The sequence below is a fragment of the Erinaceus europaeus genome, chromosome 3, assembly GCF_950295315.1.
Source record: "Erinaceus europaeus chromosome 3, mEriEur2.1, whole genome shotgun sequence".
Taxonomy (NCBI): Eukaryota; Metazoa; Chordata; class Mammalia; order Eulipotyphla; family Erinaceidae; genus Erinaceus; species Erinaceus europaeus.
This window is the reverse complement of record NC_080164.1, coordinates 30,517,306-30,804,304: the sequence shown is the minus strand read 5'-3', so window position 1 is coordinate 30,804,304 and position 286,999 is coordinate 30,517,306. Positions and strand designations below refer to the sequence as shown.

The 286,999-nt window shown below is 49.8% G+C and overlaps 3 protein-coding genes and 1 long non-coding RNA gene across 9 annotated transcripts; 1 reads left to right on the top strand and 3 right to left on the bottom strand.

The window, feature by feature from the left end:
* Nucleotides 1–18,896: 18,896 nt before the first annotated feature.
* On the bottom strand, nucleotides 18,897–19,702 carry LOC132537648 (uncharacterized). Its single transcript, XR_009549108.1, has 3 exons — nucleotides 19,622–19,702; nucleotides 19,252–19,340; nucleotides 18,897–19,142 (listed from the first exon to the last, which is right to left on the bottom strand). It is a non-coding gene; the product is annotated as an uncharacterized LOC132537648 (long non-coding RNA).
* A 44,898-nt stretch (nucleotides 19,703–64,600) lies between these two features.
* Nucleotides 64,601–256,916, bottom strand: CAMKMT (calmodulin-lysine N-methyltransferase). Of its 3 annotated transcripts, XM_016191184.2 has the most exons (11): nucleotides 256,721–256,912; nucleotides 249,390–249,562; nucleotides 238,843–238,907; nucleotides 81,050–81,110; nucleotides 79,507–79,561; nucleotides 78,472–78,535; nucleotides 75,212–75,278; nucleotides 72,372–72,446; nucleotides 69,427–69,490; nucleotides 67,428–67,559; nucleotides 64,601–65,177 (listed from the first exon to the last, which is right to left on the bottom strand). In XM_016191184.2, exons 1-11 carry the CDS (start codon nucleotides 256,805–256,807, stop codon nucleotides 65,100–65,102), a joined length of 921 nt encoding a protein of 306 aa, XP_016046670.1. In that variant the 5' UTR covers nucleotides 256,808–256,912; the 3' UTR covers nucleotides 64,601–65,099. The 3 variants fall into 3 exon arrangements, with proteins under 3 accessions (XP_016046670.1, XP_060042955.1, XP_060042956.1); XM_060186972.1 differs by lacking the exons at nucleotides 75,212–75,278; nucleotides 78,472–78,535; nucleotides 79,507–79,561 and adding an exon at nucleotides 194,978–195,057 and having other exon boundaries at nucleotides 256,721–256,916; XM_060186973.1 differs by lacking the exons at nucleotides 75,212–75,278; nucleotides 78,472–78,535; nucleotides 79,507–79,561 and having other exon boundaries at nucleotides 256,721–256,911.
* Nucleotides 256,917–257,133: 217 nt separating this feature from the next.
* PREPL (prolyl endopeptidase like) lies at nucleotides 257,134–274,114 on the top strand. 3 transcript variants are annotated; one of them, XM_007529857.3, is made up of 15 exons: nucleotides 257,146–257,287; nucleotides 258,216–258,635; nucleotides 264,044–264,166; nucleotides 264,750–264,816; nucleotides 265,230–265,436; nucleotides 266,196–266,331; nucleotides 267,471–267,687; nucleotides 268,393–268,578; nucleotides 269,358–269,555; nucleotides 271,641–271,816; nucleotides 272,373–272,589; nucleotides 272,924–273,073; nucleotides 273,186–273,309; nucleotides 273,557–273,630; nucleotides 273,769–274,114. In XM_007529857.3, the coding sequence occupies exons 2-15, from the start codon at nucleotides 258,405–258,407 to the stop codon at nucleotides 273,856–273,858; spliced, it is 2,196 nt and encodes a 731-aa protein (XP_007529919.2). In that variant the 5' UTR covers nucleotides 257,146–257,287; nucleotides 258,216–258,404; the 3' UTR covers nucleotides 273,859–274,114. The 3 variants fall into 3 exon arrangements, with proteins under 3 accessions (XP_060042952.1, XP_007529919.2, XP_060042953.1); XM_060186969.1 differs by lacking the exon at nucleotides 258,216–258,635 and having other exon boundaries at nucleotides 257,134–257,287; XM_060186970.1 differs by lacking the exons at nucleotides 257,146–257,287; nucleotides 258,216–258,635 and adding an exon at nucleotides 263,717–263,788.
* A 115-nt stretch (nucleotides 274,115–274,229) lies between these two features.
* Nucleotides 274,230–284,219, bottom strand: SLC3A1 (solute carrier family 3 member 1). 2 transcript variants are annotated; one of them, XM_007529846.3, is made up of 10 exons: nucleotides 283,708–284,219; nucleotides 281,640–281,819; nucleotides 281,339–281,490; nucleotides 279,543–279,668; nucleotides 278,407–278,526; nucleotides 278,001–278,125; nucleotides 277,133–277,328; nucleotides 276,013–276,180; nucleotides 275,569–275,685; nucleotides 274,230–274,868 (listed from the first exon to the last, which is right to left on the bottom strand). In XM_007529846.3, the coding sequence occupies exons 1-10, from the start codon at nucleotides 284,108–284,110 to the stop codon at nucleotides 274,428–274,430; spliced, it is 2,028 nt and encodes a 675-aa protein (XP_007529908.1). In that variant the 5' UTR covers nucleotides 284,111–284,219; the 3' UTR covers nucleotides 274,230–274,427. The 2 variants fall into 2 exon arrangements, with proteins under 2 accessions (XP_007529908.1, XP_060042951.1); XM_060186968.1 differs by lacking the exon at nucleotides 275,569–275,685.
* Between the last annotated feature and the right edge of the window lie 2,780 nt (nucleotides 284,220–286,999).

The window sequence follows — 286,999 nt, the reverse complement described above, 5'->3', positions numbered from 1 at the left end:
GCGGGTGAGTGCAGCGAGCGGGTCCAGCCGCGCCAGCCCCGCCGGCCCCCACCCCTCCGTCACCCCCCTCAACACCCGGAACCCGGCTCCTCCGTAGACTGGGCGGGGAGGGGGGGGGCCTCTCTGGTGGCCCAAGCTTCCTGCCCTGTAGGGGGCGGCCAGCGCCCCAAGCCCCACCCGCACTGGGGCGGTCACCGTGGGGGCGGACACGCCGAGTGTTTGTGGGGGCAACGCACGGCTCCGAGGTGTTGCGTGGAGGGGCGCGGCGCAACAGCTTTTGTCTGGGGAGGGTGCATAAAGCGGGGCGCCCCCAGTGCCAGGCGTCCGCAGAGCCAGCGCGGTTCTCTACAGCAGGGGCGCGCGAGTAGTGGGGTGCAGAAGCCGGCTGGGTGCGAGAAACCTGGGCGTCTGAGGAGAACGTCGGAAAACATGTTCTGAGCTTTCAATCCGGCATGCGCCCGGCCACCCCTTGCCCCTGCATGCACGCCAGGGAAAGCGGGGCGCGGGCGGGGCGGGGGTGCTTTACCTGAGGCCAGGTGCGGGGCGGCGGGAGAGAGGTGAATATTCATCCAGAAGCAGAGTCTCCGAGCTTCGCCTCGCCTCAGTCCTGCGCGCTCTCCTCTGGCGCTGGCTCCCCCTCCCCACCCCTTCTCGGGAAATGCAGGGTGCACTGGGATGCCCTGTGGGGGCCTGCGCCCCGGGTAAGCTCCCATCCCGGTTGGCACACTGGTCCTCAACCCTCCCGGGGGCGCAGCAGCCTTGGTGTGATGGGGGCACCTGGTGGGGCGCAGCTCCCCAAGCAGAGCGGAATGCTGGGGCAGGGCCCCCAGCACCCACACCCACACACAGTCTGGCTCCTTCTTGCTTTTCCCTCCCCCCTCTTCCCCTGAGTCTCCGGGTTTGGGCCAGTCTGAGACCCACAGCTGACCCACAGCAGAGGCACCCTGCGGATGTGGCGTCCTGCCCTGTGGCTGTGGGGTTCTCTTCTTCCTGCAGTGGGTTATGGGGGGTCACTCTCCAAGCTTCTCCCAGGAGGTTCTCAGATTAACAGTTCTAGGGCACCTTGGGGCCCCTGGGAGCAGGACCGGAGAGTGGTCAGTCCCCCACCCCATCCCCACCCTCACCCTAGGTGGCTAGTCAGTCCCTCATCCCCCACTTTAGGGTCCCTGAGGGGGTGACCTCACTGAGAGAATGCTCTAGGCCCTGAAGTGGGGGGTAGGGGTGAACTGATGGCACATTTAAGGACCAGCCTGCCCAATACTCCTTCCAGCCCCTCACCTCCTGTGATTGCTGAAGCCCCTCACAGCTGGGCACTCCAGCCCAGCATGCCCTCCAATCCCAAGAAGAGGCCGTGGTGCTTCTGTGACCCAGAGCGGGAAGGAGAGGAGGAATAGGGAGGCAGGGAAGCCCTGCCACCTCCAACAGTAGCCGCCCACCTCCCCACCCTGAGGCAGCCTGCATTTCCACTTGGGCAGAGTTGGGTGCTCCCCCCGCCACCCCCCAATCACAGGTCTGAGGGTGAGTGGCCATTCGGCAGTTATGACAGTGACCCAGTGGCTCCACTGTCTGGGGTGACGGCTCAGGGACTATGGGACTTGAAGCTGGCCGTGGGCCCCTGGGATACTTAGCAGGAGGGGACGCCCAGGAAGGGCTCAACTGGCCTCTCGTGATACTTTTCATTCGGAGGGCTGGGCTAGGCGGCTCTGCCTGGCGGTCAGGGCTGGGGGGTGGGGGGTGGAGGTGGGAGAGGGGTGGCGGTGGTGGCAGCGGGTGAGGAGCGAGGGCCCGAGGCTTTACTCCTTGCTTGGCCCAGACCTTGTCCAGGAGACCCCCAGCCAGAGGCTAAATGCCAGCTGGTTTCTGAGCCCCCAGCAGCACCACTGGCCAGAGGGTCTGGTCAGCCTGCTGCCCCTGGCCAGGCAGTGCCCTCAGGTCTGCCCTCTGCCCCCAGCTGACAGTAGAGGGTAAGCTGGAGAAGACCCTTCTAGACAAAACAAAGAAGAAAAGGAACTTTCTGGGCCGGCTTTGGAGACCACCTGCAAGGTGCAGAGGGTTCCCAGGACAGGCAGTGCAGGCATTGCCCTCAACAGGCTCTCAAGGACGGAGGCCTCAGGACTCACATTTACGCACACACCAAGTCCCCACAGTTTAGCAGGAGTTTGTTCGTGGGGACTGTGCACAGTAAGGGCGGCACCGCTGTACAGCCTCCTCCAGGACTGACTCTCCTTCTCTCTGACCAGGCCACAGGCTCACCCTCCTTGATGACCCCTGCCCTCAAGTGTCATCATGCCCTGTGGCTGACTCAGAGCAGGACCCCGGGAGACCCCCACCCCACCTCCCCACACACCCTGCAGCCCAGTGGTCCGGCGCCTCCGGGGATCGTTTTTTTTTCTGCACCCCGCCTTTTTCTCCTCGAGGGCCAAAGAGTCCCAGCTCCCCTCTCCCCTGGTGCTTTAGCCGGGAAAAGCAGGCTGAGCTAGCTGGTCCCCTGCCGAGCTCCCTGTGCACTGCCAAGCTAGGCTGAGCGGTCAGTCTGCCGTGAGGGCCCCGGGCGGGAGGGGCCCAGGGCGGCCGGCGAGAACCCCGCGGCAGAGCCCTGCATTTTAACGGCGGTGATTACTAAATTAATAGCAGGCACTAAGACAGATGTCAAAACGTCTTGAAAATGTTTATCTGTGAATAATTGAGAAGGTGGTGTGACGCATTATCTGATTGTGCAATGAAATATGTATGAAGAACAGCTGTCGGCGCGTCCCTCCTGCCTCTCCGGCGGCCGAGCCTAGGGTCTCCACCCCCATTTTGGGGAGCCCCAAGCCCCCGGCCCACAGAAGAGGTTCCCCAGCCCCATGGCTCACGCATGCTGTGGGCGTCCAGGCTCCGTAGGGCGCTCCTTCCGACGCCGCCCCTCGAGTTGGCCAGGGCGGCCTGGGGAGGCTGTTGCGCCAAGGTTCGGAGCTCAGGGCTGGCAGGTAAGGCCCAGTCCCGCTGCTGGGCCGTAGTGGCCGGTGGGGAGGCCTGGGAACTGCTGGGTGCGCTCCGCCTATGTCGACTGCCTCCCCTGTCTCCTGGCTGCCCGGGGCCACAGTGTTCTAATTCCACACACCGTGCTTAGTCTGCAGTGATGGTGCCCAGGAACCTGTTGCAGGCAAAGCCGGTGTTTCTCACGTTTTAAGTGAGGGTCCGAAAGGCCGTGCCCCCCGAGTTCACTCAGGGCAGCGCGTGGAAAGCTGGGCCTTAAGGGACAGAGGTGGGTGGAGGGGACGGGTGAGGTTGGCCTGGAGGGACAAGTGGGCAGGGCTGGGTGCTGACTGACCAGGGTAGGTTCCTTTGGGGAAGTCAAGTGCCCCCCCCCCCCCCGGCCTGCGTGGGACAAGGGGACTGGAGAGCCACGCAGAAGGGAGTGTAACACGCTCCCCAAGTCTGCTCTCAAAGGTCTACAGAAACAGGGTTATCTCAATTATCTGTTGTTTTTATGTCATCAGAACACTCCTCATCTCCACACCGCAAAGCAAAGGCAGGAAAAGCACACCTTCTATACCGTGTCTGTCGAGATAGGTTACGATATCCATTAACAAAAAAAAAAAAAAAAAAAGCATGCTTCTTTAATGAGCTATGAAGCATCCTGCACGAGCACTTTATTACTAATCATAGTTGTCATAGGTGAGAGTGGTTGTCGGTGTGCGGGAAATATTAGATGCTCAGAATGAAACAGACAGACGTGGGATGGAGGCTACTTTTCCTTTTAAAATAAAATTTTACTGAGGTGAAAAAAAACCCTAGCTATTAAGCTTACTTAAAAGATGGCTTTGTTGGTTTAATTATACTGTAGTTATTTTATAAATATGTTTCAGAAGAAGCATGCCACGTTGCATGCCAATGAGGACCGAGCAGGGAAGCTCACAAAAGCTTACATAGCAAACGCCAAATTCTAGTCATTAGCATTCCTATTTATTACAAACTAAAGGAACCTATTAACAGACAAGAATTTCTATTTAGCTAGCATTACAATGTTTGGCCATTAAAATAAAAAGGGCAAAGTATATACGTATTTCTCCCCTGGAAGTATACGTTCTTTTCACCCAGAAGCTATTGGGGAGACAGGAGATGCTTCTGAGTGGGGAGATGCTGTGGTTTTCTGGGAAGTGATGGGGGGAGCATCAAAAACCACTATTTTTAACGCCAAGCTTCTTGCTGTTCATTGGTCTCGAAGTGGAACAGCGCCTCTGGGCCAAGCGGACCTGGGGGCCTGTAAACCGGGCCTGCCTGCCGCAAGGGGCCCTTTGTCTTAATTTGGGTTTGAGCGTCTGCGGATTACTAATTGTTCTTCACTGGGGGAGGGAATGGAGCCTCGGAAGACTGTTTTTGTTTGGATATTACAGTTTCCTTAAATGTTCCCGCTGGTGCTTCTCCCTGGGGGAGACAGCGGTCCAGCGGACCCCAGGCTCCTTCCTCTCAGCCCACTTCCTCTGGACCCAAGGCTCTGGTGTTCCCGCCAGAGCCAAAGGACATAGAGACACAGAACTCCAGCATTAGAGGCAAAAACATTTAGTCACTTTAACTTCTTAAAACCGAGGCCCAGTTTTCTTGTTGTTTGTTTGTTTGTTTGCTTTGCTTCCTGAGTGGATAGGAAAACAAATAAATATGCAGGGATGGAAATGGAGCATATGAAAGAATTTTTAAAAGGTTGTTTTGAATCATACTAGATCACTTTTTTAATGCCCAACAGAGAGAATCCTAGTTATGGCATTCCCCACACCCTGTGCGTTTGCTGAGCCACCCAGCATATTCTCCTAGCCCGATGACTATGAGCCTGTGAGCCCACAGTTTGCTTGGTTTGGGGGACTTTTGCATTAATGGGATAGGAATTTTGTATGAGTACTTTGTCCCTGAGAGGCCTAGATAAAATAAATAACAGGTAGCAAAAAGGAGGGAATTTTTTTTTTTAAGTGCTTAATAAAATGGGATGGGGAACCTCTGTTAGACACCAAGCTGAGCTCCTGCCTAGCCCTTGTCCTTTCCATCCGCAGCGTGGCCGTCCCCCCCCCCCCCATCTCACAGGCAGAGAGAGGAGGGTGTGCAGGCTCCAGGGAAGCAGAAAAACATGTGGGGACACTGGAGCGAACAAGCGGCTACTGGAGAAGAGGCTGGCAGTCTCCACCCTTACCCCCGGCTAAGCCCTTTCAGCGCAGTTGAGGAAATGGCTCAAAATCCCTGAGTGTGTGGAGAAGGTGGCCTCCTGCAGCAAAGGTTAGCGGGCGGGGAAGTCCAGCTCCCCTCACTCAGCCTTGCCCACATGCCCAGACCACCGGCCGTGGCCCCCGCCTGCCCTCCCACCCTCCATTCCTCCAGCAGGCCTGAATGAGAAGGGGTCTGCAAACAGGAGTCTCAGTCACAGGGGTTTAAATAACTCTCCCCATGTTCTTTTTTCTTTTTCTTTCTTTTTTCTTTTTTCACTATCTCTAGGGCTTCAGCGCTCCAGACTGACTTTCTCAAATAGAATGAGATGGGAAGGAAAGAAACCACAGCATCGAAGTCTCCTCTCCATGCACTGGAGTCTGGCTCAAGTCTGGGTCACCCACATGGCCAAGGAGTGCACTGCCCAGGCAAGCTGTCTGGCCGGCCTGACATATTGGGGGAGACCATCTTGGTGAGGACCCAGCTTCCCAGGACTGGGAAGAGGCCCTCACCCAGGTGACTGACTGCTCTGCGACCATGTCCTGTTTACATCTTCAGGAGCAGGAGGGGTTCCTGCAATTCTAAGCAGTTTCTTATTTTTAACAAACCTTCCTCTCTTGGTCCCAATTTAGCCATTTGTTCAATGGAATGCCACGCACATGAAGGGCTGTCTGGCTCCTTCGCATAGAGCCACGTCCACTGACAAGGCCTAGGGTCAGAAGCCAGGACACCTGGTCGTGCACTAATGAGGTGGGCTGGGCCCCCGCCCAGCTCTGTGGGCCCTCTTCCGAGAGAGGCCACACAACACTGTGGAGACCAGGCTGGCCTCTGTTTTGCAAAACAGCAGGGCGGTAGGCTCTGGCTGCCGGCAACCTCCTGGTTTAGGCGATGTTTGATGGAGTTGTCCTCCTCTGGAGAGCAGATGCCCCTGGTCTGAGCTCTGATACAGACTCAGAAATTACAGCCACTAGGGAAAGAGCTGGCCACGGCCAGATAGGCAGGCAGCATCACCTCCCACATCTTTCAGTAGCTAGAGAGGAAGCGAACAAACCAAGCAGGTTGGCCCGGGGGCCCCTTCCCATCTCTCTGCTCCATAGCCAGCCTTTCTCTGCTCTCCTTTCCTTTTTTTTTTTTTTTTTTTCCTAGACCAGCCATTGTTTCTTCCCAAACTGAGCACAACACATCAGTCTGTACATCCAGGGCAGCTCAGTTCCAGTGATGATGGGCCAGGGAGTGGTCCCCACAGGGAGCCACTAGTTCAGAGGAGGAAGCACCAAAGAGAGGGAGGACTCTGTGAGGAGGAGGAACATGGTGGGAGGGACCACCTCAACTGCCTCAGAGCATCCTCCCAGGCTCCATCGTTCCTCCGTGTCCCTGCCCCTGCCCAGGCTGTATATTGGCCATAGGACATATGTCCCTTCCTCTGGCCATCACCCCCCTAGTATGCCTAGGGGCTCCTGTTTGTGCCTACAGCTGTTCCAAAAGTGTCCTGGGCAGAGGAGGGGGTGGACCATGGCCTTGTGTGGTTGTGCAGCCAGAGAGCAGAGGGGCTAGGGTCTCCTGGGCCCCTTTCCTGAGGCTGGCCTTGTACATTCCCTTATCTCAGAAGCAGAGGGTGGAGCCTCACCAGGTGAGCAGGACAGGCTGTCTGCCCACTTGGTTCCTGAAGGCAGCATGGCTCCGCCTCTCACAGCCCTCCTAGCAGAATTTGAATCCATGTCCTGAGCTTCTCATTAGCCTCTGACTCTGACACATCTTCTCCTGAGCAAGTGACTGAACCATTCCTTCACTCAGCAGGTGTGACTGTGTTCTGAGCTTCTGGGCCCAGGTCTGGGCTGCAGCATCCCTGGGGGGAGGGGCTGTGTGTGTGGGGGGTGTATTGAGCAAGCCAGGCCGAACTTACTCCCTCCCCCACCCCCAGCACAGAAGATGCCTGTCCCCCCCCACACACCTGGCTCTCCATCCAGCTCAGTGTGGGTGGGTGGGGAGCGTCTCCATCAAGTTGGACAACTTCCCGGGGAACTTGTGAGAGGGATTGCTTATTCACGCGGAAGGCGCCGCCCAGCTCCTGGCCGGCTGCTCTTTGTGGGTCGGAGGCTGTGAGGGAAGCTGCAAATGGCTTCTCAAGTGACATTTGCTGACACTCACGAGGACGTTTATCTGTGTCCGCCAGCTCACCTCCAGCACGCAGTCCATTTTGTTTTGTTCTTGCAGCAGCCTTGCCCGCACTGCGCGCCAAGATGACAAATGGCATGGGATGCAGTTCTTCAGCGGCACTCAAATGTCACTGTGGAAAATCTCTAATGGACTAAGTGTAGCTTTTCACGTTACAACTTGTCAGGTACTGAGAGATTCTAGAGTTTCTCCTTAATCCACCAGCTTTGGAACCACACATCTGCAAGCAGAAATTAATTATAAGCTGCTCCACCAGAGCCGGGCAACAGAAACCTGGAGAAAACACCTAATATCAGGTCATTCCTTTCTGCTCCTATTCTCATTCCAGTTTTGCTACTTCCTTCCCTCCTCAGAGCAAATGCCAGGTCCGAGTGACAGGCCACTCTGATTAAGTGGGGGACAGCCCCATCCCTCGGGCTAGTGACCCAGTAGCACCCGCCTTCTCCACAATGCCTCCCAGGTCCCTGTGGACTCGCCCCCACCGAGACCCATCCTAAGCCACCAGTCCTAGCCTCCCTGCAGCTGGAATGGGGTGGCCCAGCACAGGAGGGGAGGTAGTGAATGCTGGGACATGCTCCCCCCTTTTCAAGGTCTGTACCCTCCAGAATATGCCCAGGCTGCCAGCCCTGACATCACCACCCTCTCCCTTTACCACCTTTCCATGGGGCTCTGCATTGGGACTATGTCTACCTGTGTTGGGGTAACTTACTGACATGCGCACATTAGTCTTATTCGCAGAGGATCCCCAAGGCTCACAGTGCTCTTACAGCCATATCAGGGGGCTGGAGGGAGTGGCAGGCGACTGACTTAAGGGCCTGGAGAAGGACTGATCTCCTGAGAGCTCGGTCCACTCCTCTCTGCCTGGAGCTGGGCTGAGTCTCCCTTATGGCCACACCCAGGCTCCTCCTTCTACACCCACTCCCAGCCAGGTGGGTCTCCCAGTCTGCCTTCCTTGTCCTCAGACCTGGCCTCCCAGGTCCTGGCTGAGTGACTGTCCCCTGTCCCTAGGGGCCTGGATGGCCTGACAGACCTCTGGGCATTTAAAGGCTCAGCTGCCTGGTGAATAATCGCTCATACCACCAGTGCTCTGTGCCTGTTGTGTCCTGGTGTCTGACTTTTGACAGCTTCCAGATATGGACTCTGGGGAAAAGGAGCTTCTCACACCTTAGATCTCTCTGCCCCCAGTGGCCAGGCCAGGCAATGCAGGGCAGGCACCTGGCAGGGGTCTCAGGCTCTTCTGGGACAGGGGTGCTAGGTGACTCCCAATGTTAGGGAGGAGGGGTCCTGGGAAGCCCCAGGACAGTGCAGTACTGCTCTGGCCAGTGGGTCAGGCCCACTCACCCCTAGCCAGACAGCATTTACCTCTCTTAGGCTGTGTGTTGATGGTCAGTCAGGCAGACTAGAGTGCTGGGGTACAGAGCACAGACAGGTGCCCTGCAGTGTGGGGCCAGGCTACCCAGTCTCTGTGTTCTTGAGAGCTGCCTGGACACCAAGGGCACAGGGGGGAGTTGCCTGGCCCTCATCTGTGTAGGCTCTGTGTATCTGTGAGTGCTGGTCCTTCTCTTCCAGGTCAGAGCTGTTCTCTGGGTGGGTGTTGAACATCAGATGTGTCTCTATGTAATTGTATATGTGTGTGCTTTGGGGGGGTGTGTGTGTGTGTGTGACTATCTGTGTGAGTTTTATCTGTGTGTTGTGTGTTGTGAGTGTGAGTAAGTGAATGTGTGAGTAACTGAGCATTTGTGGGTGTGTTTGAATGAGTGTGCAAGTATGTCTGTGTGTGTGAAGATGAACATTAGTGCAAGTGTGAGTGAATATGTATGAGCTTGTGTGTGACTGTGCATTTGTGAGTGTGTCTGAATGGTATGTGTGAACATGTGTGTTAGTTTGTGTGAATGAGCATTTATGAGTGTGTGTGTCTGTGAATGTGAGCATGTATGGGAATATGAGCATGTCAGAGTGCTGTGTGTGTGATAAGCATTTGTGTATGTGTTTGAGTGAGCACCTAGTGGTGACATTGCATCAAGCAGGCTGCTAACCGCCCTCCGCAGGGGCACATGCTCCCATGGCTCTGTGTTGTCAGCCCTGGTGCCTGTGCCTCCACATAGGACTGTTCCACCAGTCCCCTGCATGGAAAGACTCCCCCACCCTGCCTCAGCCTGTGTTGTCCTCTGAGCCAGACACTTTCTATACCTTTTCCCTGACCCTAACTCACCTCCCCTGACCCACTCCACCACCACCACCTCTGCTGCCCTCCCTTGGAGTCTCTTTTCACCAACTCTTGGAGGCTTAGTTCTGCCCCTGGGCAAAGCTGGGACCTCCAATCCACACTCCATTCCCAGCCAGGCTGGGCCCCAGAGAGGGGAGTGCTAGGAGCAGGGGCTACCAGCCCCCACATCTGAGCAGGCATGCCCCTCCACACACACGCATCTCAGACAGAAGCCCTGAAGCCATCCAGCAAATGCTCACTGAGAGCTCACTGAGGGCTTCCCAAGACTTAGTTTTCCTGTCTGCAGAACAAGGTCATTGGGCTAACTCCAGGTTCTGGGAGAGAGCACCCAGGTCCCTAGGGACAGGCTAGAGGCGACCTGCTTGGCCTCCTGTCTCTGTCCCAAGGCCCACAGGCTTGTGTGCTTCCAGTTTGTAGGAGGTACCCTCTGGACTGGGGACGTATGTGGCAGGGGGCATGTGGCCCCCTGCAGGAGACTCCCTGCAGGAGACTCCCTGAGTGGCCTGCAGAGAGAGCCTGTGGGAGGTAGGCAGGAAGTGGGCTCAGTCAGTCAGGGAGAAACTGCCAAGGGTCCCAGGAGCAGGGCCTCATCATTTTTTAACAGGATGATTAAAAAGTAATTCCCCAACACGGAAGTCCACTCAGATGCTGGAGAAGTCCTCGCAGCTTTCTGTGGGGGCACGGCCCCAACAGAGGCAGCGGCTGATGTCTATTAAATATTTGCTTTTCTCTCCGGTCCTCACTAGACTGAGTGATTTGTGTTTGGCAGAAACCAGCTGCAATTACATTAGTCAATCCAAAAGCCCAACTTGCTCATACAAAATGCAAACAAATTAGTTAAAATGGCCTAATTAGTGGACTGTAAAAATACAAGCCAGGCTGGCGGCCTGGTGTGCTGCAGGGAGGCTGTGCTCAGGGGCTCAAGGCCAAGCCGACGGTGCCCGCTGTTCCCCTGTGCTGGGGGCTTGACCCACCCAAGCCCACTATGGTGGCTGGTCTTCTACTTCCCCAGGACTTTGTCTTTGGCTGAGAGAAGCCACAGAAGGAGTATGGGTTGGAACCTGTTGGAACTATCTTGGATTGAGGCCTCCGTACTTGCCAGTGCCTTAGTTCGCTATATTTTGCTGAAGCTCATGCCCTTTTTAAAATTAGAGGGGGCTCAGCCACCCAGAATAATCTGTGTCTGCAGGAGGACCTGGGTTCTACACTGCCACTGGAGAGAGAGGGAGAGGGGTAGAGGGAGAGGGAGAGGGAGACTGAGAGGGAGAGGGAGAGAGGGAGAGGGAGAGGGGGAGAGGGAGAGGGGGAGAGGGAGAAGGGGAGGGGGAGGGAGAGGGGGAGAGGGAGAAGGGGAGGGGGAGGGAGAGGGGGAGAGGGAGAGAGAGAAGGGAGAGAGAAGAGAGAGAGAGGGAGAGAGAAAACGAGTGACAGAAAGGGAGAGACCAAGTAGAGCAAAAGAGAGAGAAGAGAGACAAAGAGAGGCAAGAAACAACATCTCAGATGAACGAGAGTACTCAGTGTCTACCACTCAGGAAAAATGAAAGTGAGAGGCCGAGTGGTGATGTACCCAGCAGAGCACACAGGTCAGCATGTTCCATGCATGAGGACCCAGGCTCAAGCCCCTAGCCCCCACCCATAGAGGGGACGTTCATGAGCCATAGAGCAATGCTACAGATGTTTCTCCTTTTTCTCTCTCTCTTTTTTATTTCTGCCTCTCACCCTCTACTTAAAAAAAAAAGTAAATAAACAAGGAAAGAAAGAAATGGCTTCTGGCAACAGTGGAGTCATGCAGACAACAAGGCACAGCAATAATTCTGGTGGCAAAAAAAAATAGAAAATTTAAAGATATAAAACAGGGAGTCAGGCGGTAGCACAGCGGGTTAAGCACACGTGGCGCAAAGCGCAAGGACCAGAGTAAGGATCGTGGTTCGAGCCCCCGGCTCCCCACCTGCAGGATAGTCACTTCACAGGTGGTGAAGCAGGTCTGCAGGTGTCTGTCTTTCTCTCCCCCTCTGTGTCTTCCCCTCCTCTCTCCATTTCTCTCTGTCCTATCCAACAATGATGACATCAATAACAACAACAATAATAACTACAACAACAATTTAAAAAAGACAAGGGCAACAAAAGGGAACATAAAATAAAAAATAAAATTTAAAAAAGATATAAAACAAAATAAAATAGAATTAACGTGCTCAGACTACAGTGTAGCTGAGAGCCAACAGTGGGTCTGTGCACTGCCCTGCCTGGGGCTGGGCCAGGGTGGAGTCTGTGTGCAGTTCTGATTAGAAAAAATATAATAAATTTATTTATTTACTTACTTACTTATTTATTTGCAGTGGGAGAAAGAGAACCAGAGCATTGCTCTGTCACTGTGGCTCTTGTGATGCCAGGAATGGAACAAGGCCCTCATGCCTCAGAGTCCCCCACAAGCAGTTGTGTGGAGATGATGAGTCTACAGTAATGGCCTCCACTCTGGTCAAGGCCAGGAACTCCCAGGAGGCACTCATGCTCCACTCCTAGGTGATACACCTCAGGGATGCACTTGTTCTCCATCCCTAGATTCTGAGCCCCACAAATGTGGGATCCACAGACCAGAGAATTGGATAGACCTATTACCATCATCTGTGCTGTGGAAGCCCTCAGAAATTACTCAGCATCAGACAGCAGTGCCCCCAGACTTTACCCTGCCCACCTGGAGCCCCCCAGGAATTCTCATGAAGTTAAAGTTATAATCATCCCTCTAGCTCAGACCCTTTTTTTTTTTTTTTGCAGAGAGAGAGAGGGAAAAAAAAGATGTGCAGCAACAACAAAATATTTTAAATAATGAACTCAAGCCATCTCAACAAAGCTGTGACAAAGAAGTTGTCCTGGGCCACTGTGCCCCTAAGGGTATCCCCCACCTCACAGCTCTGGAGGTGAGAAGTGTGGATGGCCAGAGTGGGGATGCCTCCAGGCTGCAGAGGATGATAAGGATGGAGCCATGGCTGCTCAGTTCCATTGTGGTGACTGTCATAAGCCACTGTGAGGGGACTGAGCATGCTATGCCAAGACCTCAGTGGGCCTCTGTGAGCCTTGAACCTGAGGAGTTCGTCACCCACAGAAGGCCCACACCCACCTAAAGGCAGCAGGAGATGGTCCCAGTGCAAAGAAGTGGGTGAGTGCCATGGGGGAAGGCAGGCAGAGGGATCCAGCAGGGGGCCAGGTTGCTCCAACTCAGGCCTCCCCACAGCACATCATAGGGCATGCAAGTCCCACCAGCTGCTCCTCTGACCTGTCTGTGTGTCCATTCTTCTGGGCAGACTCCAGTCCCTGTAGCAGGGCCTCCACTCAGGTCTGAAGAGGCGAGGGTGTGGGCAGGTGGCTGGGTCCCTAGGGACGGGGGACAGGGGTGTACCTCGAGCTCCAAGACATCTCTCTCTCTCCTCTCTCTCTTTCTCATTATCTTTATTCATTCACCATATAGAGAAATCCAGAAATCAAGAGGGAAAGGGGTAATAGAGAGGGAGAGAGATAGAGAGACACCTGCAATACTGCTTCACCACTCACAAAGCTTTCCCCATACAGGTGGGACTGGGGGCTCCAACATGGTTCCTTGTGCATTGTACATGTGCACTCAACCAGGTGCACCACCACCCGGCCCCTCCAGGACACATTCTCTATGTCCATGCCAACCACCCAGGACCAAATAGAAGGGACATCAAGTGTGCTATCCTGTCTGGCTGTGCCTCCCACACCCTCTTCAGTACTTGGGTCCTAAGTGCTCTGGGTGGAGCTCCACGTTGTGGCCAGGCCCCAGGCTGGCTGTACTCTGCTGCCGCAGGTGTGTGAGACCTGCTGGGCAGCCCTCTCTGCTGGCTTCTTTCAGGATCTTACAGAATCAGCACTTCTTTCTGAACTGCTTTAGTGGTGTCCCACACTCCGAAATGCAGTTTTTTATCTTCCGGTGCTTTTTAATTTCCCTTAGCACAGGACTGCTAGCAGAAGGCCAGCTTGTCTGCAAGTCTCTGATCAGTATTGTAGTGTAGACACTTAGGTGGCAAAGCCTTTCTTCTCAACACATGGAAGTGTTTTTTTCTTCTCTCCTGGCTTCCGTTGCCATTGCTGGGAACCCAGTGGTCATTCTACTGGAAAGGACGTGTTTCCTCTCTAATTGCTCTTAAAATGTTATCTTTGTCTTGGATGATCTGTAACTACAGGCGTGAGTGGGTGTGCATGTAGCCACTGTGATGCTAAGTGCAGCAGATCAGAGCTTGACAACTCAAAGGAGTTTGCTCATTCAACACAGATGTGAGTCAAATCAATGAAAATACACACACAGGCGGTAAGCCGGATGCTGAACCTGCCTTGTGCAAAGGAGTTCATTGCTGTGGAGAACAATTCTGTGAACAGGGCCTCCTCAGGCTTGCAGCCTCAGTCCCAAGACAGTTTACAGTGGTGCAGATGTGAACTCGTGACCCTGAACATGCTCCCGGCTTCCTCTCAAACCAGTGATGTGAAGCAAGCAAAGGTCAGGAGCCCCTTCTTCCCCCGAGTCGAGTCCTGCATATGCACAGCCCACCGCTTCGTTTCCTCTTCTCGGCACTGGGGACACGTGTGCCGTAGCCTCTTAGTGCCACATCTCAGCACTGCCCACTGCTCTTTCTGAGTCTTTTTGTTTCTTTCTCCTTCTTCTTTCTTTATTTTTTTTTTTTTGCATTTACTATCCTGTTATCTGGTTCTTTCTCTTTTTTTTGGTCTCTCACTGGTTGAAGTCATTTATTGATTGAATTTTGTATTTCAATAAATTCATACTTTCTTTTCTTTTGCCTCCAGGGTTATCGATGGGGCTCAGTGCCTGCACTATGAATCCACTGTTCCTTTGGTCTTTTTTTTTTTTTTTTTTTTTTTTGCATAGGACAGAGAAATTGAGAGGAGAGGGGCAGATAGAGAGGGAGAAAGAAAGACATCTGCAGACCTGCTTCACCACTTGTGAGGCGACCCCACTGCAGGTGGGGAAATGGGGGCTCAAACTGGGATCTTTGAGCAGGTCCTTGCACTTCATATTATGTGTGCTTAACCCAGTGTGCCACTGCCCAGCCCCCCAAAATTTTACATTTTTTATTGGTTAAGCTTCTGTTTAATTTCTCTCCAGACTTCCTGGGCATTTCTTTTCTTTCTTTCTTTTTAATATTTATTTACTTCCCCTTTTGCTGCCCTTGTTGCTTTTTTTTTTTTGCTGTTATAGTTGTTGTTGTTGTTATTGATGTCGTTGTTGTTAGACAGGACGAAAGAAATGGAGAGAGGAGGGGAAGACAGAGATGGGGAGAGAAAGATCAACACCTGCAGACCTGCTTCACCGCCTGTGAAATGACTCCCCTGCAGTCCTTGCACTTCATGCCACATGCACTTAACCCGCCCAACTCCCTGGGCATTTTTTTTCTTTTTTTTATTGGGAGGATTACTGGTTTATGGTAAAGACAGCTGTTGGTACATGTGTAAAATTTCTCAGTTTTCTGGAAAACACAGGCTAGGTCCTCCTTCACCATCACGCACCAGGACTTGAAAGCATCCCTTGCCCCAGGGTCCTTTACTTTGATGCGATATGTCAAACCCAGTCCAAGTTTTACTTTATGTTCTTATTTCTCAACTTCTAACATGAGTGAGGTCATTCCATATTCATCTTTCTCTTTCTAGCTTTTATCACTTTACTTGATTTTTTCAAGCTCCATCCAAGGTGAAATGAAGTACATGAATGCATCATTCTTAATAGTTGAGTAGTATTCCATTGTGTGTGTGTGTGTGTATCACAAATTTATCAGCCACTTATCTGTCATTGGATACCTAGATTGCTTCCAGATTTTGGCTTTTACAAATTGTGCTGCTATAAACACCAATATACACAGATCTTTTCAGATGGGTGTATTTGATTCCTTAGGAGATTCCCAGGAGAGGAATTGCAAGGTCATAGGGTACATTTCTAGCCTTCTAAAACTGCTTTCCACAGGAATTGAACCAATTTACAGTCCTACCAGCAGTTCAAGAGGGTTCCAATATTCCTGCAACCACTCCAGCATTTGTTGTCTCTATCCATTTATTTATGTATTTATTTATTTAATAGAGACAGAGAAATTGAGAAGGGAGGGAGAGATAAAGAAGAAACAGAGAGACACCTGCAGACCTGTTTTACCACTCATGAAGCTTTCCCCCTGCAGGTGGAAAGGTCGTTCCTGTATGTATAACATTCTCACATGAGTGAAGTGTTATCTCGTTTTTGTCTTACTTTGCATTTCTTTGACAATCAATGGCTTGGGCCATTTTTTCATATGTCTGCTGGCCTTTTTTATCTCTTCTTTGATGTGCATCTGTTCATATCCTCTCCCCACTTCTGGATGGGGTCTTTTTGTTGCTGCTGCTGAGCGTGGTGAGCTCTTTATGTATTCTGGTTATTAGCCTTTTGTCTGATGTGGCACATAAAGATCTTCTCCCATTCTGGAAGGAGTCTTTGTTTGGATGGTGGTTTCTTTTGCTGTGTAGATTTTCAATGTGATGTAGTCCCATTGTTTTATTTTTGGTTTTGTCTTCTTTGTAATTGAATTTGTGTCTCAAATTTGAGATGTCTATAAGTCTTAGATGAAAAAGAGTTCTGCCAATATTTTCCTCTAAGTATTTGATACTCTGGTCTAACATCCAAGTCCTTGATCCATTTGGAGTTTACTTTTGTGTGTGGTGAAATGTAGTGGTTCATTCTTCTGCACACTTCTCTCTCTTTTTAATTAATCAATTATTTATTATTGGATAAAGGCAGAGAGAAATTGAGAGGGAGTGAGGAGATAGAGAGGGAGACAGAGAGACACCTGAAGCCCTGCTTCACCACTCCTGAAATTTTCCCCCTGCAGGTGGGGACCAGGGGTTTGAACCCAGGTCCTTGCTCACTGTAGTGTGTGTACTCAACCAGGTGAGCTATTGCCTGGCCCCCTCTTCTGCACATTTCAACCCAATTTTCCCAACACTGTTTGTTGAAGAGACTCTCCTTTCCCCCATTTAATATTTTGGGCCCCCTTGTCAGAAATTAGATGTCCATAGGTGTGGGGGTTGTCTGGGCATTTCTAAAGCCTTGCACTTCTCTGGCAAGAGGGACAGCATAATGATTATGCAAAAAGACTTTTATGCCTGAGGCTCCTTGGTCCCAGGTTCAAGCCCTGTATCAGCATAAGCCAGAGCTGAGTGATGCTCTGGTTTCATTCTCTGTATCTTTCTTTCTATATCTGTCTGTCATTAAAATAAATAACTAGAGGGGCAGGAGGTAACACAGTGGGTTAAGCGCACATGGAGCAAAGCTCACAGACTGGCGTAAGGATCCCGGTTCGAGCCCCTGGCTCCCCATCTGCGGGGGGGGGGGAATCTCTTCACAAGTGGTGAAGCAGGTCTTCAGGTGTCTTTCTCTCCCCCTCTCTGCCTTCCCTTCCTCTCTTGATTTTTCTCTGTCCTATCCAACAACAATGACAGCAATAATAGCAACAATAATAATAACAACAACGACGATAAACAACAAGGGCAACAAAAGGGAAAAAATAGCCTCCAGGAGCAGTGGATTCATAGTGCAGGCATCAAGCCCCAGTGATAGCCCTGGAGACAATAAATAAATAACCTCTCACTTTTCATCAGACCTTTAATTATTTCCTTTATTTATTTAACCATGCTGAGCTTGGTTCTCTTTGTGCAATATCTTATGGATTAAATTCCAGCATTTTCTGGCTTGTGCTTCTTGGAGCACTCTGAGATTCTTATATTTGTGTTATTTTTCATTCACAGAGTACTGTGCTGGTTTCAGGTACAAGATGACTCAGGGTGTGTGTGTGTATGTGTGTGTGTATGTAATGATCACAAAGTCTACTTGTACATCCAGCCTATGTGTTCTGTATCCATCTATCACTGACGGAGACTTAAGTTGTATCCAAATGCTTAGACTTGTAAGAGTGAGTTTGTGCCTTTGACATTTTTCTGGGGGAATTTGGGGGGTTTGGGGTACAGTTCCTTTAGAGAGAGGAAATCTGTGTCCCCGGGAGTCTGAAGCATTATGACCTTCACGGTTTAAGTCATTGATCTCTTCAAACCTGTTGTCTCCTCTGTAAACTCTAGTTCCTCCACTTAATTGGGCATCTGTTGGCACATTGTGGAAGAAAGCTTTTGTGCTGGAGAAAAAGCAGCAGTGTGCCCACTGGACCCCTTATGAGTCTGGGTCAGAGAGAAATGGTTGGTTTTACCATGAAAACAAGTGAAGAAATTGTCCTGGGTAATCTGAGCAGGGGAGCCTTACCTGCTCACAGGTACTCTGATTAGGTGGATTTACCTGCTCACAGACAAACTGACCAGAGGGATCCACCCACTCACAGGACAGGCACTGAGGGGATGCACCTGCTCACAGGTACACTGACCAGATGTGATCTACCTTCTCACAGAAGCACAGTTCAGGGGCATCACTTGCCAAAGGTGCAGGGAAAGATCCAACTGCTCTCAGGTGCACTGACCAGATGGATTTACCTGCCCACAGGTGAACTGAGCAGATGCAATCTATCTGCTCACAGATGCAATGACCAGGGAAGTCCACCTGTTCACCCAACACTATTTCTAGCTTCTTGCTTATGGGGGGAACTACACATTTCCCAAGTTTTTATGTCCAAGAAAAAATTATGGCTTTCATAAGAAATTAAAAAAAAAACCCTGCTGTTTGCTTTCCTATCATTTTTCCTAAGAGTCAGACATGAAACCCATGCCTTTCCCAGAAGACCCCATTTCTTTGCTGAGAAGCAGAGGCTGAGTTTCTTTTTTGGTGCAGGGTAGGACCCTAGGCCTTCCCGGAGCTTCCCAACACCAACCCACCCTGGGCCCATTGGCATTCTGGGATGCTTGAGTACTTCCTGGAAGATATACTCATCCAGCCAGGGGCCTGCAGTTCTGCCCCTCGGGGGCCCGCCCCACCCTCCTCCACCTGTTACAGGGTCATGGACAACTACATCCTTCTTTGGACAATCCACCTGCCTCGTGATCCATCCCTTAACAGAGGCCTAGCCACAGGAGTATGGTGGCCAGCATCAGGCACACTGGGCTACATGAGACAGGCAGGCAGAGGGGTGTGCTAGGAGCACAGGCTGAGTGGGCACACGCCACTGGAGTGTGTCCCTCTGAGATTTACTTCTTTGTGGCCAGGAAAGCAGCACAGTTATTAGAGTTCTGGGCTTGCCATCACAAGCTCCTGAGTTTGACCCCTGGCATCATATATGTTAGAGTGATGCTCTGGCTCTTTCTCCCCTTTCTTGTGTTAATAAAGCTTTTAAAGCAGTCCATTTGTGTATTTATTATGTGTGAGAGAGAAAGAGTGCAGACAGTGGTGTGGGGTTGGACCTGCAGCCTCAGTGGCCTCAGCATGCAAACTGGTGCTCTGCCAGGTTGAGCTGTCTCCATAGTCCTGCTTGTCTTTGCTGCTTGTCTTTCATACGGGGTGGGGGTTGGGTAAAGAGGAAGGGGGAGACACAGGGGAAGGGTTGGAGACACGTGAGGTACAGATCAGTCAGCACAGGAGAAGTATCTAAAGAAGGGATGGCGTGAGTTGGGCGGTAGCGCAGCAGGTTAAGCGCATATGGCACAAAGCACAAGGACCAGCGTAAGGATCCTGGTTCAAGTCCCCGGCTCCTCACCTGCAGGGGGGTTGCTTTACAGGCGGTGAAGCAGGTGTCTATCTTTCTCTCCCCCTCTCTTGTCTTCCTCTCCTCCATTTCTCTCTGTCCTAACAGCGACAACATCAATAACAACAATAATAACTACAATAACAATAAAAACAAGGGAAATAAATGAAAGAAAGAAAGAAAGAAAGAAAGAAAGAAAGAAAGAAAGAAAGAAAGAAGGGATGGCATGTGTGATGTACCACACAGAGGGCAGGAGGGCTACCACTGCTGAAAGGCCCACTGGCCACGGTCTGACGGGATGAAACTTGCAGGAGGCAGAGACAATGGATAGTGGCACCAGGTGCCAGCATGTGGGGGACATCCACCTCCCCTCAGGACTCACCCTGTGTCCCAGGAGGCAGCAGAGATGGGGCTGGTTCTCAGATGCCTATGCTGGGAGGAGGGGGTCCCTCAGTGGCCCCAAGGTGACCAGCCCCATTGGAGTGGACAACATGGACAAGTACAGACAACCCCGAAGGACACTGCATCAGGTCTCCCGCAGCCCATTTCTATGGCCCTGTCCCTGAGCTCTGAGTCACAAAGATGCTGGAAGATGGTGGCCATGGCAACCAGGTGGTCATCAGGGCAACTCCAGGTATGGTCCTTCCTGCCATGCTGCAGGGTCCCTACCTCCCAGGGACAGGAGCCGGCATCCCCAGGCCCCAGGCTCTGAAGAGGCAGCACCAACAGAGCCCTCCTCGAGCCCTGTTGTCTTGGGTCAGGTCCCACTGCCCAGAAGACAGCTGCAGAGTGCCCATGTCCTCACAAAGTGGTTCCACAGGTGCTGGCAAATAAGCCCAGCTGACAGCTCAGGGTAAAGGGCCGATGTGCTGGAGTGTCACTGTGTGCAGAGTGAGGCAGTGACTTGCAGTGCTCACAGGAGTGTCACTGTGTGCAGAGTGAGGCAGTGACTTGCAGTGCTCACAGGCCAGCTGAGATGGTGGTGGGATACCTGAGTTGAGGACAGGCCACCTGGAGCAGTGACAGGTCACCTAGAACAGTGACAGGTCACCTGGGGTGGTGACAGTTTACTTAAAGTGGTTACAGACCACCTATAATGACCACCTAGAGCAGCAGCAGATAGATCACCATGGGCAATGACAGGCTACCTGGTCTGGTGACAGGTCATCTGGGGTGGTGATGGGACACCTGGGGTGGTAATAGGGCACTTGTAGCAGTGACAGGCCACCCAGAGTGATGACAGGTCACCTGGAGCAGTGACAGTCCACCCAGAACACTGACAACTTGCCTGGGTGGTGGCAAGCCACCTAGAGTGATGACAGGCCACTTGGAGCAGTGATGGGCCCCCTAGAGCAGTGACAGTTCACCTGGGGTGGTGACAGGTGCTACTGCAACAGGGCTTGAAGGTGGAAGTCAGAGCCCTCTGGCTCTGCTGTCACTTGGTGATCAAGGTAGCATGTAACATCTGATTAGCTATGGAGAAAAAAGGACATCAGGCAAGATGTCACAGCTTCCCCCTGTAAGCCCCTCCCTCCTCCCATGAGCCCTGAGCCTGTGCCCCCGAGAAGTCATCACTGAGGGGTGACATTCTGGGGACACTCCTCTCCTTATGACATCGCAGGGGGCTCTAAACAGTCCTCCCACAGCTAGCTGCCAGTGGTGGCGGGGAACATGGAGTCTCAGCAGAGCTTATCTGCAGCTCCAAGAGAAAGACCATTGTCCAGGAACCACTGGATGTCATCTCTGCAGGTCTCTGCAGGCCAGCCTTAGCCAGTGGCTCTGCTCTACCCTGCCAACGAGGCTGTCCCAGATGGGCCTTGCCCCCATGCTTTCTTCCACAGATAAAAGGCAGGGACACATGTCCCTTTATCACTGACAAGTCACCCACGGTGGCATGCTGGGGACTCAGTGTTAGTCCTGAATCTTAGAGAAGGTGGTTTGGGAAGAGCTGTGTCATGGGGAGAACTGAGAGGCCCCAGCAGCAGGACATGATGGCAGGCAGGGGACATGGTGGCTGGCAGACAGGATGCCCTCAGCACCTCTTAAGCCAGGCCCTCACAATTGGGAGGAAGTGCTCTTGGATGGATGAGGGGCCCTGGGAATGGTGTCAGGCAGCCTGTCCTCATCGCATGTGCTGGGTGTGGTGCCACCTCTGCCTTGTCCAGGCCTCGATAGTCTTACAGGACCAGGAGCCACTGAGCCCACAGCCAGCTCTGGGTCTGAGACCACCTTCTTGGTCCTTCACTGCAAGAGAGGAGCCCACTGGCATCTGAGAGATGACCATGAGCAGAGTGACAGGAGCACCCCCTCCCCATCATGCTGGCCTGGCTGGACATGAGCTGGCCCCCTGAGCAGCCTGGAGGCAGTAAGGCATAGGCCAGGCTGCAGTGCAGCCAGTCAGCAGGTTTGGAGGTGCCCTACCTGGGCCCTGGGACAACCCCCCTCTGACCCTGTGGCCCTGGTCCTGGCTTCTCAGGGCGGCCAGGCTGGCTCTCTCATACACGCCTGCCACTCCCTGCTGACATGTCCCACAGTTGCGGTCATAACAGCATCCATCCCTGTGACCCTCTGAACTGGATGCCAGGGGTTGGGTAGGGTGCAACGTTGCAGCTGCTGGCTGCCTCGAGCTTGCTGTGCCTGGACGCAGGCCTTTGAACCTGGCCACAGGCTTCCGAGCTGGCCACAGAGGAAGGACAGAGTGTCTCGGGGTATTTCAGGCACTGGCCTTCCTGTGCCGTCCCTAAAGGGGGTCATTCATGGGGCCAAGGGTCAGCCCTGGGCCACAGAGTACATTCACCCAGCCCGCCCATATCCCCACCCAGCCTTCAGGCCCAGCCCACTACCCTCAGGCCTGGCCTTTCAGAGCAGACAGCAGGGGCAAGAGGTGGCTCCCCACACAAGGCTTGCAGCCTGGCCACAGGAATCTTGACTCTTCCTGTTGTTAGCCCCAGGATGTTACCGGGTGTCACCATCCACCTAGCATGCTGTTTATGTTTACAACAGTCCTACTGTCCACCCATGCCAGGTGCCCACACCACCCCTACCTCCCAAACTGCCCCAAACCGCTCCGCACCACCCCAGACCAACCCAGACCTCCTTTCCAAACTTTCCCAAACCTCTTCAAATCTAAGAGGATTTGGCCTCCTGGGGTCCCCACCTGACTCAGGGGGGTCACACAGGGCAGGCGCTAGTCACCCAGCTCCTAAGCCCCAAAACAACAGATGCTCTGCACCCTGGCTCACAGAGGGTCTGCTGAGAAGCACCCTGTGTTCAGTACCCCAGACTCCTTGGCAGCCTGACCTGAAAGACCACTGGGTTTCCTCCCATGGGCAGGGGATGGGTTTGGGGTCCGCCTGTGGTTTAGTGTCCAGGACACAATGATGCAGGCTTGCGTCAGGTCCTCCATCACATTGGAGGAGGCTTTGGTGCCATGATTTCTCTCCTTCTCTGTCTTCCTGCTGAAAAAGCCAACCTGAATGGTGAAACCCCAGAGATTAAGAATAGAAAGAGTGAGAGTCTGGACTGAGACAGCCAGGCGCTGGGCCCACAAGTCTGCAGCAATTCCCAGGGCCAGCTTCGGGCAGGCGGGCAGGCAGGCGGGCAGGCAGGCAGGCAGGTGGGCGGGCAGGGGCTCTCTGTGCTGATCTCCACAACCCTCCCATGCTCACTGACCAGCTGTCTATGGGCAGATCCTCCACCCCCTCTGGAAGGCAGGGGCACCCCTAGAATGCTGGCCCCTGGCAGGCCCCTCACCTCAGCTGCTAGTCCGAGCACTCCCGGTACATATTGTCTTTGCAAACACACATTGAATGTGGCTGCACTTGTAGGAATAAATCAGTATGATATAAGCGATATTTAGTAACCGATAATTACTGTGTGTTAGCCATCTGCTACTCCCGAGGGTTTCACCAAACCCTTTCATAAAAGCAAAATGATACTCCGCGGCCAAATTATATAACATTAACGGAATATTTTATATGCGAAATGCTGTATTTCTTTACTTTTCATTCAACTAAAAATGTACACAGTCAGTAACAAGCCTTTCAGAAAGCTGCATATTTATCCAAAACATTTCAGAGGCAGAAAAAAAAGTCAAGTGAGAAAAATGACAGTTCAGCCACATGAGGGCTAGAAAGCACATTAGAAAAGGATCCTCATTACAATAATAAATGAGGACCCTGTCAGGCCAGGCGCCAGCCTGCAGGCCTGGCGGTAGAAGGTGTGTGTGCCCAGCACCCACCCGACCCCACCACACCCCACAGGGCCTCATGCAGCTCTGCCTCAGCTGCTGGAAAGTGCTCTGAGGCCCTGGTTCCTGTGGACAGACACCAAGAGCAGAGACACCCACCCTGAAGGTAGACTCCCTACAAGGCCACAATGGTATCTCAGATTGAAGGGGCCATGGGGGGTGGGCAGAATGCTGACTCCAAGGCATCTAAAGAATGAGGGGTGACTGGCCTGGGGTTCAGCAGGTCCAACTTGTGCCTGGCTGAGGGAGGAGACAGTGTCCCAATGAGTGTGAGCAAGGGCAAGGGCATGGAAGCTTCTAGAGAGCAGGGGAGCATGGAGGATGAAGGGGATGGTAGCACTGCAGGGGCCTCTGCACCTGACATGTCCTGCCTGTCTGTCCTGCAGCAGCCCTGACTCAGATGATGCTGGAGGCTCCCATCTGCTCTTGGCCAGCTCCCATGTTTCTGAAACCGCACTGCCATTTAGAGGTTTTCCTCTGGCTTGGAACAGGCCTGCCACTTGCCAAGATCCTGCTCAGCCTGCCTCCCACCACCCAGCTTTGCTGGGGAGTGTCCCACAGGACCTGTGTGGACACTGTGGGCTTTCTCTCCACTCTGAGACTCACAGCAAAAGGCCCCAGAAGTGGGGGTGGGACCCCAAATCTGCCAAGATGGGGCTCTGTCCAAAGGCCTGTCCCAGTATGTGTGCCTGTGACATGTGTGCACACGTGTGAATGCTGTGCCTTCATACACATGTGTATTTGTGCACAGAGGTAAGTACTGTGCTCATATGTGTTTGTGTGTGCATGCATGTGAGAGGGGGGTGGTGTGCCCCCCAAAGCCGGAGAAAGCCTTGGCAATATGCCTGAAAGTTACCGTTTCCTGGGGGAACCCGCTGGAGGTGGATGGAGGGAGATCCCTTGCCAGGACAATGAGAATGAAAAGTGGGGTGCAAGGACCCCACTCACCCTGAGAAGAGAGTCAGAGACAGCTCCAGGCAGCCTGGGGCCAGCAAGCAGAAACGCTAGGCCCGTAGGGGGAGGCCGGGCAGAGCTGAAGGGGACACGCAGCTTCAGCTGTGGCCGAGGGCTTGTTTATCCGATGCTGGGAGCAGAGCGCTGGTGCACCATATGAAAAGCATTTTTGATGAGTTCTTAGATTAGGAAGACTCGGTTTTGACAGAGAATGATGTGTACAGGAGAGCAGCTATCAGGAGATCTGCCACTCGCGCCTTTCTGCTCACTGGAAAATATCAGTATTATTTACTAAGCAGATTAGGGCTGAATTGGAGGAGAGGCCAGTTGTCGTGTGCAGATGCAGATAAGATAAGGCGCTCCCTTCCCAGCCGGCTGTTATCTGGGGGCTGGCAAGCGGGGATATTAAGATGTATGTGGTAATTACCGTGGCAGGAGCAAATTTCAGAGCCACAAGTTTAAACCCAAATAAAATGCCGGCCTTTAATTAGACAGCTTTGAAATATTTTTCTCAGTTAATTGCAATGGGGAAAATAAATCAACATCATATTTGAAACTGATTCGCACAGGGAGGGCCAGGGCTGGGAGCGGCCGGGATGTGGGTCCAGGCTCTAGTTCCAGCTGTCTTGGCCAGCTGCCCCCTAGCTAGGGGGGAAGACCCCCAGGATGCCACTATCCAGGCCTCCTGGAGGTGGGGAGCACCCCTCTGCTGTCCCCACCTATCTTCACTCTTGAGGTCTAGACTCAGGCCTCCCCTCCCCTGAAGGTCCCCTCTCTCAGGGGGCAGTTCTGCTGTCCTTGTCCCATATCCTGGGACAGCTGCCACACCCAGCCATGTCTATGTCCTGGCAAAACCAGTGTCTCGTGCTCACTAGTGTCCCCAGGAGGGACAGCTATATTTCTAGGATGAATAGTTCTGTCCTTGTGTCCCCAGGTAGACAGTATTCCCCATGTTCCAAGGCTCGATGACTCTCTCTTTGTGTCCCCAGGTAGACAGTTGACAAGGTTCCATTCGTGTCAGCACTCGTGTGATTGTGAACTGTGTCACACCCAGACCCACACACCAGCTGCTTTGACAGACTAGCCCTAAGGGAAGGGGCTACTTTGTGTCTGGTCACTCAGGTGGACAAGCTTGTGGGGCCGCCAGGGTTGGCCCAGCCTCACTGGCAGTCAGCTCCCAGCCCTTCACCCACCTCTGCTCCTGACCTGGGGTCTGTAGCTCAGCAGTGGCCAGGGCTCATGAGGCCACACTGGCTAACTTGGCTGTGGCCCTGGCCACACCCCTACAGTAGTCAGGGTCCTCCCAGGGCAGCACATGGCATCTCAGAGGTTCCCATTTTCTGGGTGGGTGAGGGGCAGGGCAGTGAGTGCCCCAAAGAAAGGACACACAGCCAGAGGGGTCCTGTCCTCTCAGCTGCACAGGCTCCTAGAAGGTAGGGTGCATGCCTGCCACTGAGGATGGGGACACTTGGCACCAGAGGAGCCAAGTCTGTAGCCCTGCTTCTGGATGCTCCCAGGCCAGTGTCCCAGGCACCCAGAGGTGGCCCGCCACCCTCTGGTGAGGAGGAAGGGGATGCTGAGGGCAAACCAGCATCTCATGAGCCCAGCCTCAGGGGGTAGCCCTGCACCCCTCCACTGGACTCTGGGCGTCCTTCCTCTGAGGTGCTGTGCCCCTACTTCATATGGTGAGGAGCTGGGAGGTTGATCCAGCATCCGTCCAGTTTCCTCACACCAGCACACACTTACAGGTGTACCTACAGATGTAGTGCACACTCACATGTGGTCATACATGTGCAGTATACACTGTCCCATATATCTAATACGAGCATGCATGTGGTCTGTATGTCCAACATGCACACATGACCACATGTGCTTACGTATATCTGGTATACATACACACTTGGCCAGGTGGGTACACTCACATGTGCTCACTGCACTAGCACACGTGGCCATCCATGTTCAGTGCACACCCATGCATGTGCACATATGTTCATACACATTCAATGATCACACATCTGGCATTCACTATACTCATGTGGTCACACATGCTCATGCATGGTCTCACATGCTAAGTGCATACCAGACATTTTCAGTATACACTCAGGTGATCAAACATCTTCAGTGCAAACTTGCACAAGCTCTTACATGTCCAGTGCACTCTCACACATGGCCTCAGGTGTCGAGCGCACACTAACATGTGATCACACGTGTTCAGCAGACACTGGTGTAGCATGTTCCCTGCACCACCCCCCCACTTGTCCCACCACAGGCCAGGTGTCCTCTCAGCAGTGACACGGGGGCTGTGTGCTGGCAGTGTGGGCACACAGAGCAGTGGCAGCAGCCGCTCTGCAAAGAGCAGCCGCTGGGAAGTGCTCTGGGCCCACGCTTGCTCACAGGCAGATGTGGAGTGGCTGAGGTGGCGGCAGCTGACCCGGGTGCAGCATGGTGGTACAGGCTGGTGGGGACCCGCCATCCAGAAATGATTGACTCTTGATACTATCGCCACAGCCTTAGTGACACCCCCCGCAGGCTGGATGCTCCTGGTGGAGCTGAAATGATGGATTTTTCCAATTTATTTCTTGGTGGCAGTAATTCAGACAAGGAAATGTCTTTGCTTTCTGCTGGAGCCCTATGTGATTAGGCGGAAAAAATCACAGGAAACGACACAGAGAATTTTCAGCAAACTTAATACATTAGTAGCTGGGGATTAGAAAGTGAAACACTTTCTTGATTTCTGATATTGAACAAGCGGACCCCTGATGGCCTCCCCACTGCCCAATGTCACAGTCTGAGAGGGATGGGGTGGGGGCAGGGTTGGCAGGTGCTTTTCTGAGTCCCTGAGTAAGTAGTGCTTACTGAGTAAGCAGTGCTGCTGTTTTGTGCTCACACCGCCAACTATCCCGGTAGTGCTGAACCCACAGACTATGCCCTGTCCTAGCTGCCATCTGCACACTCCAGGTCCTGCCTCGTCCTTCCTGGAACCAGAGCTGGAGCCGGAGCAAGAGCTGGAGCCGGAGCCGGAGCCGGAGCCGGAGCTGGAGCCAGAGCTGAATTCCAAGCAGCTCTTCAGAAGCTCTGTAGCTGCTATCACTGCAATTCAGAGCTCCTAGCAGAAACACGGGTTTGTCCATGGCACTGGCTGTGGGAGTGTGTACACAGGGCTGGCTGAAGCAGCCAGGACATGGGACACATGACACAGGTTGGTCTCACTTTGAGGGAACTAAGGCAGTAAACAGGCTGGCCTAACACCAATGCCCATGCACACTCATGTGAAAGCATTGCTGATGATGTGACCCTTGCTTCCAGGAGCAGATGGGCCAGAGCAGGGCTGTGTCCCCCCACATTCCCAGAAGCCTGGGTTCCCACTCCCAAACCCCCAGTCCTCATACCCTGAACCAAGTCTGGCAGTGGTGAGGTTTCCCCATAGCATGGCAATGTCTGTCCCCACAGTCAGACACAGTCAGACCAGCTGTCAGGGCCCAGGGTGTACTCACACTGACCACATCTGTCCAGGGCCTCAAGTGGCCACTGGCTGCCCTCTTTCCCTGTCTCAGAGGGGAGCAGCCTCCCTCGATTTCCCTGAGCCTCTCACCACCCACCCCTGAACCACTCACAGCCTTAGGACTGGGACCAGCTTCATTTTTCCTGGGACCCCAGCCTGTCTTTCTGCTCTGCTCTGCTCTGCTCTGCTCTGCTCTGCTCTGCTCTGCTCTGCTCTGCTCTGCTCTGCTCTGGCAGGGTTCCCACATGCAGCCCTATATTAGCCCCAACAATAAAGCCCCCCCAAGACCTGTCCAGCTTTGAAGATTCCCGAGGCCTGTCCATCTATGAAGCTCCCTAGACCTGTCTAGTTATGTAGGGCCCCCAGGCCTGCCCCATTTAAGAATGTCTGTCCAGTTGTGCAGGCAGAAGGCATGTTGCTCTGACCCTTTGGAATTCAGTCTCTCTCCCCTCAAATTTCTCCCACTCCACAGAGCCCAAGCCTTTGCCCACTGTGAGTGTCCTGGGCATGTCCTCAGTTGCTGCAGTGCTGTGTCCTTCCATACTGAGCCTGGGGGTCTCATTGTTTCCCCAGGAACATAGGCACACAACACTTCTAACTCAGAGAAGAAAGGCCAGACCATCCCCAAGTGGGACCAGGCTACCCAGAGCTACCACCCAGAGCCCTTTACACATGGCCTGGCTCAGTGCCACCTCCAGGAGGGCAGACAGACACATGGGATAATGAGGGGACAGAACACAGCCATGGCAACAGAGCAGGGCCATGGCAGCTAGCTATGGGCAGCCCTGCATTCCTTTAGTCCAACCCCCACATCTGGCTCAGCCCCGGTCTGCAGAGGTGTGATATTGATTACCAGAGGCCAGGGACTTGCCTGCGGCCACACAGTAGGTACTGTTAAGGAGACAGGTACTGCCCAGGAAGAGAGTTACTGTGCCCAGTACTACCAGGAGGGAGAGAGATGCTGGGCACAGTCCTGCCCGCTGCAGATCCCTGGTAGCTGTCTTCAGCAGGGGAGACTCAGGCAGTGATGGACCACAGCCACCAGGGGCACAATCAGCTCTCTGTGTGATAGACCTGTGTCCCCACCCTTTTTGTGACCAGAATTTGTGGCATGACCTCCCGTTGTGACTTGATTGGGTTCTGCTCTCTACACTGGGACCGAGCCATTTGGCACGTGCTCAGACTGCTCAGACCTCGGCAGCAGTCACAGGAAAATCCATCCTCAGCACAGAGCTCCTGGCCATCCTGTGCCATGCAAGGAGCTCCAGGCCTCTCCAGCACTAGTCATCTTGTTTACGGTGCTTATGCCAAGGCATTCCACTTTGTTGTCATAGTTTTCAGCCTTTTCCTTCACTTCTGAGAGATTGTGTTTTTGCCCAGGACCGAGGACAGTGTGTTTCCTGCTCCACACATGGGCTCTGCACATAGCCTTATAACAAGGAAAAGAGCAGCATGCCCATAGGAAATGCAGAATCCACCAATAGAGAGCCAGAAATTACAAAGCAGGATTGGGAGACAGCACAGAGGCAGAGCACTGATGGGTGTGCCTGAACTCCCAGAGGCTGCAGGTTCAATCCCCAGCACCACCTTATGCCTGAGTTGAGGTGCTGTGGTCTCTCTTGTAAAAATAAATGAACAAGCGGGAGTTAGGCGGTAGCACAGCGGGTTAAGCACACGTGGTGCAAAGCACAAGGACCGGCGTAAGGATCCTGGTTTGAGCCCCCGGCTCCCCACCTGCAGGGGAGTCGCTTCACAGGCAGTGAAGCATGTCTGCAGGTGTCTGTCTTTCTCTTTCCCTCTCTGTCTTCCCTTCCCCTCTCCATTTATCTCTGTCCTATCCAACAACAACGACATCAGTAATAACTACAACAATAAAAAAAACAACTAGGGCAACAAAAGGGAATAAATAAATAAATATTTTTTAAAAAAATAAAATAAATGACCAAGCCTGACAGCAAAGTGCACCCATGTCCCAGCACTTAGACCTAGAAGTACCTTCCTGCTCCCCAGACCTCTTGAGGTGATCCCCCCTCACCCTGAGATGTTATCATCTGCTTCTGTCCAGCTCAGCTGTGGCTAGCTGAACTCATCTTTTTCGCAGCTGTGTCATCTGTATTCTTTGGTGTCTTGCCTTTTGTGGTTCAATATCACTGTTTTGCCATTTGCACCTGCAGTGTTCCGTGTGACATGCCTTTCTTTCCTGCTTACAAACATGCTTTGTGTCACGCCAGAGCACCACAAGAAGCAGCACCTGCTCAGACCTATTCAGAGTGCCATCTTGAGGGCCACCTCTCTTTCTCACCCCCAGACAGAGGTAGAGACAAAGGTGTGAAGGCTCGGGGAGCAGAGGGGCTCTGCTCCGAGGCCTGGGCTGCCTCCAACCTTTTCTGGACAGGCTCTCCCCACAAGGGGCCACAGCCCTGAACTCCCACCCCCAATCCCTTCTCTCCTTCGCAAGGAGTGGCTATAGTGACAGCTCCAGGGGGCCCTGCCCAGCCATGCTTGTAGTCCAGGATGGTGCCCAGCACCACACAGCAGCATGGCCCCAGGGCATCTCTGGTGTCTCTCTGTCTCTCTGAGAAAAGTCACCCTGGGATGGTGAAGCTGCAGGTTGTGTCCTGGCTGGTGAAGGTGCCAATTACCAGTGCACCTGTGAGCCATTCCCTTGGTGTGTGTTTTTAACTTTGTGAGATTTCAGCCCCTGAGTACTTGGATTTTTTTTCCTTCAGGGAGAGGCAGAGAGACAGACAGTGAAAGAGATCACAGCACCAAAGCTGGCTTTAATGGGGTTGGGCCTGGGTCTACCTGAGTGGTGCACTTGGCAAAGAATCTTTGGGTTTTGAATGCTATGTTTTATCAATCCTGTTAATGGTTTCTGTTTTGTTGTTGTTTGTTTGTCTTATTCTGTTTTTGCATGCCTAGATACTTTCCTCATTCTGGAATTATTTCTAAAAACCTCCCACACTTCCTCTTTTTCCCTCTTAGGATGTATGTGTGACACGTGGGTCTTTGGTCCACAGGAAGTCCTTTAGGTGTGAGAGAGAAGACAGGGACACCCGGCCCTCCCCACCTGTTTATGGACCCCATGGCTTTGTAAAAGCCTGGAATCAGCAGAACCAGTGCCTCACACCTGCTTCAGTTTCCTAGCTTCACTTATTCATTTGTTTTCCCACACGAAATGCAGTTTCCATGTTCTGAGTTTCTTTCCGCTATCAAAAATTGTTACTGGGGCTTAAAAGCTTAGGGCCATACCTTTCGTGCAAGAACAAAGTCATCTTTCAGGGTCTGAGCTGTCACCTGTCGCCTTGACAAGGGTCTTGTTGTGTCCCTCCCAGCCCCCAGCCCCCAGCTCAGGTCTCTCCTGACAGCGGCAGTGTTTCTGTTGAGGCTGTCCTCCAGCTGACTCCACCACTTTGTTGCACTGGACGCTTCTCAGTTGGCCCTTGTGCTTCTGCTTGCTGGATGAGCAGCCACATCCTCCCTGTCCTGGGCAGCACTTGCTAAAAATGCCGATGAAAGGAAAACTACAAGACCATCACCTGTTCCTTTCTGACAGTGGAATCTGTCTGTGGGGCCACTTGGCTTCTCCCCCCAGCAAGATGCAGAGAGGTGGAACAGCTGGCAGCTTGTCCCTCACTGCAATCCACATCCCCCCACTTCAGAGCTGGACACACCACTAGGGAGGTGCTTGGGCTGGTGGGGTGTGGGGTGGGGATGGGCCTGCAGAGAAGTCCCTGAGTCCCTGGCAGAGATGCAGGGAAAATATGGAGGCATGGAGACTGGGGAACTCCGGGACTTGGGGACACAGCCGGTCCTCCATGAACTCTGACCTTGGCTTATTTTGGGTGGGGTGCTCATGCAGGCCAGGCTGGGGAGGTGCTATGCCTTTTTCTCTAATAGCATTGCGGCCTATTTCTATTTATCTCTGCTCCCCGGCCCCTCCCGCACGTGGGCACATTAGAGGAGAGCTGTCGTTCTGTTAACCTTTCCTTCCAGGAGAGTTTATTTTCAAGAGGAAACATTTGATAAAGCTCAGAGCAATTTTAAATACATGATTGGCCATGTCCGCACTTGTCACTTATCACTTGTGCTGGTGTGACCTCCCTCCCCTCCGTTAACCTTCCCTCTGCGCTTCCTGTGAAGACTCTGCATTTAAATTGCTTTTCCTCCCATCCCCAAATTCCCCATAACTATAAATAAATTTAATTACCATTTCCAGAAGTGTAAGCAAATCTTCTATTACATTTCGTCTTTTATCTCCTCCTGTCCCTCCACCAAATGCACGGCTTCTCAGCGGCCCCTGAGGCCCCAGCACCTACATCCCCTCCTAGGGCCCTCACCCCCTCAAGCCTCAGCCCCACACTCCCTCCCAGGGCTCTCAGATCCCAGGGCCCTCAAGCCTCAGCTTCTATGCTCCCTCCCAGGGCCCTCAGTCCCCAACCCTCATACCCCTTCTCAGACCCCAGCCCCTTTCTGCCTGTGCAGAGCCCTGCCTGGAGCCCTACGGTGCAGATTTAGGCAGAGTTAAGGGGCCTCCACAGGGCTTTATGGTCACGTGCCAAGTCCTCCTGACTCCACGGCTGGGCAGGACCCTGCACAGGTGGACAGAACACCTTCCTGGAGGGCTTGCTCTACAGAGAAGCTCAGAGCACATCCCCTTCTCTGCCGGTGACAGATAGTAGTACAGCCACTGCTCCTACGAGACCCACAAAGGCCATGTGTCTTACCCACAGTGAGAAAGGGACGCACACACACTTTCACTTCCATTCACACACACACTTACATGCACACACATATACACACTCACATTCACACACACAAATACACACATGAGTGAATGCACACTCCACACAAATGCATGTACACACACACACACACACACACGCGCGCGCAGTGAAACCCCCATGCTACCCACTGCCATAGTTTTGGCTTCAGTGTGGGGCCTCCCAGGAGCCACTGGAACCAAGGCCAGATTTGGAGTGTAGTGGTCTAGGTGTAACCATCCTGACACCTACCCTTCAAGTCCCCCAGCTGGGGCTCTGAGACCCAGCTCCTAGCCCCCAAGCTCAGTGTATATGCAGCCCCCCATACCCCTCACTGTCTCTTTGCTGACTTTGTCTCATAGCCACACTGCATTGGGTTGGTGGTTTCATGCAGAGACAGACCCCGAGCACCCAGCCCACACACACCCCCAGCAAGATGCTGGGCCAGGTTCACAGAGGCTCACACCCCACACCTGAGCTCAGCCTCCAGCCCTGCCTCACCCCTTCCTCTGATAAAGCTGCCTCTGGACTTCTGCTGAAGTGTGCACTCTCCTGAAGCCCTAGGCCTGAGGGGGGCCAAAAAGGGCCTGGGAAGGGGACAAGAGGCCAGGGGGAAGAGGCAGGAGACCTGAGGAGGGGGAAAGAGGCCTGAAGAAGGAACAGGAGGCCAGGGAGGGTCTAGGGAGGGGACAGGAGGCCTGAGGAGGACACAGGAGACATGGGGAGGACACAGGAGACTTGGGGAGGACACAGGAGACCAGGGAGGGCCTGGGGAGGAAACAGGAGGCTGAGGAGGGTATAGGAGGGGAGGACTGGCAAGGGGCCCAGGTTCTCATGTGGGTGCTCCTCATGTCCACACATGTTTTTTCTGAGCCCTCCAGCCCCAGCCCCTCCACTCTCTGCCGGGTTAATAGGCATGGCCTGGGTCGCCCGACATCCGCGTCTCAGATAATATGCTTACAGTGATTACAGCGTAATGGTTGTTGGCCTCATTCCTCCCACTTCTGACCGTGGAGAGGGGGCAGGGCTGCTGTGTCCAGCTCAGAGTCGCCTGAAGACACCACAGGCTTGGAGAGCATCCTCAGCCCCCTGTAGGAACACACAGATGTAGGGACATGGCACACAGGTACTCCTCAGGCTTCCCGCTCCCACAGAGCTGACTGGGGCCCGGAGCAGGAGCCCCTCCCATAGTCGCCTCTGCTGGGCCTGCAGGCTAGATGGTGTCACCTGGGTCTGGGTGCTGTCACCTGGGGTCTGAATGATGTTTCCTGCAGGCTAGATGATGTTCCCTACAGGCTGAAGGGTGACACCTGGCTCTGGGTGCTGTCACTTAGGGTCTGGATGATGACAACTACAGTCTGGACAGTGTCACCTGGGGATGCATGATGTCATCTACAGTCTGTGTGCTGTCACCTGAGGCCTTGGTGATGTCACCTGGGGCCTGGGTGCTATCACCTGGAGTCTGGGTGTTGTCACCTCGGGCCTTGGTGTTATCACCTGGAGCCTAGGTGCTGTCATCTGGGGATGGACAGTGGGATCCCAGCTTAGGAGAGCAGGGAACATGATGGGAAGTCCTCCACAGACTCCATGTGGGGCATGAGGTTTGAGCTGGGTGTGAGTGCAGACCTGGCTTCTTTTATCCTGTGCCCTTGCACCTACAGGCCTGCTCTCAGGTTGGTTGAACCTGGATTCAAGGCCCCAATACTTTGTGTTCTCCCACCCCCAGCAAGCCTCAGGTCTTGCACGACAGTCCTGCCTGGGGACCGCCAGGGAATTGGCCCTCACCTGGTCACACCAGGCCCTGCACTAACTCAGCTGCACTCCATGGCCACTTGGAGCTGCGGCTTCTCTCAAGTTCCATGTCCTTGTGGGTGGGGGAAGCCCCTGCAGGGGGTCACAACTGCTTAACAGAAAAATGACCCATATTGCAGACATATGGGTGATCTGTGGAAAATCTCAGCATTGCCTCATAATTATATACTACAAGTTTTAATTAACTAGAGCTCCGCACATCACAACGCCCCATTAAAATGCAATTAATCCTTTGATTAAAAAACAAAAAGCATAAGTATTTACAACAAAACACAAGTAGAATAATTACAAACATCGTGTACCCATTTCTTTTATTTGGGTGTCACTTGTGATGCTGCGCTCCCTCCGCGGATTCAAACACACACATTATCTCACGCCCGCAGCCGCGTGAGTGACAGCACACGACACGCACGCAGCAGACGTCCGATTGATTCCTCGGCCCGAACAATGCCATTTGCATGCTTGTTTCTGTAATAATAAAGATATGCCATTCAGAATTAGAGCCGGCCAGGCCAGTGGCAGCTAATTGTGTTGTATGTAATGAGTGCAATTTCAATTTGATCTCACCCTCAGCTCTGCCTGCCGCACTCGCTAAGTACTTTCAAGTCTTTGTGGGGAAATAATTGATTTTTTTGTGCTGTGGGCACAAGAAATTATTATGATCTTTTGAATAATGCCAGAGAAAAGACCAGGACTGATTTAAATTGGTGCATGGAGAAGGCTCTGCATGGCCCGCGGGAGACTGACACACTGGCCTATGCGGGAGGCCGGGCTAAGGAGGCTGCTGGTGGGACCCAGGGCCAGGGGCTAGTGTGGGACTGGTGGCCCTCATTTGCTCTCTGAGGAGGTCAGCAGCAGGGGCCTGAGCCAGGCTGAGTGACGGGAGTGCCTGCCCCCTACTGCCCTACGGGTGGAGGTCAGTGTGGGCAGGGCTGTGACTCCCAAGGTCCAGAGGCCGACCTTTTGGACAGGGGGAAAGAGCAGTGGCTACACGGGCAGCTCACTGTGTCTCTCTGACATGGAGCCTGACGGGACATGGAAATGGGTGACCAGCAGCCACTTGTTCACTCCAATTCCTGCTTGGGAGAGGTAGCCCTAGCTAGTGCATATAGCTCTGGGTGGTGGTACAGAAGGCTCTGGACACCCTTCCTCTGTGCCCGCCTCCACAGCCCAGCTCTGAAGCCCCCATTGACCCCCTCCTCCCACCATGGCCCGGCCAGACTAGGCAGCCAGCCCCCAGGAGAAGGCACACAATCCCGTCACGGGCCCCCTTGAGTGCGCCCACCTCCCAGCTCTCCTTCTGGGGAGGCAGTGCAGTTAATTTAGCCGGCCATAAGTAAAGAGTTTCTAATCTGGCGCAGGAGGCGGTGGGAATATTGGACAGTTTAAAGGTTAATCACCATCGCCTGGTTACACAAGTGAGGCAGAACTAATTCCTGCAAAGGCAAATGGCCTGCGGTTTTATCAGCAGCGCAGATTAGGAGTGCTAATACACAGCACAGAATGGGCGCTGAAGGGCCGGTGTCCCCTTATCGCCAAACTTTGCAACAGAACTCGGCGCCGGCACAACCTCTGCACCTCTATAATCAGCCCTCCTTCTGCCTCTCGAGCAGAACTATCAAACAATCCTGCCCAAACCCCGCCACCAAATCAGGGCATTACAGACCACGTCTAATTGGAAGATCACTATAATGAAGGCAAAGATAAAATACTTTGGCTGTTGGCCTAAAACGTGGATCAGCCGCACATAGGAAGCTATCTTGCTATGTCACATTCGGGGAGATTTACATAAACAATAAACTCCATCGCCCGCCCCCAGTACATCTTTGTTTACAGTCAATGGCACCTAAAGCCGTGTGTGTGTGTGTGTGTGTGTGTGTGTGTGTGTGTGTGTGTGTGTGTGTGTGTGTGTGTGTGTTGAAGCCAGTAGTTCCCAGGCCTGCGCCTCAGCCAAAGATGTGGAGGCTAGGAGGCTGGGAAAGGCCAAGGGCAGCTGAGAGGCTGGGGAAGGCTTGGAGGCTGAGAAAGTCTGGAGGAGGCTGGTAGAGGTTGGAAGGCCAAGGGAGAAGGAGATTGAGGGAGACTGAGGGAAGCTGGGGAAGGCTGAGAGGCTGGAAAGCTGAGGGAGGCTGGGAGCCTCTGCAGCATGTCCACTCCTAGACACTTAAGTACTGGAGTGCTCAGTGCAGGCAGGCTGCACCCTGCTCAGGCTGGCTCAGCTGGGGGCTGTCAAGGGTTGAGGTGTGAGAGGAACAAGAGTGGCAGAGGGTGCTGGAGGTCTTGGGTGTGTTGTCAGAGTAAAACCAGTAGCACAGCACTCTGCTGCACCCAGGAGCACCCACTTTCCAGGAAAGCATCATCAGGACAAGAGGAGGGACTAGGGGTGTAGACTTGGGGTGCAGCCACATCTTGGATGGAGCTTGAAGAAATCATGTTAAGTGAGATAAATCAGAAACACAAGAACGAATATGGGATGCTCTCACTCATAGACAGAAGGGAAAACTCTAAGCAGAACTTGGGCTGGAGTTTGTGTATTGCACCAAAATAAACGACGCTGGGGTGGGTAGGGGAGAGGGTTCGGGTGCTGGAACATGATGGCAGAGGATCTAGTGGGAGTTGTATTGTTATGTGGAAAACTGGAAAATGTTACACATGTACAAACTATTGTATTTTTTTTCTTTGCCTCCAGGGTTATCGCTGGGACTTGGTGTCTGCACTATGAATCCACTGCCCCTGGAGGCTATTTTTCCCTTTTGTTGCCCTTGTTGTTTATTGTTGTTGTTATAATTATTATTGTCATTGTTACTAGATGGGACAGAGAGAAATGGAGAGAGGAGGGGAAGACAGAGAGGGGGAGAGAAAGACAGACACCTGCAGACCTGCTTCATCCATATGGAGCAACGCCCCCCCCTCCCCGCCACAGATGGGGATCCAGGGGCTCAAACCAGGATCTTTACACCAGTCCTTGCGCTTTGCACCATATGTGCTTAACCTGCTTCTCCACCGCCCAGCCCTCTAAACTATTGTATTTTACTGTCAACTGTAAACTATTAATCCCCCAATAAAGAAATTAAAAAATAAGAAAGATTAGAGGTGAAGACACAAACAGCCCACCCTCAGGTTTCTAACTTCCCCACCTGATGGCCTCCCCCAGCCTCCCTCAACCACCCCCAGCATTCCCCAACAGTTTCTAGCCTCCCTTGGCCTCCTTTGACCTCCCAGCCTCCCCCAACTTCCTGGCCTTCCAGCCTCCCCAGCCTTCCTCAACCTCCCTCAACTCCCAGCCTCCTAGTCTTGCCCAGTTTTTTTGAGTCTCTCTCAGCACCCCCCACATACACACATGAATGGTCTCTGCAGGACACTGGCTGCCCATGGAAACCACAGCCCACACTGAGAGTTATGTCTCCACCATGTCCCCTCTGTGTTCCCACAGTAACTTCACAGTTCCTCACCATATCACTTCTGTGTCTCCAGGGTGTCCCCACCCTGTCCCCTCTGTGCTCCCCCACTTGTCCCCAGCAATCTGCAGGCAGCATTTCACAGTGAGGAGAGCACCCCAGTGGGCAGGGAATTAGCCTGGTGAGTACAAAGAGTCACTCTCAAACCAACAGCCCATAGCAGGATCCTCAATTCATTCTGTGACAGTAGTCAGTCAGGTCAGCCATGGCAGGGTCAGAGTTTACTCACATTGGAGTGAGGGTTCAGTTATACTTGGGTCAGAGTTCAACCTATGTTGGAGTCAGGGTTCAAACCACATTGAGGTCAGAGCTCAGATCATATTGAGATTAGAGTTCAGGTCATGTTGGGGTCAGAGTTCAGCCAGACACACTGGGGTCAAGGTTCAAACCACATTGGGGTCAGGGTTTAGACCTCATTGGAATCAGGGATCAAATCATGTTGGAGTCAGGGTTCAGTCAACCACATTGGGGTGAGGGTTAACTTAGGTTAGGGTCAAGGTTCAGCCATGTCAGGGTCAAAAGTTAGGCCATGGCCAGGTGGTGGTGCACCTGGTTGAGCGCACATGTTACAGTGCACAAGCTCAAGGACCCAGGTTCAAGCCCCTGGTCCCCGCCTGCAGGGGGAAAGCTTCACAAATGGTGAAGCAGTGATGCAGGTGTCTCTCTGTCTTTCCCTCTCTATCACCCACTTTCCCCTCAATTTCTGACTGTCTTTATCCAACAAATAAAGATTAAAACAACAACAACAAAAAGTTGGGCCATACCCTGGTCAGGGTTCACACTATGTTACGGTCAGGGTTTAGTTATGTCAAGATCAGAGGTCAAGTCATGTTGGGGTCAGGATCAGACCACGTTAGGGTCAGGGTTCAGTCATGTCAGGGTCAGAAGTCAGGCTATGTTGAAGTCAGGCTTTAGACCATGTCAGAGGTCAGGCTTTGCTGAGGTCAGAATTCAGTCACATAGGGGTTTGGGTTTGAAGCTGAGCTCTGGGGCTTTCAGGTAGATCTGTGGCAGCTGCAGGAGTCTTCATGGGGTGCAAGGACGAACACTGTTCTGTGGGGAGGCAGGAGGACTGGGTAGGGCTTAGTGCAAGAGGGCAGGGCGGGGAGGGGAGCATCTTCCCAGGGTGGGGTGGGGAGCTCACACAGTCTCAGGAGCAGGGACAGTGAGGGGACACTGATCTGGGTGCATGGATCTGCTGGGACAGAGCCCTCCTGGGGATACTGTGGGAACACACAGGACATTGCGATGGGGCTGCCTCCTACTGAGGAGTCAAGGCCCTTGACCAAAGGGGCTGCCAGAGTCTTCGTAGGGGGTGTGGCTAGTCTGTGCGCTGGTCTGGTGAGCAAAGGGTGGGCATGGCAAGCCCGGGGCATCTGACAGCAGGGTGTGGTCAGCAGGATAGAATCTGAGCTATGCCCATGCAAGTGTCTGCACAGGCCAGTCCAGCCTAGTCCAAGTCTCTGCATCCCTACAGGCAGGCTGAGTGGGTGGCCAGGCCTGGGCGCTGTAGGGCTGTCCCAGGAGAGATGCCCTCTCTCCTGACTGAGCCCAGTAGCCCTGCCGCAGCTGTGGGGGACTGGCTATCCAGGCACTCAGGGACATCCCAGAAAAGTGATCCAGTTTCTGGTTATTCCTGAGACTGGGGGCCTCCAGTGCCCAAGGTCACCCAGGATGCCAGCCTGACACCTCCTAAGGCAAGGTGCTAAGTCCTCATATGTGCACACATTCAGGCACAGTCATACACACACACACACACACACACACCCTCCCTCTCATACAGTCACACTTGCAAACTTATCCTTACACAAACACTCATATTATCATACATGAACACATATAACCTCACATGTATGCACACAGTACACATTGACATGTAATCATACAACCACACTCTCAAACTCACACTCACTTGTGCATTATACACGTGTTCATATACAATAGCACACTCACTTTCACATTCATGCACACTCACATTAGTGTAACATGCATACACACACTCACATTACCTCACACACTTGTGAGGTCACACATGTCCATATGGGGGTTGGCATGTCCCTACCACAGACCCTTGCATGTCCAGAGGCGCTCTGAGACAGTGGTGGTTTGTCTGTCGTGGCTTCTGGAAACATGGGCACAGACAAGGTTGTTCAGATGTTCTCTGAGGCACCTGTGTGCCTAGCGAGCCCTGTCACTATAGATGGACAGACACCGTAACACACTCACCACAGACACATGGACACACTGACCATAGAGACACACCACAGACAGAGGGACACACTCACCAGACAGAAGAAAATGCTCACTGAAGACACGCAAACATGCTGACAACAGCTATGTGGGCACAGCCTGGTGCTCCATTGTGGCTTTTCCCACCATCAAAGAAGTATGAGGGTCACAGTAGCTCCAGAGAAGGAAGAGGCTGTCACACAAGGATATAGCTTCAGAAGTCACTGGAGGAGGGACGGTGACGTGTGTGTTGGGGGAGGGCAGGGTTGATGTGGCCAAAGTTCTGGGTAGTCTGGGGGCCTCTGTAATGTACTTAGAGCCAGAATGTCACCACAAATGTGAACTGTTGGGTGTTCAGTGTGGTTTCTACCAGAATCAATCCTCCAGAGACTAAAATCTAAATAAAGCTGGAACTAGGGGTAACATCCAGAGGACACTCCTGACAGGACTTGCCTGGAGGAGAGAGAGGCTTCGGGTGACAGATCTGCATCTCAGAAGGGACAGGGCTGTGACCACAGAAGGGACATGGCTAGGGGTCGGGCGGTAGCACAGCGGATTAAGCACATGTGGCGTGAAGCTAAAGGACCGGCGTAAGGATCCCGGTTTGAGCCCCAGATCCCCACCTGCAGGGGAGTCACTTCACAGGCATTGAAGCAGGTCTGCAGGTGTTTATCTTTCTCTCCCTTTCTCTGTCTTCCCCTTCTCTCTTCATTTCTCTGTCTTATCCAACAACAACATCAATAGCAATGATAATAATAATCACAACATGATTAAAACAACCAGGAACAAAAGGGAAAAAATGGTCTCCAGGAGCAGTGGATTCATGGTGCAGGCACGAAGCCCCAGCAATAACCCTGGAGGCAAAAAAAAAAAAAGAAGGGACAGGGCTGTGACCACAGAGAGGACAGGGCTGTGACCACAGAGGGGACAATGTGTGTCACAGGAGGGAGATGTGGTTCTGCAGTGACTCCCATAGGATACAGACATGTGATCTGTCTATGGAGTCTGCGGTACAGTGACTGAAAGCAGTGAGGTGAGCACCAAGTGTGCTGGATGGAGTGGTGGGAAGACCACATGGCCCTTGGGGCCTCCACCCAGGACTGGACACAGGCTGCTTCACTCAGGACAAAGCTTTCTGCCAAGATCTCAAGGAGATGACTGGGCAAGAAAGCCCTGGCTGGCTGAGCACAGCTGAGCACTGGCTGAGGGAGCACAGCTGAGCACTGGCTGAGGGAGCACAGCTGAGCACTGGCTGGGGGAGCACAGCTGAGCCCTGGCTTGGGGAGCACAGCTGAACCCTGGCTGGGGGAGCATAGCTGAGCACTGGCTGGGGGAGCACAGCTGAGCCCTGACTGGGGGAGCACAGCTGAGCCCTGACTGCAGGAGCACAGCTGAGCCCTGACTGGAGGAGCACAGCTGAGCCCTGGCTGGAGGAGCATAGCTGAGCACTGACTGTGGGAGCACAGCTGAGCACTGACTGGGGGAGCACAGCTGAGCACTAGCTAAGGGAGCACAGCTGAGCACTGACTGGAGGAGCACAGCTGAGCCCTGACTGGGGGAGCACAGCTGAGCCCTGGCTGCAGGAGCACAGCTGAACCCTGACTGGAGGAGCACAGCTGAGCCCTGGCTGGAGGAGCATAGCTGAGCACTGACTGTGGGAGCACAGCTGAGCCCTGGCTGCAGGAGCACAGCTGAACCCTGACTGGAGGAGCACAGCTAAGCACTGACTGGTGGAGCACAGCTGAGCCCTGGCTGGAGGAGCATAGCTGAGCACTGACTGTGGGAGCATAGCTGAGCCCTGACTGAAGGAGCACAACTGAGCACTGACTGGGGCAGCACAGCTGAGCTCTGGCTGAGGGATCACAGCTGAGCCCTGACTGGAGGAGCACAGCTGAGCTCTGGCTGGGGGAGCACAGCTGAGCTCTGGCTGGAGGAGCACAGCTGAGCCCTGACTGGAGGAGCACAGCTGAGCACTGGCTGAGGGAGCACAGCTGAGCACTGGCTGGGGGAGCAAAGCTGAGCACTGACTGGAGGAGCACAGCTAAGCTCTGACTGGGGGAGCACAGCTGAGCCCTGGCTGAGGGAGCACAGCTGAGCACTGACTGGAGGAGCACAGCTCTGCACTGGCTGGGGGAGCACAGCTGAGTTCTGGCTGTGGGAGCATCGCTGAACCCTGGCTGGAGGAGCACAGCTGAGCACTGACTGGAGGAGCACAGCTGAGCCCCGACTGCAGGAGCACAGCTGAGCCCTGGCTGCAGAAGCACAGCTAAGCACTGACTGGAGGAGCATAGCTGAGCCCTGGTTGGAGGAGCACAGCTGAGCCCTGACTGGGGCAGCACAGCTGAGCTCTGGCTGAGGGATCACAGCTGAGCCCTGGCTGGAGGAGCACAGCTGAGTCCTGGCTGGAGGAGCACAGCTGAGCCCTGACTGGAGGAGCACAGGTGAGCCATGGCTGGAGAAGCACAGCTGAGCACTGGCTGGGGGAGCACTACTGAGCTCTGGATGGAGGAACACATCTGAGTCCTGGCTGGAGGAGCACTACTGAGCTCTGGATGGAGGAGCACTACTGAGCTCTGGATGGAGGAGCACTACTGAGCTCTGGATGGAGGAGCACAGCTGAGTCCTGGCTGGGGGAGTACAGCTGAGTACAGAATCTGGAGGAGCACAGCTGAGCACTGGATCTGGAGGAGCACCACTGAGCTCTGGATGGAGGAGCACAGCTGAGTCCTGGCTGGAGGAGCACAGCTGAGTCCTGGCTGGGGGAGTGCAGCTGAGCACTGGATCTGGAGGAGCACCACTGAGCACTGGCTGGAGGAGCACAGCTGAGTCCTGGCTGGAGGAGCACAGTTGAGTCCTGGCTGGGGGAGTACAGCTGAGTACAGGATCTGGAGGAGCACAGTTGAGCACTGGATCTGGAGGAGCACCACTGAGCACTGGCTGGAGGAGCACAGCTGAGCACTGGATCTGGAGGAGCACCACTGAGCACTGGCTGGAGGAGCACAGCTGAGCACTGGCTGGAGGAGCAGTACCTGATCAGGACAAGTGAATGGTGTGCCGGAGCTCAGATGACAGAGCACAGGGAGGGACACACAGCAGGGTCATCCTACAAGCTGTGGAAACTGCAGCATAGTAGAGCTCCCTAGGCCACCACACAGACCTGCTGGCCATGATCTGGGCTGAAGCAAGCTGCCTCCAGTCCACACAGGACCTGGCAGAGCCCTCATCCTGCCAAGACAGCCCGCATCTTCTGATGGGGTCATTTAAGCTACTCTGCAGCTTTCATGATGGGGCCTCTTCTCCCTCGGCCTGCAGGCTCCATCGTGAAGGCTCTGGGCACTGGAAGCAGGCTGGGGAAGACTCTGAGAACCTCCCTTCTTCAGAGCTTAAAAAACCCTGGTGAGGACCCCACCACAGCCCCAGGACAGCCTCTCTCAGTGAGCACTGGCCACTGGCTAAACAGCACAGTGTTCATTTCATAATAAAACTTCTGAACACACGTAGAAATGTCTCTATAGAGATCTTGTAAGATGACAGTGTATTAACATTTTAATTAAACATGGAAACTGCAATCATTTTTACCATTATAGAAATACCCAACATTTTGACACATTTCAGGTATAAATTGATAGTTCCAGTCTGATAGCAAATTGAAATAATTTTCGGGTGATATTTGTAAGCTTTCCATGGTGGGAGACGATGGTATTCCCTGCAAAGCTCCAGTGTTGGCGTTCCTGCTCAGATTCCACTCCTGTAGTCTACCTCTCACCAGCTGGCTTCCAAGCACTCTCCCCACAGCTGGGCTCACTGATGGACTAACGTGTTTGCAAAACTCACCCCAAAAGGCACTTTACTTTCCCTGGTAGATGCCAGTGCTTTTCTGGCTGGGAAGTGTGGCGAGTGTGACAGGCATGCTTGCATCTGAGTGCTTGCTGGCACAGCTCAAGCTCACCATCACAGAGACCCACGGTGTTGTGATGGCTACTACAAACAGGGATCCCGGGCTCAGAACACTTTTGAACTTTGGGGGCACATGGATCAGAAGTGCAGATGGAGAAGAAGCAAGAGCTCAAGCAATCCAGGTCTAACTAGTTGGGTTTGTTTTGGAGAAGACTCACACAAGGGCATTTCACAGCTCTACATCCAACCTTTCAGTTCATCAGAGGGACATACACAAACCACAGTACGAGGGCTTCCCTCGGTGCCACCAGGGCATGCCCATATGGCTCCATGGTTCCAATCTTAGGCAAGAACCCCACCTAATGAGCTATATTCCTGGTCCTCTCTAAACCGTTCTGACAATTGTCTTTCTTCCTCCAGTGACATGACCCAGGGGCTGTTCTGGAGGGGGTCTTAACATATATGTTATATAAATTTCAACAAATGTTATCATATTTATTTATTGGATAGAGGCAGCCAGAAATTGAGCGGGCAGGGGGTAGGTAGAGAAGGAGAGAGACAGAGAGACACCTGCAGCAATGCTTCACCACTCTCAAAGTTTTTCCCCTGCAGGTGGAGAGCAGGGACTCAAACTCAGCTCTTTACATATTGTACCATGCAGTCAACCAGGTGCACCACCACCCAGCCCCTGAATGCTTGTTTGGTTTTTTTTTCCTGCATTTTAGCCCAAAGACTTCCCACGAGTTTATCTTACAAAGCAGTATGAAAACTAAGCTTACTTAGATGAAAACTTTGTCACATATTCTCTGTGGCAACTCCCTCCCTTCCAAATCACCACCACCTCCACCACACCATCAGTGCAGTCACAGCGTCCGTTGCTGTCATCACTATCACTTCTTCCACATCACCACCACCTGCATCATCACATTATCACTACCATCATCAGTATTATCTTCAACATCAAAATATGCATTTTCTTTTTTAAAAATTTTATTTATTTATTTTCCCTTTTTGTTGCCCTTGTTGTCTTATTGTTGTTGTAGTTATTATTGTTGTTATTGATGCCGTCATTGTTACATAGGACAGAGAGAAATGGAGAGGGGAGGGGAAGACAGAGAGGGGGAGAGAAAGACAGACACCTGCAGACCTGCCTCACCACCTGTGGAGTGACTCCCCTGCAGGTGGGGAGTCAGGGGCTTGAACCGGGATCCTTACTCTGGTCCTTGTGCTTTGTGTCACATGCGCTTAACCTGCTGCGCTACCGCCTGACTCCCAAAATACGCATTTTCTTTTTGGCTCTGATTTGAGAAAGAAATCCACACTTGGACAGACAGGACTCTTATATTGCTGATGAGAGCCAGCTGCCTTGCTTTGGGTTGCCTGGCTCTTGTGACCCCCCCACCCCCCGAGAGGGGAGGAAGCAGTGGACAGTTTCCTACAAGGCCACATATGACTCATGGGTTCACCCCTCTTGAAATGTGAGTTACCCCCATGCCCCCATCCCATGTCCCCAGAGCACCAACACCCCAGCCACACTGGGTCCGACTCCTACTGTCTCCCTCCCACCCCACCCCTCCCCATCCCCACCGCCCTGCACCAGAGTCAGTCCTGGGTTGGTTTTGCTGGCCTTTTTTCCTTCTTGCTTTGTGTGTTTATGCTGGGCACCTGAGAGAAAGCACCTGGCGCTTCCTTTCCCCTGCAGCTCCCTCATGGGCCTTCTCTTTTCTCCCAGCCAAGCAGGGGCACTTACAGACTTCATGGTGCAGACAACTCAAGCTTCTAGGCTTTGAGAAGTGATGGCATGAAGACATCTGCTCTTGGTGCTTTAGCTGGGTGCCTAGTGGTGGGATTGCTGGATCATAGGGTAGACCCAGTTTGAATGTTTTGAGAAATCCCTACTATTTCAATAGGGCAGCCCTCTCTCTCCTCAAGTCTGCAGCTCTAGCTCCTGGCCCATCAGTGTGACCCAGCTCCCAGCTCCTCGCTCTCAGCTCCCAGCTCCCAGCTTGCTGGAGGCTGGCTTGCTCCGCACTCCTGAAGAGGAAGGAGAGATGCCAAACATTTGTTCATGTGGGTCGTCTATATGTCTTGCCTGGTGAGCAATCTGCTTAGTTTTTATCTCCATTTTTATGGTATTTTGTTTTAGTTTGGCTTGGTTTTTCCTTTCTTTTTTCTTTTCTTTCTTTCTTTTCTTTCTGTTATTGAGTTCTCTGAGTGCTTTATATACTGTGGACATTAGCCCTTTGTCCGTTGTACAATGCGTGAGCATTTTCTCTCCATTCAGCAGGATGTTTTGTCTTGATGATAGTTTATTTGGCTCTGCAGAGGCTTTTTAGTTTAACATAATCCCCTTTGTTTAGTTTTGCTTTTGTTTCCCTTGCCATTGGTGCTGAATCGGTGAAGACTCGAAATAACAGATTTTACTAGAAGGAGATTTTCAGGGAAAAGACAAACAATGGGTGTGTCGTGCTTTCTGTTCTTCCACGTCCCACTCAGGCTTTGCAGTCTGCTTGGCCTGGCGGACACCCATGGGACTCAGAGAGGAGTGAGTGAGCTCTGGGTGAGTTAAGGATTCTTCCTAAGGACTCCTCCCTCGCTGTCCCCATACCCGACCCAGACACAGCGTAAAAGCCACCCGCTGTGACAAACTGTCGGCTGTGCTGCAGGTTCTGAAAAAGCCTGCCAGGGGAAAAAAAAAAAAAAAAAAAAAAAACCAGGACGTGAATGGCTAAGGCAGCCTGGCCACATCGTGGTGGAGGCAGGCCGTGAAGTGTGCTGGCCGCATCTGCGCCCATCTGACGGGTGGTGCCCCGGGGCTGGGGCAAAGGCCTGGCCACCCTAGACATCACCAGGGGCCCTGCTGTCCCCTTTCTCAACTCCAAACCCTGCAGATCTCAGCCCACGCACCTGCTGCAAATCTGCAGGCAAAGTTGGCTGCACGGACATCCCTCAGCCCAAGACTCAGGAGGATTTGCTGGCCACCTGGGGACCCTGAGAATGGGACTATGCAGAGCGCAGTGCATGGTAGCACCAGGCGGGATGCCACCAGGCTCACACCTGACAGAGACTGGGGGCTGTAAATTAATGAAGGAGACACCTGCAGAGCTTGGGGGAGCCCCCCCACTCCACCTCACAGGCTTATCAAAAGCCTATCAGGTGCACTGTGGTACTTTCACATCAAGTATTAGAGCAGAACCCCCACAAGCATGTCTGAGAAGGACCTATAAGAATGATTATTGGGGTAGTCGGGTGGTAGCACAGCGGGTTAAGCGCACTTGGCGCAAAGCACAAGGACCAGCTAAGGATCCTGGTTTGAGCCCCCAGCTCCCCTCCTGCAGAGGAGTTGCTTCACAGGCGGTGAAACAGGTCTGCAGGTGTCTATCTTTCTCTCACCCTCTCTGTCTTCCCTTCCTCTCTCTATTTCTCTCTGTCCTATCCAACAAGGATGACATGAAATAACAACAACAATAATAACTACAACAATAAAAAAGGGCAACAAAAGGGAATAAATAAATAAATATTTTTTAAAAGAATGATTATTGGGTGGGGTGTAGCATAAAGGTTATGCAAAGAGACTTTCATGCCTGAGGCTCTCAAGTCCCAGGTTCAATCCCCCACACCACCATAAGCCAGAGCTGAGCAGTGCTCTGGTAAAAAAAAAAAAAGAATGATTATTAAATAGGTGCAAACTTGGATTCCAAAAGACTTCCCAGTGGCCTGCCAACTGCACTGGCTTCCTAGCTTGCTGAGAGAAGGTCCAGGGGTTCAGCACCTATTGGCAGGACGCCTGGCACTGCCCTGGGGAGGTGAGGCTAGGCTCAAATCTGCTGCCCAAGAAACTCTCCAAGTCCACTCAGACACAAAGTCCACACCTCATCAACTCCAACCACAGTCCCAGGCTGTCAGCTTCAGGGACTTTAAACACATTTGCAGTAGGAAGCTCAAAATTACTGAAGACCTCCAAGCTGAAGCATGCTTTTTAAATGACAATGTGATGAACTTTTTCAAATGGCAATGAGAGGAACCATTTCAATGGGAAACAAAACAAAAAACACATTTCACAGGCTTCCAACATCTCAGTCCATAGGGCTGAACTGTAAGTGTGGCTCCCACTGGCGTCGGAAACCACACTTTCTTTTCTGAGTCTCCAGTTCTCTCCTGCTACAGAGCCTTTTACAGAGATGAATGTTCCAGAACTGGGGACCTGGCTCCCAAGAATTTGCCTCTGATGAGTCCAAGATGACTGTTTCAGCTAGATTTTTATTTGTAAAAGAGCAATGATTACACATTTGTTCTAAAAAGTTAGCGTGTTCTGAAGAAACTGCAGCCAGGGAGGCAAGGAAGACCTTGCCTCCTCCTTGGAGGAGGCCACCTCCAAGGGGTGGCCTCCTCCCCCCTCCCCGCTGCAGCCCATGTGACCCCCAGCCCCTCCCTCCCTCTGTTTTGCTAGCTCATTAGGTCTTTAAAAGAAAATGCAAATCCTCCTCTCTTCATTAACTCATCTTAGAAAATAACTCAGATGTTCCTAATTTCCCGTCTGATTTATCAGACGGGTCTCTGATAACTTTTGAAAGAAGTCTATTCAACATTCCGGAGGACAAAGGCCACTTTATGGAAATAAACAAAAAGACGCCCTGGCAGCACAGGGGACAGAAACGTCGCAGAGTTTGGTAAATGTTGCCTGTCGAGGGATTATCCTGGCTCTGGCAAAGCAGTGCCTCCCCCTGAAAACCATCAAAACGGGGGCAGAATCTTCTAGAACCACCCTGAAAACAGTCAAAGGGGGGGGGGCAGAATCTACAGGGATGGCTCGGGCATGACTGCGGGGAGGAACCGCAGCAAGTGGGGTCCCCTTCTCTGTGAAGGTCACACAGGTAGGACCTGCCCAGCCCCTTCCCTCCCCAGGCCCTTCTAGCATCCACACCCTGCACTGACTGTAGCACAGGACCCCGGGATCCAGAGTCCGAACAGCTCTCTCCCCAGGCAGGGAAGGAGCGGGGGGGGGGGGGGGGGTGTGTGAGTGAGGGCTTCCCTGAGGGTCTGTGAGCACAGCCCACTGGAGCTTACAGCCACCCCCACCCCAGAAATAAGAACAGCCTCCTTTTCCCGGGTAGAAACAGGGGTGAGGGCAGGGCCTCTTTTGTCCAGGATACAAGGCAAGTCTCAGGTGTCCCCGGCAGTCCTTCCTCTGCAGGGAGGGGGCTCACCTTCCCAAAACAGTTGGGGGTGAAGGGCTGGGGACAAGGGCCTGGGCAGCGGGAGGCTAGAGCTGGGGCCTGGCTCCTCCACCTGGTCCTGACTGGGGGGGGGGGGGGGGGCTGCCCTCTCCCAGCCTTGGCCAATCAGCAGGCTGGGCCAGGCTCCCCGCAGCTGGTGGCCGCAGCTTACCTGCAGGCCGCTCCTTCTGCCTCCGGCTGTCCGCTCCCTCCCACGGCTTGGGAAGCGGCGGCCCCACGGGGCTGGTGGCCCCTTGTGGAACTGTCAAAAGCAATAAATATTTTTCTTTTTATTCCATCATTAGAGCCTCTCAGAATGCCAGCCTATTGTCCTGGCCATTCCCAGAGCACTCTGGGCCGGGCGTCATTGTGGCCAGAGTCCTGAAGTGGGGACGAGGGCTGGCCCCTCAGGAATGTGTCTCCGGAGCCACACTCACCCACCCTGGCTCTGGAAAGAGCACTTGTGTTTTTAACACTGGTCCTGGAGGAGGGTGCTCGAGCCACTGCATTGTACCCACTGTAAATAGATGCTCGCGGCAGAATAGAGCGTCTTCCGTGCTAATTAGGGAACTAACTCCAGAAGCCTGAATGTCACTTGCTGGGCCCATTGTTGGGGCTGCTCCGCCCGCCACAATGTAGGTAATTGGAGTTGTACCTTTTAGAAAGCTGCCAATTTCACAGAGGAAGTGCTAACAAGACCTTTCTGGGCCATGTTTTCCTTCTTCCTTTTCAAGGAAGTTACAGACCCTCAGGAGTGGGAAGGGCGGCCGGGCTCAGGAAGCACAGTAATGAACCACTTCAGCCTCCGGCAGAGAAAGGAGGCCTCTTTTGGGGGCCCTGAGAACAGGCAGCGAGACAAAAGGTTCTGTTTAAGCTTGTTATCCCGGACATCGGAGGGCTGCACAGCGTCCCCTGCAATGACCCTCTCCAAACAAGAGTGTCAGCCTGAGCAAATAGGAGCCTCGGCCACAGCCTGGGCTTTGCAAAGCCACATGGGGGGGCAGTGTAAGGGCGGGCCTAAGGCCCAGAGCCCAGGCTGCAGAGCTGCCCAACAAAAGCCAGGACAAGGGGATGAGGAACAGTCAGATATCAGCTCCAGACAACTAGCTGGAAAGGCCTTTTACATCATTTACCAATAAAATAAAATGATTCCACCTCCAACCTTGTTCCCACCAAAGTCAGGTCTTTGCAGCCACTGAGCTGATTAATCGGACTAATTCTGAATTACCCGGCAAGAATGGACGAGAGCAGAGGAGAGGGGGAGTCTGCACGCCCCAAATGGGAAGCACTGCAGCTTTCAAATCTGACAAGTTCATCAAAATGTCTGTAGGAATTACATAAAAAATTCAGACCATAATGAAACAAATTGCTACTTACATTATAGAAAGTCTGCAAAGGCTTTTTATAGGCTTGAAATGCAGAAGTTATATAAACTGCGCAGAAAAAAGAATCAGAAATTGACCTTTACAGATGAGGGCTGAAATTAACAGTCTTCAGGGGGAAAGGAGAAACCCGGTCACAATGGCTTTTAATGCCATTTTCCCTGACTCATTTATCTAGTCGCACATCGAGGTTAGCACAAACAATGAGCACTATGTTTTCACATCTCCACCTTTGTGCAGCCACATGAATTTCTAAAACACTTAAGAGAGCACACACAAACCTGTGACCTTCGAACGGGCTTTTGGATACTCTCGACGTTTAGATAAAAAGACCAGAAAATGGAGCCACTTTTACACAGTAATGGATTCCATTCTGTTAGGTAAACAAAGCTAAATTTTAAAACTGAGCCTTTAAAACTGGGCGGTTCCGTGGCCCCGTGAGGGGCGGCTACGAAGATGGATACCTGGCGAGGGACACGGAGAGGCCCCGGATGCGGATGCGGATGCGAGTTGAGTGCAGCACAGGCCCACGGGCGAGCACAGGCCGCAGACAGGCGGGAGACAGGCCAAGCACAGGCCAGGGGACAGGCGGGGCACAGGCCAGGGACAGGCGGGGACAGGCGGGGACCGAGCCCCACGGGGTGAGCCGCCTGTGGGCGGGGCGCCAGCGCCCAGGAGTGACCGCATTTCCGACGCGCTTTGTGCCGGGCCGCTGGAGGCCGGCGGCTTTGTGCGGAGGCCGCGTCCACTCTGCGGCCGAGTCCCGCCGGGCCGGCCCAGCCCCGCCGGCCACAAAGCGGCGATTAGGCGCCTGGCGGGGTTCCGGCGGCCGCGCACGGGCGGGAGTACATTCCTGCAGACCCTACCCCAGCCCCCCCCCCCGCCCCGAAACCTGCGCGGGACAACCCCCAGGGGACCCCAGCCGCGCGGCTTAACCTGGGCGCAGAGGAGGATGCATCCCCCACCTGTCCCCGCGTGCCCACCGCGTTTCCACATGTCCCCCTAGAGTCTCCCACCTGTCGCTGCATGTCCCTTCGCCTGTCTCCGCCAATCCCCAGTCCTCCCCGCGTGATCCCACCTATTTCCCCCACTGTCTCCGTGTCCCCCCTCCCTCTCCGAGGGTTGCGCTGAGGAAGACTGGGGGAACGCCTCAGGTGCTGGAGCGCCACCCAAACGTGGCCGAAAGGTGCATTTCCTCATTTTCCTGAGTTTGGCAGCTATGGAGACACCAGCAGTGCACCCGGATTATCACCTGGAACTCAGGGCAGGAGCTGGGGAGTGCAGGGGTGCAGGGGATGAAGTGCAGGGGTGGGGCAGGGGATGCAGAGGGCACACCCGCCTGGCTGGCAGGTGTGCTGGTGTAAGACCTGGAGTCCTAACCCCCACCCTGCTGGACCCCGGGGGCCCTCAGGCCTGTCCTGTCCTCATTGCCTGGCTCCCTATGGAGGAACACCTAGGGCTGAGACCTCAGCCCACCCACACCTCACTTATAACCCTAGTGGAATCCAGCTGCTGATGCCATGGGGGGGGGCAGTTTCTACAGGCCTGGACTGAGGGATCAGGGACATCCCCATCTGCTGAGTGAGCAGTGGGCAGCAGGTACCCCAGGTTTGGGTGGGTGGGGAGAAAGGCATAGCAGGTACCCCAGTTGCGGGGTGCAGGCCTAGGACAGCAGACAGCAGGCCCTGAGCCCCTCTGGGCCACAGTCCCACCTGCACCCAGGGCCTGCCCATTTGAAGTGACCCCCAGGTGACAATGCCACTGTGGTGCAGTCTGCAGCTCTGTGAGGGACCCTACTACCACAGCTGCAGAGCCCAGAGCTCCTGGGGACTGGGGGGGGGGGGGGGACACTGCCCTCTCTCTCTTCCTGGGTAACCTTACCCTGCCTTGCTGCCTCCTATCACCATTGGGAGGGTCCTATGATGTGGGCAGTCATCTGCACTGAGAAAATGCTTTCTACTTCACTGGGGTGGGGTGCAAGTGGTGGTCAGGGGTGTCCAGGCTAGGCAGGGACTGCCCATCATACACAGGTTCATGATCAGAAAAGGGGGACAGGTGAGCTTGCAGACAGGTGAACTGAGATGACAAGTGAGCTTGGGAACAGGTAAGCTGAGGGGAACAGGTGAGCTGGAGGGACTGGTGAGCTAAGGGACAGGTAAACTGGGGGATAGGTTAACTGGGGAACAGGTTAACTGGGGAACAGGTGAGCTGGGGGAAGGAAAGCTGAGGAGACAAGTGAGTTGAGGGGAACAGGTGAACTTAAGGGACAAGTGAGCTGGGGGGACAGGTAAACTGAGGGGACAGGCGATCTGGGGGACAGGTGAGCTGAGGGGACAGGTGATCTGGGGGACAGGTGAGCTGAGGGGACAGGTGAGCTGGGGGACAGGTGAGATAATGGGCAGGTGATCTGATGGGGACAGGTGAGCTGAGGGGACAGGTGAGCTGGAGGACAGGTGATCTGACGGGGACTGGTGAGCTGGGGGACAGGTGAGCTAAGGGGACAGGTAAGCTAAGGGGAACAGGTGAGCTGGGGAGACATGTGAACTGAAGGGACAGGTGACCTGAGGGGACAGGTGAACCGGGGCACAGGTTAACTAGTGGTAGCCAATAGTAAGCAAGGGAGAAGAGGACAGCAGAGAGAGGGTTGGCCTGCCGGACAGTGTCTTATCTGTGGTGGCCAGCAGCCCAAGAGAGTGCCTGTAAGCAGTCTGGGAGCCCACTGTTGGCTGGCCAGGTAGAGCAGTCAGGGGGAGCAATGGAGCAGCAGTGTTGTAAGTGCTCTCCTCTCCTTCTCTCTCCCTCCCTCTCTGTCTCTCATGCTCTATCAAATCAAAAAGTCCACATGAATGATGGAGCAATGTAGATGTAGTGCCAGAGACGATCCTGGTGGCAAAATAATAAATAAATACTTTATAACATAGTGTTAAATTATAAAGCCAAACAGTAGGAAAGTGAACCAAAGTGTAGACAGTGGGAATTGCAATTCTTTCGGCCTGAGAATTCCAAATACTCTGCAGTTAGTTGCTACAGGAATGAAGTGAACAGAGTATAACTCAGGCCAGTACTGGACAGCACCTGCAGCTGCATTCCTGTTTCACTGGAGTCCAAGTTAGTGGGCATGCTGTCTGTTCTGTGAGTCTAGCTTCCTGACACCCAGCAGATGAGCTGCAGCCTACAGGAGGAGGATCTTCTGAACACAGAGGTGGTGGTAGGAAACCAGGTGGATTTTTCCTTCACAAGACTGAGAGAACTGTTTGCTCTGTCACACCGTGGCATGATTTTGGTAATAAAAGCATTTCAAATGTATTCTGTGCTTGTTGTGAACCAAGCCTCACAGTGAATATCTAAGAAGAGGCATGTACTTTTCTTAATAACAAATCAGCATGGTCCCACCACAGAAATTCAGTGCATGAATTTCAAGAAAGGATTTAAAGAATATTGGTTTAATAAATTAATGCTGTAGATATTTGTGTTACAATTGTTATTGGTGCTGTGTATTAACATCATACACACTGTAGATGTCCATGTTGTAAATACTGTAGCTATTCATATTGTAGATACTGTAGACATTCATGTTGTGCATATTGTAGCTACTCATATTTAGCCAGTATAGATACTCACATTATAAAATATTACAGATATTCATAATGTAGATGTTATAAGCATCTATATAGTAAAGATTGTGGCTATTCCTCTTGTATTGATAGATGCTATAGATGCTCAGATATTGTAGCTATTCACACGGTGGACACTTAAACTACTTCTATTGTAGTTATTGCAGATATTCATAATAAGGATATAGCACTCATCTAGTGGCAAGTATAGATGTTCATAGTATACACACTGTAGTTATATAATCGATACTGTATATGTTCATATTATAGATGCTGTAGTGATTCATATTGTAGATACTATACTTGTTATAGGTACTGTAGATACATTTGTGGATACTATAATTATCCATATTGTAGATACTGCACATATTCATATTGTAAACACTATATATTTTCATATTATGGATTGCTATGCTTATATTGTAGCTATTCATGTTGTGGGTACTGTAGATATTCATAGATACAGGAACTATTCATATTGGAGATAATACATTCGTATCATGACTCCTGTAGCTACTTATTAGTGTACTTAGACACTCCAGCTATTCATATCTCACAGACTGGAGACACTCACATTATAGATACCACAGGTGCTCCTGTTGGGAATACTTTAGATGCTCATATTGTAAACACTGTAGTCATCCATATCATGACACTGTAGGTGTTCATATTGAAGAGGCTCATATTGCAGACACTGTAGACATTGCCATTGTGACTGCTATAGTGACTCATACTGGAGATGATGTAGATCATCATATTATCGATACTGTAGACATTCATATTGTAAATACTATAGTTACTCATACAGTAGATACTGTAGTTACTTGCATTATACTGTAGATATCCATATTGTAAGTAATCCAGACATACTGTAGATAGACATTGTCATATTACATTATAGTCATTCATACTGTAGATACTATAGACATTCAGCTGAGACACTGTATTCATAACATCAGTGTTCATGTTATAGGTACCATATCTATATTGCAGGTATTCACTTTGTGGATACTCTAGTTACTCATGCTGTAGACAGTGTGGGTATTCATACTATAGATACTACTATTATCCTATAATAGATAAAGTAGGTGTCCATACTGTACATACTTTAGATTCTCATACTGTAGTAGACAATCATGTTATAGATACTGTAGTTCATATTGTAGAAACTGTAGAATTCACATTGCTTCATGAATTCTATAGTAGCTCAGTAGGCTGGATTTAGTGCTGCAATATGCTGTATCCACATTGTAGAGTATCATATTGTTGACACCATATTCACATTGTAATACTACAGTTATTCATACAGTAGAGACTGTAGATATTCTATTATAGATGCTTCACACATGCCTGTTACTGACAGACACTGCGGATGCTCTGGTTATTCATACTGTACATGCTGTAGCTGTTCATAGTGTATTGGCACACCTGGTTGAGCACAGGTTACAATGCACAAGGACACAGGTTCAAGCCTGCTGTCCCCACCTGCACGGGGAAACTTCACACACAGTGAAACAGTCCTGCAGGTGTCACTCTTTCTCTCCTCCTTCTCTCTTTCTCTTCACTCTCAATTACTCTGTTTCTACTCAATAAATGATCAAATAAAAAATTTTAAAAGTTGCAATGTATTGGGTTGTTGAAATATTCATGATACATTTTTGTATAGAAAAACAGAAAAATAGGGAGTCGGCCGGTAGCAGCGGGTAAAGCGCATGTGGTGCAAAGCACAAGGACTGGTGTAAGGATCCGGGTTCGAGCCCCCAGCTCCCCACCTGCAGGGGAATCGCTTCACAGGCGGTGAAGCAGGTCTGTAGGAGTCTATCTTTCTCTCCCCCTCTCTGTCTTCTCCTCCTCTCTCCATTTCTCTCTGTCCTATCCAAGAACAACGACATCAATAATAACTACAACAATAAAACAATAAGGGCAACGATAAGGAATAAATAAATATAAAAAATTTAAAACAGAAAAATAATAAAGTGCAAGGATTCTAGTTCGAGCTCCACCTCCCCTGGTATAGGTGGGTCGTTTCACAAGTGGTGAAGCAGGTCTGCAGTGTCCTTCTCTCCCTGTCTCTATCCTCCCCTTCCCTCTCAATTTCTCTGTCATATTAAAAAAAAAAAACCTAAAAAGTGGCCACAGAAGCAGTGGATTCATAGTGCAGGCACTATACCCCAGTGATAACACTGGAGGACAAAACTGGATAACACTGGAGGAAAACACTGGAGGACAAAAAAAAAAAAATCATGATTTTTCCCTACAATCCAATATATACTATATTCATATTGTAGATACTATAGCTATCCACAGTTATTCATAGTGTAGGTACTGTAGCCATAATGTAGATACTGTAGTTATTCATGTTCTACGCCTGTCAGAACATGGTACTTAGGCCAAACCTGTGGTGAGTGCTAGATGTCCCAAACTTTTAAATACAAGTTGAAGAGACAAATTTTCAGTTGTGTACAGAACCACAGCCTCGTCAAAGGAGACTATTATATAAGTTAGTACCAAAGGCCAGATGATGAGAAGTGGGTGCTAAGTGCTTCAGGGGTTCAGTGAGAAGGAGAGACAGTGCAGTGATGGAAGTGGTGACATTGCAGACTATAGGACCTGGTGACAGAGCTAGTGATGAAGCCAACACTCTCCCTGGGATGTGACTGTCCTTCCTTCCACCTGCCTCCCTCAGTTCACTTGTGTGCCTCAGCTCACTTGTTCCCTTCATGTGACCCTCAGCCTGCCTGTCCTCCTCAGGTCACCTCTCCCCAGTTCACCTGTTTCCCTCAGCACACCTATCCTCTCAGTTCACCTGGTCTCTTCAGTACAACTGTTTCCTCAGCTCACTTGTCGCCTTCAGTTCACCTGCCCCCTAGGCACACCTGTCCCCCCCCCCACTGACCTATCCACCAACTCACCTGTGGCCTCAGTAAACCTGTCCCCAGGTCACCTAACCCCCTAGCTCACCTGTGCCCCACAGACACTTGTCCCCCAGCTCACCTTTCTTTCCCTCAGCTCACCTGTGTGTCAGGACATATTTATGCTGTGTTTGCCTGACTGATAGTTAGCGGTTAGAATTCTAAATTAAAAGTGATTCCTTCAGAATTTGGAAGCAGGACCACCATTGTCCAGCGTTGTTGAGGAAGAGCCTATTCTGTTCTTGCTGCTTGCTGTCTTTTCTTGCTGCAGCCTACCATGGTCCACTCTTTGCACATCCAGGTCTGAAGTGTCTAGTTGTAGGTCCTTTCTGTGCAGACAATTTTGAGAGCTGTCTCTCTCTGGGAAACCTTTTCTTTCTTCCATTATTCTGTCCTCTAATAGGTTTTTTTCCTTCTTTTTTTAAGCCAACAGGATATTTGTTTATTCATTTAATTTTTAAAGATGTGTTTTTAAATTTAACTTGATCTATTTTAATTTTTTAATATTTATTTTCCCTTTTGTTGCCTTTTTTGTTGTTTTTGTAGTTATTATTGATGTCATTATTGTTAGATAGGACAGAGAAAGGAGGGAAAGACAGAGAGGAGGAGAGAAAGATAGACACCTGCAGACCTACTTCACTGCCTGTAAAGCGACTACCCCTGCAGGTGGGGAGCTGGGGACTTGAACCGGGACCCTTACGCTGGTCCTTGCGCTTTGCGTCACATGCGCTTAACCTGCTGCCCGACTCCCTAAATTTTATTTATAAAAAGGAAACTCTGACAGAAACCATAGGATAAAAGGAGTACAGCTAAAGATGTGTTTGTTATGAATGAGTGAAAGGAAAGAGATAAGAAGTCACTGCTGGGGACTGAACCTGTGGCCGCATGCGTGCAGGGTTCTCTGACAGCTGCGCAGCCCCAGGTGCTCTGGGACCTCCTCCCAGGAACTCTCTGAGCTGGGGACTGGGAGCAAACTTTCTTTTCTTTTAAAAAATATTTTATTTATTTATTACTGGATAGAGACCGAAATTGAAATGGAATGGGGAGACAGAGAGGGAAAAAAGACAGACACCTTCAGCCCCTTCACCACTGAAGCTTTCCTCCTGGGTCCTTGCGCACTGTAGTGTGAGCACTTAACCAGGTGCACCACCACCCGGCCCCTTCCCCTTCTTCCTTTCTTAATTTTCTTTTTTCTTTCTGCTCAATATTTTGTGAGACTGTTTCATTTTGTCATCCACTGAGCATTATTTTTACCAATTCCACTGTTCTTTTCCAAGAGCTTGCTCTTGTTCTCAAAGCCGGATTTTGTTGGGGTGAGGACATACGGAGAATCAAACCCAGAACCTCAAAGTGTGTTTGCACCATCCTGAGACCCAAGCCAGTTAATCCAACTGAAGCATTATCATCTTCCAGCTCTGCCTAGTCACGGGAGGTGGGCGAGGGATATTGGGGGGGGGGGGACTCTGGAGTCTGGGAAGGGGGGCTGAGTCATGGGGGGCTGAGTAAGGCGGAACCTGCTGAACCACAAGGTGGGTAACTCTTCCTCCTCCTGCTTCTTCTTGCTCTTCTCTCCCCCTCCTGCCCTCCCCCTCTTCTATCTCCCTCCCTCCTCCTCTCCCCTTCACCTCTTCTGCCCCTCTTCTACCCTCCTCTTCGTTTCTCCCCTCCCCCTCCTCCAGTGTCAAGGATTTCACATCTTCTCAGCAATCTAAAACATCTGGAAATCAGGTGGTGTCGTTCACTGAGTGGAGCACACACTTTGCCCAGTACAATCCACAGACTGTTGGGCCTGTTTGTCCTTCTGGTCCCCCAAGAGAGGACTTGGGGACAAAACTGCTAAAGTTTGGGGGAACAGGGCCCCTGGGGGTACGTTGGGGTGGGACCCCCAGGGAGTCAGACTCTTTGTTTGCTCTGTGTCACTGGCCCGGGAGCTGTGTAATCACTGGCCCCAGCCTCCGCCTTTGTCACCTGGCCTGAAGGGGGCCCCCTTGTTTGGGAAGTGTTTCTCCTCCCCCCAACATGGGCTGTGTTAGGAGCCTTTTGTCCCAGAGATCTGGAGCGGGGGATTAGAGAGGCCTTCCCACTGTCTCCTTGGAGGACAATGGCAGAGAGCTCCCAGGAGACCTTTGTGTGGGGACACTGCCAACACAAGCCCAGCTGAGCACTGAATCTGGGGTGGGGCCCTGTGCAAGCACCTCACTCCTGTGGGCCCCTCACAAAGCTGCCCCAGGGTGGTGGGGTAGTGGTCCCCCCATCAGCCACTGTGGAGCCCAAGGGCCATGCACTGGTGGCCTGGGGTCCAACCTGTCCCATACTGCAGCCCTGCTTTCTCACCTCTGGCTTCTGGGGAAGACCCTCCTGGGGCTCTTATGCTGGGGGGGGCTCCTGTTCCAAGCCCCTCCTGGGGGTGGGGAGGCCAGGACCCGCCCCAATGTCCTGTCACAAGGCTTCTGTCTTGCTGGTGAAGTGGGGCAGCAAAGGCCTGGTCAGTAAAGACCCACTCATGGAGGCCAGCATAAGCCCCCAGCAAGCACCACCACAGGGAGTCTCAGGGTGCAGCCCAGGGCCCCAGAGCTGATGGTATTCAGGGAGCGCTGCCTGAACTCCCATAGTGCATCAGGATGAGCTGCCCATCCTGGGAAGCAGGGGGTAGTAAGAGGCCTGGCAGGGCAGGTGCAGCAAACAGAGTCCATGCCTGAGCCTCCAGGTCCCAGGATAGCTCCAGACCACCATAGCCCAGCACTGGGCAGTGCTCCATGATGAGAGTGGACAGCGGCCATAGGTCAAGTATTTTCCTGGGAGCTTCATGCATGAGCATGTGTGTGAACATGTGTGCACCTATGCGCCTGAGACTGAATGTATAAACGTGTCTGTGCATGGCTGTGAGGTACATTAGCACCTGTGTGTACACATGTGTATGTGCCTGTGAGGATTGAGTGAATGTCTGCATCTGTGTACATGTGCATACATGATGCTTCCATTTCTGCACATGAGTGCATGTGTGACTGTGTGTGTGTATGGGGGCAGGGCTGAGCCTTCCCTCTGTGGCCCCTGTGGACTGAGCGGGTGTTAGCTCAGTCAACACATTCACAACCCCAGCCCCGTGAGGTGCCATCTCTTCCCTGTGCCTGATCCAGAAGACTCCCTCCAGAACCTTCCATGCTGCCTGGGGCTCAGTAGTCAGGCTGAGGGGGGGGGCTTTGCCCAGGGGGGGAGGTGAAGGGTCCTCCCAGGTTGTGCCAGCTTGGGCCATGGAAGGCCCACGGCTGTTGAGAGCTGAGGGCACCATTCTGTTTCTGCCTTGGGTACTCGCCACGCCGTGGTACCTGCTCTGATGGACAGTCCAGGGCAGCCTCCAAGTCATTCCCTCCCCAGACCCCAAGCAATTACAATGAGCTACGAGAGGCTGACCCCATAGCCCTGTGGTGCTCCTCCACCCTGACTCTCCTGGGTCTGTGCTGCCTCAGGTCTCTGCCTGCCTAACTGCCCCTCACCGGGGAAGCTTTGTCTTCATTGACAGTCTCTGCTAGGAGTGCTGTGCTGGGTCCTTCTCTGCCCACTGTGGAGGCTTGGGAGGAGGGGTGCAAGTGACCTTGTGTGTTCCTAGCCGTCTGTCTCTCTAGAGCCATCTGTCTCTGCATCCCTAGGCCTGTCTATCTCTGTCTCTGTCTCCTCAGGGGTTCCCCACCCCACCCATGGGAAAGTGAAGAGTGAGGGGCACAGGCCCCCCAACCCCCACCCCACCCACCGGAAAGTGAGGAGAGGCACAGGCCTCTCCCGCTCTGGGCTGCTAGGGAAGCGGGAGCACTCATCAGAAGTGGCCGAGTCTTCGTGTGCTCTTAGAAACTCCACAGAGAAAGTCTTGCTGGAAATGCAGGTCAGACCCCAAAAAGCTCTTGATCAGACTGCGGGCGGAGTCTCCCCGCGGCCTAATAGGCGGCAATCACGGCTCGAAGGCTCGGCTCCACACTCAGGCTCCCAGGCGGAGATCCAGGAGGCCAACAGCTTAAAGTTTATTATGATGAAAGCACTTAATGACAGCCAGGCCGGGGGCCGTCACTTACAGAGTGGGGCTGAGTATCAGACCCGTAGCATGCCCACCAATTTGATGTCACAATTGCTACCATAAAATGACCTTTGGTGATTTCTGCTGCCTGTGGCGGACAGTGCCCGTCACATCAGCACCGTGGCTTTCTCTGCAGACCATTATGCTGTCTAAAGCTTATTTGGCACTGCCGTGAGCCTCAACCCTTGTTATTACCCCAAAGGCCTGTCGAAGGAAAAAAATCTCATGCTCTATTACGCCACTCGATAATTCACAGTTCTTACCAGCCTGGGGAAGTGTAAGCTTTTAATGCAAATATCTGGAGAATGCAACCAGGCTGCGGTGCCCGCCGGAGCCGGAGCTGGAGCCGGAGCAGAAGCCGGAGCCAACACTCAGCCACGAAGCACCCTTCCTGCTCCAGAGGATTGGAAAAAGGTCGATGAGCTTCCCTGGAGACAGGAAGTTGTTTTTTTTTTCTTTTGTTGTTTTTTTTTAGATCTTGATGTGTGGTAACTCCACGGAAAAGCAGAAACACCATGTTTACTCCCGCATCCAGCCCTGACACAAATCTGCATCTGGGAGGCTTTATTTAATTAGGATTCCATTTTCCAGCTGCTTTGTGCTCCCGCAAAGCGCTACTGAGGAAGTGCCCTGTCCATCCCCGCACCTCCACATTGTGTATATAATTTTATAAATGATATAAAATCTGCTTCTCGTCCCTGGGGGAAAGAAAAAACCACGCGCGCGCGGCACACTGCAATTTTGGAAGGATTTAAAATATGTGATTTCTGCTGGGACCTACTGTATGAGCTGTATATAAAGCTTTTTTCAATAAGGTAAATTGTTACATGACAAACTCGTCTCCCGCCATTATCATCCGCTGTTGTGTTTAACAACAGGAGTCCCGCTCGAACAAGACTGTTGTAATGGCTGCACAAATTACTCAGCTGAAAGCTTTTCACCAGACAAAACAGTATTAATCAGCAGTTCTTATGAAGGTGCTAATTAAAAACAATTTTCTTCCTCAGTTTGCAATACCAAAGCCATCTTCCCTCGCACAGTGACTATGTCTGCTCGGCTCGGCCGCTAACCGTTGCGTCTCCCATTAGCCGTCTCATTACATGTCTGTTTGCAAGCTGGCTGGCATTTTAAGGGTCCCAGTACGACCTGTTTTCACTATTTAAAAATGTATTAATTGAAAAGTCAGGGGAAACAGAGAAGGCTGAGCAGGGGCACAGGGCAGGGGGTCCTGGGAGGGGGGCAGGGGGTAAGGGGACAGCTCAGGCCAAATGGGGCTCAGGCACCAGCACCAAACCGAAGACAGCCTGCTAGGATAGAGGAGCCACGATTCAATTTGTCTGCTCCCTACCTGCCCTTACTGTCAGCCACTAGCTGTGGCCTAGGTTGGGGGCACCGAGGACCCTAGGTTGCCTCACCCACTGCCTGAGTGCCCCCATGCCTGCCTACCCTGTAAACAAAGGTCCTGACTATAGTCAGGGCTGAAATAAGTTCGAAGCTGACCATGCACAGCTGGGCTATGTAGACGTCAGCTGGCTGGAGGAAGGGGCTGCCCACTGCCTCCTGAGAAGGCCAAGCCTTGAGAGAAGTCGTGCCCCTTGCCAGCAGGGATAAGGGCAGCAAGCCCTGGCCGCCCTGCCTGCCTGCTGAGTCTTCCTCACTGAGATGGGGACATGCCCCATCCACTGGCCCCCAGTCCCTCCGCTTGCACTGAACAGTGGTCCCCAAACTCATTCCACAGAAAGGCAGTGGCAGATCCCACCCACTTGGTGTGGGAAAGGAACGGCTCTGCTCTGGACCACCAAGGCCCGGCCAGACAAGTTTCACACCCCAATTTCCTGCTGGACACGAGGGCCTGGTGTTCCATGGAGTCCATTTCCACACTGCCAGCAGTCGAAACTCCACACACCACTGGGGGCCTTTGCGGCATTTCTGCCCCTCCACGAGATAGAATGCTCTTCCTGTCACAGTGGGCTGTGCTGTCACCAGCAGTTGGCTCGGGGTACCCAGCTGGGCAGAGAAGAGGGGTCCAGCTGCAGAGCCGAAGGGGCAAAGAAGAGCAGGCGGCCAGCAGGCAGGCTCCTTGGGAAGGAAAACTGCAGGGAGCATCAGAAGGCAGGCCCTCAGCCTCAGCCTCAGCCTCAGCCTCAGCCTCAGCCTCGGCCTCGGCCTGGAGCAGCTCTGTTTCCCTAGCATGTGGGCAATGCCCAAACTGCTCTAGAGCACCACAGACCTGGAGGCAGTGAGCCTTGAGCCATCCCACTGGCTGGTGGGATCTGGCAGCCACTGCTGGGTATGTCCAGTGTGGGCAGCTGGGGCCCCCCCTCAGATATGGAGGGAATTCGCACCACCTCTAGTTTACTTTTTAAAACATGGTTTCTCCCTGAGAAATCAGCACTAAGTCTTGACACCCAAAACATAGGAAATGCACATTGAGTCCTTGCCAATCCGTGCATTTCCTAAGGAGAAAAATGGAGATTTCTTTCTCAGGCTGCGTGGTCCTCTGTTTCAAAAGATAAAAGAACCGGACCCGTTCAGGTGCTTCTGAGGGACCCAGGCTCTTTGTCTGGCAGATTCAGTTGCAGGTTTTACAGAAGGAATAATTCCCGCTGTCTTTTCTCCGGCATAAGTGGGACTGCCTGCCCTATGCTGCCTTTTGAGACATTCTGAATTCTAATTTTTAAACAAGGACGCATGGAGCCCGCGTGTGGCTCTGGTCTCCAGGGAGCCGGGCCGCTACTCGGCTAAGTGGCTGGTTTGCATGGCTCTGCTCTTTATCTGGCGCTGAGAATAGGCTGCAGTCTCATCCAAAGAGGCATAAATTGCTGTTATTGTGATGTTAGCCCATCACTTGGCATTGCAATTCAAGTTTTTGTGAGAAGGAAATGTGTGATCTAAGTGCGAGCTGACCCCTGCCTTCCCCGTGCATGGAGGTGCTCTAATGGAGCAGAAGAAGTGGAGGAGGCCGCGCTGAGCAGTGGGAGCCGGGCAGCGAGGCCGCTGTCTTCATGGTAGCTTGGTTTGTTTAACGTGCCGAGCTCTCTCCTGGCCCAGGCGTGAGGCCGGGCATGGAGTCCTCCGCAGGCTGCTCGCAGGGTCCCCCACAGCCTGGCCCCAGGCTGGAGTAGCGGTGGACACGAAGCCTGAGGCAGGTGGGCTTTCATCATAGGTAGCACAGTGTGAGCCCCCGGCCCTAAGCTGATGATGAGCCTGGATGCACCCACCTCTGCACAGAGACTGATCACACTGGACTGGGGGAGGGTCTTTGATCGGTCAGCCAAAGGGAGAGGTGAGAGTTGAGGCCATCTGCTACAGGTGGAGCCAGAAGTGGCTGGGATGTCTTTATTTTTGTCTCAGAGAGGGTCACAGAGCCCACCAGCATCAAGCTACAGAGCCCAAGGAAGGAGCTGGCACCAGGGGATGGCTTCTCAGAAGGAGGACAGTGCTGGCTGACTGGCTGAGTCCCTGCAAGTGTGCACTGTGAACAGCTACCTAGAAACAAAGGCTGGGCCTAAGAGCAGACCAGAAGGGGTGCAGCATTGTGGACGGCCCCTTCCAGTGGGCCAGGCTGGGGGCCCTGGGCTGGGGACTGTGGGCTGGAGGACATGGGTTGAGGAGGCCTATGGGCTGGGGAGGCCTGTAGGCTGGTGGGGGGAGCCTATGGACTAGGGAGACCTGTGGGCTGGGGGAGCTTGTGGACTAGGGACTGTGGGCTAGGGAGGCGTGTGGCTGGAGCTTGGGTCATGTGGGGGGGGCGGCTGTTTGGGTGTCAGTCCAGTGCCCCACCCACATCCTCAGAAGCAGAGTTACTACTGGTGCTGGGTCAGGAGCAGCAGGAGAGGATAATGGAGGTTCTCTTCATACACGCCTGGCCTTTCCCGCTTCAGCTGAAAAGAGAAGACGGAGGGTGAGGAACTGCAGGAGGAGCTCCAGGCCAGCATGTGGGGTGTGGGGAGATCAGCCTCCACGTGGTTCCGAGAAGGAGAACCCCTAGACTTGGGGAGCTGGTGGCCCTGGGCGCTGGCCCCCACCTGCAGGACACCACGTGCTGACCTCCTAGCATGGCTGGGCCCAGATGCCACAGCATCTAGGCTCCTGGGAGTCTTGGGCCACCTGGTGTCCCACTGCCTCCAGGGGCTAGGCAACGACTTGTGACCCGAATCCCTATCCTAGGAGCTGGGGTGTGGCCTGGTTGGCCTGATAAGTCCATCCCCAGCAGGGACTGGGAGCCTGAGTGATCCCTCTAGGGCAAGGCACAGTAGGACCCTTCGTGCACTCCGTGGCAGTGTTGCTATCGTTAGCATGGCCTCATGATCAGCCTGGGGGCCCACTGCCCAGGACATGTGCACTGGCCCAGCAATCTGGCCAGGTGAGGAGAGAGGCTTGCTGGGGGACAGGGAAGGAACATGGCCACAACAGCTCAGTCATTGATACCCCACCCCTGGCACTGTGAGGCCCATAGGCCCAGATGAAGGGAGTCACTTGGCTGTAATGGGGCTTTGCATCCCAACCTCTGGGCCCCCTGCACACACAACATTTTGGGGGACATTAGGTCTGTGGCGCTCTGGAGCTGCAGGTCATCCCTGAGGAGGCTGCACTTATGGCCTCAGTTCATCACAAAGAAGCAGAAAGGCACCTTGGGTACAAGGACAGAGAGGACAGTGCCCCACAGCGGGATGAGGAGGGGCCACAGGGTGTGAAGAGGGGCCACAGAGGGTGAGGAGGGACCACAGGAAGTTAAGAAATGACCACAGGGTGATGACAGGCTAGTGGGGAGGGTGCAGAGAGAACAGGCCATGGGAGTGAGGAAGAGTTCTGGTGTGTCCTGTGAGCATTCACCCTGAGGGCGCCTGGGGTGTCCTGAATGTCCATCCTGAGCTGTCCACCCTGGGGGGCCCTAGTATGTCCCATGTCATCCTGAAGTGTCCGGTGTGTCCTATATGAGTGTCCACCCTGAAGTGTCCAGTGTGCCCTGCTGTGTCCACCCCGAGGTGTCCAGCATGTCCTGTTGTGTCCACTCAGTTTCCTGCTGGAGGCCAGGAGGGCAGGCGGGTGGTAGAGCCTGAGAAGGTCGCAGCAGCCGAGAGCTGGTGGCTTCGTTTTGGTGACAGGCTTATGTTGAAGGGAAGTGAAATTTCACAGTTAACAATGAGAGGTGAAAAGTTTACAAGGCGAGGTGCCCTGATCTGACGGTGACGGCTTCACGGGCGGCTGCCTGGGCCCCCAGTGCCAAGCGGGGCTTGTCACTCGCAGGCAGCTGTGGGCACGGTGTTAATGCGGGAATGAAAATGCATGACTGCGCCCCGCCGGGTAACAGGATTAGGGCAGCACGCATTATCACTGCGCACAGTCCTGCAGCTGGGCCAGGCAGGAGACAGGGCACCGCGTGGGGAAGCCACACACCAGGACAGCCTGCCCGGGAGGTGGGGGGAAGCGTGGCTGCAGGTAGGCAGTGAGAGCTCCCAGGCTGCCTTGCACTGGGACAGAAGACACCTCACTCGCTCCCCTAGGATCTGTTCCCTCATGCAGTGACCATACAGAACCCAGCATCCCTATGCTCGGCAGACCCCAGGCCATGGGCCCCCCCCCCCCCCACCAGCATGACCATGGCTCCCCTGCTCCCCCTGCTGAGAACCACTGGGCTGTGCTTTGGCTGTCCAGGCCCAGGGTCACCCAGTCTGAAGGGTGGGAGATTGGCAGAGCTGGCCCAAGCCCACCATTCCAGAAGCTGCATCAGCCCTGAGACCCCTGGATGCTGTAGGTATTGCCATGTGCTCTGTGGATGAAGAGGGGTGACCACAGAGGTGGCATCCAGGAAACACCTTGGCCCAACACCTGCAGCCTCTGTGCCACCTGAACCTCCCTGACCATTGCATGTCTATCTGTAGGGAACCCTGCCCCGAGCCCCAGAGGTGAAGGTCCCCACCTAATGACAGCCCTGCACCCCTGCCCCAAGCTGCTCTTGAATCAAAGGGTTTCCTGTGCAGCCACATGCTGACTCCTACACATGCTTGTACTGCTCCTGAGGAAGCATACGGGCACAGATCGGGGGGGGGGGGGGCACACATAGGAGCTACAAAGCCCTGCTGTCCTGGGTGGGGACGACGCCCATGCCTGCCCACCTGCCCACAGATCACCTTAGAGTGTAAGTCTGACATGTGTGTGTCGTAGTCCTCCTGCATCTGCACGGAAAAGCCCGCCTGCTCGGCCAGCCCACAGAAGTGCTCCAGCGTGTCCCCACGGCGGGGCGCAAACACCACTGCCCGGCCCTGCAGGAAGAAGAGAGGCTGTGAGGCCAGGGCCACTTCCTCAGGGACACAAGACACAGGACAAGGGATGGGGGGCATGTGGACCGGACACCAGATACGAAACATGTAGCAATCTGCAACGTCCCCCACAGAGAACCCGACATGTCCCCTCTGCTGCAGAGGAGAGCTCCAGTCCCCATCTCTTACTTTGCCCCACCCTCTCATTATGGGAGACATTTGAGGGCCCCAGCAAGAGATGGTTCTAGTGGGAAGTCCCCGAATGGCTTCTTCCTCTGCTCATGCTCAGATGGTGAACTCCAGAATGTTCTCTAACCTCTGGGAACTGGGCCAGTGCCCCCCACCCACCTCCCCACCATCATGGTCAGTGGTCAGCAGTCCAAGGCCTTCCTGCATCCGTGCCACCTTCCAACTCCACCATCAGGCCAGGACATCTGCTCCCTCTTGGAAATGCTCAAGAGAATCTGAGGCACATGAGGGAAGAGACTGCCAGCATCTGTTGCCAGCTAGTGCTGACCAGAGCCCACTGAGGACTCCAGTGGCAGGCCCCTTCCTGTCTTGACCCCCCACCGCCCACTGGTGACACTGAGATGTAACTGTTCTGGGGCTAGGCCTAGTCAAGTTGCTACGATGCTTGATGGAGCAAGCAGATGCAATGGGAGCACCAGGGTGGCCAATCAGAAACGTCCATGAAGAAGATGGGAAAGAGGGTGAAGTGGCCCATAGTCACACAGGTCAGCGTTCTTTAAGAGATGGGAGAGCCCGCAATGCTACGTGCCAGAGTCTGGCTATGCTCAGGTCTCTGTTTCTTTCACGAAAATAAGTGAACAAATCTTGAATGAGAGAGATGCATAAAAAGATGGCAGAGGCCAGGGAGGCGACTCAACACAGACCACAGGACTTGCAGGCCTGGAGTCCAGGTTCAGTCTCCAGCACCACACGTACCAGAATGACCAATGCTCTGTTTCTCTCCAATGAGACAGATACATTTAAAAATAAAAAGATAGCAAATTAAAAAACAGACAGGCACCAGAAGGAAGACCTGAGTGCTGGGTGGGCCACTGAGTGCAGGGCTTTCCAGGAGGCTGGGGCCCAACTAAGGGGCTATGGTGTCACTAACCTAGTCAGATTCCTGCAGCACCACAGCAAGGGGCACCCACACTCAGGAGATAACTTGTTTTCTTCCTTTGAATGGATGTATATTAACTCTGCTCAGGCTGCAGGGCCTCCTCCCAGAATGGCCCAGCCACACAAGAGTGGGGACAGACTCTGTAATTTCCTCACAGGCATAATGGGTGTCTGCAGGCAGAAACATGCACGACATTTCATGCCACGCTTGGCTTCATTGTGGCCTAATGTTTATAATATGTAAATAATGGCTTCCTTTTAGAGTGGAGAACTTTTAATATACAGATTCATCTGAAGTCCTTTTTCTTTAGCATAAACAGAAATAAAAAGGAAAATATTCTTTTGCAATAAATAAATGCCAGTGGTAAAGGTACCCAGCGAAGGGGTTTGGAATAAAAGGACCAAAGTCAAAGAAAACTTTCAGCATCACACTCCACTCGCACAGGCAGCCATCACTATCAAAGCCAAAGACTTGAGACGTTCTTTGATAGAAAATAATCTCATGCTATCTTTGAAGCGGTTTCATTTATTTTGCTGCCCACGGTGCCCTTATCAGAAGGCCATGAGTCAGAAGTTTCCCAGTTACGATTAGGATGAATCTGCTAGATCAGAAGGTCCAACTGAAGTTGGACATAATACGCATTAAAGTATTACACGGCATTAGTCCTGACGCTGCCCATCCGCCATCCTGCACACACTAATTGCTCAGACCTCGAGAAGGGAGGACAGAGGAGCTACTCACCCCAGGCCGAAGCAATCTCTGGATGGTGTGCACCAGGCTGGCTCTGTAGGGGTCCAGGAATAGGCTGGAGGAGAGAGGGCACAGCAAATTGGCTGAGTCAAGTCCCGTGGACCCGGGGGGGGGGGGGCACAGAGCTGATGCACAGACTTGTTGGACTCTGACAGAGACGGTGCCCCTCAGGGACCCCTGTGGTCAGGGAGCCAGCCACAAGGACACTGGGTCCTACAAAACTGGATGAATGCCCAGTCCATAGGCCAGGCCTCAGGCGCTGAGGGAGTGTGTCTGGTCCTGGGAGACTAGCCTCTCTAGACTTTCCACTCAGCATGATATGAGGCCACTTTCCACAGACTCCAGCCCATCATGCCTATGGCTCAAGAGGGGGAGAATTTGCACCTTATGGAGCTGTAGCGAGACTGCATCCACACAGCAACCTGGAATCTGCAGCATCAAGCTCAGAGCCCAGGCTCAGCCACGTGCCAGAGACTAGGCTCAGCCGTAAAGACCATAGGCAACAAGGACCAGAGACCACAGGCTACAAAGATCACAGGCCAGAGATGGCAGCCCATAGAGACCACAGGCCACAGACACCACAGGCCACAGAGACTACAAATCACAGAGACCACAGGCCGCAGAGACCACTGGCCACAAAGCCAAGAAAAACTGGATTCTCCTTGAACTCATGCTTGTTCCCAGGTGGCCTGGTTTCCCCTCTTTCTCTGATCTCAAGGATTCCATGGCTGCCTGGCTCCCGCCTGGATTAGTGTGAGCTGTGTTCCCAGTGCTTCCCTGGCGGTGGCATTGGGCTTCCTAGTCTAGGGCTGGCAGGTAGAGCTCCATGGGGGTCACAGTGGGGTTCAGACATAGGGAGCCACTGCCAACTTCCACGGGGAGCTGGACCTGGGTGCATATGACTCCAGCCCTCAGCAGGAGGTGTGGGCACCCACTGACTACATGTGACTCACGGCCTGTGGCTACAGTTCTCAGCTGCCACCACTGGCCAGGGAGACAAGTCACTCTGTGCTATTTCTAACCTGGCCAAGAGCATATGTCAGCCAGAGCCGCCTTCCCTCTGCGTGTCTCAGGCACAAACAGGAAGCAGTGATGTGTGGGACCTTGCACGAGGCTGCTGTTCTGATCTGGTCTTTGTATGCAGCATAGACACAAGAGGTCAGAGGACAAGAGTGTGGCCTCAGACACCTGTGAAGCTGTCCTTCCCCAGCCCTACTTCTCACTTACCTGACCTAACTCACTGCAGGCAGGGCCTCAGACCAAGGCTCTGGTCACTGGGAGGTCCTACCCCTCCCTCTGAGATCCTCCCTAGGAGGTGAGAGCCATGAGGAGTGAGAGCCTCTTGATTTGAAGGAAAGAGATGAAAAGGGCCACAGAAAGGAGAAAAATCTCAGATGCAATCACATGGAATTGATCTCTCACCCAAAGAAGCTTTTTTTCTTTCTACTTTATTAGCGAAAACAAAGGGAAATTGAGAGGCGAAGGGATATAGAGAGGGAGAGATCAGCTTCACTACTCATGAAGCATCATCTCCCTGCAGGTGGGGAGTGGGGACTTGAACCCTGGTCCTTGCACAAAGTGTGTGCTTAACAGAGTGAGCCACTGCCCAGCCCCTTAGAGAAGCATTTCTTAGAAGAGCAAACAGACCGGGAGCCGAGTGGTAGTGCAGCAGGTTAAGTGCACATGGCACAAAGTGCAAGGACTAACATAAGAACCCCGGTTTGAGCCCCTGGCTTCCCACCTGCAGGGAGGTCGCTTCACAAGCAGTGAAGGCAGGTCTGTAGGTGTCTTATCTTTCTTTCCCCCTGTCTTGCCATCCTCTCTCGATTTTTCTCTGTCCTATCCAACAATAACGGCAATAAACAACAAGGGCAACAAAAGGGAAAATTTGCCTCCAGGAGCAGTGGATTTGTAGTGCAGGCACCCAGCCCCAGCAATAACCTAGAGGCAAAAAAAAAAAAAAGCTAACAGACCAGGTTCCAGTAACTTAGGAAGCATGTTTCCTATAAAAAATGGCATTCAGTTAGTGACTGTACTTCTGCAGTGAGCACGGCCCTCTGTGCACTGTGCTATCCTGCGGGGAAGCCTGCTCAGGGCTGATGTCACCACCGGGTTTGCCAAGACCCCAAACTTTCAGATTTAGAACCTGACAAGCAAACTGCAAGCAGACTATCGGCAACTGTCGATGCCTCCCCTGTGCAGAAAATTATTATTCAACACACACAAATACATGGGATTAGTTGAAATAATCACTAAGGGTTGATACGTGTTTATCCTCTAACTTAGGATCAGACATTTATTAACAATAAGCAGACTGGACTGAAAGAGAAGAGAAAGTATCGAATGTAAACGATTTTTAAAAAGCCGGCACCTGACAGCGATTTCAACATTCTCATCTGCATAACAATAAATGTAATTTCATAATGCTCGTTTTATGTGTAATTAAATATCATAATTGACTACATTGGAAATAGTAGATAGCAAACACACATTCTAAGAAGAGCTCTTCCCTGAAGATATGCCCGATATGTTTATGTGCTGGGGTGTGTGTGTGTACACACACGGTATCCCTCCTATCAACAGCCAGACTGCTCTAAGAAGTACGCTAATTGAGCTGTTGTGTTGATAAACTCCTTTTCTGCAGACTGTTCCCACCCGAGCCATAATTATTTGCAATTTGCCTAAGTTGTCCATTTGCCGATACGTCAAGCATGAAACAGAGGCAATTCCAGAAAATGGAAATGCTTCTCAAAATCAATCTTTGGGAAATAATGTGGTAGAAGTTCCTGTGATAGCTGAGTACCTTGGGACTGCCACGTGGAGATGAATATTAATCTGCGGAGGTGAAGGTGCTTTGTGCTTCATTTGCCGGCTGCTCAGCCCTGGAGGCGGCGGGCCTGGCTGTGGGGCCTGCTCCAGGAGGCCTTGCTACTTACCAGTCAGCGCACACCACGATGTCAAAACGTCCTTCCAGCTGGGCGACGTCTGCCTCATTATCCCATCGCAGAACGCTTGAGGAGAAAAAGATTTTAGAAATTATACTTGGGTTCCCCCCTCCTTTTGATTTCAAGCTATTAGCATTATTTTTGTGGCACTTGAAATTATTTAAAAGGGATATACAGATTACTCCAAAAGGTATAATAGGAAAGTAGGGGTGCCAGTGTCCCTGCAGTATTCTACTTTGCTCGAGTCTTAGAGAGGAAGATGCCATCAGTGCACAGGTTAGCGTCTGAGGATTCTGTCCACCAACGCAGCTCTCAGACCCCGTGGTGACTGGGAGCTGAGGGTGACATGCAGAACCCTCAAAGATGGGTAGAGGGAGGCCATGCGAGCCCCCATGGTTCTGAGTTAGGTGCAGGCAGAGTTCACCTGTGGGGACCCCGGCTGGCCTGGCCCCATGTGCAGTCCCTGGGGTGCCTGATGGCGGGGTGACCCCCATCAGTCCATCAGCTCAGCCAGAGCTCTGCTTTTGTCTGCTCTGGTGCAGTCCTGCTCGGGTGCAAGACCAAGTCTCATTCAGGAAAGGCCACAAGCCCTTCTCAGGAGTGCTGATATATGCTGGAGGTTTAACTTTCTGAACACAGAGGTGCTTGAACTCATTGCCAATGAAAGTACCTCACAGACTGAGCATCTGACTCACAATAACCCTCCTCACAGAGCACCTAATGCATGCCAACCCACAAAAGCACCCACTGTGTGCAATCCCCTCATAGATCACCTACAGTGTGCCAAGGCCCCCTTCATAGAGTACCTACTGTGTGTCAGTCCCTCACAGAGCATTTACTGTGTACAAGGGTCCCTCAAAGTGCCTGCTGTGTGCCAAGGGTCTCCTCACAGAGCACCCACAGTGTGTCAGTCCCTCACAGAGCACCTACTATGTGCCAGTAGCTCACAAAGTGCTTGCTATATGCTAGTAACCCCCTCACCCCCGAGTGCTTGTTGTGTGCCAGGACCTTCTCATAGAGCACCTGCTGTGTCAGACCCTCTGGACTCCCCACAAAGCACCTACTGTGTGTTGCCTTCCAGCTCCCTTGCAGAGCTTGCAGGGGTGGCTGGCAGGGTGTGGACACTGACCCTCCCTGTAGGGCTTGCAGGTGCAGACAGGTGCATCAGCAGGTGCTGTGGAAGGGTGGCCCCTGTGTTCAGGACAAATCCTGCTGAGGCCCTGGGGCCTGGCCACGTAGTCCATGGCACCCCATGGAGACCACAACAGTAGCACTGGGGTGCCACGCAGCCCACAACATACTGGGGAGACCACAACAGTGATGGGGGGCAGCAGGGCTGAAGTTCTGTGCCATGACACCATTCCTCAGCTAATCTCCACATCCTGAGGAGAAGCAGTCTCAGAGCAGCGGGTAGGGCAGGAACAGGAGTGGCAGAGACAGAGAGGGGACAGAACAGAGATGGTACAGAGACAGACTGTAGCAGAAGCAGAGACAGACAGCGACAGAGACAGGCAGAGCAGAGGGCAGCAGGCCCAAGTAGGATGCACAGGAGCAGTAGGCCAAGTCAGGGGAGGCTAGCAGCCAGCACAGGTGGGAGACCCCACTGCTAGACACACCCTGCTGGACATCTAGGACACAGAGGCTCTGACAGCAGAGGGCAGTGAGGCCTGAGGAGGGAAAGGGTAGGGAGTCTCAGAGCTGTGGGGGCCACCCCAGAGGCTGCTAAGCCAACACCCACAACAGGAACCCTCCCCAAGCAGACAGGGGCTGTAGACCTCACAGGCCTGGTGAAGGAGTCCAGAGACAGGACAATAGCCAGGTGATGTCAGCCACCCCTGGACCCAGTGGAGGTGGCCTCAGCCCAGTGGGTCTACAGCAGAGGCTCCTCCTGTGGGGGGTGGGGTGAGGGGCTGTTTTCCCATAGATGGAAGGTATACAGGCATTGCCGAAGTCCAGCCCGGCATCCTTCCTCCTCAAAGTGCAGCATTCAGGACGTCTAGATATGCTTATCAATTAGTGATTATTAACACCCAGTAAACAACATTAAGGCCTGTAAAATGCAATCTCCCTTCACAGCATGTGGCTGGAATCCATTATTCCGAGGCCCTACCAACACACACATTCGGTGTGAAGGAGGCCATGGGGGATGGATGGGGTTGCCCCAGTGAGCACCCCTTTCTGGCCACCAGAGGTCTGGGGGACCAGCTGGCCCACGGTGTGAGGGCCCTCCACTGACACCCGTGCCACCAGCCACTATCCACTCCAACTTGGACAGGGGCCCCAAGCTGCACTCACCGGCAGGTTAACAGTGACTCAGCGTTGGGCTAGAGGTGTTCACACAGCTCTCCTCAGCAAGCACCACCAGACATAAGAGAGTGCCTTAGACACCCAGGGGCTCCATGACAGAGGAGCAGTGCTGTGGGGCCTCTCCCCTCCCCCAACCCAATAAAGAATGAGAGGCTGTGGCTAGGGAAGAGCTCAGTGAGCAGGGTGCAGGACCTGCTCACCGGCTGCAGTCCCTGGTGCTGGCCCTGCTGGAGTGTGGCTCCGCCCCACAAAGCAGAAAGTCCTTCAGGAGGAAAGTGCTGGTCAGAGAGGCTGCTCAGAGGAGGCTCAGCATCCAGAGGGCTCAGTGAATGAGAGACGGAAATACAGCCCTCCATACCAGGGCCATACCAGCCTCAGCTCTCTGTGCAGACAGGTCCACAGGCACACAGTAGGTATGGTAACCCACAGGGTACACAGTAGGCCTGTGGTGACCCATGGGGCTTACAGTAGGTGTGCAGTAAATCTAGTGGGCAGGAGACTGTCCAGCAGAGCTGTCTACTCACCGGCTTGCTATCTCCTGCGTCCGGAACACACCTGCTCTCTGGTTCCTCACAATGGTGTCCTGCACATCTGCCGCTCCGTTAAGGAAGAGTCCTCTGGGTGTGACCATGGAGGACAGCTTCGTACCACATGCACATGCACACGCACACAGGCACGCACAGCCAAGGTGATGGGGCGGGGAGAAAAGCTAGGAGCAGTCTGACAGCCACCGCCCCTTGTCTTCCTGGTGGCCGTCCATATGAGAGATGGGTGCAGCCCACTGCAGGTGTGCCGAGTCCAGGCTCTTTAGTCTGCAGGGAGGGGGAGCCCTCCCAACTCTCCCCAAGGCCCATGGCTCCTGATGGGGGTGGGGTGGGCTGGGGTGGAGAAGGAAGGTGGAAAGGAATAGAGAACTTTCCAGAAGGCAGTCAGTGAAGGCCACCCGTAAGAGGCCCCTATGATTACCCTTGCTGACCAGAGTCCCTGGCAGGGGGCAGGCTGTCTGGACACTGCAGCATCCCTGGGGTCCAGCTGCCTACCCCAGGACCCCATGTCTCATCCCCACCTCTCACCCCAGCACCAGGCCCCACTCAGACATGTGTGTGTCTGCTCTGTCCCTATTGCCTGCAGACCCCTCGCTGGCCACCTCCTCCTGGCCCTCTGTCCCCACTGTCCTAACAGCCCCTCTCTCCTGAATGGCTCCCATTATGGGCAGCCCTCCCTCTGGACTAACCCCCCCTCCCACGACCCCTGCCTTTCTGGACACCCTTGTTCCTCCAGGGTGAGCAATCCCGGTGTCTCAGGCAGTGGGTGGACATCTATGGAAGCTACAATGATCGCCATGCAAACTTTTTCTAGGTGAGCCTCCGTTGACGCAAACTAAGACCCTGGTAAATCACATTTAGTAAGTAGGGGAAGCAGCGAACTTGCTCCTTGTTTTGATTCAGAGCAGCCCAGGCCCTGTCCAAAGCTGTAGTGTGTGTGTGTAGGAAGGGGGGCTTCACCAGGGTATGGCTGGCTGAGGGCTCCCACAGGTGGCTTTGACTCCCACCATCCTTTGAGTTGCCATGGCACCTGCAAGCCCAGGACCCAGCAGCAGGGTGGGGTGGAGGGAGTCCCCAAGGCTGGCCCCCAGCTAAATGAGGTAGCAGGGAGGCCTGGCCAAGCTCATTAAGGAAGCCTGCACATATGTGATGAACAGGAGCCTGCATCCTGCTTCATGGTTTTCTGGAAGCTTCTGGGTGCAGAGAAAACATGAGTATGAATGACTTCTCATCAAATGGCTGCCAGGTAGTTACTTCACACCCTCCCCTGGATGTTGGAGCCAGCAGATATGTGGGGTCCAAGACAGAGAGCGCTGGATACTCCCATGTTCTGGGGCTGGGCTGGGTGCTTCTATGGAGCAGGGGTGGGTTGGGTGCCCTTGAGGGATGGAACTGGGCTGGACACTCATCTGCTGTGGGTCTACAGCCCCCTCACCCTAGCCTCACCTCAGCAGTGGATAGTGTTGGTTGTTTCTGAGGACCAAGGGCCGCGTGTCTATTCTGACCAAGGGGCCCCCTCTCTATTCTCAGGAGAGGTTGCAGCAATAATTATTGCGGGGGGTGGTCCCCACTGTTCTCAGAGCAGCAGTGTGCTCTGAGTCAAGGGTGTTCATCAGTCGTGTCTAGTCGGGAGGATGGTATATCTATCACAATATATTTTGGACAATAAATGCACACATGCATGAGGGAGGCCTCCACAGTTTGTTTGTATTTTGAGTGGCTGATAAGGCTCCCACAAGTCAAGAAACCACTGGCTGCTGGGCCATGGCGATATCTCTGCCAACAACCTCATTCCACAGCCCTGCTCCACCCCCAGACCTTCAGGGGACTTCCTAGCCACCCCCACCCCCAGATCTCCTGGGGTCCTCTAGATCTCCAGGAACTCCTAGACCTCCAGGGGCTCTCCAGACCTCCAAGGGCTCCCCCAGAACTCCAGCCCCCCTTCCAGTTCCCCAGACCTCCAGACCACCATCAGAATTCCAGGGGCTCCCCCCAAATCTCCAGGAGATTCTCTAGATCTCTAGGGCCCCTGTCAGACCTCTGGTCCCACCCCAGACCTTTAGGGGATCCCCCAGACCTCCAGGGTCTTCCCCATACTTCTAGGCCCCTCCCAAACCCCTGTGGACACCCTCACAACCCCAGTCTCCCCCAACACTCCCAGGGGTCCCCCAGGCCTCCAGCCCTCCCCAGACTTACAGGGGCTCCCTCCAGGCATCTGGACGAGGGGGCTGTAGGGTACCTGCCTCATTCTCAGAAGGAGGCACCCCCACACTCACTCACATGACCTCCTGTGAAGCCCCCAGATGGGCCGGCTGCTCCTCTGGAGCATGTCTGTCTACCCAATAATTAGCTGACCCTCAACCCTATAACCACCCCCCCCCCAACCTGGAGCTGCTGTTAATTTTATTTTCAAACAATCATGTAGCAGGTGGGCATAAAGAGGAAAAATGAAAAAAAAAAAAAAAAAGGCAGCCTTCATGTTGGAGAGTGCAAGCCCATGTGGGCCCAGTGCAGGACATGGGCTGGAGGGAGGCCCCAGTGCTGGTCCGGAGTCTACCGGAAGCCAAGTGGCCTGGGCACCTCCCTCTCCATGTCTAAGGGCTGCTAACAGCCCTGAGCAAATCAGCTCGATTGCTAAAGTAGCTACAAATTATGCTTGCCTTCTTAGTTAAAGTACAGCTCAATTCTCCTGAACTCTGTGTACATATGAGGAAAGCAAATCTAATGTAATGGGGTTTGAACTGCAATAGCATAGCAGAAAAGAGAGAGAGAGAAAGAGAGTGAGAGAGAGCTTTCACAGTCACACGTGCGAGGGGATAATGAAAGCTTGATGACTCTTTCCGCCAGGGCCTCGGCTTCTCCGCCACAGGAGCTGGCGCCGTCACACGGGGAGAGTGAGCACATCACCCCAGAAGGGACAAGGCCCAAGGCCCAGGTCCACATCTGCAAGCAAGCATGGCCCAGGGTGGTAAAGACCCAAGAAATAGGAAGTGGCACACCCCTCGTGGATATGTTCCCTGGAAGAAAGGGGGCCTGAGAATTATTCTGAACCCCAGGCCCTCTAGCCTACATGGCCCCCAGAGCCCAGGTTCTCTTCTGAGAGCCAAGGACAGGCACCCAGGAGAGGAAGCACCCCAATGCCCAGTGCTGGGGTGCTGGGCCTGGGGATTCCCCTCTGCCAGTGGTCCCCCCGCCCCCCAGCTGGAAAAAAGGAAGTGCACTGCCAGAGCTTTGGGTACTAGCGATGGCCTTTGGATTCCCATCAGTTAAGAGAACTTCTCTGACATCGGCAGAAACAGCCACCTGGAAGGAGGGAGAGAGGCAAGAGAGGGCGAACAATGAGCCCGTGTGCCGCTTGTCTGCGGAGGGACGAGTGACAAGCCTTCAGTATCATGCTTGCTCACCTATTTCTCGGTAACAATCTCCAATCTTTTTTCATTTTATGTCTGCATTATTTTAATCATTCAATCAAATCAGTCAATACTTTTATCATTCCATTTGCGGGAGCCGCTATCTTGCTATCATTCTGTTGGGTAATTGCATTGTGACAGGGGCTGACGGTGCTCTGAGAGGCTTTCATTTGCGGGCTTCTGTTTATCTGGCGCAGCCATCACCCGAGCCTGTCACTCCATTCAGCGGCCTCGCCTGCCCGTGCCCTTCATATAACTTTGCATCCCAGGCAGATGGCTTTGTGAGGGTAATTTTTTTGTGAGCTTTGACATGCTCGCACATTGGGCTGCAACCTCGCCACATTGTGCGGGGGCGACAGGTTTGTCAAATGCCAATCAGAGTAACAATATGCTTTTATTTGTGGAGACATAAAAACTTGTCGGACGCACTGCGCGCTGCGGAGTCTATGCTGAATACATGACTCAGCCCAGAGAGAGGGCCGCGCTGAATGGCCAATCCCGTTCAAAAGAATCTAATTACGGAGCACCGGGATCATGTTTGTTGGGGTAATACTGCAGGCAAAACATTAGCAGCTATATCATGGTGCTCCAACTGTGCTTCTCCCGCTTCCCCACCTCGGACGGCTCTGCCGTGGGACTCGAGGCCGTGGCCACAGTGGATGTGTGGCCTGCTCTCGCTCGGGAGCAGCCCTGCCCAGGCACTGCCCCGCAGGCCGGCTGGGGAGCCCGCCCGCCTGCCCTTCCAGAAGCCTCTCTGGCCGCCGCAGCTGAGGCCGCGCGGTCTCTCCCGGCAGCCCGAGCCCTGGAAGGATTTTTCCTTTTGTTCCTCCCTGTGAATGGGAGCGGGGTGGAGAAAAGACCTACCATGAGCCCAGCCAAGCATGTCATGCCGCCCCCCAGCTCACACGCAGTGAGGCCCCTGCAAGAGAGAAAGAGCCGTGAGCACCCACACACGCGGTCACCGGAAGAGCTGCCCGGGAGGACCGGCCATCTGGGGCGGCCATGGCGGCCAGGAAGTCGCAGGGCGCCACCCGGCCACCTCACGGCAGTTTGCGTTTTAAAAATAATTATGAAACAGAAAAGTCACAAAGCAGGCGGGCCAGTGGGGGTCCCCTCATTAGCGTCCCTGCCACGGAGCCACCGCTGAGCTGAAAGAGCCAGCAGGCCCTTTCTTCCCGTCAATGGCGCCGGCCTTTACAAGCGCACTGGCTAGAGTAGCCAAAGCTAATTGTGCGGCGAGCCGGCCGGCTGCCTCCCCAGCAGCCGTGGCGGGTGGGAGCCGGACACACCACACTCAGGCTCCAGCGAGCGGAAGCAATGAGGAGGGCGGCTCCTGGAACAATGGCACAAAGGCCGGGCAGGACAGCCGCGCTGACCTGCCGAGAGAGGAGCCAGCAAAGCAGGCGGTGGCGCGGACAGGCCAGTGGGCACGGCCAGGATGCCTGGTGGGCAGGCTGGCCCGGCCCTGCCCCCCTCTGTGCCCAGGACAGTGCCAGGCCCCTGCACCCCAACACTGAAGGTGCTCCTCCTGCCTGGGACCCAACAGGGAAACAAGGGAGCAGAGGAAGGGAAGCACAGGAGCAGGTATTCTGCTCGAGGGAGGGAGGGTGGGAGGGAGGGAGGAGGCCCGCCAGGGCCGGCCAGTCCCCAACCACACGGGGAGGACACACACCACGGCACAGGCAGGGCACTCTTATAAAATGAGGATTACAAGAAAAACCTCTGTGCTCTGCTGTAGCAGGCAGCTTTAGAATTTCTGAATAAAGGGAGCCTGTTGTCCCCTTTCTCCTGAGCCCTGGACCCGGCCTTCATCTACAATGCACACTGGCAGCTGAAGACATGCATTTCCGTGGCACGAATATGTAACAGCGATTCGTATTTTACAAATACGGATTGTTAGGTATATAAAAATACTTTTTAAAGCCTGGGGTGGGGTGGTATCTTTAAATAATAGCTATGGGGGACTTCTGGATCGAATAGTCTGTGGTGACTTTTCTGGCAGAAGTTTAAAGAATGTCTTCATTGTTTTTTTTTTCTTGTGTTTTTTTTTTCTTTTGACCTTCACAATCAGTAGATTGATTGGAGCTTCACTTTTGTTTTCCCCAAATCAAAGTAAAATGAAATGCCTTGAGTGGAAATCAAAAGCCTTTGACACATAGAGAAAGCTTGCTGTGCAGTATTGGTACCCGAGGCAATTCAGGCTCCTTTCTCAGAAGCAACATGCCTTCTCCCTGAACTTTTTCCTTTTCTTTCTTTCCTCCTCTCTTAACAGTCTGAGCTGAAGAGTGTAATCACGGCGATTACTAATATGAGAAACAATTCCCACAGGACTGAAAAATACCCCACTAAGTGAGCAGGCAGGGACCATACCCGCAGGACTGGGACCTGTGTGATACGAGTTCGGTACCTGAAGTCCTCCCGGTGCTTGAGGCAGTAGTACGCCAGGACCTCCTCAGACGGCCAGACGCCTGGAAAACACAGGGGGCAGATGTGAGGAGGCAGCTGCTTCTGTCTTGGTCCTCTGAAGAAATGGCTTTTAAAAATGAATGCTTAGTGTGAGCAACGGCAACGTGGATCCAACTTCCTGCAGCCGTCACCCAAAATGTGTCACACTGTCGAGCCTCTTTTGTTGTTATTACAACCCTTTGCCCAGGAAGACAGTAAAACACCCTAAGTAAATTCTGCTAAATCTGAACTCTAGACTAGCTGCAAAAAACTGTAGCCATCCAAACTGTAAGTATTAATGGGTGAATTCTGTGATGCTGCAGACAGATTCTCACTTCGTGCACACGGCCTCCCTGAGCCCAGGGAGGAGGCTCTGCTGTGCACAGGGGGCAAGGGGCCCTCAGCTGCAGCAGCGGATGAAGCCTCTGAGGTCACTGTGCCTTTGGATCTAATTCCACATGCTCATTACTAACAAGCACGATGATTTTTTTCTCTGTTAAAAATCAGCATACAGCAGCCAGGGCAGTGGCAGAGTGGCTAGAGTGCTGGGCTTATATGCATGAGGCCCTGAGCTCCATCCCTAGCATTGCACATGCCAGAGTGACACTCCGGTTCTCTCACTCTCTGCCATCGCTGAATAAGCACATATTTTAAAAATCAAAATGTGGCACAGAAGTAAACACTCTGAATCTTGCCAGCTGTGGGCCAGTGCATGCCCATGGCTGTGATTCTAGGAGAACCAGGCTCCAACACCATCTTCAAGTTTCAGATTTTTGCTCAAAAAGGAGACACACAAGCTCAGAGATGACAGGTTATTGTGGAGTTAAACATGCTTTTCCACTTTTTCTTATTTTTTTTGTACTATCTCTATTTATCTACTGAATAGAGACAGCCAGAAATTGAGAGGGAAGGGGGTGATAGAAATGGAGAGAGACAGAGAGAGACCTGCAGCACTGCTTTAACACTTACAAAGCTTTTCCCCATGCAGGTAGGGGCTGGGGGCTCGAACCTGGGTCCTTGCAAACTGTAATGTGTGTGCTCAACCAGGTGCATCACCACCCAGCCCTCATTTTTTTTTCTCTATACTTCTGGTGCTTCTCACAAATTTTACAATGAGTGCATCATTCCTGGACATCCCCATAGCTGACAAACACACAGAGTGTTCCACCTAGGAACAACTGTGTCGCTAGGCTCTGGAGGAAGAGGGAGTACAGGGCCCATCCATGGAGTGTCACCTCTGGCTACACCCCACGCTACCCCTCCACTTGGTGATTTGAGGCTGAGAAATAATAAAGCAGGAAGGACATTTAACTAAAATTCACACCTCGACTCAGTACAAAAATATGACTTCTAAAATGCATAGGCTTTTAAGTCGTTTTATAATTTTTTGAAGAAATTATAGAGGCTGGTTTTTAACTTAATTATGTGCAAAAATGTAAAGAACAAAGTAAAAAAATTCATCTAAAATTTCACCAGAACTGTATAATCACTGTTAACATTTGCACATGGTTTCAAAAGCCTCTCCAGGGGTGAGGCTGCAGTACTGAACAGGGTCTTGTCACAAGGCTGTCCAGGGGCTCCTGGACAGGCCATGCAGCACACACACCAGCCACCATGGCCCAGCCAGCCAGTGTCCTTGTTTGCATTTGCCAGCCTCCTGGTTTTTCATATTATGAGATTACAGAAAGTCGTGGTGCTTACTTCCTCTCTCTCTCTCTCTCTCTCTCTCTCTGCCTCCTCGGTTATTGCTGGGGCTTAGTGCCTGCACTATGAATTCACTGCTCCTGGAGGCCATTTTTCCCATTTTTGTTGTTATTTTGTTGTTGTTTTTGTTGGATAGGACAGACAGAAATCTAGAGAGGAGGAGAAGACAGAGAGGAGGAAAAAAAGATAGATACCTGCACACCTGCCTCACCGCTTGTGAAGTGGTGGGGAGCTGGGGGTTCAAACAGGGACTCTTAACGCCAGTCCTTGTTCTTTCTACCATGTGCACTTAACCCGCTGTGCTACTGCATGACCCCTTTCTTCCTTTCTTTCTTTTTTTCTTCCTTCCTTCCTTCCTTCCTTTCCCAAACATACGTTTTTCCCCCTCAGGTTACATGTCCCCCCCCAACTGGTCAAAGGTTAAATACATTTCATATTCCATACCCCCAGCCATTCTCCATAAAGTTTGCACCAAACACCCCCTACACACACACACACACACACACACACACACACACACACACACACACACACACTACAGCATAACTTCCTCACAAACCAGAATGAAGAAGTAGCACTTGTTTTGTGTTTGCTGACCTGCTAAGTGTCAGGACTGGAAAGCCAGCTCAGCCTGTCCTCTTAGAGCGGCTGATTTGCGCACCTGGGGCACCAGAGGCCTCAGGTTCAATCCCCAGCACCACTTTCTGCCAGAACTGAGCAGTGTTCTCTCTCTCTCTACCTTCCCTCTCATAAAAAATATACATAAAATAAGTCATTTTGTTAGAAATTACAAAATGTGATTTCAGTGAAATCCAAGTAGGTGTTCCCCATAGCATGCTCTCTAGGCCAGGCCTGGTGTCATGTGAGATTAAAGTGGCTGTCGTTATGGATGTGGGTTGGGGTATGGGCGGAGTCTGTAGATTGGTGTGCCCACCGGAAGGTTACTACTTAGGCATGTTTCTGTCCAGAAACCCCACCAGCCTTAAGCATATCTTAGTTACACTGCCATTCCTAGTTGACAATCTACAATGTCAGACTGGAACCCTTGTCACCTAGGTGGGATGACACCTGGTAATCAGACCCCAAAGTGGTTATCTCAACATCTGCGCCACCCCCTTCCTTACACTGCAACATGCTGGTCCAGAGCAGGTGCTTGCTGAATCGCTTCTGCTGTCCCGTCATCACCATCACAGGCACCACCATCACCAGCACTGTCATCACCACCAACAACATTACCACAACCACCACTATTATTAGCACCACCATCACTGCCAATATCACTGTCACCACCTGCATCACCATCGTCACCAACACTGTCATTGTCACCATCAGCACCACCACCTCCATCATCACCATCACTGTCACCATCAGTATCACCACCAACACTACCATCTCTGTCACTGTCATTAGTCAGCACCACCACCATTATGGTTAACACCATGATCATCACCATCACTGTCAACATCACTATCATTGTCAACGTGTCAACACCTACACCACCATTATCCCCACCACTGTTACCATCAACATCACTATCAACATCACCATTACCGTCACCACCTCCTTCACTGTCAACAGCACTTACCTCATCACCACCATTATTATCACTGTCACTGTCATTACCATTGTTACCACCACCACCATCATTACCATCACCATCTCTACCACCATCACCACTGAGTCACTACTGGCACATATGGGCTGAGTACTTTAGATGGATAATCTCATTTGATCCCTAAAGTGACTCATAAAATATACATTGTCATTATGGCCACTGAAGACCATGAGTTGCAGGGATGTGGAGAGGAGTTCTGGGGACATTGCAGAACTGGAGTCCATCCTGTGCCCAAGCCAGAGGCAACCTCTCCAGTGTGGCCCACCGTGGCAGCTGAGAATCACCACAACTGCAGCCCAGCAGCCCAGCCCAGCAGCCAGTCCAGTGATCAGGAGGACCTATCTGTAGTTCTCATGACCCTGTGAAAAACACACCTGGGAAATGGGACATGCCATATTTGGGTCCCGGCTTCAAGCATCCTGTGACCGTTCCACGCCTGGATCCTGAGCTAATATCACAGTATTTGAGCATCTTTCAGTGAGAGAGAATGCTACCAGTGGGTGCCACTGGGCAGTTTTGACCAACACTGCCTAAAAATCTCAAATCTAACTGCCCACCAGGAAGTATTTTCAGTAGGATTCAAAATGGTCTTGGAAGTGAAGTCTTGAACACACGTGCATTTTAGGTGAGTCAGGATGGCTTTGTCAACAGCCTTCAGGGCCTCAGAAGAGAAGCATCTACAGTTCATTGCTGGGCAGGGTTGGGGTTGTCTACACCGTGTGTTCTGGATGGGGTGCGTTTTGGCCAGCAAATCTTAGCAAGTGCAGCCACCCTTCCTTCCATTCCTGAACACAGCAGGCTACTTTTCTGCAAACTCGTCGCCTTCCCTTCTGCACAGCAGCCAGCTTTCCAAAGGTTTCCAAGCACAGGTAGAAGACATCAGGTGTGAGCTCAGGCTGGTATGAGAAGGTGCTCTCCCTCAGGTCTAACATGTCAGGTGTTACTCTCAGGAGAGATGACCCAGAAATCAGAAAGCCAGAGGGGGTGCTGGGACCCCCAAATCATGCCCCTCCAGCTTGGTGCTCACTCTACGAGGGATCTGACCACAGCTCTGTCAGCCTCCTACACTCAGTGCCGGGCGCATGGTGGACACAGGTGGTCCACCTTAGCTCCAGCCTACCTGTACGATAGCCTTTGCCCCTTTGTGCTGTTCAGAGAAGTGAATTTCACTTCATTTTCCTTCCCCAGTTTTCAAATACTCATTATAAATGAAACAACATGGGGAAAAGGTTTTTGTGATTATAGCCTTCATTCTCCAGCAACACACTGGATCTATAAATTTACGTACCATTGTAGATGTAAATTACAAAATTTATATTCCACGATATTAAAACATCTATTCCAGAAATGATTACCAGTTGTGAAAGGCAGACAGGCTTATCACTTGCTGTCAGTTGTTCATGTCTAGTTAAGCAATAATGTGCTAAACTGCTCTTTTGTTTTGTGCAAGAATTTTGGCAATAGAAGAAATGAACACTCAGCTAATAAAAACTCGCTGCTCTCGGCTTTGATGGGAGCAGCTGCCTGTCCCTGTCGCAGGCCGCAGAGCCATCGAGCGGCTAAGCTGCTTACAGGCGGGTGGCCGGGCAGAGAGCTGTGCGCTCAGTCCTGGGTTAATTTTAACAAAGATGCATCTGACATATTTGAAAATGCATTAGGTGGGTTTGGAAGCATACACAATTTCTCCTTCTCTTAGATGTCGTCTGCAGAGTCAAAGGCTAGTGTACACACCAAGAGACACAGAGCAAACACAAGACATGCAGAAAAAAAACACATGCATGAGGCCGCTGGAACAAGGCTGTGCAGTGGAGGGCAGCTGTGGTCCGAGGGGTGACTTTTCCAGCCAGAGAGACAGAGGGAGGGAGAGAGACACCAAAGCACCATTGCTTCCTTTAGTGCTCTGGCATGTCCCATGTGGTGCCAGGGCTTGAACCTGGACCGTGTCCATGGCAGATGCCCTCTCTGGTGAGCTATCTCTCTGGCAGCGAAGTCACACATGCACGTAGCCCTAGCTCCACACAGTTGCCTAGTGTGCTCAGCTCTGAGCAGGCTTGTGGTGGAGCCAGGCTCCCTGAGGCCTGCCTGTGGCTTTTCTTCTGGAAGGAGGCAGTCAGCAAAAGCACAAGGAATCCTCATTCTGGATTCACATGTTGGGGGAGATTTCACCGCCCAGACAGAAACCTCTCAGTGCTTCAAAGGACGCAGCCACATTCCACATCCAACGTCAGGCCTGATGTTGTGGTCAAGGCCTGTGCTGGTGCTCTCAGGCACCCTAGCTGGCCACAGAGGGGACAGCTGTGGCCCAAGCAGCCACTCACACCTTAAAGGCTGGGACAGGCACGAAAGGCAACCCCTCTGCAGAGACAGTGGCACCACACCTGGCTTTCAGGACTGCATCCCCATCCATCCCCAGCCACTGCTCCACGACATTACTCACTTACTCTCGTGTCCACATGCAGTAGGATTGCTTGCTGCATCCCTGGGCACCTGTGGACAGGTGGGAGGGTCAGTCTACTTTGCCTGGATATGTGTGGGGTCCGGGGGCAGCAGAGTCTTGCAATGAGGCTCTAGGAGTTCAGTTCTCCCAAAACCCTCCCAGCATTATGGGGTGTGTCCACATTTGGGAGGGGTCAGAGCCTCTACTTGGGTGCAAGTCCATGGCTGTGGTAGCTCTGCTGGCCGCCTGGCCTTGTGATGGGCAGTTAATAGATGTATCAGCCATTCGGGTATATGCTAAGCCACAGAGAGACTGGCTGCCTGATACGCTGATTGATTAGCATGGGGAGATGGTGTCTTCTTGACAACCTGAGATTATGCTCCGGCTCAGCTCCAATTGCTTACACCTCTGCTATTGGGTTTAAAATTACAGTCCTGTCATCTAAAATCTCTCCTCAATGAAATTTTTACCATATATAAAAATTAAAGGGAAAAAGAAAGTGGAAGGCTGGGAAAAGAGGAAATGGAGCAGATAGATTTCAGGCAGCTGCGGTGGCCTCCACGAGGAAAGCTTGCTATGCAAATCCTTTGGAGAAGGGTGCCCCTTCATTAATGCCAAGCCACACATGCTGACTTGCAGGCCAGCTTCTGAGCAAAACACAAGGGGGGGGGGGGAATCACAGGACACAGTGACCCAGACTTTGATACAGCAATGTTGGCATGGGGTAGGTCAACTGCCTTCCTTTTTTACTATTATTTGATAGGGCAGAGCTAAATTGAGGAGATAGGGAGAGAGAGACACCTGCAGTACTGTTGCACTGCTAGTGAAGCATCCCCCATGCACCATTACCCAGCCCCCATCTTGCCAAGTCTTTTGGAGTGCCACTCCCGAGACTCACAACTTTGTTGTTGTTTTAAAGATTTACTTATTTATGAGAAAGAGACAGAGACAAAGAAGTAGAACCAGAGCATCACCCCGGCACATGCGTTGCCAGGGGTTGAACTCAGGACCTTGTACCAGTGAGTCCAGCACTTTATCTGCTGTGCCACGTCCTGGACCGCTGAGCTTCCTTTCTGAGGCAGCACAGGACTCAGTGAGAAGACTCAGACCAAGGCTGTTTGTCAGAGGGTGATCTGGGAGTGAGAACCCCTGGTCCTAATGTGTGGCTAGTATTGTCCAGTGTCCACAGACATGGTGATGAGCTGGGATGGGCATGTAGAAACTGGCCACTGCAGCCCAGCCTGGCTCACAGCTGCTGAAGGCCGGCAGGAGGCAGGGCTGGATGGCTCCCTGCCTGCTCTCCCTCGCCTCGTCTCACGCCTGCATGTCTCCTAAATGTTAGTTCTTTTACATGAGTGAGGGGGACGGAGTGGCAGCATCAGGCCCCGCAGCGAGCCCTGGCTTAATGCATGGTGACTCGGTGCCCTTCACTGCGTGCCCGCCCGATTCTCAGGGAATTAAGTGGCATCATGTGAAAGCGGTTGTGATGTGAACAGCATGGGCATAACTGGTATTAAATGTCCCTCTCGGCCTAAGTGAGCCATCCTCGAAGGTGACTAATCAGAATGAAAGGGGGCTGGGCCTGTGCCTCCACCAGGATAAAAGATTTTGATTGGTGTGTGTGTTTGTGTGTATGTGTGTGTGACATTAAGGCTCTCTGTGTGTATCTGTGTTTGTGTGTGTGTCTGTATCTCTCTGTGTATTGTGTGTGTCTGTCTGTATCTCTCTGTGTTATGTGTGTCTGTCTGTGTGAGGAGGTAAAGAAAGGCTTATCAGCAGCTCTCCAGGTTGCTGCCTCTATGAAGGGTCATCCTTGCATGAGGAGCCTGTCTGCGTTCACCCCTCAGAGCTCTGTGACAGCCTCACTACTGAGCGTGTAAGAGGAGTGACCAACACACCAGGTGGCCCACATAACCCCCTCCCCCAACCCACACAGCACTGTAAAAGTTCCCCAAGGATGGAAATGTACTGTCTTATGAATGAATGAATGGTGAATGAGTGAGTGGCCTGATAAATGGGACCATTGCCTTGCAGGACGCTCACATAAAGATGCTGAGAATGTTCTGCATGAATCACACGCTCCGCTCCTGATCTCTTCACGCAAAAGCCACTTGCATGCAACCTGAAATCGTTTTTTTGTGATGATACTTCCCTGATGCTTTTGACAGAACTCATTCCATAAAGATAATCTCCAGTGTTCTCACAGGGCTCTAATCTCTTTCTCTCTGTATAGATTACTTTCTCCATAATATCACTTAAAAGAAAGTAATGTTTTGCCAACCCCCCAATGTTAAATCAGCAGCATGGCAATGGAAAGCTTTCTGACCTACTTTAGATCTGCGTCGCTGTCAGTGGTGCAGAAACACTAGTGCCAGGAGACGGGTGTCTGCCTCGAGGAGTCAGACCTCTGCAGACAAACATGCACCAGGTACAGCTGGCCACAGTGCCATGTGCCTGCAAGCTGAAGAGGTGCCCTGAGCAGCCCATCCGCTCCTTGTGTCCCTTCTTCTCCTGACCAGACAGTGTGGCTCAGACATTCAGGGATGGTCAGAGGTGCCCCGGTGCCCCCAGGGCAGTTTAGCGCCCACTGGGCACTGGTATGAGGGACCCACTCAGGGTGAGTGCAAACTGAGGGAAGCACCAGCAACAGGCCGTGTTCCCATCATTGGAGACACCACCACACCGCCCACATGATCAGTCAGAAATGAGCAAGGCCAGAAGCAGTCTCGCCTAAGATGGGCTCAGGACAACCAGCCTGGTCCACACAGAGCTGGGCTGGCAGCCAAGGGTGACCAATCACACAGGGGACTGTTATTTCTTTTTTAAAAAAATTTATTTATTTATTTATTTATTTATTTATTTGATAGAGACAGAGAAACTGAGAGGGGAGAGAAAGATAGAGAGAGAGAAAGAATGACACTTGCAGCCCTGCTTCACCACTCATGAAGCTTTCCCCCTGCAGGCAGGGACCAGGGGCTTAAACCTGGGCCCTTGTGCTCTGTAACATGAGCACTTAACCAGGTGCACCACCACCTGGCCCCTGGGATTGGTATTTCTAAGGAAGCATCACGTTCCTTAAAGTCTAAAACATCTCAGTGTGTGAGAATTTCTTCTTCTTCCTCTTCCACTTCTTCTTCCCTACTCTTCCTCCTCCTCCTCCTCCTCCTCTTCTTCTTCTTCTAGCTTTTTTTTTTTTCTGCCTTTCTTTTACCAGAGCACTACTGAGCTCTGGCTTATGGTGGTGTGGGAAGAATGAACCTGGGACTTTGGAGCCCCATGAAAACTTCTAAAGCCATGTATCTGCAAAAGATGGCTTGCCAAGTATAATGGCATCAAAGCATGGTTTAAAAACACATTTACTGGGCTGGTGAGATAGCTCACCTGGGAGAGCGCCTGCTTCGTCATGGCACAGAAATGGACTGAGGGTGTGGTGAACTTCTAGCCAGAAGGCATACAGGCCAGCAGCCAGAGGCACGGGAGGGCACATGAAGGAGCAGGTGACCCATTCTGGCCCTGCCCGAGTGGCATCCTAGTCCTGCTCTGCACAGACCCCACGTCCACATCACCTAAGCCAGACTGAGTCCTCTCCACCTTGCCTACGGCCGCAGCAGAGGCTGCCTTCTGACACACTGACTGACCCTGTGTGCATGTGTGCAGATGCAGGGTGCATGTGAGAGTGCACAGATGCTGCATGAGAACATGCATGAATAGAAGGACATCCATGAGCATAGGTGTGTGAGTGCATGTTGCCTGTACATACACGTGCATGCCCGTGTGCTCTCCTGGGGCAGGGAGAAGAGAAGCACTGCCGTGGCCTGCATGTCCAGGTAGTGGGGTCGGCTGAACACATCTGAAGCCCAGTGAGCCACCGAGGTGTAATCGAATCAGCCGGGCACTGTGGCAGCCTGAGGGGCTGTCGTCCCCAGTTACTACTCAGTCCTGCAGAGACCCGGGCGCCCGCATTCCCTGGGGACAGTGAGCGGGTGCACCTAGGTGTGGGGAGAGGCATGGCACATCTGCAGTCCTCTGCTGGGGTGGCCCCTGCACAGCCACGGAGAGGGCAGTGGTCACCTGCATCCGTCCCAAACTCTGTCCGGAGGCACAAAGGCAGAAAGATGGTCACCTGTCACATGGAAAGAGAAACCCTTTTGCTCCAGCCTGTGGCTACATTATTTTCTTTGAAGACAAAAAAAATGGCTTTTAAACTCCAGCCACAAAACCCAAGTCGCAGTGAATCTGAGATGGGATTAAGATAATTGCTTCAGCAGTCAGAAACATCACCCCGAACCATCCGAGGGGCACAGGCCATATTAAGAGCTTTCCTCAAATGTCACCTTTCACAGCAGAGTAATCCTTCCACTTGGTACAGGACTTGCTGAGGGGAGGGAGGCAGCTCAGCGCTCCCTGGGCATGTTTGTTTTCTCTTTCCAGAGGCTCATTAGCTTCTCTGTCCCTCTTAATGGGCTCATTAATGTGCACGAGTGCCGCCAGCCCCAAAGAGGAGCCTGGGTACGAACGAGCAAGTAGATCTCACAGCAGAAGAAACTTTGGAAAGTGATGGAAATGTGACTCATAATCACATCATCCTGAGTTGACTTCAAATGCCTCCCACCCTAGCACCCTCCACTGCCATGATCTGCACACCAGAGCCTCCCCCACCTCATGTCAGCTTACACGAGACACGTTCCCTGCGTGAGGAGCCCCGACACACCCAGCACCCCACCATCCTCGGGCAAGCTTCCACCACCACAAGTGAGTCTTTAAAGACAGGTCTGCTCACTCCCTTTATGAGCGCACAATCTGCCACTGAGCTCTGTGGGGCGCTGGGGATCAAAGTCAGGGTCCCACACATGGGTGCCCGGCACTCCATGGCTCAGCCCTGTCTGACCACTGTGGTTGTCACTGAACTAGTAACTTGTGAGTCTGCTCTACCAGGTGTGCCCCCACCTGGCCCCTTTAAATGCCATCCATCTGCTTTTCTTTTCTTCTCTTCTCTTCTCTTCTCTTCTCTTTCTTTCTTTCTTTCTTTCTCTCTTTCTTATTGGCCGGGTGATCCATACTCCCAGCCTGTTTCTCTTCTCTCTCTCTCTCTCTTTTTTTTTTTTTTTTTTGCCTCCAGGGTTATTGCTAGAGCTTGGTGCCTCCACCACGAATCCTCTGCTCCTGGAGACCATTTTTCCCATTTTTGTTGCACTTGTTGTTGTTTTTATTGCTATTGTTGTTATAGCTGTTGTTGTTGGATAGGACAGTGAGAAATCGAGAGAAAAGGAGAAGACAGAGGGGGGAGAGACAGATAGACACCTGCAGACCTGCTTCACCACTTGTGAAGCAACCCTCCTGCAGGTGGGGAGCCGGGGGCTCGAACCGGGATCCTTACGCCGGTCCTTGTGCTTTGTGCCATGTGTGCTTAACCCACTGCGCTACCGCCTGGCCCCAAAATCCTATGTTTCTAAGTGAGCACAGAAGTATGTTACAGCCCCTGGAGGGCACTGTAAACATGTCTGTCAGGCAGAGCTAGGTAGGGTCCCAAAGAAGAAGTAAATTGGGGGTCAGGGAGACAGCTCAGCCAGCCAGAGCCCCAGCATGTGTGTCTAATACCATCTTCTGCAGAATGAGCAGTGCTCTCTCCTCTCCCACCCTCTCTCTAATAACAAATGAATATTAAAAAGAAGAGAAAGCAGACTTGAGGATGACGAACACCCAGGTCTGGAGGGTCACACACCTGTGACCTAGGAACATCCAGGACAGGAGGAACACACAGTGACCATGGGACATTCAGGACGGGGGGGGGGGGACACACCTGTGACCACAGGACATCCAGGGCAAGAGGGACACACAGTGACTAGGGGACAGAGCCAGTGGCCGAGCCCCCAGGAATGTGAGTGCACAGCTCTCTGGTCTTGCCTGGCTGGGTGGGCACTGGCACACTCAGAGGGCAGCACACAGAGAGAGGACTCACTCACGCCAGGCCAAGGGAGGCCCCATCAAGTGCTCCAGTCACACTTCCCATGTGGACTTACTTCCCAAATGCAAGACACAAATGGCTGATCCTCAGGCCCTCACCCTGCAGGAGTCCACCCTTCCTGAGTAGAGGAGAGACCAGCAAACATCTGTACCTCGAGGCCGGCCCGGCCTGTCAGCGGTAGAGGCATCATCTACCTAACAAGGCTCCTATGCCAGAACAATACAAAGGCCCTTTTCAGCCACAATGATCACTCAACTTGGGAACTGACTGAAAAGGAAAATAGCCCTGAATGTCAGAGAGGTGAGGCTGAATCACTACTCAAAATAGGACTCATCCTATGAGTGTGCCAGTTTTTCATTCTTATATAGAGACATGGTGAAGGGGAGACACCACAGCCCCAGAGCTGCCCCCAGCACTGTGGCACCTTCCATGTAGTGCCAGGACTGGGCCTGGGTCATACACACAAGGCACTGGCTGAGCTACCTCTCCCTCCCTGAAGATGAGAGAAGCTTTCAAAGGCACACAAGGCCAGTCAGTGGTCACCACTGAGCTGCAGGACAAAGTCATGGACAGGCTGCCATCCTCTACCTGGTGCAGCAGGAAGCACTTCTGGGGTAGCTGTGACCCGAGGTGGTATTCAGTGGCACGGAGGTCCCCGTGCAGGACATGGCCCCAGCCCCTCCAGAGGGTCAGTCTGTCTGTCCAGGCTGGTGTCCCTGCACTGTCCCTGGCACAGAAGGACAGATGTTCGTGCCACACCAGGGGTTGAGAGAAGGCTCCCTGCAGGACTGCTTTTCTGAGAAAAAACAGGGAATCTGCATAACTTTACAAATTCCCAAACCCCTTCAGAAGTGGTTTAGACTTCCCCACAGGGTAATGGATGGGGCTTCCTGGGTCAGAGAAAAAATGCTGCAAGGGGCTCAGAGGGGGCCGCCGGGTGTGGCCTCCTTGCCTCTGCAGCCCGGGGTTCGAGCACAGGGTCAGGTCTCTTCCTCTTCATCTCTGCACAGAAAATAAGTGTGGGCTTGGGAGCATGCAGTCATGCCAAGCCTGGTGCTGTGACACCACACACACAGTTGTCCCCATAAATGAGAGTGTGAGGATGGGGGGGGCAAGGCTGCCCCAAGGGGAAGGTGAGTGAATCCTGCATCCCAAACACTGTAGCTGCCTTGTCAGGCTCTACAGTGAAGTCAGCCTCTCCTGAGACTCCCCAAGCTGGTCAGAAGTGCTGAGGCCTGTTGCCCACAGAGTAGAGGGCACCTCCCATACCCAGGGCAGCTATGTAGGACCAAGCACATAGCACTGAGGGCAAAGGGGGGTGGAGATGGCCTGGAAGAAGAGTGGACCGGTGAGGTCCAGGCCTCAGGATGCATGGACAGTGAGCCAGGGATAAAGACTGTGCCCTCAAGGCTGTGTAGGATAAAGGGTGCCAGACACAGGCCTGGGGTCCAGGTCACAGTCACTCTTAAGGACACTTGGTCATGAGTCCAGGTCCTGGTCACTCCTCGGGTGTGTCATTCCCCCACCCCACCCCCAGCATGGAGGCACTCTGTCCCCACCAGGCCCAGTCCCTCTGTTCACAGGACAGGCCTGTCTGCTCTAACAGTTCTGCAGTCCTGCTCTGGACACTCCTGTGGGGAGGTGACAGTGAGCTTCCCAACAACACACCTGAGGTCCTGTCAGCGTGTTGAGAGGAGCTGCAGCACTCCTGAATCTGGTGCCCCTGAGAGCCTGTGGCAGCCACTCCCTCCTGCCCCCAATACACATATACACTGGTTAGCTCACCCCCAGCCCCAGCACAAGGTGCATTCAAATAATGAAAGCGAGGGTGATGGGTGGAGCCATCTCCAAGAACATCAGAGGCAGGGAGGGAGCTGGAAAGGGTGCTGTGAAGTTAGGGAGAAAAGCTGTTTGCACTGCAGCAGGGGAGGTGGCACCTATTCCTGACAGGAACAGGCAGGGGTGTGTGTCACTGCCTGGAGCCCCACATGGGAAAAGCGATCCAGGACCATGACCATGTTGGAGGGCTGCAGGTGTCCGTCTCTCTCTCCCCTCTCAAATTCTCTTTGTTCTCACAAATAATAATAATAATAATAATAAAAGATTTTTAAAAACTGGCTACCGTGAGTGGTGAATTCATAGTGCTGGCACCGAGCCTGAGCAATAACCCTGGTGGCAATAAAAAGATAAATGAATATTATGCAAAAAACTCTCATGCCTGAGGCTCGAGGTCATCGGTTCAATCCCTAGGACCACCATAGCCAAAGCTGAGCAGTATTCTGGTTTCAGTCTATCTATCTCTACTTCATAAATAAATAATAAGCATCAGATATGAGAGGTTGTAGGGTAGGCAAAAGTTCAAATTCCAAAGTTTAACCCTTAGGGCAATGTTTAAACTTGAACGGGCAGTAGAGAAAAATAGAATACTAAAATATAGTACAAAATCAGAGAGAAAAACTAAAGGAAAAGTTGATAGAAATGAAAAGAAAAATGTACAAGTACATAAAAATGAGAGCATATTTCCCTGTATCTATGTTGGTGATGAACAGAAGAAGTAGGCAAAAGCTAGCAAGGATACAGAAGATAATAATTCTGTTGACAAATTATATTTAGCTGACATGCAGCACAGCACACCAAACTAGGACAGAACACACATGTACAGACCAATTCATCAGGACAAACCACACAAGGGCCACAAAGCAAATAAATCTCCATAAATGTGAAGGGCTAAAATTACCCAGGATCTATCTCTGGACCAACCAAAATCAAGTGAGAAAGTAACGACATAAGGCTGGGGAGACAGCACAATGACGGGGGAACCAAGAGCCTAGGCTCAATCCCAGCACCCTAGAAACCAGGCCTGAGTAGTGACCTGGAAGAGGAGAGGAGCGGAGGGGAGGGAAGGGAAGTTGATAATATAAAGATGCCTTGGAAATATCCAAATATTTGGAAATTGAACTATGCTCTGACAAACGATCTAGAGGTCAAAGAATAAGTCACAACAACAGTTAAAAATATTTTGAGTGGTCCGGGAAGTGGCACAGTGGATACAACGATGGTCTATCAAGCATGAAATCCTGAGTTCAATCCCTGGCGGCACATGTATTAGAGTGATGCCTGGTTCCTTTTCTCTCTCTCTCTCTCTCTCTCTTTCTCTTTCATTAAAAAATAAAATATTAAAAAATATATTTTTAGGGAGTTGGCACAGCAGGTTAAACACACATGGTACGAAGCGTAAGGGCCGGCTTAAGGATCCCGGTTCGAGCCCCCCACTCCCCACCTGCAGGGGGTCGCTTCACAGGCGGTGAAGCAGGTCTGCAGGTGTCTGTCTTCCTCTTCCTCTCTCTGTCTTCCCCTCCTCTCTCTATTTCTCTCTGTCCTGTCCAACAACGACGACATCAATAACAACAACAACAATAATAATAATACAACAACAAGGGCAACAAAAGGTAAAATAAATAAATATAAAATATTTAAATATACATTTTTAACTGAATGATAGCTAAAAATATAACACCAACAATTTTGGGATGTGTTGCAGTTAGGAAGGAAATTTGCAGATTTGAATACCTGCAATAGAAAAAAACCCAAAGGTTTAAAATCACTTTGGGGAGCTAAAAAGAACACACTAAAAGCAAAGTAGATACAATGAAAAGGGGGGGAAACATAAAGTAACAAAATAGAAGAGAGAAAACATCAATGAATTTTTTTTTAAATCTTGCTTATTTGAAAAGCTCAATAGAATTAATAGGTATGTCTCTATACAACTAGGTAGAATGTCAAGAAAAAAGAAAAGAAAATACTGGAGTTGGGAATGAAACAGGGAATACTGCTGCAGTTCCTACAGATTTCAAAGGATAATAAGGGGAAAGTATAAATATGTTGATCTGACAATCCTGAAAGTATATGAAATAAAGAAATTTCTTGAAAGACACACATGGTAGAAGCCGACATAATGAGAAGTAAAATCTGAAGTACTCGGCCTGCTTAGTCAAAAGTGTAAATATTTTCCTGTACAGAATGTTCTGTGCGCAGAAGACACCAGCAATTAATTCTACCAACTATCTCAGAAGAGTTATCTACGCCAATTCTTCTAGAAAAGGGAGAGAGTGTGTGTCAATTTATTTTACGAATCGAGTGATAGCTTAACACATAAACCAAAGTTACTACGGGGCTTTCAGGAAAGTTGTGACACATTTTGGATAGAAATACATAGATCCTCACCCCACCAGCAGGGGAAATGCTTCACAATTGGTGAAGCAGGGCTGCAGATGTCTCTCTGTCTCTCTCCCTCTCTATGACCCCCTTCCCTCTCAATTTCTGGCTGTCTCTATCCAAATAAAGAAATAAAGATAATTTTTTTAAAAAGAGATACATAGAAAAAAATGTCATGACTTTTCCGACAACCCAATACAACAAAACTTCAAGGAAAACACAAATCATTGTGGCTAGAATGGCAGGTGACATGACCCTGAAGAAACAGTAGCAAAGTCACCTCTTAACATCTGTGAAAGATAACATCTTAAGACAAAGTGGCATTTATCCCAGGGATGAGAGGCTGGATTCGTGTGAAACAATTAATCGTAATACACCATGTTAACAAAATTAAGGATTAAGAATGATACAACCATGTCCAAATATACAGAAACATAGTTGGACAAAATCCAACACATAGTCATGAGATTTCTTAGTAATAAAATAAATAAAGCATAGAAGGAATCTCCCTCATTTATCTAAGGGAGATTAGATAAATGAAGGGAATTAACAAAACCCTAGTAGCTCACGTCCTTGTTCAAGGGTGAGAAGGCCAGCCCTCTGGTGAAAGTAAAACACAGACACTCAGTGCAGAGTCCCTGGTGCACCTGTGGGGTAACACAAGGAAAGGACACAGGAAGGGAGTCCGGGCGGTAGCAGTAGCGCAGTGGGTTAAGTGCACATGGCACAAAGCATAAGGACCGGCGGAAGGGTCCGGTTTGGAGCTCCCAGCTCCCCACCTGCAGGGGAGTCACTTCACAGGCGTTGAAGCAGGTCTGCAGGTGTCTGTCTTTCTCTCTCCCTCTCTGTCTTCCCCTCCTCTCTCCATTTCTCTCTGTCCTGTCCAACAATGACATCAAGAACAACAACCATAATAACTACAACAATAAAACAAGGGCAACAAAAGGGAATAAATAAATCATATAAATATAAAAAAAAGAAAAAGAAAAAGAAAAGGACAGAGGACACACAGAGTCCTGGTATGGCTGCCTTTACTAAGAGAGGACATGATCTTGTGTGTGAAAAACCCTATGGAGCCTTCACAGACACCATCAGAAGTAATGAGTCGACTTAGCAAAGCCAGAGAGTTTAAGGTCAGTAACCACCACTCAGTAGCATCTTTATATGCCAGCAATACACAACTGAAAAGTGAGATAAGATGGCATTAACTATAGCACTGAAAAGCATGACAGGAGTAGTGAACTCACACACAAGAAAGCCGCACCATCTCACAGATTCTGAGAATGACTGTGGTTATCAGAAGGCATGGGGACAGGGGGTAGGGACACCCAGGGACTCTGGTGGCTGAGCTGTGTACACACACACACACACACACACACACACACACACAGAGAGCAAAAATGATTCTTCTGAAATCTTACAGGTTTGCAAACCAGTTTAAAGCAATGAGACAAGAATAAGGTTGAAGGAAACACAGGGTATGTGTGCAGGAACTTTCTGCTGAAGACAGAGACATCACTGTGGGGTGAGAGAGGGCTCCCTCGTTGGGGTCCACATCACTGAGGGGCCAGCCCTGGGGTCCAGGGCCAGGTGGTCTGAGCGTTGACTCACAAGCATGAGGCCCTAAGTTGATCACTGGCATTGCATGTGCCAGAGTGATACTCCCCTTCCATTTCTCTCCTTAATAAATAAATATTTTGGGGGTTGGGAGGTAGCGCATCGGGTTAAGCGCACGTGGTGTAAAGCACAAGGACCGGTAGAAGGATCCCGGTTCGAGCCCCCGGCTCCCCACCTGCAGGGGAGTCACTTCACAGGCAGTGAAGCAGTTCTGCATGTGTCTATCTTTCTCTCCTCCTCTCTGTCTTCCCCTCCTCTCTCCATTTCTCTCTGTCCTATCCAACAACAAACGGCATCAACAACAACAATAATGACCACAACAAGGCTACAACAAGGGCAACAAAAGCGGGAAAAAATGGCCTCCAGGAGCAGTGGATTCACAGTGCAGGCACTGAGCCCCAACAAAAAACCTGGAGGAAAAAAAAAAAAAGTAAGAAAAATAAATAAATAAATAAATAAATAAATAAATGTTTTTAGAAAAACTATGTCTGGGTTTAAACCCTGGGTCCCCACCTGCTAGGGGGAAGTTTCACAAGCAGTCATATAGTGCTGCAGGTGTTTCTCTCATCTCTCTCCCTATTTCTCCCTTCCCTCTCAAATTCTCTGTGTCTATCCAAAATAAGTAAATATTTTTAATAAATGTCAGCACGGGGATGGCAAAATAGCTCCCTTGGTTAGTCACTCACCTTGCTGCTTTGTATGGGCACAGGTTCAAGTCCGCCCCCCACTGTACTAAAGGAAGCCTTGGTGCGGTGGTGTCTTCTCCATCTCTAGATCTCTGTCTCTGTCTTTGCCTTTCTATCTGAAATAGTTGATCTGGAGCAGTTAGACCCCAGTGAGAACCTCTCCCCCCCCCAAAAAAAAAAATCAGGCAGGTCTTTCCAAATTTATCTATGGAGTCACTGTAACTCTAATTATAGTAGCAGCCAACCTTTAAAGAATCAATGTAGAGAAGGGGTGCAGGTGGTTCATACACTAGAGCACACAAGTCATGATGGCAAGGACCCCGGTTCGAACCCCAGGCCATCACATGGGAGCACGTACATAGGGAGACCTTTCAGGGAATAGATAGCATAGTGGTTATGCAAACAGTATCATAGGGAGACACTTCACAAAGGCTGGAGTGGTGCTCAGTGTCCTTCTTCTCTGTCTCTCTCAGCCATTAGGAGCAGTGGAGCTGTGCAGGCACGGAGCCCCCGTGATAACTCTAGTAGCAACAATAATTAGAGTGTGCTAAGCTGATTCAAATATCTACAGGAACTGCAAAGGAACGAGAATACCCAAGACAAATTCAGAAATGAGAACAGACCTAGGTGATGCCCCCTGTCTCCAAGACCTAGGAGCCCATAGTGCCTGCAATAGCATGGGGCAGGTCCCTGAAACAGGAACATGGGGGGGGGGGGACCTGCAGAAGCATAGGTGCTGCTATCCAGCCTGGGTGGATGGTGGCTCCATGGGGAAGACACCCCTCGGCCCCCAACAGGAAGGCCAGCATGGAGGAAAGGGACCCAGCTGCCCCCCCCCCCAACACAGACATTAAATACACACACCCCAGCCAGAGAAGCCTCCCATCCAGAAGCACCAAAAAGGAGAGCTCTTCCTGTGCTGGTGGGCCCAAGATGGGTTGGGAGGCAAGAGGAGCTGGCCACGAAGGCACAAGCCTCGACCGGTGTCTGGGGAGACCTGAACATCTGCCCTCCACAAACACCCCAAAGACAGCAGCAGGTCTGCAGGCTTCAGAGGGTCCCTGGCTGCTCTGCAAGAAGGACTCCAAGCCTCCCCCCAGATTGCAGACTCCCCAACTGCATGAGGGGGAGTCCAGGCACTCACACAGACACACAAAACACCAGGGCTACCAGGGAATGCAAGCCACAGCTACACCCAGTTCAGCACCCACAGTTAGAGAGGGGCTCGGCTACCCAGTCACTGAGGGATGGCCACAAGGAGCCACATCCAGCCGCTCTCTGCAAGACCGACAGGATTCTTTTTCATTTGCCCCTTTTGAGGGCTCTGCAGTATCCCAGGAAGAGTGGGAGAGAACAGTAAGGACACAGCAGAACTTGTTAACTAGGCTGGGGGAGTGGGGTGGGGGGTTCAGCCTGAGGCCAGCCTGGTCTGCCTGTGGCTCCCAGCTCTAGCCCAGGCACCTTGAGTGCCGGAGTAGGGCTCTGGCTTTTCTCAACCACTCGCGTGAGCTCTCTACCTTAAAGTACACATAAAAATTAACGCCACGAACTCTCAGCGCACACACATCACATGTGAGCTGCATGTTTGCCTTCACTGCACAGCTAGAGGCCTCTCTGAGAATCACAGCAGATTTGGTGGCACACACCGCGGACTGTGGCGAAAGAACTCTGGGCCTGGCAGCTCAGCTGAACACACCAGGCAGCAAGCTGCATGTCTCCCTCAAATGGACACAAGGCGAGACCAGCACCAGTCACCCGCAGCCTCCCACACAGCTGTCTAGAGTCAGCAGCACAGCCTGTGCCCCAGTTCAGGCTAGGGCCCGCCTGTACATCTCCCCAGCCCCACTGGCACAAAGGCGACAGGTGACAGTGCTGGCCGTCAACCGGGGCCCTGCCTAGCAGATCTGGTTTTCCAGCCGCTGGGTGTCACAAAGCCTCTTCAGCTCTATCACAAATGAAGTGATCAATAGCTGCCTGGAAAGCTGTCATCAATTATAGATGAACTAGAATCAGAGGTGCTTGTACAAAATAACTGCTTAGAGAGGCAAGAAAATAAATAAATAAAATAAAGGTCTAGAAGCTCAAAGAGGCTTACTGCTGAACTCTGCAGAAGGCATCTTCCAATAAATATTTCAAGCCTTCATATGAATATTTTAAGCATGACAAGCACACATAAACACACAGCCAAAGTGCTCAAATCCACTCAAGAAAGACTATTAAGTCATCAAGCTGCTCCTGACAAAATCCACGGAGCACGGTGCATGGAGCAGAGACAGCTGGAATCATTTCAAGACTGCTAATTTAACTTGTCTTAAAACCAACCAATGCTCAACGTGTCACCATCAATGTCATCTCATCGCAGGCTGAAAAGCCTTCGACCTAAAGCAGAAAGGTCCCCAAGTGCCACCCTTCTTGTCTCCCGGTTGAGAATCTAATTGGCCGCGCTGACAGGCTGGGGAATTGGCAGGCAAGCTGCTCAGTTAATCTTGAGGGCCGGCGAGAGCCGGGTATCCGGCGTCCATCCTGAGCTCTGTTCCCCGCTGTCAGAGAGTGACTCTGATGACAGGGCGGCGCGTCTGCCGGCTAGCTCCCGGCTTCTGCTAAGTCAAATTCAATAAAGTTTGTCACTCAATAATCTGAGAGCTACCCAACAAAACCTCTGTGATCAATAACAGCCCGGCCGCCTGCTCGGGAAGGTGACCTACTTAGGAGAGTCACCTGCCGCTAAGCAGCCACTCTCAGGTGCAAGCTCAGCCACGCAGAGCAGGGATGCCAAGCGACCGGCACTGCCTGGGCAAGTGGGCGACAGAGGGCAGCTCAGACATGCACCCAGGGTGGGGTGGGGGGCATGGTCCCACAAACTGCCCTCAGGTTGGCTCAGCACTGGGGCGCCGAGGAGCAGGAACACAGGCTGTACAGCTCCTGCGCCCTCCTCCCTCCCTGCAGGCATGTAAGGCTAGGGTCAAGGGGAGACTCCAGGGGCTCATTAGTGGGAGGGCGGGGGACTTGGGGCCCTGCACACATGCAATACCAACTCAAGGCTACCATGTGCCCACCCCGCCCAGTGCTCTAATTGTTCTGCAATCAGAGGACACAGAAGAGACGCTCAGCACTTCTCCACCATCCATAGAGCTCCCACTATTGCTGGTTCTTGGCTTGTACTGGGCTCAAACACAGGGCCTTGTGCATGGAAGGCCTCCTGCAGATGGACTATCTCTTGGTCTGCTTCTAGAATCCTTACAAAGTGATTTTGTAAAGAATTCCAAAATAATGTCAAGCATAACCAAGCTCCCCCATCTCTCTCTCTCCCTCCCTCTCTCTCTCTCTCTCTCTCTCTCTCTCTATATATATATATATATATATATATATATATTTAATTTTTTTTAAGGAGACAGTGCCCACATTTGCTACTTTTACTGCAAACTGTGTGGTGTCACCAGGCTAGGTGACAAAGGCTGTCAGGGGTAACCCTGTGTGATGAGCTCCAAAGTGAATCCACATGGGGGGGTGCTGAAATGGAGAGAGACATCCTCCTAGGAGTGACTGTAGGGGCCCCATCTCCAGTGACTTGCAGGTGACATCACTACAGCCTGCTCTGCTCAGGGGTCTGTGAGATCAAGTAACAAGGTGAGGAAGGCAAGTGAGAGAGCATGTGACTTGGGGACAGGGAGCCCTTAAGGAAGAACAGTAGTCAAGGCAGGCTCTGTGCAGGCCACCACCCAGCCAGGGCAGCAGGGGGTGTGGACACAATGCAGAGCCCCAGACCACGGAGAAAGTGGGTGCTGATGTTCCCAGAGGCCTGGAGCTGGAGCCTCCTCAGCTGGTGCATGATGCGAGGTCCTCACACCCCACTGGTCTTCACCCCAGCCTCACGCCCCCACAGTGAGTGCCTTGGGGAGGTGCAGGCCCTTGAGAGACAGTCCCCACCTCTCCAGAGAGGCCCCTCCCTGGACTTCTTTGGCCTCCTGTACACCCTTTGCAGCCCTAGACCTAGTGCTCAATCAAATGCTTTTTCAAGTTTTTTCAGAAGATTTGTTTATTTGGTGACAGAGATCTGAGCTCCTCACTGATGTGGGCCTCAAACTCGAGGCTTCAGATCTGAAAGCTCCACCCGCTGAGCCGCCCCACCAACTGCTTTATCAAACACTAGCTCTCAAGTCTCTTACACAGCTGCCTGAGCTTAGGCTTCTCTCTGCGAATAAGCCATAGTGTCAGAGTTCTGACCCACTTTCATGGTGCTCCATCTCTCCCTGAGGACTGAATAACGGTGGATGCTCTGCCCCATCCTCCACACCCGCCCACAACACCTGTTCCCACACCTTCCCTGTCCCCCCCCCACCTGCCCCCAAACCTCCATGTTCTCCCCACCTGTCCCCCACCCTCCATGCCCTCTGCAGGTAAGAGGCCTCCTTCCTCATGGGGACAAGAGACATCCTTTCCTGGGACTCTTCACCTTCTCGGTTTTTGCTGGTGTGATGACACAGACTTCACCTAGTTTCAGGGGTGAAATGAGAAGGCTGCAGGCCTGCTTGAGGTGGTGCTCAGAAGCATAGTGCAGACAGCAGGGGCCTGGACTCAGCAGGGGAGGAGGGCATTGATGCTGGTAATGGTGATTGATCCTCCCAGAAAGCGACGGCCACTCTCCCCACCCTGCCCAGCAACAGAGTAAAGCACTAAACGACCAGCCGGCATTATCCCACGGAGAACAGTGTGATGGCAGAGCAACACCATGGGTCGGGGGCTCTAGCTCTTCACCGGGGGGTGGCACCTGAGTCTCTGGGAGATGCTGCCTGAGGGCCAGGCAGCCCAGACCCCCCCACACTGGCTTCTGAACCCCACTTGGGGGCATGCTCCCCGGGGGTCTCCCTGCAGAGCTCATGCATATGTGCAGGGAGGGAGGGACCCATGGCCCACACGTTGAGGAGGTGGGATGGGAACTGAACTTGTGCTCAGCCTAAAGGTAGGAAGTTCTCTGATATACTGCATGCAAACTGCCTGGCAGGGTGTGAGCAAGAATGATCTAGAAGGTGTGTGTGCCACAGGAGAGGCACGGGTCCTCAAGAAAACAAAAAAGGAAGGGGAAAAAAGGCCAATTCCTAGAGATTCCAGAAAATATTAGCCAAGGGAGCCAGGCAGTGGCACACTTGGTTAAGCACACGCATTACAGTGTGCAAGGACCCAGGTTCAAACCCCTGGTCCCCACCTGCAGGGAGAAAGCGTCATGAGTATTGTGAAGCAGGGCTACAGGTGTCTCTCTGTCTTTCCCTCTTTCTATCTCCTCCCCCTCTCTCAATTTTTCTCAGTCTCTATCCAATAATAAATAAATAAATAAAAATGTAAACAAGTGAGAGTCGGGCGGTGGCACAGTGGGTTAAGCACACGTGGCGCAAAGCACAAGGACTGGCGTAAGGATCATGGTTCGAGCCCCCGGCTCCCCACCTGCAGGGGAGTCACTTCATAAGCGGTGAAGCAGGTCTGCAGGTGTCTGTCTTTCTCTCCCCACTCTGTCTTCCCCTCCTCTCTCCATTTCTCTCTGTCCTATCCAACAACGATGACATCAATTACAACAATTACTACACAAAAAATGTAAACAAGTATTAGCCAAGAGCCATGCAGAACTTGAATCTGACACAAATACCACAGACTGAGACACAGCTCTAAGCTAGCCAGCCAGAGGAAAGCCTGCCCAGGGTGGGGGGCATCATTGGGGTGTACAGCATGGGAAAAGGCGTGTGGGGCAGGCTGGTGGCTAGTGGCATGGCCACTGGGACAAGTGAATAGGGTGACATGAGCATGCTCTGGCTCAGGAAGGGCTCCAGGCACTGGGCTCATCATTCTTGTCTCTGTTTCTGCAGATGTCTTATATTTTTCAAAATAGAATCTTTTTTAAGAAATAAAGCTAAGAGCTAGGTGTTGGCACACCTGGTGAAGAACACATTACCATGTTTGTGAAGACCTGAGTTCAAGCCCAGGGGAAGCTTCACTGGTGGTGGAGAAGTGCTATAGGTTATCTGTCTCTCTCTCCTACTCTGTCTCTCACCCACTATCAAAGAAAAAGGAAATAGCATGGCCACTGGAGCAGTGGAATTGTTGTACAAGCGCTGAGCCACAGAGATAATCCTGGTGGCAAACAAACAAACAAGCATGGAAATACCATAGGATCCAGCAATTCCATTCCTGGGCATTGCTCCAAGGGGTATGCACACCCCCATGTCCACAGCTGCACTGTTCACAACAGCCAAAGAGTGGATCAGCCTGAGTGCCATCAGTGGATGGCTGGACAAAGGAGTTATGGAGGGGCCATTCAAGCCTCTGCCCCTCCTTCAGGGGGGAATGCTTCATGAACGGTGAAGCAGGTCTGTAGGTGTCTATCTTTCTCTCTTCCTCTTCCTCCCCTTTCAATTTCTATCTGCCCTCTGTAATAAAAAAATAAAAAGAAAAGAAAAACAAAGGAGTTATGGCATGTACATTCCTTGTAATACTACTCTGAACTAAAAAAAAAAAAGGTGAGATTGTATCTTTTGGAGCAAAATGGATGGGAGTAGAGGTGATAATGCTTAGTGAATAAAGTAAAGCAGTGATGGACAAGGACACTCATGTGCAATACACAGGACTGAACAGATGGACTTTCAAAAAAAAGTAGCCAAATTCTTGGACTCTGAGTATTATGGTGGGGAGTGGGGCAAACTGGCAAAGGCCACAAGGACCTGAACACACTATGTGCAGGTGTGAAGTTGGCACCTGCTCTGACAGACACACACACACACACACCCACACACCAGGTTGAAGGCCCCAGAATCACTACGGGCAGCTTCATGCTGTGATGTCTCTCTCCTGGGCTTTCTTTTTCTTTCTGAAAAGGATGGTCAGCCTAGAGCAGTGATGCAGCAATACCGACAAAAAGTAAGATACAATATTGGGCACACATATTTATAGAACTGCATCTGGGAGCGGGGAATAAACAAAGAAAAATGGGGATATTTTCAAATGATGGCAACTGCATGTGCAGACACAGATTCCTTTCAGATACCAGCAGAGCCACACCTTTGTTCAGCCCCAGCGCAGGGATGCCCCCTCCTCACTATGCCACACCTCAGTTCGCCACATGCTGCACGCACACACAGGTGTCAGTCCCTAAGTCTCGGGCTTTGCCTTGGGCTGGGCCTGCCCACCATGCCTGAGTCACTCTTTTACAGAGGTTACAAACTCGTGACCTAGCTACCATTCCCAAATTAGGTTCCCAGGCAGAAGAGCGGTGTCTTCTCTTCCGTGGAGATGGTGACGGAAGCTTTTTGTGTTGCTGCAGGTGACAGATGACGGGGACTGGAATGACATCACTAGCTTCAGTAGCCTCTGACACAACCCAGACGGCAGAGTGAGCAGAAAGGCCTCTCTGGCAGAGAAGGAAGTTCCTATTGAGGCAAATGCTCCCTCTGATGATGATGATGCTACCAAAATAACTCTGGAAGCACAGTGTTGTTATGGGAACAGTGACACACCCCATTCAATTGTGACAATCACAACCTACACACACCACGAGCTTCCAGAAGGGTTCAAGACAGTCAGGAAGCAGGAACAGGAAGCCACTGCTTCCAAACAGTGGCACCATAATGGCCCAGACAAGCTCAAGACACACCAAGCACTGAGGGCAGTTCTAGAAGATGCCAAGCCATGGAAGACTGACTCTAGAATACACCAAGCACTGTTTCCACAACAAATGCGACTTTCCAAATGTGGAGATAACAGTTTTAATAACAAAATTCTCATCTAAGATGAGCTTTTCATGAGAAAAACCCTCATCTTTCTCAAACAATACTCTTAACCCACCTGCATGTTAGCTGTCGGGCTCAGGCAAAAGTTAGTAAAGTCATGGGCCCCTTAGAATATACCTAAAATAGACTTCCTAGCTTCTTCCAACATGAAGACCCCAAATTTCATCTGCTATATGCTCACCTTTAGGTTCCTGATTATTAAACAATTTGCTCTGCTTTATATCTTAATGCTTTTTAACCACCAAGTTGTAGATGCTACCATGATGCCAATCTGACTTCCCTGGGCAGATGACCTCACCAATGTGTCCTGGAACCCCACCTCCCCAGATCCCTGCCTCACTAGGGAAAGAGAGAAACAGGTTGGCGGTAAGGATCGACCTGTCAATGCCCATGTCCAGCAGCGAAGCAATTACAGAAACCAGGCCTTCCACCTTTTGCTCTCCATAAAGACCTTTCGTCCATACTCCCAGAGGGATAAAGAATAGGGAATTTTTAAAATTTTTAAATATTTTTTTATTTATTCCCTTTTGTTGCACTTGTTTTTTAAATTGTTGTCGTTGTTGTTGTTGTTATTGATGTCATCATTGTTGGATAGGACAGAGAGAAATGGGAGAGAGGAGGGGAAGACAGAGAAGGGGAGAGAAAGATAGACACCTGCAGACCTGCTTCACCACCTGTGAAGCGACTCCCCTGCAGGTGGGGAGCCGGGGGCTCGAACTCGGATCCTTATGCCGGTCCTTGTGCTTTGCGCCACGTGCACTTAACCCGCTGCGCTACTGACTGACTCCCTATGGAAACTTTTTTTTTTATTTATTCCCTTTGTTGCCCTTGTTTTATTGTTGTAGTTATTATTGTTGCTGTTCTTGATGTCATTGTTGGATAGGACAGAGAGAAATGGAGAGAGGAGGGGGAAGACAGAGAGGCGGAGAGAAAGAGAGACACCTGCAGACCTGCTTCACCGCCTGTGAAGAGACTCCTCTGCAGGTGGGGAGCCGGGGGCTCGAACCGGGATCCTTACGCTGGTCCTTGCGCTTTGCACCACATGCAAAGCTGCGCTACCGCCCGACTCCCCCTAGGGAAACTTCTAATGGAGGGGATGAGATATGGAACTCTGGTGGTGGGAATTGTATTATATGGAATTGTAGCCCTCTTATCCCACAATCTTGTCAATCATTATTAAGTCACTAAAAACAAACAAACAAACAAACAAAAAAACCCTCTCATTTAAGACACTTTGCACAACACACTCAGATCCTACACCCCACAACAAGGTGCTCAAACATCAGATACTCAGAGCCTACAAAGAAGCCATGCTTGCAGTAGCTTCCAATTCTTGTGTCAGGATACATCTCTGGCTTTTTACAGTAAGTAGAGGCAGAAGCACGTCAACTGTCTGTGGTGTCTCTCTTTCCATACTCCCAGAGGGTTAAAGAATAGGAAAGCTATCAGGGGAGGGGATGGGATACGGAGTTCTGGTGGTGGGAATTGAGTGGAGTTGTACCCCTCCTATCCTATGGTTTTGTCAGTGTTTCCTTTTTATAAATAAACAAATAAATAAACACTGTCTGTGGTGGCCTTGGAGAGGCCTGGCTCCTCTACACTTGAGCTTTTCCTCGCCTGCTGACCACACTCAACATCTGAGAACCTAGATTGAAAAATAAGATGAGGGCCCAAGTTCTTTTTTTTTAAAATATTTTATTTAATTTATTTATTCCCTTTTGTTGCCCTTGTTGTTTTATTGTTGTAGTTATTGTTGTCGTCGTTGCTGGATAGGACAGAGAGAAACGGAGAGAGGAGGGGAAGACAGAGAGGGGGAGAGAAAGATAGACACCTGCAGACCTGCTTCACCGCCTGTGAAGCGACTCCCCTGCAGGTGGGGAGCCGGGGTTCGAACCGAGATCCTTATGCCGGTCCTTGTGCTTTGCGCCACCTGCGTTTAACCCGCTGCGCTACAGCCCGACTCCCCTAGGGCCCAAGTTCTAGAACCTCACTTCTGAGACTTTTAATGACTGTGTTTGAGAGTCTTAAAAAAAAATTCATGGTTTCTTTTATTTAAAAAAAATTTTTACATAGATTGATCTTTAAATTTAAAAAAACGATTCTGACAAATTGCTTTTCATTTCCACTGAAGATAATGGCCCTATTAAACGCAATAATAACAGGGCATGGATTAAATGGGCTCTAAAGGAACATGATATTGATGTACCTGCACTTCTCAGTGATCTGCTGACGGATTAGCTGCGACCAGTGCAGCAGCTAGAAAATGCGGAGAGTGGTTCCTCACGGGGACAGCAGCCAGTGTCCTCAGCCTCGGCCGCAGTGGCCTGCCCCGAGAAAGTACAGCTGTCTACCTGCACAGGCCAAGCACAGTCTTGCGCCTATGAAAAGAACGCATATTTCCAGCCAAGTCCCAGAGGTTCTTCTACCCAAGTGCACCTGGTGTGTCCTTCTTCCATGCCCATCTTCTGTGCTCAAGGGAACGCGTAGTAAACAGTGGTCAAGGAGCCGCAGGATCAGGACCCATGGAAAGGAGTCACTTTCTCCCTCACTGCTCACAGGTACATAATTGGTGGAAGACACAAGACAAGTCTGCCAGGTGTACCCTGGCCACACACAGTGCCCCTATCTTTTGAGGTCATTTGGCATTAGACTGCTTTGTAAACACATTAGGAGTGGCCACAGAAAGCCAGTTAATAGTGCCTGAGAGCTGGTTTGCACTCCTCTGAAGGACGAAGTCCCCCGAGCCTGTTTCAAGACACAACTTTGGGCCCAGCTGGTAAAGCACACACGTTACTATGCACAAAGAGAGTGTTCAAGCCCCCATCCCCACCTGCAGCGGGGAGGCTTCATGAACTGTGAAGTAGTGCCTCTCTCTCTCCTCTCTCAATCTTCCCCTTCCCACGTAGTTTTCTCTGTTTATTAAGAAAAAGAAAAAAGCCACCAGGAGCTATGAATTTGTCATGTAGGCAGAGTTCTAGTCATAATCCTGGTGGCAATATAATTAAATAAATAAATAATAAAAATAAAGTCAGGACACAGCTGTGTCTGTTCTTTTTTGTCTGCTCAGATCTACTGACCTCCCCAACATTTAGCAAGGATACTCCTAACATGAACCCCAAGACGTCTGACCTCCTGCGCTTGCTGCCAGTCGGCTTCCGGGCTGAGGCTTCATGGTGGCATGTAATTCTCCCCTTTACCTCGCTGTATTTCTATTTTGTGCTAATGTTCTGAGTAGGCCTGGCAGATTAGGAGTGCTGTGTGATTAAGTCACATTTGTCAGGCTGCTCACTAGCGGCTCATGGAAGGGGACAATACTAATTCCAGCAGGAAGTAATAGAATGTAAAAAAAAAAAAAAAAAAAAAAAAGAAGTGCATGGAAACGCTGAATAAAGCCTTTCAGCCAATTCCACAAGGGAACTGGACTGGACCCTGAGATTCTTCTATGTTCTTCAGGTTGGTTTTAATGGCATAAATGAAGCATCCATTAGAAGTGCAAAGGTGTGCAGGGACTCTTAGCATTCATGGAGAGAATGCAGGCAGTCCATGAATTTGGAAGAAAAAAAAACCTTATTTTTGCTGAACTAACTGAAATTTCGCACTTACAATTACAAATTAGAGTATGAACGGTGACATTTCTGTGTAATGCTACAGTGGCACAGCTATTTCAGAATGCCATTTAGTAGTTCCTTCTTAATGAAAGATTACGACAGCTATTAGAACTGCAACTAGATCTTATTACTTTATTGCATTAATACGGGAGCATATATTACTGTATCACGATTGTGTTTCAAACACAATATTTTGATAACTATTGCAATGTAGATGGATTCTTTTGTACTCCTGTGGTTTTATCAACACTGTTGGGGCATAACTTCATGAGATCTAAGCATCACCACAGACCAGAGGGAGCTGGGGGCAGCACCTGGGAGCCAGAGGCATTATGTCACACATACTATGCCACCTACTATTCGATGCCACATCTCCAAGTTTCATGGGGCTAGAGCAGGGTCTGAGGACAGCCTAGAGAGTGGAGAATCACAGATTTAGAACAGTGTTGATCACAGATCCACCACAGAGTCATGGACATTCGGACTGCCTGATGCAATCTAGCAACTATAGTCTAGCAATCTAGCAAAGCCTGCAGCCCACTGCACAGAGCTGAGCAGGCAGTTAGGGAGTGCTGAGTACCCGAGTCAGTGCTCAGCCTGGGCTGCCTGCCATAGCCCCTCAGCTGGCCGCCAGAGAGGAGGCTTTCTCTGAGGAAGAGCAGAAGTGACCAATGTGAGTCTACAATCTAACTGTCCCACTTCTTGAAGCAGAGAGAAGCAGCAGCACCAGACAACTCCTCTTCTTTGAGAAGGTGGAACTTTTCCTGAAGAGCCCAGCCTCGCCAGCTGTGGGCTTACACTGGAAGAGTGCTCCTGCAGTGCAGTGACAGTGCTCCCCCAGTGCAGTGAAGGAATATTCCCCAGTGCGGTGAGAGAATGCTCCCCTGGCACAGTGGGTGAGTAGTCCCCTAATGCAGTGGAGGAGTGTTCCCCTGGGACAGTGGGGGAGTGCTCCCTGGTCCAGCCTTGCCTGCTGTGGTTGAGCTCAGAGCTCTCCAGTCTTCCTGTGAAAGTTCTAGCTGAGCACAAGTGCCTCTGTCACCCTTGAAACCTGAGGTCTGGGTGTGCCTCAGATGACTGGATGAACCCACCCTCTGGCCAGGCTCAGGTACCCCTCCTCCGGGGAGGCTTGGGTCAAACAACCTTGTCCTGACCCCTGGCCACCCTGTGGGGTGAAGTCAGGGTGGTCCAGGCAGGTGGTGACGACAACTGCAGAGCTATAGCTCCCAGTCCTCGGTACTAGAGGCTCTGACCCACACTGAGGGCCTGTGTGGTGAGACCAGCCTACAGGTCCTACAGGTCCATCTGTAGGGTTCTCACATATCTCCTGGGCACTGAGGACAGTGCCCACAGCCCATGACCCTGTCACCCTCACCCAGTCTGAAGGGTCCATGTCCTCAGCAAGTGGCTAAATGACTGAGCAGTCAAGTTCCTCCAAATCACCTCAGCCAGCACTTTCTCTCAGACACATGCTAGCTCAGCATCAGTCCTGCCCCCACGGGACATGGCCCTGTTAACAGGAGCCCCTGGCTACCTTCTGGGAGGTGACACTTTGGGGATAGTGTCTGCCTAGCCCTCGTCCTCAGAGCCAGAGCTGAAATGTCACGGCGTGAGGCAGCCTTGTTCTGAAGTTCAGATGAATTACACAGCCTGCTTCCTGAATGTCGGCGTGAACTGTCAGTCTCGTGGAGCGGAAATTAAATCGATCTGCTACAATTTGCTCTTTGCAAAGCCGGGAGAGGGCCGGCTTGGGCTGCGTGCCCTCCTGCGTGGTGACTAATCGATGGGTCAATGATTCATCTCACGCAGACCTCTGAAGGTGCCCACATTAACCTGCCTGGCTTCTGGGGGAAATCTGCTCTCCTTCAGGGCACAGGCACCTGCGCTGTCATGGTGGCACCCACAGGCCTCGTGCTGTGAGGCCACCTTATGCAGATCACCATGCCCACATCGGAGTTGGGCCTCCATCTCGCTCACTGGTCACCTGACAGGGGGATAGACTGGCGTGTGTGCAGCAGACAGATGTGTAGTATTTGCCATCCTGGGCTCCAGCCACCATGCTCCAACTGTCCCCACAGCCCAACACATGGCAGTCCCTAGGAACAGCACTCTGTGGGGAGCACCATGCCCAGGAACACAGCTTCACCTGAGAGGCCTGGAGACTGAGTGGCCCTGGTGGGTGCTGGCTAGAGAGTCTGCCATCAAGCAGGCTGCTAGCAGGGGCACTGTGTGTAGCCTTTCAACACTAGGGACCCCAGTTCAGAGCCATCTCTACTTTGTGTGATGCCCACACGCCTCCCACTACCACCTGCAGAACTGGGGCAATAGCGAAGCCACTGGCTTTTTCAAACTGGGAGAAGAAAACCATTTTCAAGAGAGGACAAAGTGGTGGGTGGCCCCACCCTGGTGTCAAGGGGCCTGTTGCTGCTGTGACCTGAAGGCAAGGGACAGGCCTGACCATTCTCCACATGGGCAGCAGTGGCTGAGGGCAGACAAACAGCAGGCAGGCCAGGGCAACCCCTGGGGCTGGTGAAGAGGATGCCGACCCTCAGGACCTTCCTCCCGCAGCAAGACCAACCAGGCCCCAGATCACATTCAGGCCTAGAAAGGCGTGTGCAAGGTGCTGTCACCCAGGCTGCACATGCATCTTGGGCTGTGGGGCCTGAGCAGGGACAGAGGGTCCACCATTCGAGGGCCCAGCAGCCACAAGCACCTGGAGGAACTCCCCACAAGTGAATGTCCCATGGATGCATCTAGAGAGGCCTCTACCCACTGCATTCATAGCACTCTTTATGCCCCAGGTCTGTCCTGAACAAGGCCTCTGGGTGCTCTAAGGAGAACAGACAACAAGGAACAGCTTGTCTAAATAACCACTAGGGAACCAGCGTGATGGCTCAGCCAGGAAGGCGCCTGCTCTGGCAGACACTAGGCCACTAGGAGCACTGTGGCAGCTTCCTGCTGTGGTGTCTCACTCTCCCCACCCCCCCACCCCCGTCTCTGTACCCCGAAGTCAGCCCAAAGTGGTGAAGCCCCAGCCACGACAACACCTAACAAAATAACATCAGGAACTGGGAGGATGCAGGATTTGCTTGTCTGGGGCCCTGAACACCTCAGGTTCAATCTCCAACGCCACCTTATGCCAGAGCTGAGTGGTACTCTGATATCTTTCTCTCTCCCCCTCCCCCCTCTCTTATAAAAACAAGTAAGTAGATTTTATTAAAAAGTATAGTCTAGGGGCTGGGAAGATAGCTCAGCTTGTCAGAGGACCAACGTGCATGTGTGAGGCTCCAGAAAGACCCAGTTTCAATCCCTGGGGTCACTGACTGGATGCCAGAGCTGAATGATGCTCTGGTGTCTGTCTCTGTCTCTCTGTCTCTCTCCCTCCATCTCTCAATAAAAAGATTTTTTTTTTTCTTGATTTAAGAGAGATGTCCATGAACGCTCCTGCTCTTGCAGGCAGTGTGTGCTGGCCAGGCTGACTCACTGTCCTGCAGGTGTTCTTGTAGCTCTTGTCCAGTGGGCTAAGCCCTGGCATTCCCACAGGCAGATCAGGGCCATCCCGGCCAAGTATATGTACTGCACATCCACAGCCTGGGCCACATGGGGCTGCTCTTCATGGAGACACAGCCAGTCCAAGGTCTGGTCTGTACTGGCTCTTCCTTGTTCTCAGGGAACAGACAATGCCCAGGGCCCAGCAGCAGGAAAGCCTCTTCTTCATGGTTGCTGACACATTGGCCAGTGTGTCCCTTAGTCCCCAGGGACAGAGCAGCCCAGGGCCCGCCGCGGGGACCAGGTCACCAATGTGCCACCAATCTGAGGCCCAGCAACATGGAATCTCATCTACGCCGACCTTGATCTCCTGATTATGCAATCAATACCCTCCGATGAGGGGAACCAGGACTGACCGGGGCGGTCAATAGCATGTGACAAAAACTTTGATAATTACCACGCAGCGGGTGTGCAGACTCAGCCCCATTGTGAGGGCTGCCACGATGAGGCTGTGATTGTGCCGTTATTGCAGGTTTAATGTTGGGTAATCAAGCTGCAGTGGTCTAGGTATCAACAAACAGCATCAAAAGAAAACATCAAATTGTCCCTATTCTTCTGACACTGTCGCGGAGAAATTCCTCTATGTTAGTGGCCCTAAATGAACAATAATAAGTGACAATTTAGTGAAAAACACTATTTTCATGTCTCACAGAAGTCATGCAATATGGATTGATACTCGTGTGATTACTTCTAGGGCCACTTGAACCAGGGGATTAAAATAAATTCAGTCCCGTGGCCCCGGCTGGCTCCCCCTTCTCACACACATCACTCACCAAGGATTTATGCAAATGTCCCCACATGCGTAATCTCTCTGGCGTTAGAGCAGCCCTAACTATGGGGCACCTTGGTTGGCGGTAATTAGCATGGCTTCTGATACTGCACACTTTATTTTATTTTATTCTTGAGTCCTGGTTGGGAGCTCATTTTTGGTCATTAACATGCGGAAGAACGAGTCATTACTGGTTTTCAATGGCTGTCTGGGTTCCTCGGGGCACTCGGGCCCTATCACAGAGACGGAAAGCAGGCTTCCCAAAGGGCTGCCCGTCAGCAGGGGGTGGGCATGGGCACCAAGGCACAGCCATCCTTCCCCTGTGCCACTTCAAAGCCACCGGAGAAGTTCTTTGGGTGACAGCGAGCACAGCCCAGCACTGTGGTGCTGCTGCAGGCAGGGATGCAGACACCAGGAAGGCCCCCAGCAACACTGCCATGCCAGCTGTGGGCAACTCTACAGAGGCTCAGCTGTCAGGCCTGCAACACACACACTCACTCACTTACACATATACACTCACACACACTCACTCACTCACACACTCACATGCACACTCACTAACACTCATACATATATTCACACACATTCACAGACACACATTCACACACATGCTCATACTCACACACACTGACACACATTAACATTCACTAATACACTCAAACACATTCACACACACACACTCAGACACAAACACGTCCACATGCACACACTCAACACATGTTCACACACTCATACACATTCACAAACAACACTCACAATCACTCACATGTTCATACTTGATCATACACACACTCTCACACAGACACACGCAGACTGACACACATGCATACACTCATACAGATTCACACAGGCTCTCTCTCTCTCTCTCTCTCTCTCTTACACACACACACACACACACACACACACACACACACACACACCACTGTCATGTGTTACCCCTGCAGAGCCTAAAAGGGGAGATGCACGGTTCCCAATAGCCCAGAGACACGCAGAGGGACCTTTTGTGAGCAGCTCTCTCTCTGCCGCTCTCTCCCTCTACCCTCTGTCTCTACTCTTTCTCTCTGCTCCCTCTCTCTCCCTCTCTGCCTCTCTGCCCACTCCTCTCTGCCCTCTCTCCCTATGCTTGACTTCTCTCTGTGTCTCTCTCCTTCTCTTCCCTCTCTCTCTCTGCCTCTATCACCCTCTGCCCATTCTCTCTCCCTCCCCCCTCTTTCTCTCCCCCCTCTCTCCCTCTCTTCACAGTCTCCCTTTCTGTCTCCTCTCTCTCTCTCTCTCCCTCTCTCTCTCTCTCTCTCTCTCTGCCAGTCTCCATTGCAGGCCCACTTTGTGACTGACAGACGGCTGGGCACCCAGGGTCACACCCTCTCTGATCCACGGTTCCATCACAGCAGTCACCTTCCCGGCTGACACGTGAAAAGTGACTCATCTGACATTTCATGTAACAAAATCCTGCAAGCAAGAACAGAATGTTACCCCCGCTACAGATCTGTGGGCCCATAGCCTCCTGGCTCTGACCAGAGGTCACGAGTGTTTAAATGAGGACAGCAGCTTAGCACATGGCCTCTAAGAGCCTGCCCACCTCATGCCATCCTCAAGAGGCAGCACTGGGGCTCCCTGCAGGCCCCTGGCCCTATGGTCTTGCTCACTCCAGCCCCACACTACCTTCTTCAGCCTGATGCCAGCTCCACAGAAACCTCTGAGCCAATGCTGCTCGGAGCATCAGGTGTGTCACCCACTGACATTGGGCAGGGTCCACAAGCAAGAGATCCTATGCCCCTGAGTGCTACCCCCTAAGCAACAGCCAACACCCCCACCCACAGGGAGGCCTCCACACTCCGAAATCATGCCCATCACCCAGTGCCTGGGGGAGAGAACCCCCAGCCCTCATTCCTGCCCAGAAGGCCCCGGGGCACTCCACCCTTCCTATTCCCCCCCACCCCACCCCCCGCCACTCGGGGGTTTTTCCAGGTGACAGTGCAGCTTCTCACAAGGTAGCAGCACAATTGTGTGACAGGTAAATTTAAAGATCATGTTCACTGTGAGTATGAATATGTCAGATTGATACAGTATTATTTCCATGTGAAATTATTAGCCTCATTACCGTCTAGTGGCGGTCCCTTTAACAAGTGGTCTCTTTTGTGGCAAATGTGGAAGTGCTTTCTGTGCTGGTGTATCCTTCTCAACGATTTGGATTTACCTTCCAGCTTTGCTCAGGGGCTGGATTCATACAGAGCTATAATAAAAAAGGAAGAGTTGAGAAAGTCTCATTCTGTCTGTCACTGTGACTCCTCTGTAACTGAATGCGTCTGGGGACTGGTGGCATTTTCCTGGCAATGCCAGGAGCAAGCTGACTTAGTCACCCCAGGGAATCACTTAACTTGAAGGCTTCCAGAAGCAAGTGCATCTCTGCCGGCATACACCTCTGAGCAGCAGCTGTGTAAATGGCCCAAGAAGACAAACTTCCAGAAAGAAGCTCCAGGGAGAAATAGCCAGGCTTCACAGACAAGGAGGAAGCTTGTCTGCGTTTCCCGGTGTTTCCCCTGCTGGCTGGGGACACTAGTCCTGAGTGGGTGTGGGAAAGCTGCATCTGAAAAGTGAGCTCATGGGCTGAGGAGAAAGCATAATGGTTCTGCAAAAGATTATCATGTTGGAGGCTCTCAAGTCCCAAGTTCAATTCCCAGCACCACCATCAGCCTGAGCAGAATCACTCTATCTCTTTCATTAAAATAGAATAAGCAAAGTGAACTCATTAGGATCAGCTTTAAAAATTTAAGTTCATCAGGCAACAAAGGAGGGAGGGGGTAGATGGTATAATGGTTATGTAAAGACTCTCATGCCTGAGGCTCCAAAACCCCAGGTTCAATTCCCTGCACCATCATAAACCAGAGCTGAGCAGTGCTCTAGAAAGAAAAGAAAGAAAAAAAAAGCTAAAAATAAGTTCATCTAAACAACACTCAAAAGAAGAATGCGTGCTTCACCAAGCAGGCAGGTAGCAGAGGGTAAGAGAGACAAGTTGTGTGCTGTCAAGAGACAGGAGAGAGGCGTGGGGTGAGCGCAAGGTAGCTCAGGTGCGGCCTCCAGTCAAGGGCCCAAGTCATAGCCCCACGGAGCTCCTACCAACGGGCCACAGCAAACCTTACCAAACTTTAGGGAATGGGCAGAGCAAACAGACATCCCTCTGAGGAAGACAGACAGAAAGGCTGCCTAGAGCATGATGAGGTGCCAATGTCAGCAGAAAGGGCAACTCAAGGTGGAGGGCAGCTGTCTCACACCCAGAGACTGCATGCAGGACCACGGTATGTGGATGCAAGGGGTCCTGACGTGAGGTGAGGCCTGGTCAGCAGCATGGAGGGCCACTGGGACTCGAGCAGCCCCTCCTTCAACCTTTACAGACAGCAGGCCTTGCCTCCAGCCAGGCCACCACATGGTTTATACCAGGAGAAATACAAGTGGGGACCAAGCGACACCGGGGCACCCTGGTCTCAGCTGCAAGACCCACAGAAGGCAAAGGGAGAACCCATCCAGACATGCAGGGAAAGGTGCCTGCCGGTGTGGCCCCAGCAACAGAGGGAAATGATGACTCTAAGATGGGAGAGCATCCTGCACAGCCAGGCAGGGCTGGAACCTGGGGACACTGCAGGGGAGGCCAGGTAGCCACTGAAATGGGACCCCACACACAGTGAAGGAGGCAGAGACTCGACTGGGGCTGACAGACACAGAGTTTTCATCTAGGGAGACAAGGACAGTGTGGAAGTGACGCTGAGAGAAGGCATGATAATGAGAGCTACTTATGCCACTGGACCATGCATTTAAACATGCTCAAAGAGGCATATTTTAAGTTAAGCGCATTCTACCATGATTAAAACAAGAGCACTGGGGACCAAGCAGTAGCATACCAGGTTAAGCGCACATAGTACCCACATAAGGATCCTGGTTCGAACCTCTGGCTCCCTACCTGCAGGGTGGTCACTTTGCAAGTAATGAAGCAGGTCTGCAGGTGTCTATCTTTCTCCCCCTCTCTGTCTTCCCCTCCTCTCTCCATTTCTCTCCGTCTTAGCTAACAACAACAATAGTAGAAACAACAACAACAATAATAATGGAAAAAAGAGGAAAGATGGCCACCAGGAGCAGTGTATTCATAGTGCAGGCATCAAACCCCAGAGATAACCCTGGAGGCAAAAAGAAAAAAGAAAAACAGCAGCACTTGTCGCTGGTTTATGAAGATGTTTCACAAAGGAGTAACATGATACACCAGTTCTCCTCAGCTCCTTCAGATGCCAACATCATCAATACAGGTCCTGCAAGAGTTCTTCAGCTTTTGTTTCTCTGCATACAGTACTGATATTGTTCACGACTAACTGCAGGCTGATGCAGCCCCACTACACACATGGCTGTATGCAGAAAGAAGAGAGTGCAGGGAGTCAGGCGGTAGCGCAGCGGGTTAAGCGCAGGTGGCACAAAGCACAAAGACCAGCATAAGGATCCCAGTTCGAGCCCCCGGCTCCCCACCTGCAGGGGAGTCGCTTCACAAGCGGTGAAGCAGGTCTGCAGGTGTCTATCTTTTTCTCTCCCTCTCTGTCTTCCCCTCCTCTCTCCATTTCTCTCTGTCCTATCCAACAATGACAACAATAATAACTATAACAATAAAAAACAAGGGCAACAAAAGAGAATAAACATTTTTAAAAAGAAGAAGAAAAAAAAGGAGAAGAGAGTGCAGACTGCTGAGGTTATGCTGATGAAAGTCTGTGGGCACAAAGACAGGCCTGCACTGAGCATGCTCACATGACTGCAGAACAAAATCTCACCAGGACTTTACCTCCAGCATTCAGCCAATGGGACAAATCCCTTCTCCTCTCAAGTTTTAAAGGGCCATCTCCTTTTTTTATTTTTTAACTTCACCTCTCCAAATTCAGTTTTCTATCTGGAGGGAAGGAAGGAAGAAAGGAAGGAAGGAAGGAAGGAAGGAAGGAAGGAAGGAAGGAAGGAAGGAAGGAAGGAAGGAAGAAGGAAAAAGAAAGAAAGAAATTACATCTCCAAAGTCTGTGTCTTTTCCACATAAATCTTTTAATCTTTTCATTCAGGACTTCTCTCTTAAGCCCCCTTATGTTGGCATTAAAAAAATAATGACTGGATTTAAAATGTCAGCTCTGTTTTACAGAACAAACAATCTAGATGGAGTTAAACAGGGTTTTGCCTGTTGATCCACATGCCCCTTTTAACTTTGTCGCCTTGCTCTAAATGTAAGCATCAGTGAATTTTGAATTCACCTACTTCCAGCTCCGAAGGAATTTCATTTCACTTTATGTTTGTGTCAGTAACTGTCAGCCCAAAAGCAGCACGAGCAAGCACCCAGCAGGCTGTCTCCTGAGGTCATAATGCATGCATGGTCCCCGCAGGTGCCCCTCAAAGCTGTGCCACCAGGCTCCTGCACCATGAGCAAGACGCCACAACCATCTACTCACTGTTCTCCAAGCAGCTAGAGAGCAGTTTCTGTTGTATACCTGCTTTTCATCTTTCAAAACGTAGAATTCTTCACACAAAAAAGAAAACCTGGACAGTGTAGCAGGCAGGAGAAAGTGGCTGGCACATCAGTAGCCCAGCTCCGTCAATGGCCAAGACACCAAGGCTGGGGTTCAGGTGGCCAGATACCAAGACAGACACTGCTGGGGACCCACTGAGAGTGGTGGGTCTTTCCCTTGGCAGGGTTGGCATCAGGTCCTGATTGCTGGGCAGTTCTCACTGGCCCCTGGGCATCACCTTATCAGAAGTAGGCAATGGCCACCAAGGGCTGGAGCAGTCAGGAGTCTGCATGGCAGCATTTTTATCTTAGGGACTCTAATGGATATTTTCTTTCTTTCTCTGTTTTTGACTCCAGGGCTATTGCTGGGGCTTGGTGCCAGTACAGTGAATCCACCACTCCTGGCGGCCAATTTTCCTTTCTTCTTTCTTTCTTTCTTTCAGTAGGACAGAAAGAAATTAGAAGGGAGTGGGGAGGCAGGTAGAAAGGCAGACACTTGCAGATCTACTGCATTGATCATGAAGCATCCTTGCTGCAGGTGGGGAGTTGGGGCTTGAACCTAGGTCCTTGCGCATGGTAATAAATGCACTTAGCTGGATGCACCACTACCAAGGCCCCCTGGATATTTTCTCTTCAATGTATTTATCCTGCATTATGAAACGTCTGATATGAGACTTAGACAGGTAAAAAGTAAAAAAATCAACTAGGCTGCATGTCTGGATTTAGTATTTAATGGGGCGGGGGGGCTGCTAAATGAATATCTGATAAAGAAACCATTCCAGTTAAGAAATAAAATCCTCTTTGATACAAATGGCAACTTAAAAAAAAAAAAAGGTAACTAACAACTAAAACGCCCCACACAAATACGATCTGCCAATTGCTGCAAATTCACATAATCGGTCGTGGCCACTCTGCAGCGTCCAGCGGGACACGCACAAAGAGCAGCGTTTGAGGGCTGGGCGGTAATGGCACACTTGAGGCTAATGCAGACGCAAATTGAGGAGCAAGTGGTCTGGGGCCCAGCCTCCACGGAAAAGGGCACTCAGGACCGCTCTATGGGGGACGGCCACTCCCTCCACAAAGAGCCTGGACCAGCGGGAGGCGAGAGGCCAGGCTAGCGGGAGAGGGAGAGGAGGAAGGGGTCCCCGGAAGGGAGCGGCAGACAGGGAGGAAGGCCGACAGCAGCATGCCTTTCAATAGGGAGAATTGAAAAGGACTCATTCACCAGGGAAGAAGTGAAATGGGCATCATTCATTCGCCAGGGGCTTGTTCCTGGGGAGCTGTGCACACTGGGGAGGAGTCCCAGACGAAGCGCCATGGAGGCTGGCACCCACCCAGGGAATGAAGGTGCCTGAAGCAGAGGTGCATTCTCAGCACACTAACCGCTCCCTACAGCTCTTAGGGCTGTGCTGGTGGGGGCTCTGAACACAGGACTCATTGCTGACACTGACCTGTGCTCTGGTGTCCCTGCTCAGTGATAGCCTGCCTGCCCATGGGGCCTGAACTGAGGTCACCTGGCTCTGGTGCCACAGAGAGAACTCAAATGTGCCACCAATCAAGTTGTGACAGGCAGCTGCCCTAATTTAGTGAGGATGGCGAGCCCTCAATACCCCAAGACTGGGCCCACCTTGAGAATGGCAGGGGAAGTCTGTCTCTCCATCACCTCAAGGCCCCAAGAGACTTGAAGCTGGCACAGCACTAAGGAGTGTGGACCAGGTGGCCACACACAGTGGAGCTGACATGGAATCCAGGCTCTTGGGAGCTGCTCTTGACCCTGACACCTCTAGCTCCCACTAAATGGCGCCCCATTTGTCTCTGCCACCACGGCATGTTCACCCACAGCGATGTCTATAGAGTCAGCTCCTGAACACGAATCCTTGTATAAGATTTCAAACACACTGTTCACAGCTGCTCCACATGTGTGCCTTTTAAACAGATGTATGAGAGCGAGACGAGAGGAGAAGGAGAGAGGGCAAGAACCAGAGCACCACTCTGGCATAGGCAAAGCCAGGGATAGAACATTTGAGCGGCTAGTGTGTTCGATACTGTGCCACCACCCAGCCCATCTTATGCACGCCTTGATGCGTCGGTGTTTCAGCCAAAGCCTCCCTCGCTCAGCTGCCCCACCCATTCCTCCATTCCTGCCCTGGCAGCCACTCAGAAATGCCACGGGACTTCCAGGTGCACCAGCACACCCAATAAGCAGTTCTGCCCCGGCTCTGGAACCTGCTTCCCTGGGGCTGGTTCACATCTCAGGCCTGTCCTGCACCATCCTCAGCTGCCCCCATGGCCTTGTGATCCCTGGCCTTCCTAATGATGTCCCCATGTGTCCAATAATAGACCACATGGGCCAGTAGCCACCTGAAAAGACATTCCCACTTCTTCCCCCCAGTCTTACACCCCCCCCCCAGGGCTAATTGAACTTAGTGATTTGTTCTTTGTCACAGAAATACTTGTAGTACCTTTTTGTAGCACAACAATAAGCTACCATGTGGATTTCTGCAGAATTCTGGAACAAAGCCAGAGCAACAATAGCTCTTTCTCTTTAGGAGTAAGACCATATGTCAAAATTTATCTAGAAACTCAATTTGGCTTGCTGCTTCATCCTGCTAGGAGAATAACTGCAAAATGACACCACTGCTCACTCTGTCCGGGAAATCCACTGTCTCATCACCCACACCAGAGCGGAAGGTGGCTGTGGTTGCGCTGGCGTGCCAGGCATCCCCACGATGGTGATGGGGCCTGGAAGACACCACCGGTTTGCAAAGGCTACATCAACAAGCAGCTCTGGCAGCAGTGGGTCTCATCCGAGATCCTCAGTCCTCCTAGGTCCATTCACTGACCCGCACATCATGATTGGAGCATACACACCCACAATTTCACACATGCACTCACACAATTTTATGCACAAAGATTCACACTCCAACACTCACTCACACACTCTCATATACACATACAATCACACTCACTTTTTCTTTAAATTGCCACCACCAGGGTTATAGCTGGGGGTTGGTGCCTGCACAATGCATCCACCACTCCTGTTGGGCTTTATTTCCCTTTCTCCTGATGATGATGATGATGATGATGATGATGATGATGATAGAACAGAAAGACATTGGGGGGAAGAGACAGAAAAGGACAGAGACAGAAAGATTTGCACAGTACTTGCTTTACCATTCATGAAAGCTTCCCTTGCAGATGGGAAGCAGGGCTCGAACCTGGGTCTTTGTACATGGTAGCATATGTGATTAACCAGGCGTACCACCTCCCAGCCCTCTCAACACTTCCTCTTACACATACACTTACACACAACAGTCACACATGTCAACACATGCATATTCTTATACAGTCACATTCTAGTGCATGTTCACACTCAGTTGTAAACACTCTTAAACACACTCACACCTCCAATCTTAGACATTCACATGCTCAGACTTAAACTTATACACACACACTCTCAGCTTCACACACACACACACACACACACACACACACACACACACACACACACACACACACACATTCAGGGGACAGACAGTGGCACACCTGGTTAAGTGCACACATGACAGTGCACAAGAACCAGGGCTCAAACACCTGGTCCCCACCTGCAAGAAGAAAGCTTCATGAGTAGTAAAGCAGGGCTGCAGGTTTCTCTCTACTACTCCTCTCTTATTTCTGTCTCTATCCAATAAACAAACATACTTTAAAAACATACATTCAGACACTCTCATACAATTTCATAATCACCCCCCCACACACACACAGTGCTGCTCACACACACTCACACACATGGTGCAAAACAGAATTTGGATATGAAAATCCAAATGCCAGGTCAGCCAGATAGCTTATCTGGGAAGGTGCCTGCTCCAATATTTGTGACCTAGGTCAAGCCTGGTCCTGACTGCACTGGAAGAAGCTTCAGTACCATGGTGTCTTACCCTCCATTGCTCTGTCTCTGTCTCTCCTACCTAAAAAGCTGGTTCAAAGCAGTGAAGCCCAGGTAATGACACAAAGAAAGGAGAGGAGAGGCTGATGTCTTCATACTCCAGGGAGGACTCCCTCTTATTTCCAGGGTCCGAGCAGCAGCAGCGGTAGAGTGGGACTAGCTAGGACTCTGGCTAGCAGGGCAGCCTGGGAGCACCATTAAGTAGTGGCTGGACTATACATGGGCTCACCAGGACTTCTGGTTTCCAGTGTCACCCACATGTCACTTAGGTCAGATCCTCAGAACATGCAGGGCTGGAGAGGTCTGCTGTAGCTATGCTGAGAAGTCACTGGCACATGTCACTGGTGTGTGGAACATCACTTTTTTATTATTTTTTATATTTATTTATTTCCCTTTTTGTTGCCCTTGTTGTTTTTTATTATTGTTGTAGTTATTGTTGTTGTTATTGATGTCATCATTGTTGAATAGGACAGAGGGAAATGGAGAGAGGAGGGGAAGACAGAGGGGGAGAGAAAGACAGACCCCTGCAGACCTGCATCACCGCCTGTGAAGTGACTCCCCTGCAGGTGGGGAGCCGGGGGCTCGAACTGGGATCTTTAGTTGCCGGTCCCTGCGCTTAGCACCCCCTGCGCTTATCCCACTGCGCTACGGCCAGACTCCAGTGGAGCATCGTTTTTAGAGAATGATGGGTGAGAGGGTAGGCGGCATGATGGCTATGCAAAGAGACTCAGGCCTGAGGCTCCAAAGACCCAGTTTCAATCCCCTGCACCACCATAAACCAGAGTTGAGCAGTGCTCTGGTAAAAATAAATAAGCCAGCAAACAAATAAAATAATGGATGAGTCTTTCGGGACAGGGTTATGCCCTGACTTGAGGCCTATGTTTAGCTTTGGCGCAAAGCCTGTGTTTTGCACACGGTACCTTCTACACCTGATATAAATGATGTATGCACTTGATGTCAGCCAAAGGTATAAAGGCTGTTTGGGGGAAGAACGAACGCACAGCAGCAGCAGACGAAGACAGAAGAGAGGTCAGTCTGGTGGCATAGGGCCCCATGGCCTGAGCCTGTCAGCCTCTTCCCTCCCTCCATCCCAATAAAGAAAACAATAAAAGCGGGAGCTAACTAGCAGTCCCCTCAGCCTGTAACCCCCCAGCCACCCCCCCCTCACCCTCCCTGGCACCGTGTGCTTTTCTTCTACATGCTAAGGGTCTCATCTTCCTGAACCTCTCTTCAACCAGCAAGCCTGTCCCTTGGCCTAACACAGTCAGTCTTTCAAAACTGATTGCTGATGACCTGTTTATCACAGGATTATATCAGACCTCCCCTCCCTCTAAACAGACTCAAGGAGGAATGTGCTTGTGGCCTGCTCATCCTTCCTTCCCAGTCATCAGAGGCAGCAATGGCGCAAGGGTGGCCCTGGGAGCAGCAGGCTCAATGCTGTTCCCAAAGACTGGGCAGAGGGTGAGAGTTGCCACAGGTGACTCAGCTATTCTGGATGCAAGTTTCCCTCTCCTTCCGTCACTAGACCTCTAGTGACAAGTCAGCACTGGATAATGGTTGCAGCAGTTGGCACCTCATGCTGAGATTTTAACAGCAAACCGGTGGCAGCGCAAACAATGGCGTCCAGGAGCCAGGGCCTAATGGGGGGGGGGGGGGAGGGTGCAGGGCCTTGTGGAAGCCCCACTCCTAGGCTGGGCTCCACTTTCAGGGACAGCCTGGCTTAATTAGCACGGCATTCATTTGTAACTCAATCAATTTAGAATTTCTGTTCTTTAACCACTGACTCTGCCAGCTTAAGAAGAGAAAGAAAAAGAAGGCTCGAGCAGCTAAACAAAATCCCCCTGGATTTGTGTAAACAAGCATTACTGATCCGGCAGTGGAAGAAATAACCCTTGACTTTAATTGCTAAATTCTCCCAATGTCCTGGTAATCCCCAAGCCATCTTTTAAAGAAGAGAATTTTGGAGGGCATTTTCATGAATAAACACGGGATGCATTTAATGTAATACCAAAACTGAACTCGTTCTTCATACTTTCTTTGGGGAGGGATAAGTTTAAACTATCAAGCCCTGCCCAGAATACTGTGCCTTCCTACCTGTTAACTTCCGAAGTGGCTATGGACTGTCTCAGGGGACCACAGACCCCCCCCAAGTAGCCAGTGGTAGGCCACTCTCTGAACCGAAATGGAAGCAGACACCAACAGTCACGTCACTCCTACATGGTGATTATCACATCCACCAGCAGTTAATTAGCTGAGACTGTAGACAAAAATAATATTCCTAATCCTCCTCGGCAAGGATATACTTGTAAAAGAAATAAAGTGCATGATTACTGACTACCTCAGCCATATTGCATTTTTGATAAATATTAGAATTTGCTGCCTTAGAAAATCAACTGCATAGTTTCTCCCAGAAATCCTTGCAGTCTGGAAAATTATGCACTAAAAAAATTATAGGGCTTAAGACACACACAGAGAGAAAGAGAGAGAGAGAGAGAGAGAGAGAGATGGGTCAGAACACTCTAAACTTTTTAACCAGAGCAGGGTGAAAATAACGGCAGCCCACCCCCACTGGAAATGCTGTGGCTCAGCCCAGCTCTGCCCTGCCCTGGAGGGTCAGGCATCCTCCTCCCAGACAGGCCCCGGGGGCATCTGGTTAGAAAGACACAGTTTTCCTCCACAATGGAAAGTATAAATAATGCTGACTGGGCCGTCCCTACTAATTCTCTGTGTTAATGCGGGAGGAATGTCCCAGCCTCTCCATCAGAAGAGCTGTGACAATGGGTGGCCTGTCATCCTGCAGGAGCCTAGCTCCTCACTCTGTGAATGAAGCACTTGCCCTGAAGCAGGCACTTCTGCAAGGTTTGCTGCCTTCTCTTGAGGTCTTTGGAAAGAGCTAAGGTTTCCTCTTTAACTGGCAGAAAGCTTGTCACCCATGGCTCCCAAACATTTATCAAAAAAGGGAAAATCACGTAAACCAACAGTTTCCACATGTCATCCTTATTTCCTTTGCTTAATCTCCAATAGCTGAAAGAGAATTTGCATCAAGGGAGCTGCTACAGTAAGAACCCTGTCCACTGGCCTGGTTCCCAAGGACACACCCTCCCTGGCTCACCAGAGGAAAGCTGCTGGCACCACCGGATTCTGTCTTGGCTCTGTCAGCTGTGGACAGATGCAGAAGGGAGACCACTGCCACAGCCGTCTCCCTCCCTCCCAAGCTCTTGGCTCTAACTGCTCACCTAGTTCTTTCTGCAGTCTGTCCACCCGGGTCAACTGGGTGCACACGTGTGTATTTCTGTATGTAAATGCATTGTGTCTGCATGTGTGTACCTATATTAGACAGACACCTGCATGTAGATGGGTACATGTGTCTACGTGCATGTATGCATGGCTCTCTGTAGCTCTGTGTGTAGTATGTGTGTCTACATGTGTGTGCACACATGCCCATACATGTATGTTTCTGTGTGGATACATACATGTCCATGTCTCTTGTGTCTCTCTGTGTGCACATGTATGTAAACATGCACATGTGTGTCTATGTGAAAGAGCATGTCACCCACTGAAGGCCCCAGGCAAGTTGAGCGGAAGGCTTGCCACCACTCTCTCTGTTTTCTGGTCCTCCTTAACCGACTAGCAGTGTTTATACAGCAACAGCTCAATAACATCCACTCTGGAATTTTCAGCTGATGTTTGAAGACTTAATAAAAAGACAGGTGACAAGTCACCGCCAAGCAGTATCTGACAGCACTGTGTCCAAAGGCTGAGGTGGGGGCAGCTCACACTCACAGAGGCACTGGGCAGCAGGCCAGAGGGGGTGGAGGTGGGCAGACAGGGGCCACATAGGGGGGTGGAAGAGTGTGTCTAGGTACAGGAAGCTTCAGGTATACGCAAAATGACAAGCCAATGACACAACAGAGAGGATGCCTGTTACAGCAACATAGCAGACAGGATACAAACAAACCACTGAAAATGTGAGACTTTTCAGCTCTCCTGAAAAACCTAGAGAGTGGACTTTAACCAGTGAGAAGATGGCTTCTGTTCCTGGACGGAAGTTCCAGCATCACACAGCTGGCCGCCCAGTTGGTCAATGCAGCCAACACAATCTCAATAAAACACGCTGGCTTTGTGGGGCCAGGTGAGTTGTACCAAAGTTTCCATGAAAAAGCAGCCCACCGGCCAGTGGGGATGGACTCTGGCCCAGTCCTCAAGGAAGGGCACTGGGAACAGCACATACAACTGCCTTTGTTTTTGCCTCTTGACCCAGTGGCCATAGTTCTAATAAGCCACCCGAAAGAAACAGCAAACTTGGCAAAAATACAGCCACTCAAGGTCGTCACGCATTGCAGCTATTTATTATACTTACAAGAATCTAAACACCAAGAATGGTTGAGCAGGGAGCTAATGAAGGAGAATAGGAAAGATGGCTACGTGAGGCAGTGGGTCCAGGACAAGGGTCACCAGGTGGCAAAAGTAAAGGGCAGTGGTGTGCAGAGAAAGGTGCTTATGGTGTCAGAAGTTAGATGGAATAAGAAAACAAGCACACATGCTGGGGTGTTGGAGAAATCAGGCAGTCAGGAGAGAGAGGTCTGCCTGGGGCAGGCATGCAGGTGGGGAGGAAGGTAGCAGAGTGATGCCTTTCAGGACCTTTCTGTAAATTTTCTTTTTTCTTTTTTTTTTTAAATATATATATATATATATATTATTTATTTATTCCCTTTTGTTGCCCTTGTTTTATTGTTGTAGTTATTATTGTTGTTGTTGTTGTTGGATAGGACAGAGAGAAATGGAGAGAGGAGGGGAAGACAGAGAGGAGGAGAGAAAGACAGACACCTGCAGACCTGCTTCACCGCCTGTGAAGCGACTCCCCTGCAGGTGGGGAGCCGGGGTTCGAACCGGGATCCTTATGCCGGTCCTTGTGCTTTGTGCCACCTGTGCTTAACCTGCTGCGCTACAGCCGACTCCCCTTTCTGTAAATTTTCAATGCACTGAGGCAAGGTACTATTTTATTTTATTTTATTTTATTTTATTTTACATATTAATAAGATACAGTAGTCCCAAACATAGACAGATGGGGGACGGAAGAGAACCATAAAACATAACAGGCACAGAAAATGTTAAAAACTATGAGTATAACTGTGCTTCAATTAAATAGCTTATCCTGCTGTGTGTAGTGTCCATCACTTCTGTTTTTCTATATGGCCCGGATTCAGCAGGTGAACACACAGACTAGGGCAGTTAAAGAGAGAGATGTAGATCTCAGAGGAGGAAGCAATGATGCACGCTGCAAAGTCAGCATGGGGTTGTGGCCCCACATGTGAGTTCATGGCATGAGTATGTGAATTTCAGAAGCACCCCATGCCAGACAGAGTACTTGGAGGATCCAGTTCTGGGCTCCCAAGTCACATTTCCCATAAAAAGAGCCAGTGTCCGGGAGTTGGGCTATAGCGCAGCGGGTTAAATGCAGGTGGCGCAAAGTGCAAGGACCAGCATAAGGATCCCAGTTCAAGCCCCCAGCTCCCCACCTGCAGGGGAGTCACTTCACAAGCGGTGAAGCAGGTCTGCAGGTGTCTATCTTTCTCTCCCCTTCTCTGCCTCCCCCCCTCCATTTCTCTCTGTCCTATCCAACAATGACATCAATAACAACAATAATAAAACAAGGGCAACAAAAGGGAATAAGTAAATAAAATAAATATTAAAAAAAAGAGCCAGTTTCCTTTACAGCACTGGTTCATTCCATGGCTGGAGAGAAGAGCATATGGGAGGCCTTGTGTCAGCAAATAAAAGATTCCAGAAGCAACAGAACCAGATCTAAAAGACAAAGGGGTTAGGTCACCACTGACCAATCTGGGACAATCCAGCAATAGAAAGAATCATCAAAGTGGGGGCTAGGAGGTGGCACACCCACTTAAGCACACATAGTACTAAGAGCAAGGACCCCTGCAAGGATCTGGGTTCAATCCCCCAGCTCCCTACTTGCAGGGGGATGTTTCACAAACAGTGAAGCTGGTCTGCAGGTGTCTTTCTCTCTACCTCCCACTCCTCTCTCAATTTCTCTCTGTCCTATCCAATAAAATGGAAAAAAATGGCCACCAAGAGCAGTGAATTCATAGTGCTAGCACCGAACCCCCAATGATAACCCTGGAGGCAAAAAAGGGGGGGGATTATTAAAGCAAAGAATTTCAACCCACTGATTCAGTAACCCATACAAAAACTCATGAATGCACAAAAAACACATATGTGCATTACAAGCATATGCTTATACACATGCATGCGCACATGTGTGCACACAGAAAGACACATACCAAAGGGGAAAGCGGAGTGTTTCCAATAAGATCTCAATGCAAGTCTCAAGAGTGGCTTGTGTGGCAACCACCACCCCAGCATGACTCCCCAGTGTGTACTAAGGCCCTGGGGGAAAGCAGGTAGAAACAGCATATTCAGACTCTCTCAAGCATCCTTCTATGGCCACTTATTTATTACAGGAAGAAAAGCAGTTATTGAAGCAAACCTGAAGTCATCAAATCAATACCAGCAATAGCAGCACCAGCCAGCCTCGTCCCCTGCCCTGACACACGGATGAAGACATCACTGCTGGCGGCCTGCCCGCACGGGCGTGACCTGAATTTGATCAGGGGCCAGCCCCAGCAAACCCAGGCTGATAGACATTTGACAAATTAGCTGGCCTCTTTCTTCAAAAGGTTCAGGCCAAAGGAAAGCTGTGGAAAGGGTTTGGATTAAAGGGTGAACTGCTGCTTTGGGTCACTGTAAAACGTTCCGGTTTTGATAATTGCTCTGTAAGAGAATATTCCTGTTCTGGAAAACTAAGTGCCTAAAGATGAAGCCATCACATGCCTGCAACTCTAGTGCAGTTTTGGATAGATGGATAGATGGATAGATGGATAGGTGGATAGATGGATAGGTAGGTGATAGACAGACAGAACATGGATAAACAGATGCATAAATATATAAAGAGGCACCCTGTTAAGAAATACAAAGATTGGGGGTCGGGCAGTAGCACAGCGGGTTAAGTGCACGTGGTGCGAAGCGCAAGGATTGGCGTAAGGATCCTGGTTCAAGCCCTGGCTCCCCACCTGCAGAGGAGTTGCTTCACAGGTGGTGAAGCAGGTCTGTAGGTGTCTCTCTTTCTCTCCCCCTCTGTCTTCCCCTCCTCTCTCTATTTGTCTATGTCCTATCCAACAACAACAACATCAGCAACAACAACAATTAAAAGGGCAACAAAAGGGAAAATAAATAATAATAAAAAATTTAAGGAAGTCGGGCAGTAATGTAGCAGGTTAAGCACACGTGGCGCAAAGCACAAGGACCGGCATAATGATCCCGGATCGAGCCCAGGGCTCCCCACCTGCAGGGTAGTAGCTTAACAAGCGGTGAAGCAGGTCTGCAGGTGTCTGTCTTTCTCTCCCCTTCTCTGTCTTCCCCTCCTCTCTCCATTTCTATCTTATCCAACAATGACAACAACAATAACAACTACAATAATAAAACAACAAGGGCAATAAAAGGGAATAAATAAATATTTTTTAAAAAATTTTTTAAAAAGAAATTCAAAGATTGAGGGGACTTCAGGAGGCATGGCTATTGAGTAGGAGCCATTTCAGATCTCACTCCTCATAAACTAGGAAAAAAAAAAATCACCTGAAAACTCAACAAAATACAACCAAGATTTCTCCAGAAACTCACTAGGCCACAAGTGAGCACTGACATGTGGCCAGTGGGTAGGAAAAGGGTGAGGAAAAGATTCTACTAACTCAGAAGCCATACTTGGTGATGGCTGGTTTCAAACTGGAAGTGAAGCAGCCACGCACACTACCTGGGGCAGGAGAAGACCAAGGATAGCATTCTGGTTCCTCATCAAAGCTCACCTCTCCAAGACCACTGGCTTGACAGCTTGGCAGAACCTAGATTTAGCTACTGGAAAATAGGGAAGAGAATTTGAGGCCCATTCCTAATCTGTTGCTTCCTGTTGTATGACCAAAATATTTTCCTTTTTGAGTCACTATTTTCTCTCTCTCTTTTTTAATATTTATTTATTTCCTTTTTGTTGCCCTTGTTTTTTTATTGTTGTTGTAATTATTGTTGTTGATGTTGTCATTGTTGGATAGGACAGAGAGAAATGGAGAGAGGAGGGGAAGACAGAGAGGGGGAGAGAAAGACAGACACCTGCAGACCTGCTGAACCGCCTGTGACGCGAACCCCCTGCAGGTGGGGAGCCGGGGGCTTGAACTGGGATCCTTATGCTGGTCCTTGTGCTTTGCGCCATGTGAGTGCGCTTAACCTGCTGTGCTACCGCCTGACTCCCTATTTTCTCTTTTCTTATCTCTCCTATCACACTTATCTTATCTCTATCTTCTAAAAATATACATATAGTTAAAAAGCCCTCAAGGCATGCAGGGAAGAAAAATCACAACCAAATTCCCCAACATCAAGGGAGCATCAAGGGAGAACCAGCTGCCTACTTCACCCCAGAGACTGAGGTAAAGCAAAAAAAAAAGGGGGGGGGGGAGAAGAAACTATTAACATTTACAACTGAGAGCTCTTAGGTAAATCACTTAGACATAAGTCAATCTAGGCAAGTGTGATCAGTGGATTGTAAATAGGTGACAGGGGGATCCTTCAAGACTCAAGAAATTATGCTCAATGTACAAGTGCACCATCTTGCTGTTCCAGTTATCTATTTCTCTTCTCAATTTGAACAGAAGAGGCCCTACCTCTCATCTTGCAAAGGCAATGATGTCACCATTAGAATAACAGTTCCACCCACTCCTGAGACACACCAAAGGTAACTGACTACAGGGGTCTGGGAACCAAAGACCAGAGGCTACCTCACACAGTACCTGGACAACAGACTCCAGGACACAAACTTCAAAAGTCACCAAATACAATGGTCAAACCAAAAAAGAAACATAGCAGAAATACACCAAGACAGAAGCTCAAAAAGAAAAAAGAAAAAAAATCCCAACAAGCCAGAAGCAAATAAGAATGAGGAAAACATCTAAACAGTAACTGATGTATTAATCACAGAAATGAGAAAAGCTTTTGAAGGAAATATTGCCAGAAATGGGGAAACACATGAGACTCTGAAAGAAACAAAAGCTGTAATTAGAGATCTAAAAGCTGAAATAGCTGAGTTGAGAGTACAGCTGAACAAGGTAACACAGTAACTGAACAGTATAAAAATGGTTGAACTAGAGAAAACAGGTGAGGGATGTGAAAGGAGACTAACTAAAGCAGAAAACAACTAGCAAGATCAAGGATGAGTTAGAGAAAACTAAGAAGGAAGTAAAAGAACTAAAAAAGAGATTAAGAGACACTGAAAATAACAGCAGAGACATATGGGATGACCTCAAAAGTAATAATATACATATTACTGGATTGCCAGAGGAAGAGAGGAAGGGGAAGAAAGCATAATAGAGGAGATAACAGAAGAAAACTTCTTCACTCTAAACAACAGAAAGAACATAAAGATCCAAGAATCCCAGAGTCTCCCAAACAGAATCAACCTAGACCTATAGACACCAAGACACATTATAGTCAGAATGGACAGAACTGCAAGAGAAAAACAAAGTGTTACAGAGGAAAACCCTAAGATTATCAACAGATTTCTCCACACAAACTCTAAAAGCCAGAAGTGAATGGCAAGATATCTATCAAGTGCTCAGTGAGAATGTCTTTCAACCAAGACTACTGTATCCTGCTAGACTGTCATTAAGACTAGATGGAGGCATAAAATCCTTCTCAAAAAAGCAACATTTGAAGAAATCAACTATTACCAAAAGCTGCACTACACAGGATTCTAAAAGGACTACTATAAACAATAACATCACCAAAAACATGTCATATATGAGAACACTCAGAAAAGTTTAGAACAGTGGTGCTGAAACATCTTAAATACATAATATCAATAAATGTCAGTGCCCTGAAATCACCCATTAAAAGGCACAGAGTTGGAAGATGGATCAGAAAACACAGCCCAATGATATGTTGTCTGCAGGAACCTCACCTAACTCAACAGGACAAACACAGACTCAAAGTGAAAGGATGGAAAATGATCACACAGTCTAATGGACAATAAAAAAAAGGGAAGGAACAGCTATCCTCATATATGACACAACAGACTTTAAAATAAATTAAAAAATGAATAAAAGACAGGGATGGACATTACATTACGATCAGAGGTCAATCACCCATGAGGATTTTTACAATTATTACCATCTATGCACCCAGTGAGGGCCCATCTAAATACGTCAAACATCTACTGAAAGGGCTATGAAAATATATCAGTAGCAACACAAACAGTAGACTTCAATACCCCACTTTCTCAAATTGACAGAAATACAAAGATCATATGCCTATGAGTATTTTTTTTTTTGTCACTAGGGTTATCACTGGAACTTGGTATATGCACAGCTACACCTCCATTTCCCAGCAATAGTGTTTTTTTTCCTTTTTTTTGAAAGAGGACAAAAGACAGAGAGATAGGGGAGGAGAAATACCTACAGCACTACTCCACTGCTCATGAAGCTCCCCCTCTGGAGGTGAGGAGCACGGGATTGAACTGGGGTCCTTGCAGAAGTGTGATCTACTTTAAGCGCAGCATGGCGCAAAGCACAAGGACCGGCATAAGGATCCCAGTTCGAACCCCGGCTCCCCACCTGCAGGGGAGTCGCTTCACAGGCGGTGAAGCAGGTCTACAGGTGTCTATCTTTCTCTCCTCCTCTCTGTCTTCCCCTCCTCTCTCCATTTCTCTCTGTCCTATCCAACAATGATAATAACTACAACAATAAAACAACAAGGGCAACAAAAGGGAATAAATAAAATAAATATTAAAAATATATATAAAAAAAAAAGAAGTGTGATCTACTGAGTGAACCACCATTCAGCCCCTCCCTATGTGTAGATACTTTGTATAAATACACTATACTATATATACACAGAGAAGACGGAAAGGGAATATGTCCAAATAAGTGGGGAAATATGTAAACAAATGTGTAAATAAATCAGTTAAAATAGAAATATATCTACTTTTTTTTGCTTTTTTTAAACTTTATTTATTTATTTTCCCTTTTGTTGCCCTTGTTGTTTATTGTTGTTGTGGTTATTATTGTTGTTGTTATTGATGTCATTGTTGTTGGATAGGACAGAGAGAAGTGGAGAGAGGAGGGGAAGACAGAGAAGGGGAGAGAAAGACAGACACCTGCAGACCTGCTTCACCGCCTGTGAAGCGACTCCCCTGCAGGTGGGGAGCCGGGGGCTCAAACCGGGATCCTTATGCCGTTCTTGTACTTTGCGCCACATGCGCTTAACCCGCTATGCTACCACCCGACTCCCAATATATCTACTTTTAGGATATAGGAGTTCAAGAGTCTGAAGCCTTTCTGTAAATTTGAAGCTAAAACATGTGAAGTTTGTGTCTAAACACACAATTTTTTTGAGTGTGGATGTGTGCATGAGTATATGAAGAATGTGTGTTTTTGAGTGTGTGTGAATAATGGGTGCTTGTGTGTTAAGAGTATGTGAGTTTGTAAGTTTGTGTGTGTGCATGAATGTGTATTAGTTAGCAAGTATGTTAGTGTCGAGGTGTGTATGAATGTGGGTGGTGTGAGAGTGTGTTAGTGTATCTGTGAGTGTGAGTTGTCTTTGTGTGAATGCATGAGTTAGAATGTGAGTTTATGTGTTAGTGTATGTGTGAGTGTGCATAGTAATGTGTCTGTGTGAGTGTGTCTATGAATTATGTGGTTGTGGACATGTGTGCTCGTGTGGAAGTGTAGGAGCAAAATGAGAGTGTGGGTGTGCATGTGTGTGTATGTGAGTGTGTGGGGCTGGTGATTGTGTGTCTGCATGTGAGTATGTGTGTCTGCATGCGTGTGTGGGAGTGTGAGGGTGTCTGTATGCCTGTGTGTGGGAGTGTTTGTGTTAGTGTAGAGTGTGTATGTCTGTGTGTTACTGTGTGTCAGTAAGTCTGTGAGTGTGTGTGTCTGTGTATCTGTGAGTATGTGTGTGTGTCTATGTGTCTCTGTATGTCTGCGTGTGTGTGTCTGAGTGTAAGGTGTGAGTGTGTGTGTCTGTGTGTGAGTGTGGGGTGTGAGTGTGTGTCTTACTTCCTTTGCTCGGCATAGCACAGATCTGTGCCCACAAGTTGTCCTGCTCCTTCCCCAGGATGCCTCCACCCTCTCCAGTTTATTCCCATGGCTTCTGTGTTTGTCTTCCTTCCACTCCTGTTCCTGGTCAGGCTGACTTTAAAGGTGACATATCCAGGGCCACCTGGCTGCCAGAGGCTCATGTGATAAACACAGCCCAAGCCCAGGCTTCTGGGGGATTTCTGAAAGGACAAAAAGTGAAGACACTCTTACCTGGTCTCCCCCTGCTCCTTTCACAGCTGTCCTTCCTCACCCGCACCCCCTGCCTCCTGCTCCCCACAGCACACTTCCCCTCTACTCCCCATAGCTAAGGGACAGTGGCCCACACTCCCCACTGAAGAGCCAAAGCACCCAGCACCAGACTGCTTTGAGATTAGCACCCTCTGAACAGGTCAGCTCCACACGGTCTGCCCTCGGCCCCTCCCAGCAATGCCTGCTGTCTGCTGCCCAGGTCCGTCTGTTGGGTACTGTCATTGGCACCTCTTGAGCAGGGTCTCTTCAGCATCCCTGACACTCATGGGCAGGCGACCATCCCACTTGGCCACCTCAAGTGCAACTCAGGACTGGCAGGGAGGAGCCGGGTGTAGCAGGCCCAGGAGCCCAGCACACAAGACACACACTCTTCACGTTCTGGCCTCCTTCCATCCCCGGGGCCCTGTTTGATTAGCTATTTTCTTTCTGAGCATCAAGGGATCATCAGCTTTAGTTCCTTCTGAATTCACATGCCCATGTACTTATCAACATAATCCATAGTGGTAATAGCGAAAATTGCGATGTTCCAGACATTTGTGCAGCGTAACTTTGATCAAACAAAGCGTCTTATTGTACCAACACATCGACACCTCGCACACAAACCGCGGGTTTCTCTCTGTGCCGTTAAGTGCCGTTTTTAAACGACTAATTGATTAAAATATTGATAGAGAACGACACTGGAGCAGCAGGCGCCACGTTCAGAACAACACGCAGGCAATGCAGCAGGAAAGCAGGGAGACAGGGACAGGCATGCTGCCCGGCCTCCAGTGTGACCCGTGTCCAAGTCAGGTGAGCCAGCTCTGAAGTTCCCTTTGCTGTCTCCACCCTCACGTGCTCAGACTCCTGCTGACGATGCCTCTGAGTGGCCGAGCTTATGACACACGAACACTAAAGACAAAATCTGAAGAGACTGTTCCCTTTGATACATGCCTGGAGCCTCTGGCTCATTTTGCTGAAAGGGACACAGGGGCCCCATGTGAGGAAGGACTGTGAAAGGAAGGCCAGAGTGACACTGCATCTCCAGGGCTGGGCACCACGGAGCCTGCTGGCTAGCACCTGCCATTTAAAAACAGATCCAGGAGCCTGGGAGACAGCACAGTGATGGTGCACCAGATTTGCCTGCCTGGAGTTCCAGAGGTCACAGTCAATCCCAAGCATCATCAGATGTCACAGCTGAGCAGTGTCCTAGCATTCCTTCTCTCTCTCTCTCTCTCTCTCTCTCTCTCCCATCTCTATCTATCTATCTATCTCTATCTATCTCTCTCCCTCCCCCACCTCCAGTGAAGGATTTACAAAAAATAAATAATCCTAGCCTCTGTGACACTGAAGGTAGCTTCAGTGCTGTGGTCTCTTCCACTCTTTCTACTTGCCTATCAGAAAAGAAAAAGAAGGAGAGGAGGAAGGAAGAGGCTGAAAAAACTGATTGTGCTTTCTAACCTTAAACATAGGATGAAACAAAAACTATTAAAGTTCCCTGGAATCACTTTTAAAAGAAGAAGTATGTTAGCCACCTAACAATATGGCCCAGGAAGAGAAGAATCTAGGTTTGCTTCTCTTGTTATCAGAAAACCAGCCAGCAAAACCGCTTGCCTGGACAGTGCACTGCTTTGCAACATGAGTGACCCAGGTTCAAACCCAGCTTCCACCACACAGAGAGCAGCAGCTTTGGTGCTGTGGTTTCTCTCTCCCCTTTCTCTGTATCTTTGCCTCTCTGTCTCTATCTGAAAATTCAGCCTAGAATGGTGAAGCCCCAGACATGACAAAAAAAAATGAATAAAAAATAAAATGGTATTTTCTTTAACCATCTACCTGAAGACTTATAGTTTCTGTTCTTCATATTCTCACCAGCTTTATATCCAACTATCTATTATCCATTGCTTAACTACTTAACTCAATCTCCATCTGTCATCTATCTATTCATGTCTGTCCATCACCCATCCATCCATCACCGACTTATCTAGCCATCACCTATCTGTATGTATCTTCATCTACTTACCTATAATCAATCTGTTTATTCATAATCTGTTTACATCTTCATCTATATATCCATCATCTTTCTGTCCATATCTGTATTTATCCACCACCTGACCATTTGTCTATATCTCCAGGTTCCAGACCGACAAAAATACTGCTACTGTCAAAAACTGCTACTGTCAAAAACTAACCAATTGGTGTATTGCACCAAAGTAAAAGACTCTGGGGTGGGTGGGGCGGAGAGTATAGGTCCTGGAAAAGGATGACAGAGGACCTAGTGGGGGTTGTATTGTTACGTTAGAAACTAAGAAATGCTATGCATGTCTGAACTATTGTACTTACTGTTGACTGTAGAACATTAGTCCCCCAATAAAGACATTTTTTTTAAAAACTAACCAACACCGCAATAGTTTATCACATCAAGACTTCAGGATGGCTTTTTTAAAACTGGAGTGCAAGTGTTTTCCTAAACCTCTAGTGCCCTCCCTCTCTTTCTCTAGGAGGCAATCAAGAGTGCCAGGACTGTCGCAAAGGTGAAGGTGCCCCCTCTGGAGACAGCATGGCTCAGAGAGAAGGAAGCAGAAAGGCATCGCGTGCTGTGGCCCTTTAAGAGCCTGTGGAGCACTCAGCCACAGACAATGCTGTCTGCGTGGGCCGACCTGACAGAGCACAGTGCTGTTAGAATCACTCACATCACACACATCATCAGTGCCTTTCCAGATGAAATGCCAACGGTGTAGCTAATCTTCCTGGTTAAACAATGCTTTCAGAAGCGACTTAAGAGCTCAAATGAATATCTGAAAATTGCTTCCATGCTATAAGGCCATTCATTAGCCAACAACCACATTTGTCAACAACTTAATTAAATATTTTTAAGCTATCTCAAAGTCATATCGCAGTGGATTTCTTTTTTTTTTTCTGTCTGTCTTTCTTTCTTTTTTTGTTTGTTTGTTTGTTTGTTTCCAAAGCATTGTGCTTGTTACTGATATACTATAGAACAGATAATACACTCAGAATTTTTCTTTGTTTATTAACAAGCCCTTGTAATTAACTTGCTTTTAAATCATAAGTATGATACTATTTTAATTTCCCCGCAGCTCTACCCTATCATTTGGAACCACATTAAGCTGACTCTGGGACGGCCGCCTGGAGCCGCGCTGTGACATTCAAGGAGCGGCGTGGAAGGCGCAGGGCTGCTGACAGACCGCGCCGGCAATCCATTTCCCTCGCTGATGACAGAGCTGGGGAAATTAATTTTTGCTATTCATAAATACCTGACAGGTTTAATGTAAATGTTTTGAAAAAGGCCTCAGCATCCCCAGCACATACATTACCGCGGCCCTGCTCGGCAATCTTGCGCAAGACCCATTCAATTTCGAGATCACTGGTGCCCACGGCCGAGGCCCGTAAATTACTCACAGATTGCAATTTTCTCCATATACATGTAAATAACAACACCAGTCCCCATGAAACCTTTCAGTCACTGGAAAAATCAGCAATTTGACACTTAGGCCCAATTTCTTTGATAGGAATCCTATGAAAATGCAGCTGACAGTCACCAGCCCAGCCACCCCCCATGGCCAGACCAGGGAGGGCACCGATAAATGGCGCCACAGTGCCTGCCACCTCCAGGTGCCCGGCTACCCATCCCATCGTCATCCCTGAGAAGCCACCGCTATCCTCGGGAGGCTCTGGACAATCCACTGTTCACCCCCAGCCCCATATCTGCACCATGGAGACCCAGGCAGTGGGCCCTAGAGAAATTTCTGTGGAATCATATGAACCACACAACGACACTTCCGGTGGTGGTGGGGTGTCATTTGTAATGTGGTTTTCCTAAGCATATCCGATGTCCAACTTGACTGTCACTGTGAGTCTGAGTGTCAACAGAACAGTCACTGGGGTGGATGGAAATACATCTAATAGGCAGGAATCTAGGAGCTCCGAATGACACTGAGAAACAAAACCAAATAAAACCAGGCGGTCTCCTCTGGAGCAGGTGAGGGAACTAATTGTGACTCTGAAGGCAGGCAGATAAAGGGAAAGAGTCCACATTTAACCTGCCTTTCCCATGGATGGTCCTCGTACTTATCAATAAGAGAGTGTGTCTCCAGAGAAATAGTCCTGCAGGAAGATTAACATATTAGAGCATCACTTGGCAAAATGCTAATGATACCACAGCTACAAGTGCCAGGAAGGAGAGAGAGAGAAGATGCAGAGTGGCACCTGAGAGCTTTCTGTCAGAAGCGGCTCAGCCTGGAGCTAAGGCTGGCTTCCAGACCCAGACTTGTGGCAGGTGCACAAGCCTCAAGCCCGGGCCATGAGAAACAGGGAGGGGGCCAGTAAAAAGCAGGATGTAATAGAGGATAACAGCCACAGCAGAAATCAAGGGTGGAGGGTCGGCTGGGCTCGATGGAGAGAGCCACACCAGCACACAAGGTGCCCAGTTCAATCCCAGGCATGGCAAATGCACAGTGCTACCTGGTTCTCTCCCCCTTTCTCTCACTGAGTCTCTCCTTACCATCCCTTGCCTCATTAAAATGAACAAATGAACTATAGAAATGAAAACAGAAGTAAAAGCATGGTGGAGATGCAGTGATGGATTCAGACAGCTGAAAAGCAGGACAGGCAGGGACTATGGGCTGGGGGTGGAGGGTGCTGGAGGTGATGAAATGTGACACACCTGCTGCTTTAAGAAGAAACTTACTGGGAGTTGGGCGGTAGCACAGCAGGTTAAGCACACGTGGCACGAAGTACAAGGACCGGCGTAAGGATCTGGTTTGAGCCCCTGACTCCCCACCAGCAGGGGAGTCACTCCACAAGCAGTGAAGCAGGTCTGCAGGTGTCTATCTTTCTCTCCCCCTCTCTGTCTTCCCTTCCTCTCTCCATTTCTCTCTGTCCTATCCAACAACGATGACATCAACAACAACAACATAACTACAACAATAAAAACAAGGGCAACAAAAGGGAAAATAAATATTTAAAAAAAGAAGAAATGGGAGTCGGGCGGTGGCGCAGTGGGTTAAGCGCATGTGGCGCAAAGCACAAGGACCGGCGTAAGGATCCCGGTTCGAGCCCCTGGCTCCCCACCTGCAGGGGAGTCGCTTCACAGGCGGTGAAGCAGGTCTACAGGTGTCTCTCTTTCTCTCCCCCACTCTGTCTTCCCTTCCTCTCTCCATTCCTCTCTGTCCTATCCAACAATGAACAACATCAACAATGGCAATAATAATAACCACAATGAGGCTACAACAACAAGGGTAACAAAAGGGGGAAAAATGGCCTCCAGGAGCGGTGGATTCATGGTGCGGGCACCAAGCCCAGCAATAACCCTGGAGGAAAAAAAAAAGAAGAAGAAATTTACTACTGCAACACGGGGTGATGGCACTATGCCTCATCTCTTTTTCCTCAAAGTCTGTATCTTTTCAGACAGAAGCTGAAACAAGAAGACATGATGCACAATGTCTGTAAGCAGGGGTTGGGGGGCATCCCAGAGGGGAGGCAGGTAGACTGGGCTGAATGGAGGGAGGGGTGGGCAGCTGGGGTTGTGGCACACACCCACATGCTCTCTACTGGTCTATACCTGTGAAACAAACCAACCCACCCTCTCTACTGCTCATAAAAGAAGCCAAGACAAGGTGTTTTGTCCTCAGATCCTATGATGTACACCTGGCTAACTGCCGGCCCTAAGAAGAGGCCATACAATACAAGAGTACTGTGACACAAAGCAGAGTATCATCTGAGGCCGCTCAATGTTGGTGTGTGTTTGGGGTCCTCTCAGAGGCTTTCCCTCTGAGCTCACAGCATGCTATGATTTGGCAAAGGCCTGTTTGGAAGAAGAACCCCCCCATTCTGATTTGGCAAAGGCCTGTGAGGAAGAAGAGGCCCCATGAAGGGCTTCAGGGACAGGGGGAACCTACAGGCTTCTCGGATTTGCAGGCAGCTCCTTGTCAGAATCTGCACAGTGCAGGTGCCAGCTAGGAGCCCCATCCTGGCCTGGGTCACAGGACACCCCTGCAGGGTGGCCCTGGGGTGATGTGCATCAGTGAGGAGGGGGAAAGCAGTGAGAGTTCTCTGTATCTTCTGCTCACCTGTGCTGTGAACACAAAACTGTCCTGAAAATCATCAACTTCCAGGGAAAGAGCTCCGTAGCCAGTGCCACAGAGAAGGGGCCATGGCATCGAGCAAGCCTCAGTGCAGGCGTATCTCTCTCTACCTCTCAGTCATCCGGGGAGCTGCGACATCACAAATGTGGGAGATTCTTACTCTTCAGCGGAATCCACAAAACCCTGTGACTGTACTAAGCACTGCACACCTTATGAGGGTGGGTGCACATTTTGGAAGCATCCCTTAACAAGGCTCTTCTTAAAAATGAGGTCAGGGGGCTTTTGTATGTGGGTATGATCAGGGAGCACCATATATGGTGCAGCTGTGCTCCGCTGTCTTCTCTCCATCTCTCCAGCTTTCTCTCCCTCTCTGTCTCTGATTAAAAGGAAAAAGAAGTCTCTGGGAGTGGTGAAATCACATGGGTGACGAAGCCCAGAGATCAAAGAAAGTTCTGGATGTATGTCCTTAGCAGGATGCATGCTCTAGGGTAGTCAAGATTGATTTCACAAGGTTATTGTGTTAATTTTCAATTTGTTGGGGCACAATTTCAGTTTGCTAGCTAGGCCCTGAGGCCTGGCTTCTTGAGATGTAGGATTCCTACAACCGAGGGCACCCAGAGGGTCTCTCCAGGCCCTCAGGTCTGAGCTTCTGCAGAGGGAAGCAAGCAGTCAAGGCAGGGAGCTGCGGCTGGCAGAGTGGCAATTAGAGTAAATAATTTAATTGAGCTGGCTGGTTTTGTGAAAGTCTATTTCTGTTTGCAAGAATGCAGAGTGGAGCCATGCTTCCATTGTCCTGTGGGATTATTCCTCCCACCTTCACAGCAGCTGCAGAAAAAGTGACCTTTAGTAAACAAGACGTGTTTGCTTTCCAGAGGGAGAACTTGCGAGGCCCCACCAGCAAGGATGTCCTGGGGCAGGAGGTGTATGTGCAGGGACCAGAGTCAGGCCCATGTGGCCAGCATAGGTGCCATGCTGGGGGTGGGAACACGGATCTGTTGGGGACCATGGACAAGGCCATGCAGACCTGTCTCACACTTTCAGTGCTGGAGCAGGTGTGCCCAGCCTCAGCCCACAGTGGCCATACCTCAGAGAGAAACACATGGCTTCCAGAGCAAAGCAGAGGCAGCTGGTGCTGAGGAGAGCAGTATGGACACCTTTTGCTTGGTGAGGCCAGTCAGCCTGCCAGCTGCCAAGTGGCCATCAACTCCCAACAGCAGAACATTCCAGGGCCACTAGCAGGTAACTCACCCTCCCAACTGGCTGTTCCTCTGATGTGACCCTGGTGGCAGCCACCCATGGGATGCCAGGCACACCTCACCACCTCCTCTCTGAGGCCACACAGGGGTCACCACACAGGATCCACCAAGGGCGCAGAATGATCCAGCCCCTTGCCTCCATTCTCAAGGGTCCCTGACCAGCCTTCTTCCACAGCATTTCAGAGGCTGACCTCCAGTCTCTTGAACAACTTTTCTGTGACTGCAGTTTTTCTAAGAGCATCCAACTAGTCAAAAACACAGTTATCAAAAATGCATTAATGTGTAGGATAAATTTTTTTAAAGGGAGGGGGGGCTAGGCAGTGGCACACTCAGTTAAGCACATTTTATTATCTATGACAACCTGGGTTTGAACCCCCATTCTTCATCTACTGGGGGGACACTTCATGAGTGGTGAAGCAGGTCTGCAGGTACCTCTGCTCTCCCCCCTTCCCTCTCAATTTCTCTCTGGTATATTTAATAATAATAGAACGAAAAGAGGAAAGATGCCCACTGGGAGCCATGGATTTATAGTGTAGGCAGTGAGCCCCAGAAATAACTCTGGTGGCAATAAGAAATGATAATAGGGGGCTGGGTGGTGGCACAATGGTTAAGCACACATAGTTGAAGCTCAAGGACCCACACAAGGATCCCAGTTCAAGCCCTTGGCTCCTCACCTGCAGGGAGGTCACTTCACAAGCCATGAAGCAGGGCTGCTGGTGTCTGTCTCTTTCCCTCTCTATCTTCCCCTCCCCTCTTTACTTCTGTCTCTATCCAATAATAAAAAAGAAAGGATAATTATAAAAAATAAAAAGAAAAGTGAACAAAGTTTACAAAAATCCAAGATGAACAGGTGAGTAGCACTGGAGATGATGGCCACCCCAAGCTCTGGAACCTTCCTGCAAGAGTTGGCCAGGGCCCACTGTCTCCTCTCCTAGTTTAAGTGCAGGTGAAGGAGCAAGCCTGGCACAAGGAAGTGACACCTGACACCCTGCAGAGCCATGGCACTGGACAGGATGTATGCAGTCACTGACCAAGCAGAGCCTCTGAAGAGAGCAGACAGTGAGGGATGGACACTGCTGAGGTGGTGTGGGGGGAGTCACATGGGGTGTCTCTTACTGTCCAGATGGGGAGGGGACACCAGTGCCCTGGGACCAAGGGTGCCGCATGGGACGTGCCCTGTTCTGAAGGCCTGGAGCTCCAAATTGAAATGAAGCCGACCTTGTCTTTTGCCTTCCATTTGCAATGACAAAGAGAACTTACTGAAGCAAGGTAGAAGTTTTTACTGACTTTCTATGGAAGAAAATGTAGCCATTAGCCTGTCACTCCCGTCAAAGCTGTGCTCATTAATAACTTCTACTCAGTTCAAGCTGCCTTCACTTTCGCATCACTCCCAATGATAAGGAACCACATATTCAAATTTCAGGGGCAAAAAAAAAAAAGTCAATAACTTTTATAAAAATCCAAAAGGTACAGGTAAATAACATTGAACATAATGCTTTTCTTGAAGGCACTGCCTTCCTAAATACCTTGTAAGCTTTAAATTTAAAACATTCTAAAGAGTGTGTTTGCCATTCTGTCACCTTGTCATTTTTACAAACATTTCACACTTGAAGATTCTGTGATCAGCATAAATTTGCAAGGTAAAAATGATACCTTGATTATTTAAAGTAATATTAGCTAACACATTTTGAAATGTGACAAAAAGCAAGAATGGTTTAAACAGTTACTTTCCAAGGAGAATTAGTACAGTTGGCTTATTATAGAAATCCAGTTTGGTTTTAGGGAGACAAATTCCTTGAGCTGTGGCTACCTGTGGGAATCACCTCACTAAGTGCTCGGAGGCTGGGCTCTGGGTGCTGTGCTCATGGAGTCTCTCAGCCAGGTCACAGTTTGGATTGTGACATAAGTTTAACCCTAACAAACAAGCAGAGAAAAAAATTATAGAGAAATTTACCACAGCCAAACACACTTTTGTCTCCAAATGTCACAATTAAAAGCAGTGAGGAACCATCAGAAAAATAATTTACAAGGCTTATGTGGAAACTTCTAGAAAAGGTGGCATATCATGGGGAAAAAGAAGCCCTCTACATTATAAAACCCTTAAGAAAAAGAAAGACAATTGAGGAGAAACCAGCCTGATTCTATAGAAGGACGAGGCTGTCCAGGACTCCTCAGCTCTCTTAAGCTCTCCCAGTCTCCCCCACCACAGAGGTACACTGCTCAGCCCCGCTTGTCAGCCCTGGAGGCAAGCACAGATGAGAACTCCTTCTTCTCAATTTAGCAGAGACAAACTGGTGTTTTTAAATGCAACTGTCTTAAAATTTAAAGAAATGGGCAACTGGTTATTCATAAGAGAAAAAAAAAAGAAAAGCCAAACTAAAACTTCATCTTTTATAAAAATCATCACAAAATGCAGTGCAGACTTCATGTAAAACACAAAATTGAGATGGAGAGGCCATGCAGGACCTAAGGCTGTGAGATTCGGAGTGAGCCAGAGCACAATCCAGGAAGCAAAGTGATGACCTGGGTTCATGACAACCTAGTGCTTCGTTCTGTTCTGCAGAAGAGCCTCTAAGAGGATGCTGAGCTACAGATGAAAGTCATTTGCTAACTCTATAACCTCCAAAACTAGGATGCAGAACACAGAATTATCAAAACTCAATTGTCTAAAAGAGCTGATGGAAAAGGGCAAAGGCAAACACAGGTCTTCCTCCAGAGGATGTGGCACTTGAAGACTCCACCCTGTACAAGGATGATGAGGTCAGTGCACACCACCCCAAGGGCCCAGACAAGGGCACACGAGCTCCCCACAGTGTGCCAGGGGACACAGGGGCAGTTAATCTGGGAGGTAGCCTGGCAGTGTAAAGCTCAGATGCACCACAACTCAGCCACGATGGCACCAAGTATTTATCCCAGAGAAATGAAAGCCCCAGCTGAAAAGGTATGCATGTGAGTGTGTGCACAGTGTGGGCAGGAACAGCTGGGGAAGCCATGGGCCTGGCACTCGTCTCCCTTCCACACAAGGCGCCATTTGGGAAACCGGACAAAGGGCCCCCGCCTCTCTGCTGTGAGTCAATCCAAAACCACCTCAAAAAAATCTAACCAAAGTAGTAAAAAAGAGGGAGACAGCTCAACCAGCAGGTCAAATACTTTGCCATAACAGAGGACCCAAGTTCGAGGGTCGGTCACCACACCAACGTGCCTGACCACAGTGGTCAGCAGCTGGGCTTTCTTGAGCCTGGGGGCTTTCACTAAACAAGGCAACATGGGGTCCCCAGGTGTCGGATGCTACCAGAAGCTGGTCTGGAATGTGTGTGGGCATGGCAGCATTTTCCAGGTAGTGAGAGGGTCCAGTCCTGAGGTCCTGGAGCCAAGCCCCCAACCAGCCAGGGGAGACTTCCACAGACAGATGGGGTGTCCCCTCCACCCCTGCAAGGGGCACCTGCTGCTGCTCCTAACACACAATGTGCGCCCTCTGCTGCATCTAGCGGGCTCTGCCTGCTGGCCTGTGACCTCCTGAATTCTATTTTTGTTGTATCATGTCAAGTCCAGAAAAAAGTATAGCGGTTCCCTGAATAACATTATTTTGCTCAATGTCATTTCTGCAGAAGATGGGTGAGAAGAATGTTTCATTGTGCCAGGCATCAAATAAAGCCAGTGTTCTATCCTCCGGCTGAGACCCACAGTCCTCAGAGGCACTCAGCACTGTCCAGTGAGGATTTTCTGTGAGTCCAGCTCCGTCCGGGCCGGCTGGGAGTACTGTGCACTAACCAAGCAAGTACAGGAGCCTTTGATTTTTTAAGTTTTAGCTCTGAACTTCCTTTCTTCCACCCCTATTTGAAAAACCCTTTTTCTCTCTTTTGCATCTAAACAACTCAAGAATGTTGTTTTTGTCTTGCAAAGCACTCATCAAAATACTGGTGGTTTGAAAAAATCATTTGATAGTAATGATTTCTGTCTTCTGTTGATGTTCAGCTTGATGAGATTTTTCCCAGGGCAAGCTGGTGGGGACACTCTGACCAGCAATTGTCACCTGGTGCCACCGGCTTTCCCTTTGTGAAGCGAGACTACACTCTTGACAGCTTGTTCTTTGGTGATTCACAGAAGAAAAAGGCTGCAGGAAAAAAATTTGTTCTTGATTTTAAGGAGGAACTAAATTTCTTTGTTGTTTGTTTTTTGGAGTTATGCTAAAGAAAATTGTGAAATAGTAATGACTAAGTGCATATTTCTGAAGGTTTTTACTTTATTTATTTCCTTCATCAAGGAAAAAGAAAAAGAAAACCAGTAACTGTTAACCCTCATTTATTTTTACTCTTCAAGTGACATTACTTTTAACTGGCTACATTTGGATAATAAAAGCCATGGATTTTAAACCACTTAGTAATTTGGTTTCATTTTTAACACAAATAACACCTTTTCATCCATTTTATATAAACTTCAAACAACGTATGTTTTAACTTACTGCCAAATAAGAAGAAATGTGTTACATTAAAGTGCATGTTGTTTGCTTTCGCATTTGGAAATACCATTCATTTTATGGCAATTTTGAGTTATTTTTCTGTCACTTTGTATTCCTATTCAAAGAGACATACAGAAACCCTCACTCAAAACAACGCCCTCCGGGTTTGCTCGTGAAGGCTCTGAGCGCAGGCACCCAGTCTAACATGCTCCCCTCGCCAAGTGTCCCCAGGACCCTCAGTAGCATTCTCCAGGATGTCCTGTGAGAATGGGAGAAACAAGGCGGAGCCACTTCAGTGCTGTCCTTCCATCTGCCAGTGTGAAACTGGAGGCACTCCTGTTCTCCAGGATTTCATCCAAGTTTTAAAATGTGTGTTGCCAAGGAGCAACATATACAAGACGTGAAATGCTAAGAGCATCGCAGAGGAGGACGTGAAAATGGAGTTTTCCAAACGGAGGCACAGGTGGAAGGGGGGCCTGCGGGGAGGTGACAATGCGAACCAGGTGTTACAGGGGCTCGCTCAGAGGGCATTTGTGCTGACTTTGGGGACCACCAATGGCTTTAGGCTCCAAGGAATAAGTGCAGGAACACCAGGAAGAGGATTCCGAGGCTACCTCTAACCACTGGGTGGTGACTCATGCCCACTTCTCTATTCTCAGACACGAAGATAGTCAGGCTGCCTGTGGAAAGGACAGCTTCTCAGGACGTCGAGGGGGGAGGCTCCCTGCTACCCCATCTTTGTCTCTGTGCTAGCATGAAAATGTCCAGGGAGGCAGGAGTAAATAGCAAATAGCATAATGGCTATGCAAAGAGACTCTCACGCCTGAGGCTCCCAAGTCCCAGGTTCAATCCCCTGTACCACCATAAGCCAGAGCTAAGCAGTGCTCTGGTATAAAAAAAGAAAAAGAAAAGAAATAAAAGAAAAGAAAAGAGGGGCAATTTAAACACTGAGAATGTGGGTGTTTGCTTCCTCCTCTTCACATCATCCCAAATGTGTCCAGTTCAGCAGAGGTCAGCAAAAGGTAGGTGGTGTTGGCCTCAGGCAAAGGAACACCAGCCCAATTCTTCCGGGGTTGTGTCCACCGGGTTCACAGGGCCACAAGCTACAGACAGGTCACCACAGACAAAAAGACACTGGGGCCTCCTGACAGAATTGACAATCCCTCGTGTGGCCATTCACGCCGTGTGACTAGTCCCCTTGACCCAGGACATTCTCACAAAGTCACAGCCTAAGAGAGAGGGATGTGGGGATGGTGACCCAGGTAAGGCAAGGTGTTGAGTCCAATGAGTGGCATCTGGGGACTCTGAAGCTCAGATCCCTGCCAGCGAAGACCTCTGCTTTCTGTGGGGGGGGGGGGGGGGGCTGGCATTTTCTGTGCTGTGATAATGTGTCAGTGGGCTGGGAGCATGCTGTCTGTTTTAGGGATTTTTAACTAGAAGGAAAATATCCCACTTACTATTCATAGCTGCTGTTTATTTATTATGATTTCTCTGTTAAAAATGAAACTATTGGAGGCCAGAAGTGGTGCCTTGGGTTAAGCATACGTGGCGCAAATCGCAAGGACCACATAATGATCCTGGTTCGTGCCCCTGGCTCCTCACCTGCAGGAGGGTTGTTTCACAAGAGGTGAAGCAGGTCTGCAGATGTCTATCTTTCTCTACCCCTCTGTCTTGTCCTCATCTCTCAATTTCTCTCTGTCCTATCCAACAATAACAATAATAACAAATAAAAACAACAAATGGAAAAAATAGCCACCAGGAGCAGTGGATTTGTAGTGCAAGCACCGAGCCCCAGCAATAACATTAGGAGCAAAAGGCCAGGTCCAGATGGCTTTAATAATGACTTCTAGGGGGTCAGGCAGTAGTGCAGCAGGTAAAGCGTACACAATGCGAAGCGGAAGGATAGGGTAAGGATCCCGGTTCCAACCCCCGGCTCCCCACCTGCAGGGGGTCGCTTCACGGGCAGTGAAGCAGATCTGCAGGTGTCTGTCTTTCTTTCTCCCTCACTGCTCCCCTCCTCTCTTGATTTCTCTGTCCTACAACAACGACAACAGCAATGACAACAATAATAATAACAACAACAACAACAAGGGTAACAACAAGGACAACAAAATGGGAAAAATGGCCTCCAGGAGCAGTAGATTTGTAGTACAGGCAGGGAGCCCCAGCAATACCCTGGAAGCAAAAAAAAAAAAAAAAAAATTCTAGAAGACTTTCAGAGGAGAACATCCATTGTACTCAAATGTTTCCAAAACATGAAGCGGGAAGAACTCTCCCAAAGACATTCTGTGAGGTCAACATCTCCCTCCTCCCCAAAGCAGGAAAGGACTCTACAAAAAGAAGGGAAACTAGAGATCAATATCCCTGATTAACATCAACACAAAAATTCTCAACAAAATCTTGACAAATTGAATCCAACATCATATAAAGAGAATAATCCATCAAGACCAAGCAGGGTTCATCCCTGGGATGAAGGGGGTGGTTCAATTTACAAAAATCAATCAGTGCTACACACCACTTCAACAAACAGAAAGAAAAACACTACGTGATCATATCAATGCATGCCGAGAAAACATTCAACAAGATCAAACACCCATTTTATGATAAAGACCCATAAGAAATTGAAAATAGAAAGAACAGTTCCTTGGCATAATAAAAGGCATGTACAATAAACCTACAGCCAACAACATACTAAATCTGGAGCTAGGCAAAAATGTCCATTCTCACCACTGCATTTCAGCAGAGTCCTGGAAGTCCCTGTCAGAGCAACCAGGCAAGAAAAAAAATATGAGAGAAGATATTAGAGGAATCTATATTGAAGAGACAAAGAAGGTGAACTCTCTCTCTTTCTCTCTCTCTCTCTCTCTCTCTCTTTTTGCCTCCAGTGTTATTGCTGGGGCTCAGTGCCTGCACAACAAATCCACTGCTCCTGGAGACTATTTTTTACCTTTTGTTGCCCTTGTTGTTTATCTTTGTTGTTATTATTATTGTTGTTGTTGTTGTTGGATAGGACAAAAAGAAATGGAGAGAGGAGGGCAGACAGACGGGGAGAGAAAGATAGACACCTGCAGACCTGCTCCACTGCTTGTGAAGCCACCCCCCTTGAAGGTGGGGAGCCAGAGGCTCGAACTGGGATCCTTATGTTAGTCCTTGCGCCTCACGCCATGTGCGCTTAACCCAGCATTGCTACCGCCCAGCCCCCAAACTATCTCTATTGGAAGGTGACATGATGACATGATACTATACATAGAAATTCCTAAAGATTCCACAATATTTATACACTTTCCTCATATTTGGGAACTACTCTCTTCCCTGATCCAGCTTTCTAGCTCTTTTTCCAGCTATGACATCATCTCCTCAGACAATAACTTGGGTCCACCTGCATATCAGATGTCAGGCTCAGGCAAAAACTAGTAAAGTCATGGGCCCTTTGGAATATACCTAAAATAGACCTATTAGCTATTTCCAAAATGGAGACCCCAAACTTCATCTGCAATATTCTTGCCTTTAGGTTCATGATTAGTCAACAATTTGTTCTGCTTTATATGTTAACTCTTTTTTCAGCAACCAGGCTCCAGATGCTACCATGATGTCAGCCGGATTTCCCTGGGCAGACATGTGTCTTCCAATGTGTTCTGAAGCCCCTTCTCCCCAGAGCCCTGCCCCACTAGGGAAAGAGAGAGACAGGTTGGGAGTATGGATCGACCTGTCAATGCCCATGTTCAGCGGGGAAGCAATTACAGAAGCCAGACCTTCCACCTTCTGCATCCCACAATGCCCTTGGGTCCATATTCCCAGACTGTTAAAGAATAGGAAAGCTATCAGGGGAGGGGATGGGATACAGAGTTCTGGTGGTGGGAACTGTGTGGAATTGTACCTATTTTATCCTATGGTCTTGTCAGTGTTTCCATTTTATAAATAAAAATTAAAAAAAAAAATCTTATCATGCTCAAGGACTTGGGTTCAAGCTCCTGCTTCCCCTGCAGGGGAATACTTTATGATTGGTGAAGCCGGTCAGCAGGTGTCTGTCATTCTCTCCCCCTCCCTACCTCCCCTACCTTCTCAATTTCTGTCATGCCCAATAAAAATAGAAAGAAGTAAATAAATAATAATTTTTTAAAAGAATCCACCAAAAAACTACTAGAATCTATCAATAAACTCAGTAAAGTGGCAAGGACCCATGCAAAGATCCTGGTTCAAGCTGCTGACTCCCCACCTGCAGGGAGGTCACTTCACAAGCAGTAAAGCAGGTCTGCAGGTGGCTATCTCTTTTTCTCTCCCTCTCTATCTTGCCCTCCCTTCTCAATTTCATTCCGTCCTATCCAATAAAGTGGAAAGAAAATCAATATATGCACCCCTATGTTCATAGCTGTATTATTCACAACTGCCAAAGAGTGGAGGCAGCCTAAATGCCCATCATCAGATGTCTGGCTAAGGAGTTATGGGATATATATCCCATAGGATATTACTCTATGATAAAAAAGATGATATTGTGTCCTTTGGGACAAAATGAAAGGAGGTGATTATACTGAGTGAAATAAGAGATAACTACCAGATGTTTCACTCATATGGAATCTAGAGATCTGAGCTACATGAACTTGCCAAAAAAAAAAAAAAAATCCAAACAAAACAGAAGCAAATAAACTGTTTATAAGATTTCTGAGAACTCTGGTGGTTATCTCTGGGAGGTGGGAGAGCAGGAATACAGAATGTTGGTGGTGAGTGTGGTGTGGAGCTATACACTGTCATCTTATCATCTTGATAGCGCACATGTGTACATGTACCCATAAGTTAGGGGAAATATATATAACTTAAAGTAAAAGTGCACAATAGTTTGCAGTGACCCACTAAGTGCAGCAAGCAAGTAGAAAAACCTAAAAGCAATACCATAAAGTAATTAATCAAAGAGTTTCTATTTAGACCTAGATACCCTCCTCACCGACTTCCTATTTCACTTCCCTCAATCATTCGAAGGCTACCCTTGTCAGATAAAATAAGGACTACAAAAGCTGAATAAGGGCAAAATGTCTCACTTACTAGTCATAGCTGCTATTTATTTATTATGATTTCTCTGTTAAAAAATGAAACTAGTGGGGGCAAGAGTTGGTGCCTCAGGTTAAGTGCACATGGTGCAAAGAAAGACTGGGTCAGCATACTCTGCCACTCGAGAAAGACTAGTCCTGAAATGAGTGCAGTCTAGAATGTTCCTAGCTCTAACCATGGAATTTGAGCTCAGACCTACAGGAATGCAGAGGCTACAGAGGCTCCTGTGCTGAATATAGGCCCCAGATCATACCAATGGAATTTATAGTTAATGGTATTTCTATACTTTCTCCATGTTTGGGAGTTATTAACTTCCCTGATCAAGCTTTCTAGTCTTACTTCCAACTCTGACACCATCTCCCCCGACAATACCTTTAGTCCACCTGCACGTTGGCTGTCAGGCTCAAGCAAAAATTAGTAAAGTCATGGGCCCCTTGGAATATAACTTAAAATAGACTTCCTAGGTTTTTCCAAAATGAAGACCCCCAAATCTCATCTGCTATATTCTTACCTTTAAGTTCCTGATTATTAAACAATTTTTCCTGCTTTATATCTTAATGCTTTTCAACCACCAAGTTGCAGATGCTACCATGATGCCAATGTGAATTCCTTGGGCAGACAACCTCACCAATGTGTCCTGGAACCCCACCTCTCCAGAGCCCTGCCCCACTAGGGAAAGATAGAAACAGGCTGGGGGTAAGGATTGACCTGCCAATGCCCATGTCCAGCAGATAAAAGCAATTATAGAAGCCAGACCTTCCACCTTCTGCACCCCATAATGATCCTGGATCCATGCTCCCAGAGGGATAAAAAATAGGAAAGCCGGGGGTTGGGCAGTAGCACAGCAGGTTAAGCACACATGCAAAGCGCAAGGGCCAGCATAAGGATCCCGATTCGAGCCCCTGGCTCCCCACCTGCAGCGGGATTGCTTCACAGGTGGCAAGGCAGGTCTGCAGGTGTCTATCTTTCTCTCCTGCTCTCTGTCTTCCCCTCCTCTCTCGATTTCTCTCTGTCCTATCCAACAACAATGACAACAGTAACAACAATAATTATAACCGCAACAAAAGGGAAAAATAGCCTCCAGGAGCAGTAGATTCGTAGTGCAGGCACCGAGCTCCAGCAATAACCCTAAATAAATAAATAAATAAATACATAAATAAACAAATAAAAATAAATTTAAAAAAGAATAGGAAAGCCTCCAATGGAGGGATGGGATGAGGAACTCTGGTGGTGGAAATTGTACCCCTCTTATCCAACTGACTTGCTGATCATAATTAAAGCAATAAAAAATAAAAATAAATAAAATAAATAAAATCTTTGGCATTTTAGTACAAGAAAAATTACTCAGAGGAATGGGAAGCAATTTCATTCAAAACTGAACCCAAAATAAGTTAATACCTTAGAGTAAATCTAACAAAAGAAGTAAAAGAGGGAGCTATGTGGTGGCACACCTGGTTGAGTGCATATGTTACAAAGCACAAAAATCTAGGTTCAAGCCCTCAGCCCCCACCTGCAGGGGGAAAGCTTTGTGAATGTTGAAGCAGGGCTACAGGTGTCTCTCTGTATCTCTCCCTTTCTATCTCCCTCTCCCCTCTCAATTCCTGACTGTCTCTATCCAACAAGTAAATAAAGATAACTTTTTAAAAGTTAAAAAGAACTGAAAGATCTCTATGATGAGAACTAAAAGGCACTATTCAAAGAAACAGAGAAAGGGTCCAGATGGTGGCACACCTGGCTGAGTGCACATGCTACAATGCACAAGGACCTGGGTTCAACCCCCAGTCCTCACCTACAGAGAGGAAACTTCTCAAACAGCTGTCTCTCTCCCTCTTATCTCCCCTTCCCCTATCAATTTATCTCGGTGTCTACCAAGTAAAATGAAAACATTTAAGAAAAAAGAAAGAGAGAAAGAAAGAAAGAAAGAAAGAAAGAAAGAAAGAAAGAAAGAAAGGAAAGAAAGGAAAGAAAGAAAGAAAGAAAGAAAGAAAGAAAGAAAGAAAGAAAGAAAGAAAGAGAAAAGAAGAAAAACACAAAGAAATGGAAGGATATCTCCTGTTCATGGACTGGAAGAGTAAATATTATTAAGATGGCAATTCTACATAAAGCAATTTATGGATTCAGTGCAATCCCTATCAAAAGACAAATACAGTCTTCAAGGAAATAGAACAAATATTCCTATGATTTATGCAGAACCACAAAAGACCACAAATAGCAAAAGTGATTCCAAGAAAAAAGAAAAAAAAAAAGGAAGCATTTCACACTCTTGACTTCCCAAGTATACTACAGAGCAATAATAACTAAAATACTGTGGTATTGGAACAAAACCAGGCACTCAGACCTGTAGAAAAGACGGGCTGGGCCAGGCTGTGGTGCATCTGGTTAAGCGCATATTACCAGTAACAAGGCCCGAGGACTTTGAGCCTCCACCCCCACCTCCACCCCGCACTTCATGAGTAGTGAAGTAGCTCTGTAGGTGTCTTTCTCTTTTCCTCTCTATCTCCCCATCCTCTCTCAATTTCTTTCTGTCCTACCTAAAAAGGGGGGGGGGGGTGCAGAATTGGCCACCAGGAGCAGTAGATTCGTTGTGCGAGCACCAAGCCCCAACAACTGGAGGCAAAAAAAAAAAAAAAAAGGACTTTCATGCCTGAGGCTCCAAGGTCCCAGGTTTACTCCCCAGCACCACCATAAGCCAGAGCTGAGCAGTACTCTGGTGTCTCCATATCTCTCTCTTTCTCACTATCTCTCATTAAAATAAAATAAATATTTAAAAAAGTGTTCAGAAATAGTACCACATACATATGAAAATCTAATATATTGGGTTGTCAGAAAAGTCATGATGTATTTTTTCTATATTTTTCTATGCAAAAATGCATAACAACTTTTCTGACAACTCAATATGTATGACAAAGGAGCCAAAACCATTCAATGAAGAAAAGAAACCATCTCTAATAAGTGATATTGGGAGAACTGGGCAATCACATGCAAAATAATGAAGCTATACTATTATTTAGCACTATACATCAAAATTAACTCAAAGTGGATTAAAGCCTCAAACTATAAAGTGTACTCCATAGCCATGCCTTCAGAAGTCTTAAAATACATATTTATATAGAAAAAAAAAACATAGGTGAGACACTTCAGTACCTTAACATCAAGGATGTATTTAGAAACTCGACTCCTTGGGCTAGGAAAACTAAAGAAAGAATAAGCAGATGGGGTTACATCAGACAAAAAAGTTTCTGCAGTGGGAGTCGGCAGTAGTGCAGCGGGTTAAGCACACGTGGCGTGAAGCGTAAGAATCCCGGTTCCGAGCCCCCAGCTCCCCACCTGCAGGGGAGTCGCTTCACGGGCGCTGAAGCAGGTCTGCAGGTGTCTATCTGTTTCTCCCCCTCTTTGTCTTCCCCTTCTCTCTCTATTTCTCTCTGTCCTATCCAATAACTACAACAATAAAACAACAAGGGCAACAAAAGGGAATAAATAATAATAAAAAATCTTTTTTTAAAAAGTTTTTGCATATCCACAAAGACAAAAAGACAATCAATTGGGAGAAGATATTTGTACATCAGACACCAGATAACAAATGGATATCAAAAATTTATAATGCAAGTGGTCTGGGAGGCAGCACAGTCGACAAATTGTTGGGCTCTTAAGCATGAGGTTCCAAGTTCAATCCCAAATAGCACATGTACCAGAGTGATATTCTGGTTCTCCTTCTCTTTGTCTCTCGTCCTATCCCTTTCATTAAAAAAAAAAAAAAAAAAAAAAAAAGAATAAAAGGAGTCGGGCGGTAGTGCAGTGGCTTAAGCGCACATGGCACAAAGTGCAAGGATCGGTGTAAAGATCCCAGTTCGAGCCCCCGGCTCCCCACCTGAAGGGGAGTCACTTCACAGGTAGTAAAGCAGGTCTGCAGGTGTCTGTCTTTCTCTCCCCCTCTCCTGTCCTCCCCTTCTCTCTCCATTTCTCTCTGTCCTATCCAACAACGACGACATCAATAACAACAACTACAACAACAATGAAAAACAAGGGCAACAAAAAGGAAAATAAATATAAAAAAAATTTTAGTAGGGCACCAAAGTAAAAACCCTGGGGTGAGGGTGAGGGTGGACATCTGGACTCCCTGGGCAGCTGAGAGGTGGGTGGGGTGGGTGGGATGGGACACAGTCTTTTGGTGGTGGGAATGGTGTTTATGTACACTCCTATTAATTTGTCATATAAATCACATGTTTTAGTCATATAAATCATTATTTAATTAATATGAGAGGGGAAAATTGATTGTATATCTCAAACTTTTTAAAGCACAGACTGAATCTTTTTAATACATAGGCTGAGTCTTTGATATGTTGACTCTCTCAAAAGCCTAGACCAGGGGGAACAGAAGCAACCGGTGGCACAGACAGCTATATACAAGATGTTGGGTATTATACAGCAAATCCTAACAAAGGGACTTTTCTTTTTTTTTAATATTTTTAATTTTTTATTTATTTCATTTATAAAAAGGAAACACTGACAAAACCATAGGATAAGAGGGGTACAACTCCACACAATTCTGACCACCAGAACCCCATATCCTATCCTCTCCCTTGATAGCTTTCCTATTCTTTAACCCTCTGTGAGTATGGACCCAAGGTCATTGTGGGATGCAGAAGCTTGAAGGTCTGGCTTCTGTAATTGCTTCCCACTGAACATGGGTGTTGACAGGTCAATCCATACTCGCAGCCTGCCTCTTTCTTTCCCTAGTGGGATGGGGTTCTGGGGAATCAGAGCACTGGGACACATTGGTGGGGTTGTCTGTTCAGGGAAGTCTGGTTGGTATCCAGCTAGCATCTGGAGCCTGGTGACTGAAAAGAGAGTTAACATATAAAGCAAAACAAATTGTTGACTCATCATGAACTTAAAGGCTAGAATAGTGCAGATGAAGAGTTGGGGGAGGGGGTCTCCATTTTTTAGATAGCTAGTAAGCAATTTTGGTTATATTCCAAAGAGCCTGTGGCTATACTAGTTTTTTTTTTCTTTCTCCCCACCCCCAGCCTGAAATCTGATATGCAGGTGGATCCAAGTTATTGTCTGGGGAGATGATGACTTGACTGCAAAAAGGATCAGAAAGCTGAATCAGGGAAGAGAGTAGCTCCCAAACATGGGAAAGGGGCATAAATATTGTTGACTATAAACTCCATTTATTTGATGTGATCTGGGGCCCATATTCAGCTTAGGAGCCTATGTGGCCTCTGCATCCCTGTAGATCTGAGCTCACATTCTGTGGTCATCAATAGAAACAAGCCAAGCTGTTCCAATATCAACTCATCTTCCTCAGGTGTAGCATAGAGTATGTTGTCCAGCCTCCCTTCAGAGGATGGAGCATTCTCTACCATTGTTGATTCAAGTTGAGGGCAAGGTCCTATGGAGGCCCACAAAGGGGTCTATTTTGTTGTTTTTGATAGAGATGACCAGTAAATGGAGAGAGGGATTTATATGAGGTCTGTTTGGGAATCTCAGGACTCCCCAGTTAGGGCCCCAGCCAATGGAATGGCCTGATAGTGACTAAAGAGTCATCATTAAAGTATGCCAGCCTCTTGCACAAAGGGACTTTTCAAAGTCAACCCAATTACCAAATAATGTGATTATAACAATAACTAACTATTGTCTTCTTGAACCCTAAGACAGCAGGAACCTCACATTTCCACTATAGAGCCTATATTTCCCCCAGTCCTGGAGCCTTAGGGTGGGGCACACTTTCCTGTATGTTTCTCTCAATTCATACCAAATAATACTGCATCCACCAATCCCAACCTAATCAACTCAATGAGTGCCACCCCAGCATGCTTCACTTCAGACTGTGTCCGGAGACTTCAGGTGTGGAATGACAACCTTCAGCTTCATTACTCGGGTGAGACCTTTCCTTTCATAGTATTCTCTAATTCCATTCCAGGCAGTTCACTTCCTAACAAAGTCCCAAAACCTAGATATAGACCAGGTCCCATGAGCTAGAGCATATGTTTACACGTATCCATAAACTAGGGCAAAGTATATACCTGAAAGCAAAAGTACACAATGTAGTCTACAGTGAGTACCCCCCCCAACACTTCATCTGCACTATTTCAGCCATTAGGTCCATAATTGTTTAACAATTTGTTTGGCTTTGTATGTTAACTCTCTTTTCAGTCACCAGGTCCCAGATGTCATCAGGATGCCGGCCAGGCTTCCCTGGACTGAAGACCCCACCAATGTGGCCTGGAGCTCCGCTTCCCCAGAGACCCACCCTACTAGGGAAAGAGAGAGGCTGACTGGCAGTATGGACTGACCAGTCAACGCCCATGTTCAGCGGGGAAGCAATTACAGAAGCCAGACCTTCCACCTTCTGCAACCCACAACGACCCTGGGTCCATACTCCCAGAGCGGGGAAGCAATTGCAGAAGCCAGACCTTCCACCATCTGCATCCCACAATGACCTTGGGTCCATACTCCCAGAGGGATAGAGAATGGGAAAGCTATCAGGGGAGGGGATGGGATATAGAGATCTAGTGGTGGCAATTGTGTGGAGTTGTACCCCTCCTATCCTACGTTTTTTTTAGTGTTTCCTTTTTTAAATAAATAAATTAATTTAAATTTTTTTAAATAAAATATTTTTAAATTTCTTTTTATTATCTATTTATTTATTTATTCCCTTTTGTTGCCCTTGTTGTTTTATTGCTGTAGTTATTATTGATGTCGTCGTTGTTGGATAAGACAGAGAGAAATGGAGAGAGGAGGGGAAGACAGAGAGGAGGAGAGAAAGACAGATACCTGCAGACCTGCTTCACCGCCTGTGAAGTGACTCCCCTGCAGGTGGGGAGCCGGGGGATGGAACCGGGATCCCTACACTGGTCCTTGCGCTTTGCGCCACCTGCGCTTAACCCACTGTGCTACCACTCGACTCCCCTTTTTAAAATTTTATAAAGCAATAAAGCAGCTCAACAACACAACAACAAAGCACCTAGTAATAAAAGAGTAGACAAAAGATCTTCTGAACAGAGAGTTCGCTAAAGAAGACATTCAGACGGCTATAATAAACATATGAAAAACTGTTCCACATCATTTATCATTAGATAAATAAACACAAAGATGCAATGAAATACCATCTCACACCTGTGAGAATGGGTCCCATCAACAAAACAGGAAATGACAAGTATTGGTGAGGGTGTGGAGAATAGCAACTGTGGTACACTGTCAGTGAGGATGCCAAGTGGTGCAGCCTATGTAGGAAACAGTAAGGAGTTTTTAAGCCAGCAGAAATGGAAATACCCTATGGCCCAGCAATACCACTTTTAAGAATATATCCAAATGACATGGAGTGCTACTTGAAAGAATGAATGCACCCTGTGGTCCGGGAGGTGGCGCAGTGAATAAAGCATTGGATTCTCAAGCATGAGGTCCCGAGTTCAATCCCCGGCAGCACAAGTACCAGAGTGATGTCTGGTTCTTTCTCTCTCTCTCTCTCTCCTCCTATCTTTTTCATTAATAAATAAATTCTCTTAAAAGAAGAAGAAGAAGAAGAAGAAATACACCCCGATGCACTCATCACTGCATCATTCATAACAGAAAAAAAAAAAAAACATGAAGGCAACCTAAAAATCCAACAACAGGTAGCTGGATCAAGAAGTCATAGGACATACATTCAATGGAACACACCTCTGCATTCAAAAAAGATGAGAATAACATTTGGAGCACAATGTATGGAACTAGAGGTGATTGTGCTAAGTGAACTAAGTAAAGAAGTGAAGAACTACTGGGTGGTTTTGCTCATTTGTGAAAAACAGATGACTAAGACAAATGAAGCTGTAGGAAAAAGAGAAAAAAAGTAGTCATACTGTTTCTTTGACTTGGTGAGAAGTATGGGGGGGGTGGATACAGAACTCTGACATCGTGGTGATGATGTATGGCTGTGAAATTATGCCCCTGAAGCCCTAGAATTTTTTTTGTAGAACTCTTTTAAAACACTAATAAAGTAGGAGAAAAATGAGAAAAAACATAAGTTTAAACAAAATACAATTTTACAGGCTCCAAAATAAATTGGAAATCTGTGGGGCCTTTGTTGTTATTATGTATTGAATAGTGACAAAGAGAAATTGAGAAGGAAGGGGGGATGGGAAAAGAGACAGAGACAAAGAGAGAGGGAGAGGGGGAGGGGGAAGGGGAGGGAGAGGGGAAGGGGAGGGAGGGGAGGGAGGGGGAGGGGGGAGGGAGGGGGAGAGGGAAAGAGAGCGGTTGAGCACTGTAGCCCTGCTTCACTACTTGTGAAGCTTTCCCCTTGTAAGTTGGCGACCAGGGGCTTCACCCCAGATCCTTGCAAGTTGTGATATGTGTGCTCAACTGGATGTGCCACTGCCCATCCCCTTTAGAAAGCTGTGGGTTTATTTTTGGGTTTTTTTTTTAAACATCCCTAAACATGGGGCTTATAACACTGTGTTAGCTGACTGGGTGTTTCAGTGCTAGGGATGCTAGCAGACCATAAGACAGGTCTGCTTACCTGGAGAGACTGGTTCTTCTGCACACGGCCCAGATTTTATAAATGAAAAAGGGAAAGGCACAATGGCTAAGAGGTGGTTGGCTGACAGGGCATGTGCCTTGCTGTACATAGGATTGAGCAGCTAAAGGGAACAGTAGCAGGCAGGGGTGAGTCACAGCACAGCACTGCCTTCCGGTGCAGACGACCCTGGTCCCAGCCCCCAGCACCACAGGGAGTGGCATGGATGGTGGAGCTGTGGTGTGTGGATCTCTCCCTGTGCAGACAATATGAATGAAACATGAGTAATTCTTGAATGAGGACATGGATGTTTTGTGGCAAAAGCTGAGCCCTTGGGAGCCCAGGGACATGTCCCCACAGAGGCTGCTGTGTGGCCCATGTTATCTGTTTTCCACTTTGTCCCACAGTGGCGCAGCCAGACTCATCATGTAGCCACATTGCTAGGCATGGCTTCCTCTCCTCAGCTCTGCAGATCATCCACAGAGAGGAGCTGCAGACAGTCTGGCCCAGGGCTCAGCTTGAACAGCTGGACACTGGAGGCTGAGCAGTGACCTTCAGCAGGCAGAGTGGGCCAAGTAGGGACACACGGAACCTTGGACACACCTGCACCACCAGTGGGGGAGACTGCAAAGAGTGCTCTGAGCTCACCTGGGGGCTGCTCTCAGCCGTGGACTACTCTGGATGGAGCAGCAGTCTGCTCTGGTGGCCGGATGATGAAGTCCTGCAAGTGAAGAGGCTGGTGGTCTGCTCCACTGCTACCGTGTGGCCCCATCATCAGGGAGAGGGCTGTTGTCCTCAGACTTGGAAAGCTGTTCTGTTTGCTAAACAAAGGGATTGTTGATTTCAGTGATTTAATTCCCCTTTTGGCTAGAGGCTGCTGAAGGAAAACGGTGCTTATTTGGGAAGGAATCTGTTGCTAAGGCAACTGATAGCTCCTTAATTATTGGCCAATATTGTGCAGAAGATGGGTCTCTGTTGATTGTTGGAAATCACCGAATTAGCCTGAACACTATTCTGTCTGGAATCTCGGGGCAGTGGCAGGATGGGAAGGACTCTTCTCAGGTGCAGAAGCTGAAAGCTCTGCTTTGAATGCACCACAGAGGCTCTCTGGGGGAACACGGTCACCACCTCACTTGGGCCAGCCACATGCCCAGCAAGGCAGACAGGCTGTGGCTTAACACCAGTGAGTTGAGAGGTAACTGACCTGGGCTCAGTCCTGAAAAAATGGGGTTCAGTGACCTCTCTAAGAAGATAGAGCTATCTGCTCAGTGACTCTGTCAGCAAAGACAGCTCTGAGGACAACAAGAGAGACTGTGGGGGCTGGGCAGTAGCACAGTTGTTTAAGCAGTCATGGTGTGAAGTGCATTGACACAGCAGAGCATCACTCTGGCACAGGAGATGACAGGGATTAAACATGGGACTTGGGGGCCAGGCAGTGATGCACTGGGTTAAGCGCATATGCGCACATGCGAAGCTCAAGAACCAGTGCGAGGATCCAGGTTCGAGCCCCTGGCTCCCCACCTGCAAGGGGATTGCTTCACAAGCAGCGAAGCTGGTCTGCAGGTGTCTATCATTCTCTCCCCCCTCTCTCTGTCTTCCCCTCCTCTGTCTTCTGCTGTTACATTCTCTCAGCTGGGCCACCGTCAGCACATTCAAAGGTAACAGAAGCTTTGGGTGCCTTCAGCCTGCAGTCCTCAGAATTCACATTTACTCTCCACATACCGGTTCTCCAAGAATGTAACAGCAGAAGCTGCAGGTCCCAGCAAAATAGGAGGCTGTCTTCATGGGCTTATTGCATGTCCCTTTGGTGTTCACTATGGGTCAGAGACACGCCTCTCTGTCCTCCTACAGGCTCTGAGGAACTGCTCCTCTTGTCTTTGGGGGACGCTACCCCTTGCAGCTGAGTGAACTTGAGGTTCTGCCCTAGTTGTTTGTTTTTTTTTGGGGGGGGGGGCGGCGGCACAAGCAACAGCAGGTGTCTCCAGGTAAGGCTCTGGCATGACAGCCACTGTTCCATGATGCTCTAGATGTTTCCAGCTCTCAGGATGGGTCTCCGAGTGCCACCCATGGGGTTACACCAGTGTCAGCCCTGGGATGGAATGAATGTTACAGATTCACATGGTGAGCTGGAGCAACACATGGGCTGCTGTTCGTGTACTTATTTATGATCTAGTTCAGACCTGCACAATGTTGTTCTTCATCCTAAGTAGCTCTGCCCAGTACATAAAGTAAGGTCTAATGGACGCAAGCAAGCATGGTGACAGGTGAGCAAGCCTGGTGCTGAGCCCTGGGGCTGCACATGCTCGGTCCAACCTCTCCCAGCCAAGCCCACAGCAGCCCCAGCCACACACTCAGCCCAGCCACTCACAGCTGCTCTGAACCTGTGCCCTTATTCTAACAATCTTCAAGTCGGAACTTCATCCTTTGAAAGCATTTTTGTGTTTTGATTAAGTACACATTTTGCAGAGGTCTTTGTTTTGGTCACCTATCTCTTGAGGCCGCTTTTTCTGGGCTCTGTGAAGAAAAGACTAATGTAAGACTGCACAGAGAGAAATGACTGTGTACACAGTGCGTCCAAGAAAGCTTGGCCCAGCATATTCTATTCCGGGCATTTCAACCCATCAGTCTGATTTATCCCATAATAATTGAGTCAATTTTCATATTGCCATTTTCTCAAATTCACTGAAGATCAAAGATATAGAGGATATATTTTTAATTTTTTATATTTATTTATTTATTTTCCCTTTTGTTGCCCTTGTTGCCTTTTTTATTATTGTTGTTATTGATGTCGTTGTTGTTAGGACAGAGAGAAGTGGAGAGAGGAGGGGAAGACAGAGGGGGGAGAGAAAGATAGACACCTGCAGACCTGCTTCACCACCTGTGAAGCTACCCCTCTGCAGGTAGGGAGTCAGGGGCTCGAACCGGGATCCTTATGCAGGTCCTTGTGCTTCATGCCAGGTGCGTTTAACCCGCTGCACTACACCTGACTCCCAGAGGATATTTTTTGCCAGCATTTTCTTAGCTCTGTTTTTTACACTTTGATTATCTGAGGACTTGCAGGTAAACTTGGGTGTGCCTAACATACTGACAGTGTGGAAACACTGAAGCAAGTTGCAAGCTGGCTCACATAGGGAGCTGCGCTTCGTGGACGGGAGGCTGGCCACAGAACCTCGCCCAGAGGCAGTCACCACCTGAGCACCCATCGTGTGGCACAGACTTGCATAGTAGCCACACACACACCAGTCCACTCAGTCCTCTCTGAGCACTGGCAGTGCCACCCACAATGGGCAGGCTGTGTGCCCAGGGGCTGCACTGCACCACTGGATAGGGACTAGGGTCCAGGAAGCCACATCTGGAGGGATCTGCCACAACAGCCGGGCGCTGCTACTGCCTTGATTCAGCTGCTCCAATTTGTTCCGGAAGAGAACACTGTGGCATCCGCCAGCACAGTGGTTTCTGCCGAACACCCCACACTTGTGCAGGCACCTGGTGGAGAGGTGTTCCGTGAGTGGACCACTGCTGAGGCCTTTCCACCCGAAATACTGCCCCACCTTCAAACAATGGCAAAACTCAAACACACCAGTAAATACAAAAACATGCCGTCTAAGATGACGGAAACAGATAAAACACTTTAAGAGGAAACAAACTGTTTTTCTTCTGCTTTCTTTCTATTTTAAACTCCAGGATGATCTCACTGAGAAAATGTTGATTTACAGGACCGCAGTTGTACATTTCACCCTGCACCAAAATCATTACCCTGTGAACTCTTTTTTTTTTTTCTTAAGATTGATTAATTTTATTATGTGAGAGAGTGAGAAGAAAGAATAAAGGGGGGGGGGGAGGCTAGAGAGACCAGAGCACACTGCTCAGCTCTGGCATAAGGTGGTACTGGGGATTGAACATGGGGTCTCTGGGATCCAAGGCATGCAAGCTGGTGCTCTAACAGGCTGAACTCACCGCTGGCCTGAGGAAAAAACTCTTAGCTGCACAATAAGCTTCGTTTGCAGATAAGATCTGTTTCTGCCGCCGTTTCAAATCAATGCTGCACAATATTACTGAGGGTGCCTCTTTATTCTCACACACCATCACCGCAGACAAGAGCAGGCTCAAATGCAGTGTAAGACATAATTTCATTCATCTTCACACAGGCTCTGTGAGGTTTATGTTTAATCTCTGACTTTTTCCACTGTCCCTCAAAGTCAAGTGAGCATTAAAATCATAATCAAGGTCTTGAGGACAAAGTTCTGCATCTGCAGTTCTCAGCCAACTCATGCACCACAAGCCACAGCTGGGTAGCTGAAATCTGGATTTAAGATAAATCAATCTTGTGCCAGTTACATCTCCATAAAGCTAGCAAAGGAAAAATCAATTATGTGAGTTAGCTAAGTCTGGTGACTTGGTTTATTTTAAAAGGAAGGAGGAGGGCATTCTCTGAGTTTCTCGAGCAACAGGACTTTGTTATAAACAGGCTGGCAGTGCCCAGGGTATTTGTTTTCTGGGCATCACTAGTCATTGTGCCAGTTCTGTTTGTGGAGGTGCGGTGGAGACAGGACAGCAGCAGAATATAGGCCAGGCCATAGCCAGGGGGTGGGGAGGAGGTCTTAGGTATAGCTGTTGAGTCTGACATGAGGGGACAGTGACAGGTGAGCCTGAGTTCATGGTGAAGTGACACCCAGCTAGCCTGCTGACAGCTCTAGCAAGTTACAGGGTAAGAGAACCTGTCTAATAAATGAAGACACGTAGACTGTTCCATAAGATGTGAGACCGGATCTAGCATTCTATTCACTCAGCACAGGGAAAATCCACAGCATGGGGTGGGGAGAGGAGGTTGGCAAGGATGTGAGGGGTGTAGGAAGGGGGCTCAGGCATGGACATGGGATGGAAAGGGTGCCTACCCCAGTAGGAGAATGCTCTTCACCAGCATGTTTGAGCATTGCTAACACACGGCGGAGACAGAAAGCAGAGCAACTTCAAGTTTTTCACTGAACTTCCTGACACCCCTTAGTGCTCCAGACTGATACCCCACCCTTTCCAGCCCAAGCATGACCCCCAAAGCCAGAGACAGCTAAGACCTTGGCATAGGCTCTCCTTGCTCCACACTTAACTAGCACCATCCTTGGGGCACTCATTCTGTGCCTCTACCTTTCCCGTTTGTTTAGCTTCTTCTTCTAGCGTTTGTCCTCCTTCCGTAGCCAGTCAACAGCGTCAGGTTGAGCCTGATGTAAAGTTTCGAGACCTCCTTTGAATCTGGAGAGGTGGCAGTCATTGACTATGTGGGTCATAGTCTGTCTGGAGCCGCAGGGGCAGTTTGTTTATTTAGCTCATGGCCTCTGACAAGGAGACAGCAAAGCTGACTGAGCCCCTTTTGAGTTACTGGATAGAAAGGGAGAAGCAAATCTAGAACACGGTTCGCAAGTGAGTCATTGTTCTCAGATCACCAGAACACTCTGCCCTCACAATCCAAAACACTTCCAAAGGGAGTGGGGAGAGAGGCTTTAAGTGGCTAGAGAAATGAGCACTGAGCTGTTAAGATTAAATAAACATGCTTGGAACACTCTGGTTCAGGGCACCTAAATGCCACGAAATAATCTGCATCTTTTTCCTTTTCACACAACATACATGTGTGAAAAAGGATTCTCACGTTTCCCAGCATCAAAAACAAAATATAACAGTAAAAGTGGATGTTGTATCCAGTCAACATGAAACACTCTTCTCATGTGAAGTGGGTACAGTGACAAGTGAATGTAACATATTCAATGAGTACATGCCAACACATTAAAACACTCTGCTGAAAGCCTTTTTAAACTCCATTTTAAATGTAATTTCTCTTGTTCTTTCAACAATAATTCAATCTTTCTAATATGGTGCCATTATTTCATCTATTCTACTACCAGATTTTCAAAGAATTATAACTGAGTTCTCACAGTAATTAATATAAAGTTTTTTGCTCCTTTTGCTGTCAGTTTAAATCCAAGTATCACAACCCACTGTTCTATCCTGGAAACTGATTCAGGAGCTCTAACACGACATCAAAATAGGAAGAGAATTTCACGGGCAGGTAGATCTGGAAACCACTAAAGTAAAAAACAAAACAAAAAAAAACTTCCAAAATGAACCAGGCCAGCAAAACAAGCAAACAATGCCTCGCAAAATCATCTCAAACTTAGAAAAACAAACCAAAAATAGAGATATAAGCAGTTCATTTAAATGCATTTAGTAAAATCAAGGCTTTCCTAATTAGCAATAATAACTTTTGAGTTTAAAAAATTCAGAGAAAGAGGGGTCGGGCTGTGGCACAGTGGGTTAAGCGCATGTGGCGCAAAGCGCAAGGACCGGCGTAAGGATCCCGGTTCGAGCCCCCGGCTCCCCACCTGCAGGGGAGTCGCTTCACAGGCGGTGAAGCAGGTCTGCAGGTGTCTCTCTTTCTCTCCCCCTCTCTGTCTTCCCCTCCTCTCTGTCCTATCCAACAATGAACAACATCAACAATGGCAATAATAATAACCACAACGAGGCTACAACAACAAGGGCAACAAAAGGGGGGAAAAATGGCCTCCAGGAGCGGTGGATTCGTGGTGCGGGCACTGAGCCCAGCAATAACCCTGGAGGGGAAAAAAATTCAGAGAAACATAATTGAACATCACTTCACAAATAAGCTATTAAAATAACATTCCAGTGGCCAGGGAGGTTGGATTCTAAAAAGTATGAGGTCCAGGGTTGAGAAGGCAACATTATGGTTATACAAACAAATTTTCATGCCTGAAGCACCAAAGATACTAGGTTCACACACACCACCACCACCACCACCAAGAGAGAAAGATATGAGTTCAATCCCTGGCATCACTTGTGCCAGAGTGCTATTCTAGTAGTCTCTCTCCCTTCCCTTCTCATTTATAAACAAATCTTTCAAAAAGTAAAGTAACATTTAAAAAAAGATATAGATGCATTTTATTGTATTTGTACATTATGAAGTATAAAGATACATAGTAAAGACAACTATCAGTCTCCATTTTCATGTATCTATTTTTATTAACTCACTTAATTGGAGGAGACAATGATTCACAAGGCAATTATTGTCACATGTATATAGTTCTTGTCTCCCAGTGCTGGCTATCAGCTTACCATACCTTCCACCAGCCTGCCAGCCTTTTACCATGACACAGCCCTCCTCAAGGCAGCTCTCGTTTAGCATGCATTTTCTGGTCTGCTTATTCTTACACAGTCAGTGCATACATTTCAGTTTTTACCTTGGATCAGCTAACGCTACTGCCCCTTATTATCTAAGTTGCAGTGGAAAAGTCCAACTCATGCTTCAGAAATCTTGATTAATTTCTGGCCTTGGCACTACTTCCAATATCATTATTTACATAATCTCATCCACCTGTTTATACCAATATTAACACATTCTTTAAAAAAGGTAACAGTCCACTGCCACTGAATCTCAAGCAAACCATGCCTTTCATAGCACTAAATGTGGACGACTGGTATGAATGGGAAAAGTGTTTCTGGAGACGCAAAGAAGCTCTGACCTGCTCTCCACACTGAGGGCACCATCCACAACACCCTGACTCTAAGCTTGGGCTGCATAGATAACACTGAATTCCATCTACAACCCCTCCCCATCTTGGGGCAAAAGCCTGGCTCACCTCTTCACCTCACTCCTGCTCCACTGCCTCAGGAAAGAGTCCTGTCAGCTCTCTCTTTCATCAGCCTTGTTTGTTGACATATGGCCCTCACAGGAAAAGGGAGGGCAGTGAAGCTATCTGGGAAGGGGGGGTGAGGATGCCCCCACAATGCCAGGGTAGAAAACGGGATGTCCCTACTCAGCTGATGACCACAGACCTGCCCCCCTCTACAGAGGTAGACATAGCTCAGAGAGGCTGGGTGCCCACAGGCTGGGCGCCTGTGCTGAGCTCCACTGAAGCTTCCGACACAGATGCCACACAGAAGCAGGGACTGATCTCATTCGATTGCAGTCAGCATGCCACTATGAGACGGAACTGAAACCAGGTTCCTCCCCATGCCATTAGGCTCTCAACTGTCCCCACACTCAGCAGCACAAGCCACACAAAGAACACACATGCACACAACCTGTGGCCACACGCACATCTGTGAAATTTCCTGTTCCTCTCAGTGGTCTGAAACTGCCCACAGTTTCCAGTTTCAACATTTCCTTGTCAACCCTTGGTTTTGTCAGCTTTTCTATTTTAGCCATTGTGTGTGTGTGTCTCGGAGGGGAGTGGTATTGATGTCTGGATGTAGCTTTTAATTTGCTTGTTCCTTTGAGCTGAATATATAGGCTTCATATCTATTTCTGTGTCTGCTGGTCTTTGGAGGCCCCAGCTATGTGTACGTCCAATCATGTCTTTTGCATTTGTGAAACTGGTTTCTTTCTCTTTCTGCTTGTATTCTGGAAGCGTGTTGGTCATATGCACTGCAGATGGCTTCTCCTCCTCTGTGGCTGTCTTTCCACCGAGCCCTGCAGCAGCACAAGTCTGAGTTAAAAGCAGACCAGAGTGCCCGTCTTGTCCTGTGTGTTGTGATCCTCCCACTGCAGACAGGGTCAGGAGACGCTGCCCCTCTCCAGGGCACACTGAGGAGCTGACGCCTGAGCGGTGTGAGTGGGGCAGCTGGCTCCCTCAGAAAGGCCGATTTGCTGTTGACGGGGCTCCGGCCGCCACAGCCCTTCAGCACCCTGTACACCACAGCCCAGCGGCTGCCAGCTGGCTCTGCCTCCACCCTCCACCAGCTTCCCCTCATCCTCCCTCAGCAGCACCCTGCACACTTCCCATGGCTTCATAACAGGCCTTCTAGGGCTCTGCTCCTCTGCAACTGGCTTCTTTCTCTTCAGGGTTATACTGACTGTGAGAGGCAGAACTGGTAGCATTTTGGAAATTCTAAGGGCTGCTGGGGCTACTTTTTCTTCCACTACAGCCAGTGTTACTTGAATATTGGTTATTTTAGGTGGGTGAGTTCTCCTATAACCTACAGTGAAAATTGGGGCAGCTTTATCTTCTGATTTCTGGTTGTGCTGTGACTTCAGATGCTCTGTGGTTCTCTAGCCCAACACTCAGCTTCCAGGCCAGCTCACAAGTGCAGTCATCAAAAGCCAGAAGACTTTGGGTACCTGCTTTGATAGCAGGTACACATTCTACCCCATCTACAAACCAGGTGCACTGGGGGGGGGGGCGGCCTCTTTTCACTGGACTAAGGGGTACCCAAGGCAGGACCAGGGCCTCACGGGTTCAGTTACACGTCGGCACCAACAGGAAGAAACTGCCGGCTAAAAACCCCTGTGTGAAGTCGGCTGACAGTCAGGCTCAGAAAAGCAGGTTCTCTCGGGTGGGCAGAAGGCCCCATCGAGGGCCAGAGACTGGCAAAAGGTCACACAGGGGGGACAGTGGCTTGAGGTTTTGCTATTTCAAATCATGCTACCCAGAAAAGAACTCTGCCTGTATAATCCAATTTTTAATGGGCATATATAATTTGCAGAATTAATGGCAACAGACCCTAATTTTTTGCAACCAGGACACTCAGTGATTATCAAATTCTTCTCCCCACAAGCAGGCCTCTGAAACAGCAACAGATGCTCGTGGAAATCACTCAGACTGTCAGTCCCCGTGGGCCTGAGGAATCGCCTCTTCAAAAGCAATTATTCTTAGCATATGCTTAAAGTCAAGTTTACCTTATTGTATTCTAATGCTTGCAAGACTGATCACATGTGCAATATATGTGTGAGTGCATGTGTGTATACACAATATATAAAGTATATCTGTGTGTAGACACAGATAAGCAGTTAAACAGAAAAATTCAATGAGACATTCCAGTCACCAACTGCTACACAGAATCGAGGGCTTATTCTATCTGCTGCTTTCTCAAATTCAGCATTTCTCAGAATCAGTCACTGTGTCCTTCCAATCCGCTGTGCTATTCTCCAGCCCCTTGAATTCCCTTCAAAATATGCACGTTAATCTTATCCTGTCCTTTCAAACATGTAAGCAGGTTCTGTGGACATATTTTAGGTGATATTTTACTAATATTAAACTTAGCTATTATTGACTGTTGGAAATACAAAGCAAGTTCATTTTTAAATAGATCAACATTTTTTAATTATAAGGAATACTAAAAATTGAGTAAAAAATGAGTCTCAGCCATTCAAGATAGACCAAATATTCCATTTTCTTTTCCATATTTAAGACGCTTTAAATATTTTTACTTTCTTTTTTAAACCTACATGTTTTTTCAATTGATATAAGTAGCTCCAGTGTGTCTGCAGCATTTGACGCATCAAAAGCTTTTTCATTCATTAAAATTATTTTAATAATCAACTTTATATTAAGGAACTGTCTTGTAAAAGAACAAAATGAATACACTGAAGGGCATAAGTAATTTCATTAAAACACCTTACTAGGTGTTTTAATTTTATAGGCTAGAGCGGAGGGAACACATCCCATGTTTACAATTTGTGTAGGGACCAGTGCAACTTGGGATTCATTTTAACGCGATGTTCTGAAAAGGAACTGCAGAGAAGCGTGGGGTCGATTTCGCCATGTCTCGGAGTCGATCTGGCGGAAATGTGTTTAGAAAGAACACAAAGCCCCGTAACCTAAGAGCCTGGCCTCGGGAGCGAAGCTGGGCTGCACGGCAGCTATTTCAGGATGGTGAAAACAACAGCAAGGACAAAAGGAAATATATTTGCACATAATTGAGTTATTGCCATGCCATCAAAAACATTTTACATAAACATGCATTAAATTGTTCGAAAATACAGTTTGCATTGTCACTCCTGGTAGCTGCCTTCAGAACAACACAGGTTTGTTCAGCAGCAAACAAAGCACGCACGATGCAACTATGCAGAGCAGGGGAGGCTCCTGGCAAACTTTCCTGCTCTCACGGAGCTGTTTCCCTTCTCCCCACGGAGCAGGACTGGAGGGAGGATCAGGTAATACTCATCCTCACTGAAAACACAGCGAGCAGTGAAGGTCCTGGCTCGGGAATGAGAGAGCTTCAGCTCCCTTATTTTGTGCTCTGCCCACCCCGCCTTCAGAATGCTCCGTTTCTCTTATCTACTGGAAATGCCTGTGTGCATACGAAATGCTTCATTCACTATTGAATATGCTGGTTTTCACTCTAGGGCTCAACCATGCACTCACTTAACAGAAGTCTGTTAATTTCAAAACCTGAGACTCAATGGAGAAAAACGTATCTCATGAACAAAAAGAGATCAGCTCCAAAAGATTACAGTCTCTATAATCCTCCTCTTCCCCCTAAATATTTCAGGATACTCAAGTACTGCAACTAATTCACCACACTGCTATCTCAAAGGGTAAAAGAAACTAGCCTTTCCTAAATGAAATAAATAAAATAGCATTCCCGTATTTTATTTCACTTGAATAAATCATCATTAAAATTTTTCCAGATAATTAGTAGGAACAGTAAGACAAAAGTTGCTGAATTTTTTAATAAACAGTTGGAAGTTAAAAAATTACTGGGTAGGTGAGAAGTCATGAGTTGATGTGTATGTGTGTGTATGTGTACATGTGTGAGGATGTTCATATATGTGCACAGGTAGGGGTGTGTGTGTGTGTGTGTGTGTGTGTGTGTGTGTGTGTGTGTTGTCTGTCTGCAAGCAGCCACACTGAAAAACACTGCTGTTTCTCAGAGGCAAAAGGTGACTGAATCTAAAAGCACTTACTTCCTCGGCTCCAAATCCACTAAAGGGAAACCACAGAGCTACTCAAGCTCCTTTTTATTAAAGACAGTTACAAAATCACTCTTTTATTGGTGCTACAATCTGGTTCAAAGCCTCCTGAAAGTTGAATGCCAACGTTAAACCATTATCCACTCGGCTTCTGAGCAGGAGGAAAAGGCACAGCAGCTAGGATTGCCTCCCCAGGACCCGGCACGGCACAAGGTAAGAATGGATTATTCTCGCCACTGGAGGGTGGGGGTGGGGAGGGGGAGAAAGTTTCTATCATGTCTTTCTCTCAGATTACCTTAAGATTTCCACTCCATAATGTAACACCATGAAATTATGGCTGTGAACACTTGTTAGAGGACACGATTTAAAATATAAAATGGAACTTAAAAGAAAGATAAGCTACTTAAATCTTGAAAGGGAAAGGGAGAGCTGAAGGTGATTTTCTCAGGTGTCGCATATCAAAGGCTAGCCTTAGCCACAGCGAGATCCCGGGCGCGGCCAGCCTCCTCCCAGACCCCGGAGAGCCCATTGTTAGGCCTGGAAGCCTCGGGCAGGGCCGCCACCTAGGGACCAAGTGACAATGACAGCCGGCTCAGCGCCACCCTCTGTCGGGCCAGGCGCCGGACGTGTAAGCACTTTTCCTAACAGCAGGTGGCCTCACTTTTGCTGCAGCTGCACCTCCAAGACGTGGGTTTAAAAGCTTTTTCGTGTTTTGTAAAATAAACTGCACTTCTGCCTGGAGCAGGCGTTGCCAGGTGACTGAGGGTTTGGGGGGGAGGCACAGGCTGGGCCTCAGCGATGGTGCCTGCAGGCGCGGCCTCACCAGTCTCACCATAATCTGCTGTCATGAAGTGCCACACTGAGGAGTGCCTGGAGCAGTCTCAAAGAGAGGCCGTCTTCCAGGTTCTCAAGACGGGACCCCACGGGGCAGCTTCCTGGACCACTCCTGAGGAATTCAGCAAGTTTGGATATTTCTTTCTTCCTTTCTTTTTAAAGTAAAGCAGTCCTACATTCTGATTTATGGTGGTGTTGAGGATTGAACCTGGGCCCTTGGGAGCCTTGGGCTGTGGCACTCACAGTGGTGCTCACTCCAAGGCCTGACTGCACTTTTTTTAAAGGCATTTTATTTTAGTTTATTATTTTAATGAGAAAGAGTAGATACAGAGGAAAAGATACTGAGAGACAGAAAGACCAGAACACTGCTCAGTTCTGGCTTATGGTGGTGCTGGGGATTGAATCTGGGACCTTAGAGCCTCAGGCTTGAAAGGCTTTTGCATAACCATTATACTGTCTCCCCAGCCCTACATTTTTTTAAATAAGATGTTCACTGCTGAGGATTCAAAAATGTGAACCTTTGTGGGTAGTAACAAGTACCCAAGATACCAGTGTAATTTCCCTCAATTAACTGTTTTCATGGTAACCATAAAATAATAATTAAAAAAAGGTGTCCCTTTATTTATTTTGCCCCTGCCAGTTAATTAAATTAGTCAATGCCTTGGCTGTTGGTATAGAGCTGAGAGCATTTTAAACATCCAAAAATAGCAAGGGCTGGAGCCTGGGGCAGCAATGGAGGGCCTCTGCGAGCTCAGAAGCCAAGGTAAAGCAGCTTCCACAGCAGCACAAGGAGCCTCATGGCAGGAGCAGCAGAGGCAGAGTCAAGGAGCTCTCGTGTTAAGAAAACACAAATAGCCGACAACTCATCCAACTCAAGACCGTGCAGATGCCAAATGCAGCCTCTGTCTGCTGTCACAGCAACTGCAAGAAAAACCACACAGACCGAGAGCAGAGCAAGGTCCGTGACTAGACTGGCGGAGCTGTGGACAAGCACAGGAGGCTGCTAGGGAGCTGGGAACTGGGGGGCCTCCCCAGGCCTCCCCACTTCTGCAGACACCAAGCTGGGTTGATAGGAGACCCCCTGGAAGACACTGACAAGCCCTGCTCTCTACTAATATGACGAGTCTATGGGGCGTTCAGTCATGGAAGTCCACCTTCCACAATTCCAGCCATGCCTGAGGACACCATGTCCTGTGTGTGGGCCTCCTCTTCATGGCATGGCATGGCATGGCACCATGCTGGGACCACTTTCATCCTGCCCGCCCTCTCCAGGGATGGACAGGCAGCTCACAAGGAAGCAGGATGCTGCTGGAGAGGCTACGGGTGTCCCTGTGAAGGCCCAGCACCAGAGTTCTAACTCACTGTGGCCACCTGCTTAGCTCTCAATGTCTGCCCAGGGCGGGGCTGGGGGAACAGCAACAGCCTATGTCTCCTTCTTTCTTCCAGAACACACAGGATGCACAAGTGGACCCACAGTGTGCCCACATCCCTCCATTTGAGATGGGCTGGACAGATCTACTTCATGCAGACAGTAAGTAAGTAAGTAAGTAAGCCAAAGTGAAACTGAGGAGTGGCCCTGGCATTCTGGGGACCACCTCTGCAGACTTGCCGACAGGGCACCACAGCACTGCCTACACCCAAGCCCCTGCTCCTGCAAGCTCCACACGGAGCTCTGTCAAGGTGGGCTGCTACTGTGGGGGTTTGTTTTTTCTCCTCCTGGAAGTGGAAGTAGGAGAGAGCGGGAGAAGCAGCACAGCACCACCCACCACGCGTGGGGCTCTCCCATACTGTCCACAGGGCTCTCCTGCGGCTTCGCCATGGTGACGCACACTCTAGCTGCCGAGCTAGCTTGTTGTGCCTGTTGCGTGTTTCACAAGGACAGTGAACAGACAGGCAGGTGCATGCTGTGTCCCTGCCTTTTCTTTTCCTAAACTCTGTATCCTCACAACAATGCTTTGTAGGGCCCAGAATCATCAATATGAAATTTTAAAAAATGCTGTTGCTTTGCTGAGAAGCCACTTGGATGAAGACAGTGGCAGCTGTGACCCAATGTGGAGCCCCCTGGCCAGTGAGGAGCTGGTGGCCCCCAGCATTGCTGAGATGAATGGCAGGGAGATGCCCCAGCATCAGACCCCCAGGCCAGACCAGCACTTAGACACCAGTGCCATTCCCCACAAAGCAGCTGTGGATATAGCTCAGCCCAAACAGGTTTCCTGAGGGGTTGGGAAGCTAGCTCACCTGACAGAGGTCAGTCTTTACCAAGCGTGAGCACCAGGTGGGAGGCCCCAGCACCACTTGGGAATATTGTGCATGGGAGAGGTGGAGGCGGGGTGCCATGGGTAGTGGAATAGCACTGTGGTATCACTCCTCTGTGTGTGTGTGTGTGTGTGTGTGTGTGTGTGTCTTTCTCTATACACCTCACCTCACTAAGAGACAAAATAAATGTGAAGATGAGGATGCATCATTTACCTGCTGGCCTAGGCCCACTATGCCTTCCTATTTCAATGGAAAGCTGAAATTTACCTTGTGCGCCATTTTAAGTATAGAGAGGAGTTAACTGCATGCACAGACAGCCCCTCAGATCTCTAGACTTTATTCATCCTGCAGAACTGGAGCTCGGTCCATGGATGAGCAGCTGTCCTGGTCCCCTCCCCAGGCCTCCAGGGCTACCATTCCACTCCTTGACTGAAGGTCTCTGCCTGAGCCATCGTCCACACAAGAAGCGCCAAAGCCTCCTTTCGAGGGCTGGCCTCACTCAGCACATGTCCTCACGACCCTTCCAGGACAGCAGGCCCAGAAGCAGCAGTCCCTGGGCACAGTCCCACTGTCCATCCATCATCTGTGTATGAGCATTTGGGTTGTTTCCACCTCCTGGCTGGTGTGAAACACACCATAATGCACACATGTGCAAACCTTTTATGAGAATCTTTCAATTGTTAGGGATGAGTCCCTAGAGGCAGAACTGTGGGCCGTATGATAGTTCTATTGTGTTTGTTTAAATTTTATTTTATTTTATTTTACCAGAGCAATGCACAGCTCTGGCTTATGGTGGTGCAGGGAATTGAACCTGGGACCTCGGAGCTTCAGTCATGAAAGTTGTTTGTAGAACTACTGTGCTGTCTCCTCTGCTGGGTAGTTCTATTATTAGCTGTCATCTAAAGAAACCTTCATACAGTTTTGCTTAGCAGCACTAGTCATCTTTTATTACTGATTCAATGTCCTTAGTAGTAAAAGGTGTGCCCAGATTTTTTTTTTCAGTTGCCACCAGGATTATCACTGGAGCTCAGTGCCTGCACTAAGAATCCACTGCTTCTGGCAGCCATTTTTCCCCCTTCCTTTTTGTTGCTAGAGACAGAGAAAAAATAGAGAGGGAGAGAGAAAGAGAGAAACCTGCAACACTACTTCATCGCTTGTGAAGAAGCTTCTCCCCGCAGATGGGTAACAGGGCGTAACCCCAGGATACTTGACACATAATAGCATGTGCATTCTATCAGGTGCACCACCACCCAGCCCTTGTCCAGACTTTTGTCTTCATGATTCAGTCTTTGTAGGTGAAGTTTCTAAAAATTATCTCCAGGTGACAAACTTGCTAGTGTGTAGCTGTATGCAGACATGGCTTAGGACTTCCTTTGTGCCATTGCTAAGACATGCCTCTTTATTCGTTTCTGATGTTGTTAACTGAATCTTTTTTTTTTTTTCTTAGTCTAGGCTAAGAATTTCTTTCTTTTTTTTTTTTTTTACTTTGTTGATCTTGAAAAAAATAACTTAGCTGATTTATAATTTTTATATTCAATATTCCATTTGTTTCTGTTCTAATCTTTTATTTCTTTGCTTCTATTAACTCTGGTTTTAGTCCTTTTACTAGTTCCTTGCCGATTTGGGAGCTTTCCTTTTTTCTCATGTCTGTGACCAAAAGTTTCCTCTTGGTCTCCACTTACTTCATCACCTAACTTTTGTTCTGCTGTCTTTAAATGTGTCCTGTGACTTCTTGGATCCACTGCTTGTTCAGGAGTATATGAGTAAATATTTGTGAGTTTTCCAGTTTTGCTTTTGCTATTGAGTTATAGTGTTTTTCTATTGAGATTGGGGGGGAGAATATGTGGCATCATGTCAATTTTCTTAAAAATGTTAAAAACTTGTCTTGTGGCCTAATAACCTGTGATCTGTCCTAAAGGACGATGTGTAGGTACTTGCAGAAAAAAGTGTATTTTGCTCTTCATCCTCAGACCTTTAAATGTTTAGAATACTTATGCCCTTCTGGTACACTGGCCCTTCCACAGCTATAGAATGTATGTCTTTGCCTCGTGAGAGTTTCTGACCTGGAGTTTATTTTGTTCGATATAAATGCAGGTGCCTGCCCATCTGCTGGTCACCGTCAGCTGGATCATCTTTCTCTAGCCTTTCCCTCCTAGCACATGTATGTCCCTATATGGAAGTATGTCTCTTGCACAGCAAATATTGTAGTTGGCTCATATTTTCTTTTTTTTTTAATTCTTTCTTTCTTTATTTTTTGTTGCCCTTGTTGCTTTATTGTTGTAATTATTATTGTCGTTGTTGTTGGATAGGACAAAGAGAAATGGAGAGAGGAGGGGAAGACAGAGAGGAGAGAAAGATAGACACTTGCAGACCTACTTCACCGCCTGTGAAGCGACTCCCCTGCAGATGGGGAGATGGGGGCTCGAACCGGGATCCTTCCGAGGCCCTTGAGCTTTGCGCCACTATGTGCTTAACCCCCTGCGCTACTACCTAACTCCCGGACCATATTTTTTTACTCTATTTACTTTGTCTTTTAGTCAAGGAGTTTCATTTATTGATATATTAAAAGTGATTAAGAGGGGAGGCCCAGGGCCTAGAAGAGCACAAACATTACAGTGCACAAGAACCAAGGCTCAAGCCACCAGCCCCTGCCCCCACCTGCACTGGGAAAGCTTCATGAGCTAGGAAGCAGTGCTGCAAGTGTCTCTCCTTCTCTCTCCATCTCTCTCTCTCCACTGCCCCCACCTCTCTGTTTCTGTTTCTATCCAAAATAAATGGGGAAAAAGAAGAAGAAGAAAGGGAAGATACCTGCCACTTTGCTGGCTTTTTCTGTCTCTGAGTCTGTGGCTGCCTTCCTTTATGTCTCATTACTTTCTGTAGGCATGAGAGTCACTCCTACCTTCTGTGCTGAGTCCATGAGACACTGTGCAGTGCTGACCCTGCGTCACACTGACCATTTCAACCACAGACAAAAACACGGCTCCTTCACATTTTCCACTGTCGCTGGTGTCACAGATTTCATTGTTTATAGGTTCTATCCATCAACAAAGTTTATTTTCACACTCTCGTCTTTCAAATTCTACACCTGCATTAAAAGTGTTTTCATCCCCCTTTACAGAGCTGGAGACTCTGTTTGTCTAAAAATCACTGTCATCAGCTTTATTTTCACACACACTTTTGTGCTGCCATCTGCTGTCCATTTGTTTCCATTTGAAAGACTCCTGTTAGCAATTCTTCAAGGAAGGTCCAGTGGCCATGAATACCCTCAGCTTTTGTTTATCACGGAAGCCCTTGATTTCTCTCACATCTTTGAAGGACAGCTTTGCCAAGTACATATTCTCGGTGAATGTGTTTTCCATTTCTGTGCTCTGGTGTGTCCTCATGCATCTACTGGCCACTGGGGTGCTTGATGAGAACATGGGTGATCACACGGGCCCTTCTTAAGGGCTTCTGCTACTCTGAATGTGTGTTGGTGCCAACCTCTTTGAGCTCACCTAGCTCAACTCATCTGAGCTTTTGAAACTGGGGGAAGGGGTCTATTTTCTCTCTCAGACTTGGATGCTTTCAATCAATATTTCTTCAAAAAACTGCTCTGCCCAGTCTCTCCTCCTCCCTTTGAGGCTTCCACAGTGCAGACCTTACTCTGCCCGATGATGCCCCAAGTCTGCCAGGCTGCCCACACTACTCTCCATACCTGCCTCTCCCTGTTCCTCCAACTTGGCCATTTCAAAACTGTCTCTGGGTTCACCAACTCTTTCATCTATTCAGTCAACTCTACTTTTCATCCCCCTTCCTCATGAAATTTCAGTTCAGGCATTACATGCTTAAGTTTCGGAATTCTTGTTTGGTTCTTTTGATATCTCTCTCTCTCTCTCTCTTTCTCCCCTATTTTCATTTGACTTAATTTGACTCATGCATTGTTTTCCTGACTTCATCTAGTTGTCTATCTGTTCTTTTGTAACAGACTAAATTTCAGGATGATTATTTTGAATTCTTTTGTCAGGTAACCCACAGGACTCTGATATTTTAGATTTATAAATCTTTAATGTCTGAAAAATTATTTTGTGTCTTTGGTTTAGGCTCTATGGCCATATTTCCATGTTTCTCCCTATACTCTGCTATTTTTAGTGTGGTTGTACATTTGAAAGGCCACCTGTTCCCCTCATCTTTCTAGCTTTGTACAGGGAAGGCCAGGGATTCTGCAGTCTAAGGTGTGATGTGTCTACCCTGAGTGTGACCCTGTCATTCCCGACTGGAGAGCTGACCAGGTTATCTTGAGTGCTTGTGAGCACTTGGTCCCCTGGCTGGTGACATCACAGGTGTGCTGGCACCGCCAAGAGCTACTGAGAGATCTCTGTGCTTCCAGGCCATCCACACCAATCCAGTAACCACTCAGAGCCAGGCAAACAACCAGACGTGGAGACAAGTTCCAAAGAGCTAGCCTGAGCCCACGAGCACTCAGCCAGTGGGAGTACACACTGCACACTTGCAGTCCCAAAGGCCACAGGTTCCATCCCCAGTACCACCTGGTGCTCTGCTCTCTCTGCCCCCCCCCCAAATAAATAAATAGGAACATTTTCAAGAAGCAAGCACATTAGAAGGACATTCTTCCCTTCTCTGTCAATGAAAAGCCATAGCGGCAGGGGTGGGGGTGGGCAGGGAACTGGCATAGATGAGCTGAAATATCCTTTTTGCCCCTTTTCAAGGCTGTTCTTGGCTTTGAGTTTGCTTAGGATACCACAAACTTCCTCAGTGGGTTCTGGGATCCACTAGGGACTTTTCAGGTGTTCTGTTGAGCTAAGTCAGTGTCCCAGGGGGTCTGGGGCTGCCTGCTTCACCATCTGGATGATATCATTCTAAACCACCATGCTTTGATGTCAGTTACTATGCAACTCCAGGAACTGGAATAACTTACATCCTAAGAAAGACATCCACAAAGTGACTGGAAGCATTGCTCAGAGTGACTGTGACTATTACAGTAAGATATTTCATGCTTCCCAGCAAAGAACACTCCAAAGATGGTAACCTGGACAGGAAGGGAGAGATGAAAGGGAATGAGCCCAAGTCTCTAACCTTCAATTTGCAGGGAACGCAGAAGACAGAGACTCCTGGAAAAGGACAGCATGATCTGTAATCAGAAGTCAGGCTGCAGGAAAATCGACAGCAACCAAGCAACTGGCAGCAGGTGCAAAGGAACAGGAGAAAACCACCAGGCAGGGAGTCGGGCGGTAGTGCAGTGGGTTAAGCGCAGGTGGCGCAAAGTGTAAGGACTAGCCTAAGGATCCCGGTTCGAGCCCCTGGCTCCCCACCTACAGGGGAGTTGCTTCACAGGCAGGTGTCTTTCTCTCCCCCCTCTCTGTCTTCCCCTCCTCTCTCCATTCCTCTCTGTCCTATCCAACAACGACAACATCAATAACAACAAGGGCAACAAAAGGGAAAATTAAAAAAAAAAAAAAAAAAACACCAGGTAAGAGAATTTAGAAGCACTTTTCTAAAATGCCTGATATATAAATCATGGTCCTATTCCCTCATTTCATGCTGCTTTTGCACACAGACACTCCCTAAATAATCAATTCAAAGACTCTTAAATTAATTCCTCCACAATGTGTGTATGTGTTGAGTGTGTGTTGTGTGTGTCTGCATGGTGAAGGTGGTGTTGGTGGTGATGGTCATGGTGGTTTTGATTTGTTTATTTTTGTCTTGCTTCCCAGGGCTAACATTGGAGCACTAAGCCTTCATGTTTCCACTGCTTCTGTCAGACACTTTTTTTTTTTTTAGATAGAAAGAGCAAAGGGAAGAAACAGGAGACACAACACTGCTCCACTGATCAAGAAGCATCCCTGGTGCAGGTGTGCCCACGTGGTGGCTAGGAATTCAAACCCAGGTCCTCATGCACAGTAAACAGGGAGCATCCTACTAGGTGAGTCATCTCCTGGAATCCTCACTGTGGAATGTTTTAGAAGATCAAAAATAGAAGAAAGGAATTTAGGTCTACTAATATACCAATTAAAGAATAAACCCTCAAAACAGCATGCTAAGAAGTCATTAAAGATAATAATGTTGTTCATATAATATGTATTGCCATGAGAGAAATCTCCAAGACCTTTTCATAAATGAAAAAATGCAGATTACCCAATGAGATACAAAATATTTAAAGTAACACACAGCTGTCTACATATCCATGCACATTCCTGGAGGCTGGCCACCCACATCTAACAGAGATTCAATTGTTTTAGATAGTGAGAACATGAAGCTCTCTAGTAATGAAGCTGATTTCTTTTTTTTTTAAATTTATTTATTTTCCCTTTTGTTGCCCTTGTTTTTTATTGTTGTTGTAGTTATTACTGTTGTTGTTACCGATGTCATCGTTGTTAAATAGGACAGAGAGAAAATGGAGAGAGGAGGGGAAGACAGAGAGGGGGAGAGAAAGACAGACACCTGCAGACCTGCTCTACCACCTGTGAAGTGATGCCCCTGCAGGTGATGAGCCAGGGGCTTGAACTGGGATCCTTACACTGGTGCTTGTGCTTTGCGCCATGTGCACGTAACCCGCTGCGCTACCGCCCGACTCCCATTACTCTAGTATTTATAGACTGATGTTACTGTCTGCTGCACTGGTGCAAAGAGAGAGGAGACCATGCTGGACATGATGGCCACCAGCCCCTGCTGCCCTGTTCACCCTGTTTACACTCAGTTTGGGAAGAAAAGTGCTCATGTCTGGAAAGGCAATGAGCCTTTCAGGGCACAAAGGATAGCAGAGGAGCCTCCCCCAGAGCTGCACCTGAGTGAGCCCACAGTCCTTAGAAGCAAGTCAGGCACTGACCGCCCCAGCCCCAGGCCCTCTGTCCTCACTGGGCATGCTGACCACCTGCCCCTCTACTATCCCAGGCTGACAGCAGCTGGCAGCTCAGAGGTCAGCTGGGGAAGGTCAGCACAGCGCAGGATATGGTACTTTCTCCTTCACACTCATGCATGCACTCAGCAGGCATTCCTGCCCCCATGGCTGGCACCACATAAGGTGAGAGACAAGGCTCATCGTCTCTGTCCCACTAGGGCCTGGTCAGCACAGGAGCAGAGGCTGCAGAGCTCACAGTGACTCAGAGGAGCCGCTCAGCATCCAGCCCCACTTCATCCACTTACAAGCTGGACAACTGAGGGCCAGTTACTGAGCCTTCTCAGTCCGTCTCCTCTCCTAGAATAATAAGCACCCTTCTTCTTGGAGTTTTTAAGGAGCTGATAACAAGTCAGTGCTCAATATAGAGAGCTGGCACTGACATCAAGCCCTCAGGAAGAAATTCACACTTGAGAAACTTATCAGGTTTTCCTTCCACAGAGACGCCAGTCAGGCTGATGAGCAGGTACAGGGAGGCCGCGGCTCTCAACAATAATGCACGGGCGCTCTGCACATTCAGGCCCGGTGAACAGAGTAGACACAGGGCACGAGCAGCGTCACAGTCACAGGATGGGCAGAGCCTGGGCAGAGCAGAATCTGAAGGAAGAGGGCCCCTTGGGGAACTGCCACCTGAATTGACAGCTTACACCAATTTGGACACCTCATCAAGGACAAGATGCAAGCTCCAAGGAGTCTGAGCAGAGCCTGGAACAAGAGTGCTCGGGAAAGGTTTCACACATCACAAAAAGCATGGGTTCAGCAGAACCAGAAGTAAGCATTTTGGAATAAATTTGCAAAGTCAACCTCCCAAGTAAAAAGTACCCAAGTTTGTTAGAAATGGATTGGGAGCTTGGGGGGAAAGGCATGTTGAGTGAAATAAGCCATAAGGAGAAGGGCAGACACCAGGTGATCCCACACAAGGTTGAGGCCTAGGAAGCAGAAGCAAAGGATAGTCCAGGGTGAAACCTCAGTGGACTGTGATCTGTCGCAGCAGATCCAGGGCTGAGGCAGGAGCAGGCAGCTCAGGAAGTGCTGGGGACAGGGTGTTCTGATGGGAAGAGAGAGATGGTTTGGTGGAGGGTGAGGTGTGCTGGCAGTCCTCCTGAAGAGACAGAGAACTATGCCCATGTGACAGCAATCCTGTAATCAACATTTCCTCAGTGAGGCGATTCGAGACAAATAGGGGGCCAAGAGACAGCTCACCCAGCAGAGTGCACACTTTGCCTAGTGCAAGTGCCCAGGTTTAGCTGCAGGCCGCCACATGGGAGCACCTGCACGGGGAAGCTTCACAAGTGGTAAAGCAGTGCTGGTGTCTCTCCTTCTGGGTCTCTGTATCTCTCACTCCATCACCCTCTGTCCAAAAACAGATACATAAACAAGCAAACAGGGTCTGCCAGTAGCAATGTAGTAGTGTAGTGGTGTAGTGGTGACTGCAGTGACGCAAAGTAGTAACTGAATAAAGGGAATAGTCTTCAGCGAGTGCTGCTCTCTGGCGGACAGTGTGTCCCTGAAGAAGAGAAGGGTCAAGGCAGGGAACAGGGACCCACTTCTCCCAAACTCCATGCTGGCAGGGCACCCACTGCTGGCACAGCTCTGTCTGTCACTGACCCGACAATGGCTGCTGGCTGTGCCTTCTCTGGGGACCGTGGTCCTGCTGTGAGCACCTCAACACGCCGTCACCCAGAGCTCTCTCTGTGCTGGAAGAGCCGCCCTGAACAGGCAGCACAGAGCCAGCGTACACCTCCACAGCCCACACGCCACAGCCCTGCTCTGCTCCTTTGCCCTACCTCTCCCCTGTTCACACGCACCTTCTGCCTCAGCACAGGCACAAAACTGGAGCACTGTCACTTACTCTTTGCCCTGGAAACAAGTTATTTACATCCTTATGGAAATGATGTGCTGGGACTCCAGATTAACAGCCTAATGGAAGTAGTCACAGCTGGCCTTTCCCTCTATCTATAGGTGAAGAAGTGAGAAGCTTTGAGGATACAAATTGAAACCCAAGCCGGTCCCCCCAGCCCTGGCCGCCTCACATTAGGGGCTGGCTGGCCATGGCTGAGGGGGGGGGCCACTGTCCCAGCTCTATCAGGCCAGCGCAGCCTCCCCAGCTTAATAGTTCTCCGGGCGGGCGAGGAGAGCGGTCATCAGGCCGGCATTAGCATCGAGCCCTCTCCGGCTTATCGACAACATGCTCAGCAGAGCCCCAGCCCAGAGCCAGCCCCTCCATTATTGTCACTTTATCTCAAGTCATTTGTGCAGTCAGTTGTCTGTGCAGACCCAGCTCCAACACCATGCTGCAGTGGGAGAGCAAGCAAGTGCCCCCACCTGAGCACAGGGCCCCCTAGTGGCCACACAAATGTCCCACCTGGGGTCCACTCAGGCCCCAGCCACTCCCTTTTAGGGACAGACGGTGCCCTGAACCAGCAGGATGCAAGCAGCTGCTCTGGCTTCCACTGGAAGCAATCTACAAAAGGTGAACTTCTTAGTATCGATGTCCTCACCATTTATATGCCTTTCTCTCTTACACGGGACGCACACTGAAATAAACATGCCAGCACTAGGGAAATGTCCCATTTAAAGGAAAGAGGAGCCCAGTTGGCAGGGGGCAAGCACACTACCCACAGCGGGCCTGTTGTGAGCAGGCCTTTGCAGTTACAGAAAACCACTTTAATTGTAAATGTTTAAAATCGGTTAAAGTGTTTCTGTGGCTGTTCTGAATATACAGTAACACTGAATTTCCAAAGCTGCTCTTTAAAACTGGTTTTTGTGCATTTACATGATGCCTACAGCTCTACAGTGGAGGGGCTGCCAGGCCGTATTCACACTTACAGGGACTCCCAGGCCCCGGGAAGGCCTGGGGGCGTGGCCAGGTTCCCACAGGCTGCTGTAAACAAAGCTCACAATGTTGGTGAATTTCCAATTTGTTTATCGCTCAAGGCACTTCTGCACCCCACTGGGGACACTGAAACCCAATCTGGGGGTCTGGGCACCCCTGGCCAGGCCTTCATGTTGTCACCACAGCATGGCCTTTGACCCTTGGCCCTGTTCCAATAGGACAAAAGATAGCCCCTCACCCCATCTATCTCCAGGGGGTGCCCTGGAGATTAGCACCCAGGTGGGAAGCAAACTGCTAAAGAAGCTGGTCACTGCTGTAGAGAGGACTCCTGGGCAGGGCATGCAGCTGACTGGACATTGCTGCAGCCCAGGTTCCAGCCCCACTCCACGTGATGGGAGGTGTGTGTGTGTGTGTGTGTGTGTGTGTGTGTGTGTGTGTGTGTGTGTGTGTGTGTGTGTTGCTGAATGAAAAGAAGCAACCCAAGAACAGTGAGACTGTGTAGGCACGGACAGGCAGTGGCACACTTGGTTGAGAACATAGTTACTATGAGCAAAGACTCAGGTTCAAGCCCCTGATTCTCCAACTGTGTGGGGGGGAGAAGCTTTATAAGCCAGGAAGCAATGCTGAAAGTCTCTCTCTCTCTGTCTCTGTCTCTCTCCCCCTTCCTCCCTCCCTATTTCCCCTTCCCCTCTCAATCTCTCTGCGCCATCAAATTAAAATAAATGTATATATTTTAAATAATTGTGTGTATATAAAGACTCCAACCCGGTAATGTCATCATCTTCTTGGTCATCCAGAAGCTGGCTGTCACCTAATAGAAGCCCAACCAGAGTTAGAAGGAGGATCATCTGAAACCATCTTTCTACGCGCTGTTTCCGAGGCTGAGACTCACAGTGAGACCCTGTGTTCCTTTTTTTTTTTTAATATTTATTTTATTTATTTATTCCCTTTTGTTGCCCTTGTTTTATTATTGTAGTTATTATTGTTGTTGTCGTTGTTGGATAGGACAGAGAGAAATGGAGAGAGGAGGGGAAGACAGAGAGGAGGAGAGAAAGATAGACACCTGCAGACCTGCTTCACCGCCTGTGAAGCAACTCCCCTGCAGGTGGGGAGCCGGGGTTCGAACCGGGATGCTTATGCTGGTCCTTGTGCTTTGCGCCACCTGCGCTTAACCCGCTGTGCTACAGCCCGACTCCCGAGACCCTGTGCTCCACATCCCCTGCCCCACGGCCCAATGCCCTGTGTCACCACACCCTGCCTGGGGCTCAGCCAGCGCCAGTCTCTGGGGTTCTAAACTCTATTTGCTGGACACAGACCCACCACACCCTCTCTCAGTTCTCCAATTACTCACATCAGTGTGCATATCCTTATGGAAGCAGCAGCAAAAATGTCTCAGAAGAGGAGGGTTTAGCCGTATTCAGCTGGGCTTTTCATTCACAGCACCTGAGAGACAGCTCCTGGAGACAGGAAAGTCCCCACTATAGTCACTGTGCCCTTGGAGGGGCTTTAGCTGTGTGTGTGAATGACCCCTTGGAAGGCCAGGACCCTCTGAGGCCCTGCCTTGCGTTATACCCAGCACCTGTGGAGAAGCTATGTGGCAGACTCTGTCCTTTCTCTTCCTAAACAAGGATCCCCCACAGGTCAGGATGTCTCCTGTTTGGGGGGCACCCAAGCCCTGCTTCCATGTGTCCTCCTTCCCTGGCAGAGAGAGTGATGAGCAGGTTCACACAGAGCCAGGTTCAAACATGCAACTGGCCACTCAAGCCAGTGTTCACAGTGTCTAACAGTGCACACTCACCACAGTGACAGGCATGGGGGGGGGGGCAGTCAGCTCTCACTGACTTTGTCCTGTGACAAAGGTTTCCCACCTGCAGGGGGGGAAGAAGCTTCACAATCCAGGAAGCAGTACTACAAGTTTCTCCCTTTCTCTCACTCTCTCCCTCCCTCCCTATCTCCTCTTCCCCTCTCAATCTCTGTGCCTTCAAATTGAAATAAATATCTTTATTTATATTAAAATAAATATTTGAGACAGTTTAGGTCACAAGACAGATGCCCACCACACAGCAGGCTCCCTACTCAAGTTGCCCAGAAAGCCAAGAGCCCTGATACTGACGTTTCACAAATTCCAGCACAGCTACTGATCACTTGTGGCTGATCAATACTAACCAAATTGACTGAGCGCTCATGTTCACTTTCTGTTTTCAAAGCCTGAACCCCTGCGAATTGTAACCTTCCAGTGAAGACCAGGAGGCAGAGCCTCCCCACCACACAGGACTCGGGCATCAACCTTAGGAAAGCTGGGTGGGAAGACAGCACAGCATGAGCTCCCCAGAACTTCAGGCCTGAGGCCTGGAGGCTGGAGTTCAATCCCCTACAAGTGGGAGTAGGAAGTGAATTTTGAAGCAAAAGGAACAGGTTGTGGCTGCTGATCTGTTTCCAAATGCCAAGCATTATTCCAAGAACTTTAAATGTTTAGGTCTCCTCATCTTTCAGATGACTTTGCCATCATTTCCCAGAGGCTGGGGTGGGCAAGTCCACCAGTTGGCTCAGGCCAGGCCAGACTCTCACTGCTGCCCCTGCCAAGCTGGCACCTGTATCTCTTCTGTTCACAAACAGTTGCTAGGGGCTTTGATGGTGAAAAAGGAGGTTGTATCATTCAGAGTGATGGGAGCCAAGGGTGCGCGGGGGGGGGGGGGGAGGACAGCAAGAAGGGGCTCTCTGAGCCCAAACCTGCTGACCCCGCCTAAAGACAGGGCACGTGCCCTCCTGCCTCCTGCTGTAAGTACACTGGCAGAAGAGCAGCTTGTGTTTGCCCACATCCCCTCTGAGTGATGGTGACTGAACCCTGACTCAGGCCATGGGGGGGGGGGGGGTTGTGGTGCCCACAGGGAGCTGGCAGCACCTGAGTGCCCATCCTGAGATCAGCAGCAAGTGTCGGCTGCCCACCCAGCCTGGCTGCACAGGAGGGACCAGGCAGTCATCAAGGCCACGGCCTCGTGTGCAGTCATCCTTGGGAATGAGGGCCACACTGCACAGCCAGGGGCTCACACACCTGCAGTGGGAGCCCCCATGGGTAGTTAGTGCCTAACACAAGTCATACTTGTCCCTGACAACCTGGAAGCAGATCTGAGGAACAGGTGAGGCTGGGGACAATGCTGCCACAGAGATTGTTCCAGGCCCTAACTTTGGGAGATGCAGGTATGACGGCTGTGAACTCATCTCCAGTGTTGGGGAAAGTAAAGCAAACTTCAGGACCTCCGTCAGATTAAACCCTGAAGATCAAACTAGCATACTCGAAGTCCCAGAGGACACAGGTTCTGTCTATCCCTGGCACCACATCTCCAGAGCAGAGCAGTGCTCTGAGCTCTCACTCTCCCTTCTCTCATTCTCTCTCTTAAATAAATCAAGAAAGTAAGAAAGAGAAAGAAAGAAAGAAAGAAAGAAAGAAAGAGAGAGAGAGAGAGAGAGAGAGAGGGAAAAAAAAGGGGGGGTGGTAAGGGAGAGGAGGGACAGAGGAAAAAAGGAAAACTCTGCAAGTCAGATCTGATCCCAGGAAAGTTTTCAGGCAGTGACAACAGTGAAGTCTCTGGGGTTAAGTGGAATTCTGCAGATTCCCATGCCTGAGGTTTCCAGGTCCAAGGTTCAGTCCCCCACACCACCATAAGCCAAAGCTGAGCAGTGCTCTGGTAAAACAAAACAAATCACAGTGAAGTCTCTATTTTCAGTGAGTTAAAGAGCATGCATACAATCCCAGGGTGCCCTGGGACCCAGCCCTCGCCGGGGACTGCAGAGGCAGCCCGGTCAACAGGCAGCTGCCACCACTGGCTCAGAATGCCTTCCCTCAGGCACTAGGCCCAGCAGTTCCCAGATCTGCTTTTCCATCCTGCATCCTCTGGGGACACTGAAAAACACTCAGACTGGTGACAGCTAAAAAGAATGTGAGTTCTTACAAGACACATTCCTAAAGCACCCCCACCCTCACCCTCAGTTCCCCCTCGTCACATGGAGAGGATCTGAGCTAAAGATGCGTAGGTGTCAGTGTCCACCTCAGATACTACTGCCCACATGCGCACTTCCCACCACCCAACAAAACACAGATGGCACAATGAGGGGTTTCAGGTAAGGGGTGGGTAGGTGGCTCCCCTGCTACAGCACACAAATCACTATGTGCAAAGACCCAGGTTCAAGCCCAGACTCCACACACGGGCGGGAGCAGTAAGTGCTACAGGTGCTTCTCCTCTCTGTCTCTCCTTTCTCCCTCCCTCTCTGTCTCAGCCTCACCCTCTATTAAAAGAAACAAAGAGAGGGAGAGAAGGGAGGGAGGAAGGGAGGACAGGAGGGAAAAACATAGAGTCATCATACAGGCATCAAGCCCCAGCAATAACCCTGATGGCAATAAATTTTTAAAAATCAGTTTTGGGGACCGAGCAGTAGCGCACCAGGTTAAGCACACATAGTATGAAGCACAAGGACCAGCACAAGGATTCCCAGTTCGAGCCCCGGGCTCCCCACCTGCAGGGGGGGGTCACTTCACAGGCGGTGAAGCAGGTCTACAGGTTTCTATCTTTTTCTCCTCCTCCTCTCTATCTCCCCTCCTCTCTCAACTTCTCTCTGTCCTATCAAAAAATAAAAATAAAAAAAAATAGCTACAGGAGCAGTGGATTCATAGTACAGGCACCAAGCCCCAGCAATCCCTGGAGGCAAAAAAACAAAACAAAAAAAAAGTTTTGCTGAGGCCTCAGGGGCCACGGAATCAATCCCTGGCACCACGATGCCAGAGCTGAGCAGTGCATGGCATTTCTCTCTCCTCTCTGTTCTCTCATAATCAATAATATTTCAAAAAATACATTTTTCTAACTGGTTAAATAAGTGGCATTACCAACACATAGATCACATGCAATCTACATGTCTAGTTTAACTAAAAGAAAACTACTCTTTTTTTTCCCAAAAAGGAAATTGTTAGGAACTGGGCAGTGGCACACCTGGCAGAGTGCATACATTACCATACACAAAGACCCAAGTTCAAGACCCCAGGCCCCACCTACAGGCATGAAACTTAAGAAGCGGTGAAGCAGTGTTGCAGGAGTCTCTCTCTCTCTCTCTCTCTCTCTCTCTCTCTCCCTCCCTCCCTCCCTCCCTCCCCCCCTCTCTCCCTCCCTCTCCCTCTCTCTCTCCTTCTGCTGCCCTCTCAATTTATCTCTGTCCTAGCAAATATTATAAAAATAAAATAAAGCAAAAAATGGAATAGGTGTGTGTGTGTGTGTGTGTGTGTGTGTGTGTGTGTGTGTTTTAATCTTCTGGGAGTGGTAGTCACACAGGAATGAAGCAAAGGTAAAAACTCTGGTGGCAAAATAAATAATAAATAATGGAATTGGTTATTTTAGCTATTTGGTGATGATATGCAATCAGTACAGGCTACCTGTTCCCCAAAATGCTAAGAAAAACTTCAAGTGTGTAGCAAAGGTGAAAGAATTTTAGAGACAGCCCATAAAACTACCACCTAAAATGCAACATTTTGTCCCAAACTTAGCTACACACCTGAAATCCACATCTCAATTCAAGGATAGACTATTTCATAAGAATAAATCATAGCGGGAGTCAGGCGGTAGCGCAGCAGTTTAAGCACACATGGCGCAAAGCACAAGGACCAGTGTAAGGATCCCGGTTCAAGCCCCCAGTTCCCCACCTGCAGGGGAGTCGCTTCACAAGCAGTGAAGCAGGTCTGCAGGTGTCTTTCTCTCCCCCTCTCTATCTTCCCCTCCTCTCTTCATTTCTCTCTGTCCTATCCAGCAACAACGACATCAATAACAACAACAATGAAACAACAAGGGCAACAAAAGGGAATAAATAAATAAATATTAAAAAAAGAAGAAGAAATCATAGCAAAAAGGCTACGAGCAGTGAGCCATGAACTGTCCTACGGCCTGGGCTCAGTTCCCCCAGTGACCATTTCCTATTTTAAAAGCCACCTTTTTGCTGTGGATATCCAGCTGTGAGTTCTGCATCAGAATAACTCCTCCTGGAAGGAGAGGCAGTGCACTGCAAAGGGCGTGCTTCATCAGGAGTGAAGTCAGAGGCACCCCAGAAAAGACAGCCTTCTCAGTTTTGGAGCTGCCGCAGGGGAGTTGGTGGTAGCAGCAGTAGCAACAGAGGTAGAGAGGTCCCAGTTCAGCACCATGTGAGTGCGGTCTGTGCCTCCCCAAGAGGCAGCTCTTCCCAGGTTGCTCAGCAAGAGCCCATACATGCCTCTGTTCAGAGCACCATGACTGCAGCCCACTGAAGGGGGCATCCCTTCTCTCTCACTCCTGTTGACAAGGGAGAGAGTTTCATAGGGAATCACCAAGGAGCACAGCAGCCACCTCAGCTCTGCTGGTGTGCAAGCAGAAAGCACGGCAGGGCAGCATCCTCGAGCCCGTGGCGGGCACCTCCTGCCAAGCTCCAGCAGCAGAGCCCAATAACCCCTTTCTAAATCAGACCTCAACAGAACAGAGGCTGAGCCCAGAGCCCACCAGTTCATAAGTGTTTCTAAGGAGGGTGCCCAGCGAGACCAGTGAGCCTGATGGAGACATTTCCCATGGCTGGCACTGCTCCAAGCGCCACAGAGAAACTGTGTGGCTCTCAGCCCTGGCCAGAAACACCAGAGAAGCTGTGACCTCAGAAGTGAATGGGCTGGTCAAGATGGTGTCCGGAGACAAGGCTCTCCTGGCCTGGGTGGTCCTGAGCTCTGCAGCCACTTGAGAGTGTCCCTGACCATGCGCTGCTGCCCACGGCCAGGCCAAGGCTGGCTAGGATGCATTGCCCTGCCCAGAGTGCCTCTATTTGTTAATGAACAGCCATGTTTAGTATAATTAACGCTAAGATCTTCAAAACTCAGTGACTGAGAATAATCACTTCTCTGTTCTCCCCTGAGCAAGCTGAAGCCCAGCCTAAAGGTTTAGAGCTGACTGGGCAAACATAAAGGCCATCAGAGCTCTGACACAGAGCAGGCTGAGGGAGTGGCCACAGCGCCCTGCACTCACTGGCGGTTAAAGTAGAGGGGGGGGGGGGGGCGCGGCCTGGGCACTCACCACCCTGTCTGCTCTGATCTCATTCCAGGGCCATCACCCTCAGCCAGTGTCCCCATCTCACACTGGCCTCTCGAGCACCCTGCATCCTATGGGCTGCCCCAGATAGCAGAAGGTACGCTGGAAAATAATCTTCAGATGATGTGGCCTGACATGATGACAGGCTGCACCTAGAAGGGACTTTTTTTTTTCTCCTTTTATTCCTAGAACTGGGGCCTCACACATGTATGATTGCACAGCTCCCAGGTGTCTTTTTCATTCAGAAAGAGATAGACAGACAGACACACAATACAGAGCTTCCCCCTTCCATGTGGTGCCAGAGTTCAATAGTAGGCCAGGCACCTGACATCTTCTCTGTCCAGTGAGCTATCTCTCCAGACCATCACTATCACCACCATCATCATCACCACTAACACTATCACCACTACCACCATCTCCATTACCAACACCACCATCACCACCTTGATCACCATTACCACAAACAACCCCACTGTCATAATGATGTCATCACCACCATCACCATCTCCAATCAACATCGCTATCACCACTCAACTAATACAATCACTACCATCTGTATCACCATCATCACAACTATCACCACCAGCACAAACCACTACCACTATTATCTCTACCACCACCATCATCATAACATCACCAGAATCAGAATCACCGGCACCATCATCACTATCATTACCACCATCAACATCACCATCGACCACCACCAACTGCCGCCATGTCACCACCACCATCATGGCATCATCATCATCTCCAACTCCACCATCACAATCTCCACCATCATCACCTGCATCATCATCCTTACTAGATGCAACATGAGACAGTGGTTAAAGGATCCTTTGAGTCAAACCCTCAGAGATGACTATAAGCCTGTCCATCATCCTGACCCCAATTTTGTGAGAAACTCTGAACCAAACTCTTGCAGGTTAGCTCTCTTTAAAAAACTGTGTGAGACCATAAATGTTTTAAAGAACTAAAAGAGTGATTCTTATATGGCATGAGGTGACTAGTCCAACCCACCGAGTCACTTTCCCTCATACCCCACTAACCACCCACACCTAGGAGGAGTCTGGGAGTATTCATGCTGGACATACACTTGCTGATTTCTGGTCCTAGTGTTTAGGAAGGGGGGATATCAGGTAGGCAGCTACTCACCTCTGTCCATTCAGCTTCTCCAGGGCCTTCACAAAGGAAGAGAAAGATGACAGCACAGAGCAGAAAAGGCCGCCTCCTCCCTGAGTGAGGAAACAATTAGAGGATACAGTGTTCTAGGAGGGTTTGAGTCTGCAGACAGGGCAATTTGCATTCTACCGTGGGAACTAAATTTAAAACCTGTCTCTGTGCTCCTTTGTCAGTAATCACAGGGAGAGATCATGGGAGATGGGAGGAAAAAGGAGTCAAGAATATGGAAATGCTGTTTTGATTTTTTGGAAAAGGGAAATGAGCATATGTAAAGACGGGAGCAGTAGCTTAGCATCCATGATGAAGTGCTGTGCCAGGTCATTAGCAGGTGGGTTGCAGGAGTCTGGGAAAGGTCAGCCTGCTCTAGAGCAGACGACAGACAGGTGCAGGACCCCAAAAGAGGGGCCTCAAGACCCCCTCCTGCACCTGACCTTGGCTGAGGTGCCTCAGTGTTTCCGAGGTGACTTAGGCATGAAAGGGATGCCTATCACAGGTTCATGTGACACATCTGAGAATGATACTCCTAATAACAGAATCAGAGTTTTAAATGAATGTGACAGCTTACAACACTGTCATTCATACATCCAACGATCTGGATCTGAGGAGTTAGTTCACAGATTTTATCTTCATCTCCCCAAGAAGACATGGAAGTCATCAGGACAGAATGCATCACAAACCTCTAACCCTCCAGCAGAATCCAGCATCAAGCAAGAGACAGAACACTAGAAGAGATGGATTCCCTGGGCTGTGTGGAGGGCAGAGAAGGTGGCACTGGACTCATGACCTCTGCCCATGAGACGCTGTTAACTGCCTGAAGCTCTCTTCCAAATGCTTCTTTCAACACCCACCCTGAGCTGCTTCTGACGCTGTGAGAAGGCTGCCCAGGGGAAGGCCTTGTAGGATGCAAAAGCCTCGGTGCTTCTGCTATTACTGCCTCAGTGTCCCCCCTCTGCACCTGGAGCACTCAGCAGGCCAGCAGGTCCTTCCCATATACATGCAGGACAAAAGGAGGTGCACATCTGACACTCTGCAGAACACACCCAGCACCCTCCTGCTGGAATCCCACTACAGATTGTGTCCTTCTTGAATCCCATCACAGAGCATGGTCCTTCTAGAGCACAGCCACAGAAAACATGGTCCTTCTAGAATCCCATCACAGAACAAGTTCCTTCTAGCATCCTATCACAGAAAACATGCTCCTTCTAGAATCCCATATCACAGAAAACACGATCCTGCTAGAATCCCAACACAGAACATGTTCCTTCTAGAATCCCGTCACAGAAAACATGGTTCTTCTAGAATCCCACCACAGAATGTCCTCCTCGAGAACCCCATGGCTGAAACCACAAACACAAAGCCTATTTACTTCTTTGGTGAAAAAATAAGATGCAAGCCACTGAATCTTAAACCGGGAATGGGACATGGCCTGTCCCTTCTCATGTCAAAATGCCACTGTCAAAGCCACAAGTGACTGTATAGTGGACACTACCTGCAGAGATCAGAGGGAGATCGGAGCAGCCTTCAACCACAGACAGCAAGCAAGAACTGAGTTGTGGGCCTCTGGTCTATGACTGAACAACACTCTGTAGAAATCATTTTCCCATAGTAATAGGGCAGCAAGCTAGCGCACCTGGACAACACACCTGCTTTGCTGTACATATGACCCAGGTTCAAGCCCAGCCTCATCCCTCTGGGAAGTTTCAGTGCTTCTAATGGAGTGTCTCCCTCTTTCTGTCTATTTGGCAGTCATCCAGGGAGGAGAAGCCTGTCCAAAGTAAGCCAGCCTGGAACCTGCTGGTCAGAGGCCATCTCGCCTTCCTCTGGGATGGTCTGCAGTGAGGACACCTGCATGTCCTGGACTAACCCCCCACAGCCTATGTCTGCGTACACTAGCTTGACACTGGGCACCTTTACATCATTTCAGGTAAGGCCTGTGCTGTGAGGACACATCACCCTGTTCAGGTAAGGCCTGTGCTGTGAGGTGGCGGCTTCTATTCTTCTAGAAGGTGTCACCTGGGAGAACTAACAGTTGCAGGCGAAGTGCAGTGTTTTGGATGCGTGCCCACATGACAGCAACAGCATTCCCATCCAAGAACTTAATCAGATTAATGATGTATTTGTTTTATAAAAATGAAGTACATTAAGACCGAGAATACCTAATTTGCATACTAAATGGTTGCTAGGAACCAAAAATACTAGTGTTTTTGTAAAACTGAGGTTACAAAATTATCTATTGTCTAGGAATTTGTTAGTAAATAGCAGTAAAATGCAAAATAATAAACAAATGTTAATCAGGAGCTTTCTGAAGTGTGACTGTGAGGCGGGAGTGGTGGTGTCCCCAAGGGTGGAAGGAAGCCTACACCCCAAGCTGGATGTGAAGTGAGAAAGAACTACTTGCTTCTGATGTCTTCTAATTGATTTAACCTCAAATTGTGATTAACATTCTACTCTAATCTTTTCATTTGGGGTGCTGGCTTAATATATGCAAACAAACAGTAAATTAGCAGTCTAGGTTTCTAACATTTTTTGTTGTTGAAAAATCTATTAGCAACCTTTATCTAAAAAGGGGAGGACAGCCTTCACAAAATAGCTGGATTTCATCAGCTCCTTAAAGGAGGAAAATTAATCTCTGGATGGCCTCTGATGGATTTTCCCTCTGCCTCTCTCAGTAACCCCTCTCTCCTACCTCCCCACCCCCAACACCTCAATAGAAAGCACAGTGACCATCTGAGGCTCTGAATGCTGGGAACCAAGAAAAGGCCAAGGCCAGGAGGTTCCAGTGTTACAATGAAGGGATTTTTTTAAAATAAGATTCTTTATTTATTTATTTTTTGGCTTATAATGTTTTATTGTTTTTGTTTTTTTTTTAATTTTTTATTTATAAAAAGGAAACATTGACTAAACCATAAGATAAGAGGGGTACAACTCCACACAATTCCCGCCACCAGAACTCTGTATCCCATCCCCTCCCCTGATAGCTTTCCTATTCTTTAACCCTCTGGGAGTATGAACCCAAGATCATTGTGGGATGCAGAAGGTGGAAGGTCTGGTTTCTGTAATTGCTTCCCTGATGAACATGGGTGTTGACAGATCAATCCATCCAATTATATTAAATATATATAATTTTTAAAATATTTATTTATTCCCTTTTTGTTGCCCTTATGGTTTTATTGTTATAGTTATTATTGTTATTGATGTTATTGTTGTTGGATAGCACAGAGAGAAATGGAGAGAGGAGGGGGAAGACAGAGAGGGGGAGAGAAAGATAAAAACCTGCAGACCTGCTTCACCACTTGTGAAGCGACTCCCCTGCAGGTGGGGAGCTGGGGGGCTTGACCGGGATCCTTATGCCAGTTCTTGCACTTTGCACCACCTGCACTTAACCCACTGTGCTACCTACCACCTGACTCCCAGGAATGTTTTAACTTAAGTGCTTGAGAAGGAACGGTGCTAAAAGGCACACTGCCCCCCTCCACCCCACCCCACCCCACCCCACCCCACATACACAAGTCCCTACACCCAGAGGTGAGTCCTTGTCCCCAGAACTGGAGCTGTGTGGCTCGTGACTCACCAGCTCAGCCTGAAGTCTCCTGACCTTGCCAGTCAGTCCTCAGTCTGGGGGACTATGGGGCAGGGAGACAGCTCAGTGGGCCCAACAATCAGTGTACTATGCCCAGGGCCCCAGGGATGGTGGAGCAGGATGGTGGTGCTGCTCCTGCCCTCTCTCTCTAAACTAAAGTGGGCACCACACATGATCATCCCCAGCCCCAAGGCACACAATGACTGAGTGCTTGCTCCAGCCATACAGCACAGGGAGGGGGCGAACCAGCCACCAGGCCAGGAGGCCACACCCCTCGTGCCACCTCAGGGACCAAAGAGGACTGCAAGGTGGCTGGCTCAGTGCCCTCTGTGCCTGACAGGGATGCTGGCTGGCTGGCAGGAAGGGCAGTGCCACCACCAGCACACTGCTCACCCGTGTCTAAGCTCAGCCTCCCTCTGCCACATAGGTGAGGCCCCAGGCTGCATGAGTAAGGTTCCAGGTTGCAGGAAGCCACAGCCCAGGCAGTGCTAGGAATGACCCCTCTACCTTAGCACTCTTCCCCAAGCCCCTTCTCCTCATCCATGCTGAGGTATATGTGCCCAACCAGTCATCACATGCCAGGGTGTGTACAGGAAAGCAGCCCACGGCAGGCACATACACGTCCCCAAGGAGCCAGGCCCACCCGTGACAGGCCAGGGCGCAGTAGTGGCTTTCCATGATGAGCTTGGGCTCAGTGTATAGGAAAGCTTCCTTCTAGCTGGTCAACATCATGGAGCAAAGCAGGAACGAGGCCTGGCAATGCTTCTCCTATGGGGTGGGTGCAGGGCTTGATGCTCTAGACACCACACAACCCTCTGCTCCAGGACAGTCTGTCCCAGGCCTGCCTGTTGGCTGGAGTCTAGGAGGACCTAACACCTCTCCCACTGGTGGGTGAATTTTCACAGAACACACTTAGGACCAGTTCAGCACCAGAGCACAGAACTCCTAGACCCAGGTTCGATCCCTAGTACAGAATGTGCAGAGCTGAGCAGTGCTCTGGCCTCTCTCTCCCTCACTTTCTTGCTCATAGAAAGAAGAGAAAAACCTTCAACTCAGTAGAGCCTTAAAGGCCACTGACTTCATCCTCCTGTCCTGACCTATCAAGTGAGTCCAGAGGCCTCACCTGCTCCGGCTCAGCCAGACCTCCCCCGGGAAGAAACGCTTGCAACAGGGCACACAAATAGACCTCAGTGCACTGACAGAATCAATTTCAAATTGTACTAAAGAGCCGGCAGTAAGTGCACCGAGTGGACTGCACATGCTATAATGTGCAAAGACCAGGGTTCAAAACCCTGGTCCCCTACTACAGGAAGAAGCTTCACAAGTGATAAAGCAATGCTGCAGATCTCTTTCTCTCTCTTTCTCTCTCTCTCTTTCTCTCTCTCTCTCTCTCTCTCTCTCTCCCCCTCTCTCCCTCTCTCTCTCTCTCCCTATTTCCTTCTCCCCTCTTGATTTCGCTATCTCTATTCAGTAAATAAATAAAAATATATTTTTCAAAAGAGACACATTCTGGGGCTGGCCGGGTGGTGGTGCACCTGGTTAAATGCACACATTATAAGGCACAAGGACTCGGGTTCAAGCCCCCAGCCCCTCCTCCTACAAGGGGAAAGTTTCACAAGTGGTGAAGTAGGGTTATAGGTATTTTTCTGTCTTTCTCTCTCTCTCTCTCTCTCTCTCTCCCTCCCTCTCAATTTCTGGCTGTCTCTATCCAATAAATAAATAAATAAATAAAGATAATAAAAAATTCAAAAAATAAAGGAGACTCTTAAAAATAATAAATTTTAAAAATCAAATTGAGCTAAGCTAAAGGAATATGTATACACTGACAGACAGCTCAGTTCTTGGACCCCACAACCCGAGGATACTGAGGGGCCAAAGATGATGTTCCTCAGGAAGCCACCGCACCTGTGTGGGGATGGCCACACGTGAACATTCAGGTGGGCCAGGAGGCTACTCCCCAGAACAGCACATGCCACCAGGCCCTGGCTTCAGGACCCATCAGTTATGACAGTATTACAGCAGTTCTGTGGATGATGAAGTGGTACTGTGGTGTCTCACCTCTCTCTCTCCCTCTCTCTCTCTCTCTCTCTCTCTCTCCTCTCTCTCCCCTCTCTCTTCCCCCACCCTCCTCTAGTATGTAAAGAAAGGAAAGGCCAGCCTGGGAAGCTGCTCGGCTGCACTGTGCAAGCCCAGTGCCACATTAAAAGAAGAGACACAAGCAGCGTGCTGTTCAGATCACCAGTCCAGAGGAAGACTTGGCCCCACCTGAAGGATCAAAGTTCCAGAAAGCCACAAAACCATTCACATTAATTAATCACCATCCTCTGCTGAGTCAAACGTGGAGAATAATCTCAAGGAGTCACCCTGTAATTACACCAGGGCTTCTTGAAAACCCATTTGCCATAATCACGGCGCCAGCTGCAGAGGGGGCTGTGCTCCCTGTGGCCCTCCTGCCAGCCCCCTGCTTCCTGAGCCAGGCTCGTGCCAGGCTGCGGGCTGACAATCAGAGTGCCTGGGCGGGCAGGTGGAGGGCTTCCAATCAGAGCCCTGTTCTGGGGAGTCGCAGGCGGGACACCAGGGGTACCCTCCTGCTGGGGACTGAAGAAAGTGCTCCAGGAGGAGGAGGGGCCAGGGGACACACACACGCTGGGGTCCCCACATACTCTGATACCACTTTCCCCTATGTGGATCAGGAGCTGTTCGGCGTTTTTGCTTTGTTTTATTTGCTTGTTTTAAAGTCTGAACTGTTTCAGAGAAAGAGAGAAGGGCAGGCCAGAGCATCACTTGGGCACATGTGATGCCAGGGCTCAAACTCAGGACTTCATGCCTGCAAGTCCACTTCCCCAGACACCAGCTGCAATTCCATCAGGTGGACTGGCCTGGCACCTGACACAGCCTGGACATCCCTCCAGAGCCATTTGGGTCGCAATGCAAAGCTAGGTTTGCGGGACCTGCAACAGCTGGGGGGCAGGGGAGCTCACTGGCAGGCAGAGTATATGGGTGCAAGCTGGGAACATCAGCAGCACTGTGCCCAGCAGCATGGGGCTGCCTGTGACTGCTCACTGCAGCAGCTCTGGCCTTCCTGGAGGCTCCTAGAACCAGTGTGAACACTCGGCCCTCCTCACCACAGAGCTTTGTGTTTTAGGGAAATAGTGAGCCTAGGGCCTTAGGACAGTGTTAATGGAAAATCAAAAACAACAAAAACCAAGCAAACAGAAAAGCCCTTGGGGCTAGCATGGAGCCTCACGGGGTTCTGCCTGAAGTGCAGCATGCGAGGGCACCCACACTTCTGCCACACGACAACCCTTCTTGTCTCCATAGGGCCGCAGGGGATGCTCCACACACAGAAAGGCGCACACTGGCAGATCCTGTGACTCGCTAAGCTGCTGGCAGGCATGGCCTTCTGCCGCATACCCCTAGCCTGAACTGCAGACCCCATTTCTGCTGTGAACATGGGCCTCTGGAGTTAGCCACGTCTGGTCTTCTAGCAGAATCTCGCCGTCACAGTGTTCTCCAGAAGGAAGATCTGGTTCTTCTTCTTCTGACACCACACCCCCATGGTGCAGGAGAGAGGCCTGGGCACCCTGAGAACAGCTAGCCAGGAGCCCAGCTTCAACACACGACCCTGCATACCCAGAGAGTGCTCGTTTCTCCCGAAGGACAGACAGGACTCAGGCTAGTGACAAGTCAGAAGGCACAGTCATGACACTGGGCTCTTACACTCTGCAGCAGAAAACAGAAAGCAGAGGCCCAGAAAGAGGGCAGCTCCCATGAGCACCAGCTCCTGCAGTATGCCTGGGGGCACAAAAGGACTCATTCATCCCTGCAGTCTAGGACTTAGAACCAGCAGGTGCCATAGCTCATCTGAGAGGGCTCCTGTTTTGGCCATGTGCCACTTAATTCCCCACGGCACTGGGGAAGCACTGATACTGTGTTGTCTCTCCTGTCCCTGAAAAAGTCGGCCCAGAGCAGTCAGTAAAGAAAGCACCAGTGGTGACTAAAGAAAAAGGAAAGAGCAGGGAATGCAAGTGGAATGCTCAGATCTTTTTTCTTTCCAAGTTTCTCCTTAGAGGCTCATATGAAGATTATTTATCCCACTTTCTCAAATTAAAATAAAAACTTGAAAGGAAAAATAATTGCTCTACCAAAAAATGTTATTTATGACAGCTTCAGGTTAAAAACACTGATGCAGGGGGAAAAAAAAATAAAAACCTCTTTCATTAAGAAGGAATAGATTAGTTGTGCTGACCCAGTTTATTTTCAGTCAATGTCACTCTTGCTTTTGGCCCCAAGAATGCCACTTGCATATTTATGAGCCAGAAAATTCCCCAATTTAAAAAAAAAAAAAAAGGGAGTTACAGACTATTTCATAGCTGGCACTGTCAAGTAATTTTCCATAATGTGCTAAACACTGGTCAGAGGACTTGCCAGAACCCCACTTATCTGCAGCCGACCTCTCGACCTCTCCACTCCTACAAACCATGACTCATCAGCTGACATCTTCATATCACCCCTAATCTCATGTAACTCATCCTGCTTAATTCCTTGCTTTCTGGATATGCTGCGTTTGCCACCCAAAGAGTTTATTTCACTGGTCATTTACTTTTAACAGTAAAGCCAAACTATTTGAAGGGAATAATCTCCCTGCAAATCCAACACTGGAGAAAAAGGCTCTTAGTTAGCCAGCATTTGGAGCCATGAATTGAAGCTTTATTGCAAAGAGTAAGCAATAAACAAAAACACCTCAGGGGCCTGGGAGGAGCAATGTAACCAATTACATTTAATTAAATCAGGGGATGGGAGCCCCAGGGCTGAGCGAGCTGAAGAACAAATTTGCATTAACACCTAGCAGCCAAAGCACTGCTCGGGCTGGGGGAAGGCGATTGTGCTTCCACTCGGCTCTGAAGGGGGGCCATTAGCTACATTCTTGGGCATTGTTTGTCCACTGATGAGAGGCCGCCTCCTCAACATTTCACTGCAGCACACGGAAAATTGCCTGCGGAAATAAACAGCCCTCAGAAAGCTCTGGAACAAACATCATTACCTGCCTTGCTGCAATTCAGTGGTAACTCTTCAGGGCTGCTACAGGAAGGAGCATGAGAGGAGTGCTTCCAGGCCCAGCCAGTGTGCCAGAGGCAACTCTTCTGTGACACGGAGACCCTAGAGACCCCAAGCCACACCCAGGCCACCTCTGACACCACTGAGCTGTGGAGAAGAGAGCTGGAAGCCCTTCTTACACTCACTGCCACTGCAATACCCCAAAAATGCACTTACATTCTGGGGGCTTCCTCCCTTAGTGACCCTCTATGACCAGAAAAACTTTATCTTAGCCTATTTATGCACACATATCACACACTACAAACTACTGACTTTCATGCAGTGCCAGGGATCGAACCCAGAGCCTCTGTGCAGGTACAATACCAGTGAGCCACTCCCAGCCAGTTTCCGCTTTATCAATATTATCAATGTTAGAGGGGAAGAGGGAGTCCCCAGTGCTGATCATGGTGCTCCCCGTGGCATCTGGAGATGTGCCCAGTGTCTCACACATATAAGTGTCAGCAAGTCTGTGCAACCTGGACCTTTCCTGTCTTTCCAGGACTACATCAGTCCCCCCCTTCCCCAACCCAGGACTAACAGAGGTCTGCGAGTCTCACATTCCGAGAAGTGCCTACCTGCAGTCACAACACCTGGCTTCAAATGATGCACAGCTGGCATTTATTTAATGTTATAAGGTGATGTGCTTTAAATAAAAGTTTAAAAAGTAAGCACAAGGGTCATGAGAGAAGAGACCAGACATGCTGGGCTGTGGAGCTGGGAGCCACCAGGCACTGTGCCACTCCAGAGGCCCTGGAAGATTCCGCACACCAGGAGGGGAGGACCACTCTTGCGGGACCACCCCATACCCACCTCCCCCCATCCACATGGTCACGGGCACTGGGACTGGCTGCCTGGATAAAACGGGTCAAGACTGGCAGGCTTCCCTGGGTGTGATCCCCAGTACTACTTGAAAAAGCAAAGTTTGCAGCAGAGTCCATGGGCACTCTGAGCCAGGCACCCGACTCCCAGCAGGTATAGGGCCAGTGCCTGTGTGGGGTGGCCATCCCCTCATACCCTGGGGCTCTGAGCGGCTGAGGCAGTAAGGGGAGTTCTGGGGACCAGTAGGACTTTGTGCCTCTGCGTTGAGACATTCAGTCCACACACAAGAATCCTGGAAGGCTTGTTCCCAAAAGAATCATCACATCTCGGGAGTCGGATGGTAGCGCAGTGCGTTAAGCACACATGGCGCAAAGTGCAAGGACCAGCGGAAGGATCCTGGTTCAAGCCCCCGGCTCCCCACCTTCAGGGGAGTCACTTCATAAATGGTGAAGCAGGTCTGCAGGTGTCTATCTTTCTCTCCCCCTCTGTCTTCCCGCCTCTCTCCATTTCTCTCTGTCCTATCCAACAATGACAACAATAATAACTACAACAATAAAACAAGGAAATAAATATTATATATGTGTGTGTGTGTGTGTGTGTGTGTGTGTGTGTGTATAAAGAATCATCACATCTCCCAAACATTCCTGTTTCCACCTCACAGGAGGTTTCGAGTCTGCTGGGTATGCCCTCGAGGTCTGTAGCACCTGCCCTGGGCACCCTGTGACTTTGTAGGCAGCATCCTTACGCTAGAGCACCACTGCTTCCTCCTCCCACTGGCATCAGCACCCACCCAGGCACTTGGAGTGGCTGCCTAGATTAAAACAGGTCAGGGCAGGCAGGCTTCCCTGGGTGTGATCCCCAGTACTTGCAAAAGCAGTAGAAGCCCCACTGTAGAAGCCCCTCCCTGTAAGAGCCAGAGGGCACCAAGGAGCCAGGTCAAACCCAGCATGGCTAGTCCCCTCCCCTCCCCCACCTAGACACACACACACACACACACACACACACACACCACACCTGAACCCACTCCCCCATCACTGGACATTCAATGTTCTTAATTGCCTGCCAGGCAATCATTCTCAACAGTAGAGACAGATGCCCCAAAATTCCAGAATCATTACAGCCAAGCAACTACTCCACTGGAAAAATTCTCTTACCAATTATATTGCTGCCTTTACCTAATGCTATTTTATGCAAACAATAATATAGATATTTAATTTCTTTCTTGGAGGATTAATGGTTTACAGTCAACAGTAAAATGCAATAGTTTGTACATGTGTACACTTCTCAGTTTTCCACATTTCCACTCGACCCCCACTAGGTCCTCCTCTGTATTTTTTTTTTTTCTAATTTAAAGCTATGTCTTAGAATTGGTGTGGTTTTCAATCATTCTCATAAAGCAAATTGCTTGTAAAGTGATTATCATGGTCTTTTTTTTTTCTAAGTCATGGACAAAGCTATTAAGTTTTTCGCTTAATGGATTTATCCTAGATAAAACCAGAGGGAGAATTATACCAGTTTCTCTGATAGTTTCCATTTTATAAGCAGGGTTTTGATTTAGCAGCTCTTTTGCCTTTTGAAAAATGTCATGTCATTTACTCATTGTATGTTACAAAAAAAAAAAAAAGAATAATTGAAGGGTCAACCTTTTAAATCTGAAGGTTTTCTTGTAGTTATATCAATGAACAAATGAACCATAGGCTTTTCTGTGATCAAAATAGTTCATATCAAATGTCATTGTTTTTTGATTGCTCTATTAACTATCAAAGGGCCTATAATGACCTATAATGACCTTAACTTTATGATAATTTGCTATACACTGTTCCATTCTTTCAGGCCTAAGATTCTTCCTCTCACAATGTAAGTAAATCATCTCCATCAAAATGGGTGTTCTAACAATAGTTAATAGATACCAGATAGGCAAGTTATTTGTCTCAGACCTGAAATATTGCTGCCTTTGGGTAAGATCAAGTCATATTCAGTTAAAAACCTGGCTATTGTTGCTAGCTGAATAGCTTTCTTTTACTTTTTAATTACTCTTTATTTTTACAATTCACATAAAAGAAGTCATGCTAAAAATACAAGTATCATTTTCTTTATCAAATTTTGGGTTGAATCTTGTTTTAGGAAGTTAGGCACATGGGCCTCCATGATCACCGTGTGAGGAGAACAGAGGAGGGACAAACGAAGACAGGACAACTCGAAGCAGAATCTGTGGCAAAGGCCAAGAATGATGAGGATCTGCACAAATGGAGGAAGTATACTTCATGCAAATTACCTTCTGATGCTCATTTAAAAAAAAAAAAGCTCAACAATTTGTTTGGCTTCGTATGTTAACTCTCTTTTCAATCACCAGGTTCCAGATGCCACCAGGATGCCGGCCAGGCTTCCCTGGATTGAAGACCCCACCAATATGTCCTGGAGCTCAGCTTCCCCAGAGACACACCTTACTAGGGAAAGAGAGAGGCAGACTGGGAGTATGGACCGACCAGTCAACGCCCATGTTCAGCGTGAGTACCCATTCATTGGGGAAACTGACGATCCTTCCTAGCCGACTGAATCCACATGGATCCCAGTCACTTTCAAAGCCAGCAACGGAGCAGCTCCTGACAGCTTTCAACCTGACGCTGTTGACTGGCTACGGAAGAAGGGCAAACGCTAGAAGAAGAAGAAGCGGGGAAGCAATTACAGAAGCCAGACCTTCTACCTTCTGCAACCCTCAACGACCCTGGGTCCATGCTCCCAGAGGGCTGGAGAATGGGAAAGCTATCATGGCAGGGGGTGGGTTAAGGAGATTGGGTGGTGGGAATTGTGTGGAGTTGTACCCCTCCTACCTTATGGTTTTGTTCGTTAATCCTTTCTTAAATAAAAAAATGAAAAAAAAAATAGGCACAAGAAAAAAAAATGAAAAAAAAAAAAAAAGGATTAGGGGCCAGATGGTGGCACACCTGGTTAAAAGCACACTTTACAGTGTACAAGGACACAGGTTCAAGCCCTGTGTCCCCACCTGCAGGAGGAAAGCTTCACAAGTGAAGTGGGGCTGTAGGTGTCTATCTCTCTCCCTCTCTATCTCCTCTTCCCTTCTCAATTTCTGTCTCTATCCAATAATAAATAAATAAAAATGTTTTTAAATATTTATTTATTTATTCCCTTTTTGTTGCCCTTGTTGTCTTATTGTTGTACTTATTATTGTTGTTGTTGTTGATCTCATCATTGTTGAATAGGACAGAGAGAAATGGAGAGAGATGGGGAAGACAGAAAGAGGGAGAGAAAGATAGACACCTGCAGACCTGCTTCACCACCTGTGAAGCAACTCCCCTGCAGGTGGGGAGCCGGGGGCTCGAACCGGGATCCTTACACTAGTCCTTGTGCTTTGCGCCGCTTGCGCTTAACCTGCTGCACTATCGCCTGACTCCCCAAAATATTTTTTAAAAAGGATTTATTTCTAGAAAAGCCCAGGAAAGACTAAAATGAAAAAACACTGTTAAAGTAATGGTAGACCAAGACCCCAAGGAATGTGACTGTTCACAGAAGTTTTCTGCACAGTATCCTCAGGACAGAAGCAAACCTAATGAATAATGATCGCCAGCTAGGTGACAGCCAGAGCACAGACAGATAGGCATATAGGTAGCAAGCCACATGATAAATGGGGTGTTGAGGGGGGCGGGGCAGACAGACAGATGGATAATCATTTTGTTACATTAAAAACTTGAACCACAAGTGTCCTTATTTCGAGAATGCTATATCACTGCTACAAATATTATTCATAGGGAACTGGGTGGTGGCGCACCTGGTTGAGCGCACATGTTACAGCGCTCAAGGACCCGGGTTTGAGCCCCCGGTCCCCACCTGCAAAAGGAAAGCTTTGCAAGTGGTGAAGCGGGGCTGGAGGTGTCTCTCTTTCTCTCTCACTCTCTATCTCCCCTACCCTCTCGATTTCTGGCTGTCTCTATCCGATAAATAAAGATAATTTTTAAAATTAAAAAAAAAAAAAAAAGAAAGCTGCAGTGCCCGGCTGCCTGCAGTGATGACAATAGAAATATATGTGTATATATATTATTCATACTTCCCTCCCCCCTGAAATATGTGCTGAGATGTGCAATTCACTGTGTCCGCATCTAGGTCTCAGGCTCTGACATGCAAATCTGTCTACACTGGCATGCAGTCTACATGGCATTCACTGGCTGAAGGATGGTCTCTAGGGAGTCTGTGCTGCTCTTAGATTGTGTTCTGATTCTGAGTACTGTTAGAGTTCATTGCTGTTGAGCTCTTAATACTCATCAGAGGGACACTTCCACAATGACAGCACTGTTCTAAAACTCTACATCACCCACTGATTATAAACAGTAAACCCCTAAGGACAGTTCTGGCCCCACTCTGCCCTAGGTCCTCAGGGGACTCATTCATACCAGCCTCCCTTCACCTCCTCTTCTCACTACAGACTCAGCCTCACTTGGCCTTCTCATTGCTCACATTCACCTCCTTTTCTCTGATGACTTCACACTCACTTCCCCTTCTCATTGCTAACTCACACTCATCTCCTCTCTGCAGGTGATAGAGAAAGGAAGAGAAGGCTGTGCACCAGAAGACACCGGGCTGCACTTTCAACCACGAATGGGCTCTGTTGCTATACTGAGCTGCTTTCAGGGTCCAGGACCATAGGTTTTGGTGGTTCTGTCACTCCTAGAGGCATCACTATTGACTGTATTTTCCCCAGGAAGGAGGAATCACATCCGGGAGTCGTGTGGTAGCGCAGCAGGCTAAGCACACGGACCAGTTGGAGCCCCCCAACTGCATGGGGGTCGCTTCACAGGCAATGAAGCAGGTCTGCAGGTGTGTATCTTTTTTTCCCCCTCTCTGTCTCCCCCTCCTCTCCTTTCTCTGCATTTCTCTCTATTGTATCCAACAACGAAGACATCAACAATAATAACAACTACAACAACAATAAAAAACAACAAAGGCAACAAAAAATATTTAAAAATTTAAAATATATGTTTTTTTTAAAAAAGTGATCACATCCATAACTCAGGTCAGATCGCAGTGGGGGTGGGGGCTGGAAGTGTGGACTGTGGGGGTTATGCACAGGGTCAGACCCACTGCCCGGCTCCTCCCCCCCATCCATACATATTCCAACTGTCCCACCCAGTGGGGTCAGCCAGCATCATTTCCATGGCTTTGCAACCAAAATCAGCACAGGGCTGGAGGTGGAGAAGGCACAGGAGGACGGCCTCTGACCCATGCTCGTTACCCCACCCTCCCTGCTCTAAAATTGAGACTCGCTCACCTGACTTGCATCTTCTCTGCTTTAATTTAGGAAGGAAAAGAAAATGCTTTCAAAACAATGAAAGAGGTATTTCACCTGAGTAATTGTGAAGCCTAAGAGCCTGGTGTGAATATTAAACCAGCAAATTAATCACAAAAGCATGCTAACTGCTCATTCTTCTCTGCAGCCTGGGCCTGAGCTGGGACTATTTCTACTCTGCAGTGTCACTATGATAGCTGTAGCACCTTTTAAGTTTTCTCAGTAGCACATTACTGAGAACATTTGAAGATGTGTTTATTTATTAAAGGACAATTGCATTTCTACAATCCTAAAACAACATCCTTCACAGAAAGAGCATCGTTATTTTCTGCTTCAATTCCCACAGCTATTTTTTTTAGTCTTTGAAAGAAAAGTTCATGACATTTTTCATCAAACATATAAATATACTCACATGCAAAAGATAAAGCCAAGCCCTACATACATCACTACAGAAATAAACTTAAAATGGACTAAAGACTTAAGCACAAGGCTTAAAACTATAGCTCCGAGGAGAAACAGGAAAAAGCTCTTTGGATGGGTGTGGTCAAAATTCTGGATCTGATATCAAAAGCACAATCAACAAACTCAAAAATAAATACGTGGGACTGAATCAAACCACACACATACACACACACACAGCGGAAAGGACTAATAATGAAGGAGGAGTGGGGAGGGGCATTTGCAAACCACACATGTCATGAGGGAAGTGCTGGGCTCCAACAAGGACCTCCAACAACACACAGCAGAAACACAAACAGTCCAATCCAAAATGGGCAAAGATCTTAAACAGACATTTTCCAAAAGACGATGTTCAGATGGGCGCATGCCCAGCACCATGAGCCACCAGGGCGCCTAACCCAGAACCACACCCCCTCACATCTGCAAGAGGTAAGGGCTAAGGAGACTGAGGCAAGAGAGGAGCCGGCCTGCACCCATGGGAGCAGGAGAATAATGCAGCTGCTATGGAATGACCAGCTGTGTGGCTAACTTTCATATGTCTGCAAATTGCTCTGAGAATAATCTTGGGAGTCGGGTGGTAGTGCAGTGGGTTAAGGGCAGGTGGGGCAAAGCACAAGGACGGGTGTAAGGGTCCCGGTTCGAGACCCTGGCTCCCCACCTGCAGGGGAGTCGCTTCACAGGCGGTGAAGCAGGTCTGCAGGTGTCTTTCTCTCCCCCCCTGTCTTCCCCTCCTCTCTCCATTTCTCTCTGTCCTATCCAACAATGATGACATCAATAACAACAATAATAATTACAACAATAAAACAAGGACAACAAAAGGGAATAAAGAAATAAATATTTTAAAAAGAGAGAATAATCTTAAATAAATATTTTTTAAAAAGAGAGAATAATCTTAATGTTCTCCCAGATGGGAAGCAATTTTCTAGCTATGGGAGGTATTGTGATCAAGTATTCAGTTGACAACACAGACCCATGTCAAATCATTCTGCTGGACACCTTCAACTTACTCTTTTATGTCCATTATGCCTCCTTAAAACTGGGAAAAACATAAATCAAAAGCATTTGAGGGTGGAAACTTTTCTTTACATAGCCAAAAACTTAGTTTTGGGATTTTTGTTGTTTTTGTTTCTGTTTTGTTTTGGCCACAAGGGTTATCACTAGAGCTTGGTGCCTGCCTGTGCAACAAATCCACTGCTCCTGATGGACTTTTTTTTTTTTTAATTTATTTGCTAAGGCAGAAAGAAGTTGGGGGCAGGGGTAGGAGATAAAGAGAGACACCTGCAGACCTGCAGACCTGCAGACCTGCTTTTGCTCGAACCCAGCAAAAATCTTAAAATTTTTAAACAAGGAAAAGGTAGTTTTAAATTTTTCATGAAAAGTGCTTAAAAGGAATTCATAAACAGAAGAGCGTTCTGCACTGCTGAGAGGGGTCCTTAGCTGACTCTTATGCTTGTGACGGCTTTATCCACCTGATGTTCAGCACTGCTCTGACCCCACCTCTCAGTGGGAAGTGCGTGCTCCAATCCAGGCTCCTCCCCGCAGGCAGGGAGCTGTGAGCTGAGGCAGCTCCAACCTGCAAGCACTTTGTGAGTGGGGATTTAGCACCCCTTTGTGACCCTCTCCACCACTGAGATGGATAATAGCGAAAGGCTCTGGAAGTGATTAACAAAGATAATGAGGTGACAGCTAATCCCTGAGACAATTTAAAAAGAAAGAAAGAAAAAAAAACTACCCAAGGGGGAAACAAGATAAGCTGGACCAGCAGCAGAATAAAGGGAGGAGCAGTCTCTCTCTAGAAGGAGGGCTGGGAGCCCTCCATCCAAATGCTATCTGTGAAGACACAAGGCAGCCTCTGAGCTCCAGACTCTCCCCTACCCACAGGCAACACACCCCATGGCCCAAGCTTTGGAAGAATCTTTCTTGCTTCTGGAAGACCCAAGGTATCAACTGGGTCCTAAAGCCGAAGGAGGAAGAAAGATCCTGAGAGCACATCACAGATTCACTAGCAAGCGGCCTGAGACTGCCGAGCTGGTACAGATATGTGCAAATGCCACACAGCAGAACAAGTCGCCTTCTTATCACATCTGCTGGAACATGAGCCTTGAGAAGTTCTGTAAGTCCAAGTCAGAGACTTAAACTCCAACTTTTCATTACAAAATCAAGTCAGACTTGATCAATGAATAGATCTCTATAGGTAATGACCAAAATCAATGATGCAACTCCCCCTCTTAAATGTTTGCCTACACCCTCCATGAGTGTCTCTCAGATGACAAAATACTCTGAATATTAAGGGGGGGTGGAGAGATAGCTCACCAGTTAGGGAGAGTGCGCTGCTATGTGTGTGGCCCAGATTTGCACCCTGGTACAACATGGCAGAACCACAGTGGCACCAGGAAAAGCCCCAGTGCTGTGATATCTCTCCCTCTCTCTCTGAAAAAAAGTCAGCCGAGTGTGGTGCTATCCTGGCTATGGGCGCAGGCATTCTCTCTCTCTCTCTGCAGAAGGCTGAGTTCACAGGCACTAAGTCCCAGTGATGGGCCCTCCTGCTAATAAAGCCTCAGAAAGAACTGATCTCATACTAGGAGACTTTGTGGGAGGCCTCTATGCAACAGGACCCCAGCTGAGGCTCCTGTACCCAAGCGGAGGCTCCTGCACCCCCAGTGATGCTCCTGCACCCCAACTGAAGTCTTGCACCCCAGCTGAGACAGATGAGCAATAAGCCAGCTTCTGTCAGTAGCTGAGAGGAATTTGAAGGAGACAGACCCCTGGAGCACTCAGTTCACAGACCCGGCTTGTTCATCTTCTACTAATGTGTTCCATAGGGAAGTATCAGACTGTGGACACCCCGCTTTTTATGACACCCCACTTCTGTGCACCACATCAGTTCTGCAAAGTCCTGTGGACAAATGTCAAATGCCGCCTCTCCAAAACAATGTCAGTGTTCATGTCCCTGCCCATGTGGGGGCTAAGACATAGGCTGAGTAACTCGACTTCCTACCAGAATTGGATCCTGGGTTCCACCCTGCTGTGACACAGGGCCCAGGTCACTGTGGAGGCCTCACTTGGGTGACCTGCACACCAGCCCCAGGCCTGGCATGTTGCCCCCCACCCCCACCCATCCACACCAGGAGTGGGGCCAGCCCCCAGCGCCTCTGGCAGGCACATTGAGGCCACACTCTTAGGCACTTTGAAGCCAGCCCTCTTCCTTCCTTCCTCTCTCCCTCCTGCCTCCTCCCTCTAGCACATACTAGAGGCACCTTCCTGAATTCCAGATCCCAGAGCTCAAGTTCTGGCTAAAAGAGGAAGGCGCCCATAGCTCATACCCTCACTGCCACCCTCTGCTGAACCGTGGCTTCGCCCCAGAGCTGGCATTGGACTTGGGGACATGGCCAGTGTAGCTGCTTGCTGGCCAAGGAAGGTGCCACACAGCCCCTCAGGGTCCAAGAGTGTCCAAGCTTATCCTGGAACTCAGCCCCTCCTCAGTTACCTCCAGACCCCTGTCCTTTGAAGGAAGGGGACCAGGAGATAGGAAAGAGGCTACAGAGCAGAGATGTGTATGAGTGTGGGTAAGGGTGTGGGTGTGGGTGTGTAGTAGGGGGAAAGCTTTGTTCTGCCAAGTGCTATTCAGACATTTGCAGTATCAGTCATGAGCCAGACAAAATTATCAGCTTAAAAATAAGCACTTAGTGGCTATAAAAAAAAAAAAAAAAGATGCAGTTGGCTTGGCAGGGCCAGACAGAATGATTAGGCCCATGGGTTGGACGTCCCTCAGGCCTGCTCTAAAGACCAGGAGTGAGTAGTGAAAGGTCTGCTTAGGGGTCCAGAAAGATGGAGGTCTGCAGATGGACTGACTGTAGCCTGTGGGAGGAAGATGACTCCTGTCCTACACATCAGACCACAGTAATGGGGGGGAGGGCAAAGGGGCATACCCATATATGTTAAGTAGTTAACTACCTGATAATTTGTTAAAACAGCAACAGAAAATTAATACAAAGCATATCCCTTGCAACACTGTTCAAAATACCAAAAAGTCAAGGAAAATCTGCCCTGGTTAGGGCATCTGATGCCCAAGGGAACTACACAACAATTCCTGAAAAGACCACAAGTGTGAGCAGGGCTGGTGAGGTGCTTAATGTTTACTGCTACATTAGAGAGAAAACTGAGCTCAAATAATATATACATGTATATATGCAGCATGATTTAAATGTATGTTTTTGAAATTATGTTTATGTATGCATTTTCCAGAAAGAAATCCACTAAACACTCACAATGCTAGCCCTCCAGGACAGAATTTCAAGGGTACTTTCACCTTTTTATATTGCTGACATGTTTTCAATGAGAACATATTATTTGGAGAAGCAATAAATATATTTCCATTTTTAAACAGGTAACTGAATGCAATCAATCTCACCCATATGTTAATATTTCTATAATCTTTCTGGAATTTGAATATAAATCACTGACTATACCATTTCTAAATCTTACCCAGATGTGGTAATACCTTCAATCTGACGCCAGGGAGTGGATACTCTCTCTGAACACATCAGGCCATTTAAAGAAAGCTTGTGTTCAATCAAAAAATGCAGTAGTGATGTGTTTTCATAATAAGTTGCTAGCAAGTCACAATAATGAAATGATCTTTTTTCCCCTTTTTTTTAATTTCTTTATTGGGGAATTAATGTTTTACATTCGACAGTAAATACAATAGTTTGTACATGCATAACATTTCTCAGTTTTCCATATAACAATATAATCCCCACTAGGTCCTCTGTGAAATGATCTTTAAAACTAAATAAGATCACGAGAATATTAGCAAAATGAGTCCGTTGAAGTTGAAGAGCGGGGACAGCTGCCGCACCACGCACAGCACGTGCCAAACTGAGAATGAGGCCAGACGCCACAATTGGGGGTTTTCCATAAGCCTCGAGGTAATGACAGGTGGCCCTCAGATCCACTCCAACTTCAGACACAGATGTTTAGACACAGGTGGTTAGAGTGCAGAGGGCAGCCCTCTAACTCACAGGGACACATCACGGGAATGAGGCTCCTCCGACACCTGCCTCATCGAGGGTTTAAAGAGGCTGAGTGGCAGGCGGTGACCGGTGGTGGAGCCCAGGAGTTGTGAGTATGTGGCCCTGGGTCTCATCGATGGCATCACATGTGTGTATGTGGAGGTCTGGCCTCCACATAAATAAACAAAGAAAGCAAAAGTCATATACCATGTGCAAGGACCCAGGTTAGAGCCCTCACTCCCCACCTGCAGGGGAAAGCTTCATAAGCAGTGAAGTAGGTCTGCGAATGTCTTTCTGTCTCTTTCCCTCTCTCCCCCTCCCTTTTCAATGTCTCTCTGTCCTATCAAATAAGGGGGGGAGCAGTGGGTTCATCCTGTGGGCAGCAAGCCTCAGCGGTAACCCTGGTGGCAAATGAAATGAAGAAAGAGAAAGAGGGGAAGAGAGAGAGAAAGGGAGGGAGGGAGGGAGGGAGGAGAGGAGGGAGAGGGGGAAGAAGGGAGGAAGGTAGGCAGGCAGGCAGGCAGACAAGCCGCAGCCCATGGGTGGCCCCATTTCCAGACTCATAAACTGCTGTAACAGCAGCCCGGGGCTGGTGCAGTGGCTATAGCACGGGACCTACAAGCATAAGGTCCTGAGCTCAGTTCCCAGCACTGCATATACAAGAGAGGTGCTCTGGTTCCCTCTCTCCTCCCTATCACTGATAGATAAATAAAACTTTAATAAAACACACACAGTAACTGCCGCAATGTGGTCTTGGCATCAGAGTGTGATCAGTGAGGCAGAGTGGAGGCTCTGGAAGCAGAACTGTGGTATGGAGTCGCTGACTATACAAAGCTGTAGCAGGGGTTGGGGAGGGGCAGTGGATGCAAGTGGTGGTGAACCGGGTTGAGTGCACACATCACCATGCACAAGGACCCAGGTTCAAGCCTCCAGTTCCCACCTGCGGGGATGAAGTTTCATGAGTTCTGCAGGTGTCTATCCTTCTGTCTCTTTCTCCTCCTCTCCCTTTCTCTCTCATTCTCTAGTTCAAAAAAAAAAAAAAAAGTGAAGTAGTATAGGCACTGAGCCCCAGCAATAATGCTCATGCAAAATAAATAAATAAATAAATAAAACCCTGCAGCAGTAAGTTTACTGAGAGTGGGAAGAGCCAGAACACCTGGCTGTCCACTATCCAAACAGAAAACAAGAGTTGATCACAGCCTTGTGCCACATGTAAATGGTCACTCAAATGAACCCAAATGTTAGAAAGCAAAGCAAAATCATAAGCCTTCTAGAAAATGGGAGAATGTTCTCATGAATTTAGTGGTGGCCAGCACTTTTTTTAGGACACAAAGCAAGCAAACCATAAGAAAACAAGTTAATGAACTTCTGTATGAAAATTAAAAACGTCTACTCTTAGGAAGAAAACTAAGATAAAAACAAGAAAAAATAGGGAGCTGGGTGGTGGCGCACTGGGTTAAGCACATATAGTACAGAGCATAAGGACCTGCACAAGGATCCCAGTTCAAGCCCCCGGCTCCCCACCTGCACGGGGGTCACTTCACAAGCGGTGAAGCAGGTCTGCAGGTGTCTTTCTCCCTCTTTTTTTTCCCCTCATCCCTCAATTTCTCTCAGTCCTATCAAAAAAAAAAAAAATGAAAAACTGGCCGCAGGAGCAGTAGATTCATAGTACAGGCACCTAGCCCCAGTGATAACCATGGAGGAAAAGAAAAGAACAAATAAGTGAAAAAAATGATAAAAATAAGAAAGTAGAAAAGATTAACCACCAATTGGGAGGAAGATCTCTCAATACAAATACAACTCGTATCCAGAATATGTAGTGACCCTACAACTCATTATCAGGAAGACCTGCACCCCCAGTATACATAAGTGGGCCAGAGAGGGGCACACACACAGGGATGGGGACACAACATGTGAGAGCACACACATCACACAGCTGTTGGGTCCCAGCTCACAGCTAAACATGCACCTGTATACCCACAACTTCACGTCTGTCTGTGTACACACAACACACATTTTCACAGAAGCTTTGTGCAAATATCCAGCAACAGATGACTGGACTGTGAATATATGCACACTTGAAGACATAAACAACAAAAATAAATAGACTTAAACAGCAAAAAATAGACATATGCATAATACAGATAAATCTCAAAGCATTATGCTGAATAAAAAGAGCTGGAGAAAAGCAGAGGTCTTTTTTTTCTCTCTCTCTCTTTTCCCAGACCACTGCTCAACTCTGGCTTATGGTGGTGCTGGGGGATTGAGCCTGGGACTTGATGGAGCCTCAGGCATGAGAGACTGTTGGCATAACCATTGTGCTATCTAGCCCTGCCCCAGAGGTCTGTTTTATGGCAGGCTGCAGAGCAATCCAGCTGATGGTGACAGAGAGCCTGGGGAGTGGGGGCTGACAGGACAAGGTTGCAGAAGTCTTCTGGGTGAGGGGCACAGCATATATCTGGATTGTGATAGTGTTTGAAGGAGTGGATACAGCTCTGAAGTCTCATTAAAATGTGCATCAAAGGAAATACATTGTATTTCTGTAAATTTTATCTCAAAGCTGCTCTTTCAAAAACATTTAAAAAAGAGCAAACTTAAGTCTTACATAGCTCTCTTGAACATTTTTAATGATCTATAATTGAATTGCTCTGCCACGATGCTAAATTGTCTCTTTCCTAGGCCACTCAAAAGATATCTATTAACATTTAATTGTGCAGATATCCAATTATTACTTTTTTCTTTAAATATTAAGTGCACTAAGCTCAACAATACTTCACAAATTGATATTATTTAGTATAGCATTTAGTTAACTGAAACAATCAGTTTCTTAAAAGGATTTTGAATAACATTAGTCCCATTCAGACATGAGGAGAATCGAACCCACAACCATTCACGAGATGATTGTGTGCAGCTTATCCAACATTAGTACCAATTTCCATTTGAAAACAATATTTGAATTTAAAACATGACACGGTATTATGAATCACAGCGTGATTCAGTGTGTAGGGGTTGGAAATGAAGCACTGACTCTACGTATAAAGACATGCAAAATACTCTGGGAAGGAATACTGTGATTTCTCACACACCTCCCACCCAGGGATTTCAATTTCTATTCTCTGGCAACCACTTGAAGAACTGTGGAATCATTGTTTTCACAAAATTGAAGACTTTAAACGTATAATTCTTTCTCTAAACCGTGATTTCATTATGCATTTCACACATGTATACACACACACACACACACACACACACACACACACGCACGCACGCACCCAATTGCTCTCTGTTTACATGAGCAGTGGCACAGACCCACTGGAAGGCCACAGAGAAAGCCCAAGAGACAGGAGCCATTGCTTTGTCCACCTGTGTTGAGTCCACCACTGGACACCATGGTTTGAGGTGACTAATCCTGGCAAGACCGCCTGGAGACTGCAGACTGGCTGCCCGCAGAGCCTGCAGAACACGCCTCAGGCAGTAGCCACAGGAGAGGTTCTTAGACTTGGTGGTACGTTCTGTCACTGGACACCATTCACAGCCCAAAGGATGGTGTGAGCAGGAAACTATGAACAACAGCACACCATAAAAGTCACATGAGAAGGCAAAACCTAGGCACTCTTCAGAGCTAGAGAGAAAAGAAAACAGCAACATTTGCTCTTTGTCTGCACCTCCGTACCTCTCTCCAATAGCGTGGCACTTCAACACACAGATGGCCTGAAAGCAAGGTGTGTCCAAGCCTGTTCCTCACAGCTTTCAGCATTTGCCCCACAGGAACATAGACTCTGCAGGGCTGCAGCAGCCATGCCTGTGGCCACGCCCTCCCTTCTGCCCAGCAGGCTAGAACTCGGGTTCCTGACAGTCATTTCCATCTTCTCATTTTATTTCTTTCTCTTTTCCTTTTTTTTTTCCTCCAGGGTTACTGCTGGGGCTCGGTGCCGGCACTATAAATCCACAGCTTCTGGTGGCCATCTTTTTTCCATTTTATTAGATAGGATAGAGAGAAACTGAGAAGAAAGAGGGGAATAGAGAGGGAGAGGGAGACAGACAGACAGCTGCAGACCTGCTTCACCACTCATGAAGTGTCCTGCCTGCAGGTAAGGAGTGGAGGCTTGAACTCAGATGCTTGCGCGGGTGCTTGTGCTTAATACTCTTGTGTGCCTAACCAGGTGTGCCTTCGTTTTATTTCTATTACAGTACATTTATGTAGCATCTCAGGCAGTAGTGCACTGGTAGAGTCTGGACTTGCCACATGAGGTCCTGAATTTGACCCTGGGCACTGCTTGAGCCAGGCACTACTCTGGCTTCTCTCTCTCCCATGCTACCTGGATCTCTCTCCCCCTCTGTCTTTTCTCTCTATCTCTCTCCCGCTCCCTCTTTCTGGGTCTCTCTCCACCCTCTCTCTGTTTCCTGCTAATTGGATATCTCTCTTCTCTCTACCAATCTCTCTCTCCCTTCTTGGTCTCTTGCTATCTCGAAACCATGGAATAAGTAAAACTATTCTTTGAAAGAAGTGTGTCTAATATTTTAAATATATTTATTTATTTTTTCATGAGAGATCCTAGAGCATGGCTTCAGCATATACAGTACTACAATATCAGCATATGAGGCACCTAGGACCACACACACGCCAGGCCTGTGCCCTACCCACTGAGCTACCACCCTGGCTGCAATCACTGCCATCTTCTCTGCTGCTATTTTGTCTCCCTTAATGCAGCACCAAAATGAGGCCACAAAACACACTGGCATTGGGCCAGGGATGGCAGCGCATGCTTTGTCATGCAGGAGGCCACAAGTGCAAGACCCTGGCACCATATGGGAGCACAATGGATGGTGCCAGGGAATGCTACATAAATGATGGACTGGCGCGTCACTCCTTTCTCTCTCTCTCTCTCTCTCTCTCTCTCTCTCCCTCTCTCTCTCTCTCTCTCTCTTTCTCTCTCAATCTGAAACTTAAAAGTATAAAATCAGTCTACTGAGAGAGATGGAATTGCATTCGCATGAAACCCTGGTGTCAAAGAAACAAAGGCAAAACACTAATATCTAACTGGTACTCACATGTTCACAGAACTGAAAACATTTTCATTTATATGTTATGTTCAACCAAATATTTGCATGTGTCAGGATAGATATGTTATTACTTAATTCCTGGGTTTTTATATTCTGCTTCTTTCACATCAAGTGAAACTGGCTCCCTAATCACTTCAGACTTTCCTATAGAAACTGAAGTGAGGGGTCAGGTGGTGGCACACCTAATTAAGTACTCACATTGCAGTGCCCACAAACGGGGGTTCAAGCCCCTGGTCCCCACCAGTTTCATGAGTGGTGAAGCAGTACTGTAGGTGTCTCTTTGTCTGACAGGTCTATGAGTGGAAAGACTAGAGAAGAATGTACAGAACCAACAGCAGGGCCCATGGGTGGTGGCTATGCCCAGGACTTTGCCTGCCAGTCAGAAGGGCCACTCCCACAGGAGCTAAACAGACCCTGGGATGAAAGGCTGCTTAGGGGCTCCAGAGGCTCTGCCAACTGCAGGTTAGATCAAGGTCCAGCATAACTCAAAGAATAGCCAAGGCTGGCAAACACCAGGAAACCTGGTCTCTGGAATCTCATCAAAAACCACCCTATGCACACAAACAGGAGAACAAAGCCCGAAGCCAAGAGGGAACATCAGGCAGCAACAGAAGAGGTTGAAGCAGCAAGGACAAGCAGAGGAACAGCATAGGCAGCCGCCACTGGTGTCACAGGGAGCAGGAAGGGACACAGGAAGCCATAAGGTTCTCCAGTCAAGCTTTCAGGAGTTAAGGCTATGTCTGAACGAAGCCCTGCACAGGATCAACTGCAGACTAGAAAACACAGCTGAAAATATCCATGACCTTGATGGCATGCAAGAGAAACTGCCCAGGCTGAAGCCCACAGAGAAAGAGTTGGGGCTAACACTGGCACCAGTCACATGGGGCAAGGGCCAGCCAGCTCAAGCATACCCTCAGATCCCTGAGGGGAGGAGGAGAAATACTTGAAAAAATAATGGCAGACATTTTTGCAAACTGTATTAAAATGCAGATAGAAGAAGCTCAACAAATCCAAGTAAAATAAACCTAGAGAAAACCACACTAAAGAAAAGCTTATTCAAACTGCTGGAAAGCAGTGATAACAGGGAAATCTTAAAAGCAGCCACCAGGGAAAAAGCTGGAATGACTACACCAGTATCAGAGAAAGCAGACGCAGGACAGAGCATCTGGGGTTACAAATACTCCCACAAAGAACACTCCAGGGCCCAGGGCCTTCAGTGGTGAACTCCAGCAGCATTTAAGGAAGAAAAAGCACAATTCAACACAAACTCTCAAAAAACCACCTCCAACTCGGGAAGCCAGCATTCCCCAACACTAAAACCATGCAGGAGGCATTTCACAAAGAGACCCATCGACCAACTAGCTGCCTCATAAACAGATATGTAAAACTTAACAAAACATGAGAGAATGAAATCCAGAAACAGATAAGAGGTATAGCCAGGGGAGGTTCACCCCAGAAGCTCAGACAGCCAGGACCTCTTCCCCAGGTAAGTGGCAGAAGCTCTGGGCTAGCTTTGTTCTATCCTGCAGGTCACCTTTTCTATGCCCAGCAGTAAGGCCACTATCCTGAGAACTCCATCCTTTGAGATTGTTATCACATGAATTCGCACTCAGATTTAAATCAGTGCCCTGCCACTCTCATATGGTTCCACGTGCCCCTTTTGTTCTTTATATGACTTAGGCATGTTCACAGAATCCATTCCCTGGGGCCAGGTGGTGACACATCAGGCACGTTACCATGTGCAAGGATCCTGGTTCAAGCCCCTGGTTCCCACCTTCAGGGGAAAGCTTCACAAGTGGTGAAGCAGTGCTGTAGGTGTCTCTCTTTTTCTCACCCTCTCTACCTCCCCCCTCACTCTCAATTTCTATCTCTATCAAAAAGAAAGAGAGAGAGAGAGAGAGAAAGAAGGAAAGAAAGAAAAAAAAGAAAGGAGTGAAAGACCCTCCCACTCACAAAAGATCCACCTTCTCTTAGGCTCAGATAACATCCAAGTATATTTCCTTCATCACTTACATTTCAAAGAACTATAGTCTTGGATCGCCATGCCCTTGGAGCCTTGGAAATACAGTGATGTCTACAGTCAAAAGCTCACCTATCCTTGAACAACACACATCATACACTACTATGACATAAGCAGTGCATTACACTGTGTGAGCAAAGCAATCAATACATATTCAAAGCAGATAGTAAATATTACACTGTATGGATTATAGTATATAAACAATACAGTCAATGCATGCACATTGAGAGCAGATGGTAAATATTACGCTATATGAATTATAGTGTCAACAATGCAGTCATTATATGCACATTCAGAGCAGATAATGTGTGTTACATAGTGTGAGTAATGTATTTATTCCGTACACATTCAGAGAAGAAAGTAAGTCTTACATGTTTTTCTGCATAATACAGAGTCAGGCACCCACTTCCTGGTTTATTAAGAAAGGAGCTATTCGACATTCACTCCGCCCTTAGTATTGAATTACTAGAAAACAGGCCACAGTAGATAGCAATAAAGAAAGTGGCCCCCACTTCACAAAGCAATGCACCAAGCCCCTCTGAAAATTCCATTTTTATCCCTGTCTTTCTAAAACAGCATGTTTTATAGGTATAGTGTTCCATGCTGTTCCTCTCATCTGAATGTCTGGAATCTCTTTTGTCAGCAACCTCACAAATTCTCAACAAGATTAATGCTGGTTCAGGAGAAAGCATACTAAAATGCTAATTAATAAGATGAAAACAGGTATATTTTTCAACCAATCCAAATTTTGAGATTTTTAAGTTCTTAATTGTAATAGAGAGAATTTCTTGAGCCCTGGTCTTAGATCACCACTTTAAAATGTAATAACACACCTTTCAAAAGGCAACAAAATTACATGGTCTTGGTTGGTTAACGCGGCAATGATTTTGCAGATTATCAGCCATTTTTAAGTCTCAATTCACAGCTGTCAAGTGCTGCTACAAGGTCGACAGTCATCATGGGTGATTACTTAAGAATTCACAGGGGAGACACATGTGTTTCTAAGACCAGAAATGAACAGACACTTCAGACCAGCTATCCGGCACCATCTATTCCCACCCGTCAGGCTGTGCTGAACAACCTTAGCATGTAGTTAGCTGCCAAAGGGCATGTGAGAAACTGCTAGAGAAACATGTTCCACAGATTCCAAAAGATCATGATGTAAAATCAGTGTGTTCCAGTTAAGGAGATAACTGGAAATAGAAACTAAAGAACAGCACAGGAATAAAATTATAATTTAGCACACATCACAAAGAAGAACATTTATAATGATTCGCCCTGGGAAATTCACCATAAAAGCAAGAAACAAAAAAATGAGAGGCTGATAAAATAGCACACCCAAATAATGTGCCTGCTTTGCCATGTGCGCAGTCCACGTTTGAGCCCAGTCCCTGCCACACTGGAGAAAGCTTTGGTGCACTGCTGTCCTCTATCTGAAAAAGCCAGCCTGCAACAGTGAAGCAGTGGCAATGATAAACAAGCATAAGAAACCAAAAAATGATAAGCCAAAACCTTATGTCACACACACACTGATACAACATCAGTCAGAAAATGTGTACACGGACTCAGGTTCAAGCCCCTAGTACCTACCTACTTGCAGGGGGAAAGCTGCACAAACAGTTGAGCAGTGCTGCAAGTGTCTCTCTTCCCCTCTCTGCCCCCCTCCCACCCATTTCTCTCTGTCTCTATAAGAAAAAGAAAGGAGGGAGTCGGGTGGTAGCGCAGCGGGTTAAGCGCAGGCGGTGCAAAGCACAAGGACCAGCATAAGGATCCTAGTTCAAGCCCCCCGGCTCCCCACCTGCAGCAGGGGGGTCGCTTCACAGGTAGTGAAGCTGGTCTGCAGGTGTCTGTCTTTCTCTTCCCCCTCTCTGTCTTCCCCTCTTCTCTCCATTTCTCTCTGTCCTACCCAACGACAACATCAATAACAAAAATAATAATAACTACAGCAGTAAAACAACAAGAGAATAAATAAAATAAATAAATAAATATTAAAAAAAGAAAAGAAAAAAAAGGGGAAAAAATGGTGACCAGGAGAGATAGCATCATCATGCAGATGTTGAGCTCCATCAATAACCTTGGTGGCAAAAAAAAAAAAAGAAAGAAAGAAAGAAAAATAAACTAATGGTAAGAACTCTAAAATAGTGTGTGTAGGCTGAGACTGTCCTAAAAGTATCTGAATGGTTATACTGCTCATAATAAAAAAGTGAGTCTACTTATAATTTCAAAATCACTACTAACTAGAGCACAATTTAAACAATAGATGTCATATAAGTTTCCTGTTAAAAACATTTTTTTGAAAGGCGCTTAACTAAATTTAATCCTTGGTAGGCAAGACAAAAAGGGTGTTTGGCAAGGAGCCTCCAGTGCAGTATTCTAAGTTACAACAGGACATATAATTAGAGGCATACTAAACATAAAGCAAAATGCCCGTAGTCAAAGGAAACCCAAGTCCTTTTATCCACTCAATGTCCTTCCAATACAGTTCTCTCTGCTTAATTAGCCAGAATACATTTCTACTACTTACAGTTAAAAAAAACCTCCCTGACAAGAGTAAGTATCCTAGATCCAGGAGGTGGCTCACCTAGCGGAACACATAAGTTCCCATGTGTGATGCCCAGTTTTGACCTGCCAGCCCCCACATGAGAGCCTCTGCAGGGGGGAAGCTTCACAAGCAGTAGACCAGTGCTGGGACATCTCTCCTTCTCTCTCTCTCTCTCCTCTCCGTTTCTCTGTCCCTCATCCTATACCAAAGGAAAGAAATGGGTACCTTAGTTCTAAATGAAATCCTTAATTGCTGAAAATGGAGCAACATCTTTATTTCTGAAATAGACTGTTGAAATTATTACAGCACAAATGCTTGGATTGGGAAGGGCATCAAGCCTTGAGGGTCCCTGTGTTCATTCAAAAACTAAAGACACTCAGCAAGGCATCTGGGGAGAGCCAACACTCAGTCCTCCTCTGGCTCTTTTCGAGGTAGCCTTTGGTGTTCCTGTGCACTTGTCTTCAGTACTTTTATGTGAGTTTTCTTTTATATTCCACTTCTTTCATATGAGATAGAGATGGCTTCATGTGGGGTAGGGGCCAACACTCCAGCACACACAGAGGTGGACCAGGAAGCTTGGGCATGCACCTGCTGCTCCTTCCCCAGCCTTAAGCATGTCCCAAGCTATCAACACTAAAAATATTGCATCTTGGGAGTCGGGCGGTAGCGCAGTTGGTTAAATGCAGGTGGCACAAAACACAAGGACTGGAATAAGGATCCCGGTTTGAGCCCCCGGCTCCCCACCTGCACGGGAGTCACTTCACAAGCGGTGAAGCAGGACTGCAGGCACCTTTCTCTCCCCCTCTCTGCCTTCCCCATCTCCATTTCTCTCTGTCCTATCCAACAACAGTAACATCAATAACAACAACAATAATAACTACAACAATAAAACAACAAGGGCAACAAAAGGGAGTAAATAAATAAATACTAATATATATGTATATATATTGCATCTTACACTTATGCTTAAAATCTTTAGGGGGTCGGGCGATAGCGCAGCGGGTTAAGCGTACATGGCACAAAGCATAAGGATCCCGGTTTGAGCCCCCAGCTTCCCACCTGCAGGGGAGTAACTTCACAAGTGGTGAAGCAGGTGTCTATCTTTCTCTCCCCCTCTCTGTCTTCCCCTCTTCTCTCCACTTCTCTCTGTCCTATCTAATGACAGCGACAACAATAATAACTACAACATAAAACAAAGGCAACAAAAAGGAATAAATAAATATTTTTTAAAAAATTTTAATCTTTATGACACGGGTCGGGGTGGTAGCCACCTGGCTGAGCACATTACCAAGCACCAGGACCCAGGTTTGAGCCCTCACTCCCCACTTGCAGGGGAGAAGCTTCTCAAGCAATACAACAGGCCTGCAGAAGTCTCTCTCTTTCCCTCTCCCTCTTCCTCTCCCTTCCTCTCTTCCTTTCTCTCTCTTCTATTTCCCTTTCCCCTTCAAAATTTCTGTCTCTGTCCAAAATAAATAAATAAAATTTTAAAAAATCTTTATGACAATTCACCCAAAAGTAGAACATGCTTGAAGCCAAAAAAAAAATGTAAAAATGGAGAACAAGCCAGCAATCCCTTCACAGTAAGCCCCCCTTCCCCCGCAGGTCTGACCCACTTTCAAAACCCACCAATGCTGATGATGTGGTGTGTTTGTATTCCCACTTTGGGGGACATTTGGTTTCTTTTTATAAAAACAGAATCAAGGAGTCGGGTAGCAGCACAGTGGGTTAAGCAAACATGGTGCAAAGCACAAGGACTGGCATAGGATCCCGGTTCAAGGCCCCAGCTCCCCACCTGCAGGGGAGTCGCTTCACAGGCAGTGAAGCAGGTCTGCAGGTGTCTGTCTTTCTCTCCCCTACTCTGTCTCCCCCTCCTCTCTCCATTTCTCTCTGTCCTATCTAACAACGATGACAACAATAACAACAACAATAATAACTACAACAACAATAAAAAACAACAAGGGCAACAAAAGGGAAAATAAATAAATTTTTAAAATCACTTTACAGCCATTAATCAAGTCATGTGACAACATGCCTTGTATGGCTGCCCCTCCAGAACACAGCACAGAACTCCTCCCATCCTTTTTAATCATGTTACTATAAACTTCTGCTGTCAAGTTAGACCACGAGTTAGATCATGATTCTCCTAGCAAAGCTACACTAAGGCAGACGCATCAGCCCATTTCCATCAAACAGTACTGCAGCTTACAGCCCTGAGTGCATGTCCACAGACGGTGAAGGTCATGGCTTACTGGCTCACAAGGAATGGAAACTGACAGACCCTGTATGTGGAGAATATTTAACATCCACCAACATAAAGAGAATAGAAAACATTGAGCTCTCATTTACCCACCTTTCAACTTCAACAGTTGCAATACATTAATATTCCCTCTTATTCCTCGTTTATGAAATGTAAATGAGTCTCATTTTAATAGGTGTCTCTGTGACTCTAAAACTTGATCAAGATCCTTTCTAGAGAAGAAATAGCCAAACTGTCTAAGACAGTGAGAATGACGGTGGTTAGAGCTAGTGGGCACAGAACTCTGGTGACGGGTGCAGTGTGGAATCATACCCTATAGTCTTAGAATCTTGTAAACCACTATTAAATTGCTAGTAAAAATAATAGATGATTTTTAAAAGATATTTTCTGGAACATTGGCTCTATAGTAACCAACAGCATCTGTATTTCCATTCTCTTCCGTACTGTATGTAAGAAGTTAAAAAAAAAAAAAAGCTACCCATAAGATTTACACCAACCCCCCCCCCCCCCCCGCCTTGAAATGGAGAAACAGCAGAATCAATGCAGCTAAGACAGTAGAAAGGGGACTAGGAAAGATCATCCTAAAAGCATAAAAGGCCTTGGAAAGGAACAATATCAGGCAGGCATAGAGGTATATTAAGTGACAGAGGCAACAAAGAGAAAGAAAAGAGTAACATTAAGTAGATTTTTAAAAGCTAGCATTAGCTAGTAGGAGAAGTACTTAAGGGATTGCTGGTGGTCGGAGTGGGAAATTTAAGCAAAGAAATGGCAATTCATGAGGAACAGGACATGCTATTTCAATGTATTTTGGAACTAGCTGCTTAAAATATACTGCACTGATCAAAAGGCGAGGACAATAGCCTTTCAGTGCTCTCCCAGCAAAGATATTTGGAGGGAAAAACATCATCAATGTGTAACAAAATAACATTTATTCCTTTTAAAATAGGAGTTAACATTCTTCTTGAAGAAAAACAATAAAACTGCAAAAGGGATGCTAAATGTCAACATCTTCCTCCCAAGACAGCAGGGTGGACTTTTAACTGCACTGGACAGGGACTATTTAAAGGTTTCAAACTCAATTATTTTGTATAGTGAACAGTTCGTAAAATAATCACATCCTAATTTATTTATTTAAACAGTGGTTTCCTTTTTAAGATATGAGGTGCACTAGTCCACAAAGCACCAACTGACCGTGGCAGCCCCCAGGTGCATACAGTATAAGGAAGAAAGGGTGACTAGCAGACAAAATGAAAGAGATAAACTCATGGATTCTGGCCACAGAACTGGGATAACCTGTGGGGAAGGGGCTGGAGGAGAAGGTATTGGGGGCTGAGAGGTGGTGGTGGTTTTATTTACTTACCTACTTACTTACCTATATATTCATTAAAAAAAAAAAAACCAGCTGATGGAAGATGAACAACTTTGTAAAAGTAGACAACCTTAATGAAACCAAAACTGACTAAACAAAAACTCCACACAGACCTGGAATGATTAAGCAGCTTTCCACAAGAAGCTTGCTCTCAGCTGACGGCACTGCTAAATTCTATGAAAAGGAGTTACACAAAATAGAAATAAGAATCCAACAGAGGGAGTCGGGCTGTAGCGCAGCGGGTTAAGCGCAGGTGGCGCAAAGCACAAGGACCGGCATAAGGATCCCGGTTCGAACCCCGGCTCCCCACCTGCAGGGGAGTCGCTTCACAGGCGGTGAAGCAGGTCTGCAGGTGTCTATCTTTCCCTCCTCCTCTCTGTCTTCCCCTCCTCTCCCCATTTTCTCTCTGTCCTATCCAACAACGATGACAACAACAATAATAACTACAACAATAAAAAAAATAAAAAAAAAAAAAAAAAAGAATCCAACAGAACAGTGAGAGATAATCCCCAAGAGTAACACACACACACACACACACACACACACAAGACAAGAAGATGGAGAACATGGCAGATGTCCAACTTTCAAAACACGAAAGGCTCAAAAGAAAGAGCTGGGAAAACAGAAGGAAGGAAATCACCAGAAATAATAATTCAAGGAATTTCCCCTGAATTCAAAACCATGGCATTCTAAATTAGAAGTGCCCGCTAAATGCCACACAATGTCTGAAAAATAGGACCACACCAAGATGTTCTGTCCTAAGATTCAGAAGACTGAGAATATGAGAAAATTGACAAATTCCTAAAAGAACTTCCAGGTTTTGTAGGAAGAAAGGAGTTAGAACAGCACTGGACTTCAGCCAGGAGCAGGCAAAGCTGGTGAAACACAGGACTGCATGCCTGAGCCTCCCATTCCACTTCCCAGAGTGGTTCTCTGGCCTGCCCAGCTCCATAGCAAACTCTCCCATATGAATTAAATAAAATAAGTCTTTCTTAAAAAAAAAAAAAAGTATTTGACTTGCTACATGCAACACTATAACATATTGCTGTAAACATTTTGAAAGGAACTATTTTAATTTCTGCCCTTTTACATCTAACCAAACACTGTTCAGCTCTGGTATAAGGTTGTACTGAAGACTGAACCTGGGACCTCAGGGGATCAAGCTTGCAAATTGGTGTTCTACTAGGCAAAGCTAACTCCCTAGCCCTACTTCATCTTAAAAGAAAGGATGTTCTTGATTAAGATCCTCAAAAAGATAAATATCGAATGCATCATCTCCAACAACCAAAATTTTTTAAAGTTCAATTTAGGCTTCAAAATGTGGAAGAAAATCGTGAATAATGTAACAGATAAAAGAAATCTACAGGTGAGATTTCTGGCAGACCTAGTTCATAGAGCTTGGCCAAACACCAGGCTGCATCAGACACTGAGCTACTTGTCCGGGTTTTGATATGGATAGTGTCTTCAGCGTGTACAGAAAAAATGTTTCACTCCTTTGTCAAAGCTGAGAAATCATCTAAGCACTGAAAATGCAGGGCAGCACAGGATAGGCACTTAATCCACATTGTTGAGACTGCTTTCTTTTGTGTTCTACAAATAAACGAGAAGGAAATGAAGACAAAGCTAGCTCTGCATCTTATATAATATGCACATCTACAGACACTCAGATATTTTAGATTTCTCCTGTAGCACTATCTTACCGTTACACTGTTAATATTTCACAATTTGGGGGCTGGGTGATAATGCAGCAGGTTAAACGCAGGTGGCGCAACCCAAAGCACAAGGACCTGCGGAAGGATCCCAGTTTGAGCCCGCGGCTCCCCACCTGCAGGGGAGTCGCTTCACAAGCAGTGAAGCAGCTCTGTAGGTGTCTATCTTTCTCTCCCCCTCTCTGTCTTCCCTCCTCTCTCTATTTCTCTCTGTCCTATCTAACAACAACAATAATAACTACAGCAATAAAAAACAAGGATAACAAAAGGGAATAAATAAATAAATATTTAAAAATATGTATTTCACAATTTTAACTCAAATGATTAGGTCTCAGATACATTTTCTTAAAGGTACTAGCTGTTGAGAATATTTAAAATAATACCCTTTTTTAATTAAATAGAGCATAAGAAATTTTAAGAGGCTTGTCTCTCAAAGAATGTACAAGTACTTGATTAGCTTTGATGAACAACATGACTAATTAATTCTGAAATAAATAACTAAACAATCTGAAGTGAGATCATTACTATTCTCTAAAAGAAAGCAGAAATCTAGGCTCTTAAGTAAAATTTGCTCCTCTGAAATCTTGGCAGTGATTTATTTTCTGTTAGTGATTTGCCTTAGTTCTAATGTAGTAGTTCCTCTTGGTTCCTGGGGCTGGAGCTGGGGTCCCTCAGAAAGTGGAACATTGCCTGAGACTGGCAGGGGACAGGGAGGTCCACAGCAGGCATGGGGAGGTGGGGGATGCCAGTGTGGTCAGGTGCTTCCCTCTGCATTCCCAGCACATGTGAAGACCCCCATCCTAATTGTCTGAGACCTCCTGGAAGCTCCTGCTCCCTACAGGGAAGGTTCCCTGGTTTGGGGGAATCGGGAGGGAAAGAGCCAAAGTTAGCAGCATGGAGGAGAGTTTCAACAAATGGGGGGGGCGGGCCTGTGAGTAAATATGCGACCCCAGATGACCAGGCCTTCCAGGACTAAACAGAGGGCACCTGACCCTGATAACAGTGATCCAGAGATGAGGCCACCTCTCCTGTCTCTGAGGGGCTGACCACTCCAGATTTTACACAGGGGGCAAAGAGACCTCTTCAAGCCCCCCTCCCCCAATCTGGAGTTGTTTCTCCCCAATGTGGGTTCACAAGAGCGGTTGCCTGGACCCCAGGAGATGGGAGGCAAGGGACACAGGGGAAAGGGACTGTCCAGGAACCTGGCCGCCTGCAGAAGGCTGTCTTCCTTCCTTTTTTAATTTCTCTTTTATTAAGAGAGAGAGCAGGGCAGTGCTGAACTTTGGCATGTGTGGTACCAGAGATGGAAGCAGGGTCTCTCATCATGCCTCCTTCAGCCTTCTGGAAATGTCAGACACAGACCCCCCCCCCCCAAGCCCCATGGCACTGTTCATGTCCCTAGTGGCACACTTTCCTCCCTCAGGCCGGATGGCACACCCACCATACCCCCACTCCCCACCCTGCCCACAGAGGTAAGGGCATGCAGCCCTAGTATTTGCTCCCTAGCACAACTTAAACTTACCAAGCGATCAATGCCCCAATTACTGAGCTCCAGCTGGGGCTGCATACCTGCCAGTGTCCCCACACACGCCCACACCCCTGTGCCCTGCAGTGTGAGGGTCTTGACCCTCAGGAGAGCAGGAGGCCAGCCATTAACACTGAGCACACTGGGGGCTCCCTGGGGTAAAGTGCGGCTGAAAACAAAATATTTCTGTTCCTGCACGGATAAAATGGACTGCTCCTTCTCACAGAGCTGCCCTTCTCACAGAGCTGTCCCAGCAGCCTCAGACCTTACATAGCTTGGAAGTTAAAGAGGGCCCATACTTGTTCAAGACGAAAATCACATTGCTTTTTAGCATATGCGGTAAAGGTACTCCTTTTTATTTATTTATTTATTTATTTATTTATTTATTTATTTATTTATTTTCCTTTTTGTTGCCCTTGTTGTTTTTTTATTATTGTTGTAGTTATGGTTGTTGATATTTATGTCGTCATTGTTGAATAGGACAGAGAGAAATGGAGAGAGGAGGAGAAGACAGAGAGGGAAGAGAAAGATAGACACCTGCAGACCTGCTTCACTGCCTGTGAAGCGACTCCCTTCCAAGTGGGGAGCCGGGGGCTCGAACTGGGATCCTTAGTCGGTCCATGCACTTAGTGCCACCTGCGCTTAGCCCACTGTGCATCGCCCGACTCCCTGTAAAGGTACTCCTACGATGCTGAGAAGTGGGAGTGTGGAAAGTGGTACCACCCACAACACCCCACAAAACACCACAAACATGAAGACCTGAGTCTGTCAACACACACACACTATCTCTCTTTCTCTCTCCTTTCCTCCCTCCCTCTCTTCCTCCTTCCCTTCGTGGGTACAAGGAGCTTCACAGAATAAATCATCCCCTGCCGTAACTATTAATACAGAATGTTTGAGAGATCGTGAATTGGTGCATGATATTCCATTTCACGAATTATCTATCAGCTGAAATGAAAGCTCTGTCTCCCAACTCTGATTGTACTGCAGCGAGTCTCCTGACACTCCTGCTTTGACACTTCATTACTGCCTCTGGGAAATGGGAATCAGTGCACTTCCTGCCAGCAGGAACCCAGAACATCCCTGCCCTGCAACCCTTGTACTCATCTGTTTTATAAAGAAGAGTCACATCTCACTTTGTGTGCTGCATTTCACCATTTCTATGAGAAAAAAAAACAGCCTTCTTGGTGTATATGTAGAGCACTGGCATTTCTTCTGTGACACGCCTCTTGCTAAGTTCAGGCTACACCTTTTTTTTTTACTTTTCACAAACCTGTACTCTGCTTTATGCTAGTGCTGGATGAGGACGCTCTATATGATAAAGTGAACACACCTTGATCTGTATATGTCATAAATAATGATTACTAGTTTGTCTTTCAGGGTTTGTTTTTTTGTTTTTGTTTTTTTAAACAAAATGACTTTAAGCCTGTCATCATCCTACTCACTCTATTCACACTTAGAGGGCATTCCAAATTTCAGCAGCAAATAATTACTCAGCTGGCATGCCTGCGCATCAGGACTTTCAATTCAAGACTCAATCTCAGGGTGGGAGTAGATAGCATAATGGTTATGCAAAGAGAATCTCATGCCTGAGGCTCCAAAGTCCCAGGTTCAATTCCCACCCACCCCCCAACTGGCACCACTATAAGCCAGAGCCAAGCAGTGCTCTGGTAAAAATATATAATAAGAATAAGAATAATAATAAATAAATATTCAATTTCCCACAGACTCACTGTGGTACATACCTTTAGGGAATTTGAACTTTGCTATGTTTCCTAGACTCCTAGTCAGTTGTCCCAGTACTATTGCTGATGACTCACTCCACCACCATCTGACATGTGGATCTCTCTCTGAGTGTTCCATTCTAAACCACCGGTCTACATGAGTGTCCATGCACTCCCCAGACTGCTTTAGCTGCATAGCTTTGTACTGCTTTCACCTAACAAGATAATGCCGACTCTTCCAACAGTGTGGCCCACACCAAAAGGACTTCCAATGCTGTATAAATGCCCAATGTCGAAGATAGTGGCAGGTTCTAGAAGGGTAAGTGGGGTAGATGATATAAGTCAGCAATGAAAACTAATGGAAATATCATATACAGTGTACACACGCTGTCTCATGATCTGCTGCTATGTTCTACAGGGTGACTATTGTTTCTTATGTTAATAAGGAGTGAAGATTTGTTCAAGCCTTGCTTATGACCAGTTAGTAAGTGGCAGAGCTAAAATTGAAACCTCACATTCCAAGATCCTCCAAGGCCCTCACTATATCAAAACCAGAACAAGGACATATAAAGGCCTAAACTTCTCATTTTACTCAAAGTGCTTTACCTATATAACTTACTCACAGAGACTGTGTGGAAAGAGAAGCATGTATGAATATATACAGAGACACACACACACACACACACACACACACACACACACACACACACACGCGTCATATGCTTGCAGAGTTTTGTTTTTTTTTGCCACCAGGGTTACTACTGGAGCTTGGCAACTACAATGACTCTACCATTTCTGGTATTTCTGGAGGGCTTTTTTTTTTTTTTTTTAGAAGAGAGAGAGAAAGAGAGAGAGAGAGAGGAGGAGGAGAGGAGAAACACGCGCACAGCACTCCTCTGCTACTTGTGAAGCTCAACCCCCCCCTGCAGGGGGTTAAACCCAGGTCCCTATACATGGTAACTAGTGTGCTCTACCAGGTGAGTCACCACTCGGTCCCAACACTTTTCTTAAAATGAGAGAAATTTAAATCCCAGTTGCCATTGCAGAAATTTTCATCGTGCTCCTGATGTCACTGTTCTGATCAAATGATATAGTAACAATGAAACAGAAAAACTGGCTGGACAGTATTACCTTTGGTTTCACAGACTCTAGAAAAAAAGTGGAATGTTGTGGTGCAGGAGGTGGCGCAGTGGCTAAGGCACTAAACTCTCAAGCATGAGGTCCTGAGTTCGATCCCCGGCAGCACATGTCCCAGAGTGATGGCTGGTTCTTTCTCTCCTCCTATCTTTCTCATGAATAAATAAATAAATTATAAAAAATAAAAAAATAAAAGTGGAATGTTCTGTGTCTTAATCAGGACATGTCCATAGGGAGTAGCAGGCTGCCACCACAGCAAGAAGGCTTTGTTTAGGGTGAGGCACAAGATGGGGCACCAGCAAGGGGGCACCCAGAAGCGGAACCATGGGGCTGTGTGCTGGATGCCCCGCCAGGCCTGGACCCAGGGCAGAGAGGGCCCTGCTCAGGTACAACGGTAGAGTGGCAGCAGGCTGGGCTCAGAAGAGCATGGGTACCAGCAGGCACAGGTTGCTCACAGATGGTCCAGACAGGAGAAGAGACAACCCTGGAGAATGTAGGTGGCAACTGAACACAGCTGACACTGAACAGTTCCTTCTGCCCTGTCCAGCTGTCACACTGCAGCCACATGTGCAGGACACAGCACAGACAGCAGCCTGGACACCTGGTTCATGTTGTGCAGCGGGGCGAGGAGGCAGAGAGGACCGCAGCTGAGGTGCTAAGGCCTGGACCCAATCCTTTTTTGAAATCCTGTGACTTGGGAAAAGGGGCAGCTATGGAGGAAGAGCAGCTAGCTCTGGAAGAGACAGGGCGAGCCTTCTGATGAGAGGCTGGGTGGGTGGGTAGGATACGCCCACAGCACAGAGTAGGCACCAGTGGCTGCTCCCAGAGTGTCACCCAGGATGCAGGGCAGTGCCCGGGGTCAGAGATCACCCTCCCGTCCTGGGGTTTGCGGACAAGCCTCCAGGAGGAGCTCTGAAGCTCCCTCTACAGCAGACTCTCAGGCCCAGAGGGACCAGAGCACCCCATTTGCAGGAGGGGGAGGCCGGGAAAGAGCCCCACTCCCACAACGGCAGACACAGACACAGACAAAGGCAACTCTGAGGTGGTGGGCTCTGTAGCAGCAAGCCACTGTGCCAATGATCGTGAGAGTCATTTTAATTTCTCCCGATAGCATTCACAGGAATTCACACGGTGAAAGGATGTCTCAGAAACAGAGAACTCTGGGCATGGCATACATTCAGAAACACAACACTTCCAGATAATGAAGGTAAATATGAAGAATAATGGCTTTTCTAATCATCAAGAAACAATAAACCATCTAGCGGCTTCATTGATATTCCAAAATTAAACATTTTCCAGACCCCTTTGAGAATGAACAAACTCACAAAGCAAGACTGATTCTCTCATCTCTGAATACTAACATGAAAAAAAATTCACTACTTGATTTTAGATTAACTTAAAATTGAGGTTAATGGCTCTTCTAAACCGCAGACATGTTCTGTTTATTGCATGTTCCCACACTGGGTTTTGTAACTATAAATTGTCTATTGTTGTTTTTCCTATAATCAGAAAGCTCTATCAGCCTAGAGAGCAATTCCTTCAAGAAGTGGATGATTCCACCTACTGGTTCTCTCATTCTAAAACAGCCTTCCCCACACTCTCGTGGCATGACTTAGGAAGTGCTATTCTTCTAGAAGACTTTTGTCTATCAAGATGAATAAGACTAAAAATTCCCTTTATTAAAGCTAGAAGAATAAAAAACTGAGTTAAAACAAATCTAACTCAAAAACATTCAGGGAAATCTATTTTCCATGTTAACAGGTTGATGAACAGATTAAACTTAGCAGAAATAAATCAGATGGAAATGTTTAAACATATAATTCGAGGGGCCAGGTGGTGGTGTACCTGGTTAAGTGCTCACATTGCAGTGCACAAGGATGCAGGTTCAAGCCCTTGGACCCCATCTGCAAGGGGAAAGCTTCCCGAGTAGTGGAGTAGGGCTGCAGGTATCTCTCTCTATTTGACCCTCCCCTCTCAATTTCTCTCTGTCTTTATCCAATAGTAAATAAAAATAAACATTTAGTTAAAAAACAACTCACATAAAAAAATCAAACATGTCATTTGAAATACTACAACTATTACTCAGGTTCACTCCCTTTCTGGTGAGCTGAGACAGAACTATGATTGTGGCGCCCTCTGCTGGCTACTTGGTGGCATGCTCAACCCCATCTCACTAGTCACATAAAATCAAATGTTTCAGTGAGTGAAACTTCACTTTTTGATACTGGATTGCTTTAAACATTGGCAAAGATTCTATAAAAATTATAATCAGCATCTATTTTACAGGAATAGGACTTTACCAGTGAATTAAGTGAAATATCAGCGTAGAGTTATAAAAGGAACAGAAAAATCACACCCAACTACCTCTTCTGATGGGTCTTAACTTTGCTACCATTCGTGTCACATTAGTGCTATGTCCAGGTTTTTAAGGATGTGTGTGTGTGTGTGTGTGTGTGCACGTGTGTGTGTGTGTGTGTGTGTGTGTGTGTATTTTAAATTTCATGTTCTGGTGAGAGAGGCACAGAGTCAGAGAGAAAGAGAGAGAAAAAAGAGGGAACTATGCAGACCTGACAGTGATGCCAGGACAGAACCTTGGCACCACAGGGCCTCAGGTGTCTAAGTCCTATGCTCTAACAGGCTAAGTTAGCTCCCTAGTCCAAGACCATGCTTATGACAAGGCATCTTAATAGATTCCAGTTTTAGTGTTCTCATCTATTCTCCCTGCCTTGTTAGCTGGATCTCAAACAGCAGGCTGGCCCTGATCTGCTATCAGGCTCAGGAGTGGTCCAAGGGCTGCAGGGGAGCCCAGAGCCAGCAGCCAACACAGGAGTGTGAGCGTTCCCACCCAGCAGTGAGGACCAGAGCCCGTAACACATGGCCTTCAGGGAAGCCTGGCAGTGAGGATGCCACAGGGAGGATGGGCTATTACATCCTGCCAAAAGCCACAGCCAGGTCACAAGAACAGCTCTGCAGGGGCACACTGGTGCCACCCCTCATGTGGAACCACCTGAACCACATGTGCCAGCTCTAACGCTCATGTTACGGAGCACACACCTGCCTGGATGCCCCTCCATGCACTACAGGAAGCCCAGAAAACAAGAATGGGCTGATCATGTGACATATAGAAATGGCTTATTCCCTCAAGAGCTGCAGAGGTGGGCCTGAGAAGGAAGCCAGTGCCCACATGCTGGTGCCAGTCTGTACACTCTAATTGGGAGAGCCTCTGAGAGGTATCCTGGGCACAGCAGGCTAGACCTGAGTACGCAGTTACCATTCCAAATTTCCTCTGAGAATGTAAAGTACGTAGGAGTGGTTTTCATATGTAAAAAGGTCACACCTCACATAGAACTCACTGTCTCAAGGGAGAGCTGTACCAGTAGGAAGCTAGACTCCACATGCAGCTTTGTGTGTGGTGGAAAGACATTCTTAAAAAAAAAAATTTTTTTAATATTTATTTATTCCCTTTTGTTGACCTTGTATTGTTGTACTTATTGTTGTTGTTGATGTCGTCGTTGTCGGATAGGACAGACAGAAATGGAGAAGAGGGGAAGACAGAGAGGGGGAGAGAAAGACACCTGCAGACCTGCTTCACTGCTTGTGAAGCGACTCCCCTGCAGGTAGGGAGCCAGGGGCTCGAACCAGGATCTTTATACCAGTCCTTGTGCTTTGTGCCACCTGCGCTTAACCCACTGCGCCACTGCCCAACTCCTGGAAAGACATTCTTAGGTGATTCTTTCATTTTATGACAGGAGTTGAGAATCAAGACTTTCTCAGTGGAGAAACCCATGTGGCTTAGTCAGAAGCTCAGATGAAAAGACAATGGATTCTATAATCTGGAGTTGCAAAGAAATAGAACAGGGTTTTGGCACCAAGGCAGGTGAGCAGGAAGCACAGCAGGTGCTGGGTTTATTCTCTAATGACGGGGTGGGGGAGAGGGTGAGTGGGCCCAGGCAACAGGGAGGGAGGCAGGCCATCAGCGGGGTTCACTGAGGTGGTCACAAAATGGGTGTCACCCCTCAGACCTGCACCTGCTCCATGCAGCCACACTCACAGCACTCACATTCAGGAGGAGCAGCTGGCACACACTCATCCTGTAGCTTTGAGTGACGAAGCCTTTGACGGCACTGCCCAAGTCACCAGCATCCAGGTCACTGAGGACCAGTGCCCACCACAAGCTCACCCTTCAGACAACAGCTATGAGGCCCACACACACGCAGAGACTTACACACGTTGCCCGTGTTGTCGAAGCTGGTGAGGACATCCTGGACGTTCAGGGGTCCGCCGCGGGGCCTGGAAAGGGAGAGCAAACTGATAAATGTGTCTCAAAGACCCTTTTCTGAAGGCCAGCGTGTGCACAGGATACACAGTTAAGAATAAGTCCTGGGGGTCGGGCGGTGGCGCAGTGGGTTAAGCGCATGTGGCGCAAAGCGCAGGGACCGGCGTAAGGATCCCGGTTGGAGCCCCAGGCTCCCCACCTGCAGGGGAATCGCTTCACAGGTGGTGAAGCAGGTCTGCAGGTGTCTATCTTTCTCTCCCCCACTCTGTCTTCCCCTTCTCTCTCCATTTCTCTCTGTCTTATCCAACAACGAATTGCATCAACAAGGGCAATAATAATAATAACCACAACGAAGCTACAACAAGGGCAACAAAAGGGGGAAAAAAATGGCCTCCAGGAGCGGTGGATTCATGGTGCAGGCACCGAGCCCAGCAATAACCCTGGAGGAGGAAAAAAAAAAAAAGAATAAGTCCTGAGTCAGGCTGTAGCGCAACAGGTTAAGCGCATGTGGCGCAAAGCGCAAGGACCAGCATAAGGATACCGGTTTGAGCCCCAGCTCCCCACCTGCAGGGAGATCACTTCACAGGTGGTGGAGCAGGTCTGCAGGTGTCTATCTTTCTCTCCCCCTCCTCTCTCCATTTCTCTCTGTCCTATCCAACAACGATGACATTAACAACAACAATAATGACTACAACAATAAAACAACAAGGGCAACAAAAGGGAATAAATAAATATTTAAAAAAAAAAAGTCCTTCTGGGAGTTGGGCAGTAGCGCAGCAGGTTAAGCGCACGTGGCACAAAGCACAAGGACTGGCGGAAGAATCCCGGTTCGAGCCCCTTGCTCCCTACCTGCAGGGGAGTCACTTCACAAGCAGTGAAGCTGGTCTGCAGGTGTCTTATCTTTCTCTTCTCCTCTCTGTCTTCCCCTCCTCTCCATTTCTCTCCGTCCTATCCAAAAACAACGACATCAATAACTACAACAATAAAACAACAAGGGCAAAAGGGAATAAATAAATATTTTTTAAAAAGAAAGCCTAAGTCCTTCCACCTTTTATCCTACAATGTCTTCTGTCCCCGGAGGCACCGGTGGCAGGGAGGGAGGTGGAACATTCCATGTGGGTTGCCCTGATGCCCCTACCTTTTGCAGAGGCCAGAGCTCCTGAGAGTGCTGTTGCTTCAGATATGTGCAGGTGACCTCATGGAAAGCAGCAAAGCAATGCCCAGCCCCTCTGAGAATGCCAGACACAAGCAGTGTTCCTTCAAAGCCACCTCTACAGAAGGCCAAGTGTCCTCCAACGGTCTCCAAAGCCAGGGCCATGTGCCAGCTCTCTGGGCTCCAGACCTGTCCCCGTCAGCTCAGACCTGGCTCCACTCCCTGATTCTCTCTCCACTCACTCAGGCTCCTCTATTCAGTCTGATAGCTGATATCCCATAACACAGAGAAAGGTTCCACCTTCTCACACAAATGGGTTCCGTAGGTCAGGGTGTGAGTGCATAGAGCCTTCCCAGTGTGCCAAAACCAGCATTTCCACACCCGTGACCCCCAGTCTCCCCCCACCCCCACTCCAACGTGTGCCTGGCCTAACTAAGGGGCTATAATTACAGTCCTTGAAGAGCAGCAAGGGTTCAGAATAGATTTACTTTGGCAGCACTGCTTCAACCATGTCATTACAACTGACTACAGGGCCGGGCACATAGAGCATAGGGTTACACAACAGCTTGAGGCTCCAAGGTCCCAGGTTCAATCCCTGGTACCACCCAAAGCCTGAGCAATGCTCTGGCTAAAGAAGAGAAATAAAATTGATCATCAACAATACAGTGTCCAGACTACACTGTTCCCCCAGTTCACAGGTCCCCCTAGGACCTGAGAGTGTGAGCATATTAGGAGAAGTGGCCTGTAAGGAGATGACTCGGTTGAAGGGGGTCTGTGAGGTGGCCCAGTTCTGCTGGCAGCTGCCTCTCTGACACGTGAGTAAGGCCCATGGGGCCCAAGCCCTGTGCAGAATGACCATGAGGACAGCAGAGGGCACCCTGCTCCTGGGAGGGGAGGGGAGAGAGCCAGCAGCAGCTTTGCCCAGATCTCAGCCCCAAACTGAGGAAGGAACCCAAAGGAGTAAGCTTTGGCCTCAGTGGGCTTGTGATCTAGGAAAAGAAAGTCACAAAGTCACCAGCACCAACCGCGAGCCCAGCTTCCACCCCAGAGCACAAGGCTGCTGTGGGCTGCTTGGGTGCTGAGGGTTTCTATAAAGAGGAGGCCAGTCACTAACACAGAAGGCCAGACACGCAGAGCAGGCAAGAACGGCGCTTCACATCTGAAAGACAAGATGTGACTACTGAAGTGATCAGCTAGGCGGCCCGAAACTCAACACCCATCTAAACATAAAAGAGACGGTTCCTCCCAGGATAGCTCCACCAACCCATCCCTCAGAGCCTTCAGGGTCATTCCATGCTCGGTTACATTATAAAAGCAAGACAAAGCGAAGCCAAGCCAGACTGAGGTAATTACAGTGAAATGCATGTTTAAAATGAGAGGTGTGACTTTTTTTCAATTTCACTGAAGTGGAACTTGTTTCGACTTGAAAGTATTATATATCTTGATGTCAAAAAACAGAAGCTGAGCCCTGTGACACTTTCAATGCGGTGGGGGCTGGGGGCAGACAGTCCCCACGCTGATAAATAATTCAGGAAATAAAATCCATCTGTGCAGCCTAGAATCACGTCAGAGATGGCACCTGGTGAAAGAGCACCCTCACGGCTGCTGCTGAGACTGGGAATAGGTGCCGGTGGGGGTGCCACAGTCACCGGATGTGATGCTTGGGCTGGAGGGTCCTGCCTTTCATCTGCCCAGCGTCTGCAATGGACAGAAGTGGGTGGGGCAGTGGAAGGATCTGTGAGCATGCTGACATATTAAGATGGTGACTGACGCTGCATGACTTTTGCTAAGCAAATGGACACTGCCTCTTGAGTACAGAGAACTTCCGGCCAAACGTGGGCTGGCCATGAGCAGCAGCTGAGGAAGACAAAGCAGGCATGAGGAGAAGGGGAGAGTGAATGGCTTGGTTGCAGGCGCCCTGAAGTCCAAAGGGCTTTCAGAATAAGCAGCTTGTGAGATGGGTTTTTGGTCTTTTATCCACTAGTTAAAGGAAGTTAGCTGATGATTCCTCTATGAAATATACAAACCTTTGAGGAAGATCTCAGTTTACCAAGACTTGGGATGTGCGTGAGTCAGAACAAGAGCAATAAACAATCACAAACACAAGGAGGCCCTGCCCAGAGCCCGTGGTGCTGCCCTGCAGCCTACAAAAACCAAGCTGTAAGCCTGCAGCACTCAGGGCTACATAATGGAAACCCAGGGAGGAGGCAGACCATGTTCCCAGACTCAGCAGTAAGTGCTGGCTCCATTCTAGTCTACTTCAGCACAGGGCTGACTGACCTTTTGCTCAAAGAAACTCTTTTTAAAATTTTTATTTGCTAAACCAGAGAAGAGTCGAGCACCACTCAGGTCTGGCAGATTTGGTGCCAGGACTCCAACCTGAGGCCTGAGATTCAGAAAACGTGCTGAACTGTCGCCCCAGCCGCTAAAAAAAAAGGGAAAACTGTGGTCTGGAAGGTGGCACAATGATAAAGCATTGGACTCTCAAGCATGAGGTCCTGAGTTCAATCCCCAGCAGCACATGTGCCAATGTGATATCTAGTTCTTTCTCTCTCCTCCTATCTTTCCCATAAATAAATAAAAGCTTTAAAAAAAAAAAAGAAAGAAAAAGAAAAGTAAGTTGTAGTTAGTCTGTATATGTGATTTAAATTACTTGAACACAGACTTCGAAGGACTCACCTTCTAAATCTCTGCACATTCAGGATCAGATTTTAGGTTCTAGAAGGTTCCTTCTAGAGTGTAGCAAAGTGCAGGGGAACAGACGTTGCTGCAGTGCTCAGTGCTCGCCTCCACAGGTGTGTACTACACACCACAGCTCAGCCCTATCACTACAGTGCAGTGCTCAAGTGTGTCAGGATGTCCATCCAGCCTCACGTCCCTGAGTACCCCACCGTCCCCAACCCACCGGCTGTGGTGCCACCCCCTCCACCCTGAGAGAAGCAGCATGTGACCCCACTGCAGAACCGCTGCCACTTGGGGAAGACACAGTGCACTCAGACAACTGCTCTTGACCTGTTCTGTTCTCAGTGCCCAGGATGCTGGGACTGACAGTGCTACCTTCTAAGGCAGCAGTAGTCATGGCAACGGTGCAGGCACAGACGAGAACTCCAGCCACTCTGGCTCCAGGTCCATGGAAAGCCAAGAGCCTGCAGGCCAGTAGGAGTGTCGGGTGGGGAGCTGTGCACAGTATCTGCAGTGGCCCTAAGCAACACACTCAGCAAGAGACAGGGAGGTGTGGAGCACAGCATCTGCTGGCAGCATAGCTAACAGCAAGCATCACGGTGAGGGTCCCAGCTGGGAACAGGGCTCACATCCGGAATCTAACTCCGAGCACCCCTGACTCTACTTGTAGCATAGGTGACTATCCTCAGTCACACAGATACTTTTTTTTTTCTTTGCCTCCAGGGTTATTGCGGGGGTTCAGTGCCTGCACTACACATCCACTGCTCCTGGAGGCTATTTTTTCCCTTTTGTTGCCCTTGTTGCTTATTGTTGTTGTTGTTATTGTTATTGCTGTCATTGTTAGATAGGACAGAGAAATGGAGAGAGAAGGGGAAGACAGAGAGGGGGAGAGAAAGATAGACACTTGCAGACCTGCTTCACCACCTGTGAAGCGACCCCCCTGCAGGTGGGGAGCCGGGGGCTTGAACCGGGATCCTTACGCCGGTCCTTGTGCTTTGCACCATGTGCACTTAACCCGCTGTGCTACCGCCCAACCCCATATAGATACTTCTATTCATTGAGATTTCTGCTTCTGGTGAAAAGTCACCAAGTAAATTCTGAATCCCCTCACTTTAAGCAGTTTCACATAAGACAGAGGAAGCAACAACTGATTTTCACTTAGGCTACCTTTTCCAGCTCTAAACAAAGCACAACATCAGCTTTGAGTTCACACATTTCAAGTCATTTACCTTTGCAAGGTATGTATACAACTCAAGACTAACAAAACTTTTTATTTATTTATTTATTATTTTAATATTTATGTATTCCCTTTTGTTGTCCTTGTTGTTTTATTGTTGTAGTTATTATTGTTGTTGTTACTGATGTCGTTGTTGTTGGATAGGACAGAGAGAAATGAAGAGAGGAGGGGAAGACATGAAGACATAGGGGGAAAGATAGACACCTGCAGACCTGCTTCACTGCTTGTTAAGCAACTCCCCTGCAGGTGGGGAGTTGGGGGCTCAAACAGGGATCCTTATGCCAGTTCTTGCGCTTTGTGCCACCTGCACTTAACCCACTGTGCTACCGCCCAACTCCCAAAACTTTATTTTTTTTATCTTTACTTTATTATGATAAACAGAGAACAGATAAGAGAAAGAAAGAGACACCTGAGCACTACTTAACTCTGGCATAAGGTCATTCTGGGAATTGAACCTGCGACCACTGGGATCTCAAGCCTGCAAGGCAGTTCCCTGACAGTGAGCTATCTCCCGAGCCCTAAAGTCTAATCAAACTTTTCAGGGACATAAATCAATATGTAGGAGAGACATTAAATAGCGAGAAGTTCTGATCACCATTCTGATCATCACCTGTTGAACCACAGTGGCCCAGCCTTGGTAGGGGCGAGGAGGAGAGGGCTGCCCTGCACAGGTTGTGATGACCTGAGGGCTCTGACCAGCCCTGAAGCAGACATGGTGTGAAAGGTCTTGGCCAGCACCCTCTCACCCACCCCAACACCCCAAAGGTCTGTCTGCCTTCTCCAGGTCTCTCTTGAGTCTGCCTGTGCTTTCGGTGCCTTGATCCTCAGCTGGAGTGGCTTCTCCATACCTTCCAGAACTTTCCAGTACCCCCAGCCGCAGATCCATATAAACTCTGGATCCTTCCAAAACTCATGCCACCCCATGAGCTTCTTGTTTTGTTTTTGGCTCCAGGGTTATTGCTGGGGCTCGGTGCCTGCACTCGAATCCACTGCTCCTGGAGGCTATTTTTCCCTTTTTCTTGCCCTTGTCATTGTTATTGTTACTGCTCTCATTGTAGTTGGATAGAACAGAGAGAAATCGAGAGAGGTAGGGAAGACTGAGAGGGGGAGGGAAAGATAGACACCTGCAGACCTTGTGAAGCGACCCTCCTGCAGATGGGGAACCAGGGGGCTGGAACCCGGATCCTTGAGCTTTGTGTCATGTGTGCTTAGCCTGCTGCGCAACCGCCCGACCCCCACTCCCCATGAGCTTCTGAAGTGTGTGTGGTCCCACCTTCACGAGTAGCCAGCTCTGTACTCTCACAGCATCCTCAGGTGTTGTATGCTTTACATTGGGTAGTTCTCCCCCGCCAAGAGAATTGGATCAGTCCAGTTAGTTTCGCGGGCCTGCCCCGCGAGAGTTCCAGAGTTCAGAGGGTTCCAGAGTTCGAGAGTAAGAGAGAGTTGGAGAGTTCCAGAGTAAGAGAGAGTGCTTGCGCCGCCGGAAAGAGGCAGCAGAGTTCTGTTTGGTGATTAGTTTGTCTTAGTTTATGAATCGTTGTTCGTGAATAAAGAAATACAGCTTCCCTGCCCAGCCGTATGTCTCCGCGTCTCTGTTACCCGCCCGTGAAGCTAGCCCGCCCGGCAGGAGCGTACGAATTTTAACAACACTCAGGTGATGCTCAGCTCTCCTCCCTCCCTGACTCTTCTTTCTTTCTTTCTTTCTTTCTTTCTTTCTTTCTTTCTTTCTTTCTTTCTTTCTTTCTTTCTTTTTTCTGCCTTGAGGGTTATCTCTCGGGCTCAGTGCCTGCACTACAAATCCACTCCTCCTGGAGGCTATTTTTTCCCTTTTGTTTATGATTGTTGTTATTATTGTTATTGTTGTTGCTGTTGTTGGATAGGACAGAGAGAAATGGAGAGAGGAGGGGAAGACAGAGAGGGGGAGAAAAAGACACCTGCAGGCCTGCTTCATCACATGTGAAGCATCCCCCTCTGCATGTGGGGAGCCAGGGAGCTCAAACTGGGATCCTTATGCTGGTCCTTGCACTTTGCACCATGTGCGCTTAACTCACTGCACTACCACCTGCCCCCCCCCCTTTCTATTGCTTAGTGCCTCCTATATTTAGGTCCCTGGGTGGGAGTATGTCTTACAACCTTTCTGTTCATCTAATAGGTGGTATTAATATTCATTTGAATGTATTTAAATAAACTAGGCACCATTTTTTCCTATCATTCCATGATGTTGATGGCACTTCTGAAAGTCTTTTTTAAATTTTAAAATGTTCACAGTACAGATAAGACTGAAGATAAGAGGGGGCTGGGTGGTGGCAGGGCGGGTTAAGGCCATATGGTACGAAGCACAAGGATTGGCATAAGGATCCCATTTTAAGCCCCTTGCTCCCCACCTGCAGAGGAGGGTCACTTCACAGGCGATGAAGCAGGTCTGCAGGTGTCGTATCTTTTTCTCCTTCTCTCTGTCTTCCCCTCCTCTCTCTATTTCTCTCTGTTCTATCCAGCAATAACAACAACAATAAATAGCAAGGGCAATAAAAGGGAAAATATAGCTTCCAGGAGCAGTGGATTCATAGTGCAGGCACCAAGTTCCAGCAATAACCCTGGAGGAATAAACAGATAAATAAAAATAAAACATCTTAGGAGCCAGGCTGTAGCACACCTGTTTGAGCGCACACCTTACAGTATGCAAGGACCCAGGTTCAAGCCCCTGGTCCCCACCTGCAGGGGGGAAACTTCACGAGAAGTGGGGAAGTACAGCTGCAGCTGTCTCTCTGTGTCTCTCCCTCTCTACCTCCCCCTTCACTCTCAGTTTCTCTCTGCCTCTACCCAATAATAAATAAATAAAGATCTTAAAAAAATAAATAAAACATCTTAAAAAAAAAAGACAGACCATGTAAAGCGCATGTGGCGCAAAGCGCAAGGACCGGCGTAAGGATCCCAGTTCGAGCCCCCGGCTCCCCACCTGCAGGGGAGTCGCTTCACAAGTGGTGAAGCAGGTCTGCAGGTGTCTGTCTTTCTCTCCCCCTCTCTGTCTTCCCCTCCTCTCTCCATTTCTCTCTGTCCTATCCAGCAACAACAACATCAATAACAACAACAATAACCACAACAATAAAACAACAAGGGTGACAAAAGGGAATAAATATTTTTTAAAATTATAATAAAAGAAGGCAGACGATAAGAGACAAAGGTCATGAAAGATGTTCAAGGAGAACAGGCTACTGAGACAGCAGAGGAACAGGGGTGGTCAAGGGCAGGTGACAGAGCACAAGGAGACAGAGTCACAGAGCAGCAGTGTGGGCGAGTGAGCACAGGCTAGGAGGTGAGGCGGGACAGGCAAATGAATAAATGAGCTCACAGCTGCCCCAGTCACAGGTGTGTGAGCAGGTGCATGGGAGCAGGCGTGTGGGCAGGAGTGTGAGCAGGCATGTGGACAGGTATGGGAGCAGGTGTCTGGGCAAACATGTGGACAGGTTGTGTGGGGGCAGGTATGTGAACCAGATGTGTCGACAAAGGTGAGCACGGGTGGGAGCTCTCACCATCGGAGAAATTCACAGCGTTGGGCTGAGTGCAAGGCGGGGACTCCCTGTGCTAGTCCTGCAGCTTGCTGAGAGTACAGCATACCTCAAAATGAAAGTTTCTCAAAGTCTGGGTTTGGGGAGCAGATCCATGGGGTTTGAGTAGAGATTCCATCTGCTGCTGGCTGTTTGACCTCCACCCAGTGGGTCACCCTCTGTACTTCCCCTCCCAGTCTGCTAAAGGGGAACAATAAGAGCACGCTGGGCAGATTAAACAAAGTGACACAGAAAGCCGCTCACTGCATTGCTGCTAGGACTTTGCAAATGAACTCCAAGATCATAGTCAGATCTAGACTTCTGAGTATGGAAGCTGCTGGTGTCACTCTAGTCCCTGCCCTGCACAGTGGAGAGACATGACAGTTTGGCAAAAACTCTGGAAAGCCATTCAGACCCAGTCTTTTTTTTTTTTTTTTTTTTTAACCAGAGCTCTAGCTTCTGCTGGTACTGGAACCTTTGATGTGATAGATATGAAGGTCTTTCCATATAACCACTGTTATCTCCCCAGTCTAAAACCCAAATCTTAGCTTAGTCACCTGCCTTCTGTGCACAAGTGAGGACTTAGTGTCCGCATGTGACAGGCACACTTGCACTGATTCACGCAGAGGTGGTGTGTCCCAATGAGGGGCTGCTGGGAGGCGTCTGGGCCTGTATTCTGTCAAGGTCTCCTCCCAGCTGCAGAACCAGTCTACCTCAAAAGCTCTCAGGAACAGAAGGCTTCACCCTCTTGCTACCTAACACCAAGACTTGGCTGAGTCTCCGCTTATTTAATCTTCTTATCGCCCATGGGTGGAGAAGATCAGCTTTAGAACTTTCCGTCTGAAGAGCCCTACATCCAGTCACTCTGGTTTCCTTCTTCCTTTTCGTGCAGATTTTCTTCAGCTGTAAATCATCTTCAGTTCTGTCATTGTGAAGCCGCAAGAACGAGAATGCCTCCGCACCTCACTCTCTACCTGTGAGAGGCACTTGCCTTTCCCTCTGAGCCAAGGGCAGAATTCACTGTCCCCACCAGAAAGCCCAAGTCCAGACAGCACAGGTGAGGTCTGTCAGCCCAGAGTTCCCAGGAAGCAGTCTCCTGAAGCCAGGTATGGCTGGGGCTTCCATGCCCACTCCTGCACATCTTGACCCAAATCCCAAACCTTTAGCTATTGTGGGATCTTTGCCTTAAATGTTATGGAGTCTCTGAAAACCAAGATTATTTTAAACTAAAATAGTTCAAGAAACAGATACTATAAATAGATATCCTTTGTAATATTTTTTCCTTAAAATCCCTCTCAGCCTGGATTCAGTCACATTTCCTCTTAAAATGTGTTCTGCTCTTTGTACAATTTCTATAAATGTGTTCCTCCCTTTCAAAATGTGAAACTTTTTCAAAAAGGGGGAAGGTTTTATCAAACACTGGGAACACTGCACCCTGCAGAGCAAGCGGGGAGCAAAAGCCCAGTGAAAGTGGGGTCCTGTGACTTCAGCTGCCACCCACATGTCTCTGAGGGTCTGTTAAGCCCATTCCTCACAACACCAATGTTTCCAACTGGATTTTTCTCCTCCGGTACTATGATTCTATTCTCAAAGTAACAAGACACGTATGGGTAAAAAACAAGCTTGATTTCCCAAGTAACCCCACTTTGGGAGCAGTTGAGAGAAAATTCTGCCTTCAGGTTCAGACTTCCCGCCTCAGTGAAACCTCACCTGTTTATGTGCTCAAATACTCTGACAGTAGTTACAGGGAGTCTGATCTGCACCTCCACACACCCCCAAATGCACTACATTCCCAAGAGTCTTTCTCAATTCAGAGGATTCTGGCATTTGCTCCAGAGGAGGGTGAGGGGCTGCGTGCCTGCCCCAGTCGCTAGCTCACCTCAGGTAGACACTGAACTCAGGGTAGAAGACGCTTGTGTAGCACACCCAGGCCTCAGCTTCCGCTTTAGTCTTCCCATCTCCAGCCTCAGTCACAGAAAACAGATTAAATGACTCAAATCTCCTCACAGATACATGTCGCAGGGAGTCATCCAGGTGTTTCCGCTTCAGGACCTAAAGACAAAACCAGACACACAATCACAGTCTGTAAGCATGGTAGTGTCCCAGGTGGACACAGAAGGGATATTGGGTGAGATCATGCAGGCCCAAGTCTCCCAGATGATGACACAGATGACAGCATGCTTCCAAACACTCCTGGAGTGAAGGCCCCAAATGCAGAGGTGAGCCTAGCTCTGCCGCTGTTGTCCTGGGAGGAGGGGGCTATCACCTGCCTGGTATTTCCAAAGGAAAGCACTGAGCTTTCAACAGCTGGTCACACTTACAGAAAAGTCACACAGGAACTAGAAACTCACACTTTCAACAACTAGTATGCTTGGGGGAGGGGAAGGTGACTTTCAAAGCTTTGTACCCAGGCAGGAGCAGTCTGTCAGTCTAAGCCTAGACACATATGTCCCAAGAAAAATTAAATGAGCAGTCTTGCTGGTGTCACTGAAAAGTGGCGTTGAAGTGCAAAAGAAAGAACTTGAGATTAACAAATCTATGGGCGGAAGCCAGGCAGTAACACACAGGGTTAAGCTCACAGAGTACTCACTGAGCACATGGATCTGGGTTCAAGCCCAGCTACTCACCTATTGGGTGGCGGGGATGCTTCACAAGTGGCAAAGCAGATCTACAGGTATCTTTCTCTTTCCCTCTCAATTTCTCTGTCCTATCCAATTAAAAAAAAAAAAAAAAAGGCCACCAGAAGCAGTAAATTGCTAGTGTCAGCACAGAGCCCCAGCAATAACCCTGAAGGCAAAAAAAAAAAAAATCTATGGCCATATCCACCCTGAACAAACCCCATCTTGCCTAAAAAGATCAATAAGATGGATAAATCCTTAATGAGACCAAGAAGGAAAGAAAAAGGATATAAAACTAGTGCGACAGAGAGCAAACACTGCAGGCTGTACTGCACTGAAAATAGTAAAGGGAGAGCTTGGAAACTATGAAAATTTAGGTGACAAGGACAGATTCCCAGGAAAATGCAACCCTAACCTATTTTTAAGTGTAGTACACACATAGAAATCTTGCACAGAAAAGACTCCAGACCCAGACTGTTCACCAACAATTTGCCCCAGAGGATGGTGAGGGCTGCATGCCTGCCCCAGTCGCCAGCTCACCTCACACAGACACTGAACTCAGGTGGTTGGTTTGTTGCCACCAGGGCTATCACTGGGGCTTGGTGTCAGCATTACGACCGTGCCCCTGGTGGTCTTTTCTCTCCATCTCACTCTCTATATATATATTATCGACAGAAAGAAATTGAGAAGGGAGGGAAGGTAGAAATAGAGAAAGACAGACACCTGCAGACGTGCTTCACCGCTCGTGAAGCACCGCCCCCCACGAGTGGGGAATAGGGGCTCGAACCCAGGTCCTCGTGCATGACAATATGTGTTGGGTAGTTGCCATCTCCCCCTGGCTTCTGCTTAACCATATGCCTATATAGGGATTTTACTGATCCAAAGCTTTGGTCTATTTACATAAATCACTTTTACATAAAGCACTCCAGGGCATTGGTGGTTCTATGATAGGATTCTCTCCTGCTCCACCCCCTCCTTGTCACACACTGTTCCCTTCTTTGTCACACTCTGATTTTCACCAGTCACTTTTCTCTCCACCCTCTCTATATCACATCCTGTTTCCACCCTACTTGGAGAGTATAAAAACAGCTGCTCTTCTGATTAAAGACACTTGGAAACTGCTTTCCGGCTCCGAGAGTTCCAGAGTGTATCTCCTGCGGAAGTTGGTGCAGCACGAGTTCCTGATCCCTCTCCCACACAGCAACCTAGATCAGCTCCAGTTGAGTTCTCTCCAACCCAGAGAGCACTAGCTCGGGAAGAAGTACCCTCAGGCTATCCCGGCAAATATGTATGCTTAACTGGGCGCACCACCACTTGACTCCCTTCACCAACAATTTGCACCAAAAGTCTAAGTAAGAATTCATGCAAGTCTTACCACAATCCTCACTAAATCCTCAAGCAAACCCATGATGTGATATTCATTCTGGGAGAGGGAAAACTGGGAGGAAGGAACATTCATTTGCTCAAGGTCCTAGAACTAGTCAGAGGCAGGCACAGAAGTTAATGGAGACAGGGCGGTCAGCCACAGAGCCATGGTGTCACCATGGTAGACCACACAGCCTTCCTCTCGAAGGAAGCTGCTAAGCTGGTAAACGGTGCATTCACCCCAAACTGTCAATCAAACTAGTAGTGTTTTTCTTCAAAATGAAAAACAAAAAAGTCCTCCCTTCCTTGGAATGACTGCATTTCATCATATGCAGGACATCACAGGTTGTGGGATACATTTTCTTTCCCTTCTAAATCCACGTATACTAGACTGGTCAGAAAAATTGAAATTTCCAAAATGCTAGAATTAAAACTATACATCTTAGGGCAGATGATAATAATGGTGTCCACTGTAAAGGAAGTTTTAGTACAGGAGAGAGAAAACTCTCCCCAAAGTACACCATTCATAGAAAGCACCCTGAATCACCAGAAATGAGGAACTGGGAACCATCCCCACAAGGTTCATCTCACAAACCGCCAACAGCCTCTATCTTTGGTGGTGTGAAAATCAGGCTTCTGCTAATATAAAAAGTCCTGTGATGGTGTCATTTGTACACACATTTTTTTCATATATACCCAACATGGAACTTTTTTCCATGCTTGTATATATTTTACTTATTATTTGTATTGAATAGACCAAAAGAAATCGAGAAGCAAGGAGGAGATAGAGAGGAAGAGAGACAGAGACGCCTATAGTCCTGCTTCAACGCTTGTGACACTTCGTCCTGCAGGAATGTTTCTTTCCCTTTATTGTGGGATTAATGTTTTACATTCGACAATAAATACAATAGTTTGCACATGTATAACATTTCTCAGTTTTCCACATAATAATACAACCCCCACTAGGTCCTCTGTCATCCTTCTCCAGGGCCTGTACTCTCCTCCCACACCCCAAGGAATGTTTTTTAATGTTAAACATAAGTCAATCAAATTCTTGTTAGGTGAACAAAAAGAACAAGATTAGAAGACAGAAAATGAAATTTTCTTTCTGTGGTCTGGGAGGTGGCAGTTGATAAAGCAATGTGTTGGTATGCTTCTAATTCTGCTTCTAAGACCCCTTCTGTTTCATTGGTTTAATCCCCCTGCTTAACACTGTATTCTATTTACATAACCACTGTTAACTAAGCACCACCCTGCCTGCAGGGCATTGGTTTAATCCCCACTGGTTCACGATGTCTTTTTGCTCCGCCCCCCTCGTAGTCACCCTGATTTGCACCAATCTCTTTTCGCTCCATCCTCTCTACCTCACATCCTGTTTCCACCTACTTGGCGAGTATATATATATATATATATATATATAAGGACAGGATTGTGATTAGGGATAGCATAGCTTAGTTTAGGTTGAGGTGCCTTCCACATGAATAAAGAGATACTGCTTCCCAGCTCAGCCATGAGTCCCTGGTCGTCTGTCTCCTGCCAGCGAAGCTAACCCAGCAGCAATGGACTTGGGATTAGCGGGTTAAGCACATGTGGTACAAAGCACAAGGGCCAGCGTTAAGAACCCCGGTTCCAGCCCTCCCCCCACCTTCGCTTCACAAGTGGTGAAGCAGGTCTGCAGGGGTCTTTCTCTCCCCCTCTGTCTTCCCCTCCTCTCTCCATTTCTCTCTGTTCTATCCAACAATGACGACATCAATAACAACAATTTTTTAAAAAAGGGTAACAAAAGGGAATAAATACAAAAAAATCTTCTTAAAAAAGCATTGGGCTCTTCAAGTACAAGGTCCCAAGTTCAATCTCCAGCAGCACATGTAGCAGAGTGATGTCTGGTTCTTTCTCTCCTATATTTCTCATTAATAAATAAATAAAATATTTTAAAGAAAGAAAGAAAGAAGGAAGGAAAAGAAAAGAACATTTTTATGACCCTGGAAAATAATTTCACTTAAAAAAAATAAGAGCGGTATAAGGATCCCAGTTTGAGCCCCCATCTCCCCACCTGCAGGCGAGTCCTTTCACAGGCGGTGAAGCAGGTCTGCAGGTGTCTATCTTTCTCTCCCCTTCTCTGTCTTCCCCTCCTCTCTCCATTTCTCTCTGTCCTATCCAACAATGACGATATCAATAACAACAACAATAATAACAGCAATACAACAAAATGGGATAAATAAATAAAGATTTTAAAAAGTCAGAGGGAGGCACGGCTTTGCTCTCCCCATCTATTAGGAAAAGCAACAACAATCACCTGAAAACTCAACCAAAAAAATTAGAGATAGAAGAGGTCTTAAGGGAGTCGGGCGGTAGCACAGTGGGTTAAGCGCATGTGGCACAAAGCACAAGGACCTGCGTAAGGATCCCAGTTCGAGCCCCCGGCTCCCCACCTGCAGGGGAGTCGCTTCACAGGCAGTGAAGCAGGTCTGCAGGTGTCTGTCTTTCTCTCCCCCTCTCTGTCTTCCCCTCCTCTCTCCATTTCTCTCTGTCCTATCCAACAACGACGATATGAGTAACAACAACAATAATAACTGCAACAATTTAAAAAAAAAGGGCAACAAAAGGGAATAAATAAATAAATATTTTATAAAAAAAAAAAAAAAAGAAGAAGAGGTCTTAAAAGATGGAGCACCTGGTTGAGGACACATGTTACAATCCACAAGGACCCAGGTTTCAGCCCTCAGCCCCCACCTGCAGGGGGAGAGCTTTGTGAATGGTGAAGCAGTGTTGCAGGTGTCTGTCACTCTTCCTTTTTATCTCCCCCTTCCCTCTCAATTTCTGACTATCTCCAGATAAGTCTCCCACACCACCACAAGCCAAAGCAGATCAATACTCTTATTTTCTCCCTTTCTCTCTCTGTCTCTCTCACAATCATAAAAACCAGTAACTAAGTCTTTTCTCTTTTTTTTTTTTGCCTCCAGGGTTATCTCTGGGGCTTGGTGGCTGCACTACGAATCCACTGCTCCTGGAGGCTATTTTTTCCTTTTGTTGCCCTTGTTGTTTATCATTGTTATTATTATTGCTGTCATTGTTGCTGGATAGGACAAAGAAATCCAGAGAGGAGTGAAAGACAGAGAGGGGGAGAATGGAGGAAAGGAGAGGCACAAGTCAGACCTCACACTTTGGTACCAGATACACAGTAGACCTTAGTGACAACTCTCCCCAGAGTCTGCAGAGACTAGTGCACACGCAGATAGAACTCTCCCTGCTGCCCCCGTTCCACTTGCAGGGCTCCCTTGCTTTCCAAGCTTTGCTGTCACCAGGACAGCAGGTGACCCCCACCCCAGAGCTACAGTGTGCTCGCTGTGTGTTTACCCTGGAATGCACATATCTCTCTGCAGGGAATTCCCGTAGTGTGTGTCTCTCCCTGAGCTAAATGCACTACGTGGAGTGCATTTCCCAGAGGTGTATACACACAGCCAGCATATCTCCCCAGAGAATATACACAGATAGTGGCTGTGTCTCCTCAGATGTATACAAAGTTAGGCATGTCTCCCCACAGTGTACGCACACACAGTGGTGTGTCTCCCCAGTGTATGCACTCAATGTGTAGGCACTATATGTTGATACCGTGTTCACGTATGTGCACTGTGTACACAGGGAGACAGCCATTTCTCCATAGCGTGTGCACACAGTGTATGTGTGCATGTACATATGAATGGATAAGAATGGATGAAGGCCTTAATTTCTACTTTCTCCACTCTGAATCATGCTAACCTCACTGTAGGCAGTTGCTGTCACAGTGACCTATGAGGCCATGCCTGTGACACCACAAGCCACAGCAAGCAACATCAGCCCTTAATATAGCTGGGAGTAAATGTTCCCCGGGAAGTCAGAGCAGGACAGTAAGGAAAGTCAGTGAGCATGCTGTGAGAAGGTGAGAGGGACCATCCGAATAGCACACCTCAGAGGGGAGGCAGAGCTGGACAGTCCTAGGAGTGGACATGCAGCACCACAGAAGTGGGGGGCTCCAGGGCACAGCCTCCATGTGGGAGACAGACCTCACTTCAGACTTTGGGCAAAAGGGTCCCGTCTAAGAGGTCCACAGGAGAGTAGAGACAGGACAAGTAAGAGAGGTGGGAGAAAAGACACACAGACAGGTGAAGTGAAGCAGGACAAATGACAAGATGGATAGTAACTGAGGCAGTATAGGTAGGTGGTCAGGGCTGAGCAGGTTAACAAGGTGAGACAGGGACCCAGGGCGAGAGAGCACACCCTGCCTGGTGTCCAAGAGGACACTGTGTGAACCAAGGTGCAATGGGGGGGGGGGGAGAGGGTGGCAAAGCAGGGCAGGTGACATATATGGAACAAGTAAACCAAGGCAGGACAAGTGACCTAAGTGGGTCAAGATGACAAGGGTAGGAGAGAAATGGATAAATCAAGTGGCAGGACTGAAGTGGGACAGATAAACCAAGGCAGGACAGGCAACTGAGGTGGGACAGGGGACCTAGGCAGAACAGGCAACCAGGACAGGACAGGTGACCAAGCTAGGAGGGGACACATGGACAGGTGAGCCAAGAGGCAGGGCAAGTGACTCAGGAGGAAAGGTAAGCTGGACAGGTGCTAGAGGCATGAGAAGTGGCCTGTGATAATAAAGGTGACTGAGGTGGGGCAGGTAACCGAGGTAGGAGAAGACACCTGGGTAATTCAAGAGGCAGAATCAGTGGCCAAGATAGGACAGCAGACTAAGATGGGACAGGTGATGTAGGCAGAAGTAACCATGGCAGGAGAGATGACTGGGGCAGGGCAGGTGGGAGAAGACACCGAAGAATGGACGAATGAGAAGGAACATGTGAACAAGACAGACGAGATGTGAGAGACGGCTTGAGGTGATACAGGTGACCAAGGAGAGACAGGTGACAGAGAAGAAAGAGGTGACCCACCAAGGAAAGACGGGTAACTAAGGAGGAACGGGTGACTGTAGAGACAGGTGACTGAGAGGGACAGGTAAAACACGGGTAACTCAAGTGGGACAGGTAACTGAAGACGGACAAGAAAATGAGGAGGTGATTAAGGTTGGAAACTGGCCAAGGAGTGCGGAGGAGCAGAGTGGCCAGCCCGAAGACCCTGGTACGCCCAGTTGCCCGCGGCTCTGGGTCCGAATTCCGGAAGCGGGTGGCCCGGGCGCAGTCACGTGTCGGGGCGGGGACACTGTCACACGTGGCCGGCTGGGGAAAGAGCTTACCTGGCGCAGCAGCTGCCAGCGTGCGGCCGCCACTCCGCAGCCTGCCCGGCCCTCTTCTGCAGCGGCCTGGGCGCCCAACGAGTCCATCCCAAGCGCGCACGGCTCCCGCCACACCCGACTCCCCTACCAGGACCCGGTGCAGCCGCCAGTAGCTCTGCCAGGACCTCCCGGCCCCGCCCTACGCCCCGCCCCCAGCTGTACTTCCGGTAGCGTCTCCATGGCAACCGCGCCGCGCCGCTTGTCATTGCACCATTTTGCCGGTGGCCATCTTTAGTCAGGGCTGATGAGAGGCTGGGGCCCCCCCCTGGCTGACCCAGACTAAAGCCGCCGCGCCTGGTCCCCGCCCTTTAGCCTCCCGCAGCGTTCCGGAGACTAGCCCCGAATCCAGAGGTCTCGGGAAAGGACGGGAAAATAAGCCTTGCTGCCCACAACAAAGATGGCGGTCCTGGCTTCGCGCGCAGGCGTGTGGTGTGCGCTGGCGTCTGCGTGCCGCAGACCAGCCTGGGGCGGCTGGTGGTGCGACCAGACTAGCGCATCTGCGGCTGCTGGACGAGGCCTTCGCTCTACGTACGTAGGAGGGCGGCGCGGCCCGGCCTGTCCCCTCTCCGGGTCCCGGGCCTACCCCCTCGCCTGTCACCTGCTCTCCGCTGCCCCCACCCCGTCCGTGGCCCCCTTACCTCCCTCCCCTCCTGTTACCTCCCCTAGGCTCATGGTCCCTCCCCGGGGTCTTCTCAGTGTCCTCCCTTAACTGTGGCCTCATGCTCCTTCTCCAGTTTACCCCCTGTCCCAGATCCCTTTTCCTGGCCCTTGTCCCCTCGCTAGTGTCGCCCCCCCAAGTCACCATGGTGTCTCCTCCGCACCCCCTAACCCCTCCCCACCCCCATCCCCCGCCGTCTCCGCATTCTGTCCCTCCTGAGAGCAAGTGCAGATTGATTGATTGATCGATCGGCCTGTGGATACATCATTCCCTCTCCTACTCTGCAGTGACGTCAGAGGGAAGGGCAAGGCCGCCAGATCTGAAAAATTTGTCTGGAGACCCCCAGCCCCTTTCCCCATCGCTGGTGACCCATCGCTGGTGACCCCCGCCTGAACTCTCAGGCCCTGGTCCTCACAGCGAGCTCTGCATTTCTTTGGCGGTCACACAAGTCCAGTCTGCAGATAAGCCGAGATGGACAGCCCCCTCTGCCCACCCCAACCCCAGGCAGCCCCCTTCACTCCGAGCCTCACCTGACCTTAGACTTACACCAGAGTCTGGAGCAGGAGGCCTGGCAATGGAGCCACCTGGCACCTGAGCCCTGGAGTCTGTTTCAGAGTGCAGGACGACCGACCCTGCAGACCAGCACCTTACCCTCTGCCCCCTGCCTGTCTCAAGTGTGGAGCCCATCCCTCCCACAGACTGGGGTGCCAGGTCAGAGCCAGCCAGCCTGCAGAGCCCCAGTGCCGGGGTCCCTCTCCCTGCCCTCACCTGCAACCATGCTCTGTTTTGTTGTTTTAGTTAGCCCCCTTGCGTACTGGGCTCTGTGCGGCGGCGGGACTTGCCCTGTAGGATTCACTTTGCTGTCTGCCACGAAGTACCCTGGGAAGGAGGCCTTGCTTTTGTGCCTCCGTGCAAGCCCCAAGGGCAGGGGCGCTAGTTGGAGAGCCCTCTCTGTGGCCTGCAGCTGGCCCCTGCAGCCCCACCGCCATGCAGCACAAGAGCACCTTGCTGCTGCGGGCAGTGAAGTGCAGTGGCCCTTGGCTTGCCAGGTGCACACAGAAGCAGCCTTTGAGTCACTGTCACTTCACTGGCCACTCTGCTGGTCGTGGTGTCAGTAGAGTGGCCATGAAAACACACCACCTAACCCAGTGTCTGCAGAGTAGACCCACGCTGTCAGAGCTAGCGCGGAGCCTCCTGTGCCGGCACTTCTCAGGGAAGGTATGGACTGCTCAGGGGGCACCTGGCGTTTGCTTTCTTAAATGTCTGGTTAGTTGTCTGCAGTGGGGCATGGAACAAAAGAGCTCTTCCATGCAGGCCAGGTGCTGCAGCAAGCTGCAACTCAGGGAAAGCGACTCCCTCGCCTCGCCCTGCTTAGTGAGCCCACAACCACCTACTGCAGCAGCCAACAGTGTAACAGGTGTAAACCCTGAGGCAGGAAGGAGTTCTATATAAACAATATGGCATTGTTTTACAGAACTCCTGGTGTTGTTAAACACTCCCAGCCATCCTGGGACAATCTCAGTCTTGACTCTGCCATGTCGCTACTGAGAGTGTCCCCACTCACCCCTCAATCATGATTGGCCGGAGAGGATAGGCCCCTGCTCACCTGCAGGTGGAGATGAAGTCCCCTGGCTGCCACCTTTCACACTGTCCTCCCTTCGCTCCCAGGGTGCTGGGTTCCTGAGACACTCCTCTCACCATCCTGCACCAAATCTGCCTGGTGTTTGGATTTTCAGCTTTTGTTTCGTTGTTTACTGTCTGTACCATCTTTTTTCTACTGTGATCAGTTATAGGCAGACTTGCCCTCTGGTCTTTGGGGTCTGTGTGTCCAGTCACGGTCACTGCAGCTGTCACCACTGTCCTATTTCCGGAACACTGTCACCACCCACACAGGCCCCTGAGCAGTCTCTTGCCACTTGCTCTTGTCTCTGTAGGTGCCCTGACGGGCCACCTGGCATGTGTCCTTCTCTGGGCATACACCCCCAACAGGCCAACCCCACCCTAAGTTTCTCCCCAGTATGGGGACATTGCACCTTCTAGCTGGGCCACACCCCTTATCTACTTGAGGTGGGGGTCCTGAGGGACTGCCATATTTTTTTAATCTTATTTATTTATTTATTTATTTATACCCGAGCAATGTTCAGTTCTGGCATATGGTGATGCTGGAGATTGAACCTGGGACTTTAAAGCCTCAGGTGTAAGAGTCTCTGTATAACCATTATGCTGTCTACTCCCACCCTACTCAGTTTTTTGTTTGTTTGTTTGTTTGTTTGTTTTGCCTCCAGGGTTATTGCTGGGACTTGATGCCAGCATGAGAATCTAATACTCCTAGAGGCTATTTTTTCCCTTTTGTTGCCCTTGTTTATCATTGTTGTTATTATTGTTGTTGTTGGATAGGACAGAAATCAAGAAAGATGGAGAAGACAGAGAGGAGGAGAAAAAGATGGACACTTGCAGACCTTCAGTGAAGCGACCCCCCTGCAGGTGGGGGCCCCAGGGCTCTAATGTGGATCCTTCGCATTGTGCCGTGTGCGCTTAGCTCGCTGCATTACCGCCCAACCCCCCTCAGTTCTTTTTTTATAGCTCATATTTTTGCTCAGTTTGTTTTAGGGGAGAGGGTTTTTTTTTTTTTCAGTTTATACATGGATCCCTAGACTCTCACTCTTTTTATATTTATTTATTCCCTTTTGTTGCCTATGTTGTTTTATTGTTGTAGTTATTATTGTTGTCGTTGTTGGATAGGACAGAGAGAAATGGAGAGAGAAGGGAAAGACAGAAGGAGAGAAAGATATAGACACCTGCAGACCTGCTTCACCACCTGTGAAGTGACTCCCCTGCAGGTGGGGAGCTGGGGGCTCAAACCAGGATCCTTATGCCGGTCCTTGTGCTTTGCGCCACCTGCGCTTATAACCTGCTGCGCTACCGCCCGACTCCCTCTAGACTTTCACTCTTTACACTCTAGTCTCTCAAGTCGTTCTCACAGAGACTTAGGTTATAAATGTGGAATCGGTAAGGTGAACAAAAGCCGACACACCCAGGGTGCAGGAAAACAAAAGTTTATTGGCACCTCACCCAGAATTAGCTTACACTAGAGTTCTGGGCCCAGAATTTCAGCAGTTTGTTTGTTTGTTTGTTTTTTCTTTATTGGGGGATTAATGGTTTACTGTCAACTGTAAAATACAGTAGTTTGTATATGTATAATCTTTCTTAGTTTTCCATATAATAATTCAACCCCCTCTAGGTCCTCCTCTGCCATCATGTTCTACCTGAATCCTTCCCCCCCCCCAACCCCATACACACCCCAATGTCTTTTACTTTGGTATTTATTTGTTTTTAACCTGAGCACTACACAGCTCATTTTTTTGGTGGTATGAGGAATTGAACCTGGGACTCTGGAGCTTCAGGCGTGAGAGTCTCTTTGCATAACCATTATGCTGTCTACCCCCAAGTTTCTTTTTTACAGTAAAACAGTATGCAAAGATAGGTTGGGTAATGATTCACAATTGTAGGATTAAGTATGTGAGAACCAGAGGAGATCTGTAAGCCATGGGGTAGGGGGAATAGGAAAAAATTAACTTGCTTAAAAGCCCTCAGGGCCATGGAAACACTGGAAAATGGAGGGGGATTAAGCCTAGAATTTACAGATGTCCTTTATACTTGATACAAATATTTGAATTTTTTAAATTTTTATATTTATTTATTTTCCCTTTTGTTGCCCTTGTTTGTTTGTTTTTTGTTTTGTTTTTTTGAAATTTTGTTTATATGCTTACCATTTTGACCTTCTCTCTACATGCTCAAAAATGCCTTGTTTCATCTTTGTGGGCACCACACACAGAGCCTGCTCAACTCTGCCCACTGGACTAATTCTGAGGCATGTCCTCAGTATGGGCCTTCATCCAGCACGAGCCCCAGGGTATAAATAGTGGCAGGGATCTCAGGCAGCTGTGGGGGAGATGCCACCCTGGCTAGAGGCCGGCTGTTTATTCCTTTCATTTACTTCTTGTCCTCACCCACAGACTTCAGTCACCGACCTTAACCCCGACTGTCCATCTCTCTTACTCCTGGTGAGGGCCTGCTCTCACAGGTCCTCTGTACACCCCCCCCCACACACACACACACACACGCCTGTCAGAAGGGTCCAGTGTGTGCTGCTGTCTCTGGGGATCCTAGGATCACCCTGAGGGCCCCAGCCTGGCACTGGCAGCAGACCACCTTTAGGAAATAAGGACATTTCTGTCAAATGTCACTTCTTGTCTACGTGTGTGCCCTCTGCTCTGCTCTGTCCACAGAGACAACCCCTGAGGCCACTGGTCATGGCTGTTTGAAAAAGATTAAAGAAAGGTAGCCCAGTTGGGGGGGGGGGCAGGCGGTGGCACACCTGGTTAAGCACACACATTACGGTGCACAAGGTCCCAGGTTCAAGCCCCTTGTCCCTACCTGCAGGGGGAAAGCTTCACAAGTAGTGAAGCAGGGCAGCAGGTGTGTCTCTCTGTCTCTCTCCCTATCCCCCCTTCATCTCAATTTCTCTCTGTCTCTATCCAATAAGAAATAAATATTTTTTAAAAAGAAGAAGGAAGGAAGGAAGCCCAGTTGGTAAAGACAAAAGAAGGGGCTGAGTCCTTTGGTCAAGCTTGACCCTGCCAGACTTGGTTCCTGTGGCCAGTGGACAGGCGAGTCCCACTAAGGCAGCTGCAGGGGCTGTGGGAGCTATGGGAGCCCAGCTCTGAGGAGCAGGTGCAAACCCACCTTCAGGAAGGGGTGGGTGTGGTGGGGGCGGGTGATTACTGTGTGGAGCCCAGAGAGCCAGGGGAGCAGGAGCCTAAGGAATCCCACTGCAGCCACTTGCTCTTTCCTCTAGTTTCTTGCCCCTGGAGATGTAGGACCAGTTTACAGACTCAGAGATTCACTCCTGAGTGTGACTCCTGCTGAGTACAACATCCCTCAGTGCATCCCCAGAGGCTCTCCACTGCGCCGTTTGTCTCTGTTACCGGAAGTGTGACACTGGCTCCGGAGTGAGGCAGACACCCCACCACCTCAGGAACTCTCCACCCACACCACACCCCCAGGACACCTCTACACTTGGCCTCCCCAGAACTTGATCCTGGCTCAAAGCTGGTGGCTTAGGGCGTCACTGGGGACAGCTGATGTGAGGAGAGGGGACAGGCCAAGGGGGTGTCAGAGAAGGTAACAGCCTCCCAGGAAATGCACAGACCAGGGCTGCAGTGTACTCAGCCAGAGGGCAAGCTAAGTGGGACAGTCACCCTGAGCTGCAGAGTAAACAGCACAAGTAGGCATCCTGGTGAGTGTGCCAGCCTCCCAGCTGCTGAGCCAGGTGTTGCTGGCAGAGATGGAGGTATCACAGGTTGAGGGGCACCAGCCAGGACTGCCAGCTCTCTGCCCTCCCACCTGCCAGAGGACACCCTTCTGTGCTCAGCACCGATCCTGGTGAGAGCTAGTGCACAGTTCAGGGGCAGAGCACCAGACAGGTGGCAGTGGCTTGGTGTCCCCTGAACCTTTGGGTCAGCGTCCCTCCTTGCCAGACTCTGGGCCCACCTGTCCCCATCCTCACTGGCACTACTACTATGGCCCCTTCTAAACTAGGGGAGAGGCTGTAACAGAAGCATTCATTGACTGTCTCTCTCCATCTGAGACAGTTCTTTGGTGGTCTTGTTCCCACAAGAGAGGGACACTGTGGCAAGGCAGCTAGGACACTGGAGTAGCAGGTAGAATCTGAGAGCAGCCCCTGTCTCCCTCGACCTCCCTCCTGCTGAGTGCGCTGTTGTCCCTTGAATTCCTCAGCTTGCCTTCTGTGAGCTTTGCCAAGGTAGCCCCACACTCCTAGGACCTGTGTGTCTAAACCTAAAGTAACTGCCAGTGCTCACCTTACTCTCTTTTATGTTTTTAAGCAGAGATCTGAGCTTAAGAAATGACCCTTAAGGAGCCAGGAGGTGGCACACCTGGTTGAGCGTACATGTTACAATGCATGAGGACATGGGTTCAAACCCCCCAGTTCCCACCTGCAGGAAGAAAGCTCCATAAGTAGTGAAGCAGTGCTGTAGGTGTCTAAGTAAAGATAATAAAAAGGAATAAAGAAATGACACTTAAGAAGGACAGGTGGTGGCCTGTGCTCATTATCACGAGCAAGGACCAGGTTCGAGCACCCACTCTCCACCTGCAGGAGGGAGACTTCATGAGCAGTGAAGCAGGTCCCCAGATGCCTCCCTCTGCCTCTCTAGCTCCCCCTTCTCTCTTAATTTCTCTCTGCCCTATCTAGTAAAAGAAGAAAATGACAAAAGAGGGGGAGAGGAGTGACGGACTTGTGCAGATACTGAGTCCCAGCTGTAAGCTTAGAGAAACTTAAGAGCTATGAGGTACAAGTAATTTCATATCTATGAACTGCATAAAAAGGGAATGTAATTATATTTACAAAGCAAGGCTTTTTTCCGTACTTTTTTTTTTTTTTTTGAAACCAGAGCCATGCTCAGCTGTGGCTAATGTGAGGGCTTGAACCTGGAGCCTTGGAGCCTCAAATATTAGTCTTTTTTACATGACCACTATGTGATAACCCCCCACCCCCACCCTCCTAACTTGTAACATTGTAATTATACCAACAAAAACTTTTCCAGGATTTTCACCCAAGTAAGCCAGGAAACAAAAAATCCCTTCCAGAAAACATGGATTCATTTGAAAAAGTGAGAGCAAAATTAGAAACACAGCCACAAGAAGAATACGAAATCATCAATGCAGAGGTAGGTACCCTATACTTTCTTTCTTTCTTCTTCTTCTTTTTTTTTTTAACCAGAGTCCTGCTCAGTTCTGGTTTATGGTAGAGCCAAATGTTAAACCTGGTACCTTGGAGCCTCAAGTATGAGAGTCCGTTTGCATAATCATTAAGCTCTCTCCATTCCACCCTTCCTACACCTTTTAAAAGCTGCTGATGCCAGTCATGATGTAGGTAACAAACAAAATCCAACACCGAGGTCAGGCTGCCGGGACCTTTTACACCCACTGAAATGGCAAGGGTGTAGCATCAAGATGGAGCCGTTTCATTGTTGACCATGCATTTAGTAACCTGGAAACTCACATTAAATAGTGTGATGCTATAGAAGTCCAATAGGCATATGACTAGACAAAGCACTTGGTTAAGAATAAGAATTCTGGGGGACTGGGCGGTGGCACAATGGGTTAAGCGCACATAGTAAGAATAATAATTCTGGGTTCAGATTATGTCCCAGACTGGGGTGGCTTGCCTGAGCCCGGACCCCCAATACCCTGTTGAAGTTGCCGCCTTGAGTCTTTCTGATTACAGTAACCCTCTGTTTTCTCTGTCAGGTTAAGCATGGCAGGTTTGTGTACTACCAAGAAGGGTGCTGCTTGGTGCGTTCCAAAGATGAGGAAGGTACAGTCCTATTCTCGACACACTCTAACTTTCCAGATTTTACTTTTTTCTAGGGAAATTTGAAGTTGAGTCCTGAAATGTATACGGGTGATCTTTTTATGATTACTTTGACGTGTGTTTTCAGCTCACAGTACACTGTGTTCAGAAGCTACAGATGGAGGCTGGAGGGAGGGAGGGGTCCTGCTTCTTTGGGCCCTTAATTGGCCGTGTCCTGGTATCTGCCTCTGAGCGGGCCCCATGGCCAGCTCCAGTGTCTGCGTCTGTGAGAGGCTTAGCGAAAAACAGTTAATTCAAAAGAAAAGTGAGAAGTGGGGTTGGCTCAAGGTTCCAGCCCCATGCCAATGGTGTGCCTCCCAGAGGAACGCATGGCTTCGGGGCCTCCAAGGACTCTGCCACCTGTCCTCCTCCCACAGCGGACAGTGACAACTACGAGGTCCTGTTCAACTTGGAGGAGCTCAAGCTGGACCAGCCTTTTGTGGACTGCATCCGGGTGGCTCCTGACGAGAAGTACGTGGCCGCCAAAGTCAGGACAGAAGAGTCTGAGGCATCCACCTGCGTGGTCGTGAGGCTCAGTGACCAGCCTGTGATGGAAGCTTCTTTCCCAAACGTGTCCAGCTTTGGTAAGCCACCTCCCCCTCGGACAGTAAGAGTAAGAGATGTGTACACAGAGATTAGTCAGGAGCACATCACTCAGGCCCCCATCAAGTCTCACACACCGGACACTTCCCACCCTGACTACATGTCCGCTCTGAGCTCTCCCTCCTAGGTGTCACAGCTTGCATAAAACAGGTGCCTGATCCTTATCACACAACCCTACACAGCAGTGTCACCATGGGCACATAGACTTAGTAACAGGCACACGACAGGTATATGGCACTGACAACCGTGCATAGCAGACATGTGGCCCTAGTAGTAAGTATGTTATAGGCATGTGACCCAAATAGATATAACAGGTGTGTGTGACCCTGATGCCAGGTGCACGGTACTATTTGGCCCTGTAACAAACACAGGACAGGTGTGTGGCCTTTGTACCAGGTACAGGCCAGCTGCACCTATGTTGGGGCTGGACTAGGAAGATCCCGCACTTCTGTCTTCAAAAGCTAGACACGTGGAACCTTTTTTTTTTTAATATTTTTATTTATTTATTATTGGATAGAGACAGAGAGAAATTGAGAGGGGAGAGGGATATAGAGAGACACCTGCCGCCCTGCTTCACCACTCGTGAAGCTTTCCCCCTGCAGGTGAGAACCAGGGGCTTGAACCTGAGTCCTTGTGCACTGTGATGTGAGCACTTAACCAGGTGCGCCACCGCCTGGCCTTATGTGGAGCCTCTGTCCAGCCTATGGGGGCTGTGTGATTCCTCGGTGGTTTTCTTCCAGAGTGGGTGAAGGATGAGGAGGGGGAAGACGTGCTCTTCTACACCTTCCAGCGGAACCTCCGCTGCCATGACGTCTACCGGGCCACTTTCGGGGAAAACAAGCGGAACGAGCGTTTCTACACAGAAAAGGACGCCTGGTAGGACCACCAATTGCCTCCCCACTCTCTGAGTTGCTGCCCTCTCAGATACTGTCTCAGGTGCACTCGGGGGTCTCTCAGGTGCTCACACTCAGGTACTACCTCTCAAGTGCTCAAGCTCAGGTACTGTCTCTTCAGGTGTGCTTTCAGGTACTGTCTCTCAGGTGCACTCAGGGTCTCTCAGGTACTGTCTCTCAGGTGCTGCACTGGGCTGACTAAAGCCCTAGGTGTTGACTGGAAGCAGTCAAGCTGAGATTAAACTAAGCATCATTATAATAGAAATTCTGACTCAAGGTGGATGTACACTTGGGGACAGACATATTCAGAGCCCCATGTGAGTGCAGAGGCCTCACTCAATGCTGACCATCAGGAGTGACCCCCCCCCCCAATCAACCATAAGGGTGGCACATGTTCACACTGTGGGCTGCCACTCAGCTGTTGTCCATCTGTGACCACAGGTGGAGACCAAGGTCCAGCTAAACTGCGCACCTCATGCCTTGTATGACTTCAGACCATGTCCACAGTGTCCAGTCCCTGTGCATCTCCTCCCTTCTCCATGTCACTCACCAAGAGGCAGTCAAAGCACTCATCCCCACATGCTGACAGACTCAGGAGACCACTTCCCACCAGCTCTGAAGGCAGCTGCACATGTCCAGACAGACTCTCTGGCAGAACTTCGGTCAAGGGGGTGCTCCACAACCAGAGGCTGACCCTTCACCTCATAACATCACACAGCTGGCAGGATGTGGACAACCCTGCACACGTCAGCTTATGTGACAGGTTTGCAGGCTGGGGCAGAGATGGACCTCTTGGTGCAGTGATGCCGCCACTGTTCCTCTTTCTGATAATTGTTTTCTTGAGCCCCTGAGAATGGGGAGCACATGAAGAGAATGGAGGAACAGAGCACCTGAGAATAGGGGACACCTGAAAAATATGGGGGGCAGAGCCCCTGAGGAGAGCCGAGGAGGAAGCACAGAGTGTCTGAGGAAAATGGGGCAGAGCCCCTAAGGAGGGACCTGTGGTGGAAGCTGAGGTACTCTCTGGAGAGCAAGTGGTATCTGCTGTCTGTCTGTGCTGCCGGGGGCACTGTAGGCCCCACAGTCAGTGGCTGCCTGGTCACACTCTCCTTCTCTCTGCAGCTTCTTTGTCTACCTATACCTGACCAAGGACAGCCGCTTCCTGACCATGAACGTCATGAGTAAGACCACCTCTGAGGTGTGGCTGATCGATGGCCAGAGCCCATGGGACCCACCCATGCTCATCCAGAAGCGCATCCACGGTGTGCTGTACTTTGTGGAGCACCGTGATGACGAGCTCTACATCCTCACCAACGTGGGTGAGCCCACAGAGTTCAAGGTGCGGCCACCCTCTCACCATGACACAGTCCCCTACCACACACACACACACACCACACACCACGGTGTCCTTGAGACTGGGACAGTGCAGGCTGTGTCCTCCCTCACAGTGTCCTTGAGGCAGGAGTGACTTGGGCTGTGTCCTCCCTCACAGTGTCCCTGAGGCAGGAGTGACTTGGGCTGTGTCCTCCCTCACAGTGTCCCTGAGGCAGGAGTGATGTCGGCTGTGTCCTCCCCAACAGTGTCCTTGAGGCTGGAGGCTGCTGGGCCACCCCTGCCCTACATTACCGGGGCTTCTGCTAAAGAGTGGAAATGTGCCCAGGCGACCCTACCACCCCCACCTTTAGTCACGTACTCCCAGAGGGGAGGTGGTCCAGGCTGTCCTGAGATTGTCACAGGGTCCATGGGCTCATGGTTTCGTGGGTGACCTGTTCTCATCTGGGCTCCCTCAGGTCCACATCCCTGAGCCTATACCTCGTGACCTAAGCCCTCGTGCTGGATCAAATAGGGTGGTCCTGGGTGGGTGTTCCTGGCTGAGGTGGGTCTGAGTGGAGTGGTCTTGAGCACTAGACCCAGGTAAGGTGCTTCTGGTGGTCCTGGGTGCTGGATCTGAGTAGATGCTTCTGGTGGTCCTAGGCACTGGACCTGGATGGGGTGGTCCTGGATGTGAGTGTGCCCATTCCAGCTCACTGCCCTCTCCACACAGCTCATGAGGACAGCGGCCGACATGCCAGCCATCATGAACTGGGACCTGTTCTTCACCATGAAGCGCAACACGAAGGTCATTGACATGGACATGTTCAAGGACCACTGTGTCCTCTTCCTGAAGCACAGCAACCTGCTCTATGTCAATGTCATCAGCCTGACTGACGACTCTGTGCGCTCACTCAAGGTGGGTGCTTGGACCTGGCCAGGAGAATGGTGAAGCAAGCACCTTCCCAGCTCAGCTAGTGCCCCAGCCTCCAGGCTGAGCATTTACCAGTTACTGGAGGTCAACTGAGGCCTAGAACCCAGGGCCAGCCTTCATGCTGCCCTGAGCCAGCTGGTCACAGCCCTGGGTGCTGGTGCAGAGACTTTGTGCCCTGTGTGTGCTATAGGGAAGGGACACTATAGGGAGGGGACAGTGGACAGAGCTGCTCGAGGCTCAGCATGTCTCTGTACTTGGCCCAGCCAGGCCTTTATTTTACTCTCTCTGTACCTCCGCCCCTTCTTCTGGGGCCTGGCGGCCTAGGCTGGCTGTTCCTGTGTCCCTGATGGCTGGTGAGAGTCCCATCTCAGCTTCCTGTGCCCCTGCCCCTTCCACTCTGGAGTTTGGGGTGCACCCCCCAAACCCACTGAGTTCTGACCATGGCTGCACAGATGCCTTGTCTGAGGGGACTGTGGACGGTGCCCATGCCATCGGTAATCACATGGCCTGGCCCCCACGGCCTCTCAGCACCTCTTGAGCACTGATGCCTGATGCCTCCGCCTCCCTGCCCAGTAGCAGACTGACCACCATGGCTGAGAGCCACCATGAACCATGCCCCCTGCCACCTGCTCACCTCAGAGTGAGGTGTGTGTGACAGTCCCTAGGTCTGCACTCTGCTGAGTGAGGCAGGGATGGAAGGCAGCGGCTCTCTGCCTGGGATTCTGCAGTGGACACAGATGTGTAACATAGTCCCTGTCCCCCAGCTCCCTCCATGGGCGTGTGGATTCATCATGGACCCCAACTCGGACCCCAAGAACTGCCCCTTCCAGCTCTGCTCCCCAATCCGGCCACCCAAGTACTACACTTACAAGTTCGCGGAGGCCAAGCTGTTTGAGGAGACCGGACACGAAGACCCCATCACCAAGACAGGCCGCGTCCTTCGCCTAGAGGCTAAGAGCAAGGTGAGCAGCGCAGGGCTCCATCCAGCAGGGCCTGAGCGAGGCCACCCTTACCCAAGGCCCACGTTGCCTGCTTCAGCCTTGCATGTGACAGACGAAGAAGCTGCGATGGAAACTAGCCCAAGGTCAGGGCCCATCCTCGGACACGGCAAGCCCTCCAGGGCCTCTTCCCAGGAGAGCTTCACAGAGGGGGCTTCACAGAGTGTAGCAGGGTGGGTCTAGGTGCTCCTGGGGTAGGGCCATGCTCCCGACACACCTGCCTAGGAGCAGAGCTGGGTGCTCACCTGCTGGCAATGGAGGCCAGTGGTCTTTGTTGTAACCCTTCTGGCACCTTCTGTTCCCTGAGCAGGACCACCGTCTGTCCCAGGAAGTCTTGTCAGTGTGAAGCCAGAGTGGGCCTTCTTTTTTTTTTTTTTTTTTAATATCATTCCCTTTTGTTGCCCTTGTTTTATTGTTATAGTTATTATTGTTGTCGACTTTGTTGGATAAGACAGAGAGAAATGAAGAGAGGAGGGGAAGACAGAGAGGGGGAGAGAAAGATAGACACCTGCAGACCTGCTTCACCGCTTGTGAAGCGACTCCCCTGCAGATGGGGAGCTGGGGGCTCAAACCAGGATCCTTATGCCAGTCTTTGTGCTTTGCGCCACGTGCACTTAACCCGCTACACTACCTCCCGACTCCTTTTTTTAAAAAAAATATTTATTTATTCCCTTTTGTTGCCCTTGTTGTTTTATTGTTGCAGTTATTATTGATGTCGTTGTTGTTGGATAGGACAGAGAAATGGAGAGAGGAAGGGAAGACGGGGAGAGAAAGATAGGCACCTGCAGATCTGCTTCACTGCCTATGAAATGACTCCCCTGTAGGTGGGGAGCCGGGGGCTCGGACCAGGATCCTTATGCTGGTCCTTCCTTTGCGTCACCTGCGCTTAACCCGCTGTGCTACCACCCGACTCCCTCAGAGTGGGCCTTCTAACCCTTACTCGCAAGGCCACATTCTGGTCCCACCCAGTTCCCCTGAGTGGTCAGTGCACTGGCCGCTAGCACATCAATTCCAGATTTGAGGGCTCACTCAAATGTGAGCTTTTCTGGCACCTGGATCACCCAGTCAGCAAGCACCTTGCTACTGTCAGCTATACCCAAGGGGGTGACCAACCAGGGCTCTGGGCCCGAGTCAGGGACCACACATGGGGGCTCACAGCTGGCCCCCAGGCTACTCCATTGCCTGTTCTTCCTGCTCAGAAGAGGTAGCTGAGAAACAGGCTGTCAGGATTGAGTATCCTACAGGGTGAGAGAGGGGACACCCAGGCCACCCGGAGCCAGGCTGGGGACAAGAGGCACTGGGGTAGGGGAGGTGCATTCCCAGGGGACATGCCCTGGAGGCCCAGGGACAGCCCGGGGACAGGGTCAACTGCTGCTTTACCCTTTTTTTTTTTAATATTTATTTTCTCTTTTGTTGCTCTTGTTGTTGTAGCTATTGTTGTTGTTATTGACGCCACCATTTTTAAATAGGACAGAGAGAAATGGAGAGAGGAGGGGAAGAGACACGGAGAGAGAGAGACACCTACAGACCTGCTTCACCGCCTGTGAAGTGACTCCCCTGCAGGTGGGGAGCCGGGGCCTCGAACCAGGATCCTTTATGCCAGTCCTTGTGCTTTGCGCCACATGTACTTAACCCACTGCACCACCGCCCGACTCCCTGCTTTACCCTTTTCTAAGGAGCTAGTACTGCCCCCTTTTCCCTGAAAGATAGATGAAATGGCCCATCGGGGTCGTCTGTCTGCCTGCCTGCCCAGAGCCTGGTGGGGGTGGCTCATTGTGAACTAAGGTCTGCAGTGGCCTGAGCATGTGGCTCGCTCTTGCATAACCTCTGGCCTGGGTTTGAGCGCAGAGGGTAGGACAGCAGGCACAGTGCACTGTGCAAGATACAGAGCTGCATGGCCAGCCCATGTGGTGGCATGTGTCCTGGGGCCAGACAGTGAGCTTCATTCATGGCATCTCTGCCCAAGAAGCAGCCTGGGTAAGTGGCTCCAGCCACCAGTTCCCTTGCTGCCACAGAGGCTGTGCTGCAAGTGACAGTCCCCTCCTGCAGGATGGGAGGGCAGTGCCTATGACCGTCTTTCACAAAGCGGATGTGGAGGACCTGACACAGAAGCCGCTATTGGTACATGTGTACGGCGCCTATGGCGTGGACCTGAAGATGAACTTCCGGCCTGAGCGTCGTGCCATGGTGGATGACGGCTGGATCCTGGCCTACTGCCACGTCCGGTGAGGCCTGTGTCTAGCTGGGGCTGGCAGCCTCTGCCCCTCAATCAGCTGATGCTCCAGTAGGCTGCCAGGACCCAGCCCACAAAGCTGCTTGAGGGATATCCAGGTCTTGTTCCCTTGCTTCCAACCACATTCCCAGTCTCCCACTTGCCACCTTCACAATTCCTGCACCTGCAGGGCAGCCATGACCACACCAGCCCATAGCAATGCTGGCCACCTGTCCATGCTTAGCCACTCCAGCTACATAGCCAATTCCTCAAACCCCCCTCCTGTGCTCTGACCGTGCTGCAGCCCAGCAGGCAACAGGAGGTGACATGCCAGCTGAGTCTAAAAGCCACCTCTCTGCTCCCTGGGACTCCTAGACCCTCAGTACTGGTGTCAGCTGTGTGTGCTGGGCTCCTCCTAGATGGGACCACCCTGCTCACTCTGCTTCCATGGTCACTGTGTGGCCTGTGCCATGTGGCCTTCCTGGGAGAGCAGCCCATGTGGCTGTGGGGCTCTGGAGCTCAAGGCCAGGCCAGGCGTGGCCCTTTCCCCATACATTGCCTTCCTGCAGGGGTGGCGGGGAGCTGGGCCTGAACTGGCACACAGACGGCCGGCTCACCAAGAAGCTCAACGGGCTGTCCGACCTGGAGGCTTGCATCTCCACACTGCATGCCCAGGGCTTCTCCCAGCCCAGCCTCACTGCCCTAAGCGCCTTCAGTGCCGGCGGCGTGCTGGCCGGAGCACTCTGCAACTCGCACCCGGAGCTGCTGAGAGCTGTGACCTTGGAGGTGAGCACCTTCAGGCTTCAGGGACAGTGGGCTGTCGGTGCCACCTGCATCCTCCAGCATGGAACCCTGGAATGCCTGCTGTGAGCTCTGAAGGCCTCTGCTAGTGCTGGGGACCCTGGGTCTGTGGTGATGAGAGGCTGACTTTGAACAATAGTTGCATGTTGTGTGTTGGGCAACATACCTGACCCCTTTCCCCCTGCCTGTGTGTGGGGCTTGGGTTGCCTCAGCAGGAGCACACTGGGCTGGGCTGTGTTGGGCAAGGCTGGATGGGGTAGGGGAGGACCACAAGTGTCCAAGGTGCCAGCTGATGCTGCGGTCTCTTTGCTTCTTGGAGGCACCATTCGTGGATGTGCTCAATACCATGATGGACACCACACTGCCCCTGACGCTGGAGGAGCTGGAGGAGTGGGGGAACCCGGCTGAGGACAGCACGCACAGGAACTACATCAAGCGCTACTGCCCCTTGCAGAACATCAAGCCTCAGGTGGGTTGGGGGAAGCAGGGGAGCAGACAGTGGGGAGCCGGGAAATCTCTGGCACATACATGGGTCAGTGGCTGTGTCATCAGGCCCACTGACCCTGCCTGCGTCACCGCAGGCCTACCCCTCTGTGCACATCACGGCGTACGAGAATGACGAGCGTGTGCCCCTCAGAGGCATCACATGTTACACAGAGAAGCTGCGTGAGGCCGTGGCGGAGCATGCCCGGGGCGCCGGGGAAGGTAGGGCTCTGCTCCCAGGATGCCCTGCACAACTGTGGGTGTGTGGCAAGACATCCACTCAGAGGTGGGGTGTCACCATGCAGCCACCCTTCTCAGGCCCTGGTGCACCAGGACTCCAGTGGTGGCGCTCAGCCATCTAGCCTAGACTCTAGGCCCCGAGGGGGGAAGTGGAGGGACTTGCCTGAAATCACTGGCAGGATTTGGGGGGCCACAGGCTGCAGGGGCCTCATTGCATGGACTCCCACAGGCTACCAACCCCCCACCATCGTGCTTGACGTGCAGCCAGGGGGCAACCACGTGCTTGAGGACTCCCACAGAAAGGTGCGTTTGGGCCCAGGAGAGCTGCAGGGCCTGGGTACTGGCCTAGGGGTGTGTGGGGCTGGGACTGAGGCCAACAAGGGGCTGGGGGGCCCCTGAGGGGCAGCTGCCCACATAGAGGTCCCTCACCACATTCTGCAGATCACAGCCCAGCTCAAGTTCCTGCATGAGGAGCTGGGGCTTGACTGTACTGGCGTCTTTGAGAATCTGAAGAAGTTCCTCAAGCTCTGAAGGCCACACACGGGCTTGTGCCCTGGACGTGCCTCAGTCCCTCCCACCTGTGCCACCCACCACGTGTTCCGTGTCACGAGCTCGCTCTGTTCTCCCCTTGACGCTTGTGCCCCATCTGAGGACATGGTGGTCTGCTCCCTCAGGGGCCCTATGTGGCTATAGGGCAGAGCCCCCACTGCATTCTCCCTGCCCCCATCATCTGCAGCTGGAAGGCCTCCAGGCCGTCCTTGTCCCAATAAAGCCAGCCTTCCTCCAATGACTGCTGTTCACACTTTATTCTCAGAAACTCAGAGCTACCCTGGGGTGAGAGGCACAGGGCCTGGTGCTGTGGGGACCCTGGAGGTAAGGGCTCAAGGTCAAGGTGTCCTGGGGATGCTGTGGGGAGGGGCACAGGGCCTAGTGTCACGGGGACCTCCTAGAGGCAATACAGGGTGTGGTGTCACAGGGACTCTGGCAATAGTGGTGTGGCCCCTAGCAGGAAAAGTGCTTAGGGGTGCAGGAGTAGCACCCTAGCTGGATGGAGCAGTACAGAGCACCCTAGCAGTTGCAGCACCTAGCTGGGCAGCACCCTAACAGGATCGATGTAGAATGCCCAGCATGGGGGAGTAGCAGGCATGGCTGGCCATGAAGCAGCTGTGGCTGAGGGCTGGATCCCGGTGCAAGAGAGTGCTGGTGGCGTAGTCCAGAAGGAGCCCCACCCCTAGGGTCAGTGGGATGGCAGCCGTGTCAACCTTCTGGCCCTGCATAGCAGGGCTGGTACTGAGTCTCACACGCACGTGAGCTGGCAGGCCAGGCACCAGGGCCTGCAGGTTGAGTGTTGTGGGCTCCCCGAAGTGCCCGACCACGAGGAGGGCCCTGTCCATGCCAGGCAGCTCACGCACAAACGCCACCGAGGGGCCCTGGGCCACCACTGGGCAGAACCAGCCCCTGCTGAGGAGCAGCTCACCTGCCCGCAGTTGGCCCAGCTCCTGATAGAAGCGCAGTGCTGAGCCTGGCTGCATCTTCTGTGCCTGTGAGGAGGGGAGACAGGAGGCGATGCCAGAGGCAGACTCGTAAGGTGCTATGAGCCCACCTCCCACCACCAGACTCCAGGCTGTGTTCAGGGACCCAGAGGCACAGAGCAAGATTTGTGCAGTTCTGGGACTCTAGTGGGCGGAGCAGGGGGGCATAGAAAAACGTGTGTTATGTGTGTGTGAGCGTGGAGTTCTTTACCAGAGCAATCCAGGACTGGGTTCTGGAAGCTTTACAAGTGGGGGCTAACTGTGACGCCAGTGGCTTCTCTTCCCACCAGAGATAGACTCCAGTGTTCCCTCCACCCTGGAGGATATGGGTAGCTGTCCTGGGCACATTGATCTCAGGGACACATTCACCTCTGCTCAGCAGACTCTTGTACTGGCCTTGGTGTTAGCCCTGCCCAACAAAGGGCAGACTGCCAAGTAAGCCAGAGTGTGGCCTTTCCGGAGAGGCCTTCCCTGCTTTTATCAACCTGCGTTCAGGCCCACGGCCTACACTCACTGGCCACCTCCCTGCCTCCTCAGGGAGAGAGGGCAGCTGGCACCCACATGACTCAGAGCTGACCACTGCCTGATGGAGTGTTTGTGGCTGCTGGCATTGTCCACCTGGCTACTTCCTCCCTTAGACAAGGGCGAGGAGGCCTCTGCAGGGACAGGTTTGAGTGCGGGTTGGGGGGCCCAGGCCATGGGTACTCACATCCACATTGACAGTCAGGTAGTCGTCAGCAGGGGGCAGCCAGGCCTGGACACCCCCTGAGAAGCCAGCATTGGAGCTGTTGTCCCACTGCATGGGGGCCTTGGCAAAGAGAGTGCTCTGCAGACAAGGCAGAGAAGAGGCTTGCAGGGGCTGGGCAGTCAGGCTGATCCCCCTACTCCCCACTGCACATTCAGGGATGGACACGACAGGCTCTGCTCTGGCCCTAGAGGCGGGGCTCAGCCAGGCTCCCACACCAGCCTGAGAGGACCAGACCCCAGTGACTGGCTCTGTCCTGCTGTATTGAGTCCACACCCAGATGCTCCCACATATGTCCACGGAGTGCCCAGAACCAGCTGGACATAAAGATTGTCAGACAGCAAGCAAGCCTGGCAGGTGGCACAAACCAGTGGGCAGGTACAAGGCTAGTCACATCCAAAACCTCACCTTATCATAGGTCTCGTTGAGGCTGATGGCCTCAGTGTCCCCCATCCCGATCTCCTCCCCATAGTAGGTGATCGGGGTCCCAGGGAGCGTGAAGACCAGCAGGTTCATAAGGTTGACGTACTCCTTCCCCAGGCGGGAGCTGATCCGGGCCTGCTCAGGACTGCCAGTCTGTGGGCACACAGTGGTGATACTGAAAGTCCTCAGGAAGAGGCAGCCAGCTTACACCCCACCCCAGGCCAGCCACAGCCCCCAACAAGTTCAGTGCCCACACAGGCTAGCGGGAGCCCCAGGCTCTGCTCTGTCCCCAAAACCCTGAGAAAGTGACCCGGCAGGCGGGGTGATGCCCCGATGCAGGTGGGCCAGCGCTGTATACAAAGCCACCAGCACAAGAACAGTGAGGGCAGAGACAGCAAGCAGTGGCTCCATGGCACCTGTGGGCTGGCATCTCCCCACAACTGGCCCCACTCCTACCTGAAGGGCATTGGGTGTCACCCCACAGCAGGCAGGGGGGTCTTAACTCCCCCAGAGTCCTTGGGATAGACATAGTCCTCTGGCTCTTGACCCCAGGAATGCAGGGGCCAGGAGCCAAGCTCCTGCTCAAAGCTCTGCGGCGGGGAGGGGCGACTCCACAGAACACTGCCATGTTCACAGGCGCGCATACACGTTTGCACAGGTGCAGAGGGACAGGCGCATGGACATGAGTGTGCAGAGATGTGTGAATTCAGACATACATAGGGACATGTAGATGGACACAACCCCTCAGCAAAGTCTGGATGACAAGAGGAGCAGAAGTTGGCAGTCACACACAGACTTCTGAGACCACCAACCTCACCAAAGGCACAGGCTAGTGGGAGGAGGCCCAGGGTCCCCACCAGTGCTTAGCTTCGGCCACCAGACTCTGGGCAAGCAGCCAGCAGGCTCACATTGGAGCACATCACACAAGAAGCCTGGCCCACAAACAGGGGTGTCGTGCTCATGGACAGCCAGACTCAGGCAGCCATGCTCAGGGACAACCAGACTGAGGGACAGCAGGACTTAGAGACAGTCATACTGGGGGACAGTTGTACTCAAGAGACAGTGGTCCTTGGGGACAGTCATCTGCAGCCCTGAAGAGACTCACCATCCAGTTGGGCCACTTTCCTTCTGGCATGTTCTGCAGCCAGGTCATGATGGCATGCGACACCTGTCCCCCAGAGGGTGTGTCCAGGGAGCTGAGCAGGCTGTTGAAGGGGAAGTCAGCTTCCTGCACAAATGGTTGTCCATAGTACATCATGGTACTGTCCACACTCTCTCCAGAGGCTTCTGTCCCCAGGAACCTGGCCGAGGGAGGGGGCATGAGGCTTCAGGGCCAGCTGGATGCTGGGAGGGGAATGCAGGGATACAGAGAAGGGGACACAGGGCAGAGGGATGCAGAGTAGGGACACTGTCCCACTATACAGGGCAGGGCAATGCAGGGACACAGGGCAGGGGGACATAGGGACAAAGGTCATGGAGGACAGGGGTGTAGAGTAGGGGGAATGCAGGACACAGAACAAGAGATGAAGGGACACGGGGCAGGGTGCAGTTCACCAGCACTGGTCTCAGTGGACCACAGAGAAGCTGTGGGTTCCTGGTCTCAGACCATCATGGGGTCTTGTTTTCAGCCCAGGCGTGAGGGAGTCTGTCCGCCCTGCCCCACCTGACCTGGGCTGCCTCAGCAAACCTGTCCCTACATCTTGGCCTTACCCACACTAGCCCCTGCACACAGGACGGGGGCTAAAACCTTCCCTGGGCCTGAGTCTCAGTACCATGTGACAGTGCCCTTGGGCTGAGAAGCCCTCTGTGGGGACACAGCCACCTGAGGTGGCCCCTCTCAGCTCCAGCTGGTAGCCACTTGCAGGCCACACACCCTGGAGCCCACCTGCTATGGCCAGGGACAGTGGCAAGGGTTGTGGGGTGCCAACTCACTGTGGCCAGGAACAGTAGCGATGTGGCCGACTGGGGCTTACCTGTAGCGGCCAGGCTCTCGGCTCTGCTGGTCCAGTGTCTGCCGAAAGCTACGTACCAGATCATGCAAGCCCACCTGTGTGGTGGTGAAGTCGTGGTACAACTCGGAGTACTGGGTCACTGTGTCCTGGGGAGGGGAGGCACATAGCATCATCCCTGGGTCCCAGGATGTGGTGGGGCCCACCAGCTCAATCACCTCAGGCAGGGGAGCGGGACACAGCCCAGGGCTGGTTCAGCAAAGACTGCCACCAGGTCACCCAATGCCCAGGGTGATAGCAAGTCCCTGTGTCCCTGCGTGAGGGTGACAGGGAGTCTCCATGACCTGGGGGACTTCTCTCTGGGACCTCCCCTGAGGTTGGGCTGGACAGCAGGGTCACCAGGAAAGGGGAAACTGAGTCTGGGCCTGACCGGTGATTGGTTCCTGTACACCTGGGGCTCGTCACGCAGATGCTGGGCCTCCAGAAGAAACTTCACACTGTTGAGGCTGAAGCCGTCCACACCTTTGGAGAGCCAGAACCTGAGGATGTCCTGGCAGGCAGAGCATGCTATTAGTCCACTCAGTGTCCACAAGGGGAGAAAGTGCTCCTGGGACCCCACTCCAGCTGAGAGGGGATACATTGCTATGTACACACCATAGCTGCCAGCACAGGACACACATGCACACACACACACTGCATTTCCAGCCAAGGAGACACACATACACACACACACACACACATCTGGGATACACACACACACACACACACACACACACACACACACACACACACACACACACCTATGTCAGTCTGGGACACACACACTCACTTGTCACTGGGCCCTTACTCTCCTCCAGGGTACGTTGGTGCCTGACATCAGGTTTAAAGGACCCATATGGAGAATGGGCCACAAGGGCACTGGGACTCAGAAGAGACTGGGACACTGTTGTCTCCCAACTTCTGTCTCTTAAAATCTACTCCAGACTGACCAGGGCAGACCAACCCCCCATCCCTGGAGGCCCCGAGCCTCCTCTAATGTGTCCCTGTCCCCTGCATGGTCTGGTCTTTGCTGGGGACATGAGAGGCAACAGTGAAAAATCAGGGAGTCATGTGGCACTGGACCATGGGAACACAGAGAAGCAGGGTGTGGCCCCCGGCTTTGGAACACCTCAAAAGACTTGAGGACACATGGGACAGAAAGATAACCCTGTGGTGCAAGGACAGCCAGCCCAGTGCTCTGCCCAGGGGCAGGGGACACTCCAGGATCACAGTCACAGGTAACACCACCACAGCAGTGAGCAGACATGCCTGCAAGCCACTGGGGACCATCCATGGGTGAGGCCAGAGAGTCTCCCAGATATGGTGGGACAGAGGGACAGGGCCCAAGCTGGGCAGCAGGGGTGGGCGGTGGGGGTGAGGAGGGCTGTGGCCTTCAAGACAGAAACCCTGGGTCTCAGCCCCAAGTGACTCAGAGCCCCCCAAGTGACATCCCCCCAAACCACCTGGTTGAGGTGCTCCTTCTCTCGCCCTGAGCACCTGGCTGGGGTGAAGCTGGGTGGCACTCACACTCATCTCCTCCTGCACATGGGGACTGCGGAAGTTCAGGTCGGGCTGCTGGCTTGTGAACTGGTGAAAGTAGCACTGGTTCCGCACTGGGTCAAAGTGCCAGCTGGAGTTACCGTACACACTTAACTGGAACACAGAGCACACAGGGGTCACCGGGTGGGGCACCAGGGAGTGACGTGCACTCTCCCACTAATCACTGGGACCTCCCTTCCCTGCAATGCCACCCCAGGCACCAACCCCCACATGTTGCTGTGCTTACAACAGCACAGCTATGCACAATGGCCACAAGGCACCAGGACCACAAGGGCACTGTGGCTACAAGGCACCACAGCCATGAGGGCACCATGGCCATAAGAAGCCACAGCCATGAGGAGGGCAACACAGCCACAAGGCACCACAGCCACAAGAACACTATGGCCACAAGGCACCACAACCACGAGGACACCATGCCCACAAGGCACCATGCCCACAAGAACACTATGGCCACAAGAACACTATGGCCACAAGAACACTATGGCCACAAGGCACCACAACCACAAGGACACCATGCCCACAAGGCACCATGCCCACAAGGCACCATGGCCACAAGAACACTATGGCCACAAGAACACTATGGCCACAAGGCACCACAACCACGAGGACACCATGCCCACAAGGCACCAGAACCACCAACCACAAGGGCACCTCAACCAGAAGAGCAGAGGTGACAGCCTGGAGACAGACACACTGCACGGGCCTCGGACCCTGTCCCAGAGTATTTCCTCAGGAAAACGCCAGGGCTTCCCACCTCTGAATGACCAGGTCTCAGGCAAGAAAGACAGCAGATCAGAGTGAGGACAAGGGTCCTTTCTCTGCAAGTCATCACTCTGCCTCCAGGAAGACTCCCCTGCTTGATTGTCTGCTTCTCCCTGCACTCCAGGGTCTGCACTGATCCCCTTATTCGGGAACTCATAGGGCCCCATGCAGGCCGGCATCCAATCCACACCACAACACCTGGATGTATGATATCACTGAATCACCTCCCTAGTGGCATTTTATTTTAATTAGAGGGACTTGCTCAGCTCTACCTAATGGTGGTCCTAGGGATTGAACCTGGAACCCCAGAGCCTCAGACAGGAGAGTCTCTCTGCAGAACCACTGTGCTATCTCTCCAGACCAGTTGTTATGCTTTGCTTTTTTGTTATGCTTTGCTTTTAAAATGTTGCTATGTTCACACCATAGCCAGCACAGGACACACACACACACAACTGTGTCAATCTGGGATACACACATACTCTGTAGTTCTTGGGGTGGGAGTAGATAGCATAATGGTTATACAAAGAGACTCTCATGCTGCCTGAGGCTCCAAAGTCCCAGGTTCAATCCCCTGCACCACCATAAGCCAGAGCTGACTAGTGCTCTGGTAAAAAAAAAAAAAAAAAAAAAGGATTTATTTCTTTGTTGAAAGAAAGGAGGAAGGAGAAGAAGAGAAAGTGGAGGCCTGCTAACGTTGACAACCTGGGCCCTCATGAGGCAGCCCTCCCTCTAAACTGAGCTGTCTCCCCAGCCCACGGCGCCACCACAGGCCCCACCAGTCATGCAGCCTCATCTCGGCCCACAGAGCTCAGCTGGTGCTGGGGCTGAAGCTGGGGCCTCATGGGAGGTATGGGGACCCCTACAGGGCTCTGACACTGAGGCCTGGAGTTCTTGTGTCTCTGGGAATCATTTCCCTGGAAACCACACCCACTGACCCTCTTCTTTAGGGAGATGGCAGGGTGAGGGGCTGAGTCACAGCACCACTTTGGGCTAGCACCCACCCAGTTGTTGGGGGGCACAGTGCCACCATCCTGGGTGCAGTTGTGCCAGATATAGTAGCTGCTGTACTTGCCGGTGCGGTTCCGGCTCAGCTGGAACCACGCGTGCCTGTCACTGGTGTGGTTGGGGATGAAGTCCATGATGAGCTTCAGGCCTGCGGGGGTGGAGGACAGCTCACCAGGGGGAGAGGGAGGAGGGTGGCAGCTCACACAGGAGGAGGGGGAGAAGGCAGCTCACACCAGGTGGAGGGCGAGGGAGGGCCCCTGAGAGCCTACACCCCCTACCCACCCCACCTCAGCACACCTCTGTCATGCACTGCTGCCACCAGGTCCTCGAAGTCTCTCATTGTCCCAAACATGGGGTCGACCTCTCGGAAGTCCTCCACGCCATGGCGGAAGTCTTTCAGAGGGGATTTGTAGAAGGAGGTGAGCCACAGTGTCTTCACATGCAGCGAGGCCAGATAGTCCAGCTTCTCCAGGACACCTGGAGACGGACAGTCAGTGAAAGCTAGACACTTCGGACATGTGCCCAACTGAGCTGGGAAGTTTGCAATCCTGTTGCACTTGAGTGCAATTCTAATCAGCAAGTTCCAGGTCTACAGATGGCATTGAATGCCAGACTTGGCAATGGCCCTTTGTGTCTTTGGCACAGACACACACCATGAAGATGGGGGAACTGGGGTTTTTCTCCCTATGCTCAGCCTGCAGACCTTGCCCCACCTTAAAGAAGCCTTGCACTTACAGGGAGAGAACCTGAAAGCGGTTCACAGGCCCTAGGGAGACCTCAGGCATGGTGTGTGTGTGTGTGTGGGGGGGGGAGTGTTGGTTCACATCTGGCCTTAGTCCCCTCTGGGGGGGAGAAGCTCCAGAGGGGTAAGGCCAGCCCCCAGAAGGCTCCTCTGTCACCTGGGCGCCTTACACCAGAGCCACAGCAATCACTCTGCAGGTTGTCACAGACTGCATGTGGGGCCACTCAGTGCCCCAGTATCCCTGGTGTCCCTCCTGTCCCTGGTGTCCCCAATGTCCCAGGTGGGGACACTGATGCCTGGCAGGGTCAACAGAAGCCCAAGGGCTTTGGTGGGGGTGACCCTTATGCCCCCAGAACAGATGGTCATGGCCACATTGCAGGGAACTCTGGCACCCGAATGGGCCTCCTTCGAGGAACAGGGCCCCCTCTCCACAAGCAACTGCCCCCAGGGGCTCCCCAGGCTGAAGGGCAGAGCGGGAGCACACTGGGTGACAGGGGAAGGGCTCAGTCCCCTGAGTCCTCTAGAGCCTGCCTGCAAACTGTGGGTTTCTGCACAGCCAATGCACCGTGGCCCTTAGTGAGCCACAGTGACACAGCTGGGGTGTGGGGAGGGGACATTGTTCCCCTTCCCTCTGCTTCACTCTCCTTCCTTCCCCTCTTCTCTCTCCTCCTATCCCTTCCACTCCCATCTCCTTTTCTCTTTTTCTCCCCCCTGAGCCCTGCTCAGCTCTGGCTAGAATGGATCCTGAGACCTCAGAGCCTCAGGCAGGAGAGCCTTGCAGACCCACTGCTCCTTCCCCCCCACCCCCGCCCTAAAACCACCCCCACTCCACCCCCATTCTGCTACTGTTGCTTATACTGAATGACCTTTCTTAAAAATATATATTTATTTATTTATTCACTTTTGTTGTTGTAGTTATTGTTGTTGTTGGATAGGACAAAGAGAAATGGAGAGAGGAGGGGAAGACAGAGAGGGGGAAAGAAAGATAGACACCTGCAGGCCTGCTTCACCTCCTGTGAAGCGACCCACCTGCAGGTGGGGAGCCAGGGGCTCAAACCAGGATCCTTACTCTGGTCCTTGCGCTTCGAGCCACATGCACTTAACCTGTTATGCTACCGTCGGACTCCCCTGAATGGCCTTTAAGCAAGCAGTGGCCTCCTGGCTCCCCTGGACTAGCCCAAGTACTCTGCCCGCCTCATGTTATTGCAATAAGGAGTCCAGGCCAGGGGCTGGGACAGCAGTGTGAGGCAGGGGACACTTCTAGGGGTAGGGGTGGGGGCTGCTCACAAGAAGCCCAGGAGAGACTGCCACCCCTGCATCCAGGTCCCTGAAACTGCCCTCCTGCAGATGCTGTGGCCCCTCAGCAGTCTTCCCACGTCCCTCTGAGGTCCTCCCTGTGGTCCCCAACCTTTTGAAGCAGGTGTGGTCTTGTAGCCTGGAATGTGCTGACCAAGCCGCCAAGCATGACAAGTCAAGAATTAGACCTGGAGACATTCCCACCTGCCTGTTCCCCTCGGGCCCTGGACTTAGGGACCTGGGGACACGTTCCACCCACTGGGCCCTGGACCTGGGTACCTATGGCTGTCCCTGCCCAGCCCTCCCCCCCACCTGGCCCCCACGCACCCGGCAGGTCCCCATCGCCATCACCGTCGCTGTCCCTGAAGGAGCGGGGGTAGATCTGGTACATGGGCCCATCCTGCCACCAGTCCAGGCATCTAGGGGACAGGACGATAGTGGCCGCAGTGGCAGCAGTCAGTGCCAGCACAGAGGCGACAGTCAGCCAGAAGAGCAGCTCACGAGGCAGCCGATAGCAGGTGCGGCCCGAGAATTGTAGCAGCACCTCCTTGGGCATGCCCGCATAGGGCTGGCCCAGGTCCAAAGCTGCTGGGGGGGCCAGTACTGGAAGGCTGCAGTCTGCAGGAGCCACAGTTGATGGGGAGTCCTCACTCTGCACGAAGCCATTGTTGGTGTAGCCCCCTTTGGGGCGCAGGGCCAGGCTGCCACCCCTCCCCTCGTCCTCCGCCATGCTGGCTTCCCTTGTGGTTCAAGGATGTGGGGCAGATAACCCCCCAGTCCTCCTGTAAGTGGCCTGGGGACAGATGGCTGCCTGGTCCTCCTGGGTCCTCCTGCAGTGGCTGTGGGGACAGAGGAACAGCAAGGATGGCTCAGGTTTATGAATAAGCCCTTAAGGCAAAGTCCAGCCGGGAGTCCAGCCCAGGGAGGGGATCACACCCTGGATTGTTGGGGCCCAGTCTGGGGTGGTGGTGAGGGGAGGGCACTGGATGGAGCTCAGACTGCCTTTAGCAACGGGGTCAGCACATCAGGGGGGATGGGCACCAGCAGTCTGCAGGGGCAGGAGTGGTGCAGGTGGGGCAGCCAAGAAGGGGGCACACAGCCACCCACCTGGACAGAAGCACCCCACTCGTGAAAAGCAGGCCCAAGGGATTGTCCAGGATCCACCTTCTGCGGCCCCCAGGCCAGAAGAGCAATCACCTGGGCCACTCCACAAGGTCAGCCCCAGGGAGTGAACACTGAGGGAGGACCAGGCCGGGTCACCTGTAGGGTTCCAAGGTGGGAGTGGGCCAGCAGGTGCGTTTCACCACCATTTGAAGAGCCACTTTCTTCTTGTCTTGCTTGGTTTGAGAAAAACAGCCTGGCTGTAAGTGCTGAGGGATATGGAGACACGCCCCCGCCCCTCTGACCACCCACTGCTCTGATCTCAGTGCACACCCCTGGCCCTGCTGAACCTCAGTCAGGGCTCCTGCATTCCGGACACTGTCCAGGCTGACACCAAAGTCTAGGGCTCCAGTTAAGGGAAGGAACTTTCTCAGGTGCTGGGGGCTTGAGGAATCCCTGATCGGGGACAGTGAGGAGGTGAGAAGTCACCTGCGTGCCGGAACCAAGAAAATGCAGAGTCAGACTCAGCACCAACCGCGCCCCACATCACCCAGCCACGCCCCACCCTGTCCAACCCTGTCTGGCCCTACAGTCCTAGACACTTGGGGGGCCCGGACACTCAGCAGACCCCACCCTCACTCCAGTCACCAGAGCAAGGTTTGTACAAGCCAAAGGAAATAGCTGCTGTACGTAGAAACAATGCCTTCTCCCGCAGACAAAGAGTGCCAGTTTTCACAGCAGGAGCTGATTCTTGGCGGAGAAACTAACAATTAGTTATCTAGGGAACCAATGAGCCACCTTCTCAAAGTTTTAACATAAAATTGTAAAAAGTGACTTAATGACTGAGAAGATTATTCAGCAAGACTTGCATGCCTGAGCCTCAGAGGTTGTAGGTTCTATTCCCAACAACACTGTAAGCCTGAGCTGAGCAGTGCTCTGGTCTCTCTTTTCATGAAAATCAGGAGATGGGGCAGGGGTAGACAGCATAATGATTATGGAAACAGACTCTCATTCCTGAGGCTCCAAAGTCCCAGGTTCAATCCCCTGCACCACCATAAGCCAGAGCTGAGAAGTGCTCCGGTTAAAAAAAAAAAAAAAGAAAAAGAAAAAGAAAAGGGAATCAGATGGTAGAGCAGTGGGCTGAACGCATGTGGCGCAAAGCACAAGGACTGGCATAAGGAACCCAGTTCAAGCCCCTGGCTCCCCACCTGCAGGGGAGTTGCTTCACAAGTGGTGAAGCAGGTCTGCAGGTGTCTATCTCTCTCTCCTCCTGTCTTTCCGTCCTCTCTCTATTTCTCTCTGTCTTATCCAACAATGACGACAACAATAATAACTACAACAATAAAAAACAACAAGGGCAACAAAGGGGAATAAATAAATAAATATTTTTTAACATTTTTTAAAAATATTTATTTTCCCTTTTGTTGCCCTTGTTGTTTTATTGTTGTAGTTATTGTTGTTATTGATGTCATTGTAGTTGGATAGGACATAGAGAAATGGAGAGAGGAGGGGAAGACAGAGAGGGGGAGAAAGATAGACACCCCCTCAGACCTGCTTCATCGCTTGTGAAGTGACTCCCCTGCACATAGGGAGTTGGGGGCTCAAACCGGGATCCTTACGCTGGTCCTTGAGCTTTGTGCCACCTGCGCTTAACCCGCTGCGCTACCACCAGACTCCCCATAAATAAATATTAAAAAAAAAAAAAAGAAAATAAGGAGATGGGACAAGAAATAAGGTCTTGGGCTCTCAAGCATGGGGTCCTGAGTTCAGTGCCTGGTGGAAGGAGCTTTTCCAGCCTGGAAGAGAAGGGAACCTCCGAGGTGCTGCACAGTGGTTAGTGCCTGAGAGAGAAAGCAGCATCTCCAGTTGACGTCTTTCTGCACACCAGCCAAACTCTGCAGACCAGGCTACCAAGCAAAAAGCACAATAGACAGAGAGGCCAAGTGGTGGCACACCTGGTTAAGCGCACACACACATTACAGTGCACAACGACCTGAGTTCAAGCCCCTGGTCCCCACCTGCAGGGGGAAAGCTTTGCAAGTGGTGAAGCAGGGCTACACGTGTCTCTGTCTCTCTCCCTATCACCACCTTCTCTCTTGATTTCTGACTATCTCTATCCAATAAATAAATAAAGATTATAAAAAAAAAAGAAAAAGTTTTAAAAACTACTAGACAGAAAAGTGCATATTAAAAACACAAGCTTGGGGATCAAGTGGCAGTGCAGTGGTTTAAGCGCATACAGCACGAATCACACGGACTGGTGTTAAGGATCCCAGTTCAAGCCCCTGGCTCCCCACCTGCAGGAGCCAGGTGAAGCAGGTTGCAGAAATGGTGAAGCGGGTTGCAGGTATCTATCTTTTTCTTCCTTTCTGTCTTCCCCTCCTCTCTCGATTTCTCTCTGTCCTATACAACAACAACAACAGCAATAACAACAATAATAACAACAACCAGGGCAACAAGGGCAACAAAAATAGGGAAAAAAATGGCCTCCGGGAGCAGTGGATTTGTAGTACAGGCA

Coding starts and splice junctions, on each gene's coding strand:
- PREPL (XM_007529857.3), top strand. CDS start 258,405: ATGCAGCACAAGAGCACCTTGCTGCTGCGGGCAGTGAAGTGCAGTGGC. Junction 269,556..271,640: donor GCCTAGAGGCTAAGAGCAAG/GTGAGCAGCGCA, acceptor CCCCTCCTGCAG/GATGGGAGGGCAGTGCCTAT. Junction 272,590..272,923: donor TGAGAGCTGTGACCTTGGAG/GTGAGCACCTTC, acceptor TGCTTCTTGGAG/GCACCATTCGTGGATGTGCT.
- CAMKMT (XM_016191184.2), bottom strand. CDS start 256,807: ATGGACTCGTTGGGCGCCCAGGCCGCTGCAGAAGAGGGCCGGGCAGGC. Junction 81,111..238,842: donor CGACAACACGGGCAACGTGT/GTAAGTCTCTGC, acceptor TGTGTTTTCCAG/GCGTCTGGCCGTCTGAGGAG. Junction 69,491..72,371: donor ATCGTGGTGTGCGCTGACTG/GTAAGTAGCAAG, acceptor TCTCTCCTCCAG/CCTATTCCTGGACCCCTACA.
- SLC3A1 (XM_007529846.3), bottom strand. CDS start 284,110: ATGGCGGAGGACGAGGGGAGGGGTGGCAGCCTGGCCCTGCGCCCCAAA. Junction 279,669..281,338: donor CTGTGCCCCCCAACAACTGG/GTGGGTGCTAGC, acceptor TCTGTGTTCCAG/TTAAGTGTGTACGGTAACTC. Junction 278,527..279,542: donor ATGTGCAGGAGGAGATGAGT/GTGAGTGCCACC, acceptor TCTGCCTGCCAG/GACATCCTCAGGTTCTGGCT.